This window comes from Pituophis catenifer, unplaced genomic scaffold, assembly GCF_029215685.1.
Source record: "Pituophis catenifer annectens isolate HBS135680 unplaced genomic scaffold, rPitCat1.0.hap2 SCAF_1, whole genome shotgun sequence".
Classification (NCBI taxonomy): domain Eukaryota; kingdom Metazoa; phylum Chordata; class Lepidosauria; order Squamata; family Colubridae; genus Pituophis; species Pituophis catenifer.
This window is the reverse complement of record NW_027256881.1, coordinates 260,555,791-260,844,148: the sequence shown is the minus strand read 5'-3', so window position 1 is coordinate 260,844,148 and position 288,358 is coordinate 260,555,791. Positions and strand designations below refer to the sequence as shown.

General features: G+C 38.4%; 2 protein-coding genes across 3 annotated transcripts; one reads left to right on the top strand and one right to left on the bottom strand.

Moving 5' to 3' along the window:
* Positions 1–72,417: 72,417 nt before the first annotated feature.
* Positions 72,418–128,351, bottom strand: KIF18A (kinesin family member 18A). The gene is made up of 16 exons (XM_070957533.1): positions 128,024–128,351; positions 126,685–126,842; positions 125,500–125,604; positions 120,701–120,811; positions 119,289–119,486; positions 115,780–115,956; positions 115,017–115,091; positions 114,671–114,780; positions 111,653–111,821; positions 104,004–104,168; positions 93,314–93,435; positions 91,289–91,527; positions 79,588–80,056; positions 78,267–78,371; positions 75,621–75,730; positions 72,418–72,530 (listed from the first exon to the last, which is right to left on the bottom strand). The coding sequence occupies exons 1-16, from the start codon at positions 128,349–128,351 to the stop codon at positions 72,418–72,420; spliced, it is 2,754 nt and encodes a 917-aa protein (XP_070813634.1).
* A 3,290-nt stretch (positions 128,352–131,641) lies between these two features.
* On the top strand, positions 131,642–205,758 carry METTL15 (methyltransferase 15, mitochondrial 12S rRNA N4-cytidine). 2 transcript variants are annotated; one of them, XM_070957531.1, is made up of 6 exons: positions 131,642–131,720; positions 135,229–135,549; positions 176,172–176,308; positions 189,421–189,612; positions 196,448–196,626; positions 205,269–205,758. In XM_070957531.1, the coding sequence occupies exons 1-6, from the start codon at positions 131,682–131,684 to the stop codon at positions 205,706–205,708; spliced, it is 1,308 nt and encodes a 435-aa protein (XP_070813632.1). In that variant the 5' UTR covers positions 131,642–131,681; the 3' UTR covers positions 205,709–205,758. The 2 variants fall into 2 exon arrangements, with proteins under 2 accessions (XP_070813632.1, XP_070813633.1); XM_070957532.1 differs by lacking the exon at positions 131,642–131,720 and adding an exon at positions 133,158–133,217.
* The last annotated feature ends 82,600 nt before the right edge of the window (positions 205,759–288,358 follow it).

Here is a 288,358-nt window from a genome sequence, read left to right as displayed (position 1 = left end):
TTTCTATACCACCCTTCAATACAAACATAGCTAAACTGGTTAAAGCATGACAAGATTAAAGGATTAACTCAAGGAAACATCATTAACAATATTGTTTATTTTATTTGCTGCATTTATCTATTACCTCTCCTCCAAAGATCTCCACATGGTATATACTGAATACGTCTTTCATACACAATTAGGATTCAGATTAGTTTTAGGGCTGAGTTTGAGGAAAGATTGGGATATCCCTACAGCCACAGATTTATCCTTTAAAAATTGCAGCAATTTACGTCCTATATAAATAAGCATTCCTCCCCCGCCTTTTTTTTTTTTACTCCAGCATGTTATAAATGGAGTTCTGATATTAGGGAAATAATGAAGTTAGGAGAGAAAAAATGAAAGCAATTGTGAGAACCAAGATTAACTGGATAGATGTATCAATCAGTGCACTCATGTGCACGTTAACTAGATTTCTGTGATGACAATCTTGATAAATTTAATAGTTTTTGTATTACTTCTTATTTATTTGTATGATATTTTGTCCTATTATATTTTACATGCATTTATAAAAATATGTTTAATATGAAGAGTAAAAAAATATTCAAAGAATCAGAAAGCATTGACCACAATCTAACATAAGGGCCTAATTATCGTATGTCAGAGCATCAGACAATAGAATAGAATAGAATAGAATAGAATAGAATAGAATAGAATAGAATAGAATAGAATAGAATAGAATAGAATAGAATAGAATAGAATAGAATAGAATAGAATAGAAACCCTACACCACTTCAGACAAATGGTTATCCAACATCTTCGTAAAAATTTCCAACATTGGAGCATTCACAACTTCTGCAGGCAAGTTGTTCCACTTATTAGTTGTTCTAACTGTCAGGAAATTTCTCCTTAGTTCTAAGTTGCTTCTCTCCTTGATTAGTTTCCACCCGTTGCTTCTTGTTCTACCCTCATGGTATAGCAATAGCAATAACATTTAGATTTATATACTGCTTCTCAGTGCTTTACAATGCTTTCTAAGCAATTTACAGAGTCAGCATATTTCCCCCAACAAACTGGGTCCTCATTTTACCAACTTCAGAAGGCTGAGTCAACCTTGAGCCAGTCAGGATCAAACTCTTGGCAGTGGGCAGAGTTAGCCTGCAATACTGCATTCTAACCACTGTGCCACCATGGCTCTGGTTTCATCACCATCCTATATTAAGAAAATGACTCTCCTTAGATATTTCAAATTCATCATTTCACTATGTGACATATCTGCAATGTGATCAAAGGCATACCAATAATATTAAACTAATTCAACCATTTTTCCTATATAAAGAAACTGGTCTCTTTTTATTTACTGGAATTAGCATATATTTGTTGGTCACATTCATTCAATAACCTGGCTGGCTTGTATTAATATATTTATCAAGCCTACCTTTTGATAAACAAGGATGAGGTAGGAATTCAGCTGAAGCAACTATGGCACAATGTTGCAGAAGGCAAGTAGAATTTGACAATGGTTGATTGGAACTGAGGTTCAGTCTTAACCCACTGCTAGGAATTAAGGGTCTTCTCCCACACATCCTGATCTGTTTCCCCTGGTTTTATATCCAAAGTCTTGTTTCCAATTCCACCCCCACAATTAGGAACCTGTGACTCAGAGCTAAAACAGACAAGCCAAAGCTCAGTGTGATATATCTCTTGCTGGGCTGCATAATTTCCTATTACAGGTAATAAATAAAGCAAAGGGAGTCATTTTATTCATAAGCAAAATTCCAAAATCCATTTAAAAAAAACAACAACCCTATCCTGGATATATACTGTAAGTCTAAATTTACAATGTATCATGATGGAATTCTGTGGACTATTTTCCTGTGACAATTCGGGTACCAGAATTGAATTAAGATATAATTGTTTATGGATCCATCCTTATGGATATGCATTTGTGGTTTGGTGTGCAATGTGGACCTAGTCCCTGGGTTTTGTAAACTATGTTTTATGGTTTAGTGTGCTGTGCAAACCCAACTAATGCTGGATTTTTTTCATCAAAGCTTAGCTAAGCAACTATGGTTTAACTTTATGCATATGTCAGGTAAAGCAAAGAGAAAGGTTTCTTCAAGCTGAGTTCTACTCTTGATGAATTTATGGACAGATCCTATAGTTTTCTTAGGAATATTAAGGAAGTGATTAGCTATTGTTGCCTCTAGGATTGATCAATTGATCCCTTAACTTTGTTGTTCCATTGTGGTACTAATCAAGTACTAACTAGGTCTGATCATGGTTACCTTTCTGAGATCAGCCAAGGTTATCTAGGTGTTGTCACCATCTGGAACAGTTCTGGTAGACATGTTAAACTAACTTGGTTTGGTTGAAGAATCATTATCTCACGATGACCTCCTGGATTTAAGGTAAAGAGAATGAGATGCTATAGGACTTAACAGAACATTATGTATTATTTTTATGTAAAGTTATAAACTTATAATTAAAGAAAAGGCTGTAATGTTTGAGGGAAGCAAGCTATTGTGTAATCCTGGAGCTTAGGAGAGACAATGAAAAGCCTTTTAAAATGAAGAGAGTGCTTTTTCTTCCGGCGTATGTGCAAAGACAAGTTTTAAAGTGTGACTTGTTTCATTATGAGTCATCTCTTGAACATTTGATGGATATGAATCAGATGACCTTCCTCTGGCAGCATTTGCTGAAAAGAAGCAAATGCTTCTGATTGTCTAGAAATCTTCAAAGGCAGTTCTTACAGACATCACGATCATCTCTACCATTTATTGCTTTCCTTTCCACATCAACTTCTGTGAAAAAGTAATGCCCCATAGCTTGTCCCTCTGGGCAGGAGCAAGTGAGACTCTTAGTAGATTTTTTTCCCCCACTAGCCTAAAAGCTGAAGGGAGATGAAGATGCAACTGAGTGGGTTGATAGTAGATGCAGTGACAATTCCAACCAGAGAAGAATAGTGTGGAACAAAGGGTCATATTGAGAACTCTTGAAGATCAATGTCTATAAAGTCTGTAAATTTGAACCTCCAGTATGGTTATGGCAATAGTGCATTTTTCAACTGGTTTATATAGGAATCCTAGATCTGGCAAGTCTGAAGAGTTCTGGTAGAGCAACTTCTAGAAAGCAAGTCATTTAAACCAAACACCTCCTCTAACCAAGAAAATATTGACCAAAACTGAAGGTTAGAATGAAAATCTTTTCAGACCTATACATTCCTGGAAAGTGGATATTATAATAGCCAAAAATGTACTCTGAATCATTCAGCATACATATTTAACTTTACCGAGACCAGGGGTCTGCAACCTTAAACACTCAAAGAGCCATTTGGACCTATTTCCCACAGGGAAAAAACAAAAACAAAAACACCAGGAGCCACAAAATGCTTCCCGTGCCTGACTATTTCTTGAGCAGCCACAAAACTAGCATATGTAGTAGAATTAAATGTTCTTTTTTCTTCTGAAACTTTTCTTTTCTTGGATTTATCCATGGTTGGCCTTCTGGGGGTTGAAAAGCTCAATAAATTGTGTGCCGGCGGGTGTTGTACATTGGTGGTTCTGAAGCATATTTTGAGTGACAGGGAGCCACAGCAGAGGGGTGAAAGAGCCACATGCGGCTCCAGAGCCGCAGGTTGCTGACCCCTGACCTAGACCAAGCTAGGCATAATAATGTAATTTAATCAAAACTTTGAGCAATGTACATAGTATGCCTTTCTCTAATTACATGCCCATAACAACAGGCCCATGACATAGGTTGGGCTTAGAGAGAGAAAGAGTGGCAGATCCAAAATCCCTCATAGTATCCATGGCTGAGAGCAGACCTGTGCATATTTCTATTCCAGATCCTATTATGCAAAGATGGCTGAAACATACTGGTTTTAATATGGATAAAGGAATTATTAATTGTTCTTCAGATTGTGAGAGAAAGTAGCCAAAGTCTATTTTACACTTGTGCTGTTCTTATTATTATTTCCCATCCAATCTGGCAAATCCAGAATGGTTGTTTGAATTCTCATATATATCCTGATTACAGTTTAGCTGTATACATTACTGGCACACACAATTTATCAGTGTAAAAAACTGATGATGTTACCTAGTTTGGTAACAAAATGTCTTCAAAAAAACAACCATGCTCAGAGAGCACCAAGGACCCCACAATTCAACCCTGAACTACAAATATTCTTTTCTGTCAGAAAGAAACTAGAATACAACTGAGTGTCTACCATGCATGGATTAAATTTTAATTCTTTATTCATTCCTTAATCATGCATACAGTTTACATTATGGTCTTACAACAAAGCCACTGAAATCAAAGCAAAGTAGGGATTACTTAATTGAGTCCAGCTGTTGAGAGAATTAGAAATAAATATACATTTATGCATGCATACTGCTTTTCAGTGGATCTTTTCTGAGATTGAAAAATCTTTATTTCAATGTTGTAATTTCTCCTACAAAAGAGACAACACATATTCAAAATGTCTAATGTAGCACTTAGTCCTCAAAGCATTTAAACTATGAATGAATTGTAACAAGGTGGCTGTCAGCGTTCCAGAAAACCCCCGACTCCCAATAAAGACACTGAAGCTTCAATGCTGTCAGTGGCTTTCATTTCTTTTATCATTAGAGTGCTTCTGTTGGAATCAGTGATTCTTATAGGATTAAAACAGTGCATTTCAGTGTTATATACTGTATATCATTATTTTGGATAAATTGATTGGTTCTTTTTTTCTGCCTTGGACATTAGTGAAGTGGAAGAGCAATTTTAGGCTTTACAATGTGGTGCTCTAATAAGGGATTTGAGTTTGTAAACATGATCCTACCAAGAAGGAACATCAAAAGATAAACATAATTTAAATGACTAGAAATTAATATTAAGCTCAACAATTAGTATTCAATTCAGGTTAGTTGATAGATGATTATTATTGTGTTCCTATGAATCACCGTACCAGATTGCATTCCTTACTCAGTAAAAGTAATGCTCGCTCAAGAGAAACTTTTAGTATATCTTAACTAAAAAGGTTGTTCCTTAGAACACTCCTCTATGCCAACTCTGACATTTGTGTCTGGCACTTTCTTAACAGGAGACGCTTCCGAGAATGGAATGTTTAAGGTGTGACCACTATGTTCTTAAAAGTGTCTCTTGTGGTTATTTAAAACTACAATAAGAGAAGCTCAAGGCCAAGCTAGCATGCCACTGAATGCATCATTAGAAATAACATTGGTATTTTTTAAAATAAATTTTAGGGAGAGGATAATTTCAATTGGAATTATAGAAAAGAGAGGAAAAAGCTAACTCACTCCTCTAGGTGGATTAACATGGATTAACATCTTTTGATATCATCATCATCATCACACCACTATCATTTTGATATTTAGTTGCTACCTTTTTAGCACAACATTTACTGGATTCACTGATAATGCCACCAGTAAGGGAAGCTACAAGGTCACTGAAAATTCAGCATGCTGAAAAATCATTCAAGTAAACACAGGTAAAGGTAAAGGTAAAGGTAAAGGTAAAGGTAAAGGTAAAGGTAAAGGTAAAGGTAAAGGTAAAGGTAAAGGTTCCCCTCGCATATATGTGCTAGTCTTTCCTGACTCTAGGGGTTGGTGCTCATCTCCGTTTCAAAGCCGAAGAGCCAGCGCTGTCCAAAGATGTCTCTGTGGTCATGTGGCTGGCATGACTAAATGCCAAAGGTGCACAGAACACTGTTACCTTCCCACCAAAGGTGGTCCCTATTTTTCTACTTGCATTTTTTACGTGCTTTCGAACTGCTAGGTTGGCAGAAGCTGGGACAAGTAATGGGAGCTCACCCCATTACACGGAACTAGGGATTTGAACCAATGAACTGCCGACCTTTCTATCGACATGCTCAGTGTTAGCCACTGAGTCACTGCGTCCCTTAAACATCTAGTAGTCCGGATAACTTCCTTGAAAAGAATGAGAAATAAAGAAATAAAAATTTCCTTTGAAAAGGATGGTTTCAGAAACATAAGCTGTATGAAAACAAATGCAAGATAGCAATTAAATAAACAACTGCTTCCTCTCCCTCTCCCCCCCAACAAAATTTCAGGAGACTTGGAATGCTGTTTCAGACCTTTCTTTATCTTGGAGACAATATTTTTTTATATTTGTCAGGTGTTGCTGAGTTCAGCTTTTCAGGTCTCCTAAAGTTTTCTGTTTGAAGGGAACTCACTTCATCCATGAAATTTACAAGATCTTAGAAGCATAGGTGTCTCACAGTGTCTCCCAATGTCTAGGTCAGTAAGTTTAGAAAGCTTGACATCCTTGAAACAATTCAAGCTCAAATTTATTAAGGCTATTCTTGCAGTTCCAAGATGTATTGAAATCACCACTCTACATTTGAGATAGTCTTGATATCTAGGGATGCTAGAGCTTGGTACTATTTTCCCAAATTTTTGTTTAATGTTTTCCCCATGGTTTTTGAAAAACAAATTTAAGTCAACTTGGTTCCCTAGTACTCTCACTGGAGACCCCTTGCCTATTAGATTTTGAAGGTGTCAGAAGTCTTCTTAAGCAGCAGATCTGGAATAATGATCTTCCAATCAGTCTATGTCTGACGTTAAGTCTCGGTCTAAGCTTTTCAGCAAATGGGGTATTTTGGATATATGATAACTTTCTACCTCTCCCTCCCTCTCCTCCCCTAAAATTGAAATATAGTCAAGCATCTCTAACATCTGCAACAGTTTCTCGATAATTCTTCATACACTAAACTGGTGGTCTCCAAAAAATGCCTTAAGGGCATTCAATTGAATATAATACATTTGGATACCTGGTTATAGAATGCCTTATAAGACCTTACTGCTGTACAGCAATGAGCTTTCCACCATTAACCACACTTCCAGAATAGTTGGGCATTGTGGTTTGACAACATGTGGAGGGACAGGTTCCCCTTTGTTGATACAAACAATGTGCTGCCACTGTGATGTGGACTGAAATTTGTATCAGTTATTATTAAGAATATTTCAATGTTTCTCGAAATATAAACAACTCCAAGAGGAATCACACAATAGATTATTAAAGCAATATTTACGATAATTAAGAGCAGTTTAAGAAATACTTCTAAAATGTTGATTAGTATCAGATTGGCATTGATCTGCACACCCTCACAATAATAGGGGCTTGGTTTTAATTTACAGGGAGAAAAGTTAAGCAGATATTAACATCATGTATTTAAAGGACGTTTTAAGAACTAGCTGTAAAAGCACAGGACTCAGAATCTCTCGCAGACAATTCACATCCTTTCACTAATGATAACCTCTAAAATCTTTTGAGGGTAATTGTGATAATTAAACCAATATAAGGCAATTAGATCAGAAACCAAGCCCTCTAGGTTTCCTGTTTCGTTCCTATTAATACATCTAGGTACACTCTAAAAATGTGAAAAGTAATTCATAATGAGATGACCGCAAATTTATCCCACCCACGTTCTTAATTCTTTCATTCCTTTGTCCTAAGGCCTTCTTCAATTAAAATGTCCAGACACATGGTAGTTATTACATTAAGTTTAAGGCATTCCTTTTTTCATTTCGTCAAATGTTACATCAGTCAGAAGAATATATGAAGGGTCTTGCTGAATTTGATAAATATATTCTAGGTTTCAATTATAACTAGATGATAGGTGATAGAGATGATCGATGATGATAGATAGATAGATAGATAGATAGATAGATAGATAGATAGATAGTAGATAAGAATTTAAAATAAAAGCAATACAAATTTTGAAAGAAAAAAGTAAAGAAACTAAAGAAAAATATGTGAAACAAAAGGTGAAAAGAAAGAGAAAAGAAAAATCAAGGAAAGAGAAGAAATGTTTTAAAGAAGCAACTTCTGATCCTCTGAACAGCAAAGACAGGTACATTTATATTTTACTCTCAATCTTTTAAGGTTACAATATAATTTTCTTCCCATACTCTACCATTTCTAATCATCAAGCCTATATGCCACAAGTTTATTTTTCCCCATAACATTTTCCACTCACTAATAAATGTGATTATTGTCTTTTCTTTAATCAAACAAGTCATTTTTGCCATATCTATTGTAATTTTCACCAGCCGTTCTTTCATTGTGGGTATTTCAAAGGTCTTTCCCCTCCATTTTTGTGCCTCTAATAAGCTTGCAATAGTTACCATTTGGTATAGTGTTTAAGGCATCAGGCTAGAACCAGGAGACCATGAGGTCTAGTTCCATTTTGTGCACAAAGCCAACTGGGTTATTAGCTCTAGGAAGGAGTCTATTCATAGTCAACAATGAGATCTCAGAGGAACAGAACCAAGTGAGTGTAATAAAGAAAGGAATGGAAACAGGTATGAATCTATTAGATAAGATAAAATGATCTCTCGGATTAAGACTCAAGATATTCGAAAGAAGCCAAGATAATTGTAAACACTGCTGAAATCTTGTTTTTGGGATGAAACAAACAAACAAACAAACAAACAAACAAACAAACAAACAAACAAACAAACAAACGCAGAAGGGGAAAATTGAGTCCATTAAATATCAGGATCTGCCCTTTGCGAAAGCAAAGCACAGTTTATATTCAATGGAAGCATTCACCTTTCCTACAGAATGAAGATGCCTATCAGCAAATATAAAAGTTTATATCCTTATCATGCAGAATACGAATGAGTAGGTAGCAAGGTCAAGAGAAACAGTCATCATAATCTATGAAAAGAGTACTGTCTATTGTGGAAAGCCATGTTTAGTGCCTGTGCATGTCATCAGATGCTATCATGACAATGAGATTAAATGGCAAGGATTTTGATCTGGGGGAAAAAAAAATCCTAACAGTAAAATTTGTTCAACAATGGAACAAGCTGCCTCACTTAATGTCGGAGTCTCCTTTGTTGTTGAGGTTTAAAAAGAGGCTTAGAAGCCATTTGTCCAAGATGCTATTGTAGTGGGTTCTTCTAGCAGGCAAATGGTTGGACTTGATTATTTTTAAGGTTTCTTTTCGTGGTTACATTATATGATACTAAAATATTTTGAATAAGGTAAGTCCTAATTGCAGGCAGGACTGGCCACTTAGAACTAAACAGGTGTCATTTGAACAAATCAAACAGCATTTTATAGTATAATACAAAATGTCATAAAATGTTTCCTGTGGTCAGCTCCTAATGTTTGATTTTCTATGTAGTTCAACTTGGGCTACTTTCAAGGCAGATACACCTCTGAAAATCTCCCTGAATTTTCAAGAACCTTTCAAGTGCATAAGTAACTTTGCCATTGTTGAAGGCATTAAAGAATCTGAAATGATGACCCAACAGGTGATAGTATAATATAATAATAACAATATAGGTACCACCGAGCTGCGGTGGCACAGTGGTTAGAATGCAATACTGCAGGCTACTTCTGCTGATCACCGGCAGCCAGCAGTTTGGCGGTTTGAATCTCACCAGGCTCAAGGTTGACTCAGCCTTCCATCCTTCCAAGGTCGGTACAATGAGGACCCAGATAGTTGGGGGAAATATGCTGACTCTGTAAACTGCTTAGAGAGGGCTGTAAAGCACTGTGAAGCAGTATATAAGTCTAAGTGCTAGTGCTATAATGAATATTATATAGCAATAATGACATTGTTGTATATGTAATAATCATGCTCTAATTTATAATATATTTAATAAAATGTAATAAATATTCTCTAGTAATATGTTTAAAGGTGATACATGGGTGAGTCCCATGAAAAAAGCTTATCTAACTGGTTCTGATATTTTAAAATGTAAAAATGTTAGTGGGCTTCAAGTATATACTAGTAGGCGAAGTTCACTGGAAAATTAATTGCTTACATTAAAAGCAAAGAGCAAGGTCAGTAATGCTGAAATTCAGAATGAGTTGAAATTGGCAAAGGATGTTAATAATAACTACGAAAAGGAATTTTAAAAAAATATTCAAAATAAAAGGGGAAAAAAATGAACCAGTATGCAACTGTTGAATGAAGCAACGAAACATTAATAGATAGCAAAGAAAACACAGACCTTATTTTTTGGTTCTGTTCTCTTCAACAAGAGCATATACGTTCCAGCAGGCAACTATGAGGAGGTGTATTGAAGCCTGAGATTAATAGAAAAATGATCAGAAATACACTGCTCAAAAAAATAAAGGGAACACAAGCAGAAGACATCTGAGATCTGAATGAATGAAATAGCCTTATTAAATACTTTGTTCGTTACATACAGTAGTTTTGTGTTCCCTTTAGTTGTTTGAGCAGTGTATAAACTACTGTATGTAATGAACAAAGTATTTAATAAGGCTATTTCATTTATTCAGATCTCGGATGTCTTCTGCTTGTGTTCCCTTTATTTTTTTCAGCAGTATATATATTTACTATGATACAATTTAAATCTTCAGAGTTCAATGAATTGCATTGAAGTAGAGCATCAAAGAAATGTGCTGATAATCTGATCCAAAACTTTATTGTTTTTCAAGGGGGAAGTGCCAGAAAACTACATACTTTCACAAAAGAGGGAAAAGCAGTGTAATATTCTAGCATGGGCGATAAAAAAAATCCATCTATAAGCACCTTGGAAACAATGCAGTAATCACCAGACATCAGCATGGATTTGTCTAGGGGGAAAAAACTTGTGTAACAAACTTTTTTTTTTTTCATTTTTAACTTCAGTTGTTGGAATGCTATAATCAAATTTTCTTTTCTTTTTGCTCTAGAAAAACACTTGAGAAGATGCCTCATTTACATAGTTTACATTATGTATGGCATTATAACTTATATCATTATGGTATAATGTATCTTATTAGCAAAGATATTTTGGAAGGCTGGATGGCATGATAAAAACATAGCTGATTTAGAAATGAACGTCAGAGGTACTCATAACTGGTTCCTCATCATATTGAAGTGAGACGCTCTGTTGGATACAAAAAAATACATTTCTATACTATTTAACTGTAAATTTTATTAATAATTTGGATGAGGAGATGGAGGGAATGCATATCAAATATTTCAGGTGATATAAAATTGGGTCAATTCCTTAAGTGCAATTTTTTTTCAGTTAAAAAGGTAAAAGATTCCCTTGCACATATGTGCTAGTTGTTCCCGACTCTAGGAGGCAGTGCTCATCTCCATTTCAAAGCAGAAGAGCCAGCGCTGTCCAAAGATGTCTCTGTAGTCATGTGCCAAAGGTGCACAGAACGCTGTTACCTTCCCACCAAAGGTGGTCCCTATTTTTCTACTTGCATTTTTTACATGCTTTCGAACTGCTAGGTTGGCAGAAGCTGGGACAAGTATTAATTTATACAATTAATACAAAATTATTACAATACAAAATATTGTAATAAAATACAAAAAATAATACAAAAATATAATTTATACAAGTATAAATATATATTTTTTTCAGTTAGAAAACCGTCATTGAATGCATAGTCATAGGAAAGGAGCACCTGGCTTGTGAAGAAGATTTTGCAAATAATAGTTCATTACAAAGTATATAGGAATCTGCAATTGAAAAAAGGCAAATGCAATTTTAGGCTGCATCGACATATGAATGGTTTTGAAATAATTGGGATGTATAGCTGTACTTTATTCTGTGTTGATCAGACCCTCAGTCCCAAAGATTTTTTTTTTCTGGATTTGAGCATCACACAAATTGGAATAAGTTATAAGAAATGCAGTGAGGATAACCAGCAACCTAGAAGCAAAGTCTAGTGAAGAGAATTTGAAAGAAATTAAGAAAGTTTAGTTTCAAGAAGAGAGAATGCATGGAGAAAGGTGGAGTGGATGGGAAGGGAATACGATAGTACTCCTCAAATATCTGAAAGAATTTCACACAAAAGAAACTCAAGACCTTTTCTCCATCAGTTCAAAGTTCAGGACAATAAATAATGAATTAAAATTAGAGTGGATCTAATTGGTCAGAGAAGTATTAGGCTCCCCTTTGCTGTGTGTTCATGCAGATGCCAAATAGCCATCTGTCAGGGATGTTTTAATTTAGATTTGTGCTGGCAGGAAGTTGCACTTAATGGCTTAAATGCCCCTTTACAGTTTTATGGTTCTGTCATTCCTTTTTCTGCACAGGTCTGGTATTAAACAGAAGACTATTGCTGTTGCTATTTTCTTTTCTTAATAGAAGAATTTTTAGTCCATATCCTCTGGGACTAATTTTGAAAAAAAAAAAAAAACACCACTATCTATTACTGGTTAGTATTGGTAAGTACATGGAAATAGTTGCACCCCTAGTATTCTTGCCAATATATTCTGTCTGCTTTAACTAAACTAGTATTTGTATTATGAATTCACAGTGTGGCTGTAATATATATGACCTTGGAACTTACTTACCTAATTATAAAACAGCAGTGAACTTAAACACCTTGCAGCAGTATTGAGAGATCAACTAAAATGAATGTGTAATTTGTTGAATAATGAAATATAGTAATTCCGGGATATTTGGCTAATGTAATTAAGAATTAAGAAATACAGTAATTCCGGGATATTTGGCTAATGTAAACAAGCAAAAATAATCAGAGGGAAAAAAATAGAGTAAAACTCTTCAAGATCCACCCCTTCAATGATTTGGGCATGACACTTTTCTTCATGTCCTGTATTGCTTCATGTTATCACACATTTATTCCTTAGGAAAAAATGACACACCACGATTTTTCCATTACCTATTAATATTGGATAATCAGATTCAGTCTTTTACAAATTATTTTGCAAAACTTGTTCAGAAATGTAGAAAATTCCAGTCTGAGTCTTTATAGAACACAATATAAACAGCAAAAATATATAGATGAGCAAATTAAGTCAAGCTGGAGGGTTGGATTGAAACACTGTAAATTAGACGAGGCAACTCATTAGACCTAATGAAACACATAGGCATTTCATAGGCCTGCCAACCCCCTTTAAGCACCGGTTCCTAGAGTGGTTTGACTCCTTCCTTTTAGCTGAAACAGTAAAAAATCAGCTGTGGCTGTGGTTGCATTCAGTTCAGTCACAGAGACTTCTAAATTCTCCCCCTTAAAATTCTTGTTTCTAAGTATCACACAAATTTAAATTACATGCAAAATATTATTTCTTAATCTTAAATTACTGATCTTTACAGGTAGCCTTTCACAAAATTTGTTTTACGTCAAAAGCATTTAACAGTCCAAAAGCTGTTGTAGAAGTCATCTGGTTTCTGAACTTGGGTTGTGACCGAGCAGATCCTGTTATTTTTCTCAAAATACTACTGAAATTTGCAATGATCATGGGCTGAAGATGGGCCAAAGCAAGAACCCAACTGGACTTTTGTGTAAAAGGTGATTTCTCATCTCCAAGAGCATTGATTTGAGAGACCATGTGGTTTAAAATTCTGTTCTTGTCCATATGGGGATATATCAATAGACTTCAATCATGAAAGTTTATAAGTGATGATAATTAAAATAATAATTATAATTTCACATCTCCAAAGGAACAGTACCTTGTTGTGATGGAGGGGCCTGTGTGCTCTAACAATGCTAAGGCTATATTGAACAGGTGCCTGTACTGGAACTCCCTATATTCTTAGATGATACTTTAATACTTCTTAGGTCCTTAGATTGTGAACCTCATTGAAGATTACCCACACATAGTAATTCCCATTTATTTTACAATTATATTAAGTAATCATTTAGTTTGGCACAATTGAAGCAGCATGAAAACATTTGTAATAAATAATAAACTGATTAGCATCAAGCATCTCAGCATCAAGTTCAGGTTCATACTGTGCCCCTATATGGCTTAACAGCTGCCATACTAGTAAGATGCCAGACTCAATGACATCATGAGGATTATAAGTGGATGTATTAAAACATTCCGACTTGCTGGTTACCTGTTCTGAGCCATATACACTGCCAGCTTTATGAAGGCAAGATGCACTAGTGAAAGAACACAGAAAAATTATTAATAACTCACTCCTATCGGGGCATGCTGACCTTCCTCATTTATCAGCCAGAAGATTCAAATCCAGGAATCCCTCACTGGCACTGGCACAACATCTGCCCAACTACTTTAACAACTATTCCCAATGGAAAACCAAGTGGGTCACTGAATGCCCAAACATAGGAAGACATGTAAATGACCCCACAAAAAAACTGCCAGGTTTTGAATTACTATGTCAGCAATTGGCAATCCTGAATAGAATTCGCACCTCACACAGTGTCTGCTGGGACTCTGTATAAATAGGACATAGTACCCTTCCTTCAGTGTGACTGCACAGTCCCACTTCAAACTGTAGATCACATTTTGACAGGCTGTAAACTGAGGGCATATACTGGCACAGTATCTGATTTTTTTCATATAATTCATATTTTTTTCATATACTACCACCAATAGCCTCCCACCGGCCGGTACGCTCCCATAGAGAGGGCTCCTCCGGGTGCCGTCAGCCAAACAATGCTGACTGGCGGCCCCCAGGGGGAGAGCCTTCTCTGTGAGGGCACCTACTATCTGGAATGAGCTCCCCCCAGAGATACGGAGGATCCCGGATCTACGCACCTTCCGCCGCGCCTTAAAGACCTTACTATTTCACCAGGCCAGCCTGGCCTAATTTTCCCCCTCTTTTATAAAAGATTTTTAAAATTTTAAATATCTTTTAGTATTTTATATATTCAATTTTAAATTGGTTTTAAAAGTGTGGGGTTTTAAATTTGTTGGGGCCAAAATTATTTAATTTGATTTTATTCTATTTTAAATTTTGTATGTATGTGTTTTTATTGTTTGGCTGTGCACCACCCTGAGTCCTTCGGGAGTAGGGCGGTATAGAAATCTAATAAAATAAATAAATAAATAAATAAATAAATAAATAAATAAATAAATAAATAAATGAATGAATAAATAATGCTGTACTTCAACGGTTAGATGGTCTGGAATAGGGGTGTCAAACTGGATTTCATTGAGGGCCACATCAAGGTTGTGTTTGACCTTGGAGTTGTGGGGGGGGGTGGCCAGGGTGGATGTGGCCAGCTCAATGTCACTTGTGTCAGGGCACCTGTGGTGGCCCGAGGGCTCTGCCAGCAAAAACGGGCTCCGGATCTCCATTTTCGGCTGTGATGGCCTCCTGCAACCCTCTACCAGTGAAAATGGAGTTTGGGAGTGCCCTCAGTGGCCCTTGGAAGCTCCATTTTTGGCTGCAATGGCCTCCTGCAACCCTCTGCCAGCAAAAATGGAGCTCCATTTTTGCTGGCAGAAGCACTGCAGGCTGGTCCTTAGCTGTTTCTAGGGGAGCCCCACAGGCCAGATCTAAGCACCTTGGGGCCGAATCCAGATCCTGGGCCTTAAGTTTGACACCCCTGGTCTAGAACTTGGTAGTTGAACACAGAGGTTTTTACATTAATATTGTATTGTGTTTTTTAATCTATGTGATTATACATGTACAATTATACACACACACACACACACACACACACAGCTAGTTCATATATAATATGCCATATGCTAAATAAATCAATCAAACAAACTCAGATTCGTTCTCATTTCCTCTTTATTTCCACTCAAAATAAATTTCATGCTAAGAATGACAGAGCCATCCCAAATCTGCTTGCCTAAATTAAAGCATCTTGGAGAATACTGTACCAAAAAAAGGTTACCACCTTGATCTGCTCTGTTTCTTCTTTCCAGTTGCTGCAACCTCCCCTTCAATCTACCATGTTTCCCCGGGTCTTATATTAATTTTTGCTCCAAAAGGTCTTACTGACAAATCTGGCTGACAATCTTAACTGGGGCTTATTTTGGGGGTAGGGCTTATATTACGAGCATCCTGAAAAATCATGCTAGGACTTATTTTCCGGTTGGGTCTTATTTTTGGGGAAACAGAGTAGTATAGAAAATCATTCCTTTAGCCCACAGCTATAGCAGCAGCATCAGAACAAGAATATTCTACCTGAAATAGTTCAGCACATAATACTTCACATTCTCCAGATACAATAATGGTAAGGTACTTATGGTAAGGATTTTAAATCTATCTAAGCCAGCAAGAAAAGACAAGAAAGATGAAGAGAGATACTTCTCATTGCATAGAGAAGTATGCAATGTCTGGGTTTCCTAAATGTCAAGATATTTTCATGAAGCTTTTCAATTTATGAGGCAAAATCCCTGATTTACCAGAAAAAGGACCACCCTAAACTTGGTCATTGGAGTCTTTGTCAATAGCTCAATGAATCAGACTGATGGGCAACTACAGTAAACTTTATAAGTTGTTATCAGGAAAGGAATCAAGTAGAAGTGGAGAGTTTAGTATCTGGAGTAGCCAGTTATGAACTAGATCAGTGGAAGAGTTTGACTGCTTCTGTGCATAATACAGCTAAGCACTTATCCTTTGACAGTTGGCATCAGGGTTACAAATTGGCACCAGGGTTAGAGGTGAATTAATTTCCACTCCTTCCAAGACATCTCTCCAGCAGAGGCTTCAGGTAACATGCAGTTTATCTTCTCTTAGAATCAGGTGATGAAAACCTGCAATGCTGCAGGAAAAGAACAAGAGGCCGGCTTGATTTCCCCTTAGATTTCTTCTAGGTGGATTGGAAAGGGACTTGGGGTGGAGAAGGGAATCTACTTTCTTTCATCAAGGAGTAGAAATGACCATTATGCAAAATTCATGAGGCTCAGAAACCCAATGTTTTTATATATTCACTCAAAATATTTTAAACCGTATAGCAGTGCCCACCCCCCAAAAAATCTTTGGGGCACCAGGGACCAGTTCCATGGATGAAGGTTTTTCTGTGGACCAGAAGGGGCATGGTTTTGCATGCTGTCTGAATCCCGTGAATGGGGCTTTGCTTGTTTGTGTGGCCCAGTTGCTAGCATGCCCATGCTACTCCATAGACTGGGGATTCGGAACCGCTGCTGTATAGCTGTTCTGCCCCAGCTACGGATCCCAAAGAATGCCGCACACACAAACTTCGAACAAACTCCATTTACTTCAAAACACAGTCTTTTGCAAATGCAGGCTGTTAATACGCTCTTAACAACCTGCCAGAAATTCCACAGATAAGATAGAGTCTTACTAGAGTTACTAAACTTACTAGACTTACTAAAGCCCAGAAGCAAGGTTTGCAAAGAAAATCCAAACTCAATGATCAGCGAACGAACGAACATTGTTTCTTGCAGCTTTTTACAAGCTACGTGCAAACTTAAATAGGCTAAGGGAGTGGCAAATTAGCCCCAAGCCTTACTCTCGAGGAGACCTCCTCCTGAGTAACCACTCCTGTCTTTTGGCAGCTCTGCGTACCCGTGCATTGAGAAGAGGCTCCTCCACTTCATCCTCTGCACTTAAAGGAGCCTCTGGAGGTTCTGAAGGCCCTGGCTGAATCCCTGTCTCTGGCACCACATCTTCTTCAGCCTCCTCGCTGTCCGACTCAAGCACTGGCTGCACAGGCTACTGGTGCGACACCACACCAGCCTCCTCCTCGGCGGGATCAGCAACAATCCATGCAGGCCGCTGGCGGGCCAAAACAATAGCATGGAAAATTTCAAAGATGTCATCAGCCTAATTTGGTGCCAGTTTAAGGCATGCATATGGAGGCAGCAAGAAGTAAAGCAAATACATCTTCCCCTTCTTTTCCTCCTCCTCTTTTTTTTCTTTCATTTTTAAGTTAGCGATGATGAGCCTTGTTTAATTCAAAACCTGTACCATGTACTTTTACTTAAAGATACTGAGTCCTTAAAAGAAATCATTTGGCATAAAGTATTTTCCAAATTTTAGAAGAAGTTCCCATCTCTGTTTTCATTTGGAAGGAAAATGCCCCATTATTTGCATATATACCCAAACAAAATTCCGTTTGAAGAAAAATCATTTTCCTTTTATTTATTAAAAGAGAAGTGCTGATTATAGATTTCATAGAAAAAGAACATGTCTACATTTTACACAGTGTGCAGTTGCTCCAGTCCAAATAATATCTTCTCTATCCATGAGATTCTAGCTGGTTAAGATGTACCTTTTTAAGTGAAAAATAGAGTCACAAACTATGTATAGGGTATTGTGTGTTTGTGTTTGTGTTTGTGTGTGTATGTATGAGTGACTCAGTGTAAATAAACTGAAGATGGGGAAAAAGTTAACTTCCCATGTAACTGTAACTGAAAATTCCCTGTTCTTGATATTGTTTTCTTTTACAAAAATCAGCACTGATGATGTCTGGTGCAATTTTAAGCATAGCTAATTCTTAATGCGATAGTAGCATCACATATGAGAGAATTCCATTTTATTTATTTATCTCTTCTGTTGGGATGGAAATACTTCATTCTCGGTATATACAGCATAATTTGGAGATACTTCTTACTTGTAATCCATGCATTTAGCAGCTCAATTATCTGTATCAGCTTTAAACCCAGTATATTAAGTGTCTATGGATTCAAGAATACGAGTTTCTCAAACTTTTTAACCAGATGATTGGCTGACCATGGTATAAAGCATTTTATGCAACAAAATTGCAATTCCTACACCCACCAAGTTTTGTGGAGCTGCCTTTGGAATAAACTTGTGTAGGCTTGCGTTGTATTGTGATGGTTACAACTGTAATCATCTCCAGGCAACTATTCTGGCAAACTAGAGAAGAAATTGTTGCACCTGTCCAAGTAAGAGTTGAGAATGGAATTTTACATGACTTTTTTTTTTGTGCAAGGAAGAGTTAACATTCAGAATACAAACAGCCAGAAGGAAACATAATATAGAATAGAGAGAAGAAAGTGACACTGGAGATTGTATCGAATGTACTTAAGAGCAGGTTATATCACAGGACCCATCGTGTTCCACATTGCTGAATGTTTAATAATTGGAGCCTGAAACTCTGAAAGCAGGAAGAAATCACAGCAAGCATCTTCCAGAGGTCAAGGAGTCAGGGTTTATGTCTTAACTCTGGAAGATATCTATGATTAGTGGCCATAACTTTCCTTTTCAGGCCAAGCATATGTTTTATTAACCTTGGGCAACCAGTTTTGTAAAGAGCCTATATAGACCCACAGAACTGAAGAAAGCTCCAATCCAGAGGTGAGTTCTACTTACCCTTACTACCGGTTTGTAGCGGGGCCATGCATGCGCTCTTCTGCGCATGCGCAGAAGCATTTTGATGACGTCGGGATCGGTGGGCAGAGCCTCCCGCTGGTTTTACTACCGGTTCTATAGAACCGGTGCGAACCGGGGGCAACCCACCACTGCTCCAATCCATTTCTTCTTTTCCTTTCCTCAATGACTGCCAGTTTCTCTTTGTCTGTCACTGTTTTGGGGAGTCTTTTTGCTTAGCCTGGAAGATATTTAGCTAGCTATTCAGAAGGGCTGACTATAGGCCATTTCCTTCTCTTTATGTGGGAAAGTGTTGTGGCCCTTCAGTGGCCTGTGCCATCAGTAGCTGATTCTAACAGCGAGGAGGCTGGTGTGGTGCTGCACCAGCAGCCTGTGAGCTGACACTCGAGTCAGACAATTTAATTTAATTTAATTTAGTAAACTAAGGTTTGTACAGACTTTGTGTGTGCTGCGTTCTTTGGGGTCCGTAGCTGGGGCAGAACAGAAATATGAAAGTAATTGTCAGAATTTTGTGGCTTGCATGTACAACCCTAAGTCATCCTAAAGAGGAAAACGAGACTTGATTGCCTTCTTTGTTGATCAATCTCTTGGATGTGTCTATGGAAATTCTCAATCATCCAGGTTATGGCTGTCTCAAAGGTCAAAAGGCAACTGGAGTTTCTTGGTGTTTCCTTGAAAATGTTTCACTTCTCATCCAAGAAGGTTCTTCAGGAACTGAATAATGAGAAATGTTTTCAAGGAAAAAAAACAAGGAAGTCCAGTTGCCTTTCAAAAAGTACCTTTGGATATCCCATGCACAGTCTTGGATATCCCATGCATTGCATTTCTGATATATTTTTGGGAGTGGGGACTATAAGAATAACTTTGGCTGAATACCAATGATGTGACTTCTGATTTACAGTGACCGGCATTTAACCAGTCATAAAACCGATATTTAGGTTTTATGTACTTTGGAGCAGTGTGTGTGTGTTTGTGTGTGTGTGTGTGTGTGTGTGTGTGTGTGTGTGTGTGTGTGTGATATAATTCAAAACATTACTACACATGACATTAACAATCTTGAATAGAATAGAGTAGCAGAGTTGAAAGGGACCTTGGAAGTCATCTAGTCCAACCCCCTGCTTAGGCAGAAAACCCTACACCACTTCAGACAAATGGTTATCTAATCTCTTTTTAAAAACTTCCAGTTTTGGAGCATTTACAAGTTTTGGAGGCAAGTTGTTCCACTGATTAATTGTTCTAACTGTCAGGAAATTTCTCCTTAGTTCTAAGTTGCTTCTCTCCTTGATTAGTTTGCATCCATTGCTTCTTGTCCTGCCCTCAGGTTCTTTGGAGAATAGTTTGACTCCCTCTTCTTTGTGGCAACCCCTGAGATATCGGAACACTGCTATCATGTCATCCCTAGTCCTTCTTTTCATAAGACTAGACATATCCAGTTCCAGCAACCGTTTTTTGTATGTTGTATCCTCGAGTCCCCTAATCATCTTTGTTGCTCTTCTCTGCACTCTTTCTAGAGTCTCCACATCTTTTTTACATCATGGCAACCAAAATTGGGTGCAGTATTCCAAGTATGGCCTTACCAAGGCATTATAAAGTGGTATTAACACTTCACGTGATCTTGATTCTATCCCTCTGTTTATGCAGTCTAGAACTGTGTTGGCTTTTTTGGCAGCTGCAGCACACTGCTGGCTCATATTTAGGTGATTGTCTCACAGTCACCACTGTTGAGCAAGGTACCACATATACTGTACTAGTGCATTTTGTTTTTCTTGCCTAAATGTAGAACCTTACTTTTTTCACCATTGAATTTTGTTAGAGAGTGCCCAATGTTCAAGTCTGTCAAGATCCTTCTGTATCTTAAGCCAATCTTCCAGAGTGTTGGCTATTCCTGCTAGCTTGCTGTCATCTGCAAATTTGATGAGTTCCCCATCTATCCCCTCATTTAAATCATTGATGACTATGTTGAAGAGTACTGGACCTAAAACAGAGCCCTGGGATACCCCACTGCATACCTCCTTCCATGTAGATGCAGTTCCATTGAGGGCTACATGTTGAGAGAGGTTGGTCAGCCAGCTCGAATCCATCTGGTGGTGATGCTGTCTAACCCACATTTTTCTATTTTATCAAGTAGTAGGTTATGGAATATTTTGTCAAATGCCTTACTGAAGTCCAAGTAAATTATATCGACACCATTCCTCTGGTCCACTAGTTTTGTCACTTTGTCAAAGAATGCAATAAGATTAGTCTGACATGATCTGTTTTTGACAAAGCCATGTTGGCTTTTGGTTATTACTTTGTTTGCTTCTAGGTGTTCACTGATTCATTGCTTGATTATCTTTTCCAGAATCTTCACTGGTATCGAGGTCAGGCTGATGGGTCTGTAGTTTCCTGGATCTATTTTTTTTCCCTTTTCTGAATGTGGGAACTACATCATCTCTTTTCCAGTCCTCTGGCAGTTCCCTGGTGCTCCAGGATCTTTGAAAGATATAGTTCAGTGGTTCTGAGATCATGTTGGACACACAGCTGTGAAAAACAATGTGGTTTTAGAATCAGAGAAACAGAAAAGAAACCAGATACCTTGGCATTATTCCATTATGCCAGTGGAACTATAGGAGGGCTCAAAGCTGGGTGTTAAAATCAGGAATCTGAAATGCTTTGAATAATATGACATGATACAATACACACTGAGAAGCAATGAGGTAAAATGAGTTATAGATGATATTTCAGAAACCAATGTGCCTGACAATAAAAGCCCCCAAATTACAATGAAGCAAATGTTTCAAAAAAGGAAGAAAAAACATTAAGGAAACAACTGGAGTGGTGGTGAATATGCAACGCTAGTGTGATGTTAGGCAAAATTGAGATGCTTACTATCCTCCTGGCAAAGATTGAAATTTTTACAAGCAAGTGTATCCCAGGTATGTATGGATTTATTCAGTAATTTTTTGAAACCCTTGTTTGGAAAGTGGTAAAATACTGCAATTTATTTCATATCAACAATAACAACAACAACAACAACAACAACAAAACAATAACTGGCTGGCACGGTTTCCTGTGTGCGTTCCAAATGAGAAATCAACACCTCCGTCCATCAACACTTCTGGCAGGTACTCGGTTGAGGTTTCTATCTTCTTCTTTTTTTCAGCAATCCCGAATTATATCTTTCATCGTGTGCCAGAAGTACACACAGTTGAAGAGATCAAATGAGGATAGTATAGCACAAGTGAAATACCAGTGGTATTCATTTTAATGGGATGGATTTGATACGCCATGTGCATTTTCAGAAAAGTTTAGTAAGGACAAGATGTCATTACATATGCCTAGAGCAAATGATACACACTAAGCAAAGATTGGGCAGACATTAGACTTGTCCAATCACTTCCTCTTTACTTATTCACAGTACTGTGCTTTTTTTTTTTTTTCAATTAATAAATTCTTCCAAAATGGTGCAGGGAAAAAAAAAGGAAATACGATAAAGTAGAATATAGGAAAATGGCCAAACCAACACAAAGAAATAAAATAATTTTGGAAGAATTTATTAATTGGAGAAAAAAAAAGCACAGTGCTGTGAATAAGTAAAGAGGAAGTGATTGGACAATGCAAAAAAATAAATAATCCAAAAGTTAATTTGTAAATAATTAGAACAGATGATTAAAATATTAAGAGGGAAATTAAGAATGCAACGTGGGCAAAGAAATACATTTTTATCTCCAGTGAAACAAAACAGTAGACTGAATGCCAAGACTAACTCTGTTAATTCTTTCTTCCTTTTCATTTCCTCTTCTTCTCCTCCTTTTAATGTTTTATTAGAATACAGTATCAAGAAAAAAACAGAGTAGCATCAGATGCTTTGATGTTGTCACCAAGACAGGCAACTCATCTGGTATCACCTAGGGCAGGACCTTCTCTTTAGTGGCCCCATGAACTGCCTCTCCATCAGTTTACAATTTTCATTGTCTTTGAATATGAAATAATTGAAAAGTATTATAAGAACCTGTTTATGTAAATTGGCATTCTTTTTTGAAGTTCATTTATGTTTGTACCAATGACTGCTTTATAATTATGACAGTTTTGGTTTTATTGTTGTTTATTAATAGGCTCATTGTTTTAGTTATGATTGACCAAAGTTGCAGTCTACATGGGCTGGCTTTGCTGGAGTAAGTGGGTGCAATTCTTTTTAAAAAAATAGTTAAATAAATAAGCAAGATTTGTTTCTACAGTATTTGAAGCTATGGAAAATATTCAGAATGAAAGCTGATATTTCTTACTCCCATGTTTATCCTGAATTTTCACAGCCAAAAGTTCTCACAAGCCAAGGGTTGTAATTTTACTGAACGTAACCAAAGAGTTAAACTCACTGAACTGTTTGCAATGTGTAAGAAGATAAAATGCACTTGAGAGTGCTAACTGCAAAAGAAATGGGATAGTGTCTATTTAGTTATCTGGGCAGTATCAAATGGTAAGGTGTAGTAACTGGCAATCAATACCTGTAATCTGATGAGTATGTAATTGTATCTGCAGTCTGAATCTGATGAACTTTTTTCAACATAGTTTAGGGTTTGTTGTTGTTTTTTTAAAAATAATGCTTAAGTACAATTACTAATCAGTAAAAAAAATGACATGCTTAATGAGTTTGGGTAAGGCAGCTTGGAAATAAATGAAGACATTGCAAAATTAGAAGTAACGGATGCAGACTCCTATGTGATAGGAACCAGGATGACAAAGCCTGGGGGTGTTTCAAGGCAATACTTTTTCAACTGCCAAGAAAGGGCAAAGGGCTTTGTCAATAGATCAGAGCTTGCATAGGAATTAGCGTTTGTCGATGGATAAAATAAAAGAGAAGGATGCAGAAATACAAATATGTGTAACTTGATTATCCGTTCAATTAGCACAAATATAGAAAAAGCCTGAACAAAATTTTCTATGAAAAAGTGGACATTACTAAGGATATTAAAATGACTTCTGAAATGTCTAAATCTGCTTTCATGATATAAGGTCAATCAGATTTCAAGTATTCTTTTATTAGAATGCCCAACAGTCTATCCTTTAAAAACCTAAAGCACCTATTCTAGCACCAGCAGGCCAAAACTATCAGTTTCACTAATTTGATTCAAATTGTAAAAATTGGTAAGAATTAGAACAATTTTCAAAATTCTAATTAGAATAAATTAAAATATTTTCTGTTTAGTGCCTTGAACTGTCTTTACACATTTTGAACAGCTGCTATGCAACTTCCTTCCTTCCTTCCTTCCTTCCTTCCTTCCCTCCTTTCTTCCTTCCTTCCTTCCTTTTCATCTGTTGAAATGAAATCAGATTCACCTTTCACATTGCTTTCCTATTAGTTCTGGTCATCATAGCTACTGAGAACTGCTGAATGCCATCTGATGGTTATTCATAGTAGGATCTTCACTGTGGTGGCACGTTCATGCTCTCTCCTCTGAAATGTAGAGACCCTTCCAAATAACATCTTTTGTTTCCTATCTTTCCAATTAATATGTTTTACTAATTTTTGTTTCTTACTGTTTTACAATTGCAATATTACTTCTTGAGCAAAAAGACCTCCTTTCTGCTGATGACTGTGTGCCCTGAATGCTCGATCAGAGCACGAAATGCAAGCCAGTGTGGGCAAATTTGCAGCAGTATGAGACAACTTTAGCTTGCTCAGCAACACAAAGAAGACCAAAGTGATGCATCAGCCAGCTCCAAAAGCCCAACACCAAGAGCCCACCATCACAGTGAAGGGACAAAAGCTACAAGCAGCGGACCAATTTACATACCTTGGCAGCACCCTCTCCCGCACAGTGACAATTGACATCGAGGTCAACTGCAGAATCGCCAAGGCAAGCTCTGCATTTGGCAGACTACTTTGTAGCTTTGCTACAAAGCTCAAAGTCTACCGAGCAGTAACTATCCTGATGTATGCCAGTGAGCTTGGACTGTATACAGGAGGCACACTAGGCAATTGAACTACTTCCACATGACCTGCCTCTGCAGACTTCTGAGGATCCAGTGGAAAGACAAGGTGCCTCTCCAGAAGTCCTCTTTAGAGCAAGCCTGCCATCAGTTCACACCCTGCTGATGAAAGCCCAGACATGCTGGGCAGGCCATGTTGCAAGGATGCCAGATCACTGCATCCCTAAACAACTCCTCTACGGTGGGCTGTCTCAAGGAAAGCGATCGCACTGGGGACAAAGAAAATGATACAAAGACATGTTGAAAGCCTCCTTCAAGTTCCTGGATATTGACACCACCTCCTGGGAAACCATGGGACAAGATCGATTGAAATGGCGCATGTGGATCCACCAAGGCTGCCAAACATTTGAAGACAGAAGAACGACCACAGGACAAGAGAAGCGAGCACTCTGCAAAGCCAGAGCTGCAAAAGCTGCAACAATGGTCCCCATACATGTCTGCCCAACATGTGGCAGAACATTTCGTGCCCATATATGCCTTACCAGCCACCTGCGGACACACCATGGACAGCCCACAATCTGTTAGATGTCAAGGTCCTCTTCGAACACAGACAAACATCAATTTACCATGATTGATCTCCTTTAATTTTTTAACTAAATTTGGATCTAATTCTTCATTGTGGATAATTTTAATCTTTCTTGCCTTCTTTCTCAAATATTCTAAAAAATAATCTTTACACCTTTTCATGACTACACATAATGCTAGTATTATGCAAGTTATTATTCCCTAATGTTCTCTAAAGCCGCCCTGAGTCTTTGAAGAGGGACATCATATAAATTGAATTAATTAAATTAAATTAAATTAAATCTACCGGCATTAGCAATACTGTATGAAATTGGGCTTCTTTACACTGCTGTTGTAAGAGTTACTGAGATTCTTGTATGCATAGTACAGTACAACTTTATAACAATACACAGATTATTAAATACAGTAGAACCCCTGGTCACGAACGCTTCTGACCATGACCAAATTGGGTTCCAAAAAACCAAAAAAAATCACATTTTTTTTCGCAGCTGATTTTCCCTTCTGCACCATTTTTTTAGCACCAAATTTCCAAAATTAGGTTTGGATCATGACCAAATCGGGTTGCGATCAAAGTTATAGAACAAATTTTTTCACAGATTCATTTTAGTTGAAAGTCAAACTCTCTTTAATAAGCAAAAATAGAATGAAGTTTATATTGGCAGACCTATGAAAATCATCTACGGTAGGGTTACAAGTTTTGAGGAAAAAGTCTTAAAGTCAATAAAGTAATATTCACCATGATAAAGAAATCGGAATGTGTCCTGAGTACTGGGTGATAGCACTAAATCAGTTGCTATTAATATGAAAAGTATCTTCCATGATTAATACCTGTATTTGTTGAATAAGGAATTATAGGAAGAAGTGTCACACTAGTTAGCAAATGTCACATTGCATTACTAATGTGATTTAATATTATTGTTTGTTTACACTACCTGGGTTGTACCTTCAATTTCATATTAATTTACCAGGAATGGTGGCATATTTTTCCTGTTTCCACTCAAACATAATATAAAATTAATTGTATTTTATAGTGGTACAGTGGCTCAGCTGGAATGGGACAAATTGGTGCGGCGAACTTGCCACAGCCAATTCACCATGGCCAACTCGCCATGGCCAACTCACTGCAGGACAATTCGCTATGGGATAATTCAACAATTCAATTTAAGTATTTACAATATTTTTTTAAAAAAAAATTTCATCATTCACATTTCATTTTGTTCCTCCTTTTGCATCCTTTCTTTAATGATTCTATTCCATTATATCTTTGATATTATTGTAACTCTTGTTCCACAGCTAGTTGTCATATGGCAAATTGGCTGAGGCAAGTTGTCCTAAAGCAAGTTGGCCACAGCAAGTTGGCTGTGGCAAGTTGATCATAATAAATTGGCCACACTGAGTTGGCCATGCCAAGTTGTCCTAGAACCTGGTTATTTAATTATTAAAAACTCTGGATTAAAAACAGCTGGAGAAGGGTTGGTGCTCTGTAGTCCAGCAGTTTAAGTCCTAACACTACATGATGGAGTGAGCACCCATCAGTCATCTCAGCTTCTGCCAACCTAGCAGTTCAAAAGCATGCAAATGCAATTAGATAAATAGGTATCACTCCAGTGAGACTAACAATGGAAGCAAGAAATCAACTGGTGCTGGACCAGCCCAGATTGAGATAAAAGCCAGTGGGAAAAATGCCCCAGATGATGCTGATATTCCCACAGAATGCCATTAGCTGGTCTCTGTGCAGATCTAGTTCACCTCCTGTGGTGTAACCAGGATAGCGCATGAGCATGAATTGAATGAACTAGCAAACCTAGGCAGCCAAACTACTACTCTGTAATAACATTGTAGACTCCTGGATTACATATACCAACAGCATACACTAAATAATTATAATTGTATGTTATGAGTTTTCTGTTTATGCAGAAGTAGCTTGTCCAGAAGGTGAACTAAGAAGTTGTTTAGAGTACCAGGTTAAATAGGGCATCAGATTTTGAGAAAACAAGCCACTTAAAAAAAAAAAATGAGAATAGTTTTTGCATGCTCCCCATGGGTTTCTGCTTGCTGGCAGCTAGTCTAGGCTCTCGTGTCATACCTAAGTAGGATATTTACATGTTTGGAAGTTAGCAATTGCACAGCTGGTCCCAAAGGTTGTAAAATAGAATCCTAGAACATCTGTTTTAAGAATTAGAAAATCCTTCAGATTTACAAGAACTTATCCATTGTAGAAAAAGCAAAACCAACCCTCAGTAACTGGGAAGGTATGCCTAATGTGTTCATAGACTCCATGCAGTCATGCTTAGTGAAATAGCTATGCCTCCATAGGAAGTATTGATTTATAAAAGGTTATGATGGAATCTAGCATTAAAGGACAGAGCAAGGTAATTATGAGTAAGAAACTATATGAAGAATTAGCTCAACACTTAGCCATGTTTAGAGGAGATTTCCTAAAATAGTGGGACTTAATCTTATTGGTCCGCTCTAAGTATGGCCAAGTTTTGATCCAACCCAGTGAATGTTGTGGTATAAATTTTTATGAACTTGAGTCTACTTTATGAGATGTTGAAGAATCAGTGTAGCTCAATGCCTGATCTATCTACATCTGATTAAATGAACCAGAATACACTCTATGAAAGTTTGTGATTGTATATGTGTCATGGCCCCATCAGAGCCTGAGTCCACAGAGGAGGACAAGCCAGAGCTGGAGCTGACAGAGGTTGAGGAGGCAGCCCCAGATCCCACAGGCTTGGGACAGCTTGCCAGCAGGGAGGAATGAGGGCAGGATGACCAAGAGAGGGGGGAAGAGAGAGTAGGCAGTGGAGATGGAGCTCAGGTGATGAGCAAGGACCACCTGCTCCTGATCCCTGAGCAGGGAGAGTGGAGAGGAAGCGGAAACAGTGCAGCCCAACCCAATGAGTTGGGAGGACAGCACCCCACCCCTATTCACAAGGCACACCTGGGGATTGGGACTTAAGGAGATCCTGTGGGGAGGGGCACTTGTCAGGAACAAGTGCTGAATTCATGGAGCTTTGTGTGCCGTTGCTGATGACTGGACTTCTTGCGTTATCATTGTCTTGTTCCTTTGCTTTGTGGACTCATTGCCTAGTTCCTTTGCTTCGCTGGACTTCTTGCCTTGAAGCCGTGGTGCTAACAGCATTTTGCTGGACTACTCACAGCCAGAGGCTGTAGATGTGTGTGGGTGCTTTGCTCCAAGACTTGTCATAAACATGGAGCATTTGGGGGACAGTTGGAGCAATAAAGGGGAGTTTGAACTATCAGCTGACTTGCCCTGGGTCATCACAATTTTAAGGTGAGATAAGAGGCATGGCTTCTATATGACATTCATCAAAAAGAAGACAGGCCAGGTACTTTCTTGTTTTTTCTCCTTCATAGTCTTCTTCACAAATATGAACAATTAGGTAATAAACTAATTCAAAGGAGAAATTATATTTATTTAGGAAACAATGTTTACAGAACATTATGCAAAAAAGAAGTATCACTGAATAAACAACTTGTTTTTATATTTTTATAACAATGATAATAATCCTGATATGATTTATTTGAGTTTAATAAAAATCATGCATATTCCTTAAAAATTAGGGACTGTGTTGTTCTATTTTTCTTTCTAACAAGTTTAATAGCTTTGCTATGCAAAAATGGGCAAAACATTCCATGTATAAATGGTGTGACAATTGATATTTAAATAAATAATATAACTGACTACAGACATTTTTGGTGCTCTAATATTTAATTAAACTGAACAACCCGGCACTTCAACAGCATTAAGAAGTCATTAATCAAAAGCACAGCATACATGCTGATTAGTTTACATATTATTTATGCAGTTGCATTTTGCATGAGGAAAAAATTGGTAACAAAGAGGGAAATTTAATTATCATCATATCAGTGACTGAAGACTGAAGATATATTTTTAAAGACCACTCCCTTTAATACAAAAGAAAAACAGATCAGAAATGTTACATACCTTCAAGAAAAGAGAGAAAGGAAAGGAAGAGATTGTAACTTTACCTACATCCATGATGTAAACCTTTTTGCACTTCTGAGTTTTGCCTGGGCCACCTCAGTTTTCAGAAGGGTTTGAAATTATTAATTAAAAATATTTTACCATGTGTTTTTTATTTTAAAAAGCATTTGAAGTAAATAACAAAAATAATTGAAAACAAAGGAAGATTCTCAGTAATACAGTATGATATTTAAAATATGTTATGTACAACATTGAAAATAGAAATCCAGTAAAATGAGATCCAATGAGAGAAGCATTCAACTCAACTATTAAATAACTAAAACCAAAGTCTGAGGACTAACAGCCTCAAGTAGGAAAGAATTCCACAAAACAGAAAATGGTATCAAAGAGGCTTCAGTGCATGGAGTCTCCAGCAGCTTCCATTGGCTGAATAGAATCATGTAAAAAATGTGTATTATAGATATTTAGTTTCATGACATTTGAGACTCTGAATTTCACACACAGCACCACAAACAGTGCTTAGGATTTGATATTGGACTAGAGGATTATGTGCTTCATGTCTTCTGGAAGGAGTTTAGATTTTAAATAAAATATCAAGTACTTTTATTATAGCACATTTCCCAACATTTCATAGATAAACAGATACCGTAGGTGATGACAACATAGTGAGGATAGTCATTATTATTTAAAGATGTGCAGGCTTTAATCAAATAATGGGATCCACCATCTTGACAATTTTTGATACCCTCCTCCACATGCTCATGGCATGGATTTCCATGGGTGGAGATCAAAATCTCCAAGTTGATGAGTTTGGCATTATGGTCAAAGTCCCAAACAGTGAATTGGTACATTGCTGCACTTTCACCCACATATAAAAGAAAATGTGTTTTGATTACAATATACAACCACCATCCTGCAGATTATTCATGGAGGCTGCTATTTTTAAGAAAGGTTGAGCAGAACCAATGAGCAGTGCCAAGTGAATAACAGCCATAAGACTGTAGACTGGCAAAACTGAAGAGTCTTTAAGTAACTGACTTGGATTTGGATCAGGGCTCAACAAAGTGGCAATATAAGAGAATTCAGGTCTATTGGTTTGTTTGTTTGTTTTGTTTGTTTGTTTATTTGTTTGTTCGTTCATTCATGCAAAGCAATTATGGCCAGGAAAGAGTTGGATTGCATTTTGTCTAGTCAAAAAGGTTGGGCATATACTATGTGATTAAAAATGCATCACCTCTTTAAGGAAACTATTATAATGAGTAAAGGTTATGCTGGACTAACTTCTGGATACCAGGTTTCCAGCCCACTGAGTTCAGTAGTTATTGCTGTGTATTATGTATTAATTTATCTATAAAGGCACACATCAGTAATGGAATATGTGAATGACCTTGAGGAAAGTGGGGAAGAGATGCTACCTAGCAAACAATCACACAAGAGAGAAGGGGTAATGGTCAGAGAAAGAGATTTTAGAAAGGAATTCCCCAAATGGATCAAGTAATTAAAAGTGGTGGTAAGACCTCTTTGGTGACATTTTGACACATTATTTCTCCTAATAAAGATAGTAGGAGATTCCCTCCTAATAAAGATATTTTTCATCAGTGGACATAAGGCTTTTTCTTCCTCATGAACAATATGTCACTATTTTTTAATGTCATGTTTAAATATTCTGTTCCATGCTATACAAAATAACATTTTCCCTATTATTTATTATTTATTCATAATTACTATTTGGCACATGTTAATTCTGCATAATGTCAGAAGTGATTGTACAAAACATCAAAAGAGATCATAAAAATGAAAGAGGGAAAAAATAGAAAAAAAAACACAGAAAAATAACCTCCTCCATACTTTTGTGCTTTGTATTCTAATTAAAAGGAAAATATAGTAATCATTTTAGTTATATGTTTACCTCTTTACAAGAAGAAAAGAAAAAGTCAGTGTGGGCATATTGATTAAAATGTGGCACCAACTAGGGAAATTTAGGTTTAACTCTACCCTGACCTATGGAAATTCATAGAATAGAATAGAATAGAATAGAATAGAATAGAATAGAATAGAATAGAATAGAATAGAATAGAATAGAATAGAATAGAATAACAGAGTTGGAAGGGACCTTGGAGGTCTTCTAGTCCAACCCCCTGCCCAGGCAGGAAACCCTACACCACTTCAGACAAATGGTTATCCAACATCTTCTTAACAACTTCCAGTGTTGGAGCATTCATAACTTCTGGAGGCAAGTTGTTCCACTGATTAATTGTTCTAACTGTCAGGAAATTTCTCCTTAGTTCTAAATTGCTTCTCTCCTTGATTAGTTTCCACCCATTGCTTCTTATGACCAACTATTTGTTCTCTGACCAACTTACTCGCAGCTGATGAAAAATTGGAAAAAGGAGAAATATGTATTATACTTTGTTTGATCCCCCAGAGAAAAGGCAGGATATAAATCTAAAAAAAACAAAAACATTTTTTTTAAAAAAAACCTAAATCCTGAAGTGGCTACTTATTTTAACCTTGAAATTTAGCCCATTTTCCTTCCCAATAATTAACAATAATGTCATCTTCTGTGAAATTATTTGATATTTATAATGTGATGTCGAAATGAGTCACTTTGAAAATATATAAAGGGAACGTATCTATTGCTCTAATGCCATTGCAAGGGAGAAGAGATAAATACTCCAAAAACCCAGTGAAGCTGGTGGGATAGTAAAGGAAGTGAATCATTTAATATGTTTGGGAGTTATATTTGGTTCTCCTTACCCCAGTTCCCTGCTAATTAAAAAAAGAAAAAGAGAAAGAATCTTCCTAACATATTTCTTCAGTTGTTCAAGAAGCTGTGACTAAGGCCTAATGAGCTATTGTGAAGCAGCATGAAACTTCAGCTCACCCTCAGGTCACAATTAAACAAATGTTATGAAAACACCGTTAATTGGAAGCAAATCAAGCGCATCTCATGGCACATGTAAGAAGGAAGAATTCTCTTGTTTAAACCCGTGACGACAGTCTGTAACATTTACTTACTGCTCTTCTGAAGAAACAGAGGAAAACACTCCTTTGCTTTTTACCGGAGTTGAAAGTTTGACTTTGAAGGAAGCTGGAGGTTATTTCCTATGGCCTATGGAAATGAGGTGTTCATTTACATCAAACCATGACTTTGAAAAGAAGAGACAGCTCTTGTTTGCAAACGAATTATGTTTTTCATTGTATGTATGTTAATGAAAAGCAGAGTTTTTATCCAGCAGAACATGTTTGAATCATGCCATGTTTTTCTGGATGCTGGTGTTATATCTGTACTAGGACAGCTTCTGTGTGCTGCACCAGCCGTGACTCCAGGGTAACGTCGGAGAAGACCCCTGGAGGGCGGTTGGAGATCGACAGGGACCTGTCCTGATGGTAAATCTGGGTTGAGTTTGAGCATGTTTTCGATGGATGAAGTGGACAGGATCATGGGTCAACTGGGTGCCTCCACATGTTTATTGGACACTTGTCCCTCCTGGCTCGTTTCTGCAGCCAGGGAGGTGACTGGAAGCTGGATTCAAGCGGTTGTCAACACTTCTTTGAGGGAAGGGGTCTTCCCCACCACACTCCAAGAGGCGGTGGTTCGTCCCCTCCTCAAGAAGCCCACCCTGGATCCAGATTCCCTTAATAACTATCGTCCAGTCTCCAACCTTCACTTTATAGTGAAGGTTGTTGAGTCTATGGTGGCACAGCAGCTCCCACAGTTCCTGAAGGAAACTGACTACCTAGACCCATACCAATTGGGTTTCAGGCACAGTTACAGCATGGAAACGGCATTGGTCGGCCTAGTAAATGATCTCTGGTGGGCCAGGGATGGGGGTTGCTCAACCATCCTGGTCCTTCTTGACCTCTCAGCAGGTTTTGATACCATCGACCATGGTAATCTTACTGCAGCGACTCGGGGAGTTGGGGGTGGCAGGCACCTTTTTACGGTGGTTCTCCTCCTACCTCTCGGGCCGCTTGCAGTTTGTGTGGACGGGGGGAGAGAGATCCACCCCGAGGCCCCTCACTTTGGGGTGCCTCAGGGGTCGGTTCTCTCCCCTCTGCTCTTTAACATCTACATGAAGCCGCTGGGTGAGATCATTCGGGGTTTCGGGGTGAGGTACCATCAATATGCTGATGACACTCAGCTTTACATCTCCACCCCGGATCACCCTGGGGATGCCCTTTCTGTGATGTCCCACTGCCTGGAAGCAGTTCGGGCCTGGATGGGAAGAAACAGACTCAGACTCAACCCATCTGAGACTGAGTGGCTGTGGATACTGGCATCTCTTGATCTAGTGGCCCCATCATTAGTGATGGGAAGGGAGATCCTTACTCCCTCAGAAATCTGGGTCCGCAATCTGGGGGTCCTCCTGGATTCACGACTATCCCTAGAAGATCATTTGATGGCTGTGACCAGGGGGGCCTTCGCAAAGGTACGCCTTGTGCACCAGTTGCGCCCTTTTCTAGATCGGGATGCCCTTGCCACGGTCACTCATGTCCTTGTTACGTCTCGGTTAGACTACTGTAACGCCCTCTACATGGGGATGCACCCAGAGACTACAGTTAGTCTAGAATGCGGCCACACGGGTTGTTACAGGGGCTTCTCAGTACTCCCGCGTGACACCTATCCTGCGCGAGCTGCACTGGCTGCCGGTGGCTCTCTGGGTTCATTTCAGGTGCTGGTGCTCACCTATAAAGCCCTACATAGCTTAGGCCCAGGGTATCTGCAGGATCATCTCCTGCCTTCCTCCCACCGCCCGGTGCACTCACACAGAGCAGGCCTCCTCAGGGTGCTGTCAGCCAGACAATGTTGGCTGGCGGCCCCCAGGGGGAGAGCGTTCTCTGTGGGAGCACCGAACCTCTGGAATGGGCTGCCTACCGGCCTCAGGACAGCCCCGGACCTCCTCTCCTTCCACTGCGAATTAAAGACGTGGCTTTTTCACCAAATGGGCTGAATCTGTAGGGGTGACTTCAAATAATTTTAATATTTTTAATTGATTTTAATTTAATTTTAAACTGATTTTAATTGTTTATGTAATTCTTTGTTTTGTTTTTGTAAGCCACCCTGAGTCCTAAGGGAAAAGGGCGGCATATAAATTACATAAATGAATGAATGAATGAATGAATGAATGAATGAATGAATGAATGAATGAATAAATAAATAAATAAATAAATAAATAAATAAATAAATAAATAAATAAATAAATAAATAAATAAATACTAGAATAGGCAATGGCACATCTGGGAAAACCCGAATCTGAAAAGCCCGGGTTTTCCATCAGTAAGTCAAAACCCCCAAAACCATCCCCTTTCTCCCCAGTCGATCACATGCTCCAATCAACGTCCATTCCATCTTGATCCAAGCCCCTGAACACACCTTCTCCAGATGCTGGATTGCCCTGATCTTGACTGACAGGAAGAATGCTATTATGTCTACCAGCAACCCCTCTCCTTAATCCCCCCTCTTACTTTCCCACACATGAGAAGGTGGCAGCATTGAAGCTTTCGGCCTAATATGGCTTCCAAAGCTGACATATAGACTGTCACTGTTATCAGGAATACTAAAGTAGAATAAGTAGAATCCACCAATTAAGAATTCAAAACTACAAGAAGGGGAAGTCCAGAAATCCCATTGCTTCGATCTGATATGTGAATTTCACCATTGAAGCCAGATATGTCGTCACCTTCCAAAGAGAGCACTCATTTAAATCCTAATACATGGCAAGATGACCAATAAGTAGGTAACTAAAAGTACTGTAAAATTCAACATTTGCAATGCATTTTCTGATTTCTCCCTTTTGCAACATTCCTAACCCCAAAATAGGTTCATCTGGACCAGTGGGGGGTTCCTCCCGGTTCTGCCGAGCCAGTAGTGGTGACGATATGATGTCACTGAACCAGTTCTGCCCCCCCGCCCACCCCCACCCACCCCCCGTGTCATTCTTACCTTTTATTTGGCCCCACCCCCAATCTATTGCTGCCTCCTGAGTCCCAGCTGATGGCTAGAGGGAAAAAAACTGTTTAAACTCTTGCCGTGGGGTTTCAAAGGGCCGCCCTACAGCTGATCAGTGTTAAAAGAAAACAAATGAGTAGACCGGTTCCTGCAAAAATAAATGGGTAGACCAGTGCCTGCAAAAATACATGAGTAGATCAGTGCCTGCAAAAATAAATGGGTAGACCAATGCCTGAAAAAATACATGAGTAGATCGGTACAGCTGTGCAAGCAGTTAAAAGCCTGGTAAACCAGTACCTCTGCTAAATCCTAAATAATTGTCACATGACCATCAAGCCATGCCCACAAAATAAGCCATGCCCACAGAACCGGTAGTAAAAAATTTTAGAACCCACTCCTGATCTGGACCTAAGACTATTTAAAATAACATTATTCAGGCTTCAGAACACTAAAAGGGGTTTAGAAGAAAGTTGGTGGGAATCAGAAACTGTGTGGCATCAATGAAAATTCCTTCATCAAGCAGGCTTCCCTGTCTCCCTTCCATTTCATGTACTCCAGTTCACTACCAGTGTTAATGGAACAGATTTTTCACTTCAATCATCTCCAGTTGATGCTCTCCAAATGTATTGGACTTCAGTTGCCATAAACCCTTGATTATATATTTACTAGGATTTGTGAAAAGAGTACCAGATAAGGCGACAGGCTCTTATAAATTACTCCAGTAGTCCATTTGCTATAGCTTGGGAGATCAGCACAAATATCTTCATTTCTGTGCAACAGATATTACAAAATACGTTCAACCTTAGGACAAATTCATATATCTGGCACATTCTATCTCTCTGTAAGTGCTTGTTCTTTTAAATGATAACCCATTCCACCATTTCTCTGAAGCATTGATCAAGGCCAATTCTACACATTCTTCTTACGATAATAAGTTGAGAAACAATTCTTTTGAACCAATTTCATCATATTTCAAAGTGGTCTTCATGGATGCAGTGGTGGAAATAACTCTTTTCTTGGACTTTGAAAAATGATTCCCTCAGGGTTGTGGAAGTTTTGCACATTATGCAGAAAGTATTTCATTATAAATATCTTTCTAGACATGGGAGAATAGAACAAAGCATTACTCACAGTCCAACAAATACCTGACAAAAGAAAGGAAAATTGTAGAGACCGCAGATAAACTTTACAAATGTGTAAATGTCTGTGTGTGATTATGTGTACATACAGATGGTCCTTGACTTATCATCACAATTGGGACCAGAATTTCTGTTGCTAAGCAAGGCACTTCAGTGAGTCATGTCCAAATTTATGACCTTTTTTGCCATAGTTGTCCAGTTAATCACTACACAAAATCACTTGGTTGTTAAGAAAATCTGACTTCTTCCATTGACTTTGTTTGTTGGAAAATGGTTGAGGAGATCGCAAATGGTGATCATATGATCCCAGATGCTGCAACCATCATAAATTCATCTACCAAGAAATTCATTTCTACCAAGTGCTCAAAGTTTGATCATGTCACCATGGGGACACTTCAACAGTTGCAGTTATGAGATCTGGTCATAAAACACCTCCTACAGTGCCATTGTAACTCTTATCAGTCACTAAACAAATTGTTTTAAGTTGAAGACTATCTGTATGGATATATACAGTCAGGTCCAGAAATATTGGGACATCGACCCAATTCTAACATCTTTGGCTCTATACACCACCACAATGGAGTTGGAATGAAACAAACACAATGTGCATTAACTGCAGACTGTCAGCTTTAATTTGAGGGTATGTACATCCAAAGCAGGTGAACGGTGTAGGACTTACAGCAGTTTGTATATGTGCCTCCCACTTGTTAAGGGACCAAAAGTAATGGGACAATTGGCTTCTCAGCTGTTCCATGGCCAGGTGTGTGATATTCCCTCATTATCCCAATTACAATGTGCAGATAAAAGGCCCAGAGTTCATTTCAAGTGTGCTATTTGCATTTGGAATCTGTTGTTGTCAACTCTCAAGATGAGATCCAAAGAGCTGTCACTATCAGTGAAGCAAGCCATCATTAGGCTGAAGAAACAAAACAAACCCATCAGAGAGATAGCAAGAACATGAGGCATGGCCAAAACAACTGTTTGAAACATTCTCAAAAAGAAGGAATGCACCGGTGAGCTCAACAACACCAAAAGACCTGGGAGACCACCGAAAACAAGTGTGGTGGATGACCGAAGAATTCTTTCCCTGGTGAAGAAAACACCCTTCACAACAGTTGGCCAGATCAAGAACACTCTCCAGGAGGTAGGTGTATGTGTGTCAAAGTCAACAATCAAGAGAAGACTTCACCAGAGTGAATACAGAGGGTTCACCACAAGAGGTAAACCATTGGTGAGCCTCAAAAACAGGACGGCCAGATTAGAGTTTGCCAAACAACATCTAACAAAGCCTTCACAGTTCTGGAACAAGATCCTATAGACAGATGAGACCAAGATCACCTTGTACCAGAGTGATGGGAAGAGAAGAGTATGGAGAAGGAAAGGAATTGCTCATGATCCTAAGCATACCATCTCATCAGTGAAGCATGGTGGTGGTAGTGTCAGGGCGTGGGCATGTATGGCTGCCAATGGAACTGGTTCTCTTGTATTTATTGATGATGTGACTGCTGACAAAAGCAGCAGGATGAATTCTGAAGTGTTTCGGGCAATATTATCTGCTCACATTCAGCCAAATGCTGCAGAACTCATTGGACGGCGCTTCACAGTGCAGATGGACAATGACCCAAAGCATACTGCAAAAGCAACCAAAGAGTTTTTGAAGGGACAGAAGTGGAATGTTATGCAATGGCCAAGTCAATCACCTGACCTGAATCCCATTGAGCATGCATTTCACTTGCTGAAGACAAAACTGAAGGGAAAATGCCCCAAGAACAAGCAGGAACTGAAGACAGTTGCAGTAGAGACCTGGCAGAGCATCACCAGGGATGAAACCCAGTGTCTGCTGATATTTATGCGTTCCAGACTTCAGGCTGTGATTGACTGCAAAGGATTTTCAACCAAGTATTAAGAAGGGAAAGTTTGATTTATGATTATTATTCTGTCCCATTACTTTTGGTCCCTTAAAAAGTGGGAGGCACATATGCAAACTGCTGTAAGTCCTACACCGTTCACCTGATTTGGATGTACATACCCTCAAATTAAAGCTGACAGTCTGCAGTTAACACACATTGTGTTTGTTTCATTCCAACTCCATTGTGGTGGTGTATAGAGCCAAAGATGTTAGAATTGGGTCGACGTCCCAATATTTCTGGACCTGACTGTACATATATTCTACTTACACTGGGTGTGTATGTGCATGTAAGAAGAGAAGGAAGAAAGAAATGAAGAGAGGAAGTAATATCAATAAGAATGGAAGAAACTCGTAATGTTGTTGTTAGTTGCGAAGTCGTGTCTGACCCATCGCGACCCCATGGACAATATTCCTCCAGGCCTTCCAGTCCTCTACCATCCTCTGGAGTCCATTTAAGCTCACACCGACTGCTTCAGTGACTCCATCCAGCCACCTCATTATCTGTTGTCCCCTTCTTCTTTTTCCTTCAATCTTATCCAGCATTAGGCTCTTCTCCAGTGAGTCCTTCCTTCTCATTAGGTGGCCAAAGTATTTGAGTTTCATCTTCAGGATCTGGCCTTCTAAAGAGCAGTCAGGGTTTATCTCCTCTAGGACTGACCTTGCAGTCCAAGGGACTCACAGGAGTCTTCTCCAGCATCATAGTTCAAAGGCCTCAATTCTTTGGCGCTCAGCCTTTCTTATGGTCCAACTTTCACAGCCATACATTGCAATTAGGAAAACCATAGCCTTGACTATAAGCACTTTTGTTGGCAGGGTGATGTCTCTGCTTTTTTGTATGCTATCTAGATTTGCCATAGCGTTCTTCCCCAGGAGCAAGCATCTTTTAATTTCTTCATTGCAGTCCCCATCTGCGGTGATCTTGGAGCCCAGAAAAATAAAAACTCGTAATATATTTCCCATTATTTCAAGCATAATTACAAACAGATAAATACACGCAACAAAAGTCACAACAAACACTTTTTTTTTGGTCCAATACACTTTGGGCAACTATCTTTCAATAAATATTCTATTAATTAATCCCTCACCCCAAAGATTGATTTTTTAAAAAAGAAAAGAAAAGCAGGAGCAATAGAGCAAACTGCCTTATCAAAGCCATCAGCTAAACTTTAGTTCTCAATATACTGGTGAATAATAGGTAATAAATCAGGGATATTGGAGAGTATATCATAAGTGAGAAATCATTCTAACATTCTTGAAGTAGGAACATCAGTCACATACTTCCTTTTAACACTCAACCTGTGTATTCTCCAGGAATTACAGTCATGTTTTTCGGTAAGCTTTGCTCCTACAAACATTCTTGAAAACTTTTATAGAAACAATTGTCTGGATTTTTTTTTCTCAGGTTATGATTATCTTTCTATTGTCACATCTGTATGGATGTATTGTCTCTCAAAACCTAACTAGCAAAAGGACTGGGCAAATTTCCATATATGCAGCTCATTCTAGCTAAAACAAGCAAATAAACAACCAAACAGGGAAACAGATGAAAGGAATTTAGCTCAGCAGGCCCATAAAATTTGTGGTCATAAAATTTGTGGCAAGTTGAATGCAGCCTTTTATTCATGGATGGTGGGTGGTCTGCCAGATGTTTGTCAAATCTTCTGCTGGTGCAATTCAAATGCACATGGGCACTTAAGTGGGCAATTGGAGGTTGCAGCATTTGGCTGATGAAAGCTATATTAAATGTGTGGGAAATTTCCTTAAGTGATTTGCTATTTAAATAGGAGAGGAGAATGCATTCTCAGGCTTGGAGAACACTAATGTGAAGGATGGATGGACTGTCCAAAGAGCTCCTACACACATCTATAATGCCGCGGAGGCGCAATTGTTAGAATGCAGTACTACAGGCTACTTCTGCTGACTGCCAGCTGCCTGCAATTTGGCAGATCGAATCTCACCAGTGTTGTGGCCCGCCGGCGGCCAGCCAGGAGGTTGGGGAGGAACTTGGGCCAGTCCTGGGGGCTGGGGAAAGCTTGGACGAGGGCTCTATGTTGGAGGCAGAGAGGGAGTTAGATACCAGCGAGGCAGAGAAACAGCTGGAGCCGGTTTCCAGTGTGCGCATGTGCAGAGCTGCCAGAAGACAAGAACAAGTCAGAAAGCAGGGTCGACTTGGGAGTAAAGCTACACCTTGGAGGTGATTGGCCCCTCCCATAGGAAATAAAAGAGGAGTAGGCTTTTGCAAGAAACAATTCATTCATTCCATGACTCTGAGAGACTCTGTGCCAAGTTTTGCCTCGTACTGCGGTTGGAAACAAGTGGCAGCTTGCCAAACAAGATAAGGTGTGTTGAGAAATATTCCTTTGAAAAACTGTTTGGGCAAACCTTGCTGACTGTGAATGAATGTAATTTATAGTCATGTAAATAAAAGAGGTTTTGCCGGGACCACCTGCTTCCTGCTTGTTAAGGGAGCCTAGGTCAGAACAACCAGCCTTAAGATTGACTCAGCCTTCCATCCTTCCAAGGTGAATAAAATGAGGACCCAGATTGTTAGGGGCAATATGCTGACTCTGTAAACTGCTTAGAGAGGGCTGTAAAAGCACTGTAAAGTGGTGTATAAGTCTAAGCGCTATTGCTATAATCAGCTCACTCACATGTATGAGATTTAAGACACACTTAAGAAAAACTGAAAACAGTTACAGCACTGTTTCATAGAAGCTGTTATGAAGAAGAGATTATACATCTTAGTCAGTTATTACATGTATTTGTGAATCATTTCTTGTCAACTCATACTGTCTGAGCTCCAGAGATGCCAGGAGTAGAGCATATGCTTAGCATACATAAGGTCTCACATGCAGCCCCTGATATCTTCAGTAGAGTTGGAAAATAAACCAACAAATGTCCTACTTCAGACTGTTGATAGTATTGAGTTAATGGTCCAACTAAAAAGCTGACCTCACATGTTATGGTAAATTGTTATTTTAAGCTATTAACTAAGACACCATGAACCCAACCAATGTAAGACAGCTGTATTCAACAAATATCTGTGCTGAAGGCAAAAAAAAAAGTCTGCTAAACAAGAGAGAAAAAACGTCTGTTAAACAAGAGAGAAATATTTGGCATCATCGCCCCTGGTAATAATAGCAGACAACAGAGACTTGTAGTAAAAGATGAGGATAAATCAATTAGTTCAGAGGAATGCTTTCATCATTAAGTATCTCTTAATGATAATGGCAATGAGAGAAAAGATTATCTGTATTTAAGAAAAACAATTCTGCCAGAAGGCTGCAGCAGCCAACATTGCTCTTTATGAGAGACACGGTACAAGAGATGACTAAAGGCATATGCTTGAGAATACCATTTGTCAAGAGTGTAAGATATGCATACATCTGTCTAAGCATTCCCACCAACCAGATTGCATGGTTTCCCCAGTGGCACAGTTGTATTCCACACAGATCTAGGAATGAGCCACAACCAAATGGTGATGGTATGGGGCAGGTGTCAGCAACCTGTGGCTCTGGAGCCGCATGCAGCTCTTTGGGCCCTCTGCTGTAGATCCCTGTAGACCACTGGCTGGCCCCGCCCCTCGGCCTCCCCTCCCAGTCACTCCTCGCCTGGCCTGAGAAGGTGGAGAAGTGGCTGGGGCAGAGAAAGAGAGATACAGAGAATGGGGGAGAGACATTGAGAGATACAGAGGGGGGGGAAGAGAGGGAGAGAGGGGGGAGAGAGATGTCAAAAGGGTTTTGTGGTTCCCAGTGTTTTTTAACAACTGGTTCTCTGCCTTAATGACCGGTTGGGTAGGTGTGGCTGGGGGGGTCATGTGACTGGTGGAAGTGAGTGATGTCAAGTTGGCCACGCCCACCCAGGTTTTGTGGCTCCCGGTGTTTTCTTTTCTGTGGGAAACAGGTTCAAATGGCTCTTTGAGTGTTTAAGGTTGCAGACCCATGGTATGGAGGAATGACCTTGGGAGACAATGTCAAGAGATGTAGTCAAGGGAATGGTCAAACAAAAGGCAACCTAGCCTGTAGCAGGGAAGCTCAGGTTCTCAGAAACTTCCTAGTTTTTTGGGGTGTAAAGGGGATGGGATGGAAATATATACTTTCATACTTGCAAGATGCTGTTAATTTAACCTTACAATAAAGTAGAATTAGCTCATTTGGCCATTTTGTCCTGTTTGGTCTCTCAAAGCTGATTCAACCTTCCTCAACATGTCTGAGAGTTTGAACCTTTTTGTCTCCTTGCATAGGTAGTCATCGACTTGCATTTAGTGACCATTCAAAGTTACAACGGTACTGCAAAATGTGACCTCTGACCATTTTTTACATAAAAGAACATATCTTTTCTTTTATGTACACTGAGAGAGTATGCACCAAGATAAATTCCTTGTGTGTCCAATCACACTTGGCCGATAAAAAATTCTATTCTATTCTAGTCTATTCTATTCTATTCTAGTCTAGTCTAGTCTAGTCTAGTCTAGTCTAGTCTAGTCTAGTCTATTCCTATTTTATTTTATTTTATTTTATTTTATTTTATTTTATTCTAGTCTAGTCTAGTCTACTCTAGTCTAGTCTAGTCTAGTCTAGTCTAGTCTAGTCTAGTCTAGTCTAGTCTATTCCTATTCCTATTCCTATTCCTATTCCTATTCCTATTCCTATTCCTATTCCTAGTCTAATCTAGTCTATTTTATTCTATTCTATTTCACACTTACAACCATAAAGCATCCCCATGATGTGATCAAAATTGAGATGCTTGTCAACCAATTCATATTTATGATGGTTGTAGAGAACTGGGGTCATGTGGTCACCTTTGATGACATTCTGACAAGCAAAGTCCAAGTCAAGCCAGATTCACTTCACAACTGTGATACTAACAACTGCAGTGATTCATTTAACAACGGTGGCAAGAAAGGTCATAAAATGGGGAAAATTCACTTAACAGGTATCTCACTTAGCAACAGAACTTTTCGGTTTGATTATGGTCGTAACTCAAGGACTACCTGTATATGTGAAGAGTCACCCCATCTCTCTTCCCCCCCCCGTACATTTATGTTTGTGTGTTTTTCTCTATCTCTCAGTCTTCAAGTATTTCCCTTGCAACAGGGAAAGGCCTTCACCTTTTTCCTTTTAATATTCAAGAATAAGTCCTGCATCTGATTTTCATAACTGCTTCTTCAGAAATCAATAGTTGTCTGAAAAGCAAGATGAATGAATTTGTTGATCAATTAAACAAAAACTAAGATTGAATAATGTAATTGTTTATGAAAGATTTTTCGATTTTTTATTTCTAAAAAATACAGTAACTATAAGCAGTGCAAGAAAATTGGATGCATACATACAAGGATTAAAAAGGAAGATAATGAAAAACAATAAAACCACCTATTAATAATTGCTTAATATAGCAATAGCAGTTAGACTTATATACCGCTTCACAGTGCTTTTCAGCCGTTTAAAGAGTCAGCATATTGCTCCCAACAACCTGGGTTCTCATTTTACTGAACTTGGAAGGATGGAAGGCTGAATCAACCCTGAGCCGGTGAGAATCGAACTGCCAAACTGCAACTGGCAGTCAGTAGAATAGTCTGCAGCACTGCATTCTAACCACTGTGCCAGCATGGCTTAATCTGGCATAAAACAAATATGGTTATCCTGGTTAGCATAAGATAAAATCAGATCATGTATCTGAGAAAGTTTTAACTTTACCTTGACCAGAACACAGGAGAAGAATGCAGGTCAATTTCGCAGCAATGGTGATATATCATAGCAACAATTATCTTTCCTCTGTGCATTCTAGCTGCAGTCAACAAAAATACCTCTAATTCTTTAGAGAAAATATTTGTGTGAGACATTCAGCAAAACAATTGTGGACGCATTATTATTTTTTTTATTTATAACTTTTCCAATCTCCAGAAACACCTCAGAACAGATAGAAAAGATATGGGAACATGATCATTACAAGTGGAAATAAGTTTCCTTTTCTTCACTGCCAATCCAACAAAAAGAGGTGGAATTTTTTTTAAAATTCATGCCTGCTAGTTTATAAGGAGCCATATAACATCTATGGAATAGTTTAAGAATATTTTCTTTAATTTGGGATGAGGATGAGGCTTCCATTCATATTTTGCTTCACTTTTTGATTCTTATTTTTTTTGTCGGAAATATTTTCCCTGAGACATTTTCAAACCAATTAGAAGCTGGCATGTTTATTCTGTGATAATATTATATAATATAGAGATATGTCCTTTAGATGAATCTGAATGATTCAATACTCCTACTTCAAAGTTATCAAGGGTGTGCTTGAGCTTTTATTTCTGGAGGATCTAAATTGCAACTGAAATAGCCAAGGACATTTTGAAGAAGTTAATTCATTAATTATCAACTCTAAATTAATAGGATTACCAGAATGGTGAAATTGCTTCAGTCTGTATAATTTCTGATTGATCTTCGGTTTATAAAATGTAGTAACAGATAAAGGGAATTTAGGATGGTTAAAAATAGAAATAAGAGGAGAACAAGGAAGAGCTAAAGTCTTTAACCATTTTTTCCAGATTTCACCCAGATTTTAAAATTAGTACTACAAAAAAAAAAAAAAAAAAAACTATCAGCTTAAACCTTTTAACAGAATCTGGTAGGAATTAGGAGTTTTTCGTATCCCAGCACCTATTTTAAACCCAGATTTTGATTTCTATCTCTGCTAATAATCATATAATATTTTGTAAGTGGAAATTCACTTAATAAAAATATAATTTTGAAATTCCTGGGATAACCTAGGATATCATCCTGGGATATTTTAAAATATAACACTTTTGCTTTTTTTAGAAAGCCTCAACTTTTCCCAGCAAGTATAAATTGAATAAATATTTTGTTGACATTGTCTAAGAGTTAATACAGATAAATGAATTGGAATAATAGAACTTGAAATAAATGTAATTTAGGGAATAAAATTATTTTAATTACCACAACTTTTCTGAGTCATAACTTTATATTTTCCCATTTCCTATTTCTTTTAAACTTTGTTTAAAAAACAAAGTTTAGGAAGCAAAGAAGGAACAAAGTTTAATTCACAAAACTGAAGTAGAGTTTTTTGGACTCCTAAATACTATGTTTATTTATATTTTTAAGCAATTTTTGGAATATCAAGAAATTTTAAGAGTTTGTGCTGACATTTTGGCTCAACTCTAAAACATGTAATTCTTATCAGTTGCAGGTAATATTACTCATCTGCAGAAAGATTGAACTTATGTTTAGTTTTGTTGATTACGAGGTGTCTGATAAACTAGTTATATATAATAGCTTGAACTAAAGCTTCAATTACAAAAGTAAATAATAAAAGAAATTGTAGTCATGTCTGCTTTGTGCTCCTAGGAATGGCAAATGATTCTGTATTCCAGAAACTTATTTGAATTGTTGCAAACGATTCAGCATGTATTTGTTTAAGAATATTAATTAATCCAATTTCTATTTGAAGATTTTCCACCAATATAATCAACTGCAGCTATTGCAGTTGATCAAAGGGTTTAAAAATATCTAAGATAAGAATACCTAAGGGAATTTTTGTATGTCTACTGCAATGCGTGCAATTCAGAATGTGGCAAATTAGATCTGCAATCTTTGTGCCTTTAATAAATTCTGTTTGATTAGCATTTATAAAGTAGTCTCTGAAAGAATTTAACCTTCTTGACAAACAAGCTGTAAAAAAACTTTAAATCTTGATTGAGCAAAGCTATGGAACCAAAGGATTCTACAAACCAAACTTTATTTGGTTTAAGAGGCAGGATTACTCTAGACTTTGTCCATGATTTGAAATTAAACTCTTTCTTACTATAGAGCTAAAAAGAGTAGCTAATTTTAAGAATTAAGATACTATATCTCTCAGTTCCTTATAAAACAAGGCTGTGAAGTCACCTGGACCAATTAATTTATGATTAGTTGGTTAAATTAAAACTATTATTGAACAATTTATTATTATTTTTATAATAGGAAATATATTATTACATGATGCACAGTATCACAAGGTATTAAATGTTCCAGATCTGAATTTCTTTTGAGGAAGGTTGAACTGAAGTCCTAGAGTATTGTAGAGTCCTTTACATAAACCACATTTACACACCATTCAAAAGAGATAATTAAAAGGAAACAAAAGGACCAGAACAACATCTTCTCCAGCAACTAACACCCAGATAAGCAGAGATCAACACCAGGCAAACAACCAAACAGAAAACAATACTCTAACCAAGGAACTACGAAGGAGAAAACTTGCCTCCACACTGGTGAAGCAAACTATTGTATACAAACAGGGAGCAAATCCTACTCTCACTCGTGCTGATGATATTACCTAGTTGAGCAATAAAAACATGAGCAAGCAAACAACCAAGCTCAGAAAGCACCAAGGACTTCACAGTCCAGTTTGAATTCCAAGTATTTCTAAGCCCTGCTTCTATTTTCAAATAAGTTGAATATACTTGGAATCAATTAGGAGCTCTGGTGGCTCAGCAGACTAATTAACATCCACTTACATCTGCTGCCTGCAATTACTGCAAGTTCAAATCTCACCAGGCTCAAGGTTGACTCAGCCTTCCATCCTTTCTAAGGTAGGTAAATTCAGGACCCAGATTATGGGGGCAATAAGCTGACTTTGTATAAATATACAGAAGTATGAAGGTTATTGTTTAACGCATTGTAAGCTGCCCTGAGTCTCCGGAAAAGGGTGGCATATAAATCAAATTAAAAAAAAAATTAGCACAGCATTCTCACAAGTCACAAAACCAAGGCAGGCCTTGTTAGAATCACAGCACTTCTAGATATTCCTTTTTATACGAAGAGCTAGGTTTCCTCTGCTTCCCATCCTCCTCCTTGGAGACATTTGCCTTCTAGTTCTCTAGCAAACAATTTGATTGCCTACTGAGACATTAACTATCAAACAATTTGAGATGGTCCTAAATATCTGAGATGGCTTTTCTTCTTTAACTTTACTTTTCCTAGCTATAGTTCTGTTCCCACTAATCAGCTACACAACTCTATACTACCAGGCTTGAAATTTCAGGTCTGGATAGCCTCGAACTATGCCATCTACATTCCAACCTATGCTTAGTTCATAAGATCAAAAAGTCCTACCTGTAAATGAGTACTTTAATTTCAACCGTAATAACACAAGGGCTATCAATAGAGTCAAACTCAATGTAATTCGCTCTAATCTTGATTGTAGGAAATATGACTTCTGCAATAGAGTAGTAATGTCTGGAACACTCTACCTGATCCTGTTGTTAGTTTCGCTAATCCCCATACCTTTTACCTTAAACTGTCTACCATGGACCTTTCATGTTTCTTAAGAGGTCCCTAAGGGGACGTGCATAAGCGCACCAGCGTGCCTACCGTCCCTGTCCTACTGTCCCCATTTATATGTAATTATTCAATGTGTTTATGGCTATGTTTTACCTATTTATATCCTTTATTTGTGCCATTTTTTTCATGTGTCCATGTCTATGTCTATATTGTTACTTGTTTCCTTGTACTTGTTGATAAACAAACAAACAAACAAACAAACAAACTCATTGATATTTGATAACTATTTTCTTGACAAGGATGGATTTGGGATAATATACTGTATGTGTATACCGGTATGTGACATACTGCTACACTAATACTAGTAACTTATTGAAACAGAAAGGTTAGGAAAAAGAGATTGTCTTCTCTTTCTTTGAATTGCTTTGTCAGATAAACTTTATTTTAATAAAATTGTTACACCGATTTCCTGACACACAATATATCCATATTTATAATGTAGTGAAAGAATCATGCCCCTAGGAGGTATTTTCTCAAGAAATAGCCCAGAAATTGTTTCCATCAACCAAGGTCTCATTACATGTTCCATCTCATATGTTTTAGGCAGGAAAATCAAAACCTTCAGTTTAAGAGTTTAATTCAGTTGGACTTCTCACTTTCTGTTACGATATCATCAATTTTTATTTTGTTAATTGCCCAGCATAAAATAACATTACATGGTGACAATTTACAGCCATCCAGATGGCTGTCTTGTTGCTGTTAAAATACATCTGGTGGAAAGGAGCTCACCAATTCTCAGGATAATTAGTGCTAGTGTCAAATTGTTTGGGAAGGAAGACAGTTCCATAATATACAACTATAATCTGCCTTTTTGTAACTTAAGACCATTGTTCCAGGGGTGAAATGCTCCCACATAGGACCGGATCGCCCGATCTGGTAGTGATCTTGGCCGGTGGTTCGGCAATCCAGTAGTGACGGCGGAGCATAGTTCCGCCCATCTGGCCAGGTGTCGTTACTTCCTGGTTTTAACCTGTTTTTTACCTTCTGCACATGCGCAGAAGGTCCACGTGTGCCTGTGATGCGCACGCGCAAGCGAGTGAAGCGTGCGCTTCCAAACCAGTAAGGAAGGTAAGTAGATTCACCCCTGCATTGTTCCATATCCTATACTCTTCAAAGACTGAGAACAGTTTCTGATCTTCTTCTATGTGACAACTTTTTCTGGCATTCAGTTGCCTTTTTTCAGGACTAAATACAGTACACAGTCACCTCAGCTTCTTGTGGGTCTTAATTCCCTGTCCTCTGATCACTCTTGCTACTGTTTTCAAGTCTTGTTTTGGTTTCTCTTAATCTTTCTTAGAATATGGCCCAATACAGAAATTGAGGAAGACTCAAACCAGGAAGACTCAAACCAAGAAACCAAGATTCTTAATTGCCTTTCAAGCAATGGACCGCTCAGAGCTACATTGTTTGACTGTTTGTCTCTTGGGATTGAAGTATAGCAAACCAGAGAAGCTGCATGCCTTGGTCAGCTAAAAACTAAATAATTGCTAAATTCTTTCCTAAAGCTGAGAGAGAATGACTGGCTGAAACGTCACCCAGCTGACTTTGTGCCTAAGACAGAAATGGAATTCACAAAGTTTCTAGCCTGGCGCCTTAATTAACATCAAACATCAAACTGGTCTTGGAAAATGAGAGAAAAAATTGCAGGTTATTTTTTTCTGCCAATTATTACTTAGGTTGTCCTGTGCTTTGTAAACATGTCATATTACTTAGAGTCAATACTGAGAAGTCTTCCCTCTCTTTACTGCAGTTTAAAAGAAGCTAAGTAGAATCCAACAGCGTGCAAAATATGTTCTTCTTGAACAGCAGGTTTTTTGTTTCTTTCTACTGAAACAATTCGCCGCTGCTAACTTGCCATGACCAACTCAACACAACCAACTTGTTGTGGCCAACTCACCATGGGCCAACTTGCCAGGGCCAACTTGTTGTGGGACAAATTGCTGCCAGACAAGAGTTACATTAATATCAAAGAAATGATGGAATCATTAAAGAAAGGGTGCAAAAGGAGGGACAGAATGAAATGTGAATGAAAAAAAAAATGTAATTTCTTATTTATTTATTTTAAATAATTAAATTTGAATTGTTAAATTGTCCTGCTGCAAGTTGTCCTGTGGTGAGCTACCCTGCAGCAAGTTGGCCACAGCAAGTTGGCTTTGGCGGGTTGTCCATTCCGTCAAATCTCCAGTCCCTGAATATTTTAATGCATGCTTGAATGACAGAGAGAATATGGAGTAGGAATTATGTCTTTGCTGGTCTTGTTGACTGATATTGACTGATATGTTGAGCGCTCTACATGGGGCTGCCCTTGAAGAGCATCTGGAAGCTCTAGTTCATGCAAAATGCAGCTGCCTGCACATTTTTGGGAGATCCCAGTGTGCAAATATATCACCTCTCCTGTGGGAGCTGCATTAGTTGCCGATTTGCTTCCAGGTGCAATTCAAGGTGCTGGTTGTCACCTTTAAAGCACTTCATAGCTTGGGACCAAGTTATCTGAGGGACCGTCTCTTGCGGTCACATCTACCCGACATATTAGAAGGGGGAGGCAGGGAATGCTGCGGGTCCCATCCCTAAGAAGATACACCTGGGACCCAGAATAAGGGCCTTCTCCGTGGTGGCTCCCTCTCTCTGGAACATCATTCCCCCAGAGATTAGAATAGTTCCCACTCTAATTCTCTTCCAGAAGGCGCTGAAGACCTGGTTCTGCCAGCAGGCCTGGGGAACCCAGAGTGGGATGGAGCCCATTAAATGGGATGTGTCGCTGGGGCGGGAGGTGGAGGTGATTTTATTACATTAATTTATTTGATTTTTTAAATTAGTTTTACTGTTTTTAAATGTGGTTTTTATATTCCGTAAACCATCTTGAGTGGCCATGGGCGAGTAGGCAGAAATATAAATTTAATAAATAAATAAATAAAAATAAATAAATATTGTTCAATATGCACTGAATTTCATTCCATGTTTCCAATAACTCCTCAGGTTTCTTAGCCATCTGGGATATCCAAATCACTAGGGTTGTATCACAATGATTTGAAACAGTTTATTTGAACCACTCCTTCAGAATAAATCTTCAGATCAAAGGTGATAGGTTCCTTCAAAGTGATCTGACAATTTGATACCCATTCATATCTATTTGAATGTACTTCATTCTAAATCAACCAACTTTATCTGAGTTGACAACTTAGTTTAAAAATTTGAATCTAATTCACTCTTCAAGCTTATCTGAAGGTTCTAAATAGTTATTGGGTGATTTCCACACCATTACAAGTCACCATTTTATAAACAGAAAAATGGAATTGCCGACAGAAATCTGCATTCCTTCTTTTTGACTTATGAGTTACAGTATACTGGCTAGTGCAGTTAATTAGTTCATATTGACTTGATTGTAATAATATTCTGAAGTAATGTTCTGAATGTTCTAAATTGAAATACGATATTTATTGTGCAACATCTGGCATAATTTGAAAACTATTCAATATTATGTTTTAAATCTCTATTTTTTTCTTTTCTTGTCATTGTTTCTTCTTTGTTTCTTCGATGTTTTAAAATACCTCCTAAAATAAAATTCTTTTTAAAAAATCAAAAATGAGATTAGATATTTGAAATAATTGTCTCTGGGGATCTGAGAACTGCAATTAATGAAGATATTTTTATATATGTAAAATAAATAAAAATATGTTGATGGATATTGTTGGAAGAAATCTCCTTCTAGGTTCTGCTCCAAGTGGGGAAAAAGACACTGGAAACATGGAGACTGCTTGGAAAGATGGTTTAATGGTGGACAGGATCACATGGCTTGAGTTCCTGAACAGAAAAAAGGGGCAGCTACAGTAAATCCTTGGGTTTTTATGCTCTCTCTGGCTCTGCATTTCCTGGGCCCCCGAAAGAGTATCCTGATTGGTTGTCAGACTCCCAGGGGGTGGGGGTCTTAGCTAGCTTGCTGGTTGATGGTCACATGTGCTTCCCAGGTCACATGTGGTGAGTTTCTGCTGCTATTGTGTAGAGGGCTAATCCTATCTTTGTTGGATCTTTGGCAATTCCTACTATGGATCTGCCTGAAGGAGGTAGGTCTTTGTTATGTAGAATAGACTGGCCCAGGCCTTAATGGCCCATTGACAAAGGGTGGGGGGCAGGAAGGTGGGAGCTGCTTTGTCTGTAAAATATGCTTCTCCATTTCTCATCCAGGGAAATATAATTCTGCCTTTTTAATAATTCCCAAAATATTTCACTCTTCCAGGAAAGGGGTGGGTGCTAACTTCCTACAATATGTAACAAATAGCCCCAAAGCATGTTGTGTTAGCAGCATAATAAACATCATTAGGTTTTGCTTTCCAGAAGGAGAAAAATCCTTCAGTTTTCTTCCTAATATTGACATCTTTTTCTTTAAACATTATTCTTTGATAATTGGTTTCCAGAATAAACAGTTTATAGATTCAGACAAGGTACTGATTCTCATCTAGTTTCCAAATGCAATTGAAACGCCTCTTAAACTTTCCATGGTTTGCACTGCAGCTTGGAAGGGTTCCTATTTGGCAGGGAGAGGTTGAGGAAACAGGGACAATTCTACCCTCATGAATTAGTTTCTTTGAATCATATCCTTAAATTTCTAGTCACAGTCACAGAACCAGGCTGTATATCAGATTCTGAGGTCTACTGATAGCTTTGCCATTAGCTGCAGTAGACCACAATTGCAATACCTTTGTTTGTTTATTTGCATGAAGGGGAGGGGAAATGGATAGATTAATAACTAGAAGGGGGGGGCAAACATTTTACTTGGTAAGTAAACAAAATGAAGGATCATATTTCAATTATATACACCACCGCATTTTTTTAAGCTCCCTTTGATCACTCTGGAGAAGGTTGTTGCTTGGAAAACAATGAGTCAGAGAAAATAGTGAGAGGAATGATGTAGGAAACAGATCTCAAGCTGGTTTGCCCTAAGGAGAAAGAAGAGTTAAGAGGGGCCCAAAGGATTAGCCTGCATTTTAAAACAAAATGAACACACTAAAAGCCTGGGTTCCACTGGAGTGATGGAAAAAAAACCAGAGATAAAAAGCTATATGCTTTTGACAGCAACAAAACTGTGACATGTTGATAAACATCCATTCTGACTTCACCCATTTTGGTTAAAATATAGCATTTTTGCTGCTTGCATAATCACTAATCAATCTGAAAGGAAAATGGAGCTCCTCTGACATTGCTTTGCTAGGCATTGTCATTCTAAATGAAACCCGGGAGAAAAGAGCTTGAAATTTTTGCCTTGGGAGAAGTGATTTTTCTGAAGAATAAGAATAAGATGACAAGGCACAAAGTAATATGCACACATCAACAGCAAGCTGGTAGAAAAGTATCATATGCATTTCAGTTTTGAGAGCAATAGGTGCCACTCTTGTGCATTCTTGTCACATATGATTATTGTTCAGATCAATCAGTGGATTAAATGCAGAGAAGCCTGTTTACCAATGGAAGCCAGCAGGAGGACTTTTCCTAAAACAAGATCCTTACATGGTCAATACAATAGAGAGCTGCTGCTATGTGTATGTGTACCTTGCTTGCTTGCACAGATATTTTAACGTGTTGTAGCACAAAGCATTGCCCAAGGCCTTTCACAATCTCTTCTGCTAGATCAGGGTTCTTAATTATTTTGTTCCATGGATTCCTTTGATAGTCTGGGGAAACCTTTAGACTTCTTCTCATAAATATTTCATTTTATTTCTAATTTTTACAAATAAATCAATAACTCAAGGTGGTAATATATCCAACACATCTTCCTCCTCCCCCCCAACTACTATGCCGTGAGGTAGGCTGAGAGAGAGCAATTGGCTCAAAGTTACCCAAGTTGGCTCTCATGGCTAAAATGGTATTAGAACTCATTGTCTCCTGCTCTCTAGTCTGGTGTCTTAACCACTAGACCAAACTGGTTCTCTATTTAAAGGCATGATATCAAATACCTAGATATAAATTGTATGACAAAGGAAATAAGCTGAAATACACTTATCAAAATATTTAAAAAATAACAAATATGTAATGTAGTGATATATATGCAATTCACTATATCAATAACAAGACAAGCTAAATGTAAGTTAAGTGAAAATAAAGCTGTAATGTTCTTTTCCCATCCAAGTTGGTGAGCCTTTTGAAATCCATCCATGGTCATGGAATTGATGTGCGATAATTTTTCCTATTGGCATATCTTTGGAAATTAACTATGCCTTTGGCTATATATTTGGTTCCCATTTCTTATTGTTAAAAATAGGCATATAAGCTAAAAATCAAGAGTTGAATGGCAAATAATGCTACCACCTCCATAACTTTATTTTAAAAAATAGATGTTTTAAGAAAAGAAACAAAATAATACCTAAAAACAGTTCTTTCGTTATCTCTACTTTATTCTTTACATAATCCCAACCATTCATTGTACAGACTTCTGTCAACAATGGATAAACTTCTTAAAGTTGTTACATAAATACTCTACACCAGAGGTCTTCAAACTTGGCAGCTTTAAGACTTGTGAACTTCAACTCCCAGAATTCTCCAGCCACCTAAGCTGGCTGGAGAATTCTGGGAGTTGAAGTCTACAAGTCTTAAAGCTGCCAACTTTGGGGACCCCTGCTCTACACTTTGTCTCTTCAGCCAGGTTCTGACAGTCCTTTCCACTTCATCTGAGCTGAACAGATGCCCACCAATGTAATTTTTCAATTTTGGGAAAAGGTTGAAGTCCCATGACATCACGTATGTATCCTTGACTTGCATGGTGAGTTCCAAGTTCACGGGTACTTTTTGGATTGTTCATAAGGTATGAGGCCTAACACTGTCATGTTGCAAAAAAAAATAATGTTTCTAAATTCTGCTTAATCATTGTAATATAGTGGTCTGAGCTGATAGCGATGCCAGGTTTAAGGAAATTCGTGTGAATAATGCCATCACCAAAATATCATCAAAAACTGTAACCATGACTTTTCTTACCAAAGCCTGGATTTATTTATTTTTACCACAACTAAAGATTTGTGACAATATTCCATAGACTGACCCTTACTTTCTCGATCATAATGATGAATCCATGTTTTGTTGGCTGTCACGGTGCTGCAAAGAACTTTCTCACTCTCATTGTCAACAATTGTGTGTGACAATAATTGCCGGCAAATATCAACTCTTAAGGCTTTCATCTCTGCTGTCAGTATGAGAGGAACACTTCCAATATTGAAGGACACCAATAATATGACCTATACGTTCCTGTAAAATGCCAAGCTTGACAGCAATTTTTCTTGGAGTAATTTGCTGATTGTCCTTAATCAGTTCATCAGCCTTTCTCATGTGAAAGACATTAGAGGCTGTCACAGGTTGTGTATCTCATTCTTGATCACACAATTCAGTTCATCTTGCTTTACTGGCTTTACATTTTTTGGCCTAGCAATGCACCATTTTCACACTAACATCATCATCACCATAAGCTACCTACAAGTCAGCCTGCAGGTAGACTAGACTAAGAAACTAATGTCATATAAGTCTAAAACTATTTTTATTAGAATAGCTATACTCTTGCACATCTGAATGTGCTTCCCTCATCCCTTGCTTTATGTTCATTTGAATTAGGGAGGGATCTGTCTGAGGTGTTTTCTCAAGTTTGTTTCTTGAGATGGCCTAAATTGCACTTGTCAGATCATTGCTTTGGTAATGAAGCTTCTGACTGAACTTCAAGACCATTTTCTATGCCCACTACATTTCATTTGGTAGTGAATTTCAGTTGGAGGGACTCCTAGATCAATCAAAAATTAAATTAGGATGCACTGTTCATACTACACACACAACTACTTTGCTGGTTTCTACTTGAAGGTTTCAGGTTCATGAACAATAGCATCTTGTATGGAGCCATAGTGATATTATTGGAGAAATTATTCAGAAGTCAGGAAAGTATCAAACTTTATAATTTACTATGGTGGTAAATGTAGTGCATTGAACCACAATGCCCAGAAGAATGGTGAAAAGGCTGAATGTTAATGATTCAACAAGAGTTCTATCCTGCATAGATCCAGTAGAAGATACTGACAACTCACTAGAGTTGAAGTTACACGGAAGGCAGTCCAATAAGCTTCTGTAGGGGATGTTGGCACTGAAGAATCACTATTTTGTCCTTCAATCCATTTTCAAGATGATGATGATGATAATGGTGACAATGATTTTATTATTAATTCAGGATAATAAGTGTTTCTCAGTATAACCTGCCTATGAATGTGGTTTTTTTATGGTGAGAAGCAGTTTTAGGACTCATTGTGATTTTTGGCACCTGTGCACTATTAATACAATAGTGCACGGGTGCCAAACTCTATAATGTCACATGACATATCGTAACTTTTTTGCCTTTGGAGCTGGTGTGGGTGTGGCCTGTGCGTGATACATCTGGCCCTTGGGCCGCCCTGTGATAGTGGAAGGGGAGAAATGATAGAGAAAGAGAGGGAAGTCTTTTCTATTTCTTTTCTATTTCTTAACTCTGTATTTTTTTTTAAATCTCTCCCTAGAAAAAGAAAGAAACCAGAAGAAAAAGAAGTAAGAGCTGAAGTAACATCAGTTTGGGTAAATTAATTCACACTATATTTTACTTGATAAATGCCAAAGTTATAGATGAAAAACACTAAAGAAGATGCCAGGCATCCAAAACAAACAATGGCTTACTTATTGATTGTCACACAATTAGTAGGAAGACTTTTTCTTACAACTATTTGTCTTTGCAGCTTTTGATTCTGCCACCCACAAGGGGCTCCCACACAGCTCATTACATAACTTCTGGACAGGATAAAGCAGGTACTGCTGATTTCTGTAGCACATGAATCAAAATGCCAGTGTGCCTTTGCCCACCTACAAACTCTGGGGAAAGTTGTTTCAAATGCTTTGTTCCTTAGGAAAAACAATTTCTGAGGATGCACACACATTAAGAATGTTCGTTTTCATTAAACTGTAGGAAGGAAAAAAAAAACCCATACCTTAAATTGAAAAGGTCCAGTAAAAAGAAACTTTATCAGAGAAAAAAAATCATTATTCTGTATTCTTCCTACAGCTGTAGGAAGCATTACACTACTGGTCCATATACAGGTAGTCCTCAATTTACAACAGTTCGTTCAGTGACTGTTTGCAGTTACAACAGCACTGAAAAAAGTGATTTATGGCCGTTTTTCACAGTTTTGAACCATTGCACTATCCTCATGGTCACATAATCAGAATTCAGACACTTGGCAACTGACTCATATTTATGATGTTGCAGTGTCCCGGGTTATGCAATCACCTTTTGTGACCCAAAGGTGTTTTTTTCAAAAGGCAACTGGACTTTGTTTTTCCTTGAAGACGTTTTGTTTCTCAGCCAAGAAGCGTCTTCAGTTCTGACTAAATGGTGGCGGATGGATGGATTTATATTCCTTGCAGCAGAGGTGCATTTCAGCAGGTTCTGACCAGTTCTGGAGAACTGGTAGCGGAAATTTTGAGTAGTTTGGAGAACTGGTAGTAAAAATTCTGACTGGCTCTGCCCCCATCTATTCTCTGCCTCCCAAGTCCCAGCTGATTGGGAGGAAATGGAGATTTTACAGTATCCTTCTCTTGCCATGCCCAAGCCATGCCAAGCCAAGCCAAGCCAAGCCAAGCCAAGCCAAGCCAAGCCAAGCCAAGCCACGCCCATCAAGCCACACCCACAGAACCGGTAGTAAAAAATTTTGAAACCCACCAGATGAATGCTTTGCAGTCATCTGGTCATTAACACTCTTTCTGAGAGTCAGTGAGGCCACTTGGAGATTTATCTATGCCCTCAGGGTCACCTGAATAGTGCAAATGGGTGTGGAACCTTCTTGGAACTGCTGAAAGGACTGTGTTGTAAACAGGAGATAGATGGCATCAAATCCAGTTGCCTTTTGAAAAAAGCACCTTTGGGACAACTATGATCTGGATGGCTGAGAATCTCCTTAGACACCTTTTGTGACCTTCTGACCACCAAAGTTAATGGAGAAGCTAGATTCGTCCAACAACGATGTTACTAATTTAACAACTGCAGTGATTCACTTAAAAAATTTGGAAAATGAGGCAAAACTTCCTTAACAATTGTCTCTTTTAGCAACAGGAATGTTGGGCTCAATTGCGGTCGGAAGTTGACAACTACCCCTATAAGTTTTAGTTTTCCTTAAAATTCCTCCCTCCTTCATGGAAAGAAGGCAGGCAGTTGTATCAACAAATATTGCTTCAGCAGAATATTTTCCTTTTTTTTTTCCTGGGGACAGTGGGAGGGATGATTGTCCATGGAAAAGAAAATAATTGGGGCTGAGCTCTTTGAAGAGAAAGTCGGGCCTAGAGGGACAGATCTCCTGACGTTAACAGGATAGATGACAGACCATCTCAGTTTGGATTCAGGCGTGCAGACTAAACAGCAAAAGGGAGCTATGACAATTATTTGCAGATAGCCTATCCCAGAGTAGTAAAAATTTAAATAGGCATGTTGTGAGAATCCAATAAAGATAAAGATCATTAGGAAGGTTATACCACAAAAATAATGAGGGAGCAGGTTCATCTTGTGGTAACTCAGAGGTTAAACTTTCTTATTAGCCTTTGTGGTTCATTAGAATGTATTTCTTGCTAAACCCTTTGCTAGATTTTTAAAAAGATACAACATATCCTGCTGTTAAACTTATCGTATTTTTTGCACTATAAGATGCTCTGGACCATAAGATCCACCTAGCTTTTGGGGAGGAAAAGAATAAAAAAAAATCTGCCTCAGCCTCCCAGCAATTTATCTCCTTGCAGCAAAGAGCAAATAGCCTGGTGAACTTTAGCACAGCCTGATTTATCATGAGCAGCTGATTGGTGGTTGAATTGGCCTCCCGGAATACCACCAAACAGCTGTTGCAGGCTGCGGGGATCACCGCCACCCATCTCTGCCATTGTCAGCCATCGCCACTGCCTATTGCTGCTTCTGTGCACCCCATTTTTGGCTTCCATGTGCCCCGTTTTTGACTTCCATGTGTCCCATTTTCGGCCTCTGCGCACCCCATTTTTGACCTTCCCATGTCCTGCTTTTGGCTCGTTCCAGGCCGCAGGGATCGCCACCACCACCATCACCTATCGGCACCAATCACCGCTGCCTGGAATGGGCCAAAAATGGGGCACACGGAGGCCAAGATTGGGGCACGTGGAGGCCGAAAACAGGATGTGCAGAGGCCAAAAATGGGGTGTGTGGAGGCCAAAAATGGGGCACATGGAGGTGGCGATAGGTGGCAGTGGCGATCGGCAGCGATGGCGGCAATGGGCAGCAGCGATCTCCACAGCCTGGAACAGCTGATCAGCAGTATTCCGATCCAATCAGCTGCTCGTGATAAATCAGGCTGTGATGAAGCTGACCAGGCTGTTTGCTGTTTGCTGCAAGGAGGCAAATTGCTGGGAGGCAGAGGCCAAAGGGTGGGGGCTGGCAGATGGGTGGGGCTTCAGCAACATTTGTTCTATAAGATGCACAGATATTTCCACCCATTTTTTTTGGGGGGGAGTGCATCTTATAGACCAAAAAATACAGTATATTAAATATTGATTAGAATCATTTTTATTATTATTTTCATTGTTTTTAACATTTAAGGTTTTAATTTGGATTTTAACAAAATTACAATTCAGTAACTATATAATGAAAATATAATTAAGAATTGGGGAAAACCAAAACGTTTAGTTACGTGTTGCTACACCCCCTTTTTTAGAGACCTCTAGAACATATATATATTCCTATTCATAACACAATACATGTAGTCCATTTTAGTGACTGCCTCATTTTAAGACTGTTCGTAGTTATGACTGTGATGAAAAATAATGTTGTGACTAATCCTTGCATTTATGACTTTTGTGGGGTCTGAAAAGCAAAGTAAAGCTGAAGTAAGATCATAAGCACAGTCACAGTTTCATTTAGTGACCGCTTCATTTGCCAGTCCTAATTGTGGTTGCTAAATGAGGGCTACCCATACGCAGGGCTGATTACAGAGATTTTAGTGTGGCCCTTTTACAACCTAGGCAAAGTCGCATTCTGGAGTTCCCTATGGTTTGGCTTATTTTCTGATTTTGCTAAGAAGTTTTTTTAAAAAAATGCCCTCGTGTTTTTTCCCCCCTTTAGGTTTTTGAGCTTTTACACTTATGATTTTTAGCCCAGACAATATTTTTTTTCCTCAGTCATTTTCACCCTCCTTATACAAGTAAGTAATTTTAGTTACATCATCACCCATTGTTGTCATATGGCAACAATTCTGCAAAATTATATTTAATCCTCAAGTGGGCTCACGAGTGCACCATTATTCCTTTTTCAATTTTTTTTACTGTGTTTTTTAGTCTTTTCAATTTTGACACCTCTTGAAATTTGGCGCCTACTCACTTATAGCCTGGAGCCAGCCCTGACAATATACAGACAAGACACAAGCTGATGATCTTAGCTTTTTGTAGTTGACCAGAAAATGCGGGAGGGGAGGGGGATTATAGACAGTGTAATTCAATTCTGTATCCAAGCTGTGATCAAATGCAAAGAACTTCTCCAGGTGAGGTGATGCTGAGTCCTACTAGGTTATTCTCTCTCTCTCTCTCTCTCTCTCTCTCTCCCTCTCTCTCTCTCTCTCTCTCTCTCTCTCTCTCTCTCTCTCTCTCTCTCTTGCTGTCTCTCTCACCCCTCCCCCTCCCCCTCCCCCTCCCCTGTCTCTTTTCTCTTTCTCTCTCTCTCTCTCCCTGATTTATGACCATTTTTCATAGTTACGATCTTTTCAGCATCCCCATGATCATGTGATCACAATTCAGATGCTTGGCAACCGGTTCATATTTATGACCATTGCTGGGTCCCAGGGTCATGTGATCTCCTTTTGTGACCTTCTCACAAGCAAAGTCAATGGGGAAGCCAGTTTCACTTAACAACTGGGTAACTAACTTATCAACTGTAGTGATTCATTTAACAACTGAGGCAAGAAAGATTGTAAAATGGGGAAAAACGCACATATCAAATGTCTCACTTAACAACAGAAATGTTGAGCTTAATTGTGGTCATAAATTGAGGACTACCTATCAGGACTAGTTATCTGGATGAACTACTTGTAGCATTTGGACTTATTCCCTGGTTATGTATATTTAATTCATTCTTAATTTTCATTTATACAACATTTTACTCCTACTTCTGTTTTGCATTGATTTTTATGCTATTTGTTTTACACTGGCCTGCCACTGAAATAAATTCAAATAATTTAATTAAGAATTATAATTAATGATAAGGAATAATAGCAAATTAAATGATATATTCCAGCTCTCATTGTACTTTACTTTTTTAATCAAAATTCTGAACTAAATTCAGTTTGTATACGAAGTCCAGAGAGGAATACTTCCTTTTATTGACTAATAGCTTGGTATATAATGCTAATCTTGACATTTGCTTTGTGGTTAGAGTTGCTCTTAAATACTGTTGCATTTTATTTATTTATTTTAGCATTTATATAGCCACCCAATCCAGAACATGTGACTTGTAATGGTATACAAAAAATAAAAAAGGAAACCATAAGCAACCAATACAAACCCTCTCCATCTCATTATGCAGTATATTCATTTTGAATAGAAATATATAAGTAAATTTTTCACACCTAAGCTACTGCAAATAAAACTTATAGAAAGTTAACTGCATAACTGGTCAGATTACATAGGGCTTTTATAAATGGAGTCAATAGAATGTGAGAATGTAACATGAGTCATTACCTTTAAAGTTTTTTTTTTAATCTTAAATAAAATTCAAGATATTTAAACATTCTTATTAAGCAGTATGCTATTTACTTCCATATTATTCATTCTCACATTACATGCAAGGCTACACTATGATACTATGATCATAGTATAAGATTTTAAACTGGTATGAGAAAATAGGTTTGTGGTTCAGTTCCAAAAAACATGTTTCTCCATTAGGGAAATATAATATTCTGCCTTTTTAATATTTCCCAAAATATTTCATTCTTCTGGGAGTGCATGCTGACTTTCTACAGGTTTATTTGTACTGGATATTTAGTGATGAATCAGACATTTTTCTAACAGTCAACATGAATTCATTTAGACATATATATATTTTTAAAAAGCTCAAATAACTTTCTCACATTGAAATATCCATTTTAAATTCTTAGAGAAATTAAACTACTGCTTTTCAAACACACACTTCTGTAAATAAATATTAGAAATGTGAAAGAATAATGCATACAGGGACATGATACACAGAATCTCCAAGGTGCCCTCAAACAAGATATGGCTATAATAGGATTGTCTCATAGTGAAAGTCTTGTTTCAGTGGAATTTGGATGAACCTTAGCAAGACCCAGTAGATTGGGTTTTATGATCCATCTCTTTTTCAAAGACCCTGTGCATAGTTTAGAAATCCTCCTGAACTCATGTCTCCAGCTCCTGAAGCCAGGAGGGTCTTTATACATCTTTGCATTGTGCACCGGTTGCTTGTACCCATTACTGGATCAGGTGTCAGGGTTCCAAGTAACACCCACAACAGAATCAAAACTCTGAGGGAATCATCTTCCTCAAAGCAAGAATTTATTAGAAATGTCATCAAAGATGGCTTCAGGGCTGACATCGGGAAGCTCTGCTGATGGTCACTCACACTTTAGTAACTTCCTGCTTGGATTACTGCAATGTGCTCCATATCGGTCAGCCTTTGAAGACAATTCAGAAACTTTAGTTGATGGAAAATATATTGGTGTGGGCAGTTGTGCTGGTTGCTCAGCACTTATGCCACCTCTGCTCTGCAAGCTATGTTAGCTACCAGTATGCTCTGGGTGCAATTCCAGATCCTGGTAATTAATTTAAAGCCTTTCGTGGCTTAAAGCTGGATTGTCTATACAACTGTGTCTCCACAGAGATGTCTATCTGTCCAGTGAGATCTGGTAGGAGAGACACGCTTTGGGTGCAGTTCCCAAGGAAGTACCACCTGTCAGAGCTAGCTAAGAAAGAGACCCTGGGAATCAAAGTCCATACATCTGGACAATGACAGATTGAGAAGGCTGATATATATTCATCTATAATAGCTGATGATAGCTGTGTCTTCATTCATTGTTTAATTGTCTTTTAACAGTGTTCATATCAGTGGCCAACAATGCTGATAAAAGGAGCAAATTTCATCCTTGGCAAAAGGTTGGTTCAAAATTTAAATAAAGCTGTGGGAAAATGAACAAGTAATATATTCTACATTTTCCTTATCACAAATTTTCCTCATTTTACTTTATTTGCCAAGAATAAAAAGCCAAATAAATAGATTTCACAAATATTATTCACCCTTGTTAGATAACATAGTCCACCAAGGAAGAAAAGTTTCTTGGAAAAATCAATGTAGGAGCTTTCATTTTACAGATATTTTATTTATTGATGACTCGAATTTTCCCTTAAAGATGGGAAACTTTTCAGGGATAATCATAGGCTACACATGTATTACTTTTTGGTGACATTAGGTGGCAATGAATAGGGATTTTACCTCATGTAAGCGGGCAGGAATTTTCACAAGAGTGTAAAATTTGAAATTGTGATCATTTTATTTGGTTTTTTTTTTTTGCATGTCCCTAAGTCTGTTGCAGGATTGTGCAACTTTTTCACTGGTTTACCAGTCAAATTTGTAAGGGAATGGGGTTGAGGGGTACCCCGGACCATGAACCAGCTCATGAGCAAACACACTGAGACTGAAATAAATCTGACAGAGGCGTCTTGTGTAAAAATATAATTTACTTTAAAACATTTAAAAAGCACTATGTCTTTAAGAAAGCACATTAAAAACAAAGTCTTATCTTGGTTATGTGAAGCAAGGCTATCTCCCTAGATTCCTCTCCACAATACCGAAACAGTTCACAAGACAATAAAGCTAACATGAAGATAAGCAGCTTCGGCGTCGATACATCATCGAGGTAATAGAAGGGGGGCAGCACAAACTTCACAGCTAAAAGTCACCTGAAGTAAAAACAGTTCAAACAGTTCAAACAGCAAACATTGCTTGAAGCTTGTGGGAGGAAGAAGGTCCAGCAACAGCAGTCCCGATGATAGCTTGCGTGCTACAAAACAGCAAAAGGCAAGCATCCGTGGGAGTTTCTCTGCAATGGCGTCTGGAGTCCTTATCTGCATTCTTCTCCCATCTGCAGCATTTGCACTGAGCTTCCTGCAGGAGCTGTGCATTTAGGCCTAAACCGGAGTCTAGGCCCAAGTAGAAAGCGAAAAGGTCCTTGCTTATATGGGGAGTTAACCTGCAATCAACTAGGGCGGGGAAGGCTTGCAGGTAATTACAAACAGGAAATGGCTTGATTGAAACCATACTGTTTGTGAGTAGGCAAGTAGCCACAGCAATCCTGGAAACACTCGTGACAAAATTGATGGAAAACATTGTGTATTATATCAGCACTTTTTATGAATTTGGTATGGGGGGGGACAAGATGGTGTCCACGATCACATAAATGAAGTGCCACTTCTTTCTGCCTGCATTGGGTCTTTAATCATTATTGCAATCATTTGACTTTTTTGGTCCTCCTGCTTTGAAGACTCTGCTACAAAATCCAAGATAGCTAGGGGGTGGGGGAGGGACTACAAATTACCTCCCCCCCCTCCATATTTTCTTTTTCTGAGCAAGTTGTTTGATTATAGTGGTGGAGAGGTTAGGAGTGTATGTATACACTTCACTTTCTTTATGGGCACATCTGTGAAGAAATTCTTTGATATGCGGTGTGAGCAGAGTTTAAAATTTTAAAGCCATGGGTATACTTTGAAGGCAGATCACTGAATTCTGGTTTTTGACATGATTGGTGGTAGGCTTCTTACCTGCATGAACATCTCCTTCTGATTTATGGTCTTTGGAATTCTTGTCCAGAGTTCTGAGGAATGTATTAGAAGACGGGGAATATATTTCAAAGGGGGGAGGGAGAAGAGAAAAAAGAGAAAGAGTGGGAAGGAGGGAGGGAGGGAGAATCTTAACTAATACATAAGTGAATCTAGAATTGTAATTAGATTCACTAGAAGAGTAAGGGGTATGCCTATATTGCAGAGATGGTTCCCAAGGTTTAGTTAAAACATCCGTTGCTAATCTTCTATTATTTTAATTCAGTCATCTAAACATCTAAGTCTGCCACCAAAGCCCTTTAACTGTCTCTAGATAGTCTTTGTATCATCAATTATTTTAACAATTTATATAAAGTGCACTCAGGCAAGGACTGACATTGTGCTTAGGCTTGTCTTATGCCTCTTCTGCTACTACAGGTAGGAATGTAAAATGTTATAAAGATCCATGCATAAAAAGATAGCCACTGTGTGTCAGTTCCAATAAAGCTTACTAATGTCACCATGATAAATAATAGGCAGCCAGTTTAACTTAAATAGACAATATTCATGCTACATTAACTTTAAAGTCTTCATAATTGTAGGGAAATTACAGTTGACGCAACGGCCTTAATGGGCATTTTCTCATGAAACACCAGACTGCTGTGAAATAAAATGGTTCATTTACCATTACTACCACATACATTTCCTGTTAAATAGTCTAGTGGGATATGTAGTAGGAAAGCTTGTAGGATCCAATCTGCTTTGTTCTCTTGGTAAATTGAAATTGCCAGACACTTTGTGCCTTTTAATTTAAGCAGTCCCTTCTATGATGGTGACTCCATAGTCACAGTATTTCTGATGGCATTACTAAATCTCAGATAGAGGTATTAATCAGAGAAAAAAAACCCGTCATGATTGAAACTTGTCCCAAAGATGCTTTCCAAAAGGCAACTGGAGTTTCTTGGTTTTTTCCCCTCCTTGAAAATGTTTCACTTCTCATCCAAGAAGCTTATTCAATTCTTCTAAATGTTTTCAAGGAAAAAAAAACTTAAGGTCGTTGCCTTTTGAAAAACACATTTGGAACAACCATAACTTGGATGATTGAGAATCTCCATAATGTAACCCTGTATTTGTGCTGCAAAAATCTGGATTATTCACTGCACCACAGTAACAAAAGTCTTTTACTTTCCTGTTATAACCTTTCTGTAATCTCAATTCCTCCTATTGAGTTTGCTCGAGACTTGAAGAAAATAACAGCTGTAATTTCTCTTGTTCATCACAGATATTTGTTCATTTTCCAACCTGCAGCATTGCAAGACATATTTCGCAGGGGAAACAAACTGAATATATCAATAAGACCAGACTGCTACACGTTAAACCATCATGCTTAAGAAAGTATTTCCCTAACCCCGTGATGGCGAACCTATGGCACGTGTGCCACAGGTGGCACGCGGAGCAATATTGGTGGGCACGCGAACGTTGCTCTAGGTCAGCTATAGTGCGCATGCATGCGTTGGCCAGCTGATTTTCGGGCCTTCTGGTCCCACTGGAAATTGGCAAATAGGCTGTTTCCAGCCTCCGGAGGGCCTCTGGGGGGTTGGGAAAGGCCGTTTTCACCCTCCCCAGGCTCTAGAAACCCTCTGGAGCCTGGGGAGGGGAAAGAGGCCTACCGGGCCCACCATGCCATCACGTGCCAAAAGTGTGGGGAGAGTAAGGGGTTCGTGCACACATGTGTGGGGAGGTGGGGCACATTGAATTATGGGTATGGGCATGGGTGCGCGCGACCCCCCCCCCACGCTCCCCATGCTTTTGGCACGTGACGGGAAAAAGGTTAGCCATCACTGCCCTAACCCATCTGTCTGACCACTCTTGAAAAAGAACAGTGGTTTGATGGATATGATAACCTCTTTATTTTTTTCCTAAGGAAAGAATAGAGAATTGTCCCTGATCAGGAGCAACAACAGAACTGATGGTTCTCTCCATGGCTTCTGTTCATAGCAATTTGGGCTTTATTTGTAATTACCTAAGCTGCTTAAATCAAATAAGCAGGTGCACCGATTTGCATAATTTCAGTCGCAGAATTTGCATTTGGAACAAAAATCGGAAGTTTTCTAGCACACTCTGTTGCAGGCATCAAATGAGTAATTTGAAGAAACCCGGAAGCCTGTCCTAATGTGTACACTTGTACTTTTTAATTTGTTAGCCTCTTGTATGTCTGCTTTATTATGACCTATGAGCAAGCATCCAATATAAAGAAAATACTCAAAGGAAGGGTTACTGTATGTACGAATGTGTGTGCATGTTAGGGTGAAACTGAACAAGCATATGTGTCAGAGCCTGTGGTTGAAAATATAATTTTTAAAACATTAAAATTAGTTTCCAGATATTTGCATAACCTTTTAATAGCCTTTTTTTCGTTATGTATGTACTTTTGATGAATACTGTTCTGATCTCCATATATATATTGAACCTTCAGCTCCTACAAGGTTTCTGAGAGCTTACCATTACTCCATGTTAAAGATGACAAGTAAATTCCTCTCTACCATTCCAGGAAGTTCTGATTTAGGACTCAAGTTAAAGTTTCAATAGTCAAAAAATGTGCGTCAAATGCAAATGCCAAATATACAAAGATCAGACTTGCTAGCACACCAAACAACCCACACATAAGAACACAGTGCTGTACTTCTTCATAGCCAGGAAAATGAGTCACCGAATACCCATGAACCTTTAGGTATCTAAGACATTATGAACAAGACAGCATAGAGATTTATCCCAACGAAGGATCTAAAAATTGGTATTAAAAAGGATCCCAATAATTTTCACATAGCTCCCTTTCTATTAGATCACGTCACCTATGGTTAAATGCCTATCTGTCCCAGCGCATGGAAGAGGTAACTTGTACTTGACATCTAAATGAATCAATTATCTGCTCTTAAAACTTCATTCCATAATATGTTTATAAAATTCAAAATAAAAAAAAAAGCATTTTGAGACGAATACTTTAATAGAAGGGAAATGCTAATGGATTGTGACTGATAATGGCAGAAATACCTGGGAAAAATAAAGAACTAGGAAACAAGGAATTATTTTATTGTACATATGGGCTGAAAGCATGCTATTCAGCCTCACCTCTTGGTCTCACCTGATTGCAATCTCTGTGTAGTGTGATTTACATGTGAAATATGTAGCTGCACAAACAGTACATTTTTTGTCATCTTTCCTGTATGTTTATCATATTCTAATCAGCCATATGGGGATCAGATTGACTCTGCTTAACTTTGTCATATATAATTACAACTGGACAGATGATTCTCATGCACTGGGGACTGTAAACAAATGGGTTGGTGGGGACACTAAAAACCTTAACTGTAAGCTTAAAAATTCCATAGAACCTCAGATATATTAAACAGAAAGTACAATGGGGATATCAACTAGTTGTTAAAGATAGTATGATAAATCTTGTTTTTGAAAGCTTGTTGGCAATGGCCAAAGATTGTTTTGTTGCTTCCCTCTGTAGACTAAACTGATCTTCATGTTCAGATACTGTTATTTACTATTACCTGCATTTAGAGGGTTTGGTTGGCAATAGTTGCATTTAAAGAACTGATTATTGTGTATAATTTCTAGCAAATATCAGTCCAGTGGGAGGGTTAGAATGTTGGATTGGGATGATGAAGATGCAGATTCAGTTCTCTCTCACAAAGGTTGCTGCTAAGAAGGCAGCATGAGGGGAGACACTATCTAGGGGACATACAAATTGAAAAGCAAGGATATAAGTGCAATGTCATGAGATACACACATACACACATATTTCCATATATCTGTATCTGCAGAATAGCAGGGTGGTGAATGTTCTTGTAACCAATAGGGTCTATACCTACCCTGACCCTTTTGGACATATATATGGCATTGCATTGCATGCAGAAAAGGAGCAATTTACATTATGCTGAAAAGTTGTTGTTAGTCCGACTCGTTTTGTTTCTTTCTGCAAGCCACTCTCAGAAATATTGGTCTGCCACTTATTGACCTAGAAACACTATTTTTAAGAGAATATTTTTGTAGAAGTCATTGCTGGATTCCATATTCTGCACTGCAATCTCCCATTCAAATGAACATATACACAGCCCACATTAAGCCTCTTTAGTTACATCACCTTTATGAAGATTTCAGCTTCCAATATTCTTTGCCTTTTAATTAACATGTGAAAACATAATTCTTAGGCAGGGATAGTTTAACCCAGGGGTGTCAAACTGGTGGCCCGCGCGCCGGATGCATCACGCCCACCCTGGCTCTGCAAAGGCAAAAATGTCACGATACGTCACATGACGCAATCGAGTTTGATACCCGTGGTTTAACCAGAGATCAGTTAAGACAGTGTTTCTCAAACTGAGCAATTTTAAGATGTGTGGACTTCAGTTTCCAGGATTCCCTTGCTGACTGGAGAATTCTATGATTTGAAGTTCATACATCTTAGTTGTCAAGATTAAGAAACATAGAATTAGGATAATAATCTGGAAACTAACTCGAAGATATTTTACTTAATGACTTAATGGACAACAGATTGCAGAATTATCGGCTTGTAACTGCTTCTTTGAATACTTGTAAGCTCATGCTTGTGATAACATATGACAAGTTAAGTTACTTAACTATGTTATCCGTTATTAGTCTTTTTTATTGCCTTCCATTTTCCAAGATTCAGTCTTCTCCAAAGCTCTTGCTTATGTATTATATATCCATGTATCCACAAGTTAGAGCTTCATTTTATTTTTTAGTGAATCTTAACTTACAATAACAATAGCACTTGGACTTATATACCATTTCACAGTGCTTTACAACCCTAAGCGGTTTATAGTCAGCATATTGCCCCCAACAATCTGGGTCTTCATTTTACCGATCTCGGAAGAGCCCAAAACAATCACAGAGTCAATGTGTGAAAAAGCCCTGTTTGATACAAATCTGCCTTCATCAATTGAGTCAGATGCTCTTCTGATTATGCAATCATTTACAAATATTTAGTATTAACTAGGAAAGAGGCCCTTTTCTGTTGTGACATTCTTCTCTGGAAACCTTCTGAGAAAAGCACGCACCAATTTTATTACAAGTTAAGAACATAAAATACTCGTTGCCACTTGACCAGTAGTTGTTCTCACTTATCTTCGCTACCAGTTTGGAACTGTGAGCACACTCACTTTGCTTGCGGTGCTTCTGCGCATGTGCCCGTAATAACATTTGGGTGGGTGAGCGGAACCTCCCTCCGCCACCAGTTCGCCTGAACTGGGGTGAATCAGTAGAAACCCACCACTGCACTTGACATTTCATTATTGCAGTTTTATACTGTTCATGGCCTGTGAATAGGTGAAGTTAGGCGGTTCCTAAATATATTTTATTTTATAGCTCATCGAAGGCATTATGTTCTATATTGTCAAATCTGGAAAGCAGGTTTTTAAACAAAAGCATATTAGAGCAGGGACAAGTTTTCCTGTCCTACAACCCTTGTCTTTACTACTTTGGTCATCTTCCATTTATACGTATTCCCTGCCTGCAATCACTATTCTTCAATCTGTACACGCTTCGGGGGAGATTTTGGAGCTGAAAATTCAGGGTTGTAAGTCACATGAAGAATAGCAACAACAGCAATAGAAGAAAAGCTAGCCAATTTACCCTAATTCCTCTTCTTTCTTTGCAGATGTCTGATGAGAACCTTCTTTCTTTGAAACAGTAGCTGTTGATATTGAAATAAACGATGTCTTATTAAAAACATGTTTCCACACCAGCACATATCTGGAATGTCTTCTAAAGCAAAGTGCTTGTGAATAATCAGTGAAATACATCAATAAAAATATGCAGTCTTCACAAAAATCAATACAACTTGTTATTTCTTTTAAACCTTAATATTAATTTTATCATGCAGAATTATCAGAAACATGTTTGATAGCTGATGCTCTTCCAGCTACTGAGGCTTTTGTGACAACTTAGAAGCATATTTTCCCTCAAAGGTATCAGACTTAATCTATGCTTTGTCTATGGATTTTCCAATGATTATTAAACCATATTTGATGAATTTGGTCAAAATACTCAGTTATGTACATTCTGTGCTATTGCGCTGGACAAGGTTCATAAGGCAATGACTGATGAAATCTGGGACACTGAAAAAGCCAGGGAAGACAACATTTCAGGGCCAGTAGGTACATTTAATATTTTGAAAGCAAGACATAAGTACTCTCTCATAGTTTACCAGCCATGTGAGGAGCCAAATGATAGACATGACCAAGAATATTGAGGGCATCAATTGCTACTCCTGGAAGAAAACCATGCAGCTATCTTCTTTTCTATGTTACTTACAAAAATAGTTTTAACAAACTAAATCAGTCAATGCAAATTCACATAATTTGTTCAAGTTGTGTAATTGAAACACTTCTCTTTCAATATGAGCTGTCCTGAAATAAAATCCGGACTTTCCAATTTAGCATTATTCCCCAAAACACATGGTGTTTAAAAAAACAATCCTAACATGACTGTCATATTTTAAATTATATTTATCTCTATATATACAGTATCTAAATTATATATATCTAAATTACTTGTTATTCAATCCCCCCCACTCTAGTTTTATAATTTCCTTTTATTGTCCTTCCTTTTACTTTCATTCTACCCAACATCTTCAATGTTTATTACTATAATGGCATATTGTTGAACTGTGTATCACAGTGATGAATTGCTAGGGAGACAAAAGCATCTGGATTAAGCTTGGATGCTGCTTCAAGGTGGTCAAGGAGGAAGTTGGCTTTGGCCAAGTTCAGTTAATGGAAATTTAATACTTTTGTCTATTAGAGGGAGAATATAATCCATGGGGATAATTTTAATGTTTATATTGAATAAAGATTAAAAAGGCATTGATTTTACGAGCAGAAAAATGTAAAAAGATACAGATACAATTTTGACTGAAAATTTTATTCACAGTAATTAGCCTACAACACACACACACACACACACACACACACACACACACACACACAAAACACACTAGATATTGTACGAAATCTACTGTAACTATACAGACATATTTTAACATTTCACTTGTTCAGAAAGTTAAGTGAAAAATGTAAAACTAAACATTAGCTAATACCTTCCTTTTAAATAAATACTTCCTGGAATGAATTCCCCAAATAGGCAGAATGTTAAAAAAAAATGGAGAACAAAAGACTCATGACTTCTGTAGGCATCGAGCTGTTAATGTTACAATTAAAATAGATATTGGATAGTCTTTTTTTGGGAAAAAATATTCAATAAGTCTAGAAGAGTTAGTTAAAAGTACCTAAAGACATGAGAATCAATTGTCACAATCAATTCTGAAGACAACTTATAGTTTTACATACAAGGAGATTTCTCTAACACCTTTGTCCAACGATTTTATCTCTAGACGTTTTGGACTAAAACTCCCATGATCTAAGACAAAATTGAATGTAGGGAATGATAGTCCAGTACATATGGAAACTTTCTAGTTTGGGAAACTTTCATGGTATGGAATGTAAAAGAAAACACATTCTGTAATTTACACAGCATGTTGAGAAAATGATACAAAATTCTATTCAGACAACCAAAGATATTGAACAGTATTGCACAAAGCAATCCTTAAGTCTGATGAAGGTTCCAATTACATGATAAACTAGAGGCCAGATGTGGGCATTAAAAGCATTTGCAAATTTAATTTCCAAAGTCACCACATATGGCGAAAGTGGCAGAGGAATTGTTAGTTTCACTCTTTTTGCTAAGAAATCAAAATTGTACAAAGGTTTAGTTTCACTTCAGAATTACTGTTCATGCTTCTTTTGATCGGCCTACTTTTGTGCTTACTAATGCATTTTCCTTCAAATTATTTTTCAGAAGTTTTCTTAGCCCATCATTACGTTTCCAGGTTCTTGTTCTGATTCCTAGGGAACAAAAGAATAAATCATGTTAAAGAGAGGGAAGAAAATAAAACAAAACAAAACACCAGAAGCCATATTAATAAAACAAAAACTCAATTTTATTAATTTCCTGAATGTTAAAACATCTTTATATAGCCTGATGCTCTCCAGCTGTGCTGAAGGACAACTAACTGGTTGGCTGGAGATGATGCAATTTTAGTTTAATACATATGGAGGGCATTAGATTACTGAAAGCTATAACTTTTAAGCTATAAAATAGGACAAGCACGGCAAACACAAAGTAATAATGGGAAAGAGATGTCCAGAAGAGCTGACAAGTTATTAAATACAAATTGAAAGTTATATACGCATAAAATGCATGCAATAAAATACGCATAAAATGCATGCAATAAAAAAAAATAAAATTATTCTTATTCAGTGTATTTAAAATGCAAAAAATGTATGAACAGTGTCCAGAGTGATATAAAAAATTACAAATTATGTACAGGTAGTCCTTGGCTTACAACCACAACTGAGCACAAGATTTCTGTTGCAAATCAAGACAGTTGTTAAATGAGTTTCCCTCCACTTTATGGCCTTCCAGGCCAAGTTGTTCAGGGAAATCACTGCAGTTGTTAAGTTAGTAACATGGTTACTAAAGTGAATCTGGCTTCTTCACTGACTTTGCTTTGTCAGGAAGTTGCAAAAGGTGACCGGAGGATTCTGCCACTGTCACAAATACATGACAGTTGCCAAGTGCCCAAATTTTGATTATAGGAATGCTGCAATATATGTAAGGGTAAAAAACAGTCATAAGTCACTTCTTTTTAAGTATCGTTGTAACTCTTTGATCTTCTACACATTGGACCTGAGATGGGTGATGCCTAGAGGATGCCTTTTCAGTTGTACTTCTGTTTATTATATTTCAAAATTTTACTTTATAATTAGGAATCCCACCATTTAGATGAGCTTGTCATCAGTGAACGCTTTTTAAAACTATTTAAAGAGCCGTGCTGGCGCATGGTTAGAATGCAGTACTGCAGGATACTTTTGCTGACTGCTAATTGCTGCCTGTAATTTGGCAGATCAAATCTCACCAGGCTTAAGGTTGACTCAGCCTTCCATTCTTCTGAGGTGGGTAAAATGAGAACCCTGATTGTTGGGGGCAATATGCTGACATTTGTAAACCGCTTAGAGTGAGCTGTAAAAAGCACTGTGAAGCGGTATATATGTGCTATTGCTATTGAATAAATTGATTCCTGTATCAGTACAGTTGCATAATAATAAAATAAAATTAAAGAAAGATGGAATAAAAATCAAAACAAAAATGGTTTAGATTCTGAATTAAAACATTTTGACAACTGAGCATGCCAAATGTCTCTGGGTAAGGCTCATCTCTATTCAAAAATAGCCTATGCTGCAAAGTTTCATTCATATTATATTCTGCTCATGGTACATTCCAAAAATGGACTTCTTATTTTTTGATGGCTTCCTTTTTCTGTACTTATCCTTTTACACAGAGGGAATGCAAATGAAATATTTTGCTGAAAGGAATGACAAGTGTATTGAATATAAATGATATACAATAACAAAATACAAATAGCAACTTGTGCAGAAGGATTATTTCCTGTGGTACATCATTACTGCCTCTTTCAGAGGAGAGGCACAAATACACATCCCAAAATATTGACGCTTCTTACAATTCAAAGCATGTCTGGTGTGCTGCAACTTCTACATTAATCATTCAATTGCATGACTCTTGAACAATACAATTACAGGGACCGCTACTGATGTCCTTTGTTATCTAATATTTAGTACAAATAATTAGCAACTTGAAGATAGCATTGTGTGGGGCTCTGATAACGCTTCTGTATTAAGCTTCTTTGAGCTTGAGAAGGATTACATGCAACACTTTTTCAAATGAATTCCACAGGGAGAGCAGTAATTCTGCCTGGAAGAATGGCAGTTAATAGGACCAGATCTCCATTACTTTTATTTATATGTACTCCACCACCCCCATATGTGATTAATATTTTTAGAAGTGCAAGGATTCTAAAAGTAACAGAAGAAAGCTAGGAAAGGACTTCATTTTTCTTCACGTAATGGCCAACCAGATGCACCTTGGAATTCCACAAGCACACCAGATGTCCCTGTTGCTTCTTAGCAAATGCTATATAGAGACACATATCTACATGATTAGTAGTCATTGATAATTCCTAGGGATTGTGAAATCCCATTTTTAGGTGAATATAAAGGCCAACACTATCTTCTTTTGAAAGGAAATCCCATACCTGAATTGTATGTGAAGAAGTAATTCCACCTATCTTTACTATTTATACGTAACTCTTCATATACTGTATGCCTTTAATTTCCCCTTGCATGATGTGAACAAATAAGTAAGTTGCAACCATTCCCAATATATATTTGGGCAAAGTTTAACAAAGCTACAATTTTATTTCAACCTCTTTCTTAATATGTGTTTGTTGAGATTTCTTCTTCCTTTAAGATCAACTATGTATTCTGTTGAGGCTTTTATTAGGATATCTTAAGGCAGTGTTTCTTAACTTTTTCTTCACCAGGGACCCCCTTTAAATACTTTTTGTGGCCATGGACCACCAAGATTTATATAAATCAAACAAATGATAAATCTAAAAGTAGTTCAACATACGCTTCTTTTTGTTTTAATATCTGTCTCCTTACTGAGGGCCTTTCAGTGAATAACTTATAGCACTAGTACTTAGACTTATATACCACTTTACAGCCCTCTCTAAGCAGTTTACAGTGTCAGCATATTGCCCCCAACAATTTAGGTCCTCATTTGACCCACCTCAGAAGGATGGAAGGCTGAGTCAACCTTGAACCTGCCAAATTGCAGGCAGCCGCAGCCGGCAGAACTAGCCTGCAGTACTGCATTCTAACCACTGTGGCTCATGTGTGTGTGTGTTTTTTAAGAGACTAAACTATCAAAAAATGTGTGACTACATTATCATAGTAAAGGACTGCAAAAATGATCAACTGAATAAGTTGAATATGAATATAATTTTGAGCTTCCTATATAGCTGTATATTGCTTACATTTGACATAATTATTACACATTATAAATTTTACACTTACCAGAGGTTATAGGTACTCTTAGTGCTTTATTACTTGAGCCAACATCTCGTCTTAGGCGTTTGGCAGTCACCTGATCGTGCTGGTTTGTTAATCCACTGCTGGATGCAGAACTGAAGAATAACATGTTTAAAACCATTTGTTTTTAAGCACAATATTGTTGAGTCAGAATTCTGCTTTGGTTCTTTAGAGTTCCTATAGTTTCTTTGTTGCTGGAACATTCAACAAATCCTGATGAAAGCTATGGGTATGTGAATGTACTCTGGATTATCATAGCACTGCAATACAGTGTATGATATATTCAAATGGATCGTATACACACATACACTGGGCATGGGGGGGAAGATTGCATGCAGGATTGATTAAAGTAGTATTAACAACTTTAGATTGACTAGATTGGGGAAACTGGCTATTCCACAGGATTTTGTCTATGGAGATTCTCAATTACCCAGATCATGATTGTCCCAAAGGTGATTTTTCAAGAGGCAACTGGACTTTCTGTTTTTTTCTTTGAAATCATTTCACTTCTCATCCAAGAAGTTTCTTCAGCTAACTGGATGGTGGGGAATGGAAGGATTTATACAACATAGGAGAACAAACTCATCAGGACAAGATTCAGCAATCCATCTGCATTTAAAAAACAAAGGACACGCTTTTGAAGACAGCAAAGTCCACATTTTGGATAGAGAACCGCTGGTTTGAAAGAGGGATCAAAGAGGCCATCTATATAAAAACTGAACAGCCCTCTCTCAACAGAGGGGGAGGGATACAACATCCTCTATCTCCAGTCTACACAGTCCTTTCTATAGTTCCAAGAAGGCTCCACATCCATTTGCACTACTCAGGTGACCCTTCAACACAGATAAACCTCCAGATGGCCTCAACAATTCTCTAAAATAATGAAAATGACCAGCTGTCTGCAAGGAGTACAAATCCTTCCATTCCCCACCATCCAGTCAGAGCTGAAGGAGCTTCTTGGATGAGAAGCGAAACGTCTTAAAGAAAAATCAGAAAGTCCAGTTGTCTCTTGAACAAGCACCTTTGGGATTGCGCAGGATTATTTATTTACAGTGTCCATGTATCCATCCACCTACCATTCCTGGGGGAGGGAAGGATTATCTTAAATCCAAGGTTGTCTTTCTTTCAGATAAACATACATATATTTCTCTCCATTTGGGAGAGGATTGAGGGAGGCTTTTAATTTTTTTTCTAAGCATGTCAAACCTATCAGAAGTGTTTCTTTTTGTCTTCATCTAAAAGCCAGCAAGAAACTGTGTATTACAAGTAAACCTTGCTCAACAAATGGCCTGTGTTAGCATCCATCTGAAATTATGATGGTGCTGAAAAAGTAAATACACGACAGGTCCTCATACTTACTAGGGTTGCAATGTCCCTGCGATTGGGATTTGCGTGTTTCCCAATCAAAGGGCTTTTAGGGCCAATGCAACATCTTGTGGGTCATATGATTGCTATTTGCACACAGCTTCAAATAAGCAGTCAGTGACAATAAAATTGCAAAACATTGATACATGATGTCTCAACAACAGAGGGTGTCATGCTTAATGACCATGGAAGTGAGGCCATAAGCTCATTGTGATCACATGATGTTCTGCTTAAGAACCAGGTTTTTTAGTGATGGAATTGGAAACTGCAGGAAACTGTTTTGAATTCCTGAAAACAAAAAGCCAAATACTGTTGCATTTACTGCAAGGGACAGTTACAGACTATGCTTATTTTGTCTTCCTCTCTTAGAAACAGCAAAATAAGTATAATTTAATTTAATTTAATTTGGGGGAATTTGTTTTCCTTTTCTAAACATTCATTCTAGTAGGCACACAAAAACCTGTGGCCAATCTGGTAAAGCATTAATAACAACAAAAAAACTGTCACAGCAAAATTTTGCAGATAATAAGTTATGGACAAAAACCAAAGCATGCATATGAATACTTTAGAAACTGTTAATTGCATCTCTTTGCTACATATGTTTGCCAAGGAATAATTATCACCCATTTCCATACCATTTGCTCCAAAATAAATGTGTACAGGAACGTGGGCTTAGTTGCATTAAATTTTATTCTACACACTAGCCAAATCAATACTAATTAACCTGTCAAAGTTGTTTTAGACAGCACCAATTTATTGGACGTTTTCAAAAATTACTGCAAAACGATGGGTTCAGGTAAAGGCGGGGTGGCACTTCTAACAAAAGACAAGTGCCTTGGAATTCATACAGAAGAGTTCAGTATAAATACTAACTCAATATTAACCATATAAAGCTTGTTGTATATATCTAGAATCCCTGAAGACTTGGAGAAAGGCAGGTTTTTTTTGATGTTAAACAACAGAAACTAAAAACATACTAAGACAGTGTATATTGCACTTCATCCTATTTTTCCCACAAAAGCATGTTCGCCAAGAAACAATGATTGATCCAAAGTTATCCAGTGAAATTTCATTCTCTGGCACAATTTTGCTCATTCTGTAAATTAAGTCTAGTCACTGAATGACCAACACTGTGCCAGAGAAAACTTCCATTGGCTCAGCAATAATCTTTCCAGTCAATCCTAATTTGTGATCCAGTGGAAGATATTGCACAATAAATACCAATTTCAGTACTAATTTAGCAAATTGACTTGAAACATTACATACCTTAATAACGCCCTTTTTCTTGTAGCAGCAGATGTCATTGCCATGTAAGATGGCTTTGCACACACGGCACCTGGTTGTCTGTTTAACAACGAAGGAAGGCCAAGCCTGAAATTAAGAACAATAATAGTTGTCATCAAAAATCTTATTTTAAAAAACCCTACATTCAAAGGTCTTTTGTTTTCCAAAATAAAGTAGGGCACAGAAATGGAATGTACACTATTGGCTTTAAATTTCAAAACTTTGTTAGTTTTGTTGCTAGCTCTGATAATTTTATTTTTAATCAGAGGATATCACAATATGTTCTGTGGGTAAGCCTTAACTTAACCTAGGGATGCAAAGAATAGACTTTTTCAAACATGGGCCAAGAATTTTTCAGATAACATTGTAAATATGTCTTCCAAAGGCTACAAATGGAGTACAAATGTCTTTGAATCGATGGAATTCATTTGCTACATTCAGGGCAGAAATAAAATTCACTCTATCAAGTTTTGTTTATCTGGATGCTTCCATCACAGATTTGCCTTCTTAGATCTGCCTTTGAAATAGCTACTTTTAACATTAGGGCAACAACAGAAGTGCCCCCCCCTAAAAAAAAAAAAAAAGCTTTTACACAATCAGATAAAAATGTGCACATGGTTCATGTTAGAATTTGGTATTGTTGAACAACTGATAAAGTCCAGTCATTACTAATTTGAAATCAGTTGGTTTTGCTGTTGCTCATCTTTCCTGCAGTTAAAGGAAAAGAGCTATGGTGACACAGTGGTTAGAATGCAGTATTACAGGTTAATGCTGCCGACTGCCAGCAGTTCGATCCTGATTAGCTTTCCATCCTTCTAAGGTTGGTAAAATGAGGACCCAGATTGTTTGGGGAAATAAGCAGTTTAAACTGCTGTAAACTGCTTAGAGGAGGCTGTAAAGCACTATGAAGTGGTATTTACGTCTATGGGCTATTGCTAGTTGCATGCTCAATGAAAGGAGCAAGGAATATGCAACCTATTTCATTTACTTTGCTCTCTTTAGGTAGCAGGGCAGGATATGCCAAAAGAAAATGCAAGCATGAATAGACTCTACTAAAAACAGTAAAGTAGGACCTGCAGCACTATAAATTTTGAAATTTAGCCTTTTTTTTAATAAGATAGGAGTTTCAGATATTTTAGCTCTCTTACCTGAATGTACTATTCATACATCAAGAATTCTAATTAAGGCAAATCTAGTGTAAAACTAAAGGAAGGAATTTATAGTCGCATGTTAAAAAGAAAAAAGAAAACGGGACTAAGATGGGAAAAAATACATTTTATATTTCATCTTCTACATAAAGTACCTTTGTAAAACACTTGTGCTGTTGGCTGCTTCTGACTTGCTTCTGGCTGCATCAGGAGAGTCCATAGTGTCTGTGTTATTTTTACAAAGCATAGTTGAGTTCCTGTGGCACTCTGGGGTGACATTATATGTAACATCTTTGGTGCTGCTCTGCTTTAATGGCTCCTGAATTTGTGCCATGCGACTCATTTCTTCAAGAGTTGCCGTATGCAGTACTTTTTTAATCACGGTTCCTGTACAGAGAGCCTCCGCCGGCTTCTTGCAGACCTCAGGTGTATATGCAATTGGGCAGAAGGCTTCGCTGAGGGATTCCACCATAGGGTTAGGACATGACTGGCTGGAATCTTGAAGAGTTGTCAGAGGAGACGCCATCAGTTTTCGCCTTGCTCTTTTCTGCAGTGGCATTCCATATTCTGCCTCACGTCGAGCAGATGTCTTGACTTTCTCCACCGTAAGATTACGAGGCGTATCTAAGTTCAGGACAAACAAAATCGCTGAAATATTTCCCTAGATATTCCCAATTAAAACTTAATAGCTGCTGAGCAGTAAAAGCAGATGTAATAGAATACTCCCTCTTGTTTGAACCTATAACAGATATGCATTGATTGCTTAGCAAATACAGGTAATCCCCAATTTACATGCATTTAGCGACCATTCAGAGTTATGATGGTGCTGACAGCAGACACAAAGGAACAATTGTAAACCTATTCAAAGAGAAATCTAACCTAGAACTAAGGAGAAATGTCCTGACAGAGAGAACAATTTATCCGTGGAACGGTTTTCCTCTAGAAGTTGTGGGTGCTCCATCATTGGAGGCTTTAAAAAGAGATTGGACAGCCATTTGTCTGGAATGGTGTAGGACAGTGATGGCAAACCTTTTAGAGACCGAGTGCCCAAACTACAACCCAAAACCCACTTATTTATTGCCACCAGTAGCCTCTCACCGACCAGTACGCTCTCATAGAGAGGGGCTCCTCAGGGTGCCATCGGCCAAACAGTGTCGACTGGCGGCCCCCAGGGGGAGAGCCTTCTCTGTGGGGGCACCTGCCATCTGGAATGAGCTCCCCTGGAGATACGGAGGATCCCAGATTTACGCACTTTCCGCCACGCCCTCAAAACATTTTTATTCCAGCAGGCTGGACTGGCTTGACTCTCCCTTTTAATTTGCTTTTAAGTTTTATACAAATTGGGTGTTTTTAAATTCGTTTTTTGGGCCAAAATTATTTAATGTACTTTTAATTGGTTTTAACTTTTGTATGATGTATTTTTATCTTGTGGCTGTTCACCGCCCTGAGTCCTTCGGGAGTAGGGCGGTATATAAATTGAATAAAATAATAATAATAATAAAAAAGGTACCAACACGGCAATTTAACCTGAATGCTGAGGTTTTACTACCTAAAATAATGATAAACAAGGCAGAGTTCAACTAATTGTTCTATGAAAAACGTGATAATGCACTTTTATGCCCCTTCATTTCCCCCCCTGCTTTTGAAATATTACGTTTAGCAACATTGAAAAAGAAAAACTTTTGTAATATCATTTCTCTTTCCCTCCCTTTTTCTCTCCCTCTCTCTTTTCCTCCCACCTCTCTCTCTCTGCCTGTTTCTCTTTTTCCCTCCCCCTCTCTCTATTTCTTTCTCTTTTCTTCCCTCCCTTTGTTTTTCTCTCTCTTTCCCTCCACCCTCTCTCTCTGCCTCCCTGTTTCTCTCTCTCTCCCCCCCCGGGGGGGGGAAGGAACCCCTGAACTGGTGCTGGGAATTTGACTGGAGGCCGACAAGACCAGGAGCAGTGCGCTGAAGCTCAGCTGGCCGGCGGGGCATCCCAACACAGGCAGCTCTGCAGGAAAAGCAACTGACCAGATGTCAGCTGTTTTTTGCTAAGCCAACACAGGGCCCATTGTGGCTCCCCGTCGTAATGGGATTCAGGAGAAGACCCCATCACCCCCATTGTGAAGTACATGAGTGAAAAAGTTAACTCAATCAATTCCAACTTCGCAAGATCTTTTCTTTCGTGAAAAGTTGGAATTGAGTGAGTGAATTTTCTTTTAGTCTCACAAACTTTTGTTTCCCTGCAAACATTGGAGGGAAACGTGACAAAGAAACACAATGGAGCTGGGCTGGGGCAATGGCGCTCGTGCCCAGAGAGGGCTCTGCGTGCCACCTCTGGCACACGTGCCACAGTTTCGCCACCACGGGTGTGGGATATCCTGCTTGAACAGAGGCTTGGAAAACAACACCTCCAAGGACCCTTCCAACTCTGTTATACTGCATCTTTCTTTATCCGGAATTTGAGTCTGAAAAAGAATTTGCCTAATATTGAGAGGAATCAGTGCAGTTTAAGAAACTCATCCTCTTTCCCTCCATAATTCAATATTTTCCCAAAATATCCTTGCCATTACAAAAAAAGGCAGAATAGTAGAACTAGCCTTGGGTGTAGTTATTTCATATAGGATTTCAATAATTGCTTAACATTCTTCACCGATATTTTATAAGGAAAACAAGTAAAAGCTATTAACATAACTAAGTGAAGTTTAGAATCTCAGTAAATGCTATAATTGTTATCATTAAAATACATAACAATTTAAATGTTATTTTAATTTACCTAGACCATATTTCACAATGATAATTCTCCAGCCACTGTAGGATTTATTTGAGGCGAATTGTTTATGTCCACACCTTTTTAAATGCCGACTTTCTATTAATTCTCTTGGGAGATTCCTATATATTCTAATACTTGCTCATGCACAACCCACACATTCTTTACCTGCAGTCATTTCACTTTCTCTCATTTCTTTTACTTTACTCTTCATCCATATCTAGTTTTTTTTCTAAGACATGCTTTTGATCTCTTCTGTGTTCAGAAATTCTCATTGTATTCCACACTAATTCTCTCATTCTTTCAACTTAAGCAATCAAAACAAGCATACTTTTAAACTATTTTTAATCTTTAAACCACCAATTTCAAAACAAATTTTTTTTCAAAGCTCATCATTCATTATTGTGATTCATGTTTAAGTCTCTGAATAGCCCAGTCATTTTTTCTGCACTGTTATCTCATTATCACCTATCTATTCATCTCACCTAGCAGAATCATTTCCCCCCAGACTTAATCATTTATTCATTTCCTAAAACAAATTTCGGCTGTTATCAATATTCTCTTGAATTTAACATGGAACTATCACCTATTCCTCACTTTAATACATGCCAACAACAACATAGATATTCTAGTAAAAGTCTTTTTTCCCCATGTGGATATATTTTAGATGTTTCATTCATAGTTAATTCTGCATGTATATTCCTTAACTCTATACAATAATATTGTCATCGTCATACAGATCTTTCTCCTATTACTTTAATAGACACGAAGTATTTCTTGTTTGGTTGGTCCATCCATTCATCTTTTTTCTACAGTACTAATTATGATGTTCCATATAGCATGGTGGTTACTAAATGAGACCAAAATATTGATTTCTGCCACCTATCATGACATCAGACAATCAATTCTTTTACTAAAATAGAGAGGGCATAGGGTGAGTGGCATGGGAGCCTACAAATGGAGCTCTCACCTCACAATCAGGAAGCTGTGAGTTCAATCTGAAGTAGCAGTAGGTATTTCTCTCTCTGGGCACAAAGAGAAAATATTTGCTGCTAGCCCTGCGTAGGCATCAGGAAGGGCATCTGGCCAGTAAACTCTCAGCTCCATTCATCTGCCCTGACTCCTAATTGGTTTCACTGCTAGGATATTTCTCCTTTGATCTAGGTTGGATTTCTCTTTCATAAATTTACAATTATTAATTCTTGTCCTACCTTCAGGTACTTTGGAGAAGAGGTCAGCCCCTTCTTTCTGTGGCAGCCCTTCAAATATTGGAAGACTGCTATGAAGTCACCCTAGTCCTTCTCTTAGTTAGACTGGACATACCCAGTTCTTACAACTGTTCATCATGTTGGATCCCCCAATTCCCTCATAATCTTTGTTGTTCTTCTCCTTCTAGAGTCTCAACATCTTTTTTTATACCATGGTGAGCAAAACTGGATGCAGGTTTCCAGGTAAGATCAAGTGCAAATATGAAACAATACTAGCATTTCATGCAATCTTGGTACAATCCCTCTGCTGATGCAGCCTAGGACTGCATTTGCCTTTTTGGTAGATGTAACACATTGCAGACTCATATTTAAAGTGATTCCTAGATTACTAGGCTTCCTAGATTCCTCTCAGTTACTGTTGTTGAACCACGTATCATCTATTCTATACCTGTGCAGTTGGTTTTTCTTGCCTAAGTGTAAAATATTACTTTTCTCACTACTGCTTTGCATTTTGTTGGTTAAGCCCCAGTGCTCAAGTCTGTCAAGATCATTCTAGATCTTGAGTCTATCTCCTAAAGTTCCCCTCAGCTTGTTGTCATTTGTGAATTTGATGTGTTCCCCTTCTATCTCTTCATCTACATCATTTATGGAGATGTTGAAGAGTATTGGGCTTAAGATACAATCTTGGGGTACCCTAGCTATGTTGGGAAAAGTTGTATTTTTCCCTTAACAAATGTGCAAAACAAGTGACAAAGATAAGCTCTAAATTGATTTGCACATTCATAGTCCTTAACTCACAATTTCAATTCACTTATGGCTTCCTTGCTGTCTTTGAGCAAGTTACTTCAAGGCTTCTTTCATACCTTCAGCATGGGGAAAAATGTAGGCTTATTTTAGAAGGGATTTATATCTGTAATTGAGATAAAGTGGCCAAGCATATTTGCTTGTTTAAATAAGCACAACCAACACAAGCTATGAAAAAGGGTAACATTACCATACATCAAAACCATATCAGAAACAACAGATAGATTATTACAACCACACAGCATTATGGTGGTAAAGAAACCAACTAAAGCTCCCCAAACCCTATTAAGTAAACTAAAAGGCCCTGTAGCCCAAGAAGAAAAAACAAGAATAATCTACAACGTACAGTGTAAAATGTATAACAACTACTATATAGGACAGACAGAAAACTAGCAGAACATATCCATCAACACCATGTAGCAGACAGAAGACACAATGAAACTCCTTAATATCACAACACATGGACATACTCAATCATAGTTTCAATTAGGAAACTAGAAGCATGCCAGACCAATCCAAAGTAGGCTGGAACTAGGGAGTTCCTGGAAGCTTGGCATTTGGATAAATCAGTCATCAATGGGCACATAGAAACAAACTATATTTACATGCCATTCAGACAACAAAAAAGCTATGAACAAAACAAAAAAGACCAAAAACACATCCCCTCCAACAAATAGGCAACAACTAGATAAAAGGATTAACACCAAACAATCAAGGAGAAAATAAGAAAGCTACACTCTCACTAACACTGCAAGGGAACAATACTGTATATAAACAGGGATAAAACACAGTCACTAGAACTGATAATGCTATTTAATTGGCTATGAAACATCTGCAAGCAAAGAACCAAGCTCAGTACCAAGGACTCTACAAAACACTGTATTCTGTTTTTTATTTATTTAATCTATTTATTCGATTCCTATAGCGACCCCATTTCAAGCAAGTGACTCTGGGCAGCAAGCAATCATAAAACAATTAAAAATAGTTACAAAATTAAATATATATGGCAGCCGAGAAATAAAAAAGCCATACTAGATGTAAATATAGCCAGTAAATTAGGCTCTTCAACACTCCCAGGCTCAGGTACAAAGCTAAGTCTTCAGGGCCTTACTAAAGGCCAACAGGGTAGGGGTCATCCTCAACTCTGAAGAGAGAATGTTCCAGAGGACAGGGGCTTTAGCAGAGAGGCATGTCTCCTAATCCCTGCCAGGTAACGTTCCTTGGCTGACGGGACCCATAACCTGCCCAACCTGCCAGTGTTCTTTTTCTTATCTACTACCATGTTTTCCCCAAAATAAGATCCTGTCTTATATTTTTTTGAACCCCGAAATAAGTGCTAGGCCTTATTTTCGGGGAGGTCTTATTATTTTGGGACGCGTGGAGCAAGACGGGGCTCCTCTTGCCATCTTACCTGATTTCTAGCTCTGTCTCCCTAACCCTAACCAGAGGAAATGGCAGGGCCCGGCTGCGCATGTGGTTAAATATTTTTGGATAGGGCTTATTTTCGAGGGTGGGTGGGTTATTTTAGCGCATGTGCTCAAAAGTCCGATTGGGCTTATTATCAGGGGATGTCTTATTTTAGAGGAAACACAGTAGGTAATGTATAGCCTTCTTAAAATATTTTTCAAAAATTATACTGCTTAAATAAATGCACTTTGCACAGCCAGATAAGCCATTGAAATATATGGACAGAATACAGTTACATGTACAAAATCTGAGTTTAACATAAATAACAAGACACCCCATTGTAGAGGAGACAGAATAGTTAAAAAAAAAAAGAATAAAATTGTGGCAACTAAGTCTAAGAGAAACAACTCTAACTTTACACATGATCTACAAACAATGAATATGCAGTAGTCAGTGCTTCAGAGAAATTCAATAAATTTTCTAGTAATTAAGATAATACACTTGATTTTAGTTTTAAGGCCAAGAAGCAACAATGTCTTAAATTTTGACAACAAGCAGGGTATTAAGCAGGGCATTGCCCTTACAGCAAGGTGGGAATATCTGGGTTCTGTATAGCAGTTTGGATGAACCCAATGGTCATTATGACTGTGCAACAGCACTCTGGCTACTTTCCTCATCTATAAAAAGTTCAATTTACTGGAGGTACCACTATCCCTCACCCCAAGTTAATAATTCAGATTAATGTATATCCAGAAACAGTGGAACTATTTCCCAGTTTATAAACTACTAATCAGCAAAATCTGCCTTCTATTTACTTCCTGAAATCTATATTAAAAAAAACCCCTAGAATTAAAAAAAAGCAATCCTCTGTCTTGAATAGATGCTTTTCTGATGGTCAAGGAAGATGTTTGCCCTTGTAATTCAATTAAATCTGTCAAAGTGCTATCTTTCAATATTTGAGAGATTTTAAAATATTAATTTATGGCGTGTCATAAATGGGTGTTTCAGGAAGAAGTGGTGGTTGGCAGCTCATTGGGCTGTGTTTACGCATTATAACAATGAAGGCTCTACTTTCATTAAAAAAATAAGTTTGTTTACTGTAAGGCATGGGCATTCTGCAAAATGCCCTAAGAGCAACTGGGAAGGAAATCTGTGAGAAAGAAAAACATTTTGGTGAGTGCCAAGTTTTAGAAGCTTTGCCAACACAAAGTACGGAAACCATTTTAAAATTAACAGTAAATGTAAGTGTTCAAACTATAAACCAGATAAGCAGATAAGCAGAAAATATTGCCAACAATGTGCTGAACCTCATTGCAATGAGCCATATTTCAAACAGTACTAAAATACATTAATAAAAAACAGATTGCAAGGGTTTGCTGTAGCACAAATGGAAACTAGTAAGAAAAAGAAAATCCCAGGACTTTAAAAATGGCTACTTGGTATCATATAAATCAAATCCACAGCAAATCCACTAAATGGAATATCCTAAATTATCCTGCAATCAAATCTGGTCAAAATATTGGCGATAGAGCAACTTGTCCCCATCATTAAGCAGCCTTTTGGAATTGACTTTGTGTATTATAATTGAATTGAATAACAAGAAGAAAACATGCCTTAAGAACACCTGTTCTTCATTGACAGTGGAATATTAGATACAGTTATCTAGAAGTATATTCTACTAGGCTCTATAGCTTGCTGAATGAGGTTGGATTTGTAGTCTCTTATTTAGCTGAACCCGGCAGGATAAAAAACAAATGGGAAAATAAAAGAAACTAAGTAATCAAAGACAGATGTCAGAGTGTTCTATTAATTGGGTATAAAATTTCAGACTGAAATAAATCCTTTATATACATCTGATCAGAAAATATTGAACAGTTTTCATTTTTATTTAACAGTCATCTTTCCTAAAGTGAAGACAGGGGAAAATCTTTTTCTTTATGCCAGAAAGTATTTCATATTTAATGGGTCTGTGCAAAAAGTTCCATGGATGTTATGGTAAAAATAAACTGTGCACAAACCTATGTCGCTACGCATTAAGGATCAGTCTGAATCATTAAACTGAATTGTTAAATTTGACCAATATGAGCCTCAGCTATTTAGCTGAAGAAGGCACATTTGAGGAGATACAGATACAGCCTAAGTCAGCTGATCCAGAATGCCAGCTAATATCAAGCTGGGCAACACATTGCAAATTAAAAACATCAAAGGGTGTCGAGCCACCTACTTGAAAGGAAAAACAAATATGCATTTGTTTTCTTGCTTCCTACTTCACATTATATTATACCAAGAGACAGTGGTGAAATCCTCCGTGGGTTGCCACTGGTTCGCTGCACACGCATGCACTGGTTCGCTAGAAAGCAGGATTTCCTGCTTTCTAGCGAATATAAATTGCACGGCACAGCTGATTGTTGGAAATACTGGTTTGGACGAATTGGTAGCATTTCACCCCTGCCAAGAGAGCCAGAAGAAAGTACCATTTGTTGTACCAACCTTATCATTTAAAGATAAGGATGATGATATTTTTAAAAAATCAAAAAAATTACTAATTTGCTTTCCTTTACGCCCAAAAAAGCAAACAGTTCTGTTCAAATTATGCTGCAGTTTTTTTTAATTCTTTCTTAGTAATGCATATATAAATATAAATAATCATACAGTATATTATTTCAGAAAACAGGTGTGGTTTAACATGCACATGATATAGTTTCAGGCTGGCATGCAGAATTAAACTGAACACAAAATATTCCAATTAATACACACACAGCCGTAAAAAAAAGTTTTAGATACACTTAAGTCATGTCATATTTGGACTCCAGAAATCTCTATTGATAAGGAACTAATGCAAGAGTAAGCATGACATCAACTAATGGGAAAAGTGTGAAAATAATATTTAAAAATATGACTCATATACCATAAGCGTAGTATTTATGTCAAAGAGAAAGATGAACGAGACTTCTGATTGGATTTAGGACAAAATAACCGTATAGATTGTTTTTAAGGGGAAAAAAAAAGAATTAAGAACTTATGTTAACACATGCCTGACAAGTTATTTTTAGAATCTGTGCTAAATCAAGCCTGCTATGTGACCTGGACATATTAGAATAAAGTCTATGGAGATTCTCAGGCATCTAGGTCATGCTTGTCCCAAAGGTGCTTTTAAAGAGGCACGTCAACTCTTGAAACAACCTTAGCTGAAGCCATACTTTACTTTGTTTCATTTCTAAGTTGCCATGCATATGGGGAGGGTGAGAGTGATATGAGGAACGTAGAGTGTTTTCATCTACAGTGCCAGATATAACAGCAATACGGCTCATGAGAACCAAGGTCAGCTGAATGTGCCCCTAGCAATGGCAGGGGGGAGTGATGAGAAGTTCTTGTTGGTTAACGAGAACTGTGACACAAGGGGGATGGACAATATATATTCTTTAATTATATCAAAGCGCAGGAATTATTCAGAGTTGGTTTCACATTTGAACGTGCCAATATGATGCACCCACAGCCACAGCCTCAGAGTCTTGAATTCATTGGGAGTATTACTTGGAACCATGACAAGGCAACTGAGGGGGAGGGATATGACATCATCTATCTCCAGTCTACAACACAGTCCTTTCAACAGTTCCAAGAAGGCTCCACATCCATTTGAACTACTCAGGTAACACTGATGACACAGATAAACCTCCAGGTAGCTTCAATGACTCTCTAAAAGAATGCAAATTACCAGCTGTCTACAAGGAATATAAATTCTTCCATTCCCAACCATCCAGTCAGAGCTGGAGAAGTGAAACATCTTCAAAGAAAAACAAGAAAGTCCAGTTGCCTCTTGAAAAAGCACCTTTGGGACGATTAGAATAAAATATTAGTATAGACATTTTGGTGAAGATGATTGACCCAATTAATTTACTAATCATACATTCTGATTCTCTTAACAGTGTTGACTCATGGAATTTTGAGGTGCAAATATTTCCCAATGGAGAAGACCAGGAGACAGTGTCCAGTGTAATATTTTAAAAGCATCAAATGCAACATGAAGAAGTGAGAAAACAGCTTGCATTGAAAAGAATGGCAGGTTCCTACTATTTCATTATTATTAAAAATGAAGGCAGAAAGTGAAATGGAAGGATTTTTCTGGGCATGTGATGAATCATACAAGCAAGAGTGAACAACAGATGATCCCATGTTCTAAGTCAGGATTTTGCTTTTCACCAGGATTCACAGCAATTAGCTCCCTTCAGTAAAATAATTGGCTTTGTTCCTGATTATAAAGGAAGCAATGAACACTTTACTCTGACTTTAAGACTGGATTTATCCCTCTACTAATGCACAGTAAGGATGAAAAGAAATGGAATACCTGAAACTATGCCAAGAACCTTCATCCTGACAGAAATACTAGCAACTAAACGCCTGGTTGGAAGTGGAGTTCTTGTGTACAGCTTACACACACAGAGGACATGGATCACACTATCAGTCTGAACTGGACATGTGAGCCTTAAATGCCAGATCCTTTTAAAGCTTGTGATCTGCTTGACTTGTATACTAATTTATGCTGCACTCAGTAAAAGAAGTGAAATGAGAGCTTTTTTCAGGGTGAAGAGGAGAAGATGAGAAAAACCCTCTGCTAAAATAATAATTTACTTGGTATTATTTATTTTCTTTTCTTTCTAAACCATTATTTCATTAAGTCTTAGCAGTGATTCTCCTGTTATTTTCCCCCTTCTGAAAATAAACTTCACTATCATTTAGTTAACATGGAGGGGGTCAAATTCAAAACAATATAGAAATTCAAAACTTGTTTTCCCCAATTGACTAGTAACCTCATAAATGAAAATAACATTTTAAGCGAATACCCTGAAATTTCCATTAGATTACCGAATTGGAAATAACCATTTTGATATTTTTAGCAGTGTGGGCATACTGCCACATAACTGTATTTTCAGGTAAAGGATAAACTCAATATCCATCCTGCAAATAATTCTTGGACAAATGATGAACCATTGGTCAGAGACTAGAGTAGACGAGTCATGAAGACCTCAGAAAAGTTATTTGGATGCTGTGATGTGCCTATGCATATAAAGATCAGAGTAGTGGTAGCAATAGTAACCACCTAGAGTCATTTCATTATGAGATGGGCAGCAAATAAATTTAATAAATAAATTTTATTACTAGAAATAGTATAGTATAATATTACTATATAGTATTACTAGAAATTTACTAGTATTACTAATTTATAGTATTAATTATATAGTACTAATTTATAGTATATAGTACTAATTTACTAATTTATATAGTACTAATTTACTAGTATTACTAGAAATTTACTATTTATTAAAAAATTACTAGTAATATTACTATTACCAGAAATAGTAGTACTAGAAATAGTATTCTCCATGACACTGATGTAGCTGAACGGTGATGTCTAACTTAATTATCCAATTATCCAGAGGTTTCATCACACTACTGCTTCTGCTGGCTTCGGCCAATGTGAAAACATTGGGAAAGATTCATTTTGTGAAAGATTCTAGAGAGGTTGGAAACCTATTTTCTCTCCCTTGCATTTAATTGATTACACCACAGTAAATTCTAGGAAAATACCCATTAGGTTATGTTAGGCTTTACTGTAAATCTGCCTTTTGAGATAAGGTCATTTTCTGTGAATATAAGTCAACATTTTATATACAAAATATAGCTACTTACTACAGGGAGTATTCCGATAGCTCACAAGCTGTGGAAATGACATGACAGCAGACATCATGGGCTGATCATTTTGATCTGATTCTTCTTCAACAATCTGATCAGCCCAAATTACAGCTTTCTCTCTGCGAATGAGCTGTTTTAACTCCCTGAAATCGTCCTCAATGACACCATTGGCTAACTTCATCCCTTTTAAAGCAATATACTGTTTTATTAAAAGTGGAAGCGAAAAATTCAGGATTCTGTAACAAGAAGAAAATTGTAAATATTTTGAAAACATCTTAGGTGACAGCACATTAATTTTATTTAATAATAATAAAAACATGCACACATACAATTGAAATACAAATATTCAGGAGGAAAAGATACAAATGATGTCAAGTGTTGGGTAATTTGATGAGATCTCCTTCCTTCCTCTTCCTCCCTCCCTCCTTGGCAGCTGCCTAAATCAATAGTAATTATTTTCCAGCAAAAATTCTTATAGAGTTCTCTTTAGCAAGATTTATTGAGTTGGATGGAATGAGGTTACAAAAATGTCAGCAGCCAAACTGTTTTCAATTTAGAACCAATAGACTGCTGTGTACATTAGTGTAGTTGTTTTCTGTTACTCTAACAGCTCTTTGATGAAGTGGCAAGAAGGTTGGCTTCTTCACTAACTGTTTGCAGCTGGTCACTTGCACATTGTCTCTTGAATCGCTATCAATTTCAGAATCAACTCTTATACAATGTTTCATAGGTTAATCACCTGCAGCTGCTTCTTGTTCATGGGACATATCTTTCTGTGGGACTCTCTCATTTGCCAGAATATATGTTCTTTGATCATTCTACCTAAGAAAAAACTTTGGAGCCAAACAAAATCAGGTTTAAGCTATTGCACGGGTCACCTGCAAAACCCATTTTATTTTTTTTCTGAAGTAATTCCAGGAAAGGGCTAAAGTTATGCCTTCTTTGGAATTAGTTCCAGAATTGTTAAAAGAAATAGAAAAGTCCAGAAGCTTTGACTTTCTTCATATTAATGTATGCTGGAAAACGTGTATCATAGTATAGATCACGTATACTACTTTCTTGCAAAAGGCTACTTTTGGTTTTTTATGGCATTTTAAACTTTGTGATTAAAAAGTAGGTGGGATATTAACTATTTTTACTTGTTTTCTGGAAAATAAATTATTATTTTCAAATTATTTTCAAATTATTAGAGATTATAAGATTTTGATGGGTATTTTTAAAAATTATTTGAACATTAAATTAACTGCAACTAATTACATTTTATTATCTTAAATTCCTCTTTCCATTACTTTTTTTTTCATTACACATACAGTATAAATCCCATTTAAGAAGCATATCTAAAGGAAAACATAGAAGTTTACTCCAATTTAAGACAATGATTATTTTCCTGCTTGGATATTTACATCATCTTTCTCAATACAGTGGTACTTTGGTACTCGTCGCTAACTCATTCCACTAAAAGTGACAAGTACTGAGCAAACCATGTGACTTAACCACGTGAGCCTTTATTTAGGCCGGAAGAATTAGTGAGTCACGTGGCAATCAATGCCAGCAAGTTCTACCTTGCGCATCAAATATTGGCAGAAAGATGAGTACTGGGATAAGATTTCTGTTTCAAAACATGTCAAGTACCAAATTGAATGAGTTTTGAAGCAGTCAAGTACTGAGGTATGACTGTACAATAATTGAAAGTACAAGTTCCAAGTCACAGTAAGTCTCATGTGACTAAAATACACAGTCACATAGCATAGTTTAATATGTTGGGCATGATTTTTAGACTATATGCAAAAGAATTTGGCCTCATGCGTATTTAGGTAGAGCAAAAAATGTTCTGTATGGGATGCTTTTAATTTTCTAAAAGGAAAATAAGATTGACTCCATTTATAACTTTTGCAGCAAACTATCTAAATGATCCATTGCCATTTTAAATACAAAGTTAATATAATTACTGATTATATGGGCATAAAAATAATTTTTAAATAGAAAATATAATTAAATGAGGCATTTTTATTACAGACTTACTTTTCTGTCTGCTTATAATGGTGTTCTTGTTGGGATGCTATTGTTTTCATGTATTCAATTTGCGTTTTCAAATCCTGAATTTCCAATTTCAAGTGACAACACTCCAGATCTCTATGTAGATCCTTCAAAAATTTAAAATTGAAATCAAAATTATGCACTATACAACTGAAAAGTATCAAAATACAACTTTTGTAAGAACAATGCAAGTCATTTATTTCAACAAAGGGTATGACTCCAAGGTTATACAGAGCATGATCAAAAGTCCAGAAGGCAGCTGACACCTTGTGGTTGAAGCTCTGTGACACATAAAAAACAAGCACAGGATCAACCATAGTGGCTGCCAACTGAACTTTCATGACCATTCCATAGGAGACATCTCTACATAATTCAGAACCTTATTATATAATAAGGAAAGTTGTGCAATGTTATACTAATAGTAGAACGTCTTAATTTAGGAGAAATCAGGCAAGCCCTATATGAGGCGAAAGCCAGATAATATCTTGATTTTTTTTTTTTTTGGACAATTCACATCATTTTCAGCCAAACTGGTCAATGGCAAAGAAACAATGGTGGATATTAGTTGCCTAAATTTGGTTAAAGCTAAGAACTATGAGGACAATTGAATTAACATGTTTAAAGATAAAATTGAAAAAAAAAGTCCTCTCTTAGGATGAAGACCATCTTAAATCTTGGATTATTGTCAAGAAAATGAGTGTAAACTGATGAAAGCAAGGAAGGCCAAGAGAGTAGACAAAAATGAAAACACTGTCCATGAGCTAATGCCTAGAAACCATCCAGACAAAGGCAAGAGGAAGTACTGGCTCTGATGGTAGAAAATTATGAAAAAATATTGGAGAACACCCTTTGGTATGAGATCTTTTTTGGTTAAAATAAACATCATTACCACATGAATGAAAGCAAATGTATATGTCCGAGGATAATGTTGCAGGATCCAATCTGGGTTGGTCATCAGGACCAGAGGTTTAGTCTTCAGAGCTTTCAGACTCGTGCTGGAGCTCATCTTCAGGGAACTTTTCTCTACCAGAATGAAGAGAGAAATTCTCAGTAGAAAGAAGTTCCCTGGTGACCAATCCAGATGGGATCCTGCATTATTACCACATATTAATTTATAAGCCCCCTAATTGTGAGGAATATCAAAATGGCATATATTTTAAAAAAACTACATCCTAAGAACCAAAAAAATAAACCCATAAAAGACAAAAAGAACAGAACTACAGAATCAAAATATTCCTTTAGTAATGCATGTTCTGATATTCACCCTAACCCAGGTCTGCTCAAAAACTCTTTTTTTTGGGGGGGGGGAAAGTGGGGATAGGGCTGTTCAGATTTGGGAGAGGGGAAGATGCCTGTTCCTGAGGGCAGGACAATCATGCATACAATAAGACTATACTTTAGAATTTTTAGCATTTTAAAAAAATCATAACTACTGTGCTTTCTATTTATTAGCATGTTTCTAGATGCTGAAACCCGCTGACCAGGAGTGACAAAATGCATAACCTTAATTAAAGACTATTATATGGAAAATACTGTTTCAAGAATGCAACTTGCTTCTTTTTTTCTTATATTTTATACTTCGGCTTTTCTTCCGATTGCACGCATCTTTTACCTTTCCATGAACAGCAAATGTTAGCAGTTTATTGTAAGAGTCCACTATACGCCTGGTTTACATGATACATGAAGCCAATTGAGAACCACTCAAGGAGAGCAGCTATCCCATGCTTTCATTTCTTTCCTTTGGTTGATGAATAACATTCCCAAGTTTCAATTAAGACCTTCTGCTAAAGTAGGCACAAGTAGGCAAACCTATGACTTGTGAGCCACATCTGGCTTCTAATTGTAATAAGTTAACTAACCTTGAAGAACAGGAAAAACTTCAACCAAGACTTGATTCTCCCTAATTCTCACAAAGATAAAAGGTAGGGTGGGGCGGAGAGGCACATTCATATTTGTAAGATTCTATTACTTAATCTTAAAATAAAAAAAGAAGGGGTGTTGGTCCTACCTGATACGCTCCTTCTCGTTGAGTGGAGACAGCAGCCAGTGTGGGTACTACTCATCCAATCAGATTGAAGGACTGAGTCAGCCAACAACTTTAAGTCCCGCCCTTGTTGCCGGGCAGACCCAGCTTTGGCGAAGACTCGTAAGACTGACTCGGCGTGTGGGCACAGAAGGCAATATCTGCCCCCAGGTAAAGAAAGAGAAGAGGAAGACAGACAGAAAAAAACACAGCCGGAGTAAGGGAGGGTCTGGCTGCTGTCTCCACTCAACGAGAAGGAGCGTATCAGGTAGGACCAACGCCCCTTCTCCATTGAGAGTGGAGACAGCAGCCAGTGTGGGACATACCCCAGTTCACTGTCCCGAGTTTAGGGTGGGAACCGGCTGGTCAGCAACAACCGTCTCCCCGGCAATGACACGCTGAAGCACCTGTCGTCCGAATGCCGCCTTCGCCGATGCAAATTGATCCAATCGATAATGACGTATGAAGGGAACCGGCGAAGTCCACATGGCGGCCCTGCAGATCTCAAACAAAGGCGCCTGGGTCGCCCATGCAGCAGTCGTAGCAGCGCTACGGGTGGAATGAGCGGTCACTCGAGCTGGACGCGGAAGGGAACGAAGGTCGTAGGCCGAGGCGATGGTATGCCGAATCCAACGACCGACAACAGACGAGGAGACCTTGCACCCTTGGGAAATGGGCAGAAATGAGACAAACAGCGACTCCGAACGACGGAAAACAGATGTCCTCTTAATGTAGATCCGCAAAGCCCGCCGTACGTCGAGCGAGTGCCATCTGCGCTCCCGGGGATGAGCAGGATGCGGGCAGAAATTAGGCAGAATAATTTCCTGCGATCGGTGGAATACTGAATTGATTTTCGGGACGAAGGTAGGGTCCAAGCGGAGAACTACACGGTCCGAATGAAAGACACAAAGGTCAGAACGGATAGACAATGCTGCTATCTCCGATATACGACGGGCCGACGTTATCGCCACAAGAAAGGCAACCTTGCAGGTGAGTAGACGGAGACTAGTAGTCCTTAAAGGTTCGTACGGAGGTCCCATAAGCCAGTGGTCCCCAACCCCCGGTCCGCGGACCGGTGCCGGGCCGTGGAGTACCTGGCACCGGGCCGCGCAGCGGCCGGGGGACAGGAACGCTGCAGCGCAAAGGCTCCTGGGCCATGCGCAATGGGCCTGCGCAAAGGCTCCTGGGCCGTGCGCAATGGGCCTGCGCAAAGGCTCCTGGGCCGTGCGCAATGGGCCTGCGCAAAGGCTCCTGGGCCGTGCGCAATGGGCCTGCGCAAAGGCTCCTGGGCCGTGGCCCCACCCCTGCGCGCGCTCAGCGAGCCGCGGCGATAAAAAGGTTGGGGACCACTGCCATAAGCGACTCCAATACTAAAGGGAGATCCCAGGTCGGGTATCTGTGTAATACAGGAGGACACAAATTCGTAGCCCCTCGAAGAAAACGCCGTATTAGGCGATGTTGCGACAATGATGGCAGAGATCCGCAGACCAGGACCGAAGACAACGCGGCCACATGTCTGCGTAACGTATTGGAAGAGAGGCCTTGAGCCAGACCTTGCTGCAGAAAGCATAAAATGTCCACAATGGATGGCTGAAGAGGAGAAACGCCAGACTCTGAACACCAGGAACAGAAGGCACACCAAGTGGCAGAATAAATCCGATCCGTAGAAGGGCGGCGCGAGGCCTGCAATGTCTGAATAACGTCCGGCGGGATATGCACTGCTGTCAAAGTGCTCCGCTCAACCGCCAAACGGTCAGGTTGAGCCAGGCCAGGTCCGGGTGCAACAGAGCGCCCTGAGACAGAACGTCGTCCTCGAGGGGAATGCGCCACGATGGGGCCACCGAGAGGGACACAAGGTCTGCATACCAGGGTCTCCGGGGCCAATGAGGCGCTACAAGGACCACTTCCGCCCGCTCGTACAAGATCTTGCGAACCACTCTGGGCAGGAGGGAGGTCGGGGGAAAGGCGTAGAGAAGACCCGCCGGCCATGGAATTCGAAGAGCGTCGACGCCCGCTGCCTGAGGATCTGGGAATCGGGCAAAGAACCGAGGCAGCTGAGCATTCGTGTGCGTTGCAAAGAGGTCGATTATCGGCATGCCGAACCGCCGAGACAGCTCCTGGAAGATCCGGGGATGGAGACGCCACTCCGCGTTGTCCACTCGACGACGACTCAGCCAGTCCGCTTGGGCGTTGTCCACTCTGGAAATATGCTCTGCCCGGAGAGAGCAAAGGTGCCGCTCTGCCCAGAATCCCAGTCGCAGGGCCAACAGAAGAAGCGACCTCGACCTGGTCCCCCCCAGCTTGTTCAGGTGCGCTTTCGCTGCAACATTGTCCGTCAGAACGAGGACGTGGGAGTTGGAGATCAGGTTTCGGAAGGCTCTGAGAGCTAGGAAGATCGCCTGTAGTTCTAGCCAGTTGATCGAGCGACGTGACTCTGCCGGACTCCAAGTGCCCTGAGCCAACTGACCTTGGCAAAGGGCCCCCCAACCGAGGAGACTGGCATCTGTGGTCACTACCACCCTCTGAGGCTCCAGGAAAAACGACCCCGCAGCTAGGGCCGGGGAACGCCACCACCGCAGGGACCGACGAACAGCAGGAGGGACCGGAACCGGCCTGGATGAAGTGCCTCTGCCCGCCTTCTGCAACGGCAAGAGAAACCACTGAAGTTCCCGTGCGTGCAGCTGTGCCCAGGGAACTATGGAGATGGCAGAAATCATTTTCCCTAACAACTGGGAGAGGACAAGAGGGGAAACGGCCCTACAAGATTCCACCTTGGAAATTAACTGACGGATACCTGCCTGTCTATCGGGGGACAAAAACACCCTACCCTGAACAGTGTCGATAAGGGCCCCCAAATGGACCAAACTGGTGGAAGGGGAGAGGTGACTCTTATCTAAATTAACTGAGAAACCATGGGCTGCCAAAGTCTCTACCGTGAGGCGAACATCCGAAACTGCCTGAACAACAGAAGGGGACAACAGGAGAATATCATCGAGGTAGCATAAAAGTCTAACAGAACGGACACGAAGAGATGCCGCTAAAACAGCCAGCACCTTCATAAAAGTACGGGGGGCCGAGGAGAGACCAAAAGGCAACGCCCTATACTGATAATGGACCCCCCATAACAAAAACGCAAAAAACGCCTATGGGAAGGAAGGATAGGGATGTGCAAATAAGCCTCCGTAAGATCTATGGAAGAGAGGAGATCGCCCCTCCGAACACCGGCTAGAATAGTTTGTAATGACTGCATTTTAAATTTCCGGTACACCACATACCTATTTAAGCGTTTCAGGTCCAAAATGGGGCGCCACCCTCCCGAAGATTTGGGAACCAGGAAAACCCGGGAATAGAAACCCTGACGCTCCTGACCCGCAGGGACGAGTTGAATAGCTCTAATGGTCAGGAGATGCTGAACTGCTGCGTCCATAAGGGACTTTTTCTCCGAATTACGAGAAATCGTGCAACAGACAAAGGAGTCAGGGGGGGTGGAGACAAATTCGATAGCTAGACCAGAGCAAAGAGTGGCTAGGACCCACTGATCAGAGGTGGACCGTTCCCAGGCGGCCACGAAAATGGCCAATCTGCCGCCAATGGGAGGATCAGCAGTGTAATTAGCGCCGGCGACAGATGAAACGACCTCCTCCCCCTCGAAAGGGCCGTTTAGACCCGAACGATCTGCCCCGGAATCCCCTATCTTGTGAGCTCCGATGCCTGCCAAAATTTGTATAAGGCCGGGGCGAAGGGAAGGAGGAAGAAGAGGGACCACCAACATCATTACCTCGAAGGTGGGGTCGAGGGGGATACGGAGAGAAGCGAGAATCCCCCCGTCGGAAAGCCGCCGCCAAAACTTTTCGTTTGTCCCTGGTTTCGGTCAAAAAGGGGTCTAAAGCCTCCCCAAACAAACGGGACCCCCCAAACGGGACCGAGGCGAGCTTCCACTTATGCCTGGCGTCCGCCTGCCAATGTCGGAGCCAGGTTAAACGGCGAGCTGTAACAGCAGAGGCCAGCGATTTGGCAGCAAAACGAGCAGCACTGAGTGTCGAGTCCGCTGAAAACTGAACCGCAGCTACAATCTTATTGAGGTCATGCTTAATACGAGCATCCTCCGGTGACAATTTCTCTTGTAACTGATGGAGCCACAACAAAGTGGAGCGGTTAAAAAAGGATGCGGTAGAGGCCGCCTTAATGGCCCAGGCCGCCCCTAGATGCGCCCTTTGGAGGACCATATCTGCACGGCGTTCATCAGGTCGTAAGTTCTCAGCAGGATCGCCCGGAACAGTGGCAGAAGACAGAAGAGCGGCGATGGGAGCATCTATTGATGGAAGCTGCAAAAGAGTGTCCAGTTCAGATGCGACATGGAAATTCGTACGGTCAGACGAAGAAGGGATAGGGGCTGATCCCGGCGAAGCCCACTGTCGTTTCACGACATCCAGGAAAAGGGGAGGTGTGGGGGTGGTTGTAACCGGTTTGGCCAGCTCAGCGAACATCGGGTCTAAAGTCCCGGATGGCACAGAAACAGAAGGTTGTGAGGCAGGGGAGGAAAGTCGAGCCGTATTGACGGCTTTGAACAGAAGAGACCTAAACAAGGCCTGCGGAAAGAGGGCAGTAGTCGCCGGCTGATCAGGTGGAAGGTTCTCGTCATCCGACAACCCAGAGTCACTAGTGTCCGCATCCGACAGGGAGGAGAGTTGACTAGCTTGGGAGCAAGAAGGAGAGTGAGGCGCTCTAGAGGGTGCATTACCCGAAGAACGAGGCTGCTCCGGCGAGGCCGATCGAACAGAGTCAGTGACACTGGAGGGACGAAGACCCGCTGCCAAAGTCTTTTGCACTGCAGCCTCAATCATCCTTTGCAGTTGGTCGGCAGGAAGAGGACAACTCACCGCCTCCTGAGGCAGGACTGGAGCCAAGGGAACCTCAGAGGAGTTTAGAGGAGGTGGAATCTCAGGAACATCCTCATCCGGGGCCGGAGCAGCGACAAGGTCCGCAGGAGCAGGACCCCACAAATTTGAAGTGGAGATAGTGACCGGGCAGTCCCTGAGAGATAACTGGTCAGGAGTCGCCGGTCGAGAACTCTGCAGCGGAGCAGAAGCCGTTGAAGCCTGAAGGTCAGAGCTTGCTTTGGCACAAAGTTGAGTGAGGACTCTGTCCCTCCGCTTTTCCACTTTATCCAGCGCGCTGGTATGCTTCCTGCTCTTGTGATGGGCGAGAGAAGGCGGGGCAACAAGTGACTGCGCAGGATCTTGAAACGAGGCAGATCCATCCTCTGACTGCCTCTGAGAAGCAGAACTGTGCTTACGACCATGTTTGGACTTGGACAATGACTTCGGCATAATGACATATCCCAAGACAAAAGCAGCAGTCACCAGATGAGGGCCAGGTGGGGAGCGCGGCAACTCCACTAATCTCAAGGCCTGTGCACACAATCCAGAGGGCGAATGGCAGGGGAGCGCAGCCACTCCACAAAATGGTCGCTGCACGCAGGCAGGCAGCAAATGGAGGCTGGCAGGGACAGCGGGGGTACAACAAGTCCAACAGCCAAAGGAAGGGGGCACGAAGCTCCACAAACCCCCGCACAGCCAGCCCAGTCAAGTGCAGTTCAGACAGTTGCCCTTTAAGTTGCCCACAGCTTCCAGAAAGAAAACAGCAGCTCAGTCACTGTCGCTGGGATGGAGGGGGGGGGGCGCAAAGCCCCACTCTCAAAGCTCCAAATGGCCAAACAAACAGGAAGCCGCCCAGGCGCTGCAGCAGGGAGCGTGCAATCAAAAGAAGCCTTCAGCCTCGGCTCAGCAGTCAATAGGTTGTCAGCGCTGCGGAATCTCCACTAATTAGCCCAGCTGGTAGTCGGAGCGGCGAAAATAGCGCTTGCGGCAACGAGGGACGTGCACAGAAGAGAAGCAGCCAGGGACAACGCAGGCAGCAAATCCAGCTCCCAGAGCGAGGTAAAGAGCAGTTCAAAGCCCCAAGCAGCAGAAGAAAGTCTCTTTAAAAGTTTAGAGACTGTGTGTTTGAAACGAAGGGCAACAAAATGGCCGCCGCCACAAAAACGGTGCGAAAAACGGCCGAGAGAACAAAAAAGGAGACCCTGGGAGAAGCGCTCAGCAAGGAAGGGGGCTGCCAAGCCTGACAGGGACACCCAGGAAGCCCCCCAGGGGTCCCCAAAGGGGCAATTCAAAACGCCCTCACACCAGAAGATTAACAGCCCTTAAGGGAAAACACAGGGAAAAAACTCACAAAGTCCAAATGCAACCAAGTCCATAGGGAGAAGCAGAAGAAATGTCAGAAACAGTCCAGATCCAAAAAACACCAATAAATCCAAAAAGGGCAAATAGTTTGAAGAAAACAGTCAGAGCTAGATACCCACACGCCAGTCCAACTGAAGGACTGAGCCAAAGCTGGGTCTGCCCGGCAACAAGGGCGGGACTTAAAGTTGTTGGCTGACTCAGTCCTTCAATCTGATTGGATGAGTAGTACCCACACTGGCTGCTGTCTCCACTCTCAATGGAGAATTAGCATTCATGACATTGGTTTCCTACTCTGGTCTTGGAGAACTGACATCAGTCTTACAAATCTCCCCTCCTGTTAACTTCTGTTAACTTTGTGAAGACTAGGGAGAGACAAGTCTGAGATGCTTTTTCAAATTACATTTCTGCTGCTGAATCAAATTTCTTTTATCTAACTGTTCTCTTAATTACAGCTTTCCCCTTGTTCCTCAAGGTTATTCCTACTGTCCAGTACCCTAACCTGCAGTCTGCCCAACCACTTCTGTGCTAAAATTCAGCAGGAAAGCCCCCCCTTCTCCACTATAACAGTTAGTACTTTTGGACAAGGGTGGGAGAGGGAAATTAAAGAAGCAAACAGAAGTCCATAATTTTTGCAAAGTTTATTATTGCCATTTTCACCTTTGTATTCCAAACTGCTAAGACCTAAAAGAAAGAATATTTCAGTCCCAAAAGCCAGTCATCATTAGAGTGGCTACATTTTGTTCTAGTGCAAATCAGCCCATAGTCAACTGTTATTCAATCAAGTTCAAAACTATCCTAATGCAATCTTTTCAAATAGCTAAATAAAACAATATTTTACTGAATGTTCATAATATTGATAACACAGCATTTTGTTTTTACTGCATCACAAACACACACATACACACAAAAACTGAGTATCTGCAAAAGTATAAGTCATAGTTAACTAAAACAGCTACTGTTTTGAATAATCGGTGAAATATTCAGTGCCATATTGAAAACCAGATTCTAGTAACTGACTCAAAAGATCTTGCCTTATTTTCAATAATTTATATTCCTCTCCTGTTTGTTTTCTTTCAGATTTATTTTCAAAACCAAACTCTTGAATTATAGACCAGTATATAAGAAACACCATTTTATCTTCAATTAAGCAGTACATTTCAGTGTGCTGCCCACGCACCCACCCCAAGTTTGCATATTTTGTTATTTCTAAACAGACACCGTTAGAAGTCAAATGCATTGGACTTTCATGGAAAAGTTATTGGCATGTAGAAAAGAATGCAGAGAGAATTCCTACATTCAAAGTGCATTGCTTTCCAATCATGAAACCAGGAGTTCTTTACTTTGATGGCTATTTCAAGAGGAAACATTCAAATTCTATTCACGTTACAAAAATAAGGATAAGCTCAATACATGAATCAGTGGCGTAGCTTTGCCTGCGGGCATTCTATATATGATATAGGCACAGATGGGAAGGTTTGGTCTAACATGATAAATAAAAAGTCAGAATGACTAAACATTGGTTAATACAGGATGGATTGCAATTTTATTTCATTAATTTGACCCCATTGGAAGCTTATTTCATTATGTCAAATATAATAAATGTTCATAATCTACAGCCAAGTATCCATGTTCAAGAATGCCTTATCCAAAACACCAGCATTACTTCAATCTGCTGATCAATGGGATTTGTTCCAATGCTCTGACTTTTCTTGTCCCTCACTAATTAGTGATTCATATAATAATAGACACTTTTAAACTTAAAAAAATAAAATAAAATCACTTAGAATAAAAAAAAATACAGTATACAGTTGGAAGATGTCCACCCGCCCCTTTGCAGGATGTTATTACAGAATTACTATTGAAACCCATATGTATTATAAGCAGAGGGTTACTCTGTACTATAACCAAAAAGTAACATCAAATTCTGACAGTAAACTTGTCTAACTCAGCATTGCAAGAATCCTCAGGATAAGTAAATACAGCTGTGATTAGAGTCAGTCATGGAAGCCTATGATTGTTTATAACTAATGGTTTACATCCAATTTATAAGTGGAAAAATGCTTGCTTTCTATGGTTGTAAGAGGTTGATTTTCTTCCCTTGAAAAATATATGCAGTGCAGGATAAAGATCAGCTAAGTTTGGTTAATATTACACCTGCTCTTAATAATAGTTATTTTATATGGTTATTTCTGATAGGTACAGGACTGTTGTTTATATTGATGCTATGATGTTGTTCTTGACAGGAGCATTTTGGTGATGCCGATAGTGTTTCCAGATTTATTATGCATGTTTGATTATTATATATTTAATAAATCACTATGTATGGAGTATGTATGGAGTTGGCAGCATATACATTCTATAAATAACTTACTGCTGAGACACAATAAATCAAAAGAATGAAGCAGCTTACTGGAGGAATATGACCATCTTGACCCAGCAGGCGCATTTCATTCTCCAACCTATGTAACCAATTTGTGTTGTCCTCAAAACTTTTAGCTTCCTCTTCTTTTTTCTTTTCTAGATGCAAACGGCGACTTTTAAGTAAAGCAAGCCGGTGATCAAGTCTGCCAGTTGCCTATAATATAAGAAATGTAATGGGTTACCACTGTAAACAAACAGAACAATAGCAAATTGCAATCTGCATATAAACTGCTTGATCCTTATTGTTTTTCAGATAATACATTTTATCTGATCAAAATAAAAATATTAATATAGTTTTAAAAAACAAGGAGACAAAAATCTTTGCATGTATACCCAATAAAAACCAGCAGCTTGACCATAAGCCCCTCCCTTTTTTTCTTTGCACTTATTGAAGACTTGCTATTAAATGAAATTAAATAAGAGCAGCAAATTGCTAAGAGGATTGAATTGCAGAATAGCAGAGAGTAAAAATGCAGTTTGACTTGGGGGATACCTTTCGAAAAACCCACAGACAGAGAAGAATACTGAGAGTTTAAATGAGAGACAAGAGAGAGAGAGAGAGAGAGAGAGAGAGAGAGAGAGAGAGAGAGAGTTTTTTTTTCTTCCAGGCTGGGTTCTGCAGACTTAAATGGGTTTTATGAGGACAGCAGGTTAAAAGGGGGAAAAAGTAGTCAAATACACTCAACCTCCCCCCCCCAATTCCTGTCTTGATGCTGCTCTTCTCTTCTCAGTGGCGACAGCTAGTCCTCATTTAGTGACAGTTCACCATTCCATTGAGGATGAGAAAGAAACTTTTGTGACCAGTCCTCCTATTTACAACCTTTGCAGGTTTGTAAACAAGAGGAAAGCTGAAGTAAATGTGTAAACAAAGTAGCGGTTCTACTTAGTGACCAATTTGCTTAACAGCCAAGTTGCTTGCCCCAATTATGTTTGTTACAGTAAATGAGGGCTGTCTCTATATTGTCACCAACATTTGCAAGGGTTCCGCTTGGGAGGCTGCTCGTTGCCTTGCTTTCATCACATGCACAGAAACAAAACTTGACTCCCTCACTGCCTGTCCTAATAATCTCTGGCAAACATTCCTAACTGTAAGAATGATCACAGTGATTATTTCCACACTGTGGACAGTTCTGCAAGAAGTCTGCTTAACAATGCAGCACTTACTTATAAGAGTAAATTGTACCGAACTGTGAGGGGATTAATTTTTTTAAAAATTACAATTGCACTGCTTGACCACAGCTTCAAATCCCTTTGGTGTAAACATACCTGAAGTAGGCAAGAAGTAGTTTCACACCTAGGCACTGACAATGGGAAAAATCCATGCCATCAATACTCATTCTGATAGATGAATATTACTTTTTATTTTTTTGATTAGACCTAATATTTTCCCCATGTGATTCATTGTCTAAAACCTAGGACAAGTAGCACTGCCAATAGAAATTGGAACAGAAAAAGGAAAGTAGATCGCAATGGTGTTAGTGATGCTTCTCATGAGACAAGTTTTCAGAATTTAAACTCCATGACCAGTAAGAAACAAAGCTAGGATCAGAATCTCATCAACTTTGATTTTACATGGACTGGCAAGAAAGACAACCCAAGCAGACTACATGTTGAATGCAAGGAAGCATTGGGTAACAGTAGCCATAATCTTGCATAATTAGCAAGATATCTGAAATTTTGCTTTAAATTCCAATTTAAAAGTTAAAAGTCCAGAGTACTTCAAAAGAAAATGACCAAACGTCCACAAAAAGAAAATAACATTTCATAAATTCTGTGCAACAACAGAATTGCCCAAACATTGATTTGTCTGTTTAAAGCATCAACCTTCCAAATAATTGTAAAATCCAAGGGTTTTTCCTACTTTTGAAACATTAATTTTGTAATTATTTTACAGTTTGCTTTTTACACAAACTATCTGTGTGGATGTTTATATGAATGACCTCCTTTATCTAATAAATAAAAAAGAAAAATGTGATAAGAAAGAAAAATGTTATATGGGTACAGCAAGCAGAGCCCCCGACTCAGAATATACTTTAGAGTGGGGTGTCTATGGAGATTCTCTTTTTTTTTTTTTTTTTAAAACAAACTTTATTCGTATTTAAAAAAAAAAGACATTTAAAACAATTATAAGAAAAACTGAACAAGTTTTTCTTAATCAAACACACAAATTACAAGTACATATACTATACATATATAGTGCTCAATTTCATCTATCAACTACTTTCTAATGTTATATATACATATATATATATACGCACAGTGACTATATTTCCTTCTATATCTCTCTGACAGTGCAGTTGTTTATTTACATTGATTTCTCCTAACTTTCATCTCTAAGCATTCCCTCTCTCTGACTTATCCACTGGTACCAGCTATTCCATATTTTAAAATATTTTGAATCTTCCTTATCCTGTAGTTTTAGGGTTAATTTATCCATCTCTGCGCATACATAGATTTTCTATATTACTTCCTGATCAGTTGGCAAACGGTCTATTTTCCAGAGTTGTGCCAACGCTAATCTTGCCGCTGTTATAATGTGGAGTATTAGGTATTTTATGTCCTTCCTAATATTCTTATTGATCATGCCGAGTAAAAAGACTTCAGGTGTTAATTCAATTTCGTGATTTGTTATTTCTAATATCCATGTTTTTATTTTGTTCCAATATTTTTTGATTTTTGGGCAAAGCCACCAAGCATGGTAAAAAGTTCCCTGCGCTTTTTTACATTTCCAGCAAGCCGGGTTCACATTTGGATACATTTTTGCTAACCTTGCGGGTGGCAGATACCATCGGTACCACATTTTATAATGATTTTCTTTGTATGATACCGATTTTGTCATTCTATAATTATCTTCCCAAACTCTTTCCCAATCTTCTAATTGTATATTATGCCCTATGTTCCTCGCCCAGGCTATCATCTGCCCTTTGACCAACTCTTCTGCCAGATCGAATTCGAGTAAATATTTGTAGATTTTTGAAATTAACTTCCCTTCTTTTGATTCTAATAGTTTGTCTAATCGATTTTGTTTTAAATCTATTCCTTCTTCCTCTTGGTCTTTTCTGTATCTTACTTTTATTTGCGAGTAGGGCCACCAGTCTATTTCTATTCCTTGTTCTTTGAGCTCTTCCCTAGTTTTCAATTTCCCCTGAACATCTACTATTTCCCTATATCTTAGAATCTTTTGTTTTGATAATATGTTGGGGTGAGTTATTGCTTCTATAGACGATAGCCAGCCAGGAATTTTCATGTAGTGTTTTTGTTTAATTTGTAGCCATGTGTTAATTAAGGATCTCCTAATTGTATGGTTATTAAAATGTTTATATATTTTATTTCCTGAACTCCATATAAAGGCATGCCATCCCTTCATTAAATCATGCCCTTCTAAATTTAGCAATCTTTGATTATCTAAGGTTATCCAATCTTTAATCCATAATAAACTGGCAGCCTTGTAATATTTATCCCATGCCGGGAGTCCAAATCCACCTCTACTTTTATCATCTTGTAGTATATTCAATTTTATTCTTGATTTCTTCCCTTCCCACACAAATTTTTTAATTATTTTATCCAAATTATCAAAGAATTTCTTATCTAATTTTATTGGAATTGTTTGGAATAAATAAAGGAGTCTTGGCAGTATGTTTGATTTTATTGCTGCTATTTTCCCCAATAAAGACAATTTTAGTTTCCCCCATTTTTCTAAATCTTCCTTTATTTTCTGGACTAAAGTATCATAATTGTCTTCTTTTATTGTTGTCGTTTTGGCCGTCAAATTTATCCCTAGGTATTTAATTTTTTTAACTGTCTGCAGACCGGATTCTTTTACTAATTTCTCTACTTGTTTTGTTGTCATGTTTTTTGTTATCATTTTTGTCTTTTCTTTATTAATTTTTAAACCTGCTACCTTTCCAAATTTTTCAATCTCTTTTATTAATTTTGGGGTTGTTTCTAATGGGTTTTCTACGAAAAAAACAAGGTCGTCTGCAAATGCTTGGACCTTGTAATCCTCTCTCTTGATCTTTAATCCTTGAATTTCTTTATTTGCTCTAATTCTGATTAATAAATTTTCCAATGTTAAAATAAATAGTAAAGGGGAAAGTGGACATCCCTGCCTTACTCCTTTATTTATTCCAAAGAATTTTGTTGGGTCACCATTCACCAAGACACATGCTTTCTGATTCTGATATATCGATGTTATCATTTTAGTGAATCTTTCTCCAAAATTCATACTTTTGATTTGTTGCTTCATAAATTGCCAGTTAACTTGGTCAAAAGCTTTTTGTGCATCCAGAAAGATCAGTGCTACCTGTCTCTCTGGATGCACCTCATAATATTCTAGAACATCCAATGCTATTCTTAAATTGTTTTTTATCTGCCTTGTAGGCAGAAAACCATTTTGATCCTGGTGTATTTTATTTTGTAATATTATTTTCATCCTATTGGCAATTATGCTCATGAAAACTTTATAATCGGTATTCAACAAAGAAATCGGCCTATAATTTTTTATTAGTGTGGTATCTGTCCCCTCTTTGGATATTAAGGAAATGTATGCTTCTTTCCATGTGTTGGGTAGCTTTGCCTCCATTAGGGCCTCATTATATATTTCTAACAATATTCCATTTAATGAATCTCCAAATGTCTTATAGAATTCTAATGGTAAACCGTCTGTCCCCGGGGTTTTATTATTTTTTTGCCTCTTCAGTGCCTCTTTTAGCTCCCCCATCGTAATCTCCTTATCTAATAATTCTCTTTCTTCCTCTGTTAGTATTTGCAATCCCTCCCCTTTTAAATAATATTCAATTTCCTCCTCTGTTACTATATCCTTTTCATACAGTTTTTGATAATATTGGACTATTATGTCCTTTTTTCCCTCTAGGGCCCATTGAATCCTTCCCTCATCATCTCGTAATTTCTGAATTGTTCTTTTTTCTCTTTCCTTCCTCAGCCTATACGCCAGCCATCTCCCTGGTTTGTTTGCGTTTTCAAAGTAATTTTGTCTTATATATTTCAATGCTGTTACATATTTCCCCTGCTCTAATATGTTTAGGTTATGTTTTGCTGTTAACCAATTTAACCTTATTTTTTCATCCCCTGGGTTTCTTTGCAATTTACATTCCCAATTTTGAATTTCTTCTAATAATTTGTTATATTCTTTCTCTCTCTCTTTTCTCCGTTTTACATTATATGATATCATGAGGCCTCTTACATATGCTTTGGTTGTATCCCATAGGTTTTGTAGGGAAGTGTGTTGCTTTGTGTTTTCCTTATAAAACCATTCTAGCTCCTTTTCTATGTAATTCTTATATTCTTTTTCTTGCAGTATCTGTGTGTTCATAGTCCATCTATTCTTCTTTCTCTGCTGACCTCTCCACTTCATCATTATCGGGTTGTGGTCAGCCCAATTATTTGGTAAAATATCTACTTCTTCTATCTCCATTATTAACAACTTAGTTACCCAAATCATATCCAACCTTGACCATGATTTATGCGGATTCGAATAATATGTATAATTTCTTGCTTCGGGGTTAAGACATCTCCAGCTATCTACCATATCTAACTCTTCCACCATATCCATAAAGGTTTTAGGTAATACATTTTTTTTATTTTTGTTTTGCTGACCACATTCATAATCTTTTCTTACATCTAAAATAGCATTAAAATCCCCAATCAGACAGACATTCTCCATTTTTTGTTCTATAATTTTCTCATGCACTTTTTTGTAGAATTCTAATTGTTGACTATTTGGGGCGTATATTACTACCAATAATATCTTTTTGAGCTCAAGATTTAGCTCTACCATGACTATCCTACCTTCTGTATCCACATACCTCATATTACTGTCTATTCCTTCCTTAATATATACCACCACTCCTCTTTTTTTTTCCTCTGCCAATGAAACGTATTCTTTACCTAATTTTTTATATTGTATATATTTGATATCCTGTTTTCTTATATGTACCTCCTGGAGGCACACAATGTCTGATTTTTGTTTCAAATTTTTTTTGTAAATTTGGTGTCGTTTGGATGGTGAATTGAGTCCATTAACATTTACAGATAGTATTTTTAAAGTCCGTTCCATTTTTTTTTTTATTAACTTTCCTGTTGTTTCTTCTTTATTTCTTCCTGTTCCTTTTTTTTGCCTCTTGTCTGCACTCCTTCCTCTTCCTGGGTCTCTCTTTCATCTGCTTTCCCTCCTTGTTGTGGTGTTCTTTCCCGATCTCTCTTCTGTTTTCCTTTGATATATCGTCCTTCCTCTTCTTTATGGAGATTCTCAGTCATCCAGGTCAGTTGTCCCAAAGGTGCTTTGTCAAGAGGCAACTGGACTTTCTGGTTTTTCTTTTAAGACATTTTGCTTCTCGTCCAAGAAGCTTCTTCAGCTCTGACTGGATGATGGGGAATGGAGGAATTTATACTCCTTGCAGACAGCTGGTCATTTGCATTCTTTTAGAGTCGTTGAGGCCACCTGGAGATTTATCTGTGTTGTCAGGGTCACCTGAGTAGTGCAAATGGGTGTGGAGCCTTCTTGGAACTGTTGAAAGGACTATGTTGTAGACCGGAGATAGATGACATTGTATCCCTCCCCCTCAGTTGAGAGAGTGCTGTTCAATTTTGACCTAGGTGGCCTCTTTGACTTCTCTTTCAAACTAGCAGTCCTCTCTGTCCAAAATGTGGACTTTGCTGTCTTCGAAAGAGTGGCTTTTGTCTTCTAAATGCAGATGGACTGCTGAATTTTGTCCTGATGGGTTTGTTCTCCTACGTTGTGCCATGCATTTATGAAGTGGTTGTTTTGTTTCCCCAATGTACAGATCTGCATATGGCTCACTGGATTGTACTGTATATACCATGTTGCTTAGTTTGTCTGGATATTTTACCCTTGGGTGGATAAGCTTCTGCCTTAGTGTATTTTTGGGTTTGAAGTGTGCATGTATATTGCGTTGGCTGAAGATCCTCCTGAACTTTTCCGATAATCCTGCAACATATGGAACGACAACATTGCTTCATTTATTGTTCTCTTCTTTGTCTGTTATGGAGGAGCTCCTGCAGAATCTTTTTTTGGGATTTGGGATAGCCACATGTTCTGAGGGATATTTTTTTATTTTTGTTTTTTTGGAGGTAGATCCGTTTGAAGCAGTGTTGACTCCTGGCAACTGTCTGGACAACTTCCTGTAGTTTTCTTGGCAATAATGTTTTGGAACTGGCGTCCCATTGCCTGCTTCCTAAAAACCGTGGTGGCTCAGTGGTTAGAATGCAGTACTGCAGGCTACTTCTGTTGATTGCTGACTGCCAGCAGTTTGGCAGTTCAATTCTCACCAGCTCAAGGTTGACTCAGCCTTCCATCCTTCCAAGATCAGTAAAATGAGGATCCAGATTGTTGGGGGCAATATGCTGACTCTGTAATCTCTCTCTTAGAGAGAGCTGTAAAGCACTGTGAAGTGTTATATAAGTCTAAATGCTATTGCTGAAAGAGTGCAACAGGCCCAACGTCACCCGGTTGGCTTTGTGCCTAAGGTGGAACTAGAACTCACCACATTCCAGTTTCCAGCCTGATGCCTTAACCACTACACCAAACTTTCCAATATTAAATATACTAACATTTCAAAAACATAGAAAGATAGCAGATCTGTTGTATAAATTGCTTACCTTTTCCAGTCTTTCTGGTGAGCAGGAACATACTATTTCAACTTGTTCGTGGCAATGTTTCTGATAATGTGTTTTAAGGCCATTTTCTTTTAGTTGTAAGTCAAGCTTGAGGAACTCTTTCCTGATTTCCTCTCGATTTGCAAACACACACTTCAAAATTTCTTTTAACCTGTCCCAAACATTTATATCAATGAAACCAGTTAAAAAAAAGCACATATTTGGGGAAACAAAGAAATTGCATTACACCTTCTGCTGTTTCTAAAAAAAAGTTTTGGTTTAAACATCATTGGCTAATATCATTGTGATATATAATAAAGTTTCCAAGTTTCAGGCAGACACTTGTTTTCTCAGGAAGCATACAATGAAGATCAAGTATTAATTACCACTTTTGACATCTATTCAAGGCTAACAAGCCATTTCTTTCATAACCTTTCTAACTTAATTTTAAGAACCTATTGTCAGCTGTTGACACTTTTTCAAATAATGCCCCACCCAGCCTATGAAGACCATTCAACTTTTTAAAGTTAGAAATTATGTAAGGTATGAAATTGGAAATGAAAATCCTCAAGTAATGATGTTATTGAGGATTATCATTTTAAAAGATTCTCTTCGGGGCCAGATAACATAACTGAAGGTGAATGTGCTATATATCGCACTTTTCTTTCTAAAGAGTTACCTTCTTGAAGGTGAAAAAAATGGATAGTATTTATACAATTTAAAAAAATATATATATGAAAGAGCAATCTAATTTTCTACTCCAGTGTACACTAAAGTTGTTCCTGCAGCAATCCTGCTGGATGCAAGTAATGGAAGTCTCTTCTTTTATTGACGAGTGGGAGTATCTCCTCATTGCATATAATGAAATACATTTGGCCAGGTCATGTAGGATGTAATGGAAAAAAATAATTTACATAATGTACCTTCAGGCTTGCCAGCCTGCTCTCTCATACCTCATTTGAGGGTTTTTTTTCCAAAATTAAGGTTTCTGACGTTGGTAAACTCCAGCCTTAAAGTTTGGGAGGGAATCTAAAGGGATAATTTAAGCCTGAATTTTCCTTTCTGAGGCGGAAATCCAACCAGTGCACTGATCCTTGGAATATTATCCCAGGGCCATAAAACTCCCCTAAAGATAAACCATGGATTTAAAGATGGGATTACTGCACAGTACCATTTGTAAGAAAGCAGAGAACTGGGTGTAAAAGTTCTAAGAACTCAAAGCCTCGATTGAGGAAAAAAAAACCCAAACATTTAAGAACTTTGATTTATTACGTTTTAACAGTTCTGTCTTTATTAACTGTTTTTAACAGAAAGGTTAGACCCTGTAAGTGGAGTATTAAAATGCTGGTTACCATGGGGAGGTTTTATTGTAAAAACTGAGATGTTTCACACATAATAATTAGTTCTTATGATCCTCCCTTTGGGATTATTTCTATATATGGAGTTACCACAGCTCTAGTTAAAACATCTCAGAAATATAACAAAGTAAAATTACTAATGTGTTTATTATTCAAAAAAAAAAAAAAGTGACAAAAGTTGCCTCATTATATACATTTTTACCCCACATAATTTTCTAATGTATTTTTATCCTTTTTAAAGAAGTCTTTGATTATTTCTTTAAATAGTAAAATCACCCACGCACAATCTCTATTATGGCATTTTAAAAACTCCCACTTTGAAATAACTATTTTTTAAAAAATTGAAAAAAAAATAGACACAAAATGTTGCTGCTAAGACAAAATTATGTTTCTATGCCTGGCTAAAAGAAGAATTTTGAATTCTGACTGGCGAAAAAAAAAATCTGAAGAAGTTGCATTTTTAATCCCTCAAAATACCTGGCCCTGAATTTACTAGCTTATTTTCCTTGTGCATTTCTGCTACTATTTTTTCCATTAGATTTCTAGAAATTCAAAGGACCATCTTTTAAAAACACATTTCAGTTACATTTTTCCTCAGAACAGGCTGCAGCAATTAAAGCATATTAAATATTGAAACATTATAATCCATATACAAATAAAAGAAAAGAATACTAGTATATTAATCAAGTAAAGCATTAAAATTATTTTCACCTGAATTAAGTGCAATAGCCTTCTTATAAAGAAAGGTATTTACAATGTGATCGAAATTGATAAAAAGGAAAAAAGATAAAAATTCCTTGAAAGGGAGTCCTAAACCCCAAGAATAGAAAAGGGCAACACATGTGAAGGACCTATAGGAGAAGATGGTGCCCCATCTACTCCCAGGGGTAAACAACTTTAAAAATATGGCTTTGAATTAATCCTGGAAATAAATCAGAAACCAATATAACTGTTTAAATAAGGAGTCATATTGGTTCAAATCACTGAAATTGCCAAACTGTTAGTCTCTGGGACAGAGATTCAATCTGTACCACTGAGTGAACGTTGGAAATAATGAACTTTATGTTATTAATACAATCAAGAAAAACAGTGGTAATGGTTGTAATTTGCACATTATGATAAAGCCACAATAGGCAACTATACTGCAGTTTCTTTATGTGGTGTGAATCTAGAGTTTAGGTTGGTTTATCATATTTAATGAGTAGCAGCTTCCTGCAAACTTGGGAAATGAAGTTTTGGGTAATGATGGGATCACCAATTAGTACTACAGGAATATGGGTTAATATAAGAATGGATCTAATGGATTGGACACCTGTCCAAGCAAGTCCAGCAATCTGTTATCACAAACCGCCCAGCTGGCTCCTAGTATATGGCCTTCGGAAACAGTCACACACCCATCAAGGCTAATAGCCATTGATCCCCACAACTTCTATGAACTGATCTCACCCATTTTTGAAGCCAGCCAATCTGATAGCCAGCACCACATATCCTGGTATAAGATGAGGCTTCTGTTATATAGAATAGCCAGGCACATTACTGTGCTGTTCAGGGACAAAGATCGAAACAAAAGAAGCATTTATATGCTTCATTATCCCAGGAAAACAAGTAAGCATGAGTTGTATAAAAACTGTACATATAAAAAAGAAATAATCATAAATACTACCTTGATATTTCAACTTGCTGCTGATTTGTACTTATTGCTGTATCTTTATTACTGGGAACAGATATTTTCCCCATTTCGTATGCTTTCAGTTTCTCTTTCAGCATTAAAATCTGAAACAGTAAGTAGTTATATAAAAATGGAGGAACTTGGCACACATTATCTTTTTTAATTTTATATTTGTAAAACAATTTTTAAAGCTTTTATTATTATATTTCTGAAACCTGTTTTTCTTCAATGTTGAGGTACAATAGTTATTTTAATGCATAATAATTACTATCAATACTTAATTCTTTATTCTACATTTTTTAAAAATACTAATAATTAATAACAATAACAGCAGGCATACCTCTTTCTTTTGTTGTTCACAGATCTTAACATATTGGCTTATATGGCTATCCAGACTTACAACATTGCTCTTTATCTGTGGAGGGATGGATAAAAAAGTTAGTATCACCTTCTTCTATATTAATTGTGATGTAGTTGGTACATTCACCTTTTCTATCAGTGCTTCTTAAAAGTTATTACCCAAGCAGTAATTAAAGGAATTCTTGGTAAAACTTATCTTAAAACCAGCCAACCGTTAGAAACAAAATGAAAAAAAAAGCACAAAATACAAGTGGCCAAATCCAGTTGCCCACAGGATTGAATAAATTCTTTGGAAAGGCAGGGAATTGCACTGAGTGGGTGGTGGAGAAGAAATCAAGTGGAATCTTGAATGTCAAGGAACTATTTGGATGTTATGGTGGAAGGAAAGAATGGACAACCAGGAACGGAAGAACAACAAGTAGCTTTTCTAGAGACTCACTGGACAAATTGTTATAAGGAGTGAACTCTTCCTGTTAAGAAGCCCTCTCTCCCAATTTTTCCCTGATTACCAGGGCTATTTAACTAATTTAATTAGACATTATTATTTTACTTGCTTTGAACCTTCTCATATCTGTAAATCTTTTGGGAATAGAGTGGCATATAAACTCTAGCAAATAAACATTACAGGTTGACCACTGTGCTATTTTAAAGTAAGAAGCAAAAAAGATATACTCATCCATGTGCATAAAAATGTACATAAGTTGCTATTATAAATAAAGAATTTTGAAACAGTGTTTACTTACTGAGGATTTGATGTCTTTGGCTCGGTTGGCATATTTAAGAGTGTTGTATGTGTCATCAAAGAACAAAGAGGAAGGACTAATAGCAGCTATAATGATAGTGCGACAATTTCCTCCAAGAGAGTCTTTCAGTAAACGAGTAAGCTTACTATTCCGATAGGGAATATGCTGATTCTTTCTCTGGGAAAAAACAAACCAGCACAAGGCATGAAGTGTTTAATAGCTTGCTAAGATTACTTTGGCTTTAGACCAAGACCTACGTCGAACAGCTGTTCCATATTGCACATTTTGCAATAGGTGATAAAATCTTTTTAAAAAATTGCTTGTTTACAACACCTGGCTGATCCTCACCATTCTGTACTAGATTTTTTTTCCTTCTAATTAAATCAAAAGTTAGTAAGTTATATTCCTAAATTCTTGAAATGAAAAATGTTAGGATGGAACCAGTAAGTCCATCTACTCTTCCAGCAGTCTTCTCTTCCTGGGTCTTTCTATAGTAAAAGTCAACAACAGCTACTTCTCTATTTCTTTCCCTATTGTTAATTATACAGGAAAATTATAGCAGCAATCTGTAATGAGTGGAGGACTAAAATGGGTCTACAACACTTTTGTAACAACTGCTGGGCACATCAGCTACAAAGTCATAATTCCAGTTTTCACAGTAGTCCTGATATATTTCCAAGTAGACCTGAATATGTGAAGAATGGTGAACACCCTGTAGCTGTGATGTCACTAACCTGCTAGATGTTCATGGATGCAGGGCAGCTGAATGTCACTAACTGCTAGATGTCCATGGGTGCAGGGCAACTGATGCGGTTTACACATAAACACTTCCATGTGAACAGCAACCTCACACTATCAGCATTCTTTGGAAATCACCCAAAGTTGATTGAAAGATGAATGACTGTATACATTTTAAAAACAAATTCTAGTTTCTAGTTTCCATGGAAATATGTGTGCAAACAAAAGTCCTGTACTGCAGATAACTAAACTGCACTTCACATCAGTAATTCCATCACATGATGTGGGGTGCCCAAAGCTTCTTCAAATACAATTCAAATACAATAATAATAATTGATAGCAAAATTATTTATTTAAATCATGACATACATTAGATTTTTCTATTATAATTGTGCATTTTTGTTAATAATTTCTATTAAATCAGGGATTTTATTCTACTGTTGGCAATTTTTTTATTTCCCTAATTGTTAATAGTTCTATTTCCTCAATTTTGTTAATTCATTCTGTATATGAAAAGAACAGTCATAACAGCACTAATGTATGTTTTGTGCATCTGTCACTAGATTCATTAAAATAAATTTTAATGGCATATTTTTGTGATTAAACATTAAACTTCTCAGCCTTTATCTCCACAATATTTAGAATTTTTGTCATAATGTAGGTAATTAACAGGTTTCAGGCACTCCAACATGAACAACTATATTTCCCATAAAGTATCTTAATTTAAAGTTTGTCAAATGACAATAAATTGTCTTATAATAATCCTTAAGGAAAATTACCATATTTTTCGGACTATAAAATGCACCTAGCTTTTGGGGAGGAAAACAAGAAAAAATCTGCCTCTGCCTCCCAGCAATTTGCCTCCTTGCAGCAAACAGTCTGGTCAGCTTCAGCACTGCCTGATTTAGCACGAGCGGCTGACTGGCAGTTGGATTAGCCTCCCGGAATATCGCCTATCAGCTATTTCAGGCTGCAGGGATTGCCACCGCCACCTATCGCTGCCTCCACGTGTCCCGTTTTTGGCCTCCGCGCACTCCATTTTCAGCCTGTTCCAGGTGGCGGGGATAGGTAGAGAGATATCTGACAGCCTATTAACTTTTATTTTTGGTCATAATTTCTAACTATAGCATTTTTTCTCTGAATTGCTTCAATAGCATGCCTTCATTAATAAACATTTTTATTGTTAACAAATATTTTAGACATATGGTACTCCATCTGTGTTGGACTATATCTCTCATCAGCGAGGCCTGGATGTTGGAAACTGAAATCATGGATGTCCAGCTCAGATTCAGGGGGAAAAATGTGGAAGTTAGTGCCCAGAGGTAGAGACCTAAATCTTGGTATACAACCTAAACCAGATCCCTTTCCAACAACCTAGGCAGTGTGCCAACCAGAACTGCAAGACATAAATTTTAGAGAGAGACAGTGCCATCATGTGGAAGCCCAGCAAGATAAACAGCCTTGAAATGCAGGGCTACCTGGCCCAACTTCTCTGAAGTAATGGGCGCAGGTAAAGCTTAAAGGAACTTGGCCCTCCAAAGTGTGAGTATGTGTATATATAAAATGTTCTGATCAAATTATTAGAAATTATGTACCTACCTACCTGTCTTGCTATTCTGTGGTTTAACATCCAGACTTACTTGATTAACTTGGACTTTGATTTCTGGTTACCTTCTCTGTCTCCTGACCAATTTGACCTGACTTGATAAATTTGCTACTTTTCTATAGATTTCTTTTGGGCGGCCTGTTTATGCTGGTGTTAAGATCTGCCTGCCTACACCTCCTAGTAATTCATTTGAAAAATTGACTTAAAACTTATCCTAAAATTTTTTTCCAGACTTGTTTAGACACATTCTTAATTAGCTGTGCCTTAGTACAATATTTACATCATTTTAGATCTCTCTCCAGAGTCTGCTTTTATCATTTTTATTTTATTTTTAAAGAATTTCATCATTAAAACAGCCACATTATTATAATGCTGCCCATTACTTTATTTTGTATTTTTCTCAGCAAAGGGCATGAACAGTCAGGAACAATTTAGGTGTGTACCTGAGAAAAGAGGGGGTTGCTTTAACAAGTTTAATAAGTTCAAAAAGATGTTTCTCCCGCCCCTTTCCTGCTTGTTCCAAAACATTGCTTGCAAAAAGGATATACCCAGGTTTGCCTTGCCTCAAAAATGTGAATTACCAGTAATAGAAAAATTAGCATTATAAATAAAATTGCAACAAGATTCACTGTGAGAGAGGCAATGTGAGTGAATCTTTGTATGCTAGATTGTGCTGTTAGGGGCGTCTTGTATCCACATATGTTGGCATAAAGAAAACCTCTGGCCCAGATTCCCAATGCAAGCATAGAATCAACCTTCTTTCTCTTTGCAAATATGTGACAATCAGGATGTATGTCTGGTAAAAATTGCGTGTGGTTTGGAACTAATTTGGGGAGTTCCTTCCAGGACGTGGGAGAATGTCCTTTTAGTTGTCATCCTATGCTAGTTATTTTTTCAGTTCAGCCTTCTCAACTAACTAAAAAACGAGAGCACATTTCCAGATACAATAATTATAGATATGTCATTAATTCTCTCTTTGAATAGGCATAAGGAAACTCCACTGTCGAAAGTAGGACTCGTGCCTAGACCTCTCAACTATGCAGCATGCAAACAACTATAACCCCAATGAATAAAGACACATAGGATTGTGCAGCTCACCACATAACTGACCAATGTGAAATCTAATAGAAACATTCCTGGGGATTGGAAGGAAGTTATTACTGACCTTTGGGTCTGCGAGGGCATTAATAACATTGCCAAGAGCAAGCAGTGACCGATTTATATTTGCTCCTTCTCTTAAGACAGCTCCTTTGGCCTTTGTGGCACTGGCACGTTCGGATCCTGCCAGGTCAATGAGACACATTTTGGCAATACGGACATTTTGGCTGATACTTGCAGTTTTATCTTGTTGCCTTAAATAAATCTAAAATAAACAAACAAACAAACAAACAAACAAACAAACAAACCCAGGAGAAAAAGCAATTTAGCAAGGTTCCAAATATAGGCAGTCCTTGACTTACAATGGTTCATTTAGTGACCGTTCAAAGTTACAACAACACTGAAAAAGGTGACTTATGACTATTTTTTCACACTTGTGACTGTTGCAGCGTCCCCATGGTTAAATGATCAAAATTCAGAAGCTTTGCAACTGACTCATATTTATGTCTTGGGGCGACCTTCTGAGAAGCAAAATCAATGGGGAATCCAGATTCTCTTAACAACCATGCTAGTAACTTCACAACTGCAGTGGTACACTTAACAACTATGGCAAAAAAGATCGCGAACTGAGGCAAAACTCACTTAACAATTGTCTCACTTAGCAACAGTAATTTTGGGCTCTATTGTAGTTGTAAGTAGAGGACTACCTGTAATAACATATACATCAATTTAGAAGGCAGAAATTACGGATTACTGCACACACACTTAAGCTTTTCTTGATCCAAGAGTTGGAGGCCTGGTGTTATATAATAATTCAAAGATTGAGAGATGTATGTGTTTAAAAGAATTAAGATTCATGTTAGATGATATTCCTGAGATTAAATTGTTTTTTGGAAAATGAACTTTATTAAATTTTCTTGCGTTTTTGTCTCATGTGCCACTCATGACTACCCATTACAATTAAATGCAACATGCTGTACTATAAAATCACGAGTTAAAGTTGGACAGCACATTTGGAAAGCTTGCTTTTTTTATTGTGACATTTTCTTGGAAAGCCTTTTGGCTCCAATTTTGTGGACTAGGATTCCCAAGCAATGAGAGCGACTGAAATCAATGGGAATTTTACAGGAATAAACGTGCATAGGATCCAGCTGCTTTTAACTCAAACCATACTTATTAAAAGTAACGGAAAGGGGAAAAATCAGTTTGTAAAATCATGTTGCTCTAATATCAGTACACGAGACATTTATTTTTACAAGCCGCTCCAACACTTCAATAGACTAGAGAGTTCTTCTCTTGAAGGCTATTTAGCACAAAGGATTTAAAGCAGGCACTGTATGTCTGCAAGCTGGAACTTTCTTCCCAATACAAAGCTATTATGAATGGCATACCATAATCTGAGAGTTCTTTCTATCTTTTACACAAAGCATCAAAGGTTATCTAAGATCCTCAGACATCTTATCTACCGTTTCATCTTACCTGAAAGACAGCATGGGACCGAGATGAGGAGGCATTCACATCAGTAGGATGTTGTGTTCTGTTTTTGTTTCCATAATCCAACATTTGCAAGATCTCATCTGCAGATTTGGGCTACCAAGGATTGAGGAAAAGACCCAGTGAAATTAGTAAATCTTTATATGATTTAAATCCCGGGGTTTTATTATCCAAAGTTTCCAATAATAATTTTAAACTTTATAATTTAGACTCTAGCTGCCATCTTAGGGGATGAATAATACAAAGGAAGTAAAATGATATCTCTTATCAAACTAGCTTTTCTTAGTGTACCACAAACATCAATATCTGCCCAAAGATGATGTGCAAAAATAATTTGCATAATATTTGAAGGGAACAGACAGGAAAAACAAAACAAAACATAGTTTCCTCCAATATCAGACTTTTGGCTATCACAGACTAATACAGCTCCAGTCCTGTATCGACTGTTTAAAACCAGTAAGTCATTCTGATTAGCTAGGTGTTTACATCAGATCAATGGTTGCCTATAATTCGTTTTAAAGCAGATGAATAAGAACATTCGGAGCTCCAGAATTAAACATTTACAGGGAACAAAAAGATAGAAAATAAATCATAAAAAATAATTATGTCAATTCATAGCAAGGATAACAGCAAAAGGTAAGTTTCTCGTTCTAGTGTCTCAAATTTACAGTATTGATTTAGTGTTCTATTTTCAGAAAAATCTATCATATCCACTCCCTAAAAAGCAGAAGCAAAATTTGACATGATCAGCATGCATTCACTAACGGAGGCCAAGGAAGAAAAGTCTAACTCATTTCATTGGAGAAAAGGTGTTTTGGAATAAACCCAACCTTCTCATTTTTGTTGAAGTAGTATCACCTATGCAACCAAGTCTTCAGTCTGGTTTCCAACTTTCTCCCCAAAAAATATTTTCTTCAAAAAAATCTGCCCATTTTAGCTCTGCTATACATATTCATATTGTTGCTTTCTGTTCCATATAAAATTTCTGCCACTAGAAGATCAACTTTCTGAAGAAGGCACCATTTTTTATTCCTGAACTATTTTCAAGTATCTTTTTTGTCTCCTAGGACCTACACACAAAAGGACCACCAAATTTATTGTCAATAATGGTGTTTTTTTGGGGGGTGGGGGGAGGAGAGGTCTTGTCAGCTTGATTTCTAACAGCTACATGGATAAGTCCTTGCAGTTTTCTTGGTAACATTTTCGGAAGTGGTTTGCCATTGTCTCCTTCCTAGGATTGATAAGGAACGACTGGCTTAATTGACACTCAACTGGTTTATGCCAAAAGAAAGCTAGAACTCAGTCTACCAGTCTCTAGCCTGTGCATTATAGGCTTTCTGCCTACATCAAATAGTATGCAAAAGTTTTGGAGGTACATGGAAGTGGGCATCGTATGGCCTGGCAATATCCTGAAGGGACTTTGATGGATTGACCAGTTACCACACCACCAAAACCTGGCTTCTCCAATTCTAGCAGAAATTAGCAACTGTAATTGTCAGGTTTCTGAAAAATCTAGTATGGTCTTTTTGTTTTTATGAAGGGATAGAAATAAGTGTAAATGTTTGGAACGGGACATACCTTTGAATCTAGGTATTTTTCAAATCTTCCCTACATTGCATGAAGGCAAAAATAGCTTATTTCTACACAATAGTCCATTAAAATCAACAGCTGTACACCTGGTATACTTTTAAGAACTCAAGAGGGTTAAACATTAGAATTGTATAACCCATCCTCAATTTTTTGCATATCAAATTGTTGGAAGAAATGTCCATCTGGGTTCAGTTCCAAGTAAGGAGAAAGACACTGGAAACGTGGTTTGAAGTCCTGGGTAGCTGACCACATGGAGTGGAGTGTGAGATATATTTATACCCCCTCTTGGGATTTGAACTTGCTTCCTGTTCCTGTGTAAGAAATGTATTCTGATTGGTTATCAGACTCCCATGGGGCCATGCAGGGGTAATTTTGTGGGTTGTCTTGAGTCCCAGGCTTGGTTGAATCTTGCTGGGTGATGTAATCTTCCCAGGTGCCATGTGGTGAGATGGGTAGAGGGCTAATCCTATTATTTCCTGAGGGTGAAGGTCTTTTGTGTTGTAGATAAACTGGCCTACCCTTTTGTCTTATAGATAGGTTGGCATCAGTCTTTCTGGGGCTATTAGCAAAAGTGGGGGCTGCTTTCCAAGATCATGTTTCTCCTTTTCTTATCTAGGGAGGTGTAATATTCTGCCTTTTTAATACTTCCTAGAATATTTCATTCTTCTAGGAGAGGGGTGGGTGCTAACTTTCTACAATATCAATTCATCACTTGAGCGTTGTTGCCATTAAAATTATCAATAAAGTGGTAGACCTATTAAAGGTAGACCTTTGGGAATTTGATTGATATGCAATTGCCTCAGCAGTAGACAAAAATATTTGGAAGACATATTTCTCTGTTGTGAATCCATTGCCAATTTTCCCCAGAGCCCTAATTGTAGAAATTAAGAGGCACAATAGGGTGACAGTACCAGAAAGCAACAGAAACAGAAGGAACAGCGGCGCAGGAGTGGAAAAGAAATGAGAGGGCAGATAACAAGTATAAACAGAAATATAAGAATAGCAGTACAATTTAAAGCTGTTCTTGATTACTTAAAAAGTTTAACAATGAAGTTTTGCAATTAATGATTTGATTATAAAAGCCAAACTCTTCAGTTTTCTTTTGTCAGCTCTAAATAATTGCCTTATAGCAACCATTTTGTTAACAGGCCACTTAAAAGTCCATTAGTCTTTCAAGCGTTGTTAGAAGGTATTGTGGTAATTGTTTATTTCCTTCCTCCAAATGCATTGATTACTATTTAAGTAACTTGTGATTTTTGAAACAAATTACACACATGTACAATTTGACTCAGGACATACTTAAATGTGAAGTCTTCTTCAAGCTGAATGTGTTTCTTGCTGATTTTAGGGGAACATACATGTAATTTTATTAGATTGCAAGATAAAAGTAGCTTGTCACACTATTCTTATAGGAAGCTTTTTCAAATTCCCTATGTAGACTAAAAACATAGTATTTCCAGGAAGTACTAATAGAGCCAAGGGCTGCTTTTTTTTTTGGGGAGTCCAGGCATAGTCAGGGATAATTTGATCCCCAAATTTCATCATTATGTTTATTTTAATCAACCCTGAGCCCTTAAGATATTCATTGCCCATATCCACAAATAAACCAAATATTCATTTTATGCAAGAGTTATGAAAATGAAACATTGCAAAAGTAAATCAATAAACATCCCCTTTTTCGATCCTTACCCACCTCCACAAAATGAGTTTTATATCAAATATACATTTCATGATCCATTAAGCAGTGGCTTATTTAGACATTGTTTGTTGAAAAAGCTACAATGTTCCCATCATACAAAAACTAAACAATACAGTGTGGTTCACAATCCACATATGTTACACAATACATTAATTCCAGAAATATTATGGGTGAATCTAAAGCAGGGTTTTTTTAAGGTATGGTCCAAGGACTTGTGGAGATGTCCCCAAAATCTCTGAAGTTTCAAAATCAAAATTATTTACCAAATATTGAAGATATTTGTAAAGATTTAAAATGAAGTCACTCTTCTTACTTTTTTTAAAAAACATATAAGGTTTTCTTGAAAATGATTTTGCTTATGCCACTATTTAATGGGCTTAATATTATTTTTATATCATAGCAATGGCACTTAGTCTTATATACCACTTCACAATGCTTTACAGCCCTTTCTAAGCTGTTTACAGAGTCAGCATATTGCCCACAACAATCTGGGTCCTCATTTTACCAATCTCAGAAGGATGGAAGGCTGAGTCAACCTTGAGCAGGTAAGAATCGAACTGCCAAACTACAGTCAGAAGAAGTAGTTTGCAGCAGGGTGGATAAAAATCAATGATTTTAAAAAAATAAATAAAAAAAAAATCAGATTTTTTTATTTAAATCGGTTTTTTTTTATTTTTATCGAATTTATTTTAATAAAAAACTTTTGGGGTAAAATCTATTGTAAGATAGTTTTCTATTTAAGATACATAAATAATTTAGTTTATTCAGCATGAAATGGAGCTTAGTTATGTAGCATGAGACTGTATATTCTGCAACACTGGGACTATCGGTGAGTCAACAGTGGGTCAAAGGAGTAGCAGAGATGACAGTTGCTCTTTAGAAATTATGATTTAAATCGAGTTGATTTAAATCAAGCCTTTTTACTAGTGATTTAAATTATGATTTAAATCGTGATTTAAATCAACTCGATTTAAATCAAATCCACCCTGGTTTGCAGTAATGCATTTTAACCACTGTGCCACCATGGCTCATAAATATTCTACAAATGCATCCACTTTAGTTTTTAATACAGTATTGATAAATATAATCCTTACAAACAAAAGCTCTATTATTGTGAGAAGGGGTCCTGAGAGCAAAAAGTTTTAAAAAGCACTGATCTAAAGTATGACCTTTAATGTCTGTTCCCATTTTGTGGAATCCACATTCCAACCAAATGTTATTTAACCTTAATTTAAGATGGCTAGCTTTTCTGAATTAATTTGGTTTACTGTCTAACTAGTTTTAATCCTTCTGTTCAACTGATTTTTTTTTAAATCCATCCATCCATCCATCCATCCATCCATCCATCCATCCATCCATCCATCATTGCACTTCAAATGTTGGTTGTATTCATGTTTTTTTTAAATCATTGTTAGCTGACTCGAATGCTTAAGAGAAAAAAAATTAAATAATAACAAAAAAGATAATAATGGCACATACATAGAAATATCCATACCTGATGCAAGGTTAGCCCATGAACCAAAACTCCTTTTTGAGGATCTTCTCGAACAGCCAATGGTCCTGAATTTACTAATAGGTCACGTATCTGCTCATTGTAGACCTAGGGAAAAATGTCTTTAATTTGGTTTGGATAGTTCTACCACTACATTTGCATTTTAAAATTTGGGAAATGCATAAACATTGTATAGCACACTTGCAAAGTTAATGATCTCATGAGGTGGGAGGGGACTTTTATTTCACCTTTCATGACAGGAACTAACTAGAGTAACCTCACAAACCATAATTGGAAACCATTGCTTTAGGCTGTTTTCAGTTGTCAAGAATTGAATGCTCACAAATCAAGTTATTCTTAAACTCTGATAATATGCAGGTCATTGTGTAATACTGAACTGGTTCATCAGTTCCATTATTTGAGTTAATCCTTCCATCCTTGCCTGCAAGCAATATTGGAAAATGTGAGAAATTGTATCTGAATAATACATTTAAATACACTTGTAGTACAGAAGAATCATTTGCAGTACGGAAGAATCCTCTGCCCAGTGAAATAACAATTTAATGTAGTACAGTGTAATAAAAGGTAATCTTTAGAAATTGCAACCTATTATAAGAATTTATATGCTTTATATGCTTGATCAGTTTAACAATTAAGATACCAAGCTACATCTGTCCTGGATGACAAATGAGTCAATTCAATACATCTCACATGCAGTCTTGTACATGCATATTCTGCATGCTACTCAAAATCCCATGCTATAAATTCCATCTACTTTACGTCATACTACTTGTAGTTAGCATTTGACTTTTAGCTAATATTACAGAGATATGTCACATAATTTGCAAGAGAGTAGAAGGATATCCTCAGAGACACCACTGTGAAGGCAACACTACTACGGACAGAGTAAATCGCATAAAAGGAATTAAAAATAGCAATGCTGTACGTAGCATATTGACAAGATTCCTGGACAGGGGCTAATTCCTTGAACTGGACTGGAAGTGAATTCTAGAAAACTAATCTTAAATAAGTCAGGATCAGCTCATAGATAAGTGAGGAAATCAGTCAAAAATAGTAAGGCTTAAATGAATACAGCATGAAGATTAAATGACTAAGAGAGAAATGCTTTTTCTGGAAGATTCTATTTTATTGAAAAAAATTATTGTGCAGAATTTCTTAACTTCTTACCTCAAGATATGAAACTGCAATACTGCAATGCTTCTCTTCTTTCATTCGATCAATTGAATTGTAAAGCTCCATCATAGTCAGGTACATTACTCCAGGGTCTTCAGGGGAACCCAGCATTGTATGAGTTTTCCCAGCTCCAGTTGCACCATAAGCAAGTACTAAATTGTGAAAAAGGACAGGGAAATTTTGAATTGACTGTGACTCATTATCCTGATGTTTGAAGCAAAATATAAGCAACCCATGGATATTTTGCCCATTTACAAAAATGTGGTTGAGGAAATATGGCAGCCAACCATTATTTTATGCAAAAAATAGACTAGCACATCTCTTTAATGAAACAGGTATTTTGAGCAGAACTTTATAACGGCTTCTCTTTTCAGAACAGTCAAGAAAGAACCACAACAGAAGTTTATTGCTCTTAATTACTGTATTTTTCCCCCCTAAAAGAGGGTGGAAATGTTGGAGCGTCTTATACACCAAATACAACCATTTTTGCCTCCCGAAATCCCACCCCACTCCTCATTTTAGCCAAAAAAACAGGCCCGTTTTTTGCACAAACAGGGTGCGCAGATTGGGAGGCCTGCAGAGTGCTCTTGGGGGCTGGGAAGGCAAAAACGCGATGTGTGGGGGTTTGGGAGGCGAAAAACAGGGGCGTTTTTGCCCTCCAAAACCCCCAGCCCCCAGGAGCACTCTGCAGGCCTCCCAAACCCTCTGTGTGCCCTGATTTTGCCCTCCCCAGCCCCCAGAAGCAGGCTGCAGGCTTCCCAAACCCTCTGCCCGCCCTGTTTTTGTGAAAAACGGACCCATTTTTCACTTCCCAAACCCCCCACGCATCGCATTTTTGACCTCCCCGGTCCCCAGGAGCACTCTGCAGCCCTCCAAACCCTCTGCACGTCCCAGTTTTGCGAAAACAGGGACGTGCAGAGGGTTTGGGAGGCCTGCAGAGTACTCCTGGGGACCGGGGAGGGCAAAAAAATTTTTTTTCCTTGTTTACCTCTTCAAAATCTTGGTGCGTCTTATATTCTGTCTAGTGCAAAAAAATACGGTACTTTTGCTAGTATTTAGGCATTTAGAAATGAGATACCGAAAGTTCCCAATTTAATTTTTAAGATGAGGTAGTATTAAAAAAATCATACAACAAAATACTTCATTTGCCTTATTCCCCAAAATCCTGAAAAGCAGCAAAAATGAAAATGTGGAAGATATAAATTTTGTTAAGAGATTTCTGCAAATGTCAGTGTAGAAAACAAAAAAGGCTACTTTTTCTTTAAATGTACTAGGGTTATTCATGTGGGATTATTATGCATACTGATAACAAATGACTACCTAGGAAAGTTACCTGTGCAATTATAGCCATTTAAAAAACCATCTAGAAATGTTTTGGTGGTATCTTCAAAGATTTCCAGCTGTGTAGAATGTTCATCAAATATGGCATCAAATACAAATTTTAGATCTTTATTTTGCCTTTTAGTGATATCGCGGTTTGGTAATTTTTTTCCATGAAAGAAACTGACTTCTTCCACTTTGGGATCGAACACCAGTATATGTTTATCAACAACCTGAACCACTTTTTGAAAGTTGCCATCTCTCTCTTTCGGATTTTCAGGACGAACACGGATTACTACTTTAATATGATTGCAGACATTTTCTTCATCTGTAGCAGACATTATAAAATGCAGCTATGTTGCCTCAGGTGTATACCAAGTAAATTCTTCTTCTGTTAATAAGAAAAAAAAAGTTTTATCAACAGAGTATCAAATATTAACAGAGTTTAAATTTGATTGGATTGTATGGATTTTTAGAAAATAGAAAATGCTTGGAACAAAACTTTTATGCTTGGAACAAAACTTTCAAAATGCATGTATTTTGTTACATACACAACCTTCAATGCAATTTTGACACTGGTGTTACTGTGGCAGAAATGTTTTGTATGGTTCTACTTAATATTATGCCTTTTAAATTGGCCAATCTCATATTAAGGAGCAACAAACATCTATGACAAATTGTGCACCAACCCCTTTTTCATTTTCTAAGTCAGATATTATAACAATTTATACTTATTTTTCCTTTTTCCCTACTCCATGTCTTCTGATCATTGTTGTTCTATGAATTGTTTAAAATACTAGGACTTGGTTCAATGGCTGGAGAGAATACCAAGGGTAAGTGTTTCATAGACTCTGGTAGTTCATAACAAAATAGTGATGGGCAAATGAAATGCACACAAACTAATATAGCTCTGTATCCATTTCCTATGTCAGTGCCAATAGTCAACCTGAACTAAAGGTATGGATGCACCAATTTAATTTGTTTGGCAAAAATAAGGAGGTTGGAGCCACAAATTCTTTCGGCAAGGAGAAAGTTCCAGTGGGGTTATCACAAAAAAAGGCCTCTTGTTCTGCATAGAAGTCAAATAACTGATTATTATTGTTAAAGTGAGGAGACTCTATAGCTCCATTTTGTATGACAGGACATATGGATTCAAACTGACAGGAGGGAAGTTAAAAAGTAATGTTAGAAAGCATTACATTCCAGAAACAATAGTGGAAGCTTGGAACAAACTTCCAGCAGAGGTAAGTCAAAGATCAATAACTGAATTTAAACATACTTGGGATAAACAGGTCTAACATCTGATAAAAGTTAAAAAATGAATGAATGAATGAATGCCAATAAACATTAAAAGAAATTAAAAGAAACAAAAACAAATAAACTTAAAAGGCAGACTCGATGGACCACTGGGTTTTTGTCTGCTGTCAGTTTTCTGTTTCAATGTTTTCTATTCTTACAAGATACTCTTAAATATTCTGGGGCTGCTCTGGACTGGACTTTGAAGGTTAATGGACATACAGTAATTTAAATTTGAAGCCAACAGTAACCAATGCAATTATTTTTTTAAATTAGTGAGCAGCCTTTTCTAAATAAAATCCGGTCCTCTAAATATTTCTCAAAAATAGGTATTCTTGACACCAATGTGACAATCTAAGGTGAGAACATAATTACATCTATCCAGTGTATCTCACTTAGTCTTTAAAACAAACAAAATAAATAGATGTTTAAACATTATTAACATTTTAATCAAACATTGGAATTGTATTTATTATTATTATGGGGAAGGAGCCTGGACTTTAAAATAATTCAGCAAATATACTTAACACACCATTATTTCTGTAATATCTTTATATGCACACAGCTTTAATAGTTTAACAAAAAAACACTGCTTAAAAAGTAACTATTCCTTAATTTGTGTTTTATAATTGTTTTATTGTATTTTTTGTAAAGTACCATAAGTATTAAGGAAGTGGGCGTCATTCAACAAGTTATGGTGTAGTTCTTGTGGTCCTAAAAATCATCTTAAATGCTAGATATGGCTTTAAGTTAACCTTAGCAAGAGATTACACACGTCGGGCTATATATATTATAGTGTGGTTTCACTCACACTAGCAATCAAGGGAATAAAATCTTCAATGGAACAATTTTTGAGGACACTTTTCAGATTCTAGTTTGCTAGTCAAACTTATTTACAGAACAAAGCAGCAATTTGCAGGAACTGCGGAAACAGCATAATATTTTAAAGCATCAAAGTGAAGGGAGTCTTCAAGTTGACTCCAGGCGGCAGCCTGCAAAGTCCCCGCAGTTTTATACGTTTTAAATCTCGAAAGTAAGGCAGGCTTTCTTGCCGCTCACTTGAAGATACCAAAACATCTTGCTATTTCCCCTCTAGCCTATGCGTGTACACTAAAGACAAACGGCTCACTACATTCGAGAGGTACAATTTCACGCCTGCGTATTTAAAAGGCGAACAGTCCTAACTCCCAGGTTAAGCATGTGTAGGCTTCAGAGTTAATAATCCTCGTAAGTAGGCAACTTTTCCCCATTTTACTAGGAATTCCTGCCACGCACTTGCCATCTTGCTCCGAAGGTTTAAAAAACATGGCCCATCCGGTGATTGCAGGGAGCTCAACATATCCCTCTCTACTTGAGCAACAGCTTATGTTTCAGCCACCTTAGCTGATCCGTTATATTTACTGAGAAAGTAGCATTTAGGGCTCATTTAGGTTCATCGGACTTCATTTTCTCGCAAATATATATTACTCACCCGAACCTCGAATGCCCTTTTTATCGACCGCCAGCTTGCTAAGGCGTCGCCGCCGCCCCGCTTCTTTTGTTCAGCAAGTCACCAAATTCAAATACAAGCGGCTTGCAGATCGGTCGCTTCTGATTGGTTTAGGACCGAGAAACGTCATAGTCGCGCTGCTGATAGGACGGGGTATGAATTTTGGTCTAAACAAAGACCCGTCTTTTCTCAGCACACAAAACAGTCTAGAGCTGTCTTTCGACGAAAGGGAAAAACTAGGCTTCTTGTTTCGATGGATGGGAAGCTGGAAGAAAGAAGAGGAAAGAGATGTGCTTTCAAAACCGGGGATGGGTCGCTTTAGTTTTTTTTTTTTTTTCGTTTTTGTTCAAGGAATCGGGGAGGACAAAAATCACTTTTAGAAGGATTAATAAAGAAGAAGGTGCTGAAGAAGGCGGTTCTTTTGGAGGCGGGGGGGGGGCAGACCAAATGAAAAAGTTGAATGAAACAAGTTTGGGTTGTTGTCATTTCAATGTAATCAATCTGTGTTTTTCATTCGATGGCCAGAACACATAGAACATGGAGTTGAGTGTATAAGAAGCAAAGACCAATTTTGTTTAATGTGTTCAAGCGGTATAGTTGACCCCAGTATCCTAATTATAGTGACTCAACAGTACTGCCTGCCTTTCGTGGGAATTCTTCCTAATGCAGTTCTGGCCCAACCGTCTCACTGAATTCTTTTTATTCTGCATGTCTCTTTAAGCCGTAGATGACTTTAAGCGGTTTCTCTGCGGACTTGAATTGGTTTGCCAGCTAGTGTGCTGAAAGGCGGGGCGTTTCCTCTACTACCACTTTCTAAATGGAAGCACGTATAGGCTTGCCGATGGATTACGTGCGTTTTCATTTGAAAGCCGATACCCTTGAAGTTATGAGTCCTAAGGCTTCTGCAAGAGCACCGGAATTCAGAGTATGTGTTGTGTGACAGACACGTGCTCAATCTGAAGGGTACATTTATTACCAAAAGAAAGGAAGGAAAGCAACAGAGGAGCCCTGTGACTGCGCTGTGTGCATTTAACTCTTTACTCACTGCTTTTCAGCCCCCTAACTAATGCCTTTCCCCGCATTTAGTTTACTATGGGCGGGGTATTCGCCTAGCGCGCGCACACACACACGCACACACACACACACACACACACACACACACACACACACACACACATATACATATGCATACATACACAAATATATACCACACTTCCGATTACTCGAATTACGATTGTCGCCCTGAAGCAGTTAATAGGAAGTGGGAGAGAATATGATTATGTGTAGTATAGTAGCGCGATAGGAGGTAATAGCTACTTGTATGTAAATAACGGGGGGAGGGGTCGAGACATTTGTTGAGTGGGTTTGCAATGAGTTTTGTATACTAAAAATTAAACACACAGTCCATCATTAAAGACAATTCTTTAGCTGGCAGTCTCCAGAAGTATTGGGGCATATGGGGCTTGGATAGCATTTGATTGTAAATTCGTGAAATTGAGGCTTGATGAGCGTATCTATAGGTTGACACTTAATGAGTGTCCCATTAGAACTGTTCTTGTCCATGACGGTGTCGGCGAGGGTCCCTAACAGGCCATTGTTGCAGCTTTTGAATGGTCAGGCAATTTAAAGAGAGAGAGAAGGGGAGGTTTGGTGCCTTTTATTTTTATCCTTGGGAAAAAAAAACGTATTTACAAGCAGTCATGAATATCGAATAATTTTCTTCATCAGCCCCTTCGCCCAGCATACACATCATAGAATAAATTAGTATACTATTTCAGGGATGTTAAAGACTAATAGAATGTACTATCTGCTGGTCATAATTCTTTCACATATTGATTTGGGACGGCCAATACGGAAACATCTAAGATAAAAGGGGACGCTTACGCAAAAAATAAATAAATAAATAAATAAATAAAGGAGTTAATGCCATGAAGAAAGAGAGCAGAACATTCTAGCAGACGCTGAACATGTGCACACACTACTGTATACTTATTTCGGACGCCAGTCCTGCCGAATTGATGGGAGTATTTTTTCTCAATAGAAAAAGCGCGTGGCTAATTGTAATTTACAACCGGTACAAAACTCAAGCAGGTGCGTTTATATTTTTTGCCTGGATCTAACACTTTTCAAACGTGTGGAGAGAGGGGCCAGAAACGAATAATGCCTCGCCCCTTAAATTATGGGTTCCTTCCACTGAATCAAGCAAGTGCACGACGTTTGATTTAGTTCGTTGCCCTTTGGGAAAGCGGAACTGAAAGCGGGCGAGGCTTTGTTGCAGGGGGGAAGCCTTTTGGCAGCCCACCTGCCTCCACCAGTTGCAACGAAGAACCTAAAGAGGCAGAAGCCTCGTCTAACGCCTCGAAGAATGATGTCTTCCTAAAACCTAGGACGGGTGAGACAGGCAATCGCTTGCGGAGAAAAGGTTCGTGGTGTTCTTCAGATGCATACATTTCCATTCCTACAATAAAGTATCCTTCCCTTAGGAGTCCTGATTGCAAAGGAAATGGCGATGATGGTCAGATACGGTATTCTCCACCCCTTCCTTCCCTGGTCTCCAGTAGTGAATAGCGTCAGCTCTCTCTCTCTCTCTCTCTCTCTCTCTCTCTCTCTTTTTCTTTTGCATTTACGAGAAAGCGTTGTTTTTGTTGAGCTCTCTAAAAGCACCTGCCAAATTAAAAGCTCCTTGCAAAAATAATGGAGGTATAGATGAATAAATGATAAGTCCCCAAATGGTCTTAAGCCCAAACAAAGGATTTACCTTCTCCGCGCTCATAAAAGTGTCAAACATATTTCTTAATTATGGGCCAAACGAGGCAATTTGGCAGTCACTCTGGAACCTGAATGATGATGAGACTTGTGTGTTTTATGGGTTAAAAGCAGTTGACACAACAGTTGTAACAGATATTAAACTCGTCTTCAAATGACTTAATTCAGTCAAAATAGCAGCTTTTTTCCCTCTTTTCTGCCTCTGTCAACAAGTGACTCTTTCCAAATATCTTTTCGGCATCCTTTCACTTGGAATGCATTTCATGACCACATAACAGGATGACATTTAAAATGAATTGGTGAAAAGTTAGAGGACTAGTTATTGGTCCCTTACAAGTCTGTTTCATTGTTCCTGTTCTTTTCATGAATGTTTAGATGAGACAAATTGTGAGTATTTGCTCTATTGCAAATACTGTTTAAAATTTCCATGGAAGCTGGAATTGGCTTTATTATAAAGGGCCTTGATTATGTTTACTCTTGTAATTTTTGCATGCTCTTTCTTTTCCTTGAGAATAAATAAAATCAACTTCGTTGACAGGGATATTACAAACCATCTATTGTGCATTTAAGGCAAAGTGAGAGGAAGCTTGAAAATGATTGATTAAATTATATATAGTTTAGGAAAATAAGTATATTCTTAGCTCATCCATTGAAGCTTGTTAGAGGAAGATTCCAGGAAGATTTAAAAAATACGATATAAAGTATGGATTTTTTTATCAGAAAGTGATAGAGGTAACCATTAATTTTAGTTATTTTCAAGGGAATTTACTTTTTCCTTCATTTTTTATTGGTGACTATTGCATTAATAAATATTGACCTCACTATTAATAATTCTTATGATTATATGTTGCAAAGCAATTGGGTGGAGGCTGGCATTATGATCTTGTCCTATTTGGCCTGGATTATAAAGCTGCTTAATATCATATATGGACTAGATAATTGTTGGTCCTCTTCATCTACTAATAAATGGTCATGACTATACTGCTGCTTAATGAGTAATGTAATAGATGGACCTCCTAATATCCTTTCACTCATAGCTTGTAATAGCATTTTTTAAAAAGGCAAGTTGTACTCAGCACTCATGGTCCCCCCCCCCCCATTTTAAGCAAGAACTCAGGATTGGGGAGGGGAAGCATTTTAATAATGATTTTGACTGCTTTTATGAAACTTCTTAACCATTTTGAGTGTCTTATGGATAGGAATTGTATTATAAATGATAATAAATAAAATACATGTAAAAAGAGTGATAAATCTAAAAAAACCCACCAAGCAGAGAGAAGAATATCAGTGCATATATAAGAACACAAATATTGTTAATAGAATACCCAGTGGAATAGAGGTTTTCAAAAGTGTATGAGATGTAGAACTCTCCAAGGAGAGAATGCTACAGCTGCAGAGTTCCTATAAATAAAAAGTGTCCATAATTAAATGATGTACTATATTTCAGTGTTCTTATCTATCTTTAAAATTGTCTGTAATTATTTGATTCTAATAAATTATTTCAATATGTTCTTTTTTAATGAATGTAAACTTAAATAAGGATTAGCAGTAGTAGTAAGTACCCCCATGTAATGTTAGCACTAAAAGTTCTCGGTGGTAACTTAATGATGGTTCTTTTTTATTGACTATTGTATAAATTAATTTTAATTTCTGATGTTTTTTTTCAGATAGATAAATGTACTAATTTGTTACTAGTATTTGCATCCTGTCCTTCAAGCAACTTTGTCTCCAACATGCATTGGCTTCCTTGTTTACAAAAAATCTGCAATCAATTTACTTTGCATACTTTCATTCCAAATTGCTTAGGTATGTCAGTAAAATGCATACATTCTTCATTAACAAGTACATGTGAAGCTGAAAAGAAATCATTGCATTTCAGTATTAGTGAAAACTTACAGGATGAAATACACAGCGAAGATAGTCAACAGTTACATAAATCAGTTATGGTGGAAGAAGTTATTGAATTTTTAGCACCTCAAAAAGAACAGGTAAGTTGGAGTTTATTTTCAAAGCAGAGAAACATTTTTGAAAATATAAATGACAAATTATAATAAAGTCATTCTATTTGTAACTTGACATTTTAGATTTTTGTACTGGATTGTTTTTTATACTATTTGTGTAACTTTTTGCCATAAGTGAAATGCATAGTTGTATGTATGCCATTATTTATTGAAACAATCTTGAGAGAAGGCAATCGTATTCTGAATTTTGAGCAGTATCTATTAGCTGATAAGAAATGTAAAGTTTACCTACAAAGTTAGGTATGGTTAGGATATGAAGACTTGTCAAAATGCCCAGCAAGATCATCTTTGTAGGGAACCTCAAAACAGTTGAATCAAATCTGTCAAAGTAACCTTTGTCCTGTGTCCAAGTTGGAAGGAAGTTTAAGAATCATAGGAAAATTTACATCTAATCTTTAAGAAGTTATTTGGTTGTAACACACTGCATAGCCTTCTTCCCAAAGAGAAAATAAATTATAGTTCTAAAACTGGCCTAGCCCTTTGTTGTCTAATGATAATGAAAAAGTAAATGAACATATCAATGAGCATATCCTACCAGAAGAGAAATACTGATTATCTAGGATAGTTTCTGCTAAGATCTGCCTTATTGTCAGCAAAAGCAACATTTTTAACAAAGGTAAGTATTTCAATTTTATAGAATGTATCTCATAACATTTTGTTTGAAGGAATCATTTCCATGACTTTTTAGAGTGAAATTCAAATTAACCTTATTCAGAAAACTATTTTGATTCATATATTTTGTCTATTGTTTTTGATTCTACTACCACTGCTACCTAATGGGATTACAAATAGTTTTTCCAAGCTTTTTTACTATTTTTACCATTATTTTTCCTTATGATTATGTTTCTACCTTTAGTGAGTTGGCTTTTGTTTTATCTGATTCACTTACCCTTAGACTGATAATTGTTTGTATTTTTATGGTGGATTTGGAAAGTTGTATACTGTAATAAACTTTTGTATTTGCATTATTTTAATTAAGTAATCACTTAAATAATTCATTGAATTTACTGAACTGGTATTCCAGTCCATGTCTGCAAGCTTCTTATCAGATTAAAAAGTTAGTGTCTACCCAAAGCAAATGCAAATGTATGTTCAGGTAATGTTTCTGTCTGAAAAGAAATGGGAAATAATCTTTTAAATTAGAATTCCAGGATAAACAACCATCTGTTTAAGTTAAAAAATCCTTTATGAAAAAATTAATTATTTTTAATATGTGTTCAATCTTTTGATTAGGGACATTGTTACTTCAAAATGTTGAATAGCATTTTTGTACCTTAATTTATAGTTCTATGTATTTAAAGGTAAGTACAAAAAGTGTAAATTTGAGCATAAAACCTTAGATTTGTTTGAAAAATTAAAATGCCCACTGCATATGTTTGTCAAGAACATAGTATTAGAAACATGTCAAGAACATGGTTTGACAGAAGTAAACTACATCAGATGTTCCAGCCATGAATGAAAATGAAGAAGTATAAAGAAGTATGGTAATGTACCAGTATGATATAGCAAGGAAACAAAGGAAAATAGGAAACATAATTTGATTTGAAGTAGTGATGAAATGGTATCTTCAGCAATATTCATATAGCATTAGCATACACAGGATGAAATAGCAAGTAGTATTGTAGAAAGCCACATAGGCATGCATTTCAAAGCCACTGATGGCTGTAGTAATTTTGTAAATGCTATGGAATTTTTAATAAATCAACCTTTGGTGAAGCTTTGTGTGCATTGATGGAGGTGACAGAGCCTTTCAGGAAAAGTTTATATAAATTCTTGATGATGTTCAGACATTTGAACCTGAAAGTTCAACAGCAAGATAAAAATGAAGAGAATGGCAGGAATTTTAGCTACCATATAATTCTTAAAATAATTTCAGAATAACTTTTGAATAATTGTTAATGGATTTGACAATAGATTTATTGTTTGTTTTTCAAAAAATAACCAGAAAGCTTATTGGATTGCTTGAATGATGAAAGAGCATCTGCCTATGAAATATTTTGAATCATATCCAATTCTTCTTGATTTTATGTGTAGGAAAACTGTATTAGCAAACATGAATTTCCAGTTAGCTCTTATGTATTTTTCCATTACTTTAGAATATTTTCCACTTTCCATTTCCTTTTGTGTAGTATTATTTGAAGTGTGTTGTAAGAATGAGTCACATTGATTGTTTTTATTTTCAATGAATTTCCTGCTGCAATAAATTTGAAGAAATTTAATTTCTGAAAACAGCACAACTATGCCATATTATCTAAGGATTCTTTTTTTAAAAAGCATTTTAAAGTTTCTTAGTTCATTCAAGAGTTCTGTTCTAGTGTATCTATAAACTTTGTCAATATAAGGTGCTGTAGTTGTGTTAATGTTTTGTGTCTATACCGTACCTATAATTATATCTCTCCCTCATACGAAGTCATGGGGATGGAGGGAACTGTCTTCAACTTTCTTGATGGAAGAAGATTTCTTCTTTCTTGATGGGAGAAACAAGTAAATGCAGGAAATGATGATGTGTAGACATGCTGGTACTGAAAAAAGACTGGCAACGCTGATCTTAACACGTAGAGCCTGTTCAGGGAGATACTTGTATTGAAATCATATAACCTTTATTTCAGTTTCAGTATTGATAACTGAATATTTAGTTTATCTGGTACCAAACTAAAAATTGATTTTAATATTTTTGTGAACATTAGAAACTCCAGACTGACAAAATATCCAGTTTTTGGAAGATTAGAGGAAAAGTGGGAGGAAAGTAAAAATGTTGAATCTCTGTGTTGTTTCCTTCTGCAGCACTGAGTGCAAAGAATCATTGTATAAAATCTTTGAACAACTACATCCCTATTTTAAAATGTTGTGATTTGTAGTGATTTCTGTAGCTTAATTTCAGCAGACATTCTTCTTCATGGCATCTTTCTCACTCCCCAATTTCTTTTATGTCCCACAGCTTAGGTTTTTACATTTTTACTTAAGGAAGGTGCGCAGCTTTTATCAAGAGGAGTATTGTAAAGCATCTAATCTAAGGACCAGGACTCTCTTTTTAATGATACTAAGTTAGTTTGCTGGTATTACATTGTATCACATAACAAATTATAGTATTTCAAGAGCTTGTTTATAATCCTATATTTTAATATGCAGTGCTTTAGGGTGACTCAGCTTGTAAATGACTTTGTGTATACTTTCTTTTTGTGGTAAAGCATTAGTCTTTGCAATTTTTTTTGGCAAAAGTAGTCACAAGAAAATAATCTAACACATTTGAATGAAACACTGGTCCCAGAAGTAGTGATAGATATAAACAGTTATATACTCTTCCTGGTATTGACCAACTTTATAAATATTTGAATATTGGGTTATACAGTGTGATTCAGATTTTCAATTTCCTGCTACACCAAGTAGAACAAAATCAGTTGAATAAAAGTAACTGAGATATATGCCACTTTAGTTTAGTAGTTTATGTGAAACAATAGTAGAATTAATTCAAAAGTAGGAAAATATAATCAATTGAACGTATTTATTAATGGAACTTGTATGCCGCCCTATCTCTAATGGACTCAGGACGGCTCACAACTATTAAAACAAAGCAAACAAACCATTAAAACAAAAATCCAAGTTAAAATTAACAAAAATTCAATAAAACCCAGTTAAAATTCTATTAAAACCCCTATCAGTCCAGGGCAGCCAGGTGAAATAGCCACATTTTCAGGCCGCGGCGGAAAGAGCGAGGGCCACCCGGAGCTCCAGAGGGAGTTGATTCCAAAGGGTGGGTGCGCCCACAGAGAAGGCTCTCTCCCTGGGGTTAAACAGCCGACACTGTCTGGCCGACGGCACCCTGAGTAGACCCTCCCTGTGGGAACGTACAGGGCGATGGGAAGCTGTTGCTGGCTGCAGATGGTCCACCAAATATCCCGGGCCTACATATTGCACTATGCTGAAGGCTAATCCTGAATTGAAAGGACATATTAATTATACATACATTCAAGTAGTGGGATTCAAATCCCATCACTACCGGTTCGCTCGGGGGTGTGTGCCTGCGACACTTTTGCGCATGCACAGAGACGTCTGGATGGGTGGGCAGAACCTCCCGCTGCCGCCGCTACTGGTTCGCCCAACCCAGGGCGAACCAGTAGCAACCCACCACTGATACATTCATACAACATACAAAGTTATTTGTGTGATCATAACATAAGTATGATGTAACATGTTTCTTAAACTTAGTAGCCTGCAGTGGGAAACCAAATAAAGAAAATTCAACTTTTCAAATTATGGAAAGGCCTAAATCCACAACAAACTGATAGGATTGGATCCTGAATTGTGTGGAGTACAACTTGAGAATTGAATGATTGCAAATTTAAGAAGGTGAACAAATTTTTATAGATTACTCTTCTTACTCTTACGCTTTTATCTGCATTGCTGAAAATCTTGGTAGTTTGACATTTTTGTGGAATAATGAGTAAATGAACATTTGACAAATAATAAAAGAGGAATCAGTTAAAAAGCACTATTTGTCATCTCAGACTTCCCCTTATCACAGAAAAGAATGTTTAAATTCATGGAAGACCAACTCTGGAGACAACCTGATCAATTTTTGTATCCCAATTGTCTTCTGTTTCTTTGAAACTTGGTAATTTAATGCTGTAAAGTTATTATTTTTATACGGTAGTTAATTCCAAAATCTTATACTAAAAGTCAATTGATCAATTTGGACCTTTGATCTCTTTTTTAAAAAAAAAATATTTTTATTCAACATTTTTAACCTTTAAAATCACAATTACACTGTTACAGCTTTCGGTTATCGGATTTTTTTCTTAATTTCAACTTATCTATAGGCCTATTGTTTCATACATATACATTCATATTTCATAGTTACTTATTTTTATACTATCTACAATATTTACTTGTCTACTACGCTCTAAAATATACATTTTATCCATTTATTTATCTTTTTTGTACATTCACTATATGTTAATTTTAAACTTCTTTTCAAGCCAGTTATATCACCTGTTCCACATCTCATAATACACTCTCTGTCCCTTAATTCCATCGTTAATTTGTCCATTTTTGCGTGCTAGAATACGCAGAAACGGACTTTTGATTTCTCTATAACTTTCTTAGATCAGACTTTAAAGCTTTTGATGTTTATATAATTAATTTTTCTATTGCTCAGAATTGAAAATAAACTCGCATGATAAAGACTTTTCAAACCTGTTGGTCCAAAGTCTCTAATACTTTTAACATAGTTAATAAAGCCATTTCTGAAATGAAGTTTGCAAACTTAATATTCTTTAAAAGTCTCTCCCGCGGTTGCAAGCGAGATGGGTGATCCTGTAGTCTCCCAGTTCTCAAACCCATTGAAAACAATTGTCTTTCACTCTTGCAAGGAATAGCTGTTCTTATATGGACTGGTTCTAAGGAATCAGCCTACCCATTAGTTCCTTAATCTTTGCTGCAGTCATTAGCCCAGTTTGCGTAGAGCTCTGTGTGTGTGTATGTGTGTGTACCAGGGGTGAAATACTCCCAATTCGGACCGGTCGGGCGAGTAGGTAGCGATGGCGGTGGGCAGTTCGGAGAACTGGTAGCAAAAATCCCTGTCCCGCCCCCCATGCCCAGGTGAGCCGCGCGATCATCAGAGCCTTTTTTTTCTTTTAAATGGCTCTGACCAGCCAAGCTCTGACGATCCCAGCTGAGTTGCTTGCTAATCAGGCAACTCAGCTTGGATCGCCAGAGCCATGTAAAAGAAAAAAAGTTTATTTTTCTCTCTCCCCCCCCCCCGCCCGTCAAGCCTCCAGCTTGCTTACCTTAGCTGCTGGTCACAACATGCTTGCTGTAATACCTGCAATCTATTGCATCAGCAAGCAACTGAATCTCCCTGCCTGCAATCATCAGTGAGCAGCTCTATCTGCAACTTTAAGACTTGTGGACTTCAACTCCCCGCAAAGCTGGCTGAGGAATTCTGGGAGTTGAAGTCCACAAGTCTTAAAGTTGCCAAGGTTGGAGATCCCTGTTCTATTGGGTAAGTTTTTTTCTCCTTTGGGAGCTTTAAAAAAAATAGATAATTGGGGTTTTTTTTAGTTCTTTTTTTAGACCTAGCCATTTAAAGTTTAGGAAGTTTTAAATTTAGCTGCTTTTATATAAAAATAAAAATAAATTAAAATAAAATAATATTTGTGGAGCTTTCTGAGATTTAATGTGTTTCTGTAGGGTTTTACTCTAACTACACAAACACACAAAATCTCACAAAGCTGTATGTGGAATTTTGTGTGTGTAAAGTGTGAAAGTTGGTTGTTTGGGCTTTTTGTGGCTGGTGAGGTTCTTGCTTGTTGCAGGGGCCATTTTGGGTCTAGCACAGCTGCTTTTACATTGTGAGTGAGCCAGTTGTGTTGTGTTGTGTTTTGTAGGTTAAAAAAGGGCAAAGAAGTGACATTGACTTGGCCACGCGCACCCAGTCACCTTACCACCAAGCCCCGCCCACTAATTAAGCCATGCCCACAGAACCGGTAGCAAAAAAATTTAGATTTCACCCCTGGTGTGTACATATATATATGTACACACACACAAATACACATTTTTCAAAATTCTTCATGTATTCTAGTCTCATATGATAATGATGCAGGAGGGTGGGGTTTTTTGAGCCTCAGTGCCTATTTTTAGTAACAAAATAGAACTTGGGAATGAAATGAGTAAGATATTCATGGCAGATTTTTTTCTATCAAGAATGTGATAGTGGCTCAGCATACCGTATAGACCTGAATTTAGCAGATTCAGAAAAGGATTTTGGGTGGGATGAACCAAGAAATCTCACTCCTGCATTAAATCTTCTGTGCCATCCAACCTCCGGATATAATCTATTATATCATCTTTTCAGATTCTCAGTTAAGCAGAAATGTGAGGCATCTGGAAAAGCTAAGGGCTGTTTTCTCCTTTATTGGCTGTTTTAAGGCGGTAGTGTGGAGATGGGAGGGGTCATGGTAAGAGAATGAAAGGATTGTTTGTCTTTTCCCATCCCTTTTAAAGGTTTAATTGACTAAACAGGGATTATATATCAATAATTCTTTTGCTGCAAATTAACCCATCCTGTAAATAGCATGTGGTGAACTCTCCAAGGTCCTGATAGTGCCTAGTTCTATTGGGTCCAGATGTATTTTTTTTCCCTTCTGCTCTTGAATAACCAATTCATACATTGGGTACTCAGCATGACCTGACTATTTTATGATGGGATTGAACAGAAGTAGGCAAATTCAAGCAAAATATGTCCAGCAAAGACTATTGATTATTTGATTATATGTAATTTCCAGACTCAGTATTATGATATTTGAATGCTAGGTTCTGGGGGAAAGATCAGTATGAGCATTTTGCTTTTATGTTGTCTTCTCCCACCATGGCTATGATGGAAAATACATGTTCTGTATATTTTCACATTTTTTTTCTTTGTAATGCATACATACACAAATACTTTACATACAAACATGCTTACATTTGTTTGCACCTTAAAATGTTTGAAGAAGCTTCAAATTCTCCCTTCTGTGGAATGTATGGAATTAACATTTTCAGTCTATTTTCCTATTTTGCTTATCAATGCCCATCACACTAACTTAACTCTAATTCTTTAAATAATTGACCCTATATTTTGCTTTTTTAAAAAAGAGATAATATATGATAAAACATCAACATACTATTGTCTAGAATGTATAAGGCGATATTCTTCCATCCCTGAAGCCATAAAAATTCAGTAATCATGTTGAAGCAAAGGCAAAGAGAAATGTTGGTCAAATAAAAAGTTAAGAAACCATGAGACAATGTTACAAAACCAACCATGGCTAAAAGGATTGTGGTTCTTGTAGCACTGGATAATGTTAGGAAATAAGTTGGAAGTACTGTATAATGCATGAAAAAGAAAAAGTATGGCAGCATTTTTCTTATTTAACAAGGTTTGAATCTGAAAACAATAACACCATTAATATAACAGAACAATTAAAACAAAATATCTAAAGAAATACTTCCATGGGATTGTCAATCAGTAATCTGAACTGACAACTGTATTTTAATTAAATTTGAGACTGTTACCAATTAGTCTATAGCACTACAGGCTTCAAACTGCCTATGACTCAGTGTGCTGAGTCACCCAGCAAAACTTTTCTTACCAAAGAAATATCCAGGCACCCACAAGGATAAAAGATCAAAAGAAAAGCAGGTTCACTGACCTGCTTTCCCAGACCTTTCCACTAAATTTCAATTATCAGAAATGTGCAATGACTTTCTCTCCCCCACTTAATTCACACATTTTTTTTGTCAGAATAATTGCAGAAACATGACTATGTTGTTACTAAAAAGTAAATACTTCACTTTAACAATATTTTTTATAAAGAATTTTGCTTATAGCTGATACTTGAACTTGTTCAAAATGAAACTTAGTAGCTCATGAATTGTATGTACTTTGGAAATATTTTCAGTTATCTAAACCTAGCTTTTATATTTCATATTACATTATTTTTGTTACCTCTTTATTGTATACCACCCAGAGTTTCATGACTGCAACAAACATTGTAAACAAATGAATAAAAATGACTCTGAGGATGTCTGTGTCCTTAAAAACATTGTTGTGAGGGATAATGAAAAGCATGGATAACATGAGGTTCGCAAGATGTTGAAAGCACGGAATGTGACTTAAATCCAGTGATATGCTGGCACTTAGGACAGCTAGAGCCAATTTGAAAAGTGCCATAAAAAGAGCAAAGCAAGCCCATTGAATTTATGTACAGCATACAGGGTGGAGGTTCAAAAACTATCCATATGGTGCTTAAAAAACAACGTGCACCTGAACATCAGCAAGACCAAGGAGATGGTGTTGGACTTCTGGAGGAATAGAGTGGAACCTCCCCCACAGAGGGGGGCTGTGTAGAGACCTCATCTGGAAATATAACATGATCCAGGTGGCCCAACAAAGCCCAACAGAGCATGCAAAGCGTGTGCGCGAAGCGAACCGGTGGTAACACCGGTTGAAACCCATCACTGGTGAGTATGGCAGAAAAGATTATTGATAGTTCACTTCCTTCTATGCAGGACATAGCATATAAGCAATGCTTAAACAGGGTCCACAGAATTGTCTGGGGCACTACACATCCTCTTCATGATCTTCTTTTCCTTATTACCTTTTGAGCGGAAGCTTCATGGTATCTGAAGCAGAATATCTAGATTCAGTCAATTTTATTCCGTATAATAGCAATCTTACGAACTCTCAAGATTCCTCTGTCCTCTGTATATTCAAAATTGACAGTGATTATTATGTATGTATGTATGTATAAATATGTATGGGTGTAGGTATATATGTGATGTATTTTTTTATTTACAAAGTTTATTTTCATTTTTAAAAATACAGTACTTTACATATATACATACAAGGTTATTGCAACTAACGTACACAAATATGCGCCTATACCACTAATACAATCCATTTCATTACCCTCTCTTTTCTTTCACTCAATTATACCATTAATTCCAACATTCTCCATAGTGTAGAAATGGGAGGGTTATTCTATGCTCTAGCTCTATGGGATATTCTATGCTCTAGCTCTATGTCCTGAGTTGAAAACTTCTGAAGATCCGCCTCCCTGGTGACGTCTCTTCAGTTTTTTTTCAACTCAGCCTAGCTCATGGTTGCAATCCTTTCAGCTCCTGAGCTGTGAGTTGAGCTTAGTGATATTTCCCTGGAATTTTTTCTCTTTATTTTATTTTATTTTTAGAATTTCTCTTTGCTTTTAATTTTTCCTTTCCTTTCCTGCGTTTATCTGGCTGATTGCTTGCAGGTACTGGCTGGGGAGGGCTCTCCGTTTGCGGATTGAGTTTGGGGGGGGGGCTGGTTGGAACGCTTCCCCCAACCTCCCCAGTTTTCTCAGCGGCTGCGGGGTGTTAGCCGGCAGGCTTTCGCCCTGGTTTCCCCAAATTTCAGCAGGAAGGCGTGAGGAGCTTCGTGGCAGCCACGGGAGCCGCACAGGCTGTAATTCGCCTTGCCGCGGCGTCCCTTTGATCCCCAAACATCAGCTGTTCGGCAGAGCGGTTTTTTTCGCTGCTTTTGTGACTGCGACAGCCGCGACAGCCTTGAGCAGCCTGGGCGCTGGCTGTTTCTGCTAAAGTTGATAGAGGAGCCTGTGGGGGCCAAAGAGAGCTATGCCAGCCGCCAGGGTCACGCCAAAAGGACTGTTTTGTGCAGTGCGGGTCCTTGGTTGTTTTTGTTAGTCGCGGCGGCCATTGTTCCCGCGCAATTTCGGGTGGCCATTAAGTCTGGGTGGCTTTGATCCCCTGGCATTTTCTGTGGCACGGGCTGGTAGACTCTCCGCTGGAGCAGATGGGAGCCTGGACTACTGGCCAGCATTACCACTGTCTGCGGGCTTGCTTGGCGGCCTGACCTGACCTTGTTGGGGTCCTCAGCTTGTACCTTTATTTAAACTGTGACAGTTATGAGCGGCCATTTTGAAGATCACAGCAGCCATTTTGTCTGCATTTCAGGCCAGTATATCTGACTTTCTTATATTCACAGCTTTCTCTTGGGACCTTTTTGCCCCTTTCAGGGAACTTGTGGTTTAAATTTGCCTGGGGTGCTTGATTGGAGACATGGGGGATGCTGACAGGCAGGCATCCTTTTCAGCTGAGGGATCTTGGTCACCTCAGCATGACAGAGGCAGGGCTCCTTCCAGGCAACGAGCTGCTAGCATTGCGGCAGCCAATAAGATTAAGGCCAGGGCTAAGGCTCGTACTGGCCTTTCCAAGGCTGAGGAGAAGACAGCTCAAGTCAGACAACGGGCCTTGAACAGAGAATTTGCAAAAGCCTTTGCCACTAATCTGGCTCAAGAACCCCCTCCGGTTTCTGTATCTACCCACCATCTGCCTGCACAGAGGCCGCGGTCTCCAGATTTTCGTGCAGACTCTCAACCTCTCCCAGGTCCTGCTGGGGCACCGAGTGGACTGCCAGAGGCCACCTTTACCCCCACGGCGGCGGGTTACCTCCAGGGTGAGGGGAGGGAGCAGGATGTCCCCAACTTTATAAAACCCTGGGTGGAGCAGGCAATTAGATGGGGCATTGCAGAGGGTATGCAGTTACAGTTACAGGCGTTTGCCCAGCTGTATGCCTTCCATCCAGAGATACAGCCTCAGAGATATATAGAGGCTCCTGAGGAATACCAGGACCAGGATTCCCCTTCTCGATCTGAATTGGCAGTTTATACTGAGGATTTTTACAGGGAGGGAGATTTCTCTGATGTGGATCAGGATCTGATCCTTAGGCCCTCATTTAAAGGGTTGTTTAATCCGGCCCTTTTGAAGCCACTGCTGACTAAGGCTAGAGCTACAGCGCGTTTGGGTCCAGACCCATTGCTCTCAGATGCCAACGTGGGTAGTGGAGAACAGGACGATTTCCTGTTCACAGAACAGGCGATGGAGGCAGACACAATTCCCATTCCAGGAATGTTTTTGGATATGATACGTAGACAGTGGGCTGCCCCAGCTGTAGCTCCCCGGGCTTCGGGTATGGACAATCAATTGTTCACTGTTGATTCAGACTTGCTTAACCTGTTGGAGGTTCCCAAAGTAGACACTTCGGTGGCGGCGCTCACCTCTTCGGTTTTACCACCTGACGTGGAGGACGCCTTGAAGGCGGAGGATTGGCGAGAGGAGACGGCGCTTCGTCGAGCACACCTGGCGGATGTGTGGGCTGTCACAGCTTCTTCATCAGTGTCCTTCCTCACCAGAGCGTCGGTTCGATGGCTTCGCCAGCTGCAGGGCCATTTGGCACCGGATGATGTTCGTGCCCATCAACACCTCTCTAAGATTCTAGCTGCCGCTTAGTATACGGTGGATGCTACCTTGGCGGCTGCCAGGTTCTCTGCCAGGGCCATAGCCTCCTCCGTGACTGCTAGACGTATGCTTTGGCTGCATCATTGGCGCATGGATGGAAAGATCAAGTGGAAGCTGGCTTCAGCCCCATTTGAGGGAGGTTATCTGTTTGGGCGGACCCTAGATCCTTTACTTATAGAGACTAGGGATAAGAGAAAGGTTCTCCCGTCCCAGGGCAGATGGACTGACTTCCGTCCTTCCCCTTATTACAGGCGGCCCTCCTTCTGTCGGGGGGAGCTGGGCCAAGCTTTCCCCGTCAGCAGCGGCCCTTCCAGTACTCTAGGCCTAGCTTTCAAGCCGATAGACCAACCTTCTCCCGTGGTCGTCAGCAGCCGCCCAACAAGTCCTTCAGGGGCTCTGGCGGCAGAGGGGCTAGGAGATCGAAGTGACTGTCCGTCTCAGGCTCCTATTGGGGGCAGGCTCGCCCTGTTCGCGGACCACTGGGACGACCTGACATCAGACAATTGGGTGAGGGAGACAGTAAGAGCAGGGCTCTCCCTCGAATTCCTTTCACCTCTTCTGGGATGTTTCCTCCGATGCCCCATTTCTGGAGACCCGTCCAGGCGGGGGCTCATGGAGTCGGCTATCCAGCATTGGCTGGATATTTGGGCCATTCAGCCGGTTCCACCGGGGCAAAGGGGGCGCGGATTCTACTCCGCCCTATTTGTCATCCCAAAGGCCTGGGGGGGGGAGTGGAGGGCAATTCTAAATTTAAAGGGACTCAACCAATACATCGTGTACAGGAGGTTCAAAATGCACTCCCTGCATTCGATCTTAGCTGGGATCAGGGAGGGAGATTCCTTAGCCTCCATAGATTTGACCGAAGCATACTTCCACGTCCCTATTTGACTAGAGCATCGTCAGTATCTGAGGTTTTGTTATTCGGGTTGCCACTACCAATATCTTGCCCTGCTGTTTGGACTGGCTTCCGTCCCCCGGATGTACCAAGATTCTCTCGGTCTTGGCGGCATACCTCAGATCTTTGCCCATCAGGATCCAGTGCTATCTTGACGATCTGCTCTTAGAGGCGTCTTCTCAGCGGCGAGCAGAACAGGACTTGGCCACGACAATTGGGGCACTGAGGGACCATGGTTTCTCAGTGAATCTGGCAAAGTGTCAACTTCTGCCGTCAACGAGGCTAGTTCACTTGGGGGCTCTGATAGACACTCAGGCCGGGCAGGTCTTCTTGTCCCAGGACAGGCAGGACAGTATAAAGGCACTGATTCAGCGGCTCCTAGGGAACAAGATGGTGCAAGTAGACCAGTTGTCCCAACTGTTGGGGAAAATGATTTCTTGTTTAAAGGTAGTTCCCTGGGCCAGGTACCATGCGAGGCCACTACAGTGGTTCTTGCTCCCGTTTCAGTGGGCAGGCACGAGGTCTTCCAAGATCAGGGTTCGGGTTCCACCAGGGTGTTGCGCTCCCTGGCTTGGTGGACATCAGACGCCATCCAGAAGGGGTGTTACTTCAGGGAACCCCACAGGGTGGTAGTAACATCGGATGCCAGTTTGTCGGGCTGGGGAGGCCATTGTGGGTCTCAGGTGGCCTGGGGATGCTGATCCCATCTAGAACTATCCCAGCAGATCAACTGGTTGGAGCTGCGAGCAGCCTGTCTGTCTCTACAGGCCTTTCTCCCACAGGTGAGAGGGCAGCATGTGCTCCTTCTCACAGACAACACAACAACGAAGGCCCATATAAACAGGCAAGGGGGGACTCATTCCCGGCCTCTAATGCGAGAGGTGGAGATCCTTTGCCACTGGGCAGAGATTCACCTTTTGTCCCTGACAGCGGACCACATCGCCGGGACGGACAATGTCGAGGCCGACTGGCTGAGTCGGGCCACTGTGGACCCATCAGAGTGGAGGCTCTATCCCAGCCTGTTTGCGGACATAGTCGACCGGTTCAGTCGCCCGGTGAGGGACCTCTTTGCCTCTCCAACGAACACCCAACTTCTCTTTTCCTCTCCCGTTTCCCTGCCCCGGGAGCGGCGGGGGTGACGCTCTGCGGACCCCGTGGCCCAGGGGCCTCTTATACGCCTTCCCTCCCCTACCCCTTATCCCAGCTGTCATCCGGAAGGTGTTGTTGGAGGGGGCGGAGATAGTGTTGGTTTCGCCGACCTGGTCGGGGGCCGGTGCAGCACCCGGACCCACAGAGACTGCAGTTAGCCGTTTGGAGGTTGAGCGGGGGCTCTTGAGGGAGATCTTTCCGGCCAGGGTCATCCGGACTATGCAGGCGGCTAGGCGGCCCTCCATGCGCATATACGAGGCCACGTGGAACAGGTTTGCGGTTATGGTGTGCCTCCAGACATATGAGTCCAACTTCAGCATCGGTGGTGGAGGTGCTGGAATTTTTACAAGAGGGAATGGACATGGGACTTTCCACCAACACTTTACGGTGACAGGTGGCTGCGCTGGGATCTGTCTTGACATTTGGGGAGTGGGGTTCTCTCGCTAATCATCCTAGGGTTAAGACCTTTCTGCGTGGAGCAGCTAATTTAACACCCCCTCCGCTTCATCGTTATCCCACGTGGGACCTTTCTAAGGTTTTACAAGCTTTGACTAAGGCACCTTTTGAACCCTTGAGGGAGGCTAGTTTGCGTCTCCTCTCATGTAAGGTAGCTTTCCTTGTGGCCGTCACGTCTGCCCGACGGATCTCGGAGTTGACGGCCTTATCGGTGCGGAAAGACCTGTGTATTTTTCACTCTAACAGGGTGGTCCTACGGCTGGACCCTACCTTCCTTCCTAAGGTCAACTCCTTGTTTCACCGAGTGCAGGAGTTGGTCCTGCCAGACTTCTGCCCTAGGCCCCGGCACGCCTTGGAGCAGACCTGGCATACTTTGGATGTGAGGAGGACCCTCCGTATTTACATATCTCGGACCTCTTCTTTCCGAAAGACGGAGGCACTCTTTGTCTCCTTCCAGCCGTCGACTCTTGGCCACAAAGTGACCTCTTCCACGGTGGGACGGTGGCTTCGGACTTGTATCTTGTCTGCTTATGAGCTTCAGGCTCTCCCGGTGCCTCAAGGGATAACGGCTCATTCCACCTGCATTGCTGCCACAACTGCGGCCTGGGCTACTCAGGCATCGATCGAAGACATCTGTAGGGCGGCCACATGGACTTCTCCCTCTCCCTTCATCTGCCACTATAGACTCGATTCCTACGCTTTGGCAGAGGCGGCTTTTGGCAGAAGAGTGTTGCAAAGGGTTCATGAAGATCCGGGGTCGTCGGCCCAGGACAGTTCCCACCCGTAGGGCTGGCCAGTCTTTGGTATATCCCAGCCTGGCACCTCCCATTTCTACACTATGGAGAAGGGACGTTGGTCTTACCGTGATACGTTCCTTCTCGTAGTGTAAAATGGGAGGTGCCAGCCCTCCCTGTCTGTGTCTATCTGGACCGGCTCCCGTTGGTGGGGCGTATCTGTTTTCTGTCTTTCAGCCTGTGTACCATTCGCTTGGCTTCGTTGGCAAAACTGAAGAGACGTCACCAGGGAGGCGGATCTTCAGAAGTTTTCAACTCAGGACATAGAGCTAGAGCGTAGAATATCCCAGCCTGGCACCTCCCATTTTACACTACGAGAAGGGACGTATCACGGTAAGACCAACATCCCTTTGTAATAATCAGAATCTTTTTGGTTCCTAAGTAATTTCGTTAACTGGTCTGCCTCTGCGCATTCTGTAATTTTCCTAATCAATTTATTTTCTGTGGGTATTAATTCGTTTTTCCATTCTTGCGCGTATAGTATCCTAGCTGCAGTAGTGATGTAGAGGATCAAGTACCATTTTTCCTTAGTTATTTTGTCTGGTTTCATTCCTAATAAAAATCTCTGATTTCAGCTCTATGTTATATCTTATGTATGTGTTATGTATGTTTATGGGTAAATATATACTTACTTTTGAGAACAGGCAACAGAATGTGTGCCTGTGTACTCACAGTAAAAAAGTGACAATAAAGGTTATCTTATCTCATCTCATATCTTTGTCTCAAAATATAATTTTATTGGTTTATATTACAATATCAATACAGATCAAGCAACAATTGTCCAAAACAAAAAAACCAAAACCCTACCAGAACTACAATAATTACCTCCTTAAGGTCACAGAGTTAAATAATATTTGTATGCTATTTACTTTTTTCTTGCCTCTAAATTCTCATTGTGGTCTTGGACACCAAAAGATTTCAGAATTAAGCAATTTTCCATTCATAGATTCTCGAGGTACTACTTGTCTTGGCAAGTGTCATAGCTTATCTTTGGTTTAGTTAAGATAGCCTTCCTACCTTTCTCTAGACTTAGGAATGATGGGTCAATTCAGTGAAGTAACACAGAAATAGAAATATAATTTTATTTAGGAAGAAAACTGGAAATACTTTAGATGGCTTATTAAAAAGATAAAATCAGTCTGTTTAGATGTATCAAGAATGCAGAAAATTTTCCTCAGAGGATATATCAATTTTATGTTACAATGTTTAAATTGATTTTAAAATAGTGAAAAACTGTAATGTAAATCCTGCAAAATATGTCCTTTATATGCTACCATTTGTATAAAGCACCTCTTTTTGTATTGTTAAAGCAGCCATGACTTTTGACTTGTCTTTGTGTATCCAAGCTTTGCTTGGCTGAGATAAATATGAACTATTTTCATTCTTGAATATGTCTTTCAGAGGATTAGCACAGCCCTATGAATGTGGCCTCTCATTTCTATCATTTATACAATTAATTTAGTTAATGCTGTGAGAAGTTATAGCTATTACTGCACATTTTCTGCAGGTCTATCACAGTGGTTGTTTCTTTTTTCTGTATAAGATGATGGTGTGCTGTTATATAATGTAAGAGTTAGGGGACTTTTGACCAAAATGTGTTAGGTTTGTAATTTACAGTCCTGGATTTGCAACTTCCAGCCAGCCCCATTGACTTTTGGGAAGCCGGCAGGAAGTTGCAAGTTGCAATCATATGAGGACCTCGCTTAACAACCCATGATTTTCACTTAACTCAGTGCAAATTGAGCTTGTTTCCTTTGAATGTAATTTGAATTCCAAATGATATAAAATAAAGTTTCCATTTGATATGACTAAATCAAATCTATGCTTTGTAATCCTACTTTTTATGTGTAGATGAAGACGGAACTAACTTGCCATACAGAACTAAGTAGAAGGTAATAAGAGTGTTTGAACAGTGTAGTACTATTTCTATAACTTAAGTTTTATTTTAATGTTGAACAAAACAGAATAATAAGTGTAATTCTTTCATTGGCACTAATCTTTGTCATAAAGGTATTAATATGTAAAATCATTTTAATGCAAATTGCAATTAAATAATATCTAAGGGAAAATAAGCATGTTATATACAAATAGTTTATTAGATAACTATTTACTGGCATAAGCAGCAATTAATAAGCAATCTTAGTATGAGATGAATTTATATCTAAATCCTATTTATAATAGCAGTATTGTAGAAATTTGCATTTCATTTTGGGAAATACTTTTAAAAGTTTAAATATTTAACATAGTTAAATACATTAATACATTTAAAGTATTTCTAATCGAATCAGCAGTATAATAGAGCAATATGATTTTTCTATGGTGGTAGTGAGTGAAACTGCTCGTTTCTAAATTTTTATGTAATCACATAAATAAGGAGCTTGATAAAAATAATATTTAAAATCAAAACCATAAGTTTCTATTATTTTTACAGAAGTTGTTTGCAGTGATGTTTTTGCAAGAATTTTTTATGGTTCTATGACTTAAGACTGCAACTTTTTTTGTCCCGCATATACAAAATACAAAGGATTGCATACCTTACATTTAAAATGTATGGGTTAGATCTAAATGCAAGCAAGCTGTAGCAATATCTTGTTGAAAAGCAGCAAGACTGTTAATTAGCAGTAGTCATGATATACTGAATTTTATTTAGTTTTGCCCCAACATAATGTGTGAAAAAGTCTGCATGGAATAAATTAGAAATAATGCTAGAAAACTAGTGATTGTATGGCTGCATCTTTCTGGTATACATCATGTTGATAAATTTTATGACCATCCTCACTTTTAATTTAGACTTTGAAACATATATGACATTTTTAATGCTCTGTATGTTTATTTTCTTTGAGATAGAGAACATTCTATTCAAATGTTTGCAACTAAACTTTTCAGAAATTCTCAATTGTGTATTTTATAATGCATTGAAGCAGTTGAGTTTTTGTTTATCATTGAGAAGAATATACTAATATATAAATAGTAGAATACTGTATATGTGGGCTAAACACTGAATAATGATTACTGTGTAGCAGTTGAATATTTAATTTGCTTAATTAAATCAACCTTAGATATTGTAGCCTTTAATCCAAACCAGCAAGTCCTAACAAAGAAACGTAAAATGATCTCATGTGTGAAATAAGATATTGGAAGTAGAACTTACCTCATAAAATTGAAAGACTAGGTAGGTTCCCTCCTGTTTTCTGGTTTTTAAGATAGGACAGCATCTTTTTTTTTTTTTTTAATTTGATTTATATGCCGCCCTTCTCCGGAGACTCAGGGCGGCTTACAATGCGTTTTTTTTTTTTTTTTTTTTTTTTTTTTTTTTTTAATTTGATTTATATGCCGCCCTTCTCCGAAGACTCAGGGCGGCTTACAATGTGCTCAGCAATAGCCTTCATCCTTTTGTATATTTATACAAAGTCAGCTTATTGCCCCCACAACTGGGTCCTCATTTCACCTACCTTAGAAAGGATGGAAGGCTGAGTCAACCTTGAGCCTTGGAGAGATTCGAACCAGCAGAAATTGCAGGCAGCTGTGTTAATAACAGGGTGCGTATACCACTGTACTATCAAGGCTCTTGAATCTTTATACCACATAAAAATATTATTATATATACTTTAGAAACATTTTTTTTTCATAAAGGAAATTTAATGTCCAATTGTTGCTATTTACACAGACAGCTATGATTGAAATAAAACTGCTTTGTTAAAAAGAAATATAGTTGCATTTTGATGATAAAACTAAGGCAGTTAGCTTCAAAGCAAAGCTGATTCCTTAATATGTCTTAAGAGTTTCTGTAATAGCTGTCACCAAAAGAATTATGTGGTGTATTCTTCTTGTCTGCTTAGAAACCTCTGTTCATTTGGGAATGTTTTTTTTTAAAATCCAGTTTATGGATTTAAAAATATGTATACTTTATAGCATAGGACCTCTAATATATATATTTTTTTGCCTACTGTGTTATAAAAACTGCATTGCTTCATTTTTCATTGTTCTTTAGGATTTCAGTATTTTCATTAGATTCTTCCTTATTATTAAGTTACCATATATTGATAAAGGAAGTTTAACTTCCATAGATATACAATAATCTGTGGCAAAAAATTTAAAATCTTATTTTTTCTTAGAAGTTTGGAATACTGCTCTTTTTGTACAACTGTCCTTACATAAATATAAATCACAATAAGTTCTGCTCTTTAATTATGTATCAGTGTATTGTATCTGCATTCAAGATGAGAATATGAGCATCTTGAATTACAGTGTACCGGAGATCATTAAATCTTCTTTTCTTGGTGTTTGGAAGCATTATATTTCTAACAACTGAAAAAAATGTACTATACATGTACTGTTCAGTTTTTCTGGAGCTTTATTTGCTCTACTGCCATGATTGCTTATTTTTAAATGTGTAGCTACTTTTCTAATACCTTGGAAAACAAGTGGGAATGAGAATGAATGAATCAATGAATGAATGAATAGTGACATCTTGCTATTTTAAACTCATTTATGGTTTTCTATCAAATGTGCGATACTTATGAACATATTCTTCATTATACTTAAGAACTTATCTGATCTTCCTATTGTTTCCATCATCCTGTCTCCCTTTTATGTGCTCATGCTTAAACAGAATTGAATGGTAATATCACCTTAATCCGTCAGTTGTGTTTTTCACACTGCTGTTTTATTGACTGGTTTGATTATTCAAACCTTTAGACTTGAAAGTAAAATGGACTGTATATTCTATATGAAGGATTCTCAAAAATATTAATTTTCTGGAACTTCTCCAGCTAGGTCTTAAAAGTAAAAATAATTCTTTTCCTCATAAAATGCATCTTTATAGTCATATGTACACTTATGAAAATGATCTCTTTGCAATTGATTCTCTTTTTAATGAATTTGTGGTCTGTATTTTAGTAACTGACGTGTATTTTAAAAAGATTTATACAGATTACTTTGTGAATAGTGTTATTTGAGAATGTTAAATGTCTGTGGAGATTCTCAGTCTTCCAGGTCATGGTTGTCCCAAAGGTGCTTTCTTTCAAAAGGCATTTTCCACTATACTGGTGGAAAATGGAAGGATTTATATTCCTTGCAGTCATGTGGCTTTTCTGAGAATTGATGAGGCCACTTAAAAGTATATCTGTGCCTTAAGGGTCACCTGAATCCTGTAGTCTGCATTTTTTTCCCCCTGAAATATTTTTATACTCCTATACCATTTGAATGGTGTCCTTGAAAATATTAGTTTATCTTTGCCAGAGTGTTATCTTGACCATTACAGTCCTTCAATAATTGACTATAGTATTGACCTTAACAAAGTGCTGCCTATTCAACTAAAAATTATTGTTCTCCTTTCCCCTTCCATTTTAGCTTTGAAAACAGATTGGCAATTCTTTATATCAATACATATACATATATTTAGCCTATCTGCTTTTGAACTGATGTATTAATTCTGAGAAGCAGATCTTTTGAAAGATTAGTTTACATGCCCGATCTTACAACATTGTCTTGGTTACAAATCATACTACTTATATCAAATTTTCAAAGCATTTTCTTAATGTTGGAGGTTACCTTTGTGTCCCCTCATGTCATCTTTTCACATATTAATTAGAATAGAAACATTATTTTGTTGATTGATTATGTGCTATCAAGTCAATATCAACTCTTAGCAACTATGTGGATTTTCTCTCTGATCCTTGAGGTCTTCCAAAGGTGCACCCATTGCCATTGTAACTGGTTCCGTCCACAATTCTGCTGATTTCCTCTATAGCCGTGATGGTGAACCTAAGGCACACGTGCCACAGGTGGCACACGGAGCCATATTGGTGGGCACACGAGTGTTGCCCTACCTCAGCTACAGCGCGCATGTGTGTGCTGGCCAGCTGGTTTTCAGGCTTTCTGGGCCCACCGGAGGTCAGGAAACAGGCTGTTTCTGGCTTCTAGAGGGCCTCCGGGGTGGGGGAAGGCCGTTTTCACCCTCCCCAGGCTCCTAGAAAGCCTCTGGAGCCTGGGGATAGCAAAAAACGGGCCTACTGGACTCATCATGTCTTCACGTGCCAAAAATGTGGGGGGGTGCATTTATGGGTATGGGCACATGCACGTGTGATCCCCCCCCCACACTCCCATGCTTTTGGCATGCAATGGCAAAAAGGTTAGCCATCACTGCTCTATAGTGTCATAGTGCTGCTTATTAAAAAGCAAGATGAGCAAATAAATCTGAATACGCCAGTAGATTTTGAGCAAGCAAGGATTTCTGACTCCTAAATTGTTCCTCAAGAGCAGTAACAAAACAGTTTTCCTTCTTCTGCATACATAGTCTAAATTGCAATATTTATTGATTGATTTGCACATACAATAAAATAAAATTGAAACTATGAAAAAGGCCTATAAAACTGTGCTGGGTCCTATGTATGAAAGATTCAGTTTTTATGCACTGGACCAAATTTTTTCTGAGCTCAAAGTAGGAGTGTCATTTGTATCATGCTATGAAAAAATCAAGGAATAATTTCAGTATTCTGAACTCTGATTCTTTTTGCTTTATTAGCAGACTGTTTGAATTTATGAGATCATGTAAGTGCAATATAGAAATAGACTAATATTTAAATATTTTCGAAGGTGAAATCTACACTAAACTTCAAAAAAGGAATAAGCATTTAATCCAAGTACTGATTCATATTCTATACCCGTGATGGCGAACCTATGGCACGTGTGCCACAGGTGGCATACATAGCCATATCACTGGGCACGCCAGCTCAGCTCTGGCGCGCATGCACACACCGGCCAGCTGATTTTCGGGCCTTCTGGGCCCACCAGAAGTAGGGAAACAGGCTGTATCCTGCCTTTGGAGGGCCTGGGGGGGGGAGGCCCATTTTTCTTTCTTACTTGGCTCCAGATCCTCTCTATGCATCTGTGGAGGGCGAAAACAGCCTTTCCCACTCCCTCGGAGACCCTCCGGAGGCCTGAAAGGACCCATTTCCCAACTCCCAGTGGGACAGGAAGTGATGTTTTTTGCTGTCCCCAGCCTCCAGAGCCTCTCTAGGCATCAAGGTTCAGCCATCTCACCTTTGGATGTACAATTATTTTACAGCTAAAAGAGGTCTTCCAAACAACAAATTTGAAAAATTACTTGGTGTATAAAACTTCATCTCAAAATAGAATAAAAGTTAATTAGCAGCTTAAAAAATAAAATAAATGGCAAAAAGCTAAATAAGAATTTAAGAAAGTTATAAACAGGTTATGAGACCAGACAAATTTGGAACATTATGAGTTTTGCTAAGATTGCTGAAAAATTAAATAAACAAAACAAGATTTCCATGGGACACAAATTGTTTATCTTGCCTAAAAATTAAAAACAAAGTAACAAAAGAATCCCAAGAGTTCATTAATATAGAAATGAGCCACTAGAGGGGAATAAAGTTCCAGGCAGAAAAAAGAAATGTGAAATTTTCAAAATGACAGTAAAGGTATTACGCTTGAGACATGTCAAAGGATTTTTGAAAAACTGGGATAAAAACATAGAACTAATTTGACACCAAAAATCTCTGTACATATGAGTGTATTTTTTGAAAAAGATTATAAAGAAGAAATGACAGACAACAATATGGGACCATTAATGAATAGACAGGATTAAGAGAGGATAAAAATCCTAGCTGATTTGTATCCTTCTCCTAGCTGAAAAATATTGCAATATAAAGAAATTGAAGATTATAAAACAGATGACAGTGTGGAAATACAAATATACAAATCATACAAAAAAAAAATACAAATAATGAACCAAGAGATTAAAATAAAGGTCATGGGTAAGGACCAACTTTTGGATATACAAAAAATCTTAAAATGGGACATAGTTTGAATGGAAATGCAATCCTACATCAGCAACTTGAAATTAAAGATTAAGATTGTCATAAGAAAAAGAAAAAGGAATATAAAGTTGACTTGTTTGATCAGGATTAAAATAAAATATTTTTTTATAAAATTCTGGAAGTGTCCTTTATAGTTATTTTGCCAAGATTTGAATAGATATGACAATGAGTTTTGGATTTTTGAACAGATAAGAGGGTGTTATGAGAAGAAGTAAACCATGTATGTATTAATTATTTCATTAAGTGGTGGAGAGCTATTAATATGTTATTCAACCAATATAGATAATGAGGTTACAGTACCTATTTCCTTTTACTTTCTACTCAATGAAGTTAGGGTACCATGTTGTTGAATAGACTTTTATCTACTTTAAAAAATTGTGTTCATTGACCATATAAAAATATATTTCAGGATTAGATAAATTTGTTGTTCTAGAAACGGCTAGTACATGTAAAGTATGTAAAAAGTAAAAAGTTGAGGCTGTATGTTATTATTTTATTCTAACTTGTGATTTAAATCTTTTCTTTAAAAATGAAATTTTAATATGAAATTATATTCATATAACTGATGTGATGTTATTCTAAAGAACAGATTTACGACCCAGAATTATTTGCTTTGGCCTATTCTCTTTAAATTAATTTTATCATTCAGTACACAGATTATTATTTGCAATCGTGATCTACAGTAATTCTTCTATGACATGTTGTTTGAGTGTGAGATTTTTCTTACAATAGTTTTATATATGTTAAACTCAGATGAGCTGTAAATTGAGTCCAGAGTTGAACTTGAGTTTACAGGAAAAAGACTCCATATATGTCCCAGATGAAAAATGATACTGCTTCCATTTATTTGCTTTGTATAGATTGCAGTTAACAATTGTTAAATGACATTGGGATGAAATAAGCTTCTCTGTCAAAGTTTGAAAATAATCTACTGAAACAATTTGTAGAATAAGAATAAGACTACATGCACTTTTCATCAAGAAGGCCCGTTTATATTGTCCTTTAATAAATGGATTGTTGTGGCAATGTTATTAATTAATCATATTTTGATTCTGTTTGCTGCACTCTTTATACATATTTCAAATAATTACCTTGTATTAATTTGAAATTTGAGAAATTAATAAAAAAGTGTCTTCCAATTTTCTTTTACAGCAATTTGAAACATAATTATTCCAATATCCCAAATGATGTATCATTGCTCCCTTCTTCTAAAACAACCCTTTTCAATCAATAAATCCCAAGTTCATTAGTTCATTTTTGTCCATGTTCAACAAAAGGTCTATAAACAGGTTCCAGTCTTTTATAAAACTAGATATTGTTTCTTCCCTTATCAGGCAGGTCAATTTGGCCATTTCAGCAAGTTCATTGTTTGTTTGTTTTTTTTTAAATTTGATTTATATGCCGCCGTTCTCCGGAGACTCAGGGCGGCTTACAATGCGTTAAGCAATAGCCTTCATACTTTTGTATATTTATACAAAGTCAGCTTATTGCCCCCACAAACTGAGTCCTCATTTAACCTACCTTAGAAAGGATGGAAGGCTGAGTCAACCTTGAGCCTGGTAAGATTCAAACCTGCAGAAATTGCAGGCAGCTGTGTTAATAGGGTGCATTAAACCACTGTACTACCAAGGCCCCATTGTTGATATCTCTGTATTTTTCCATCTCTGTGCATATACTAGTTTTCTGCAATTGCCATATATAAAAACCAAGCATTGTGACTCTTTTCTAATTGAGTATCCATAAGTCCTAGTCAAAAAAGTTCTGTAATTGTGACTTTCAAAGTAAAATTTAGTTAACTCAGCTTGTGTGCTGTCAGTGGTTGGTCTTCAGTATCATCTGGATATATTTTTGCTAGTGCTCATTGTTGCTGGTTTTTTGCATTTTACATACTTTTCCAGTATAGAGTTACTTTAGATGTAATGAAGATTAAGCCTTTTAATGAAATAGCTTGTTTAAGATTTGGCCAGCACCAGAGAAGAGTTGATATCTATCTTTTGCTTAAGCTGGCACTTTGTAAATATGCTCATTTCTTTATTTTAGCAGTAGCATGCCCACGGAGCAAAAGCTTATGGGAAAACAATCAGAACAAGGGTATGCCATCTCTCCATTATCCATCTCCCTGTTGTACTTGCTACACACTCAGGGGATAATAAGAGTGTCAGTTCTTATAAGAGCACCTGCAGGATCCTTGTACCAGCTGCCACTTCTGTTAGCCCCCTGAGCCTGCATGCAATTATGAATGAGCACAACACAGGAATTCATAGGCATGAGAGATATGAATTACTGTTTACTCTGCTCTTTCTACCATATAATTTTGCTTCTACACAAGCCAATTCAAGCAGAATAAGGGGAGGGAGAAGAGGAATATGTTTGGCAGTTGGCAGGATACACAAAGAGGAGCAAAATGATTCCTGAGCTGGTATGGTGGCATGGTTTTAAATGTGACTATAATTTACTTTTAAATGACATCTACAATCTTAATTGTCAAATGCTGTCTTGAAGCCTAGGTTTGCAGGTTAAAAAAAAGGAGACACTTTTGAAACAGATTTGTATCTATTAAAAGGAATTTGGGATTAAAAAGGAAGGCTTTTTATGGATTAACGGTTGCAGTACTTTCTTTTCCTTGCTCTTTATGGGCAATCCAGATATATCCTGAGCTAATTAAAAAGGATTTCTGAGGGTTCCTTTGGTAAAGTTCTAACCAATATGGATAAAAAGCAACATTGTAAAATGAGATAAGACAGCTCCTCTACTTTCTCGTAACAGCTAAAGTCATGTAAAAAACAAGTACACTGTACATAAAGTTCTTCCTTTTTAACATAAGTGGACATGTCAAATCTTTTATTTTCTTTCATATAATATATAAAGATAAAGGTGATGTAATTAACAAAAACTATGAAAACATGACTTTGCAACTGTTTAACACAAACAGCTGTGCAAGTTTTGAGCTGGTTTTTTTTCCCATGCAGAGCCCATGTCAAATAACCCCACTGCATTTTGATCCAATGACGGAATTAGATCCAGAATTTGACTTGGCCATTCCAGCACCCTTATTTTTTTTTTTTTCCCCCAACCATTCCTTGGTAGATTTACTGGAATGTTTAGTGTCATTCTCATGTAGCCAGCTTCGGGCTTCAATCTTCTGACAGATTCTCACATCCACAACCATCCTTTGACGTTATGAAGAATTCATAGTAGATTTTATAATAGTGAACTGCCTAGGCTCTGATGCAACAAAGCAGCCACAAATCATCACATTTTTACCATTATGCTTTATAGCTGGTATTAGGTTCTTCTGATGAAATGGTGTCCTTAGTGTTTTTGTACCTGTTTTCCATTACAATTGTCAAATAATTATATTTGCTTTGCCTGTCCTGAGTACATAGATCCAGAACGCCTAGTCTTTGTCTAAGTGTTCATGACCAAACTTTGCTCTAATGATTTTTATGGAAAGCAAAAGTTCTTGACATACTTACTACCCAACCCATTTAGATGTAATTTGGGCTTCTTCTAATGTTAGACTCATGCACTCAGTAGTGGCGAGAGCTATCTGTAGGTCACTTGATGAAATTTTGGGGTTCAATCACTTCTTTCTGCATCTTACGTTTTCTTCCCAAGCTGAACTGGCCTGGGCAAATTGGCAGTTGTTTGAAATATCTGTTTGTAGATGATCTTCTGGATGATGAATCGATTGATGCCTGACTGTTCGGTGAGCTTTCTAAATCCTTCTCAGACTCATAGGCATGTATAACAGGCCTCATAGAGCTCTTTCAATCTAGGCAATGTAGTGCCACACATTTCAACAACAAAGGAAATCAAATGAAATATCTAATGTTTAAATAAGACAAATTCGTCCCATTTCATCTCTATTGATATTTTAATCATTTGCACCTGATCTAGTGCATCTGATTCTAATTTTAGGTAATTGAGGTAATAAATGTAGGAGTATAATTACTTTTTCATCATGCAAAATTTGTATTTATTTAAATTATATACTCCTTTTATCAATTGTATGGAAATCAAGATCAAATATAGAAAAATTAAAAATTTCAATGTACTCACCTTTTCATATGATCCATCCATAGTATCATCTTAATTTAGACTTTAGTTTGACCATCATTGTTCAGAGATGTTCATACTTAGAAAATATTTCACAGATATTAACATTTCAGTTATATCTCCCAGATCAGAATAGTGGTTCAAATCAAATGTATATTCTGCATTATTTATTGGATCTGCAACCGTGGGAGAGGTCCATCATTGTTATAAGTATTATGAACTATCAACCCTTTAAGATAGTCTAAACCAAGAAATCAGAGTTATGAAAACTAAGACTACTTTTATTATAAGGTTATAATAAGATAACCTTGCAAGTCTGAATATGCCTGTCCTTCCCTACCTTTATGCAAAAGAGAATAAAATGTAGATGCTTTCTCAAACTACATTCCTGCTTTAGACTCGGACTTCTTTTATCTGCTCATTTTCTTGATTTCAACTGTTTTTCCAGTTCCTCAAGATTATTCTTTTACCCCATTACATAAACTCTTGAACCCCTTTTTTGCAAGCAAATACCAAACTGGATATTAGTATCATTAGCTTGGGGACTCTCAAGATCATTTCCATAGTTCAGGGACTGTTAGGCAGCCAGATGTCTGATACACTATCTCTAGTCCTAAAATACTCCAAATATGTAAGAGCTGCTTTTTCATTGGTAAAGAAATATCATTAAGGAATGTTATTTTGATAGATCCAAGTCATACGTATCTCCAATCATTTCCCCTGGCTTATTGTATTATAAGGTTCTCAGCTGAGAAAAGCTGAAATTACACAGGAGCAGCCCCATAAATTCTTCCCAAAAATAGGATTGGAGCCTGGGGATTAGATTGTTGAATATATTGGAAAATGTTGGTTGAGGTGCCAAGTACCGACCATAAAAATGGTTGTTAAGCCACCATTTTATACACACACACACACACACACACACACACACACAGTAATGATATAGATGTACATATACTGACAGCATATGTAAAAATTGCACACCAACTTATATGTATTTATGTTTGTTATTTTTTTCTGATAGTTTTTGTATATGTTTTTAAAAATAAGATATTTTTTTCCAACAAAAGGAATTTTTGACTCTGAAGGACAGATTTTTGAACAGTGAAAGTCAATAACAGACAAAGTATTTGCACAGTTGATATAGAATGATTCATTCTTGTAACACCAATGCTATAAAATGGAGAGAAAATGAAATATTAGCAATGAATTTATTAAATTTCTTTTATATTTATAGTCTTTCTCTTCCTAGGGTGTCTGTCATTACGTAAACCTGTGGAGTAGGTATATATATATATATATATAAAACGAGTTCTTTGTTGAGAACTATGTAACATTGTCTGGCAGCATAATACTTGTTCATTCTGCTTTCCTGTATGCTGGGATATGGACCATGTTGATAGTTCTGCATTTTTTATTGGCTTATCTTACTATTGATCTTGACATTTTCTGATCTGTTAGATGTAAAAGATAAAGTCAGAGCAAATAAGCAATAGGACAATCCAGATAAAATTCAAGAAAAGTTTCAAAAGATCTTGGAGTAGATAACATTTGTTACATATGATGTTGTATGATATTAATGTGTCATATTAATAAGACTTCTCGGCTCATCTATGCTTCTGATATTCAAATGCCTGCAAGAGGGAAAACCATATCTTTAGAGTTTTCCAAACAACAGGAAGAGTTAGTGCCATCCAAATATTGGGCAGGGTGGTGGTGGTGGTGACTGTTGTAGTTGTGGTGGAGGAAGAGGGGTAGTGTTACACAGTACAGTTGCAACAACAAATAAGTAATGTCTTTTAGGTCCCACAAGATGACATTACTTAAATGATCGGATGCAGAATACATCTACTCAATCAGATCTTAACAAATGGCCAAAAGTAATCAGTCACAGGTGATGCTGCAACTAACCAGGGTCTGAGCTCTCAAGGATTTTATATGCAGTAACCACCACCTGGAATTGTATTTAAAAACCCAATGTAATTCCTGCTGCTTGTGAAGTAAGATTCAATTTCCATGGAAAGTACGTAAGTTTTAAGTATACTGTACTTAATTTTGAGGGTGGAATGATGCCATGAGGTCTGCTTTTGAAGGCAAAAGATAGGATATTAAAATTAAAACATAATTCTGACTACAGTGTATTAGGAAGAGTTCAGGTTTAGAAAGGTAAACCTTTATCTATTTTGTAATATTGATAGCTTGTCCCAATTCAAATAATTCTGGACAAGGTGGAATAAACCAAGGTATTAAAAAAAATACAATACTTCAAAGGCAACAGTCCTTCCAAGGGCCAAATGCCTCCTAAAACAATGTTGCTTTGGCTTGCTTTCATGATACTTACATAAGAGGGTCCATCCGTACTCACTGAGAGAGTATTGCATAAAATACAAACTATCATTAAAAGCTTGTTACCAGGCCCTTGTTCCATGAACCTCATAGGCAGAATATTAAATGCCAAAACAATTTGGCCCACATTATTTGAGTTATCTCTATGTTTAGTAAGTTACAGATACGTTTGTAGAAATTTGTAGTCAAATGCCTTACATTTTGTTAGCTGGAAAAACCAATTCCTAGGAAGGCAATAGATATAGGCTACCTAGACCAATTAAAAAATTACCTCACAAAATAGCTGCCTTGGTAATGAGGGGAATTGCTTATGAAATACAGATTTACTAGCAAGCAAACTGATTAATATGCAAGCCATCATATTCTTTAGCCCTGAATTTGAAGATATTTCCATAAGCATCTTGGGGAGAAGGAGGAATATCAAGTGATAAAACATGTATTGTGAGGCTGCAAGAATGTAATATCATTTTTAAAAAGCCAGTTGAGCAAAGAGAACAGCACTGAAAAAGTCGCAAAGATCATAATTGTACCTGTTATCATCACTTTAGAGAACCTAAGGCTAGCCTGTTTGTCCTAAAGCTTGACAGATGAAAGCTAGCTAAGTCCTTGTTGCAGATATATTTGAAGAGAAACATGAAAATCAATTTTGAATTACAAATTTGAAATAAAAATGAAAAAAATGATCTAGTATGAATTTATATTAGAAGTACTATAAAACAAAACTTTTGGGAGACAAAAATTGTTCAGAGATGGAAAAATAGAATGCAGAAGTTATTTAAAAATCATACATTTTTAAATACAATGTATTTCTATAAAATGAAGTGGTCTTCAGACGTGCTTTGTCATGTCATGATGAAAAGTTTCTTTCAAATCAATGATTTGACAGTTTCATGGAGATGTCCATATCGTCTATACACTATAGGAGCGGCTTTCAATTGTCTTATTTGGAAACAAGGGGAGCTTCTCATCTAGACTATCACCTTTCTAGTGATATCCAGTCCAAGTCCAATCCTACTTAGCTTTTTGAAACCAATATAAGTGGACTAACTGCTACCATCTACTTTCAATACTGTAGCTATGTTTTCTTGAAGCTGGATAATTAAGACAAAAATCCATAGGCCTATCCTAAATTAGAGGAATAAGGGATTGCAAAGTATTATTTATTTTTCTATAGACATAATGAGAAACTAAAATGTACAGTCACACACTAATTATAACATTCCTTTGAGAAGATGAAAGGATATCATAACTATAGAACTGTGACTCATTGCAGGAAATGTTCGTATAATAATCTGTTCTAGAATTTATGGGACCATGGGAATAAAATGTCATTTAGTTGTACAGGCTTTAAAAGGCGGAAAAATAAATTCTAAGTACAATGGAAATAAAAAATTGATATCTTGTTTTTGTGTTGAATATGACTTGTAATTAGTATGTTGTGCAGAGGTACATTATTTAAACTAGTATGTTGGCATACAGTTCTACATATTACAATACTTAAACTGTATTTTGACATACAGTTCTACCTATATTCCATTAATTTTAACTGAATGTAGTGGTTCTTTCCTACCAGGAAACTGAGTATATTATTCTTGACTTAAATTCCCAAACATCTAAATATATCCCAAACATCTAAATATATACATCACTTATGCTGAACTTACCTTTCATTGATCATGCTAGTATTATCAATGAAAGTACAGCCTACATTCTCTTTTCCTACACACCTGGTGAATGAATGAATGTGTGCAACAACTGATTTTATAAATTAGTTCAATTGCCAGGGCTCCCAGAGGTAATTTATGAAAGTTGAATGAAAAGTAATGCCTCCAGTGCCACCAAAAGAAAGGCAAGAGCTGATGCAGTAGAACCTCTCATATGTTCTTTAGCATCTGCTGTTCCACTTAAATTGACAGGAGGTTGCAGTGTGAAAAGGTTTGTGTTACTGCAGTGACTACACGTTGGCATGATTTAAGCAATACATTTTGTTTGAATATTTGACTACTGAAGAAGTCTCTTCAGCTAAAATTCACCACCGAAGTGCATATGCATATGGTGATAAATATATTGACATGAATAATGTTCATCTTTGGACCAAAAATATATATATAAAGATGGTGAATTGGGAAGCACTGATTTGTGTAGGCAACCTCTGACAGCAACTGATGAGTTTCACATAAGAAAGGTTGATGAACAAATTAAAGACTATTGACAGATCACTCCAATGGAAATTGCTGTCAAGCTTGCTATTTCACAGGAGCATGTGGGTCATATTGATGTTCTTCAATATCAGAAGGCTTGTGCAAGATAGGTTCTTTGCACACTGACAATAGAGATGAAAGCTTCAAGAAGTGATAGTTGCTAGCAGTTGTCATACTATGAGAATGAAGGTAGAGAATTTCTTCACAACATGATAACAGTCAATGAAATATGGGCTCGCTCCATTATTTTTCACCTGAAAAAACAAATAAAAACAAAATCCAGGCTTTCCCAGTTATGGATTTTGGGGGATGTAGGTGGTATTTTTTGCTTGGATTTCCTTGAAACCTGTCACCATTATTAACTCATAGCATTACATTGCAACACTCAAAACTTTGAAAAAGTGATTAAGCAAGTTTGGAAGCACAAGAAAGATTTTTTGCTGCAACAATGCCCACCCTTCATGAGCTTTTCAAGGCAGTTATTAAACTAGATATCACTATCTTTACCCCATTCACATATTAGTCCAGCCATGCAACCTCTGATTTTCCCAAAATGGAAAGAACAACTTTGTGGGCATTTGTTTGAATCAAACAGGTGGAAGGTCAGGATCTGATTGAAGAGACACAATGTGGTGTTCTTTTCTGTTGATTTTAAGAAGCTTGTCCATCATTGGGAAAAGTGTGTGGCAAATGGTGATGAAAAAAAACCCAGCTAACCATGTCATGGTTTTTTTCCCCCATTTCATTTATTAAAATAACCCCATTTAAACTAAAGTTATGGAGTCAAGACAATTTTCATTCAATTCTTTTAGCCCCAAACCCTGCCAGCTTAGATACACTGGAGCTTCGACACAGACAACTTGCAATGTCACATGACAGCCTATTTCACTGGCTGACAATTCATAAAGATCCTTCTAAAAAATGGATCTTGTTTCCTAATTTTGTTAGCCTTGCAGGGCTTGACGAGCATCAATAATAAGCTGACAGATCTGTAGTTTCTTCCTGCTTTTGAAGAATATTTTACCTTTGTTTTGCTTCAATATTTTTAGTGACTGACTTTTTTTAGAGAAAAAAAGCAAAAAAATGTTTGCATAATCTGCTTGCATAATTCCCCCCTTCATTTTTATCATTTGACAAGTCCTATATTTAAATTTATTGATTTATATATTACTCTTAACCTAAACATGGCAAATTGTGTTGCAACAAAATGAAAAATACAACAATAAACAATTAAAATAATTGAGCTACTTACAGCAGTCAAAAGCAAACATGCCAGGGGGTAAAAAGCCTAGTGAATCAATATCAATTCAGGAATTTTTCCAATAATCTTTTTTTAAGAAGAACAATTATACAGTATGTGCTTGCTGAACTTCTACAGGTAGAGAATTTCATTGCAGAGATTCTGTCACTGAAATAGTGCTCAGTCAGGTAATTCCACAATCATCACCAGTTTGCGCATATAGTAAAAAAGAAAAGGTTCATATTTGCTGAAGTTCCAAATTTCAAGCTCCAAATTTAGAGACCTGTAAGTCATAATTAATAAATTGGAATACTGTGCCAATTAATGGGCAGCCAGTGGTTAAAAATGAAGTCATCCTGGTTTAGATTTTAAAATATAATAGTCTGAAGTCTTAGAAGTATTTTTAAGACAGTTCAAAGTCCTTTCAGTAATTGTAAAAGAATGAGAGCTAAGGTATGAATCACTGTGGTCCAGGAAAGTTCTAGGGAAGCGGGGAAGACAGCGGTCAGGAAAGGGTTATCTGCTGCAATCCAGCGAAGATCGGGTCAGGAAAGTTGATAAGCTCCTCCTCCTGTCGCTTGCCAGCTTTCTGACTCGATCTGTGCTGGATCGAACGCACTTAGCCCCTCTCCGGTATCACAGTCTCCCTTTTTTCGATTTAATTGGCTTAAAAACAAAATTTCTTTAAATTACTGAGGTGCGCAGTGAGAAGGGCTCCTTCGGTCCAACTCCGCTGCGACCGCTTGCGGTCTTGGGGGGATTGAGACCCCCTGGCTGGGTCTCTCCCACTCGGCGTGAACGGTTAACGCCCGAAACCGCCGTTGGGAACCTCCTTTTGAAGTTGAGGTTCCCTCTGTATTACGGGCGGCTGCTCTTTGAATTTCCGGCGAGCGATTACTTCTTCGCCGAAGGCACCTCTTCAAACTGCTTAAACCTCCAGCAGCCGCCTCGCTTACGAGATCGGAGCCCACAATGCCCTGTTTGCGCGCTCACTAACGCTTGCGCTTCCCGCTGAGGCTTTCGCAACGCCGGATCGGCTGGTTCATCGCTGGACAGAAGCGGTATTGTATGAGGCTTTCCATTAAGCCTGTCTTTAATTGGGACACGGTTCTTTCCTAACGGGCGGCTAGAGCAAGGGCTCCTTATTAGCGGCCACCATTTTCTTGCCTCTAGGCCACCACTGAACGCCTGGGCTTGATCGGCCGCCATTTTGGATTCTCCTCGTGGCAGTTGGGGCCTTACCTTCAACATGGCATCGCGCCCCTCTAAGGCAGCTAAGCGCCACTCCCCTGAGGATCCGGCTCCTGGCCCTTCTTCAGCGGAGCCTACAAAAAAATCAAGGAAGGCTCAGGCCTCCAAGGAGGAGAAAAAGGCCGCAGCGAAGGCTAAGGAGGAGCTTCGCCTTCACCAGGCAATAGAACGCTCCATACAGAAGGCTATTAGAGATGCCTCCATTAGAGAGGCCCCAGTCCAACGGGGTGATGGCCACTGTAACTCCTTTGGCCCCCCAGGATTCTGCAGCCTCTCCTCCTGATCCGGCAGGTGCCCAAAATCTGGATTCTCGTCCCTTATCCCCAGATGGGGGGCAATTGTCAGCCCCTCCTCAGAAGGAAATTTGTGAGGTTCTTTTTGGCTCCCAGTCGGATACCCCTTCTCATGGCCAAGCCCATACCCTCTCTGCACCTTCGGGTGCTGCACCCACTAATTTGGGGAACATGGCATCTCCAGGGCCTGCTGTCACCCCTGAACTCATGGCCTACATTCAATCTGCCATTCAGAAAGGGGTTCAAGCGGAATTACAGCGCGGAACATCCTCCTGGGTGGCTGAATCTGCTGGTTCTCTCCTTCACCAAGAGGGTTCTCTTTTAGAAGAGGGCCAGGATCCTCCAGCAGTAGTGACCGATTCAGGGGTTCCATCAGAACATCCATCCTATCAAGAAGAGGATGCTAGGGAAAGAGACCTTTCCAAGGACGAGGACTTGGCTCCTGATCAGCCATCCTTTATAGGCTTGTTTAAACCTCACCTGTTCAGGTCCCTGTTGCACAAAGCCAAGTTAACTACCCGCCTGGGCAACCCCCAGGTTCCCCCTCTCTCTAGCGGGGATAATCAGGGTTCCCTTCCCCTTTTTGAGGTTCCTGAAATAGAGGTGGAGGAGATCCCAGGCCCGAAACTTTTCAGAGAGGTTCTTAAGAAGCAATGGTCTGCGCCTGCTTCAGGGCCTAACCCTAATCAGCTCGACCGAAGGTTTTACAATGTGGCCCCAGAGTTGGCCTCCCTTCTGCAAATTCCAACTGTGGATCCTCCGGTAGCAGCCCTTCCGGCTCCTTCCAATGCTACTGGCCCTCCGGAGGACAACCTTCGTCCGGAGGATAAGCGCCTGGAACAGGCACTGGTTAAATCCCACTTAGCATCAGGCTGGGCGGCTAAATCCGCCATAGCCTCGTCATTTTTTAACAGGGCCTGCATTTTGTGGGTCCGCCAGCTGCAGGACAGGCTTCCAGTTACAGATTCCAGGACCCACCAGGATCTTAACAAAATCTTAGCGGCCCTGGAATTTTCTGCCGACGCGACGCTTAATGCGTCCCGTTTCTCGGCTAAGGCAATTGGCTCATCCGTAACCGCTCGGAGGTTGCTCTGGCTCCGGAATTGGCAGGCAGACGCTAAATCAAAGTGGCGTCTCGCTTCTTCGGCATTTGAGGGCCCCTCTCTTTTCGGAGCCCCATTAGAACCCCTCTTAATTGAAACAAAGGACAAAAAACGTATCCTTCCACCTGTTTCCAGGCGTTCTGAGTATCGCTCCTCTCCGGCTAACCTTCGCTCCTTTCGCAATTCAGAATTCCCCTATTCGGGGGGCCGGTTTCCCAGGGCCACTTACCCCCGTTCCAGGCCTCCGGATCATCAGGGATTCCAGAATCAAAGGGGATTCTCCAGACGTCCTTCCCGAGGGGGCCGCGGACGTCCCTTCCGCAGGTCCAGATAACTCCCCTCCCATTGGGGGCCGCCTGGCTCTCTTTGCCAGCCAGTGGGAGACTACTTCGTCCGATGCTTGGGTCCGGGAGACGGTTAGGTGGGGCCTCTCCCTCGAATTTCTCTCCACTCCTCCCGACAGGTTTCTACGGTGCCCCCTTTCTCGGGATCGTCAGAAACGGCTCCTGCTGGCCTCGGCCATCAAACATCTCCTTGACATTCGGGCCATCGAGCCGGTGCCGCAGGAGCAGCAGGGGCAGGGCTTTTATTCCCGCCTGTTCCTCGTTCAGAAATCCTCGGGGGGTTGGAGGGCCATTCTAGACCTCAAAGCTTTGAACCGCTGGGTCCCCTACCGGCGGTTCAAAATGCAGTCCCTCTCCTCCATATTAGAGAGCATCAGGATAGGGGACTTTCTCACCTCGGTGGACCTTACTGAGGCCTACCTTCATGTCCCCATTCATCCGGCGTACGCCAAATTCCTTCGGTTTTGTCATGCGGGCCGTCACTACCAATACCGCGCCCTCCCATTCGGCTTATCCTCGGCTCCCCGAGTTTTTACTAAATTAATGGCCGCTATTGCGGCACACCTCCGGGCTCTCCCAATTCGGATCCTCTGTTACCTAGACGACCTACTCATTCTCTCGAGCTCGGAGGATAGGGCGCATCAGGACCTGGATTCCACCCTCCGGGTCCTGACGGCTCACGGTTTCTCCATCAATTGGGCCAAGAGCCATCTGGTACCCACGACCCGCATCCAACACCTGGGGACTATCATCGATACGGTCGAGAGCAGGGTCTTTCTTTCCGAGGAACGTCTGTCCAGTCTGTGGTCTCTGGTCAGTTCGGTAGCGCGGGGATCTCCTGTTTCCTTGGCGACCCTTTCCCAACTCCTTGGAAAGATGGTATCGTGTATCGGCATCGTGCCATGGGCCCGTCTCCACTGCAGGCCTCTGCAGTGGTTTCTTCTCCCATATCAGAAGTCCCACCATTCAGCTTCTAACCAAATTGTTCACCTTAACCCCACCGTCCTTCAGTCCTTCCATTGGTGGTCTTCCAGGGCCCTCTTCAAAGGGAGGGAGTTCAGGGAGCCCGACCCTGTCATTCTAACAACGGACGCCAGCCTCCTGGGCTGGGGGGCTCATGTCCACTCCCACATGGCCCAGGGCTCATGGACCTTGGAGGACAAATCACACAACATAAACTGGCTGGAGCTCCGGGCCATTTACCTGGCCCTCAGAGTTTTCACGGACATCGTCAAGGACCGGCACGTGATCGTCCGGACAGACAATGTGGCAGCGAAGGCCAATGTCAATCGCCTGGGAGGGACCCGGTCCCGATCTCTCATGGAAGAGGCGGATCGATTGGGAACCTGGGCGGAGGCCAACCTGCGATCACTGCGAGCAGTCCATATCTCCGGCCTTGTCAACTCCCAGGCCGACTGGCTGAGTCGCTCTCTGTTGGACCACAGCGAGTGGCACCTCGACCCCGTCATGTTCCAGCGGATCACGCGCCGCTTCGGGGATCCAGTAGTGGACCTGTTTGCGACGAGGGACAATCGACAAACAACACGTTTCATCTCCAGGTTTCCGGACCCGATGGCGGAAGCCACAGACGTGCTCTTGTGCAGGTGGCCCAAAGGTCTTCTTTATGCCTTTCCCCCCCTTCCCCTCCTCTCCAGGGTGGTCCGGAAACTTCTGGCGGAGCAGGCGGAGATAATCCTCGTGGCACCTTACTGGCCTCGTCGGCCTTGGTTTGCCGACCTTCAAGCACTCTCGGCTCGGCCTCCATGGCGTCTTCCTCCCGCCGACGTCGTTCTTCATCAGGGGTCGCTCATCCATCCGGACGCCTCTTGGCTGCAACTAACCGCTTGGCGGTTGAGCGCCAGCTCCTGTCGGAGTCTCACCTGCCCCACGACGTGATTGACACCATCTCGGCGGCACGGCGCCCAGCCACAGTACGCATCTACGCGGCTACATGGCGCTCCTTTGCGGAATGGTGCATACCTCAGGGTATCGACCCGAAACAGGCCTCGACTAACCAGGTACTCGTCTTCCTTCAGAAGGGGTTGACAGCCGGCCTCGCGCCAAACACGTTACGCAGGCAAGTAGCCGCTTTATCTTCCATTCTCTGTTTGGGGTCCCGTAACTCTTTGGCTCAACGTCCTCTGATTCGCTTGTTCCTCAAAGGGGCTTCGAATCTTCGGCCTCCTCCCGTACATCGTTACCCCACCTGGGACCTCCCAAAGGTGTTGAACGCCCTTACTAGGGCACCGTTTGAGCCTATTCGCACAGTGTCCCTACGGTTCCTCTCCTATAAGGTATCTTTTTTTGGTTGCTATCACTTCCGCTAGACGGATTTCAGAGTTGGCAGCCCTCTCTGTGAGGGCTGACCTCTGCGTTTTCCACCAGGACAGGGTGGTACTCCGTCTGGACCCAACCTTTCAACCTAAGGTTAATTCCCTGTTTCACAGGTCTCAGGAGTTAATACTTCCCGATTTCTGTCCTCACCCATCCCATCCGAGGGAACGGGTTTGGCACTCCTTGGACGTTCGCCGTGCTCTCCGCATCTACCTTCGGCGAACGTCCTCATTTCGCAGGTCGGAGGCGCTTTTCGTCTCCTTCCAACCGTCCACTCTAGGTCTCAAGGTCTCCTCTCATACGGTGGGTCGTTGGATCCGCGCTACCATTGCCTCTTGCTACGAGGCTTCTTCCACTCCGACCCCCAGGCGTGTCACTGCCCATTCTACCTGCAGTGCCGCCACCTCTGCAGCTTGGGCCACCCAGGCCTCCCTCCTTGACATCTGCCGGGCAGCCACCTGGGCGTCTCCCACTCCCTTTATCCGCCACTATAAGATCGATACTTTCGCTTCGGCGGAGGCGGCATTCGGTCGCCGGGTTCTCCAACAAGTGTGTGCGGACCAGGCCTCTACGTCCCGGGCGGGTCCCTCCCTATAGTTCTCGGGCTTTGGCACGTCCCTTTCCTGACCGCTGTCTTCCCCGCTTCCCTAGAATGGGCGTTGACTTACCTGAACGCCCCTTCTGGGGGCTGGGAAGACAGCGGTCAGCCCCGCCCTTTGTCCGCCGGTTCGTCTCGGCTGGTCCACTTTCTCTTTCCATTAATTTCAGGTGGGCTAGTGCGTCGTCAGGGAAACATCACATTCCTCGTCCGAAAGCTGGCAAGCGACAGGAGGAGGAGCTTATCAACTTTCCTGACCCGATCTTCGCTGGATTGCAGCAGATAACCCTTTCCTGACCGCTGTCTTCCCAGCCCCCAGAAGGGGCGTTCAGGTAAGTCAACGCCCATTCACAGCTGGTACACAAACCTGAGTTGAAAGTAGCACTACTAGACATTCATTGAAAAATCTGGTTTCTAATGTACCCACTCTCCATCTTAAATGCTTACTGCTATAGTATCAGCTCAACCCAATACGATCCTGGATGTCTTCTCAACAGATAGATCCAAGAACTATTCTTCAGTAGCACCCCAATCTTATCAGGATTCAGTCTCATTGTAGGCCCTCATTCATTGCTACTGACAGACTTCAACCTGCATCAATCACTTTTATCTATTGGATATAGAGATTGATATGAGTATCATTATTATACTGATAGCATTTTGCCCCAGGTGAATGAGTAAACTTTTGAAGTCTTAAGTGTTAAAAGAGAGATGAAGTCTAACTTGCAGCATCCTGTAGTCTAAATGTCACACTTGTAATACAGTGTTAGTAGATTTTTCATTTCTTCTGCCCATTATAACTTATTAAACCTTTTAAATCATAAGACCTGTGAAGTAAAAAATGTTCATATATAACAGTGATGGTTAACCTTTCTGGTGCTAAGTCCCCAAAGCGTGCATACGTGCAAATGCACGTGCACGTGCCCGAACCCCCAAAATGCAATGGGAGCACATTCCCCGTGCATGCGCCCTGCCCCCATGTGCATTCCCCATGCATGTGTCCCACCGCCCCTGCGCATGCGCCCCGGCCCCCCGTGCCCCATTTTGGCTACCAGGTTGGTGCAGGCAGCTTTCCAGGCCCAAAACAGGGTGTGGGGGCACAGTGTGAGGCCCCCCCATGCCCTGTTTTGGCCTAGAAAGCCACCTGCACCCTTCTGTGCATACACCCCACCCACCCCGGGCATGCACACGTGCGTTCCGCGCATGCTCCCCACCCCCTGTGCAGAGACCCGAAGACCAGCTGGCCGGCGGGAGGCGCTCGCGCATAAATGGTGAAGCTGAGCTGGGGCAACAGCTGGCGTGCCATTGCCCCAGCCCGGATATATAATATATGAAATGATCACAGAATATCCTGTTGTATTACTGTTATTTATTAAAGCTTTAAAAATGCAGCATACATCATGGAACATTAACATGAGCTTCTACATTCTAGTCTTCTGAATGATTTGATTACATGCTTGTTTCACCAGGCCAGCTCACTTTTAATTATACCAAATGTGTAAATAAATTAGAAAATTTTGAGTTCATTTATGTGACTGTAAAATTTCAAATTTTTGAAGATGTTATCTAGGGGGCTACTTGAAACTCCTTTATATATCTACTTTTTATTATGTAGAAAATGTCTTTCAGGTGGTTTTGGAAGTTAATACAAAATATGAAGCTATATTTAATTGCAAATTTTATTGAGTAATGAAGTTTGCCTATAGGGATCGATGGGGGAGTTGACTGCAACTGAAAGATAAAAAGTTTTTGTTCGTTAATTAGAATAAATAAACAAGTAACTGAAGTGGATGTCAACATTTATATGTTTTTATTCATAAATAACAAGACTTTTTTTCCCTTAACAGCATATTCTTGATATGACCTTTGGAGCAGGAGGTCACACAAAAGCAATTTTACAAAAGGCAAAGGGTATTAAAATATACGCACTCGACAGAGATCCCACAGCTTATGAATTAGCTCAACAACTTTCTGAATCTTATCCGTGAGTATAGTTTTTATTTTTTGTTTGATGGGGGATTATGTACAATTATTCTGTTGTGACCAACAGAAACATTTTTTTATGATGATCTGTCCCTCACTTGATCCTTCAAATCTTGCAATGTTACACATATCAGTACTTTAATTGAGTTCATCCACCTCATTGCTGGTTGTCCCTTTCTCTTTCCTTGCAGTTTTCCCAGTCATTAGATCCTTTTCCAGAGGGTTGGCTCTTTTCATAATACGTTGAAAGTAAGATAAATAAAGCCTGTTGTACCTTGAATGAGAACTCTGGGATGACATGCGTGATAATATATTTGTTTATTTTCTTGGCTGTCCATGGTGTTCTCAGGAGTCTTCTCCAGCACCAAATTTTGAAGTGTTAGTGCGTTTTCTATCCTCCTCCTTCAGTCCAACTTTCATTTCTATGGAGTGTCACAATACCACTGCTTAAATTATTTCAATAACATCTGAACATTTTCAGGGCCTTCTTAGCGGTTCTACTAAGTGCTGATCTATGGTAATTTTTTTTTTTATTTCTTGTTCCTTTACTGTCAGTGATGAACCTAAAGGCAGAAGCTATCCACCACTTTAGTAGTTGTACTGTCAGTTCTAAGGCTGGAGCTTATTGTTTCTATTTTCATTAATTTGATCTTTTTAATTTTAAATTTAGTCCAATTTTTTCACTATGCTCCATGATTTTATTACAAGAGGCTGCAGTTCCTTCACATTTTTGGCTATTACTAGTGTCAAAAGAGCTACTTTTGTATGTTGTATGTATGATAAGTATTTATATATATATCAACACTGATACAGTGTGTGTATATATGCATACATTAATTTATATGATTTTTATGTATAGTTTATCTTACTTTTCTAGTGGTATAATGATGCTCAAAGCTCATGAATATATTAATTTTACATTTAATAAATAGATAAAATGCATTCATATTCACACTTAAAAATGAATGGTATACGAAAATTTGCCCTAGTGAAATAAAGCCTAATTGAAAAGTTGCACTGGTAAAATAAAGGCAACAGAAATGCATAGTTAACAAACTAATTTCTGTGGTCTCCACAAAGCATGGCTATGACCTTTGTTGATTCCAGGATTAGAAATCGATTGCCCTCAGAAGTGGAAATTTGGGAATTCACTATAAAATAAATGAATGGAATGTATGTATGTATGTATGTATGTATGTATGTATGTATGTATGTATGTATTAAACAAATTTATAAGCTGTCCATCTCACCAAAGACAACTCTGAATGATGCACAGTAGATAATGTTCCTCCCTCTTTCCATGTTAGGTTTTTAAAAAAATATTATTCTATTGATTTTAGAGATCTGGTTGTAATATGAATTTTAACATAGAAGAAAAAATAGAATCAATGCTTTATAACTGGTATATTGGTGGTGTGGCCAGTGATAAATTAAATCTAAATTATTAAACATGCGCACACACATACACTCTATTTTCCGTATTTTGGTTTGATAATCATAGTGGTGACTTTTATTTAATCGAATTTCAGTTTTAATTGGGTTGTTTTAAATTCGGGCCAAAATTATTTAATTGTTTTTTAAAATGTTTTTAAATTTTATATGCTATGTTTTATCCTGGCTGTACACCACCCTGAGTCCCGCAGGAGAAGGGCGGTATAGAAATATAATAAATAATAATTTAGGAACCATATAGAATCAATCAGGGTTCCAGTTCTGTCCTGTACAGTGCTTGTTTTGGTACATAGCCTCCTATGTAGCCAAGGCCATTTGTTTTACTTCTTGAAAATGAAAGGCAACCAAAACAAGAATGTAAATCAGAGTGTGTCCGAGTTTCACCCTGGACCTATCAATATATTTCTCTAGCAACACAACTATGCAGTACACTCATGAACCTAACAGCAGAATATTCAAGGACAAGCCTTTATGTTGTTATTTGTTTTACAGATGTGATTGAAACACTTATTATGATCATCAGCTCCTTTGGAATCCACAACTGTACACAAATTAATACCATATATCAATTCTGGACTTTAAGCCCTATTGCTGTTTCTTGTCCTTACATGATAACAGATTATTTTCCATCAGTTTCTCAGCCTTGGTTGTTGAGGGGACTTGTTTTGATAATATCCTTGTCTGATCTCAAAAGTATTACCTCTAATCTTGATGGCATCAAGACTAACATCACTTTCCCTCTTTAATTTCCCTTTATCTTAAAAGTTTGGAGATACAGCAAAGTTCTCTTCATTCTTCTTAGTCAAATAAAACTAGGAGGGCCTGTATTTCTCCCTCTTTCCTTCTATTTTGTCAGCTGGAGATTATTGTTTCCTTAGATGTTCTACTCTTCCTCCCTTTTGCTTTGAAGGATTACGTATATCCATTTCTAACTTCCATTTCTGCTATTTCTACTCCTCACACCCAACAACAAACCTATTAGGAAGACACTAGATTTCCATGTCCTTAATTTTTTTTTCAACTGATCTCCCAGTACAGGATTCTCTTCTTCAACTTCAGGTAAAGTGGTTTTCAGTTTCTCAGTTGTACAATTTCCTGTCTTCCTCTTTCCAATCCAGTCTATCTCCACCTCAAAATCATGCATCCAACAGTAGGACTGATTCCATCAGGAATGACCTTTTGGAACAGTATTTCTCAACTTTGGCATTGTTCAACTTTGTGATTTAAAGTCAGTTTGGAAATTTTCGGAATTGAAAACCATCATTTTAATTTTATTATTAATTTTTATTTTAATTTTTATTATTTTAACAGTTACAATCAGGTATTAACCTTTACTGCATCAAGAGACAACTTTTTCATTTCTCAGTTGCCTTGTCTTGATTACTATGTATATTGTCTGGGCAGATGTAGTAATATACATACCCACACACATATGCAAATACACATGCAAACATGGAGAGACACACACATTTATTGTGTCATTGAAGCTGATGTTTATGTAAGTTGAAGAATATTACAATTGAAGTATACAACTGCTGTAAATTGTTCAGTGAAAATCTTATGAAAATAGCTAGTTTTCTGTTTAGGATTGTTATGAGAGATTTCTAATTTCCACATTGCAAAGATTTCCTAGTAATTTCACTGAGGGAAAAAAATGTGTTTTCATTCATTCTGCACACGTTTCTGTGTCTGTCCATAAAGTTTTATTGTGCTTAATTTTGTGGTGGCTTAGCTGAAATAGATGACAATTTGTGAAAGCTTCTTATTTAGAAACTGAGGGTATAAATTTCTAAGATAATTATACATTTAAGTAAAACATTAATGAGTGTGAAAACCCAACTTTGACCACCTTGTGAATCCGACAAAATTCTACAAGAATATTGTGGCAGTTCAGTAGATAGCACCTCTGTGAACACAATAAGGCCACCATATCCAGATCACAAACTACCTAAAATAAATACTAGGTTTTGGGCTGGTGGGCCTAATTTGAATGTTGGGAAGTTGTGGTTTCTCTTGAAAAATGGTGCTTGGGGGTGATTCTCCACTCAAAATCACGTACTATTCAGTTATGGCTTTGAAATTCTTACTCAACTTTAATTTTCACTGGATACTTTTGAGCGAGTTATTCTTTTCTTGGTCCAAGTTATTTCAGAGTTGGGTTAGAATAGTTGGAAATTGTTCCTTATTTTTATATCTTGAGCTCATGGATGAAAAGCAATGTGTATAAATGCAGTGAACCCCATCAATAAGTAACAGCTTACAAAGCACAGTTCACTGGAATGCTTACAGGTACTATTGTACCTGTAACTTTCTATCTGCAGGATATTCCTGATAATCCCTGCTGATCTTGATCACTCCATAGTTTCAAAGCACTGACCTTTGTAAGAAAACCTGTGGAGTTCTTACAGGATGCCAAACCATTCTTGCAGATAAAGACAGATGTATTTATGTGTAGTCCCAGTTTTTGTATGTGTTTTTATGATTCCCCCCCCCCCTTCTATATGCTGCCCAAAGTGCTTTAGATTTAGGCAACTATAACAAATTTAATTAATCATAACCATAATATTTTATTTATTTACAGTAATATATATATATATATATATATATATATATATATATATATATATATATATAATTAAGTTATACAAAATAATATATATTATTATATAGTATATTATAATATATGAAAACAAATATAATTAAATTATATATACGTGTGTGTGTGTGTGTGTGTGTGTGTGTGTGTAGGTTTTTGGTTATTCGGGTTTTCTCCCGCATAAAATTGGAGGTGTCTTGGCAACGTTTCGACGAAGTCTCATTCGTCATCTTCAGGCTGGTGTTTTGGGCTTCGTGCTTCTAGGAGCAATGTGTGTGATCGTAGCTGTTTCTTCCTTTTAACTGCCAGTGGGGGTGTGAACTGATTGGGTGGGAGCTTGGCTGTGTTCTGATTGGGTGGAGGTGTGTTCTGATTGGTTGGGGGTTTGGCTGTGCTCTAATTGGATGGTGGGTTGGCTGTGCTCTGATTGGATGGGTGTGTGTTCTGTTTAGGTGGGGGCTTGGTTGTGCTTGGGTTAGTCTGAGTAGCAGTGGGATTTGAGCTGGTGAGCTGTGTTGCTGTTGTTTGGCTTCGTGTTTGTGGCCATGCCACCTCTTCATGGTGGGTGTCAGTCTGCTTCATGTATGGATTGGAGGGGTTTAAAGTGGCTAATGATGCAGCTGTGGTCTGGTTTCTGGTCCGTGGTCGTGCCTTATCATCAGTGTGGGTTTGAGTCTGCTTTCTGTGTGGATGTGTGGTGGTTACATCCTGTGTGGCTCTCGTGAGTGTAGGTCTGGTGTCATTCTTTGTGTTAGGGACTCGTTTGTCAATAAGGGCAGATTTCCAAATGGCTGGTAGGCGGGAGGTATCATCTCGTTTATTCATGCTGTGTGGACGTATCTTGATGGCTTCTCTGATTATTCTGTTGTTAAAGTGTTCAGTTTTGGTGATAGTTCTGGTCTTTTTAAAGTCAATATCATGTCCTGTGGTTTTGAGGTGTTCGCATAGCATAGCTCACTGTGTAGAATCCCAGAAATGATAGTCTATTCAGTGCAAACAGTTTAATTTTCAAATTTTAATCAAGCAAATAAGTATAAAGGGATAACATACCATTGGCCAGCCTAAGGCATACAACCTAAGGCATTATTTATTTTCTATTTTTCTTGTGTTACTTATATATAGAGAGATCACCAAGGATCCCTCATACCTAATTCCCTTAGCTGTTCATCATACAGTTTAACCTTTGGACCCCCTTATCATATTTGTTGCTATTTTTTATTTATTTATCACTCTGGGTATTTTACAAGATTATATTGCTCTTCAACAAGATTTTTGTTCTTCTCTGCACTCTGGATATACTATTCATAAATAAAATTTCATGAGTCAATTGTGCTCTTAGAGTTTTGATTTTTGGTTTGTCTAATGCCACCATTACAGAAGTTCATATACATATGGGGGCACACATCCAAACTTATTCTGATCATTGACAGAAAGCCTAAAATCTCCAGTCTGTCGGGAAATTCATCTGTTAAACTACTGAAGTTTGCAGATGACACAACAGTGATCAGTCTCATTCGAGACAATGATGAATCCGCATACAGACGGGAGGTTGAACAACTAGCCTCATGGTGCGACCAGAACAATCTGGAACTGAACACACTCAAAACCGTAGAAATGGTGGTGGACTTTAGGAGAAACCCTCCCATACTACCACCTCTTACAATACTAGACAACACAGTATCAATAGTAGAGACCTTCAAATTTCTAGGTTCTACATATCTCAAGACCTAAAATGGACACCTAACATCAAAAACGTCATCAAAAAAGCACAACAAAGAATGTTCTTTCTGTGCCAACTCAGAAAGCTCAAACTGCCCAAGGAGCTGCTGATACAGAGGAATTATTGAGTCTGTCATCTGGCCAGGTCTGGTTTGGTTCTGCAACCCAACAAGACAGACACAGACTTCAGACGATAATTAGAACTGCAGAAAAAACAATTAATACCAACCTGCCTTCCATTGAGAACCTGTATACTGCACGAGTCAAAAAGAGGGCTGTGAAAATATTTACGGACCCTTCACATCCTGGACATAAACTGTTTCAACTCCTACCCTCAAAACGACGCTATAGAGCACTGCACACCAGAACAACTAGACACAATAGTTTTTCCCCGAACGCCATCACTCTGCTAAACAAATAGTTCTCTCAACACTGTCAAACTAATCACTAAGTCTGCATTACCATTAATCTTCTCATCGTTCCTATCACCCATCGCCTCCCACTTATGACTGTATGACTGTAACCTTGTTGCTGGTATCCTTGAGATTTATATTGACTTGTTTCCTAATATGATTTGATTGCTTATTTGTTCCCTATGACTATCATTAAGTGTTGTACCTTATGATTCTTGACGAATGTGTCTTTTCTTTTATGTACACCGAGAGCGTATGCACCAAGACAAATTCACCAAAGACACTTGGCCAATAAAGAATTCTATTCTATTCTATTCTATTCTATTCTATTCTATTCTATTCTATTCTATTCTATTCTATTCTGTATATCCCATTAAGCTTCGTGCATGCATGTGGATATCATTATGCAAGATTAATTTTTCAGAGGTCCTAGGGAAATTCACTAGCTCCCCACCTCCAAATGTTTTATGTGTATGACAATTTATTGAAACATTTGTTCTAAAAAACTACATTGGGAAAATTTTTAAAAGTACATATTAGTAATTTTAATGTTTTTCTATGTCTTTAAAATTTGTGCAGATTAGAATTTGATATTTTTTAAAAAATCAAAATTCTGCTTTGTTTGTTTGTTTGTTTTAGTATTTCCCTGATCTTTCTATATATATACTATGATCCTTTATTTTCCAATCCTTCTGCAGTCCACATGCACATTTTAAGTTGTAATATCAGATCATGTGAACGTTTTAAACCTGGATAACAGTTGAATAGTATCTTGGAGTAAAAGGCATATGATACATCCGGTATAAAAACAACATTCCCAAGCTTCTGACGTCTTTTTGCTCCATAATCAACTTAAAGGCTACAGCAGGTGGCTTGAAGGTAGAAGTTAGTTAATGATTAATAAGGCTTTTACACATCTTTTGCGTCACTTTTCCTTTCCAAATAATTTGCTAACAAGTCACCTAAAGGCTTGAAATCGATCAGGAAAATAACCAAAGGGATCTTGTGGTGCAGTTGATAGTGATGATTAGAAAATCAGAAGAACCTAGAAGAAGCAAATAAAAAAAGATTTCTTATTTACCTAGTTGCAGTATTTGCTGAATGGTTATATATATGTATGTATGTATGTGTGTATGTGTATGTGCATGTATATATGTATAAGAGTGTGTGTGTGTGTGTGTGTGTGTGTATTTGAATATCATCATTGTGATATTTCTACCAGTGCCTTTCAGAAATTTATAGAATATTCTGGCTTAGTTTAAGTTTATTATTAGTTTAATAATTTCAAATATGCATTTGTTCCTACAGCAACAGTCAAGTAGCAAAGTTATAAAAATAATTATAATATCTCAAATATTGAGATTAATTCCACATTATTTTTGTGCCTTTAACCTGTTTATGCTCACTTCATTAGTTAGAGTAGAAATTCAGGTAGTTCGTATCAAGCTGCAAAAAGTGTATTCAAAATACTTAAAATACTTAAAATTATTTACTTTGGGTAGAATTCTTTGGCATGAGTGCAGATGCTATTATGAATTTATAATTTGTAATGTTAAAAAGTAGTTAGATAATGAAGTACATTATGGCCACTGAAATGCTGAACAAATTAGGTTCACAAAATACTCCCAGTGTGAAGTCTGTAAAATCACAATTAACCCCCAGTGATATAAACAAATATGGTAATATGAAATGATCATATAAAATCAAATTATATGGCATTTCAGAATGACTTCAAGGTGGTGGTTGTTTTTTAATCAGTATTTAGGAAAATATAACTGCAATTTGTAAGTGGAAGATACAAATAATCTCTAAAGTCTAATAATGAAAGTCAAGGAATACAGATAGTACAAGATACCTGTAAAAAATAAAAAGGGACTAAGGTTAAATATGAAGACCAAATGAATGAACTTTGGTTTTGGTGCAAACATCTGGGAATACCATTGATAGCCAAGAAGCAAATGGATAATCAAGCAAATCAAACCCAAATTTTCATTTGAGGCACAAATTATCACACTTAAATTATCATGTCACATGTGAAGACTTAGCTTTCTAGAGAGGTCTATAATGCTAGTAAAGGTGGAAAGAAAGAGAACAGCTCAACCATGGGTGCATTACTAGAAGTCCTGAAGGGTCTAGCTTGGACACTAGGAAATTTTAGTAAAACTGTAGGTACTCGGAGTTGTAAATATATGCATTGGATATTGTGGAAAATAATTCTACAAAGAGTCTGTAATCGTGACTATTGATTTTTTTTTCCACTGATGAATTCAGTGGAATCGATCAAGTGTTTTGACGTTATATAAGAAAGGTTCTGAAGGACAAAGCATGAAACAGATGGGCTTCCTCTTACACTAAGATTTTCTTCTTCTTCTACCCGCCTTCCTGAATACAATACTCTCTAAAAAATTTCTGTAGAGAAATCCAGAGCATTTTTTAAAGTATTTTTGGATATTGGAACAGAGATTTTGGCAGCACTAAACTCTTTCTTCCTAAAGAAGAGAATGTGCAGCCATTTTTCTCACTAGCCTATCAGTTTTGTGCAGTGTAAAGTATTGTGGCTTCTCTTTTTGACACACTAACAAGGTTAGTAGAGGCATGATTAATTTTCAGCCTAGGAAGTTGAAACACAATCGGTACGTCATTTGCATATATTTCCAGCATCTGCTTCTTGTTTTTGTTTTGCTATGTTCACATGAGAATATAAAATGCAATGGGAAGTGTTTTGTAGGAAGGGGGTTTAATTTAAAATTTCTAAATGCACTATGAAGGGGGAGAGGAGAGAGTCTTCCTGAAGCTAACACTGTTATTTCTATACTTCCAAACATTTATGGAGCACAAATTATATTGTCAGATAGAATAATGACAGTGTGATTTGCCATGCATTCTATTTTTAGATCTTTATCTAAAATTGACATATAACTTGCTGTACCTGAAACCCCAGGTGAGAAGGTTATTGGAGTATAACAAAGTTTTGACGTCAGAACTGCTATTTATTCCACTAGAAACTATTAGTGATGCATTACCCCTTGGCAGTTGTGTTTTCAAAAATCCAGTTAAATTTTAATGACTGTTTCTGGCCAATTAGAGTTCCTGCTCAATATAGAAAGAAGGAAAACTGGTTTCTATACAATTTCAAAAATGTTACATCTCAGCAATAGAATTGGTGTAAATCCATTGTTACAAAATTTATTTAATTCCTTCTGTGCTTGTTTCTTCTTCATATTAGTTTATTGACCACACTCATATTTCTGAATTTATACTGATCATGTATATATTGCAAAATAAGGACAAAGAATTTTTTTTTGAAGTTTGCAGTATGACAAAATAAAAATGGGAATCCCCATTTCTATTTAGGTATGAGAGCTATAAGCGCTCATAATCAACAGGGGAAAAAAACCTCTAGACCTTCATAAAGTCTACATTTTGCTAACACCCATTATAGCAGGGGTGTCAAACTCACATTGTCACAGCGGTGTCATGTGACGTATCAGGACTTTTCCCCCCTTTTCTAAACTGGGCGGGAGCGTGGCCAGCACGTGACGCATCCGGCCCATGGGCCAGGAGTTTGACAGCCCTGCACTATAGGGTTTTAAAATTCTGATTCAGTGCAAACAAAAAAAACCTTTTTTTCATTTCAACTTCTAACGTGAGAATAATGTTGAAAATAAAAATATGATGCTTCAGTTGTTCAACTGTTTGAATAGATTCTAACTTGGAGTTTTAAGGAAAGTCTAATCTCCTTTCAGAACAAAGAGCAATTGCCAACTGCTAAAAATGGTATAAAAGGAACAGAGATTTGTGCTTTATTTAAAATTTTGTGGGAGTCATTTAATCATTCATAATTTTCTAATAATGAATGTTACTGAACATTAATGCAACTAATAAGACATATAAAATGACTTAGTAAGCATCTCACTTTTACTAACACTATTTTTCAAGTAATTAACAGCAAATTGATACAGTTGTCTTACAGTTACTGATAATAGAAGAAGCAGGAATGAGCAGAGGTATAAATAAATAAAGGCACTTGATGATTAACTGGCTTTAAAGGGGCTCATTCATTCATTCATTCATTCATTCATTCAACGTTTATAGCCATACAGCTGAGCCAAGTGACTGGGTAGCTTAAAATTCTAAAAATCTAAAACAATTTTAAAAATTTTAAAGCAATAAAAAAATAAAAATTTAAAATGTAATGCATAAATAAGGCTTCTCTCTTTGTCCCTAACCCCTAACCCTGCTCTTTTTCCTTTGTTCCATACTATTCAAAACATGGGCCTGAAAAAAAAGAAATATAAAGTAAGGAAAGTTTATGCCTTTTTCCCATATCCTGCCTTTCCTCCTATCACTTGCAGCAAGGAAAAACCTGCCTAATATATACTTTTGGTGATGGCTGGTATCATCATTATTAATGGATTATTTGTGTGCCAACCTAGTATTGGTGTGTCTGGCTGCTTTTGTCTGGGCTCAGAAGCTGATAAGGCCTGGTTAGTGGTATCAAGGGAGACCTTTGGGGAATACCAGGGTGACAGGGTACACTGGAAAGTTTAAAAATATTCTGGAAGCAGACAACGACAAATTATGTCTCTACCAAGGAAAAGGACAAGTGCATGAAGTTACAATATATGGGGCATGGTTCAATGAGGATATACTTATCCCTTGTATTTTCTTAGCTTTTCAAGATAAGTTAATGGAGTCAAAAATGAACAGCACCAGGAAGGAGGGAAATATTGCAAAGATATTTTTACAGAATTTCCTCTTAAACTGAAAAAGATTAGGAGCAAGAAAGATATATGTCAATGTCTTCTCCCTCTAGAAAACAAACATAAATGTTGTTCATACCCTCACCCTTCAAAAAGAAGTCCAATCTTTCTAAATGATAAAACTATCATTCTTAATTGGAAACTTGTCTGATGTTGTCTGCCTTTTCCAGGGTAACCATTTAATTAAAGACATTTCCAGGATCTTGATCCTATTGAACAAAGTACTAATTGCAGTTGGTCTGTCAAAAATTGAATTCTAAGTTTTAACATTGTTTGAACCCATCCTAAATTACTGGAAGTAATTGATATAAATTAGTTGTTTAAGTCTTGTTCCAATTGAATGTCCACATAAATTTCCACTTGGAGAGAGAGTTGAATGTCTCTAGACCTGTCTTCCTTTTTGAAATTTGGTAACAAGGTTCTCAGGTAACCTAACATCTTCTGCACATTATTTGCAGAAAGTTTTGAGTGTTGGCAGGCAGCACTAAGTTGCTAATATTAATCTTTAAATTTCATTGATAGAATGTTTTGATTTGGAATTATCTGTTGCTGCAATGAGCTGTCAATTGGTAACTGGAAATGTAGAAAGTGAGAAAGAAAGACTTGTTAATGTTTTTTTCTCATTTTTTTCTGTTCTTTATTTTTACTTGCATTATTTATGATGCTTGTTCCCTTTTATACAGCAATGTATTTTTGAAACAAAAGTAGCATTAGACACTTTGGCACAATACTTCAATTTTCCCTTGTCTGGAAGATTGTAGAACTGCTATTCTAGAATTCCACAAGAACCAAGTGGCCTATAAAATTCTGGAATTAATTCTGGAAATACTTTAGATAATAAGTGATACACATTATGGATGAAAGTTATTAGGTATTTCTAGTAGATATTATCTGTGCAAGATTATTTGTTTGCCTGTTCATTCTTAGTACTAATCTTTTTCTAAATTACTCACCTTCCTTTCCCTTGCCTCCCCTCCCTCTCATGCTTGCCCTTCTCAGATAAGTAGTTGAGAAATGTCTCTATGTAGTCTCATTCAGGAATTGATCTGACAATAATGTCAAGACTAGTCATTCATGAGTTGCCTGTTGATAGTTAACGCTATGTCAGCTTCTGAAGATTATTTTATTTACCTCGATGATCTTGACAAAATGCCTGCATTAGTTCAAAGAACTATTACTCATTTGGGACACACATCGTTTCTTTTGATGTTAGAATAACTGGGCAGATGTACAGACTATGTTTTCAATAAAGTAACAGAGAGGACTTCAAAGACGTAATAGCACTTTAAATTTATTTTACTTACCAAGAATACTTTAAAACGTATCTTCCCTAGACAATATTTATTTTTTATAGCATAGAGCCAATATTATGCCTCATTTTATTTATTCTGCTGAAAAATAAACATTTAATTGGTATAAGTTATGAACTTGTCTTGAATAGTATAAATTGTCATAATTTCCAACCTCTACGTTTTCCCCAATGATTTTGTTAATGAATCTTCCCTGTAAAAGTTCATAGGATTCAATATGTTATTACCTACCTAAAAATGTAGTTTATGGTAGTATAATTAAGAAAGACATCCATTGAAAAATTGTAATTATAATAAAGTTGATTTTTTAATTTATTTATGTTAAATAATTTATGTTATTACCTATCTAAAAATGTAGTTTATGGTAGTATAATTAAGAAAGACATCCATTGAAAAATTCTAATTATAACAGAGTTGGTTTTTTAATTTATTTTGTGTTTGCTGGCTATGAGAAAGACGTATAAAAACACTTCAATCTCACTTTTGGCTATTCTGCTTCATATTTACTTCCCCTAAAAAAAATAGAATTATTAAAGGCCGTACTGAGAAAAAAAATAAGTTGTGCAAGTTCCTTAAAAATCTTAAATTTTAACATTAGAAACACCACAGTGATATTTGCCATAGATTTTGTTGTTGCTTTATAAACAGCCTGTCAATTATTATCTGTTTAATTATTTGTTCAATTTATATAGCCTTCCACTCAACCAAGCAGCTAGCAAGGATTAAAAACATAATAAGAAGAAAGCAGTACAACAATAAAACACGCCTATGTTCCTATAAAATATGGAGAGTATTATTGTTAAATGTAGCTTTACTAATAACAAATGTATATATTTATCTTTTCCTTTGTGCTCTTATAGGCAACAAATACAGCCTCTTCTAGGATCATTTAGTCAAGCAGAAGCCTTATTAACATCTTCTGGAGTACAGCCAGCGAGTTTAGATGGTGTTCTTTTGGATGCCGGTTGCTCTTCTTTCCAGTTAGATACCCCAGAAAGAGGTTTTTCCCTAAACAAGGATGGCCTGTTGGACATGAGGATGGACGGTGACAGGTATCTATTGATAAAAGTTTTTTTTTTAAGTAATCAATTTCTCAACAGCAGGCAGAATTTAATTTCCCTTTCAGAGTGCCTTGCTATATCTATCTGCATAATACAGTATATAATAAATCAGTTTTTATTTCCTTTGACAAAATAATATTCTATGCTGTATTTTCAGGATTTAGTGCCAGATTTTTTTATCTCTTCTACTTCCCCCCCCTGTCCCTCTCCCCGGCAGTTAAATTGTTATAAATGTTAATAAAGGTATTGGTTCTAAATCTGTCTTTTAAAATTGAAACAAGTCCTGACCAAGTCCTGAATGATTATAATGGATACAATAGAATTAAATAGGGGAAGCCATTCCCTTGTGTACATCTTGCTGACCAGTCAAATTAGACAATGATGATTTTATTCCAGGCTATTTTACAGGAATCACAATAAACCTGTATTAGGTTTGTTCAATTATTGATGGTATTATCTACTTTAAAATTTGCTTAATCTGAATAACTGCTGTTTATTAGTATCAATGTGATAAATATTTTAATTTCTTTGGATTTATGTAGCTCACTGGAGAACTACATTTATGTAATCCTATACATACATATATGTGTGTGATATTTGAATAGAGTCTGCCAAGTATATGCAACAATAAACAGATATGCATTGTTAAAAATAGTCCTAGAGACAATGATTCAATAAATTATACGAACAATATAAATATAAATAAATAATAATTAAACTTGCCATGGGGTCCTGGTGGCTACAGCAGACCAAAAATCTTGGATAGATGGAGAAAATCTGGGTGTTGACAATTTTTCCACCTGTCAATTACAAAGGCCACACTGCTTCAATTCACACATATACTACACCAATATATTATGACATTGTAGGGTCTTGAAAGATCTTGACCAGTGGTGAAATGTAAAATTTGTTATTACTGGTTCTGTGGGCGTGGCTTGGTTGGGGGGGGTAATGTGACTGAGTGGGGGTGGCCAACTTTTTTTTTTTTACTTTTAAAAGCATTTTTTCTACAACCTTAAGAGGTTGAAGAAAAAAATGCTTTTAAAAGGCTCTGACGATCAGGCAACTCCGCTGGGATTGGCAGAGGCTTGTCAAAGTAAAAAAAAAAAAAAGGCTCAGATGATTGTGCGGCTCAGCTGGGCAGGGATTTTTGCTACTGGTTCTCCGAACCATCCACCGCCATTCTACCGGATCGGGCGATCCAGTCCGAACTGGGAGCGTTTCACCCCTGATCTTGATGTACGAGATATTGAATTGACAGCTGATGTGAACAAGCTGACTGGGAATGTTCCTAGAAACAAGGAAGATTTAAAAAATAATAAAGCACGAAATAACAGCTATAGCCAAGAAAATCAGCAGATACCAAACTAGAATTGTATGCTATATGCAGAACCTCCAGCTTTAGTCAAATCAGAAATGTTTTTACTAATCCATCAATGGAGAGACTGCAATGAACCATCTCACACTCGACAAAAAAGAAACCATGCCATAGGACAACCCAAAGAAATGCAACAGGAATGCAGCTTGGATAAAGGAGGTAGATAAGAATTTTTAAAAAGCTGAAATGAAAGAACTTCTAATAACAGCAAAAGTGGGGGAGAAAAGGAGAAGGAAAATCAAGTATTGTCAGCACCAGGTGAAGATAAACTGCACACACTCTGCCAAGCAGTTTAACAATATACTGCAAGGAGGTAAAATTGAAGATTAGTTAATATCTGGTATCTGATAATCAGAGATCCAACAAAAGGGACAAAACTAAGCAACTCCAGGCTAATTACCTGCTTGCCAACTACTTTCAGATGGCTAATTAATGTTGTAGCTGATTTCATGAAGTTGAAAACAAGCTCTTCCCATCCAGGCAAAAAGGAAGCTGCCCAAATAGCAGAGGAATAGACCAGTTCCTAATTGACAAAATGATTTTTTTTTTTTTAAATTACAGAAGGAAGACCAATTAGAATGTAGCTTGGATTGATTACAACAAGGTATTTGACTCCCTGCCAGTGATGGGCCTAGAAATAACAGGAGTCATTAGAAACATCAGAAAGATCAATAGCACAGTAGAAGACACAGTTGTTGGTCAATAGTGATAGACTGGGAGAAGTTAAACATCAGGAGAGGAATCTTTCGAGGAGACTCACTGTCATCAGTACTGTTTGTCATTGCATTAATTCTTCTGCCAACAACACTGAACACATTAGGCCAGGAGTGTCAAACTCACGGCATCATGACCGCATCACATGACGTATCTGGACTTTTTTTCCCCTTCACTCTACCAGGCGTGGCCAGCATGTGACACATCTGGCCTATGGGCCGCGAGTTGACAGCCCTGCATTAGGCCATGAATATCAAACCCCAAAAACACATCTGAAGTAGAATCACTACTCAACCCTATCTATATATACAGCCATGACATTGCAATGGTGTTTGGATTAGACAAATGTGCCACCCTTACCACCCTAAATGAATCAAAATGCCCTAAGGAAATAACATCAAGAATCTGGGTGAAGAAGTTGGATGGATAGATGGATAGATAGATGATAGATAGACAGACAGACAGACAGACAGACAGACAGATAGATTTATATAGCAGTCCATCTTTCATCCAATCTTGGGCATATCCCAATCAAAAATTAAAAGACATATAATACTGTGGCATCCTTCAAACTGATAATATCAAGTACAGAGTAGTTAAGAGGAAGGTTAGTAGTGAATACATCATGAGAGTGAAGAAGTCCAAACTCAGTGGAAGAATTACCATTAAGGCAGTAAACTCCTCAGTGATTCCAGTCATTAAATACCCAGGTGGAATAGTGGACTGAACTCAAGCAGTCCTTGAGAGGAAGATGAGGAAAATAATGACAGTGAATCATGCCCTTCATCCATGCAAAGATGTTGACAGACTCTTATTTATCAAGGGGCATAAATTAGTGGGGATTGTGGCAAACAGAAGAAAAAAAGGCATTTGAAGAATACCTAAAGGATAATGAAGAAGATGCACTGAAGCTAGTACCTCATGAAAACGTATTCAATGTGAAAGAGACCAAACCTGCCTAAAGAAAGACCAAATGAAGAACAGAAAAGAGACATGGCAAAGCAAAGTACTACTTGGCCATTATACACATACACACGAACACACACACACACACACACACACACACACACAGAGAGAGAGGGAGAGAGTTAGCAGGGAAAGCAGATAACAAGACCTGACAATGGTTAAGAGGAGGAAAGTTGAAAGAAGAGAGGGACAGTTCTGCCTGCACAAGACCAAGGCTTAAGAAAAAATGCATATAAGCCAGAAGACAGCAATAGACAGGAAATGTCATCTTTGCAATGAAGCTGGAGAAACAGTTACTACTGTTACTAATTAGGCGCTACAAAAAGATTGCACAGAGCGATTATAATAAAGCATGACAAAGTAGCAACAATGGTACATTGGAAGATCTGCAAGAAATACCATTTGCCTGCAATCAAGAACTGGTTGGAGAATAAAATAGAAAAGTAAAATAAAATAAAGTAGCTAATATGCTTTGGAACTTCAATTCAAGCATTCAAACATCCGGCACATAACACCCTAGACTTAACAATTGTCACTAACAAAGACAAAGAAGTCAGGATAATGGATGAGGCAATATATGGAGAAAGCAAAATAAAAGAAAGAACTGGAAAACATTACAAAATACAAAGATCTGCAAATAGAAGTAGAACAACTGTAGCAAAAGAAAGCAAATATAGTACCAAAAGTGAATGGCACCTTGCGTGTTGTCCCCAAACTTCTGGTGTACAACCTAAAACATCATTGGCATTGACAAAATCACTATAAGTTAATTTCAAAAGGCAGTTTTACTTGAAACAGCTTAGGTCCTACAATAGTAACTTTAACATTATCAAGCAACATCTGTGTATCCAAGGTCTTTGAAGGACTTGATAGGTAGATAAAACAGTGAAATACCCTCTAAACATCTAGCTGTCTTTGCAATGAACCATAATAATACAGTAATTAGAAGTAGAACAACTGTGGCAGAAGAAAGCAAAGATAGTATCAATAGTGATCGGCTTCTTGAGCCTATCAACAATACCAAAGCATCTGGACCACCACTTGAACACCATTGACATTGACAAAAATAACTATCAGTTAATTGCAAAAGGCAGCTTTACGTGGAACAGCTTACATCCTGTGACAATATCTTTAACAGATATCCCAGATCCTTGGGAAGGATACAATAGATCAGGGGTGTCATACTCAATTTCATCGAGGGCTGCATCAGGGTTGTGTTTGACCTCGGGGGCAGGGGGTGGCCAGCTTGATGTCACTTGTGTCGGGGAGGGCCAGCAGAAACAGGCACCTGAGCTCTGTTTTAGCTGCGACGGCCTCCTGCAACCCTCTGCCTACGAAAAGGGAGCTTGCAAGGGACCCCCGCGGCCCTCCCAAGCTCTGTTTTGGCTGGCAGAGGCACTGTGGGCCAATCCATCACTGTTTCTAGGGTGGCCCTGTGGCCCAGATCTAAGCATCCCGTGGGCCGAATCCGGGCCCCGGGCCTTGAGTTTGACACCCCTGCAATAGATGAATAAAAATGCCAAATCCAGTCTAAATGTATGGCTGATTTTGTGATCAATCGTAATACAGTAATAAATTGCCATCTAACTCTTAGCAGTTCATACCAGATTCTGGATAATGGGAATTTTTGCTGATAATGACAGTGAACTAGTATAGAATGCTAGCAGAATTTTAAACTGTCATTTACTAATGCACAGACTTTCAGAAGAGATAAAATTACTAAACAAAAGAGAGATCACTATAAGAATCTTGTAGCAATTCTACATCAACTTGAATGAAGAGAGTTATAACTGAAATGAAAGTGTGATTAAGGTTAACACGGGAAAGATTTGAAACAGCTTTTAGTTGTCTAAATTCCAAATTCCCTTGGCTATCTGCTGTGATTACAAATTAAAGGTAAATTTAGACAATTGTGGAAACAATCAAACTATATAACATTGATTGATTGATTGATTGATTGATGATTGATTGATTGATTAAATTTATATTGCCACCTATTCACCCATGGTGACTCAAGGCAGATTACAGAATATAAAACCACATTTAAAACAATAAAACTAATAAAAAGAATGAAATAAAATTAATATAGTACAATATACACCCACCCACCGCCCCGGCGACAGCAGATCACATGAGCCATTTAATGGGCTCCATCTCACTCTGGGTTTCCCAGGCTCGTTGACAGAACCAGGTCCTTAGCGCCTTCCAGAAGAGTATTAGAGTGGGTGCCATTCTAATCTCTGGGGGAATGATGTCCAGAGAGAGGAAGCCACCACAGAGAAGGCCCTTCTTCTGGGTCCCACCAGGTGTATCTCCTTCGGGGATGGGACCCGCAACATTCCCTGCCTCCCCACTCTGATGGGTTGGATAGATGTGACTGGCAAGAGACGGTCCCTCAGAAAACCTGGTCCCAAGCCATGAAGGGCTTTAACCAGCACCTTGAATTGCACCTGGAAGCAAATCAGCAACCAATGCAGCTCCCGCAGGAGAGGTAATGCATGAGCTCATCGGGGTCTGCACAAAACCATGCAGCCACTGCATTTTGCACCAACTGGAGTTTCCGGATATTCTTTAAGGGCAGCCCCATGTAGAGAGTGTTTCAATAGTCAAGATGGGAAGTGACATACTACGTCAATCTGTAATTTGGAGGAAAATTCAGAAAGAAAGGAAAAATACCTAAATTCCTCTAATTTACTTTTTGTCCTTTTGGTCTGTTGTTATCTAGAATTGAAAATTTCCTAGCTTTTAGTGGCTATGTTGAGAAGATTGCTCTGGACCAGTCTTTGTGGATAATAACATTTCTAAAAATATAATCTGTTTTTCTGTTAAAAAAAAAAAACTTTCATCCAGTTGAAATTGACTGAAGTAACTTGAAAATAAAAGCAGTACAAGTAATTTTGAAGGAGTTGTTTCCTTCAAGATTTCCTACTGAAGAACTAATTGAAGATTTTTTTTTCCATTGTTTTGAACACTGTTGAAATTGGTAGATTGATGCAAATCAGGTTCTCTGACCAATTATTTTTCAAAGAAATTGGAATAGCTATATTTTTTCTTCTTGGTTCATCTGTATTCAGTTGCCCTGCTTATATTTATTGTAGCCAAATATGCCCAGTGTTTTATGAAACATCTTTCATAAAACATTCTAAATCAAAACTGTGTATGTACATATACGGTATGTATTTGTATTCAGTTTTAAAAGGAGAATTAAAATAAATGTTGCTTTCCTGCCTCGTCCCCCTGGTATTTTAGGAACATGACTGAACTTGATTGATTTCAATTCTTTTTTGCTTTTGTTTTTAATACCATTTCTGAATGGTGAGACCTTTAAGTGATCATTAAATACATCACATTTTCTTCATGGTAGATTATTTTCCATAATATTAGATTTGAGGAAAAAGGTCAGAGAGATTAAGGTTCTCTTTTTTGATCAGGGAACAGAAAAAGCAATGCGATGTCTGGGGGGGGGGAGTCTGCTTCTGAAATGAATTTACCTTCTAGTTTTATGCAATATTTTGTCTCTCTGAATTATATTTGAACTATGGCTATACTCGTCAACTTTATAATATTAAAGTTATGATGGGAATGAACCTCTATATGTATGTTTAAGAAGATACTTTAAAGATAGAAGCAGTTTCTGTTTTCTTATTGTAAAATCTCTGTACTTGTATGCAGCAAGTGTGTGTTTGACTTTGACTTAATGCTGTGAAGCTTCACCCCTTGTCAATGGAGGCTGACGTCAGTGAACTAATTGGCTGTTCTTGTGCGTAGGTATCCTGACACGCCCACTGCTGCTGATGTTGTGAATGCTTTAGATCAACAGGCACTTGCGTCCGTCCTGAAAACATATGGGGAGGAGAAGTATGCCAAAAAAATAGCTTCAACAATTGTTCAGGCACGCAGCATCTATCCCATCACCAGAACGCGGCAGCTTGCCAGCATTATTGCAGGTATCCTCATTAATTCTGTGCAATGTCCGAAAGGGAAAAAATATTAATCCACAAGTCCCAGAGGGATCTATTTGTACTTGAAATCGTGCGGGATCTAATCCTGTCTATCCTGCTCTGATGTCAGCTATTTTTTTCCCCATATGCTCTGCCTTTTTATATTGTCGAATGATGATTAGTTTAATAATAGATTTTACATGATGACATTTATAATTTTGCCTATCAAGGTGAAGTCTGAGATGATAAGAACAGAAGGAATGTTAGGCAAGAAGCCTTTACCTATCCGAATGAAACCATTTATTTGTCTTTATTTCCACAATCTTATTTTGTTATAAGACAGATTGGTTATTTATACATTGTGCTGTCTATTGGCTGTAAAGACAGGCTGATTAGTAAGATATTTCAATCACTGACACTAATAAAATTAAGAGGACTTAATAAAACATATGACTACATGTTTGGAGAAATGCTTAGGACTTTGTGACAATCCCACCCACCCCTATAAAATGGGGTCTTGAATGAATTTGGTGAACAGATATAGAGCCCTTTGAATTCTGAGATTTTCCTTTTGAAGTCCCTTCCCAGGGAGATTCATTGAATATGATCTTTTTTCTTTACAAAAGCTAGTTGAAAAGAAAACTGTCTTGTGCAGAGAGGGATTATACACTCCCCCTCCCAGACTTTTAATTTTTAATTGTTTTTATTTAGTATAGTCCTATTGTTGTTGCTATTATTGTTTTTTAAAAAAACCTACTCTGGGTACTTCAGATAAGTATCTACCCATATTTGAAGATCCATGGGTATATAGAACTTGAAAAAAAGAGGCAGATTTTGCTGTACAGCAGGTTTTTAATCATTAAATAATTGATGGATCACCATTTCACAATTTCCTATAGGAAGCCATCATCTGTGGTCTTAGAAGACTTCTAGATGTGTGATTTAAGTCCTGTTAAAAATCAATAGATTTTAAAGCTGCTCAGCAAAAACATGGAGTATGCTTTTTGTATAGTGATTGTAATTATGACAGTTTTCCACAGTTTATAATTTTACAAATACTGTTTTTTTTTTCAAATTAATTCACCTTGTTATCTCTGTTATTTGTTTCCTAGCATTTTTATCTGTTTTACTGTTTCAATTGTTTTTAAGTGGTTTTGTAATATACTTTAATAGGAGGTGTTATTGTGCAAGCCCAGAATCACTTCACATGAGATGAGTGGCCATATAAATTTGAGAAAACAAATATCAACCTGCCGTTGTGGAGACTGATGATTGATTCATAAAGATTAGCATGGTTGAATCTGACTTTTAACATCTTTCCAGAGTTCCAGAGGCTCAGATAGTAATGATGGCTGTTTCATTAAGTAAAGATTCAAAGATTTGGAAATGTCTATATCTTTACACAATTTAAACAGTGGCCATACACCTACAGTAAAATATGTATAATTCTGAATTTAGACATATCTTTCTTTCAGTACTATGTTAATGTCAGGAAGGAGGCAGGTGACACAGCCTTTCCAAGAATTATACAGTAACAGTTATAATCAAATTGGTAAAATATCTCCTCAGCCTTTTACCAGCTTTTGGGACAAAACTTGCAGAACACTTGAAAAATGTGAGAGTGTTTAAAAGGCTCATAATTATCTCCCAAAATGCCTCTTTTTCCTCTTATTTGGTGATTCCACTTTCTCCACTAGTGCTCCTGTCACAATGGATCCTTTTAATATTGTTGTTCAAGGATTGTGTAGTTAATGAGAATGTTTTGCTAGCTTCAGGATGCTGAACATGTGTAGGTACTCAGACATTCAAAACTACTGGAGAATGGACATTGCCATCTACTGGCAAATAAATATCCCAGGATAAGAGGTGATATTTGTCCCTTAAACTATTTAAACCTATTTAACTTAGCTCTTGGTTTCCATATGAAGGAAATATTCCTAATATCCTTTATTTCATCTCTTCTCCTTATGGATTACTGAAAATATTTGTACGTAGTCATTTTTCATAATTTCTTATTTTTCAATTAATAGGATGGGTAAGGTGCCTTACAATATTAGATAAGCAATAGCAATAACTGAATTTTAATCAATTTATTTTTTCATGATCAGGTGGAAAATTTATATTGCCAAACCACAATAAGGCAGATTTTCCAGTGATGGTGGTGTGTATGACTGCCTGAAGAAGTCCAAGCAGGTTTTTGGCAACATTTTTTAGAAGTTGTTTGCTCTTGCTTTCTTCCTAAGGCTGAGAAAGAGTGACTGTCCCAAAATCTCCTAGCTGGTGTTGTGTGCCTAAGGCAGTGTTAGAACTCAGTCTCCCATTTCCAGCCTAGGCCGTTAGCCACTATACCAAACTGGGTCTCACATGACTAATATCAGTAAATATATTTGTCGTATAATATATAACATTTGACAATCTATACTAAACTCTTAGAATGACACAATGTGTTTATTCACAGAAAGAATCATAGAGTTAAAAGAGCCATTTTTGGCACTGAATCCAACTCTTCTGTTCAATCATGAAATCTAAAATAATAGTTTCATCAAGGAACCATTGTAATGATGCAAAAAAAAATCAGCTTCTCAACATACCTACTTGTTCTTTCTGATCAAAAAACAAAAATAAAATTTAGTTTTCTTTGTCTTAATTTGATTTAGTAATAAGGTAGTAATTGACTTATGAGAATTTAACTTGTCAAGAAATTGAAACATATAAGCTAATTTATCTCTTTAAACAGTCATAGTCGATAAACAAATTTTATTCAGGTTGGTCCAAATTCAGTTATTTTAATTAATAATTTGAAAATTTATAGCATTTCAGTTGGATATTAAAATTTGTTACCACTTCCTCGATGAAAGGATATAAGATGTGTCATTGAAACTTATTAAATATGTTTCAGATTCAGCAGGAAATTCCTCTAACAAGAATTAATTTCTAAAGTCTGTCATAATACTCTCTCTCACAAAGAGGTCTTGCATGCTGGCAAGCACAGTGTTTGTGAATTTAATTCAGAAGCTTACAATTTAGTGCATTTTAACATGCACATCTATTAGGTTTTTTTATCATTATGCAATATCAGAATATCCTCAAACTAAAACTAAACAACAGATACTTTCTTTCTCCTTGGGATTTTAAATCATTTATCTTCCAGAAGCATGGTATTTTTATGAATGAAATCTATTCTGTTCTATTATTATCTCTAGTAAAGCTTGTTACCAAGCAGATTTTTCTTCCACTGCCAGCATTTTTTTTTTTTTTGCAAAGGTGTAAACTAGATTAGATTTTTTTTTCCTGAGCCACCAGTGGTGAAGAATGAAATTTTTCTGTCTATCCATTTTCATTTTCTTGACTGGACTCAATCTGTTTAAACTGAGATTAGGAGGGAAAACATAACCAAATTATTTCTTTTGTTTTTTCTCTGGCTTCCTCCTGGTCTTTTATTTCTTTATTTTGCAACCTTTGTATCCATATTCATTTGTTTTAAAAGTAGTCAAAAGCAAAGAACAATATCACTATGAAAATATGAAAATATTTTTCTGTTTATCAAACTTAGTGTGACATTAAATAAAAGGCAATGTTCTTCAGGTATCTGTTGAAGTTCATAGAGGCTTCTTAAAAGACAGCCAACTATGGCAATAGATAGTATAACTAAAATACTAAGGTATATATCAGGGGTGAAATCTAAAATATTTTTGTTACCGGTTCTGTGGGCGTGGTTTAATTAGTGGGCGGGGCTTGGTGGTAAGGTGACTGGGTGGGCGTGGCCAAGTCAATGTCACTTCTTTGCCCTTTTTTAACGTACAAAACACAATACAACTGGCTCACCCACAATGTAAAAGCAGCTGTGCTAAACCCAAAATGGCCCCTGCAACAAGCAGGAATCTCACACAGCCACAAAAAGCCCAAAAAAACCAACTTTCACACTTTACACACACAAAATTCCACATACAGCTTTGTGAGATTTTGTGTGTTTGTGTAGTTAGAGTGAAACACTACAGAAACACACTAAATCTCAGAAAGCTGCACAAATATTATTTTATTTTAATTTATTTTTATTTTTATATAAAAGCAGCTAAATTTAAAACTTCCTAAACTTTAAATGGCTAGGTCTAAAAAAAGAACAACTAAAAAAAAACCCAATTAACTATTTTTTTAAAGCTCCCAATAGAACAGGGGTCTCCAACCTTGGCAACTTTAAGACTTGTGGACTTCAACTCCCAGGAATTCTGGGAGTTGGAGTCCACAAGTCTTAAAGTTGCCAAGGTTGGAGACCCCTGCAATAGAAGGTACATGAAAGGCAGGAAGGCAGGCAGGTAGATAGAGCTGCTCACCGATGAGCTATTGCATGCAGGGAGATTCAGTTGCTTGCTGATGCAATGGATTGCAGGGATTATAGCAAGCGAAGCAAGGTAGGCATTGCAGCTAAGGTAAGCAAGCTGGAGGCTTGAGGGTGGGGGGGAGGGATTTTTGCTACCGGTTAGCAGGCAACTCAGTTGGGATTGTCAGAGCTTGGCTCGTCAGAGCCATTTAAAAGAAAAAAAAGGCTCTGATGATCGTGCAGCTCAGCTGGGCATGGGGGGCAGGGGCAGGGATTTTTGCTACCGCTTCTCCGAACTGCCCGCTGCCATCGCTACCTACTCACCCAAGCCAGTCCAAACCGGGAGCATTTCACCCCTGGTATATATTTATCAATGTTTGTAGGGTTTTTACTATTAGAGGTAGTCTTTGTTAATGTTCAGTTGCTTATTGACTGTTTGAAATTACAATAGACCTCCCCAGAACTCCTTATGACCCAGTTCCTAAGTTTCCAGCTGGGCACACATACACAAAACACACAGATAATGTCACATTTTGGTTACATTTTGGGTGCTTGACAACTGGCTCAAATTTACTACTATTGCAGGTTTTTGTGACCGTGGTTTTTAGCAGCTTTTGCTGGTTTCTGGTGTTTACTTCCTTGTGACTGCACTTTTTTTCCTGTGGTCATTAAACAAACCACACAATGAATCTGGCCACCCCCATTGATTTGCTTGTTGGAAGCCCTCTGGGAAGATTGTAAATGGCAATCACATGACCGTAAGATGCTGTAACTGGGATAATTTTAGATGGTTGCTGAATGCCTGATTTTTAGATCACATGACCAGGGTACACTGCAACAGTCATAAGTCACTTTTTTCAGCCTTTTCATAACTTCAAACAGTCGCCAATCAAATAGTCATATAGCAATAGCACTTAGACATATCACTTTACAGTGTTTTATAGCCCTCTCTAAGCGGTTTACAGAGCATATTGCCCCCAACAATTTGGATCCTCATTTTACCTACCTCGGAAGGATGGAAGGCTGAGTCAACCTTGAGCCTGACCCTTTAATATAAGTTGAGGACTAGCTATATTTATAATGTACAAGACAAAATAACAGCAGCATGTAAGCCAAAATAATTAATTTTTTTTTTTTTTAATCTGATTTATATGCCGCCCTTCTCCGGAGACTCAGGGCGGCTTACAGTGCGTTAAGCAATAGCCTTCATACTTTTGTATATTTATACAAAGTCAGCTTATTGCCCCCACAAACTGGGTCCTCATTTAACCTACCTTAGAAAGGATGGAAGGCTGAGTCAACCTTGAGCCTTGGAGAGATTCGAACCAGCAGTAAATTGCAGGCAGCTGTGTTAATAACAGGGTGCTTTAAAGGGTGCTTTAAACCACTGTAGTACCAAGGCTCTTATATTTATAATTTATATATTAAGTTGCAGATATATAATTAATATATAACTGTACCTAGGTAATTAGTGTATGATTCATTAATGTTTTATTTATAGTGAGTATTGCACATTGAAATGGTAACAAAGCTAATTATCATGGCTAGCTCTTCTCTTTCAAGGAATGGAGGTAGCTGATTTAGAAAATTAAGGTGAAAATGTTCCTGTTCACAGCTGATATTTGTGATTAAAGGGTCTCTCTGTTGTGAGGCTGCATTTTTTAAAGTGAATAAGAATCTGTTCAACACATATCAAATTCTTATTTATTTATGAATTATCAGTTCTGTTCCTTTGTTTTACCACTATACAGCTGGTCTTCTCACTTGATCCATAGCCATTCAGTGACTTTCTTTCAGTCAGTTACTCAGAACCCCAGTGAGTTTTAGGGTTAAATTGAAGCTTAGAGATTGACATAAAGAGAGGGAAAAAAACAGCATTATCTACTCATATGTCATGCAAATCCTTTAAATTAAATTAAATTAAAATTAGAAACCCTATCTTGCCTCAAACTAAATTCTTCAGTCATTTCATAGGCATAGCATATGAGGATTATATCCTCAAAATGAGCCTCTAACAGATATCCCAAAAACTGTCAATAAAATTGGAAATTGCAGAAAGGTCCAACTAAAAGACTTTGAGGTTTTTTGAGAAGGTGGGAATCTGAAAAGCAGATTGTTGCCAAATAGGGTCTTTATGAAAGAGCACCAGAAACTAACATCAAAACAATTGATGAATTTGGAGGACTTCAGAATTTCAAAAATGGCATATTTGGCTACCCTGCTCTAATTCCCCTTAAAGGCATGCCTGTCTTCCTGGGTGGTAATGTATTTAATCATACAATGGGTATTCCTCTCTGACGCTCAGCATATCCTCATGCAACATTGTCCTATTTATTATGCTAGTTATCTCTCTCTTTTTATTTTTTTCAGTTTCAGGTTGGTATAATTGAAGTCTTGCTAAGCATCTGAAATTGCCTTCAATACTTCATATTTTTGGAAATAATTGAGATACTTTTTTAAAAAAATGTATTATAAATTCAGGAAAAATAGTTCCCAGGCTATGAGGTCCTCAAGGCATAAAATACGTACATATTTTACAAACCCTCCTGCTACAGTAAACCGAGATATAGTTTTCCAGTAGTCTTTTGGAAGCAAGAGACATAATTCCCACCAGCGGAAGGGCTTTGTCAGACTCGGAAGCTGTATTGCAAGGTCTATACTTCAAAAATGGACAGTGCTAGAATCCATTCTAAAAAAGAGGTTGGTGGTGGGGGAGTTAAACCATGAAATGGTAGCAGCTGTTTTTTTACCCCTTATCTCAGTTCAGAAAAAAAAAGTGCCAAGAAAAGACTAAATTTGGAAGGAAGCCGAAATTTGAACCAAGTTTCGGAATAGTGTAGGGGCCACAAGAGAAATACTTGTGGGTTTCACTTTTTGCACTTTAGTTTTAAATGAATATTTGTCTTGCCGTATTTGATTTTCTAGTTTGGAAACATCCGCAAAAAAAAAAATATGGCTATGTCAAAATAAAATTGTTGATTACATTATACACAAGTTCTTAGGCCTGCATTTTTAGTTGCAGTAACATTTTCAGTCAGAGTTGTAATGGTACAATGCTGCCATTTTTAATGTTAGAGCTAGGCACTGTATGATTCTCCAGATGTTGCTGAACTCTAGCTAATCCTAGGTTTTGATGGTATATAAATTAAATGAAAACGTAATTATGGTTTATAAGAGTTGCTCTATTGGAACATCTGTATTTATATGGTAACAATGTATGATTTTAATATATAATCTGAACAATTTATCAAGGATTTGTAAATTGCTCCCAGTTTCTGCAAGTGCCAGTTAAGGCAAATAAATCCATGCCATGATGAACTAGGCTTCCTTAGATGAATGTATTTTTCATCTACTCATAATTTTTTTTTAATTTGATTTATATGCCGATTTATAATTTGTTGTCTATTCATGCTTATAGAAATTACATTATATGGCCTAACTAAATATGAATTGCATGCATCTTATATAAGGATTTTAATTGCTCCCAAGAAGCTCCAGTCAAAGGAAAATTTTATATATACATGAAATATATATGATGCTTTAAATTATAAATCTAAAATGAAAAATATTTAAAAGCTATGACTTGCTGTGGACACCAAAACATTTTCTCCATCTAAATGTAGGCATTCATTGTAATTTCTGCATTTTGTGAAATGGAAATGAGGCATATCCCCAACTGTAACCTTTCAACAGACAACCAAAATTAGTCCTCATTTCCATTATTTAATAATGCAGTTCAAGCAATAGGATGGAATGTTTGTCCACTGGTAAGTCTTTTAGTAAGAAACTCTAGCATCAAGTCAGAATCAGATTGATAGGAGAAATAGCAAGATTGTAAACAAAATGAAATAAAATAACTACATTTTTAATCCATTTGTTGGAAAACAGCAGCAGTTAATGTTCATTATATTTCATGGTGCCAAATAAAACAGGTGAATAATATAAATGACTGCAGACTTCCAGAAAAGTAAAAATAGATTATTTTTATTTCAAGTGTATCTAAAATGTATGAAGTTGGATGCTACAGTTTATTGAAACAAGTTGTGTTGGCTGATTATGAATTCAAATAATATAAAATATTTCTTTATGACTTGCCAATTTGAACCAGCATAATGTCAACACTTACCAGAAATGAGATTAAGTTTTGAATAACCTAGAGATTCAGAGACATTATCACTAGCTTGTTAAAAATTTCGAAAGCCAAAATTAAAATGGCATCAATATCCAGATATTTACTATGGTTAACTGTTAAAATGACTGTAAATTTATTCAGAGGTGTTCGAAATATTCAAAATATTTTCATTTTCATTTTTTCTTTTTTTAAAAATAGGTGCTTTTCCAGAAACCATTTTGTATGCTCGAAAAGACAAACTTTCAAGACCAGCACATATAGCTACCAAAACTTTTCAAGCCTTGCGTATATTTGTCAACAATGAACTACATGAACTCTATGAAGGTTTGAAGACAGCTGAACATTTTCTAAAACCTGGGGGAAGACTTGTAGCAATTACTTTCCATTCTTTAGAAGATCGTATTGTCAAAAGATTTCTGCATGGGGTAGACATTTCAGAAAGGTTCAACCTTAGTGTAAGGCAGAAGATCAGGAGAGCAAGAATGGACTTAGTAGAAAGGGAGGACGAATCATTCGGTGAAAATTGTAGTTCAAAATGGAAACTTATAGAAAAGAAAGTGCTCACTCCCCAGGATACAGAAATTAAAAACAATCCCAGGGGACGCTCAGCAAAACTAAGAGGAGCTATCAAACTATGATCATATCTTCTTTTATACAATGTATGAAAAAAATAATTCTTTACATTAAAGATGAGAACACAAAAATGTCTTCTTTGCTGTTTGTTGTTCTTGCATAGCACACATTATTTCTAACTAAAGAGGAAAGATGAAGAAGAAACCAACTCAAACCTATGAACGTAAGGATGCAATTAAATGTATTTTATATCACTACTAGAAATTAGGGTTCACCTGTGCAGATTCAGGAAGTAAATATTTTTAGTTTTCTTGAAGAGAACAAATCTGGCTGCAAGAGTAGTCTCAAATATATAAAGTGTAAGTGGTCCGTAAGATGATAACTTTCCCAGTCTATTAAAAGGGCAGCAGTATAGATAGGGAGTCCTCGACTTACGAACACAATTGAGCCCAAAGTTTCTGTTGTTAAGCAAGGCAGTTGTTAAGTGAGCTTTGCCCCATTTTACGACCTTTTTGCCAGAGTTATTAAGGGAATCATTGAATATAAGTAAATCTTGTAGTCATTAAGCAAATCTAGTTTCCCCATTGAAGGAAGGTTATAAATAGTTATCACATGACCCCAAGGCAGTCCATCTGTCATAAATATATGCCAGTTGCCAAGTGGTCACATTTTAATCACGTGACTAGGAGGATGCTATAAAGTTCATAAGTATGAAAAATGGTCAAAAGACACTTTTTTCAATGGCATTGTAACTTCAATCAGTCACTGTAAATCAATGGTGGCAAGTCAAAGACTACCTGTACTAGTATAGTATAAATAAATAAATAACTTTATTGTCATTGTATGTGTATACACAGTATACCCATACAACAAAATTCACTTAACACCCAAAGACCAGGTCCAACACATAACAATCCCCAAACACATTTCTCCACCCCTAAACCACCCAAACATCCACACAACAGACCAAGCTCTCAGCACTTTTAAACAATAAGGTCAATTGGCCATGATACTCACTGTTGAAATTCTGCCATAATTGGAGGTATGGAAGCAATTCCCCATCCTTGCTACCTATTTCCTTTTTTTTTTTTTTTTTTGGTCTTACATTTAAAACAATTTTTAAAAAGGAAAAACAACTGTGATTTTCCCTATGGCCATTTAGATTTGACAGCTATTGAAGATTATTTATTTTAATAGATTTAAAGGTTGCTCAGCTCCCAAATGACCCTGGATAATTTACATCTCAAAATAAGAAACTATAAAATGAAGGGGGACACATGCAGAAAAAAACCCCATCCCAACATATCCATATAAACAGTAGCAGAGGCTCAACAACCAACCTGACCCCAGGCCTAGGAGCTAATCCAGGTTTCCAAAAAATACGTTGAACAATCAGGGAGAGCTGTATAAATCTCCAGAGAGATGTTTCAGAGTGCAGGTGGTGAGAAGATTTTAGGTGCCAGATTGATTTATCTTCAACAGGAAAAATATTTGGGTGATCCTATATGCTAAAGTATTAACCTCCCCCTTTCCTCCCCCATACAAGAAAACATCCTTGGCTTTCTGTCATGTTGGAAATAATTTAAAATCAATTATGATTTACCTCATACGTAACATTACATTACACAAGCTAAAGTGTGAAAACAATTGTGGATCTAAATTGAGTCAGAGTGTCAACATATCATATGTTAACTCCTAAACATATTGTTCCTTACATAATTTCTTCACAATCCACTATGGGCCCCTGTGTACACATTAGTCAGATGTGCTATCCTGTAATGGTGTGTTATTCACAAAGCTGTATCCATAATCAGGCATAACTGATCAATTTTGGATCTAGGTTTACAAAGATTTTGGGATCTTCACTTTGCTTCTGTTGTTTCTGATAAGCTAGAGATAACAGGGTTGCCCCTTTATTACTAGTTAGCATTGCCACTCATACCATTTTTATTAAAGACTGCAGAAGCTTCAATCTTCTGTAACATCTTTCCCTTATATATCCTCCACTGTTCCTAGTTAGACTGCAGGTGAACTCATAAATATCAAGGTTATGTTCCAAAAGTGCTTTTTCAAGAGGAAACTAGACTCTGGTTTTTCTTGGAAGAATTTTGTTTATCATCCAAGAAGCTACTTCATCTCTGAAAAAAAAAGCACCTTTATGACAACCATGACCTGGATGACTGAAAATCTCCATAAATTAAGATTATGGGGAGTCTACCCACTGACAAAAGTACCTTCCTACTGATAAAATTAGCTCTCCCACTCAATAGAGAAAAGGGACGATTTGTATACAAGAGTGTCATGGACCTGGGAATATAAGGACACTTTTTGTAAGCCAACTGTTTCAGACTGATTTCATATGATAAGAATCATAGTTTGTTTATTTTATTTATTTGCATCTCATCTTTAGTATTTTTATGAATAAAACATACCTAAGACTCTCTCCTATTTTTCCCACAGCAAGGTGAGGTGAGTTAGGCTGAGAATGAGTGACTGGCCCAAAGTCACCCAGCCAGCTTTCATGCCTGAGGCAAGATTAGAACTCACTGTCTCCTACTTTATAGCCTGTTGCCTTAAACACTAGACATGTGATGGCGAACCTATGGCACATGTGCTAGAGGTGGCACGCAGCGCCCTCTCTTATGGCACACGAGTCGTCGCCCCAGTTCAGCTCTGCTGTGCATGCGCGCATGCCTCCCACTGGCCAGCTGGTCTTTGGGTCTCTGCCACACATGTGCGGGGCGTGTGTAGGGAGCCACGCATGCATGTGCAGGGGAAGGGCGTGTGCAGAGGGCACACATATGTGCAGGGTACAGGACCTGCACACCAAAGGTGGGTTCCAACAGGTTCTGATCAGTTCTGGAGAACCGATAGCAGAAATTTTGAGTAGTTTAGAGAACTGGTAGTAAAAATTCTGACTGGCCCAGCCCCATCTATACTCTGCCTCCCGAGTCCCAGCTGATCAGGAGGAAATGGGGATTTTGCAGTATCTTTCCCCTGGATTGAGGTGAGAATGGAGTTTTTACAGTATCCTTCCCCTGCCACACCCACCAAGCCATGCCACACCCACCAAGCCACACCCACAGAACTGGTAGTAAAAATTTTTGAAACCCACCACTGCCGCACACGCATTGCATTTTGGGGGTCCGGGTGCACGCATGCGCATTGGTGCAAGCATGCATATGCTTTGGGCACTCGGTCTGGAAAAGGTTAGCCATCACTGCACTAGACCAAAATGGCTTGAGTTCATCACATCTAGTGGTTGTTAGAGAAGACTAGCAAACATGGCTGCCAGTTATTCCCCTTTACTAAGGGCACTTTTATAACAAATGGTTAACATGAATTTAAGTTGAAGATGACATTTGTATTATTATTGAACTTGAGAAGACCAACTAAATAATGTTTGCCTTATTGAATTATGAGAGAAATAAGCAATTGATTCAGTGTCATGGCATAATAAATCATTCGGTATTAAAGAAAGTAGTAATAATATATTTTATTTTGATGGACCTTTTGGTTATGGCTATCATTTTCTCATTTAAGTAAGTTAACATTTGCCCTATTAATATATAAGAAACATTTCTGTCAGAGAGGTTATTAAATATCACAACCCTTTAAAAATGTATTAATTTGGCTGCCACTAATCCATTTTTTCAAAGTGCAAGAACTAATATGATTCACAGTATCTTTACTCAAACTTATTCAGTGCATCTCAATTAATTTCACCTATGACAGTAATGTTAAAATATTCTAGGTGTTACATATCTCCATTCTAGGTCTGAGATGTGATTCAGAGCTGACTCAGTCTTATTGAAAAAAAAAAGGCATACATGAAGGCCTTCCTTAGACAATACCACTTCAGGTTAAATAACATCTTTGTAGATATTCAGAGAGAGCTACTACATCTGGATTAAAAAGCTTTTCTTCCCTGCTAGTTTCCTTTCCATGAATAGAATTCTTTTCATTTTAATTTAAGATTTCTACCATTCAGTTCTGTTTAATTTAGGATTTCTATTCTATTCCCATTAGGAAAGCTTTGTTTTAAGAAAGCTTTAATTTATGTAAAGAAGTTTGCTAACTTGGGAAAGAACTAATAATATTGCTGAAATTGTAGCTCTAATTTTGTATAACTTTCTTACCAAATATCAGACAGGGTCATGCAAAGCAGAGAATGTTAATAAGGATTATTAGGCGACTTCTTCAATATAGAAAAAAATCAGGAAGTGCAGTAAAATATAAGGGATGAACTTGGCTTGACTTATATCCAATATCTCTTTCTATTGAATTTGTACAATGAAAGCAATGGTTGTTACCCCCTACCCCCAGAGTTTCTGCATTAGATGCTAAAAAGCAGGGATGTTAAACTTGCATCGTCACGTGATGTATGGAGACTTTTTCTCCCTTCGCTAAACTGTGGGCATGGCCAGCGCATGACGCATCCGACAGGGCTGTGAGTTTGATAACCCTGCTAAAAAGGAAGCAGTAGCAAACCCAATGATACTTCCCCATGTAGAAAATCACTTGCACATTTGTATATTGTGCTATCTATGTGTCTGTAGATGTCACATTTTTCATCATTCAACAAATGCAAAGACGTTTCTTGAAATTATCCCAATCTTTTTTTTTTTAATTTAAATATTTATAGGATCTGGGATTTTCTAATAAAGAACATTTATTCATTCATTGGCTCCATTTTATTTTGCCACAGTCCAATGAAATCTTGTGAGCTTCTATGAGATAAAAACATTAAAACATCCACAGTAAGTCTTAAGATACTGTAAACGATTTAAAACAAGATAACATAAAGTCCAAATAAATCAAGATAAAAATAACAATAAGGAGTGACAATAATTAAAAATAGATAAAAGATCGCTAATACTCTTTAGTTAATTAGAATTTTCTCTAGAACAGCCTCCTTAAAAGTCATCAAGCAGGGAAGCAGTTTGATCTCCACAGGAAAAACTCCCACCGCCACTGAAAAACAGTAATAATTGTGTTATTGTTATTATTAGTCCAAATAGCAATAGCACTTAGATTTATATACCATTTCACAGTGTTTTTTACAGAGTGAACATATAACACCCCAAATTATTTTTCAATTGACTTGTCCATCATACCTAAAAGAAAAGCTTAGTATTTGTATCTTAACTATTGTTTGCATTGTCATTGTTATGTTTATCCAATATGCTTTCACATATTTGCAAGACCACCACATATGATAAAATGAACCTGGATTTTGACTACATTTCCAGCATTTATTAGAAATCCCTTTATACCTGTTCGCTAGTCTATCTGGGGTCAAATACCAACAATACATCATTTTACAAAAGTTTTCTTTCAAACTAAAATTTAATGTAAATTTTAGCCCCGTCCATACATTGTCCCATTTATCTAGCATTATATTATACCCAAAAAGGTTTGGGTATAATTTTACCATACATTCTTTATTTATCTTCTAGATTTATCTTGAGTAGCATTTTATATACTTTAGAAATCAAATGGTCATCTCCAGAACATAAATTAACGTCCAATTCAGATTTAGTTCCTGTGAAAACAATTTTTTTTTATCAAGTTTAAATCTTTCAGAAATTTTGTAATAATTAAACCAATCACAAGCAAATCCTTTACTTACTAGTTGTTCTCTTGTCTTTATCTTAAACCCCTTTTTCAAATATCAATAAGTCTCGATCTGTCATCCATTTACATTCTGAAATCATCTGTGCTTCACGAGGTGATTGCCAAATTGACACTTTATCAGCTAATCTTCTTTTATACTTCCACCATACATGTGCAATCAATTGCCTAATAGCATGAATCTTAAAGCCAGGGTTAACTTTTACTTTGTAATATCACAGATAGGCATGCCACCCAAATCTCAAATCAAAACCTTCGAGGTCTAATAGCCTTGAATTTTTTAAAGTTAACCAATCTTTTAACCATACCAGACAACAAGCATCATAATATAATCTAAGATCCCACAAACCCAGACTTCCTCTTATCTTTAGAATCTTGTAGCAGCTTGTATTTAATTCTTGGTTTTTTATTTTGCCAAATAAATTTAGATATATCTTTCTGTCACTATTTGAAAGTGGAATCTCTAATCAATATTGGTATAATCTGAATAAAAATAACATTCTAGGTAGTACATTCATTTTAATTACTGAAATTCTTCCTATTAAGGATAAATTTAATTTTTGCAATCTATTTAAATCCATTTTTATGTCCTTCCATATTCCATAGTCACCATATCTTGAGGTAATCAGATACATTTTTTAAAAAGTCCCTAAGCAATTGAATGGAATCAATTTTAGATCTAGATTTGATTGCATAATATTAAAAACCATGTTTTAACATTAGCATGTTTACTTTTCCTGTTTAGCTTTCTAAAAGAAAAATATTAATTACCTTTTTAAGCTCAATTGCTATCAACAACTCATGTAATTAGGGTAATTCTGGGCTAAATCTGCACACATGTGATTAAACCTTCTTATGTTGGAAATGCTTTTATTGGCACTTAACAAAGCAATGATTCACAGGAGTGACATGAAGAAAAATGTACCTTTGATAAGAAAAGAGGCTTGGTTCATCTAAAGCATTATTTCTTTGATTGGTGGTGATCAGAGGTGGGTTTCAGCAGGTTCTAACCAGTTCTGGAGAACCGGTAGCGGAAATTTTGAGTAGTTTGGAGAACCGTTAGTAAAAATTCTGACTGGCCCTGCCCCCCTCTATTCTCTGCCTCCTAAGTCCCAGCTGATTGGGAGGAAATGGGGATTTTGCAGTAACCTTCCCCTGGATTGGGGAGGGATGGAGATTTTACAGTATCCTGTAAAAAAGTGCAGTGTCTAAGTGCTTCAGTTAATGATACCAGTAGCACTTAGGACTTACAGTAGACTTATATACCACTTCAAAGTGCTTTACAGCTTTCTCTAAGCAGTTTACAGATTCAGCATATTGCCCCCAACAATTTGGGTCTTCATTTTACCCACCTTGGAAGGATGGAAGGCTGAGTCAACCTTGAGCCTGGTGAGATTCGAACTGCAAACAGCTGGCAGTCAGCAGAAGTGGGCTGCAGTACTGCACTCTAACCACTGTGCCACCGCGGCTGATCAAGTTGCCAGGGCAGCTTGTGGTCAATGAACAAGGATTACCTGTAACGACAATTATTCTGTAAAATAAAACTGGTTTGTTATCCATAGCCCAGGCATAGCCCAGGCACTGGGCTTACAACCAAAATCAGTCTAATTCCTCTGCATTGTCACGGATTCTATCCTGCTACCTATTCAAAGCATGGGTGTACATTATAGTCTCATTCTTCTTTAACACAATTAAACACAACACAATTATGCCATATAATACTGTAAAGATCATATCATTGGGAAGAACTATTTAGGCCAGGGGTCCCAACCCCCAGGCCGTGGACCGGTACCGGTCTGGAACTGGGCCACACAAATAAGCAAAGCTTCATCCTGCATATGCAGGATCTAGATAGAATGTGAAACCATTCCACCTACCATGGGAAAATTGTCTTCCATGAAACTTCCATGATGCCCAAAAGGTTACAAATCTGAAAGTACACATTTTCTACTGTCATTTTTACAGCCTGAGACTTTAGGGAGGGTCCCTTCTGAGCTTCTTACCATTCCTTATTATCAAGCTCTGCTCTCTCTTATCAGACCATTCCCTAGGCAACATCTTTTCACCCTGTCTCCCAAAGTCTTTTCTACATACCGAGGATTATTACTAGCTGGATATCATGTAGATCATGCTTATATGAACTGTTGAATGCATACGTCTATATCTTTGTAATGTTTCTCCGTTCCTTATCTTTTTACAATGATTTTATCTGTACGCATATCTGTATGCACATCTCTTTGAGGGAGATGGATGGCTTTAAAATTTGATGAATGGATGAATGAATGTCCATAAAGGCAGCTTCTTCTACAAGAGTCTTTTCAGACATAGAGCTGCCTCCAAAAGATTTAATTTAGCTTTACTAACTAGTTTCTTATGGTAATTTCTAGGTAACTGCCCACGGGTTGTCAGACTCCCATGGGGTCACCCACGGATAGCTTTGTAGGTTGTCTTGAGTCCCAGGCTTGGTTGAATCTTGCTGGGTGATGAGGTAATGAAGTTAATCCTATCATGTCCTGAGGGTGAAGGTCTTAATCCCATCACCCTGGAGCTGAAATGGGGGGCAGGGAGCTGCAGGGAGCTGCTTTGTCTTTAAAAACATGTTTCTCCTTTTCTCATCCAGGGAAATATAATATTCTGCCTTTTTAATATTTCCTAGAACATTTCATTCTTCTAAGAGATGGGTGGGTGCTAACTTCCTACAAAACGGTTTGACTGGAATATACAAAGCTATGATAAAACCAGGTAATGTAATTTCATGCCATCCCAATTAATCTTTTATATACTTTGGGGGAAAATTATTTCCATTTATATCCTCCCTTTCTTGTTTTTTCAGCATGAAAAGTCTCCAGGTCCATCCACAGGGCCTAAAAACTAATTGCGCTGACAGAAATTTTATTTGTTCTTGAGTTTTGTTTTGTTTTTATTAAGCAGCTACATAAGAAGGTTCCCTTTCCTTTGTACATGATTTTCTGAGTCTCTCCCCACAAACTCTTAGCTAAAGACATGAAGGACTCTGGCAGGCAATTGGGATTCAGCTTTTATTAATGTAGTTTGAAAGCTTGAGTGACAAGAAGCAGGTTATGCTACACAAGTAAATATGAATAGGTCAGATAAAGGTCCTTCCCAGGTGGTAGTTGTTTTTTTGTGACCTTCATGTGGATAACTGGGGAAGCATAATACTCACTAAGCAAAAACATCTGGACAGGCATAGATTTGTTTATCTCATAATAAACAATTTACCCTCTCCTGAACAACTGAAAATACTTGAATGTTACAATTTAAATGAAGACTTTCCAAGTTACATGTTTTAATTGGAGCAGAACCTTTCTTTTTAAGTCTGCACAGTGAATGAGACTGAAGCCAAATGAGCAGCTATTTAAAAAAAACAACCTGTGGCCAAACTTTAAAAACAAAAGAAAAAGAAAAAAGCATACTATTGTTAGCGGTGAACTCATATATATGCACATATAGCATGCACTTTTCTAGAAACATGTTTCCTTCTCTCTGAAGTAGTGTGTGTGTTCTTTTTACATTTTAGTACAACAAAAACTTTGTGGTTCATTCAAATATTAAAGCTGAACCATGGTTTTCTTTCATTGCCTGCTAAGAAATTTCCTTCTCTGAAATTTGGCTGGTTATGCCAGTCTTTATACCCAAGCCATTGTTCTTTCTGTCATGTTGACAGAGAACAAAATCCAGACATGTATTCATTCATTCTGCAGTCTTGCCTCAGGACAAATACATGTTTTGCTACTACCAGATTATCTGAGTAAAGCTTAAAGACTGTGTTTAGAAGATGTAAATTATCTTGAACTAATATAACTGTGATAATATCAATGCCTAATTAATTCTGTCATTGGCTATGTGTTGTTGAAATTGCACCATCCATCAATTATGAATGGTTCAGTTGTTGTAATATCCTGAAGGAAAAAGTAAGGTTTTTGTTCTCAAAATCAGCATTATCCAAGGCACAGGCCTTTAAACTGTCTATGGGCACTTAAGAAAAATGGCAATTTGAAGGAAAACAAATGAGCTTGCTTCCTCTGTGCTAAACTCCTATTAATCGTCAGCTTATTTTTATACTTTTTGCTGGCAAATATATACAGACATAGTTGTGAAGGAGTTGGGTGGCCCACCTGTTATGAATCTGCAAGTATTAATTGGCAGCAAACTGAGTTTTCTGTGTCTTTTTCCTGTCATCTAATGGTCTGGATTTTTGAAACCCAGAAATTGTAACTTTATAAATGGTAGAATGAGAGAGGAGGGCTGGTGGTCACCAGGGAAGGCTTTGTAGTATCTCTGATGGTTTAAGGATATTATCTCGGAGATCCTTAGTCTAAGGTAAAGCATTGTGTTGTCTACATTTGACAGAGAGAAGGAGAAATAGCAAGAACTTAAAATACCATGCAATTGCTACGAGATTAAAACAGGTCTAGTGAGGTAAATACAAGTATCAAAACGTTGTGATGATTTAGCAATAGTTGGACTAAATCTCCCTTCTGTTATAACTGAGCAGATTGTTAGAAGTTGATTGCTGAAAAAGTCTATTGGAGCTTAGCTACAGTATGGCAGGAGACCCACAAATTATTACGAACAATAATAAGCATGGTTTAGAACCCATGATTATCTTGTAAAATAGATTTTACTGTTTCTCTCTCTCCCACTCTTCTGAATTTAGGTATGATTTGTTTCCAATTCCTTTCACTGCCCACCCTAGGCATCTTAGTTATATAATGTCTTCAGGGCTCCATAGTATTCTTCATATATGGCAGCCAGTTTTCACCTCTGGCAAGGTGCTGCCTTCCATGATCTCTTAGTATATCAAGATTTATGCTGAGTCTTTGGTACACTGCCCTCCTTTTGCAGTGTATCTTTGGATGGCATTTATAGGGCCATTTATTACCAGCGTATATAGAATATAGAAAAAGTATTGCCCAGGAAAATAAAGTATGAAATCCAACTGGGTGTTTTTCCAGATAGAATTTCTTCATTCAGTGGAACAGAGAGGGGACGTTGGATTTTGAGTCAGTGACTCCTAGAAAATTTCTTTTTGGAAAACATAAAGCAGGCATATATCGATTATGTTATGATTCACATAGCTGTGGCGGAGATATTTATCCAGCTTGAAAATTCCTATACATGAAGAATATTTTCTAGACCTATTGTGTGTCTACAAGATGATCCTCTACCTGAGAGATATAGTTCTGCCTTGCTTCTTCCAGTGTAGAAAACTTCCTAGATACAGAAGTATTACTGCAGCTGCTGTAATGATTGACGTGTCTAACATAGAGATATGAAGGGACAGGGGAAATGAAAAAAAAAACACGAAAAAGCTTGTAAGAATTTATGTAAGGCTGTTTCTTGTCTCTGATTATCTTCTGAGAATAGTCATAGCAGCAAATAATACAATGCAACTTCCAGGTGCAAGAACAAAGATGCATTTCTTTACCTGAAAGGCAGAGTATGACAAATTAATAAAGGATAGGTTCATTATTTGTTCATGGACTTGCTTTTTATTGTTGATTTTTTTAATCTACAGTTTAATGAATTTGACCCGATCACTGTCCAGATTTCACTACATGATAAATTTTGGCAGCAACATCAGTTTATTTATATTTGTAAATATATACACTGAATGGTATTTTTTGCCTTCTTGTTGTGGCCTGCCAGTGGCAGTAGATTCGGACAATGAGGATGTTGGGGAGGAACATGGGCCAGTCCTGGAGTCTGGGGAAGGCTCTGACGAGTACTCTGCTTCGGAGGCAGAGAGGGAGCCAGGGCCATATGACAGGTATCAGCTGCCTTCAGAGTCAGACATCAATGAGGCAGACAAACAGCTGGAGCCTGTTCCCATTGTGCGCATGTGCAGAGTTGCCAGATGAAGGGAACAACTGAGGAACAAGGGTCAACTTGGGAGTAAGGCCACAGGTAGATGATGAAGGGCCCCTCTCATAGGGAATAAAAGAAGAGTGAAAGGGGAGAGGAGTTTGCAGGAGACAATTAGTTCATTCCTGCATTCTTGCCAAGTATTATGGCGTCTGAAAGATATTGGCTTGGCCACTCTCTAAGCCTGATAAAGGTCGGTAATTGTGAACTATCTTGAAAGACTGTGGGAGAGAAAAGACTTTTCTGGACAGGAATTCACTGTAAATTAAATAGAAGGGGTTTATCGGGATGAGGACGTGGCTTTGTGCTGCTGGGCAGTGGTGGGATTCAGCCAGTTTGCACCACTTCGGAAGAACCGGTTGTTAACATTCTGAGCAGTTTGGCAAACTGGTTGTTGGAAGAAATCATTAGGGCAGAGAACTGGTTATTAAATTACTTGAATCCCACTTCTGCTGCTGGCGAAGCCTAGGTCAGAACACTTCCTACTTTTTTTCCTGCAAATGCAAAGGTAAAGGTTTCCCCTGTCCCATTGTGTGCTCATCTCTGTTTCATAGCTGAGGGAGTGTTGTTGCCCGCCAGCGGCCTGCGCAGATCGTGGCTGATCCCGATGAGGAGGAGGCTGGTGTGGGGTCATGCCAGCAGCCTGCGCAGCCAGCGCTCGCGTCGAACAGCGAGGAGGCTGAAGAGGATGTGGTGCTAGAGGCAGAGACTCAGCCTGGGCCTTCAGAACCTCCAGAGGCTCCTTCAAGTGGAGAGAGTGAAGTGGAGGAGCCTCTCCTCAGTGCTCAAGCACACAGGGCTGCCAAAAGGCAGGAGTGGCTACTCAGGAGGAAGAGGTCTCCTCGAGAGTAAGGTTTGAGGATAATTGGCCACTCCCTTAGCCTATTTAAGTTGCACGCAGTTAGTAATTTCTTGCTGGAAACAACATGTAATTATTTCAGAGCATTTTTGAAGAGTGAGTGTCTTATCGTATCTTGTTTTCTGGGCTGGTTGCCAACCTTTGCCGGACTTTGTTTATTCTTTGTACATTATAACTTTGATAAGGATCGTTGGTGTGTGTCACAATCCTTGGGAATTCGGAGCTGGGCAAAACAGGGAGCTGGTGTTATCTGAAGATGTTGTAAGCATGACAATATGCTGAAGTGCATGGAATGCTGTTACCACCTCACCGAAGTGGCATCTATTTATTTACATGTGCATGCTTTTGGACTACTAGGTTGACAGAAGATGGGGCAGAAACAGGAGCTCACCCCATCACATGGTACTTGGGTCTCAACTGCCAACCTTTGGGTCAACAAGTCCAGCGTCTTAACCGCTAGGCCCCTCAATTGATTTTTCAGATCAATTGAGTGATCCATTGATTGCAACTGGAATCAGCAAACCAGCTTGTCACTCAAGTCTTGCACTGTTGGCTAAGAGAGAATGACTGGTCCAAAATTTTTCAACCCATGTTTCATGCTTAAAATGAGATTAGAACTCATGGTTTCCTGGTTTCTAGCATCATGTCTTAAACACTAGACCAAACTGACCCTCAACATAAAAAGGACTGCATATATTTGAACTTTTCTCAAAATTTCTGTTTGGCTCCCTTCCCTCCTTCTCCAAAATACACTTTCAACACCTCTGGGAATTTTTTTTTTTTAATCTTTGATTTCTATGTTGCCTTTTCATATACTGTTTGTAAAACAAGGTAGTAAATGGACTGGTTTGTAGCCAATGATGTTAAAAAGAACACCAGTAATATTTTTGTCCTCATCAAATCTGCTTCTGAAGCTTGGGAAAAAATGACATTTATGATGCATATGCTATTTTAGATAAAGTCTATGACAAATGTAAAAGGCTTGGATTTGGGATGGTTTATGGGCTAATTGCTATATTTATGAGGAATATATAAGAAATGCTTCTGGTGATGTTAGATATATATAGGTTAGGGATGTGAATATGCATGTACTTTTGTATGTCAGTGAAGCTATGTTGCTCACTGAGAATGTGAATGATTTGCAGTAAATGTTAAATTTGGTATGTTGAGCATCAAAATAAATTCAAATTTATTTTAATTACATTTAAAGTTATTCATAATAAATATCTTTCTCATTAATCTGTACTCATGTAGCTAACAATTTCTCCCTTAAGTCAAATTAAATATAACTATGTATTAAAAACTTTTGCACCAAAAACTTTGAGAGAAGAAGAGTACTTTGAGATTTAAGAGAAGGAAAATTGGAACCAAATTAATATAAGAGTAGAGCCAAATCCAAAGACGGACATAGTGAGCAGACTTGCTTAATGCTCATTTTTTGCAACCCGAATATGTGCCAACCTGTATGAAATTAGCCTGGATCACACATATAGACAGGATGTTGAATGAAATCTCAACAATAGCAAGTCATAAAATTTTTAACTTAAAACCGATACTGGATAAGGCTGAGGAAATATGGCAAGAATTCTGTGTTTCTTCTGTTGATTTTTCTGTGGCTCGGGAAACTATCATTGGCTTTTATTCCACTGGATGTTTTCTACTTAAAATAACCACAAGAAAATGTATTCTGTTTCTGAATACCCTAAAGGTTAATAATGCTGGATAAATTTATACTGCTCATTTTTATTTGAAAACTAAGCATACATTTAATAAAGATATGTTGCTAGATTCTTCTGGATTAGAGATATTTAAATCACTGTAACCTTATCTTGGAAACTCATCAGTGCCAAATCAAATAAAGAATAATTGTATTCATGAACATTCATCTTGATTGATTTTGCCTCTGTTTTAACCATTAATGAAGGAAAATAGAATTGTATCCAAGTGTTTCTACCCACCAGTCAAAACAAGATTACTAAGAGAATAGATTTCCTTTCCCCTCTGCTGCCCAAAATCTGCTGTGGAGGTTGGGGAATCCTTCCAAGAAAATTTGGAAAGTCAGAAAAAGGAAATCCCATTATGCAAGCAAGTCTGTTTCCTTGTGGAAGACATAGCTCCTATTTTATTTGGAACAGAAGACCTTAGAGATTACAAATAATAATAATAATAATAAAATATATCAAAGAACCCAGTTCTGAATCATCAAAACCCAAAGATAATCAAATTGTTCAGACTCATCAAAATGCCTATTACCATATCTTGAAAGTGATTCAGTATTATATATTACATATTATACAATGCATAAAAATAATCAGGTATGCAATTAGAAAACATACTCCCCCTATGACATTTGCATAGAAAATAAATCCTTATTTAAAGACCAGCCCGATGGGTGCATATTAAGCTAATTATATGTTACTAGTATTTATATTTATATGTGTGTGCTACTAAAACAATTTCAGGGCCCAACCATATGCTAATGCAGAGTTGTTATTTTACCCTTCCCCACCCCTAACATTATCTACTGATTTGAGCTGTGTGATTGCATTGCAAATGCTGTTCTTCCATATATGACATTTGCTCTAATGAGGTTGACATCTTATTTTGATAGAATTTAGAAAACAGTGCCACATTACATTGCAATGTTACTCCATATGATGTTTATTAGCTGTCAGAGAGTGACATGCAAACATCACCATTCAATGGAGTTTTCATCCACATCTCCATCAACCACAGGAAAGAAAATATGAATCCTCATTTCCGAAATAGGTTTAAAGATGATTGTTATAGGACTATTAATACCTTTTGCTACAATATCAGTAAAACCACAGATTAACAATTTTGAACTATTGTTCCCAAATCCGATAACATTAATAAACTAGAACAAAGCATTATTATAAGTAGCCAAATAGATTGTTATTCTGGACAATTAGTATTTGCACTCCTCTTTTTTATGTTTTTCCTCTTAAAGGATTAATTCTAGAATTTACAATTAATCTTAAATGAGATTAAGTCACATAAATGATATGTAATAAGTGCATTTACATACTAAATCCTCAGGAGGATAATCCAATTTGTGAAAGTCTACAGCACAACAGCACTGTTAATCTTTAAAGTATAATTGGACAATGTGGTTCATAGCTGAAGCCAGAAGTAGAAACTATATCAAAATAATAATTTGGACTTGATTCCTAAGGTTGAAGTTAATACATACTTACTTAACACCCCCCCCAAAAAAAACGGTAGTAGAGATGAAAGTTGATCCAATCCTGGCTTAGAAAGGAATTGAAAACTTTATTTCAGACACAGGTGACCCCCTCCCCAGATTTTGTTCCAAACTTGAATCTATGTCTGGCGTAAGAAGGAAAATCTTGTTCCTGTCCCACCAGTTCTGCTCAAATATCTTCTCATTTATTTACCTGTATGCAGTGCAGTGAAATAAGAATGGAGACAAATGTTTTAGAAGACAAAGTGTTATGTATGTATCTATTTTGTGCGGGAAATTCAAATGCACTGTTACTTGTGATTGGTTAACGGCTGTCCCAGAACAGTATATAAAGAGGGCTATTGCCTGTGTTCCTTTGCTGAAGTCTCACCCTGAATTAAAGAGCTGTTGTCACTAGCTTGCTTGTGCCTCTCATTATTCCCACGCTACAACACAAAGAGACATTACTACTGCGATAATTCCTCTGGCATCTCATATCAATTCTAGAAATCGATGATGGGAATTGTGGTTTGGCAGGACCTCTATCTAGGTTGCATTGTGCTCTAAGTTTATTTCGGCCCATCTGATTTATAGAGAGAGAGTTCCAGCTGAAAATTGTAATTAGTCACCCTCAATTGTTTAGACTGGAACTTGGGGGCTGGTTTAATAGTGGAATTTTAGGTGTTCTCTGAGCATGGTTATTTGCTTGCAGACATTTCATTACCCAGCTAGGTAACATCATCAGTCCTAGATAACATCATCATAATACACTCTTCTACTAGGGCTGGTTTAATATTTCATGTTATGTTGCATATCCTAAATATGTGACCACTGCATCTCCACTTGTGCATAATTCCCCATCTGGGGTAGAATAGGGGGGCGTGGTGGGCTGCATTCATCCATGACAAATCAAAGTATCATTTGTTTTAAGGTAGGGAAATATTTATATGATGCCACAAGAATATGTCCTGAGAAATGATTATGATGTTTGTGGCCATCTCCCCCCACCTCAGAGATAATTAGATGAATCTGGTTTTATATTTAAATAGAAAAATATCTTCCTTGATGTATTGATTATCATTGCTTAACGCCTTGTAAGCCATCCTGAGTCTCCGAAGAAGGGCGGCATATAAATAAAAAAATAAAATAAAAAAAAAAGTGAAATCATCAACTTTAATCAGTATTTGGAGAGGTAGTGCACCAGTGGTGGGTTTCAAATTTTTTTTACTACCGGTTCTGTGTGTGTGGCTTGGTGGGTGTGGCAGGGGAAGGATACTGTAAAATCTCCATTTCCTCCTGATCAGCTGGGACTTGGGAGTCAGAGAATAGATGGGGGTGGGGCCAGTCAGAATTTTTACTACCGGTTCTCCGAACTACTCAAAATTTCCACTACTGGTTCTCCAGAAAAGGTCAGAACCTGCTGAAACCCACCTCTGTAGTGCATCCATTTATTTGGCAAGGATTTAAAAGTTTTGACCAATAATGCCAAAATATAATGACTAGGTTGCCTTTTCCTTTCCTCAATGTAAGGCAATATGTTTTGATAATACAGAGCAATGACTGAGACAAAAAAAGATGTAAATTTGCAAGAGAAGCATCCAGAGGGAAAAAATGTAAATTGCTCTATCCATAGTGTGTATATGTGTGTGAGAGAGTGAGTGAATGAGATGATTTTTCAGTTATGAACTAAGCACCAAGGGAATTGCAAAGTGGAGACAATGACAACAGTTTCCCTTTCAGATAGATGACACCATCACAAATGTTTTATAATTTAATTTTTGAATGTATTAGTAAAAACTCAGTATTAAATTTAATCCAGACCCCAAGGGTGCATATTTATAGACTTTGACAATACAAATAACTCTGTTGGGAAACTCTCCAATAAGAGCACATCAGTTTTGTTCAACTAATATGTTCTTAGATGGAAGACATTTTTTAAAGTTTGGAATTTCTTATTGTAAAAGAATGCACACAGTATAAATAGAGTTATTGGATATGCAAACCATACTACATATTCTACGGAAACACTTTATGAGGAGAAAAGGGGATGTTCTACCTATCACTTTAAGGAGCTAGATCTGGTTCTTTGGGCTATGTTCAGACAATCAGAGCTCAGCTTATTAAGAAGTCTAATCATCTTTAAAGAGTGAAATATAGGTTACCAGCTTGAGGGAAATCCAAATTATTCAACTATACTTGGAAATGGAAAATCTTGGCTTTTTCTGAAGCTCATAACTATCATTTCCTTGTTTGGATGAAATGGTGACTACCAGTAGTGGGTTCCACTTACCTTCGCTACCAGTTCAGAACTGTGAGATCGCACGCGGCACTTCTGCACATGCACAGAACGTCCGTGATGACATCCCGGTGGGTGGGCAGAGCCTCCCACCGCCGCCATTACCAGTTCGCCTGAACCGGGGCGAACTGTTAAAAACTCACCACTGGTGACTACAGATACTATGGTTTGATTAGAGGGGGAATAGGAGGAGCAAAGCTGCAAAATCAACAGCCACATGTTTGATGGCAGTTTTTATTTTCATCACCCAGTGAAGTCATATTCCTTGCACAAGTCTTTTGATCACATACTTTTACCTTTACACAGAACTAGAGTTTTTTAATTTGGTTCTATGCTGAAGGGAAGGTTTGGGAATGTTATTTATTCAATTTAGTGCACAAATTCAATTTATGACATTGTTTCAATTACTAAAAGGTGCCTTCAAATCTCTCAAAAAAATATTTTCCTAGAACAGACACTTCAGATGTTTAGCATGATATTTTACTACAGGTAAGTCCTTATTTAACATTTCATTTCATTTTATTCAGCAACTGTTCAAAGTTAAGATGGTACTGAAAGAGTGGTGGTTATGATTGGTCCTTGACATTCTGGCCATCCCTGGATCCCCACAGTCACATGATCATGGTTTGTGACTGATTCCTACAAGCAAAAACAATGAGGAAGCAGGCAGGGAAGGTCACAAATTGCTCAGTTAGGTCTTCCTCAACCATGCACCCTCCCCCAGCTGTTCTGCACTAACATCTTTGCTTCACTCTCTGACACTGGTACATCCTACCTTCCCATCCCCCCACCTAGCAGCAATCACTTCAAGCTCCACCATGCTTGTTCTCTGCCTCCCTGGCCACCTGCATGTCCTTTTGGTCACTCTCCTATCCAGTAGCAGCTACTTATCTGTCTGCAAATTTCGTGATGATCATTGGGAAGATCAGAGCATGACTTGGGATTTCATAGAAAGGGCACCATATGAGATATGAGATATTTTTATCTCCCTGAATCCAAAAGAGCTAAGTCTCTGCAAATAAGTAGTACCAAGAGATAGTCCCACCAGCAGAGCTTTTAGGAAAACACCAAAGCGGACTCTAAAAATGGTCCATTGCTTCGGGTTAGACTGTATAAATACCCTTCAGTAGAGTACTTTAGGATACCAAACATTTGGCAATAGAATTCAGAGGCACTGGTGATATTCTTTGGATAATTAATGTCCCTGATTCAGTCTTTTATTATTGATTTGACCTTCTTCAGGGTTAGGGATCATATAAATATTTCATCTTTTACAGTCATATCATAGCTGGGCTGAAAATAACTTTGAAAATTGCTAGGTCACAGCAAAATAATACTTTAGCTGCCATTGAATGTTTCTGTGGATTTTTGCAACCTATATAAAAAGGTAAAGGTTCCCCTCGCACATATGTGCTAGTTGTTCCTGACTAGGGGGCTCATCTCCGTTTCAAAGCCAAAGAGGCAGCACTGTCTGAAGGCGTCTCCGTGGTCATGTGGCCAGCATGACTAAACACCAAAGATACACGGAATGCTATTACCTTCCTACCAAAGATGGTCCCTATTTTTCTACTTGCATTTTTTACATGCTTTCAAACTGCTACGTTGGCAGAAGCTGGTACAAGTAACAGGAGCTCATCCCATTACGCGACACTAGGGATTCGGACCGCTGAACTGCTGACCTTTCGATCGACAAGCTCAGTGTCTTAGCCACCGAGCCACCGCGTCCCTCATGCAACCTATATACACAGAGAGAAATAAAGAAAGACTTTATTACAAAAATGTACATGTCCAAAGAAGGATCCCAAAACCTGCCTAATCCATTATAGCATGTGGGATGGGCAGATGTCATTGGAGACAGCTGGTCCCACATATTGCACAGTATAATGCCAAGTAGGGCTTTATAGGTGACAACAAGCACTTTGAATTGCCTGCGGGAGTTTATTCAGAGCCATTGCTGCTTACAAAGTAGCGGTGTTAGTCAAAAGGTGTCAATGGCATGAATGACAGGAAGCAAGGCCTACCAATCTAGGAACAGGTGTAATTAGTACAAAACATAAAAGTTATAGAAAGATCTTCCTGGTTACAGCTGCCACCTTTTCATTGAGGAGGATCCCTAAATCTGGCAGGATTTCCATATTGTGCTCTAGGTTTAAGATCTCCAAAAATGGATTTCTCTTGTTTTGGAAGCTAGTAGTGGCCCACAAAATCCACAGGTATTTAATGTTGGTGGGGTTGAGCTAAAAGCTTATACCTTTCCATTTAAATTCTCACAGCCTTCAAACACTAAGACAAGACCTTCACACCTTCACTTGCTTGGCTAGTACCAATTCTACACAATTGTAGAAACAGAATAGATTTGCCACAGGCTTTACTGTCCAGATCCTCCATAGCAGGGGTGTCAAACTCGATTTCACTGACGGCCGCATTAGGGTTGTGTTTGACCTTGGAGGGGGAGCGTCAGAGCATGCTCATGGGTTGTGGCCAGGGGTGTGGCCATGGTGGGCGTGACATTGGACTCATGTCGAGGGCACCTCTGGTAGTCAAGTGCCAAGGCAGAACTTCCCTGAGACCCTTCCTTCCTTCCTTCCTTCCTTCCTTCCTTCCTTCCTTCCTTCCTTCCTTCCTTCCTTCCTTCCTTCCTTCCTTCCTTCCTTCCTTTTCTTTTTCCTTCCCTCTTCATTCTCCTTTCTTCTTCCTTCCCCTCTTTCCTTATTTTTCCTTCCTTGCTCTCTTCCCATCTTTCCTTCCTTTTCTTTATCTTTCCTCTTTCCCTTTCTCCTTTCCTGTCTTTCTTGCATGCTCAAATGCAAAAGGGGAAACATTTCTCCTTTTGTTTTGTTTTTAGTTTGTTTTGATAGCCCTCTGCCAACAGAAATGGAGTTTTGGGGACTTGATTGGAATATTATTTCTCCTTTGATTGCTTTTAGGAAAGTTTTTTTTTATAAAAATTGTCTTGTTTATCTGGTGCTGCTTCCTGCTTATCTTGATGTTAGTCAATAGGTATGTGTCAAAGAAGAATGTTTTAAAGCCCGTTTTCATGTTTGTCTGTTTTTTAACTTTGGTTGCATCCTTTCCTAATTGGATTTACATTGACACTTATCTCAATCTATATGGCTGATTCTTCAATACAATTTAGTTCCATTGTTTAGCTGTGCAGTTTGACCTACTGTTGATAATTAGAATTTATAATTGCCACGCAAGTATAAGTGAAGTTATTTATTATTTATCTTTGGTCAAAAGAAAAAAATGTATATAATAAAATAAAGATTTGAGGGCCTAGTTTGGTCTAGTTATTAAAGCACTAGGCTAAAAACCAGGAGACTGTGAGTTCTAGTCCTGCCTTAGGCATGAAAGCTGGCTAGGTGACTTTAGGCCAGTCACTCTCTCAGCCCAACCCAGCAGACTTTGTTGTGGGGGAAATAGGAAGAGGAAGGAGTACTAGGCACGTTCACCGCCTTGAGTTATTTACAAAAATAAAAAGGTAGGATAAAAATAAAAAATAAAAAGTTTTTTTTTTAAATCTCCCTTAGGGGTTTTATATGCATGATCTTAGGATCTCTTATTTCTTTCAGGAGGGTTTAGTAATACCACAAAAAATACATCCAATGAAGCCTTTTGTTGTGTTTTATTGTGAGCAGTGAATTGCTATGCCAGCATCAATACCCACATTTTAGGACATTATTCCTGGCAGTGTCCAAAAGCAGTTACTGAGAACACTGCTGCTGAGCCACAAGTGCTTTGTTTCCTGGAAGGACTTCTCAGTTTACAAATATTAAGTGTTAATAAGGCAGCTGCAAAAATGTTCCCTAACTAAAAATATAAAATGTACAATGAAGCATGGAAAGAAAAAGCTGGAATTCAAGCTTTTTGCACTTGTGTTCTCATGCATCATAAATCATGGCACTTTCCCAAAGATGGAATGCTGTGGATGTATGTTTGTGGGTAAAGATTATTGTGTGTGTTTATGGAACATTGCAAAACCACAGACTTGCATGCCTGTCTCGCAACTTTATTCCTACTCAAATTTCTTATGCTCAAAAACCATTACATTTTCAATGCAATCCTAGACATATAGATGATGGTTTTTGGTTGTTTGTACTGAGAGCTCTATCACTTGACAAGTGGATCCTTCAGCCAACAGGTTAGTAGGAGATGATGGGAGTTTAGAGGTGGACAAAGGTTGTTGAGAAATTAATGAGGCTTCAGTTTTCTTTTCACCAATTAATCTTGTTGATCTTCTTGACCATTCCTGGAATATTATAGAGCAATGATGGTTAACCCTTTTGCCATTGCGTGCCAGGAAGGGGGGGGGGGTGGGGGAGGTTCGTGCATGGGCATGCCCACACCCATATTTCTATCCACCCTGCCCTGCGTGTGCAACCCCCCCCCCCCGCTCCTGGCACACTCCTGGCACGGTAGGCCCATTTTTCTTTCTTACCTGGCTCCAGATCCTCTCTATGCATCTGGGAAAGGCGAAAACAGCCTTTCTGACTCCCTCGGAGGCCCTAAGGAGGCCTGAAACGACCCATTTCCCAACTCCCGGTAGGACAGGAAGTGACTTTTTTGCTGTCCCCAGCCTCTAGAGGCCTCTCTTGGGGTCTCTGGAGGCTAGGGACAGCAAAAACATCACTTCCTGTCCCATGGGAGTTGGGAAATGTGCCCTTTCAGGCCTCCGGAGGGCCTCTGAGGGAGTGGGAAAGGCTGTTTTCGCCCTTCCCAGGTGCACAGAGAGGATCTGGAGCCAGGTAAGAAAGAAAAATGGGCCTTCCCCCTCCCACCCCCCCCAGGCCCTCTGAAGGCAGGAAACAGCCTGTTTCCCTACTTCTGGTGGGCCCAGAAGCCCGAAAATCATCTGGCTGGCGCCCGCATGCACACAAGAGCTGAGCTGGCATGCCTACTGATATGGCTATGCATGCCACCTGTGGCACGCGTGCCATAGGTTCGCCATCACGGTTATAGAGCATTGAACTGGAATGTGGTATCGAGTCAGTAGACTAATAGTCTGGCTGGTCCAGTGCCTGGTGGGAAAGCTGGTTTTGTTTTATCCTTGAGGGGTCTTGAGGGGTCCTTGCTCTCTGAGCTTGGTTGTTTTCTTGCATACGCTTCATTACCCAAACAAATGTTTGCAAGACATCTGCAAGAAAGCAATCAAGCTCAGAGAACAAGCTACAAATATTTTCCTTTCTTGTTTTACCAGTTGGGATCACTATGTGAGGTAGGTGGCCATGTAAATTCTTTAAATGTAGTATTAGTAGTATTAGTAATTTTTTATTATAGATATCCATATACCCAGAATAGGACAGTTCTGGATGTGTAATAGTCTTGACGAAGTTATGCTCACATATGGTAATGGTATTTTCATGAGGTCCCAAAAGTCTGCTGCCTGCTGATATTTTAGCCATTGTTTTCTAGGAACAGATTCACAAAGTCTCTTTGTATTCTCAACATGCATACTATAAAATGCTGAGATATAAACTTTTAATTAAATAAATTTTATTTTATCCAATATTGAAAATACACGACTCCTCTATGATTCTGGGTGATTTACAGAGAAAGAAAAATGAAAGAAAAACTAAATATATATTCATGTCTATGATCAATGGCAATCCAATAAGTAGGGATTATCTGGTTAATAAAGCCAAAGCAGGTTAGTTTGGGCTGAACTACTCTTGATAGCAATGTCCTTCATTTGATTGGGGGGAAAAATGAATACATCCCATCACTTTTGCTATGGATTTTATAATCTCATAAATAATAGTTCCTCTCTTTTCAAAAATAGTGGAAAAATTCTACAGTTCTGGAATGGTTATATTACAGTATAGACCAACAGATACAGATGTGCAGAGTGAAAAAGTATGTGATGAAGCCCATCTGGGCTTGCAGAAGCTACTGAATCAGAAGGAAGCCTATTCCTTCTACCCAAAACCTGGGCTTGTGAGACTATTTACAAATCAGTGTGCCACGTGAAACAAATTGGATTGACTGAATAAACCATAGTTAACTATGAATAATTGTGGAATGGAAATTCAACCATCAAGCTACTTAATGAAGCCATTAGAAATGATCATTAGGGTGTATGAGGCTGGATGCCATCTTTACATGAATGATATCCAATTCTATTTTTTTGTTTGTTTGTTTCTACCTTCTTCTTCAAGCATGTCAGTTCCATCTTTGGATCAATATGGATCTAAATGAAACATAAAGGACTAAAACATACACGAAACAAGTCTGAGGAATTGGGAGTTAGCAGTAATTCTAACAGCACTGGATGAAGTCAAACTCTCCGTGAAACAACAGATTTGCAGTCTGGAATACTTTATAACCCTGTGCTGTCCTTCAGCGATAAAGTTAAGTGTGGTAGCAAGGGGTGCTTTCTTCCATTTGCACTTGATTTACCAGCTTCATCCCTTCCTGGAGAACATTGACCTGGATCTATGATCCATATACTGGTTAATTTCCAAATCCAAACCAATTATTAGGTGCCTTTGAAAAAAATCCAGAAACTGCATTATATCCAAAATGCAGTGGTTGGGCTTCTGTCTGGCATGTCTCACTGCTCGGTTGTCCTGGCTTCTCACTGTTTTTTTTGAACCAGATTCATAGTGCTTAATACATAAATTATTTTACAGCAGAGTCCTATATCCCATTATGTAAAGAAACAGGAGCTCCATTGTTCTCTATGGAATTATTATGAGTGGTACTAAAAAAGAAAGTCCAGCTAGAAAAATAATTAGAACCAGGGGTTTTTCAGTGGCAACACCAATACATGGAATTTGCTTTTGAGAGGGAACTTATATCAAAAGCAGCATATGCCATCAGAAGCACCATTCTCAGTGGTGAAATTTAGCCGGCTTTATCCGGATCGTGGTAGCTCCGGTGGCAAGAGGCTCCGCCCAGCCACCCGGATCTCATCACATCCCATTTTTGACCTCTGTGCGTGCATGGAGGAGGCGCGTGCACTCACATTTGCAAAACAGTAATGAAGGGAAATGAATACCACCCCTGACCATCCTCCTTTTTTAGTATAAATTATGACATTTCATTATGCACGGAAGAGGTAGAGCTTGTGGCACAATGATGTATGCTGTTTTCATCATTTGGACAATCTGTATTCGTCTAGATGCAGAAGCAAACCCCTAATCCTTGGCTGGCTTTAAGAGAAAGATGAAAAACTGTTTTTATATAAGAGACACATTCTTTCTTAAATCATAAAACTATATCTCTTTGGATTACATATGATGGCTCTTTTGGATATTTAGGTATGTTTCTTGCTGCAATTTAATTTCTATTATTTTATAAGATACTGCTAGTAATGTTAAATGATTATCTTTCATGCTATTTGATATTGTAAACTTCTGTAAGCATAAATCAAACGATTATGTATTTGTTGTCAATAAGCTATAAACCAGGGATGTGATTTAGAGATTAAAAACTCTTTCCCCCCTTTCTTTAACTTCCATTCCCATTAAAATAATAATAATAATATAAGAAAAAGAAATGAGAGTGATGATCATCCTCAGACTGAAACAAATGCAGAGGAAATATAGTTGTGCAAAGTTAAGAATTACTAATTCTGTTGTGTGAGTCACAACTGCGGTGTTCTTTTACAGCAGTCACTCCATCCACTGGCTAATACAATCGGGTTTTTTTTTTAATTGCCTCTCAGGATATTCTTTAGGTTAGGAGCTTGACTGATTTCAGGATCAGAAAAGGTATTGCTAAGATTAGCTGAAATGATCTCACATTTTCTTTGTCTGACATGACTTTCCCACTATGCATTTTTTGTTCCCAAATTAAGGTAAAGATTGTATCTCTTAATATACTAGGAGAGACTAGGCAAGCAAGCCAGGCCTGAATGCAGTGTGAACTGGATGACTAATGGTAAACTGTGGTAAACTACTAACAAAATGGTGGCACTATGGCAATATGGTTTTCCCTGCTTGGGAATTAGAGAGTTTGCTCTGGGATAGGATGTACCCCCTTTGATGGAGCAAGTCCACTGATGGTTCAAATGATTTCTGTAGCTAGGATTGCCTTTTCTCATGTCTGACTTTTTTTCCCCAACTGCAAACTTTCTTCAACCAGAATACCTTGACTAGAGTATGTTAGACCCTGGTTTAAGGTTAGAATATTCCAATGCACGCTATAGAGGGTTGCCCTTAAAATTGATGAGAGGTTACAGTTAGTGCAAAATGACATCACTAAATTGGTGAAGAGGCCATCAACCACAAACACCTCACATTTATTTTGAAAGAAATGCATTGGAGATGGCTATTTGGTCAATGAAAAGGTGGCACGTGTGGCCAGGAAGATCTTTCTATAACTTTATATTTTGTACTAATTACACCCATTCCTAGATTGGCCAACTTCAGCCTTAATGGTTGTTCTCTTGATTTTTAGTGTCTTTCGTATTTCACAGAGGTAAAATGAAATGCTTATTTAGTATGTTGCTCCTAATTATCTTAGTCTTGGGAAAAACTAAGAAAATGTTCCAGCTGCAAGCAATCTCTCTAATCTGATAGAAGGCACAATAGAAGGCATTTACATTGGTACAGTTCATTGTTTTGCTATCAGCTTTCCTTGAGGGGAAATTCTGTAGTACTCTATTTGCAGGAATTATCTGTCCATGCAGAATGGATGAGGGTAAGATGCACTGCCTCTATAGAGTTATTCAGTTATTGCCTTTTTAAAAATGTAGATGTCAGGCAGTTAGATTAATGTTATGTATCCATTTTTCTATCTGTTCGGAACCAAACAATCTCTGAAAGTGCCTAAATGTTGTGCTATTGCTTGTATAACATGTCAACAGTTGATTAAAACAATTTAACCAGATGAGGTTATAGTATTCTGCTCTTTGCATTTGTCAGTATCCAGATAAATTGTAAATTGAACCATGAGAATATGCAATATGCAAGCTGGGCTCCCGCTATAATATGGGATATGGGATATACTATGGTATGGGAGAGCTCTGTAACAGACAAAGCCCTCGATGACGGGCTTTGGAACCCCGAGAGGTGGCATGTCGCAAAGAGGGGGTTGCGGGGTTTTTTAAAATTGTCTATGTCTAACCTTTTAAGGGGTTTGGGGAGTGGGGAGGGGGGTGGTATTGGAATTAGGGGCGTGGGTTTGGGGGATAACCCACCAAGGGGAGGGTCGGGCCCGGCCACGACGCGCGGCGGGGCGGGTGGGGGACCCGGGGGCAATGGAGGGGGTCGAGCTTGTTCGGACTGTGTTTTTACCATCAGTACTGTGAGTGGGAGGGGTAGATATGGCGGGAGCAGGGGGCCATATCATGTTAAGGGAGCACGCACCCGCTGTCTCCAAGCGGTAGGGTGCTCCGGCCCCCAAGGCTCCACCCGTTTGCCAGGTTGCACAGATCCTCACGGCCCGGGCCTTCGTCTGATGTTGTGCAACGCCAGGTCCGTAGTAAATAAAGCCCCCCTCATCTGTGATCTTGTTCAGGAGGGGGGAGCGGACCTGGCGGGTATTACGGAGACCTGGTTGGGCCCGGAGGGAGGGGTCCCTCTGGTAGAAATGTGCCCACCAGGCTTCCGCGCATTCCATCAGCCGAGGTCACAAGGGAGGGGCGGGGGAGTAGCGGTTATTATTAGAGAAGGCCTTAGGCCCAGGGAGACCACTGTACCTCAGACAGCTGGTTGTGAGTCCCTCCTTGTGAAGTGGGGCCATGGGGTTCAGATGGGCTTGCTGATCACGTACCTGGCTCCCTGCCGCGTGGCAGCAACCCTGCCTGAGCTACTCAACGTTATTGCTGCGGTGGCGGTTGATACCCCCAGACTTATGGTCATGGGGGATTTCAACCTGCCGTCCGTGGGCGAGACGTCTGAGGTGGCTCGGGAGTTCATGGCTTCCATGACGGCCATGGATCTGACCCAACTAATTCATGGCCCTACGCACACTGGGGGAAACACACTGGACTTGCTTTTTGTCTCTGGACAGTGGTTGAGTGATCTTGAGATAGGGGATGTAGTCATCGAGCCCTTGTCATGGTCGGATCACTCTCTCCTTCGCCTTGACCTTCGTACCGCGGCACCCCGCTGCAGGGAGGCGGAACCGATAAGATGGTACCGCCCCAGGCGCCTGATGGAACCCGATAGGTTCCAGACGGAGCTTGGGCCAATTCCTGAGGTTCTGGCTCACGCCTCGACTGGAGACCTAGTGGCCGCCTGGGATAGGGCGGCCGCTGGGGCCCTGGATCGAGTCGTGCCTTTGCGGCCTCTGACCCGGCGCGGATCTCGCCTTGCTCCTTGGTTTACCGAGGAGCTGAGGGAGATGAAGCGCCGGAAAAGACGCCTAGAGAGTAGTTGGAGAGCTAGTCTTTCTGAATCGGACCGGACACTGGTTAGATCCCATATTAGGACTTACCTAGTGGCGATAAAAGCAGCAAAATGTACGCATTTTGCTGCTCTTATTGCGTCATCAGATAATTGCCCGGCCGCCCTGTTTAGGGTGACCCGCTCCCTGCTCCACCAGGAAGCGCGGGAGGACCCCTTGGAGGGAAGAGCCGAGGACTTTGTTCAGTATCTGTATGACAAAATCACTCAGATTCGGGAAGGTCTGGACTCTGACTGGGTAGATCCACCGAGAGTGACGGAGGCAGGTCTTGAGACTGTTATCTGGGATGAGTTTGATCCTGTGACCCCAGATGACGTGGACAGGATTCTGGGTAGATTGAACGCGACCACATGTTTGTTGGACCCGTGTCCCTCCTGGTTAGTGCTGGCTTCCCGGGAGGTGACGCGAGGCTGGCTCCAGGGGATTATAAATGCTTCATTGGGTGAGGGTGTCTTCCCCGCCGCCCTTAAGGAGGCGGTGGTGAGGCCCCTCCTCAAGAAGCCTTCCCTGGACCCGGCAATATTGGCTAATTATCGTCCAGTCTCCAACCTTCGTTTTGTGGCGAAGGTTGTTGAGAGTGTGGTTGCGGGACAGCTTCCCCAGTACCTGGATGAAGCGTCGTATCTGGATCCGTTCCAGTCGGGTTTCAGGCCTGGGTACAGCACGGAAACGGCATTGGTCGCGTTGGTTGATGATCTCTGGAGGGCTCGGGACAGGGGCTGCTCCTCTGTCCTGGTCCTGTTAGATCTCTCAGCGGCTTTTGATACCATCGACCATGGTATCATGCTGCACCGGTTGGAAGAGTTGGGGGTGGGAGGCACCGTACTAAGGTGGTTCTCCTCCTTTCTCTCCGACCGGTCGCAGTCTGTGTTGACAGGGGGGCAGAGGTCGACCCCGAGGCCCCTCATATGTGGGGTGCCGCAGGGATCGGTCCTCTCGCCCCTTTTGTTCAACATTTATGTAAAGCCGCTGGGCGAGATCATCCGTGGTTTTGGGGTGGAGTACCATCAGTACGCTGACGACACCCAGCTGTACATCTCCACCCCGGATCACCCCAACGATGCCCTTGAAGTGATGTCCCAGTGCCTGGAGGCCGTACGGATCTGGATGGGGAGGAACAGGCTCAGGCTCAACCCATCCAAGACCGAGTGGCTGTGGTTTCCGACGTCCCGATATAGTCAGCTAATGCCATCGCTGACTATTGGGGGCGAATCATTGGCCCCCACGGATAGGGCTCGCAACTTGGGTGTCCTCCTGGATTCACGGCTGTCGTTAGAAGAGCATGTGACGGCCGTGTCCGGGAGGATTTTTCATCAGGTTCGCCTGATCCGCCAGTTGCGTCCCTATCTAGATCGGGACTCCCTACACACAGTCACCCATGCCCTCGTTACTTCTCGTCTGGATTACTGCAACGCTCTCTACATGGGGCTCCCCTTGAGGTGCACTCGGAGGCTCCAACTGGCGCAGAGTGCGGCCGCGCGGGTGGTGATGGGAGCGACATGGAGTTCCCATGTGACACCTCTCCTGCGCGAGCTGCACTGGCTCCCGGTGGTCTTCCGAGTGCGCTTCAAGGTTCTGGTTATCACCTTTAAAGCGCTCCATGGCTTAGGACCTGGTTATTTACGGGACCGCCTGCTACCACCAATAGCCTCCCACCGGCCAGTACGCTCCCATAGAGAGGGGCTCCTCCGGGTGCCGTCGGCCAAACAATGTCGGCTGTCGGCCCCTAGGGGGAGAGCCTTCTCTGTGGGGGCACCTACGATTTGGAACGAGCTCCCCCCGGAGATACGTAGGATCCCGGATCTGCGCACCTTCCGCCGCGCGCTTAAGACTTTTCTATTTTATCAAGCTGGCCTGGCCTAAATCTTCCCCCTTTTTAAATGTGGAAATTTTAAATTTTTAAATTTTAAATTCGTCTTTTTATAGGGGTATGGGTAAGGCATTTTAAATTGGGGAGCCATTTTAGATTTAATTCTGTTTTAAACGTATTTTAATTGTTTATATTGTATGTTTTTTAACTTTGGCTGTGCACCGCCCCGAGTCCTTCGGGAGAGGGGGCGGTATAAAAATCTAATAAATAAATAAATAAATAAATAAAAAAGCTCTACAGAGAATCATTAAAACTGCCCAGAATATCATCGGACTCCAGCTACCAGCCCTGGACAACATCTTCGAATCTCGCTATTTGAGAAAGTTGCATAACATTCTCAGAGACTCTTCCCATACTGCTTACAATCTTTTTGGATTGTTGTCTTCTGGTAGAAGATACAGAACAATTAAAACTCGGACCACACGTTTTCTGAATAGTTTTTATCCCAGAGCTATAATTGCACTCAACAATGAACTAAAGGGCTACCATCAGTTAGCTTACTTGGTCTGTTGTGTGAATGTTTGAGTGGTTCAGGGGCAGGGAATTTGTGGTGGGTAGGGGTGTGTTTGGGGATTGTTCTGTGTGTTGGACCTGGTCTTTGGGTGTTAAGTGAATTTTGTTGTATGGGTATACAATGACAACTTAAATTGTCATTGTATACCCATACAATAGTATGGGTATACAATGACAATTTAAGTTATTTATTTATTTAGTTAGTTAGTTATTATAATATATTTCTATTCTGCTAATCGAGTCCATCATACAGAGAACCTCTGCTTCAAGTCGAGTATCTATTAACTACACCTATTATGTTTTTAAAAAGAATATAACAGCAGCAAATGCTCTTCCATATGCTCTTCTTTTTTACAATGTTTAAAGAACTGAGCAGCAGAACTGTGAAATAAAACCCACATCCCTAGCATACAGATGAGGCTGAAGTTTTTCAAATCATGAGAGGCCAGATTTTTTAAAGTTTAGAGGCCAGAGTATTTAAAGTTTAAAGCAGGAGCGACCAACTTTTTAGTGGCCATGAACATGCAGAACATGTTTAGTGGGACTGAGTGTTGCATGAGACTGGGTATCTGCAGGACTTAGGGCAGTGATGGCTAACCTTTTTGTTGTCGCGCGCCGAAAGTGTGCATGCGCACCCGCACCCATGATGCAATGCCCCCCACCCCCCTGCGCATGCATGTGTGACCCCCAGTGCTCCCCCTGTGCCCCGTTTTGGGCCTAGTAGGCCTCCCTGCACTTATAACTCATAATGCAATGTGCGCACAACCCCCCTGTGGGACCCCGTGCATGCGCTTGACCCCCCCCCCCACGTTCCCCTTGTCCCCATCCATGTGTGTGTATCTCCAGCAAGCGTCTCCTGCACATGTACGGCAGAGACCCAAAAATCAGCAGGCCAGTGGGAGGTGCGCGCACATGCGCAGTGAACCTGAGCTGAGGTGATGGCTCACATGCCCGCAGACAGGGTTCTGCATGCCACCTGTAGCACGTATGCCATAGGTTCGCCATTATGGACTTAGGGAATGTTATTTATTGTGATGTTCCTATTTTACATTTTACACTAGAGTTTTCCAGAGTTTTTACCTCAAAATGGCAGTAAACTGTGCCATCAGTTTTCGGCAGGCATGTAGTGGGTGCACAAAAGGCATTAGAAAGGAATGTCAAGGGTCACACGTGGCCCTGAAACCGCAGCTTACCCATTCATAGTACAAAGATAGCACTAATCACAAAACTAGATAAGAACTTTACTGATTTCTTCCCCAAAAGAAAAGAACTAGAAGACGAATGTGAAGATTCATATGGCTGCATGATAGCAAATCTACCCATCCAAAGTAAGTAACAAAAAATGGCAGCCAACCTACTTTTGCATATACTACAGTGGCAGTTGACATGTTTAGCCTATATGTATAATGGCAATCATCATTTTTGTGTTATGCCAAGCATGGAAGTCATCACTTCCCCTCCCATTAAACAATTCTGCAGATGTCCAAAAGACATGATGAACTATTTGTCTGATTCTCTGTGGATTCATAGTTTGTTTGAAAAAGATATGTTCAAAACGACTGCATCTGCTAGGCTTCTTTATATGGTAATGATTCTATGTCATTTCTCTCACTTTCTATTGATGAAAATCTAAATCTTTTAACCCTAGCCATAATTCTCCTTTGATTTTCCTCCTTCTTCGCTTCCATTTCAATTCTGATGACATTTTAACTGGATCCCAAATTTTATCCTGGCAAACAAGAAATCGCAAACAGAAGAAAAGAGTTTGATCAATTTTATGAGCTGCCTGCATGAAGCAAGCTATGAAGCTGTGACTCCAATTTTAAAGTAGATTCAGTTTTCTACCAATGAAAGGTGATTCATTGTTTCTATTTTTATTTGGCCTGAATTATTGGGAGATTAGAGGCTCTCATTAGCATAATTGTCACCTTGATAAAAGTATCAAGAATATAGTACACAATAAACTTGTCGGAAACAATCCTTCCACTCTGGATATATTTCCAAACAATTCCTCAGTGTGCGCAAAAACCAGATCTTTGACTATGAAAACCTATTTGTTTACTGGATTTATTATAATACTTTTCAAAGAGTTTCTTTTTTATAGTTATTCTTAAATCAGAGTATTATTGCAATTTTTGCAGCTCAAGCTTTTATAGACCAAAGTGTTTGTGCATTTATTTGAACTTTCTGAATACTAGTTTATTAATACCTGTTAAGCCAAAGAGTCAATAAAGGAGAGTCAAACCATCATAATTAAATCAGAGCTCCAAGTTTGATATCCTTGGGCACATTGTCACCAATTATAGAGAATGCAAATCCTTGTTATTTCTTCTCTACATACCAGCATCCACAATTAGATTCCAGTATTTACAAGTAGTCCTTGGGTTACAATGGCAATAGGAACTGAAATTTACAACTCTAAGTGGTGTGGTTATAAAGACTAACTTCACATGACCACATCTCTTAGCAATGGTAATAGTGGCACTCCCAGTTGCTCTTGTAATCCCAGGGCTGCACAGATTGTTAAGCAGAAAAAAGCCAGAGTCCCAGGCGAGGAGTGTTTGTAACTTAAGGACTACTTATATTGTGAGAAAATTAAGGGCTACATCCTTTTCTCCTCTGGATCCATCTGGTTGACCAAATCCTTTTACTTAAAAAGTGTTTCTTAAAATGCCACTTTTGATAAGGAAGATTTGTAAAATGAGAAATACCATATTTTTCTCACTATAAGACGCTCAGGACTATAAAACGCACCTAGCTTTGGGGGAGGAAAACAAGGTATTCCAGGAGGCCGATCCAACTGCCAGTCAGCTGTTTGTGTTAAATCAGGCTGTGCTGAAACTGATCAGGCTGTTTGCTGTTTGCTGCAAGGAGGCAAATTGCTGGGAGGCAGAGGCTGAAGGTTGGGGGCCAGCAGGTGGGCAGGGCTTTGGCAACATTCACTCTGTAAGACACACAGATATTTCCACCCGCTTGGAGGGGGGGAAGTGCATCTTATAGACTGAAAAATCCGGTACTTATAAAGCATGGGAAAAAATAATCACCAACTTCCATTTTTGAAATTTTGGTTAGAGAAAGAAGTATTAGCAAACTAAAAATCCACTGCAATATCTGAAATTAAATGTCATGAGATTTAAGTTCCCTTGGAAATCTCACAATTCTTAGCCTCAGCAACTTTGAGATGTGTGGACTTCAAATCCCAGAATTTGAAAGCCATCATACTTTCTGGAAGTTGAAATCCACACATCTTAAAGTTGTTGAAATTGAGAAACTCTGCTCTAAATTAAGAAAATCTTTCCTCTGCTGGGGACAAGTGGGGCGGGGGGGGGGGGGAAGTCTCTATGTCTTCTGCTTCAAAATTAATCCTTTCTGCCTCAAATAGTTTCTACTTCTGACTTATTTTTTTGTTCCATCTACAGTACAGAATCCTGGAGATTTGGATTAATATCAACAGATAGCTTTTGAATTCCTATCTGGATTGTGAATTGTTATTCTTTTTAATTCTTTATCTACTAACATAGTGACACAGGGAAAAATGGAAGGCATATAGTTTGAAAGTTATTTTTATCAAAATATTTTTTTAAAAGAAATAGACTTCCCTAAATGGTATTTGTGGTGTTACTGTATCCCCTGAACTACTTTGTACATGTTAATCAAGAAATAAATTCTATTGAGTAGGTGAAGTTTACTTTCAAGCAGACCAAACTGCAGATCCTTAATATTATAATTTTGTACAATTTGTTCTTCATTTCTCATTATAGAAATTATATTTTCAAGGTCTTTGGGGTCCCCTTCAGTGGTGGGTTGCTCCCGTTTCTGTCCGGTTCTTTAGAACTAGTAGTAAAAGCAGTGGGAGGCTCCGCCCACCTGCCCAGACGTCATAATTGACGATATGCGCATGCTCCCGTTGTGAACCAGTAGTAAAGGTAAGTAGAACCCACCCCTGGTCCCCTTCACCTATTTCTGTTAAAGCGGATCATTTAACATAAAGCACTTTTCATTTAGTTAAAGACTTTCTAAACTTAATATCATATTAAATATATTAACAGAGTTGATAAGTAATTTAGGTATTACTATTTTCTGCTAATAGATGTTTTATGCATTTAATTATAAATAAAAAAATGAAGCTCATTGGAATACTTGCCTGCCTTTATTAGTTTAGCTCATGTTGTTGATAGCTGTTTGTATATTTTGAGATAGGTTAGATCTTTACTCAAACAATATGCATTAAAAGTGAAATTTAGTAATTTAATAATATGTTAAACTTGAACCATTGGTGCTTAAGTTTTGTAACCTTATATTTTTAACTGAAACGTAGACTTTGTGTTTCTTTTAAATCTAATTTTCTTTTTGCTGTTACTGATTTATCATCCCAAATACTGCATAGTGCATAATATTATCCGAAAGAAAAAAGATTTCCAACTGCAATGTTCAAAAGCTGTATGCTAAAGGTAAAAATGCATCCATAATACATAGTTAAAAATTGTCTAGATACTATGCTAATCAAATATCTGTTTTCATCCTTTATGTGACAGGAAAAATAAGATTTGTCAGTGCCACATTGAGATGATAGCTATATGAATTATTTTTTTCTGAATGACGCAGGGTCAATAGAGTCAGATCAAAACTGTTTGAAGAGATGACAATGTTTAGAGAGAAAAAGAATCCAACTGGTTTGCCTCCTAGCCACAGAAACACAATAAAAATGATAAAAATATTATCTTTCTTAGACCAGTCACATCAGGGGAGGTAAAGCAATTTAAACTAAGACAATAAGTTAGTAGCTAAGTGTATTAAAGTTTTCAGGAAATAGCCAATGTCTAATAAGAGCTTCTTATGATTTCCGATTATTTACATAATAAATGCATTCAATTGTTATTATTTATATTGTTGTGATGTGTAAGGTTATGCCAAGGCTAAATGTCTATGGAGATTCTCAGTCATTCAGGTCATGGTTGTCCCAAAGGTGCTTTTGGACTTTGTTTTTTCTTGAAGATGTTTCACTTCTCATTCAAGAATGACTTCTTTTTTTATTATTATTATTAATCAAGTTTCTATACTGCCCTACTCCCGAAGGACTCAGGGCGGTGAACAGCCAAGATAAAATACAGATAAACTCAAATATTAAAAATCCCTTAATATTATTAAATATTTTGGCCGAAACACAGATTAAAACACCCAATTTATAAAATCACGAATTAAAAATTTAAAAGAGGAGAGTTCTTGAATGAGAAGTTCAGCTTATTCATAATCATTATGCCAAGGCTGCATATTAATTATGCTATAGGACATAGAGTATATGCTTATTGAATTTATACTTGCTATTTTTAGCAGCTGGTTCTAATCTTTATGCCTAGCAGCATCTGCCCTTTGGAACATCTTATCTTCTAAGGTATGACCTGCCCCCATCCTCCCATCCTTCCACAGCCTGAAGACCTGTCTCTGCTGGTTACCCTGGGGACCAAATTGGGGAGTTCCATGCCGGAGGTGGCTGCTGGATTGCTGGAAGACTCCCCCTCCCCTTCTGCTTGCTCTCTACTCTCCACCTGTCCATCTTTTTGGTTATCACATCAATGTATTCCCGTTGTCTTTCATGGTTTATTTTATTCTATTATTTTACTTCTGGTCTTTTTATACTCTTTTCATGTCTGCTTTTTTATTGTTGAAAGCTGCCTAGAATAGACCCATATCGGGATAGGTGGCAAATAAATTTAGTAAATAATAATATTATCTAAGCAAAGGTTTAATCAGCTGGGGCCACGCATGCCGATACAATGTGGCCCATCCCTCCGCAACTGTAGCATTTCAATGGGCTTCATGAGAGGGTTGGTCTTGGGGCTGGCTGTGCTGCTGTGGCCTCCCATTGGCCGGATGGTCTCTGGTCTGGTTGTCCTCTCTCCTTGGAATCCGGTTGCTTCCGCATGTCATTGGCGCGCAATCCGCAGTCAACTTTTATGGCTACTTGGAACCATTCAGAAAGTCAGTTTGGAATGTCCCGATAGGCACATTTTTTTATAACATATTTCTCTCCAGTTATGTTTTTAATATATTCCCACTCTATTCTGTAAGCTTTTGGTTTGCCAAAGAATGTCATTATACATTTATAGCACCAATGCAAACCAGAATAAAAATGCTGAATTAAAATTTAGCTGAGTAAATAGGTGCTGTTTGAAGAAAAATGCTGGAACTGTCATGGCTGCATAATTATCCCTAAGAGTAGAAGCAACACTTCTACATTTTGGAAACTGATCCTCTTGCAGAGCATTTGTATATGTATATTAGCAGATTTACCAGACATCATGGGCAGAAAAACACATTATTTGACCTTTTTGTGATTGCTGCTTGAATGGAAGGAACAAGATACAATTCAGTCAAAGAAAGATTTTTATTACTTCAGTAAATTTAAAGTAAATTTGGAAAAATACCATTAAGTCCACAGCATAAATTGTATTATCTACATTTTTACCATCAAAAATCCGGGCTAATCTAAGTGTCCATGTTTATTCATAGAGTCTATATAACTGAAATACTATAAATAACTCTCTCTAGTTCAATTTCTGGCAGCCGCATGAATAATTCTGTAGATACCTGCTGAGTTTACATTTTGGAGAATTTCAGAAAAGGAGCAACAGAGCATCTCTTGAAAATTTCATTTTTAAAAAAGTAAGTTCAGATCTGTCCTGAAGAACAGGTGCTACAATTCAGAGTTAGATGCTAGCTTGTTTTCTAAAGTGATTATTGAATACAGAATAACGTGGCAAATTTTCCTAATTTTCACATGGCTTTAGAAATAAAAACCACAACAAAACCCAAAGCAATGAAATAAATTTTCCACTACTGTATCTTTACCTTGAATTCCCAAAAAAATTAATAGGGGAGGCTCATTTTAAAATAACAATAGGATGCACAATTCTTTCCTCTTACCTAGTTATCAAGCAATATGGAGAACTACTAAGTTAGTTTTGCACCCTACTTGACCTCTGTTATTAAATATTTTAAAGTTGTTAAATAAAAATTACATAATTTTTTAGGTATGATACTATGCTGCCACTATTCCATCAATTTCAGCTAGCACTTCTAGTGTAAACATTTAATGGACATGGCTTTCCTGTTGTTTCTGCTATATATTTTAGCCACTTTTCATAATATTGACCACTGTATCTTCCTGGACAGGTCAGCTGAGATGGGAGTTATAAGCATATTTCCCTATTTCTTTTAGACCACCAGGATATCAGCAGCATAAGTTTGGCTTTATGCAATGGTTAGTGAAAGTATGGATCACATTATTGCATGATGTAGTGATACTCACCAATTTTCTTAGCTTAAATACATATTAGATAAACCGACTAGAATAAAGTTCTTGGTTATTTTCCATAGCAGCTACGTTGTTTCCAGTATTAGGGAAGGATACCTCTTAGCACTTATTTCTGGACTTATGCACAGATGTAAGTCTTGTTTATGAACTTCCTACAAACACCTGAACAGAATGTAGGACTGAATGGGGCTTTGGCTTAATTTATTTGTTTAATCCAAGCAATTTTCAATTAGTCATGAAAAGTAGTTACTCCATGCCTCATGGGGATGAGGGGGGATCCCCCCCTTTCTGGGGGATCATCTGTATTGCATTTTACTCATGCAATACAGTTGATAGATAGATGATAGCTATCTATCTAGATATAGACAGATAGATAGATACAGATAGATAGTTGATAGATAGTTGATAGATAATGATACTAACTGGATCAAGTCTTTGGTTCACTTGTTATCATATCCCCCAGACAGGGTTCTTCATAAGAAAAGCATTCAATATCAGCATTTGCATTTCAGTTAAGCTTTCACTTAGCAGATTTCCATCCTCACCCCTGAATTTTCCTGTCTACTATCATCATGATATATTTGCAGAGGTCTTCAATGTTCAGAGGTAGTTTTGAATGTGGGAATTTGAGGAGATATGTGGTATATGGAAAGTAGCAAAAATGGGATATCCTGAATTTTCTGTTTCCATCAAATCCTGTCTATAATGTTTTATTAAAGGCTTTGATGACAGCTGGTTGTGAAAAGATAAAATAAATATTGTGTTTCAGTCTTCTTGTGAGAAAAGGGGTCATTTGTCAATTGTAGTATTGGAAAATAAAATGCTTTGAACATCTTTTCTGATTATTAGCTCTTGAAGCTGGTTTTGAAAATACATGCTTGTACACTGGCTTTTTCTTAGCCTGATCTCTTTTTTTAAAAAGTGATGCATAATACCCAAGAATTACCTTGCAGAAATACTGTTATTTATTTCATGTCTGGGCACATCACACATACATAAATTGACCAAAATTGCTAATCAAATTCAACTTTGTTTATAATAAAATTGCATGGCCCCTTAGGACTTATCCAGGGGTGATATTACAAAATGGATTTTTCTCTGACAGCCCAAAGAGCCTCGGAAGTCCCATTCCAGAAGCATATCTTACCATTATTTTCCTGCAAACTTGATCTGGATACTCTTATATTCCCATGATTCAATTATGAAGTATCTTCATGCTATACTATACTTCCATATTGGAAGCATCAAAGCACTTAAGCAGTGACAGCACTATTGCCCAGGGGACACCCAGTTGGGGACTCCTTTCATGTCTCCATTAAGGAGCCCACTGAAGTGGTACCTATTTATCTACTTGTGTTTGCATGCTTTCAAACTGCTATGTTGGCAGGACCTGGGGCAACTAACAGGCACTCATCCTGTCACACAGCAGGAATCAGGCTTCAAATGTGGGTTTGCAAATTGTCAACCCAGTGTCCTAATCCTGTGAGCCACTGTGCTCCTTAGTATCTTCATAATTAAGTAGCAGATGTCACCAACAGAGAACTGCCTGATATACAAGAAGGATTTCACAAAGGAAAACGAATGTGCGATCATATTGCCAATCTACATTGGATGATGGAAAAAGCAAAGGAATAACAAAAAGACCACTACATGTGCTTCATTGGCTATAGAAAAGCCTTTGACTGTGTTGACCATGACAAGCTCTGGAACTGCCTCAAAGAACTGGGACTATCACCACACCACATCCAGCTCATTCAGTCATTGTACTCTGATCAGGCAGGCACTGTGAGAACAGAATATGGAGACAGAAATTGGTCCACAATTGAAAAAGGCACTTGACAAGGTTGCATCCTGTCACCTATACTATTCAATATGTACACAGAAATAGTTATGAGAAATGCACATTTGGAGGATCTACCATTGGGATTAAAATCAGTGATAGGAATATCAACAATATGCAGATGATACAACATTGCTTGTGGAAAGCAAGGAGGATCTGGAGTGGCTAATCCTGTCAGTCAAAGATGAAAATGAAAAAAAAAAATGGATTGCACCGTAACATTAAGAAAATAAAGATAATGTTAACTATAGAAAACACACATGTCAGAGTGCAGATCGACAATGAGACCCTTGAAACAGTAAAGGAATTCATCTTCCTAAAAGATGACCAAAGTGGTGCCTGCAGCCATGAGATCAGAAGGCATATAAATTCTTGGAAGATCTGCAATGTCTGGCATGAATAACATTTAGAAAAGTAAAGACATCAGCCTCACAACCAAATGCAACTTAGTTAATTCAATAATTTTTCCAATAGCTACTTTGTAGTACTTGGATTCTGAAAAAGGCAAATGGATAAAGGTGGATGCCTTTGAACTAAGGTGTTGGAGGTGACTATTGCACATCCCATGGACTGGGAAAATAACAAACACAGAAGTCTTAGACAGAACCTCACCAAAAATATGACTTGAAGCCAAGAACCAAGCAGAGGCTGTCATACTTTGGTCACATTATGAGAGTGACTCATTCAAAAAGTTAATCTTGCTGGGAGTGATCAGTGGAAAAAAAAAGGGGTTGCTCTAATACCAGCTGCTGGACACTATAAAGGATGACTCTGGGATGACCATGACAGACCTGAAAGATGCAGTGTGAGACAGAGGGGGCATGGAGAGTGCTGATCCATAGAGTGGCCAAGGGTCAGACATGATGGAATGGCTGACAATGACAATAGTAATGAGTTGGAATTATTCTCTGATTATAATGGTTTGCAACTAAACATAGTTTGCAATCTAGTCCACAGTGGTATATATGGAAATATCCCTTTCTTTAGCCTCCAGACATATTTGGAAAGTAAAAAAAAAAAAAACCTAACCAGCTGTTCTGGCTTCAGAAGTAATGGGGCAAACTCATGCCACATTCAGGGCATCTTGGTTGCTGAGGCGCTTTCTTCTGCTTATTTTGTTACTCTTCTTCCTTCAAAACTTATATGAATGACTGTGGATGGAGAACAGCTTCTCAACAGGGAACTACATAATGAGATGTTCTTAACTCTCTGCTTGGGAGGCTCTGGAAATTGGATTTATTGACCCCTAATGTTCTTCTTGTAACATTTCAATGTATAATTTTTTTAAGGCCACATTTTGGGTCTATTGTCTTTTTTATGGCATCGGGTTTCAAAGGAAATTTCCCCACACATAATAACAAATGCAAATTATTGTGGTAACCACAAAAAAGACATGTGCTTAGCCAATTTTCCACGCCACCACCTAAAGAAGATTGTGTTTCTTCCGCATCACCACAAAGAAAATATTTTCGACCCATATGTTTGTCTAAATGGGCTACTTCAAACCTTTATTTACTACCTCTTGGGTTCTTGAATGTACAGCCTGTGGTTTGGAAAGCCATTCTCCTTATTAGACACAGCATTTGAGCTTTATTCTTTTTTGTAATTTGAAGACAAATCTGTTTTAAGTTGCTGCCTACTCACATTCTGGCTTTGCTCGCTCATTTTCTTCTGTATAAAATTTAGCCTACAACTAAATGCAGAAGCAAATATCATACAAATATAAGATAGCGACTCTGTGCAAAACCTCTGGACAAAACAGGCAACCTCTTCTTTTGTGCACCTCATGGGTATGTACTCTAAATGCTGCTATTTCAAACCATTCGACCAAGTTAATTTGAGAAAGATTTCCAAGACAGCTCTTTAATACAGGATGCTAGAAATATCACTAAAATAACTCTTTTAAATGCTTTCCATTAGCACTTAAAATACAAGAAGGTGGGAGCTTAGCTGCTACATGCTCGTGAGGCAAAAACAGCAAACAAGTGTGAACAGTGGTGGAATACTTCAGCCAGAAACTGAGGGTATATTTACAGACATCAAGATCTATAGATAGAAGAGGGTTGCTTAATATGAAGCAAAGTAGAATAGGATTTTCAGCTTTTCTCTTTAGATTTTTCTTATTAGCTTACGGTTTCCCCTAACTTATTTCTCAATTCTCCTGGCAACCCACCATCCTTACACTCTGACATCTTGATCTACGCTCGAAGCCTTCTGCTATTTTTTTTTACATTCCCCTCCATGATTCACCTGCCCAGTTTCACCCTCTCAAGAACAGGACTTAATAACTTGCCTCAGCCTGATTTAGTTTATTTTATTCTTCAATTTAAAACTGATTTTTTTTCTTTCATTCCTGCTGTAAGATCTTAATAGCTCCATAATGGGTGACAGTGAAATAGAATCTATTTCCCTTGACTGGCATGAAAGAGAACATGATTGATTTTATTAAAATAAATGATTCAAAGCAATTTAACATTTGTTCAAAGCCACTGTGTGTGTCTCTTCTCCATTGATAAGTCTAAAATAATAATTTGTAGATTTGGATGTTCACTGTTAAACTGAAAAGTGTAGACTCCCCCACCTCCCCTTCCCTGTCTTCTTTTTCTTTCTTTATTTCTGTCAAAACACTGTGTGTGTCTCTTTCTTTGGATTAATATTTTCTGGTCAAGGTTGCTACAAGAAGAATTGACATTTTAAGACAGTCTCCTTGTGCTTTATTAATGATTTACCATATGACAAGGACCAAGTGGTAATTGACATTTTTTCTAATCAAGCTCAATTTATTTCCTGTCTTGGCCTACTCTCTGCTCTTGAAAATACTCAGCTATTTAACAAGTTTTTTGGAACCTTGGCTTGACCAGATAAAAGTGCATAATTTATGGCACTGGTTTGGAAAGTTCTATTTGACCTAAGGAATGTAAAATTCCTTAGGTCAAATGTAAAATTCTATCTGTCCTCTGTTCATTTTCCACATTTATTTGACAACAGACAAAGGCCATCTTAGAGCAATTCCTTTATTGCTACTAGCAAATCAACAAACCTATTTTGTTTTTACTTAACTGTTATGTTCAAATACTTCATTTCATGAATCCAGAATTTAAACACATGCTTGGGGTAAACACATGCCCATCATTTGTCAAAAATTAAACATTAAGAAAATATAAATGAATGAATTAAATAAATAATAAATAAACAATAAATAAATAAACTCAAAGGGCAGACTCAATTGACCACTAGGTCTTTTTCTATCATCAGTTTGCTATGTTTCTATGAATCCATTACTCAGATGCCACAATTTCAGCTCATGTTCAGTGCCACTCTACCTAGCACCAAGAGCTTCTTAGTCTTCCCCAATTAGAGAGAACTGCCACTTTCTTTGGGGTATTTAATATCTTGTTCGGTGGTTCAAATCCTTAGTACAGGTCTCCTGTGTGAGCAGGGGGTTGGACTAAATGACCTCCAAGGTCCCTTCCAATTCTGTTACTGTTACTGTATTAATCAGTTATTACTATTGGAGATCACATCTGGCTTTCTGTAAAATTTCTTCCTGCCACACAACCATGCCCCAAGTACATTAAACCATTTAGAAATCCATCCTGTTCTGTTCTTTCTTCTATGCAGCTTCCCCTCACACTGAAAATGCATCCTGATTATTTATTAGGTTTATATTCTGCCTTTTCTTCAAGAATTTACGGAAGCATACCAGAAGCCAACATGGGTTTGTCAGAAACTGATCATGCCAAACAATCTAATTGAATTTTCTGTGACTAAATTAGTGGACCAGCAAAATGCTGTGGGCATAATAGTAAGGCAGAACAGGAAGCAATTGATGGAAACTAAATAAAAGAGAGACCCAGCCTAGAAATAAGGAGAAATTTCATGACTGAACTGTCTTCAGAAGTTGTGGGTTCTCCCACAGGTTTTAAGAAGAGCTTGGACAGCCATTTGTCTGAAATGATATATGTATGAAATGCTTGAGCAAGGGATTGGATTGAAAGACCTTGCTTTCCCTTTCTGTCATTCTGTATTCTATAAAATGCCCTCATATTTTCCCCCACAATAAGAATCCTATGTGGAAGATTTGACTGATTGTGAATGATTGTCCCAAATTCACCAAGGGAATTAGCATGGCTTAGGATAGACTTGAACTAGGGATTTTCTGATCCCAACCCAATTCCTTAACCGTTATATTATACTAGTTGTCTTTCTATCTGTTTTCTCCACCACATTTTCTACCATTCTCTCCTAGTCATTGAAAATCCTCCTTTATAATACTGCCTCCCTTTCTCAATGGGAAAATAGGAATAATTTGAGATGGAATACATTTGGAAATACTGTATGTGGAATGAATTTAATTCTCCGGAAAGGCTATCAACCATCGAAATATAGGAAGCCGCAGAATACTTACTGCTCACCATTTTTAGCAGTTCCATTTGTGGTACCTTCATAAACCAAAGCCATTTGGTGATGTGTTTTGGATTTGGTGCTTCTCAGCTATTGTGATTCTAAGGAGGATTGTGGATAAAGAGGGAGACATTGCAGATCTCCTCTGCTGGCAATGGCAGGGTAAGGTGGACCTTCTTTCCTTCCGTCGCGAGCTGAAGACGTGGCTCTTCCGCCAATTAAACTGATCCGTTTGGGGGTACACTGGTATAATTTTAAATCGTTTTTAATTGGGTTACTGATTTTAATTTGGTATTGTATTGTGATTTGTATTGAAGTTGTCATTTTGTAAGCCGCCTTGAGTCCCTAGGGAGAAAGGCGGCATATAAATCGCAATAAATAAATAAATAAATAAATAAATAAATAAATAAATAAAATTCTTCCATAGGGGAAGCACCTGAGAAGAAATGGTGAGGAAATCTTCTCTGACTCTAACCAAGAGAGAAATGGATATTCTTCCAATGATTAAGAGGACAGAAGGGTTACAAGGATTAAAGGAGAAGGCTTTGTCAGTTTAAGTGATGAAACAATAGAAATGGAAGGATTCCATTTTCTAATGATTAAAGGGAGATGGATCTATCCTAGCATCTCCCATTACAAAGGAAGAAAGAGTGATGAACATAGAGAGGTTGAGTAAAGATAAAAGCTGGTGAAGTGACAGCCTCTGAGTCTTAGTCTCTTATAGATAAGAATACAAGACAGATAGCATCAAGGGTGACAGTAAAGTTGCCCAAAGTCTGTTGATTTGAAAAGAGGGGAGGAAAAGAATCATGATTTGAGTCCTCTGGAGCGGTTATAACAAATTATACAAATATACCAACAAACATAGGGATTGAAATATAATACAACAGGTATCCTATGAGCCACAATTGAGACCAAAATTTATGTTGTTAAGTGTTACGTTTTGCCTGCTTTTATGACTTTTCTTGCCTCATTTGTTAAGTGTATCACTACAGTTCTCATATTAGTAACCCGGTTGTTAAATGAATCTGGTTTCCCCATTGACTTTGCTGGTCAGAAGGTTGCAAAAGGAGATCACACGAGTCTGGGATACTGCACATAAATGTGTGTCAGTTGTCAAGCTGACAACTGAATGACCGTGGGGAATGCTGCATGCTTTTCAAAAAGTATGAAAAATGGTCCTAAGTCGTTTTTTACAGGGCCGTTGTAACTTCGAACAGTCACTAAATGAACTGCTGTAAGTCAAGGACTACCTGTACGGCACCTCTCTGTATATTGAGTTCCCTAATTCAGTGCAGTAAAATTATTTACCTAGCCTTCTTGTATCTGCTTGGGAATGTGGAGCTGAGAGAGAGTTTCCTAGCCAAGTCTAGAATGAAGTCTTGACAGCATTCATCCTTGTACCAGACAACAGTAAGAGACAAGGTTATGAACCTAATACTTTCCTATTAGCACTGGATCAATATATCCCTTCTATACTTTCTCATGAGAAAGTGAAGGAAACACAACATATCACACACACACACACACACACAGAGAGAGAGAGAGAGAGAGAGAGAGAGAGAGAGAGAGAGAGAGAGAGAGAGAGAGAGAGAGAGAGAGAGAACCCTTTATACAATATTTAATCAGCAGATCATGGTTTTCTTGGGGCTGAAAAGAACTTCCAAATATTAAATATATATATATATCTCAGGGATATTGTATATTTATGGGGACATCAGATTAAAATCCAAAACTGTAAATGCGACTTGTCTCTGCAGCTTTGTGCAACTGGAAGACACTGAGATGACTGGGGGAAAATAGCTCCGATGAAGCTGAGTCAGTTTCACTGCAAAGAGCTGAAAAAGGGCTGAGTGCATTTTACCCACTTAGAGCTAAATTGCTCAGCGCAGACAGAGTCAAGAAGCTGGGTGGATGTGACAGCTAAATTATAGGATTGCTTTACATGCACATTATCTTGTCACAACATAAGAATTACCTACTGTGCTAAAGTACAACTTTCAGGCATAACATGTAATTTTCCCCTTATTGCCATGGAGGAAGATTAGACAGGTTTTTTTTTTTACTGCTTATGGTTCTTTGCAGGGTTTTGGCGAAGCAGTTACAACATCGCTGTGCAATGTAGCTATTGTACAATGTGTTTTGCTTTGGTTTCTTATATTTTAAAGAAAGAATAAAGTTTTGTTTTCAGATGTATAATGCCGGCTACAGTGGTGGGTTTTTCTTACCTTTGCTACCGGTTTGCTCGCTCGCGTGCACCACTTCTGCACATGTGCAGAAGCTTCTGCACATGTATTTGATGATGTCCGGGCAAGTAGGCAGGTAGAGCCTCCCTCTGCCACTGCTACCAATTCACCCGAACCGGGGAGAACCGGTAGCAACCCACCACTGGCTGGCTGACTAGGGATGCAACAAATGTTGAAACCACATGTCAGATCCGTATATCTGCCATTCTTCAGGGGAAGGGGGGATTTTTAATTACTTTCTTTATTTATTACTTTTTTTCCTATGTATCCTGTATCTTGCAATTTAGCATATAACGCCTTTAGCCTGGCACCTAAGCACCCTGGCATTTTTCGTACCTTTTGGGGAATGTAAGGAGAAGGAGGGCCATGTGGGTTACATTGCTCAAAAGCCGGGGTGGAGGACCCTGAGAAAGTTCCCTTATCATTTTCTCAGAGTGGCCGGTACAATAAACTTCACACCTGCGGATTGGCTGGATCCACATTGGATTGTTGGGAGGGGTTTTTAATTCCTTTATTCTAACTGTATGGCCTGAGGGCTCCTCAGAGCCTGCTTTCTTTTTGCCCTGCTATCATCCCTGTTCAATAAAAGGTTCCTTTTGAAATGCTAAGTTTTGAGAGTCTTTACTTTCTTGAATAAGGGGGAGAGGCCGGCCTTACACTACAGGATGAACTGTATATCTATAAACTATAGAAATATCTCAGAAGGATTTCTGCCAAGACATACAGTACATGGAAGGTGAACATGGCCTGAATAATTTAATAACACATTATTTTATGCTTGGGTCTGAAAATATCAAACCGTAAGACAATATTTATGGTTGTAATAGACTGTATATTGTAAGCTGTCTAGGATTTCTGAGTGGATGTTATACAAACATTTGTAATAAATAATAAATAAATAAAATCCAGATCACAGTTTAGAAGCTTGTCCTTTTCATTAGTTTTTATTTTTGAATGCTAATTTAAAATAAAGCTCACTTTATAAAAAGCAGATCTGAACCTACTATTCAATTTGGAAAACACTGAATGATACAATTGGAAAGGCTCTTAAATTGTCTTTGAGAACCTCTGTCAATGCTTAAGTAACTTTGATGGACAATTGAGGGTAGGAACTGGGATGGCAAAATGCAGCTGTAGAGGTTCCCCTGGAGTTTCTTGATCATGGTATTGTTTAGGGCTAGACGATGGAGGTAGGTTTTGAAGCCACTGAATTGAATTCTAGAATTTTTATAATTTTTTTGTATCTTGTTCTAGGACCGTGATGGCGAACCTATGGCACACGTGCCCAAAGTGGCACATAAAGCCATGTCACTCAGCACTCACGGTCTTGCCTGTTTGTCTTCTGGATTTCTGGTGCGCATGCGCACATCAGTGCAGAAAACCGGTGTGCGCATGCATGCTGGCCAGCTGATTGTCAGGTGCGCATGCGTGCCAGAACTCAGAAGTTCCGTTTTGCTGGAGAGCGATCCCTTCATGCATGCAGCAGTGCCAAAATCTGGCCTACACATGTGCACCAGCCAGCTGATTGTTAGGCACACATGCGCACTAGTACCCGGAAGTTTGGCTTTTCTGGAGCGCAGCCCTGACGAGTGTGTGCGCACGCTCTCAGGACATTTCCACATTACCTTTTCGACACTTGGTTTGCCATCACTGTTCTAGGAGATGCTTTGGTTTACATGATAATCTCTGGACTCTGATTTCCCACGTGATATTATCCCAAAGCCAAGTACATTTAATATTTATATAAAACTGCCACAAAAGTCTACTTAAGTCTTTGGACTAAAATATTAATAAAACTTCATTTTTTTTGCTCTTTCTTGTTATTATCCTAATGGTTTCCTAGAATTAATAATGTTGTGGATCATGGTGAACATGAAGAAACCAGAAATTAAATTCATTAGTAGAAAGTATAGTTTTGAATATGGAATTCAGTCTCTTCAAGAAATGGTTGCCCATCTCTTGAAATATCAGGTTCATAGACTGGAATGCTCTTATACCTTTTACTAGATTTTCCAATGTGATTAGTCAAATTAAACCTGCCTTTTTCTACATGATCACATTGCTTATTAAGGTCAGCACAAGAATACTGCAGCCACCATAACTAGCAATAACTTAGAAGTAATCTTTTCAGTTGCCACACCTGAGATTTGGCATGCATTTACTCCTGAAATGTGAAGATTGCTAACATGTCTAGCATGGTCGAAGAACTGGGAAACAATTTTTTTAATTCAAGATTTTTGAATGCAGCTTTTCATTATGGTATTATTGCATGGTTTTCAAATAACCCTAAGTACCTTATTATTTCTCCTTCTCCTTCTCCTTCTCCTTCTCCTTCTCCTTCTCCTTCTCCTTCTCCTTCTCCTTCTCCTTCTCCTTCTCCTTCTCCTCCTTCTCCTTCTCCTTCTCCTTCTCCTTCTCCTTCTCCTTCTCCTTCTCCTCCTCCTCCTCCTCCTCCTCCTCCTCCTTCATCTTAGCAATTGTCTATCTACTGCAGGATGAAGGCTTCTTCTGCATGTTTCCAACCAATATAGTCCTGAGCTTTCTTTTGCCAATTCGGCCTGCAATATTTGCTGATGTCGTAGATCCATCTTGTTTTAGGTCTTTTTCGTGGACACTTTTTATCAAGTGGGACCCATTCTATAACTACTTTGGTCCACCTGCCATCAATTCTTCTTGCTATGTGACCAGCCCACTTCCATTTCAACGCTTAATGATATTGTAAACTTTTGTTTGTTCTCTAATCCATGTTCAGGTCTTTCTATCTTGTCTTGTGATGCCAAGCATGTATCTTTCCATGGCTCTTCGCGCCACTTGTAGCTTTTGTATAGATTGTGAGGGTTAGTGTCCATGTTTCACTGGCATATGTTAGAGCAGATAGCACACACTGATCAAAAACTTTTCTCTTCAGGCATAGGATAGGTTGTTCTTGAAAATTATGCTTACCTTGCCGAATGCCTGCCAACCACATTTAACATGCTGTCCTATTTCCTTTATTGTATTACCTTCCATTGAGATCCATTGGCCAAGGTATATGTAGTGGTCTACTACATCTAGTTCTTCTCCAGATATAAACTTTTTTCTTTCTTTGGTAAATTTATTAAACATAACCTGGCTCTTTTTCATGTTTATTTTTAAGCCAAATGTTTCTCCTGCTTTTGTATGTAAAACCTTGTTTAAATTAGTAAATATACATAATTAAAGCTATACATAGAAAAATTGGGGTGCAACATCACAAGTCAAAGTATGAAACTTCACAATTTTTGTCATGATATCATTAAATAGCATCCTAGAGTAGATGGGTTCTCTCCAATTTATACCTAGATTCTGATATCCAGCAAGAGCTCTCTTTTACCTTAGTTCTTAAATTATTAATAAGTTCCTGTCTAGAAGATTTTTTTTTTAAACAAGTGCACATCTATCCACCCTGTAAATATCTGTGGCATGAGAGTTTTCATTTGTCAACTATACTGTAAGAACTAGTTGTATGTGCTACTGCCATCTATAGTACAAACTTTGAATTCAGAATTCTAATGTCATATGTTGGATTATGTCAATTCTTGACAAAACCTGACCAAGATATAAAATAAATTATCCCACAAAGAAATCGATAATTGTGATAAGATAAAATATATGTGCCAACAGCCCCTCTTTTTCAGAATTTATTCTGAATGTCATTAATTATATTACAGAAAATGGAAGTTGCTGTACAGAAAGATGGGGTATATCGTCAATCCTTGGTAAAAGATGACCATCGATGATCGGATCTATAATGCAAAACTGAAAGAATTCATGTATTCAAGTTTATTTCTGAAATTTCTTCTTTACCAAAATGTGAGTTCAAATACAACATTGCTTCTCCATCTCTTCACTTCTGAGGAGTGAGGAGACTTTACCTCCATCACCTCACGTCTGAAATCATAAAGTCTTCCAGATAGTCTTCCAGTGTAAAATATAAGTGTCAACATTCCAGAAAACCCAACTCCAATTAAAACCTCCGAGACAAGCATTTTCTCAAAATTCCATTTATTAGAGTAGGTATATTGGCACATCTGGGAAAACCTGAATCTGAGAGTTCCGGGTTTTTTCTCAGTGAATCAAAACCCCCAAATCCATCCCCTGCACCCATCAATCCATCACATGGTCCAATCACCATCTGTCCCATCTCGAGACATCACTCCAACCACTCCTTCTCCAGATGCAGGACTGTCATGACCTTGACCGAAAAGAAGAATGCTATTTTGTCTACCCCCTCCTACTTTCCACACAAAAGAAGGTGGCAGCGTGGAAGCTTCTGGTGCTAATATGGCTTCCAAAGCTGACAATAAGAATGCCAGAAGCTGAAGGGGAAAGAAAAATTCCCTTCTTGTTCCACTGAAGGAAGATGTTTCATGAGAAGAATATTAGGTGTATACAATTCATTTATTGTTTCATTATGCAAGTTCTTAACATTCAAAATTCTTTCCAGCCCAAATATACCAACAATATTAAACATTTACTCACAGAAAGTCCCTAAAAGCAATACTGATAGTTGTTGTTAATTTGTTTGCCATTCTTCCTCCCAGAGTGATTTATAATATTAAAAAGCAACAAATATATATAAAAAGTAAACAATGCTTTCTTTGAAAACAACAAAGCAAAAGTAAGACAATTTGAAAACCTCATTTTTACTTCCACAATTCCTAGAAGGTTTGGGTTTTTTTTTTTTTGTATCCTAAAAATAGAATGTAAACAATTGTAAGACATAAATAACTATAAATCAATGAGCCCCTTTAGAAGTTAGTTCCATTATACTGAATAATGTTCTTTTAAACTTAGCTGTTCAAGCTTTTCTTACTGATGCCTTTAGTGTTTTTTTTCCCCTCCTTAACTCAATCCTGTATAAAAAATTTTGTAGGATTCCCAAGATTACATTTCTAGCATAATTGAACATTATGTTACTTTAAAACTATATATCCACTCCATGTCTTCTGTGAATATTGGATGATTGCTTCAGTGTCAGGGGGAATTGTCACTACTGACAAATGTTGCAGTAAAAAGAAAACAGCTCTCTATCGTTGCTGCTACCAGCACGTTTCAGTTCTATCTTGTTTAGTACATTGATAGAAGCACAAGGAGTAGAGCATAAGAATGGCATGTCTTCCAGCTAATGTTTTAAATTTCCAAAAGCTGATGTTGAACCTACGTGATACTTGTGAGCCTTAATGTAAATAAAGGAAAATAAAATTCAGTGATAAAAAAAAAACTGATTCTAATAGTCTTGGGAGGTTTCAGTAAATCACCAAGAGGGACCAAGGCAGTGGTGGGTTGCTCCCGGTTCTGTCCGGTTCTTCAGAACCGGTAGTAAAACCGGCGGGAGGCTCCGCCTATCTGGCACAACATCATCATTGGTGATCTGCACATGCACACTCGCGATCCTGCTGCGAACCAGTAGTAAAGGTAAGTGGAACCCATCCCTGGACCAAGGGCTCTAAATCTGGAATAGAAATACTATAAATAAATAGTATTTCTATTAATGTATTTCTATAAATAGAAATACATTTAGTAGAAAATCTGGTACTGTTTTTCCATTTTCAGAAAACTCTTTACAATGCCTTCACCCCTACTGTTTTTACATCTCACTGGCTTACAATACTACACATTATAAGCCAGTGAGATCCATGTCTCACTTTTACAATATCTGTCTTCATAGAAGATATATCAATGAGAGAAGAGAAAAAAATGTTGCAGTCTTGAAAAAGACCTTCATACACTTGGATTTATTGGTAGGCAGAGATTTTGATCTTGTACTAAAAGTTAATTAAACTCCCTCTATCTACATCCATTAGTAATAATGCTAAATTTATATTCATCTTTCTGACAATAGGGTTGTTTATAACTTCCAAAATCAGTCATCTATACAGGAAATGTCTTTAGTTTATGTAAATTAAAAACTAGGTAAGATTTTGTCCTTCGAGCTCTGTGGCACTTTGGATAAGTAAATACATCCTGAGCACTATAAGAGATTTCTTAGCACCATAGGTGAAGCTATAAAATTTGCCAGCAATTTCTGCCTACAGCTCCTTTAATTGTGCTACAGGTCCCATTCTCTCAGACATGTATCCACAGACTTTTAAATGCTCATATGATATGTATAGTCTGTCACATAGTCTGTCACAGGAAAAAAAAATAGGATTTGTTGCTCAAAATGCTTGGAGGCAAGAGGTACAGAAGATTCTTATATATGAAAGAAGATGGATGGATGGATGGATGGATGGATGGATGGATGGAAGGAAGGAAGGAAGGAAGGAAGGAAGGAAGGAAGGAAGGAAGGAAGGAAGGAAGGAAAGCCATTCTGCCTGGGGAGAATTGAACCAGGAACTGAAATCCAAAATAATTGGAGGGCTTCCCGTGAAAAAGAATAAGGGAAATATGAGAGGCTATACACTCTCTAAATCCACTATCCAGTTTAGTATTATTACCCTTGTTTTGACAATATTTCTGTATACAGTCATCAGTCTTGCCAGAAGCAATCAAACTATAACAGATAAATGTTGCTTAGTGACATTCTAGCATCGAGAGTGATTTGATGGGCCTTCTCAGGCAGATTCCAGCAATTTCTTATCACGATGGGTATAAAAAAAAGGCTTATAAATCTTAATTTATGGTTTCACTTGTTGTAACTCTTTTAAGTTTCTTTTCTTTGTTCCTAATAAAATAGATAGGTCTTGATTGTATGAATGTAAAAAAAAAAATCTATGTTCTCCCCCTCCCTTCCCCAAATTAACATCAGTTTGTTGTTGATCTTATTCTTACATGTCGTATAGAATACAACATAGAAGTTCTGTTGCCATGGAAAAAACTGAAATTTGAAGGACGAATGGATGATCATAACTAGAAAATCACGCACCTAATAAATAAAGGTGAAAGTTTTTTGTTTCAAAGAAGAATCTTTCTGTCTTGTTCAAACAAAATAATCCAGACATTCTGTTCCCTTTTCATCAGCGTGGCTTAAATCTGGGTGACTAATTAATTTTAATAGTTACTATATTGCCTTACTGACTAATGTAGTCTTAGCCATGAATCTTCAGAGTAAGGCTATTCACAAAAGTTGAAGGGGTTGATCTCCAGTTGAAGTCATTTGGTTATTAAATTTGAAGCCTTAAAAATGCTAGTTTCATATAGCCAAACTAAACTTTTATCACTGCCAATATCAGTTCAGACTCTTTTGTAGGTGACCGATTTTGTAGATGACCAATTGTAGTGAAGTTGCATAGGTTATGTTTTTTTTAGCTATACACTGCACAGTTTCCATAAACATGTTCTCCTCCAATCAAATACATTAGGAATTACAAAGGATGCTGAAAGTCTCATTTGAATTAATTCCAAGTGACTTCATACATACATAAAGGTAACGGTAAAGGTTCCCCTCGCACATATGTGCTAGTCATTTCCGACTCTAGGGGATGGTGCTCATCTCTGTTTCAAAGCCAAAGAACCAGTGCTGTCTGAAGACATCTCCATGGTCATATGGCCGGCATGACTAAACGCCAAACAGAATGCTGTTACCTTCCCACCAAAGGTGGTCCCTATTTTTCTACTTGCATTTTTTACGTGCTTTCGAACTGCTAGGTTGGCAGAGGCTGGGACAAGTAACGGGAGCTCACCCTGTTATGCAGCACTAGGGATTTGAACCACTGAACTGCCAACCTTTCTATCGACAAGCTCAGTGTCATAGCCACTGAGCCACTGCATCCGTTTCATACATACATATATCTTTGTAATTTTCTTAACTTTTGTTGTTGTTGTTGTTAATGACCAAAGCTACTTCAAGGATCTTTTTACAGATTAGCAATATATCATTCCAAGTAATACTTGGGGACAGATAGTATATTTTCTTGTTATGTTTGCAGACTTTACGCATATTATAAACAGTATTCAAGCAATTAAAGCCAATTATAATATACTATTGCGCTGATTAACAAAAGTCCTAAAGAAAAAGAAATGGTCCTGCAGATAGCCATAACTGGGTAGGATGCTTCACAATCAGGGCATTCTTAATGGTGGGATCTCATTTCAAATCACAACTTTATGACCATAGTAAAAGGTAAAGATTTCCTATTGGTCGTGTCCAACTTTAGGGCATGGTGCTCATCTCTCTTTCTTGGCCAAGGGAGCCAGCATTTGCCCGAAGACATTTTCCATAGTCATGTGGCTAGCACAGCTATAACACCAAAGGCGCCCAGAACACTGTTACTTTCCCAGTGATGTGGTACCTATTAATCTACTTCCTTTTACATTGCTAGGTGGGCAGGAGCTGGGGAAAGTTACAGGTGGTATGTATCAGTATATAATTGAGCTTTGCTAGCTTCTTATATGACTTGTATGTCAATATGTTTAATTACTTCCTTATAGCACTTTCTTCAAAATGGTGCTGTATCACTGAATTAGCTCAACCTAAGTAAGACAATCTGGCTTGACACCTATGTGATCTAATCTCTTTGAAGTAACTGCCTACAACTGGGATTGGCTGCAACCTAGTTATCCTCCCTGTTGTGTTAAAGGAGAAAGGCCAAAATAAATAGAAAATCCTTCAACTGTTAAACATATAGGCATCTCAACCAATCTTTGGAACCAATCTTGATAGACGTAGGCTGCTTATACTCCTCCCTCCTCCAAATTGCTACCAAAAACTTTTAAAATACTACTTTAGGGATGATTTAGGACACACTACAACAGAAAAAGACATGGATGATTGATGTTTAAACAAAAGAATAAGATTTCAAAAGATGAAACAAAGAAGGTAACAAAGGTAGGCCTATCTAAGATAACAATTAGGTCTCAGAGAAATTGCCTTTGAAGGACACCAGGCTTCCTTTGAACACATGCAGATTAAAATGAAACCATATAGCCACTTTGTAGTTACTCATTGCACCAAGAATTGCACCAAGAAGAGGATATTTGTTCCTGCATTCAGGAAGATTTCATTCTTCAACCTGGGGAGGAAGATCAGATTACTTTATATTTTCTTTCCTCTCCCATAACATTTGCTGCTCCTCTGAGATTCAAAGAATGAAGGCCTCCAGCTAATTCTTATCTTGCTATATAATTTCAGAAAAGTTATTCACCTTACTGTAGGTAGAAAGGATTAGTTTACTGGCAGCTTAATGGGATCTTTAGAAATTGCATTGAGACAAGACTGTACTATAATATTATATACAGTTATTTCACCACTGCAATAGTCATGTGGAGAACTTCAAGTTTCAAGGTTCAAGTTTATTAGATTTCTATACCGCCCTTCTCCTGAAGGACTCAGGGCAGTGTACAGCCATATTAAAACACATAGATTTATAAAATTGAAAACCAATTAAAATCGAATATAAAATTTGGCCAGCGAATTAAAACACACATATACCCATTTTAAAATTCGTACTAGGCCAGAAACAGAACAGTTATGACAGGCGGCAAATCACCTCTCTAGTGAGTACTTGAACTTGAGTTCATGGTTCTAGTCCAACATTCTAATATAGTCTTTCTTTCTTCTATATTTCAGCTGATGGGAGTTATTGCAACCATAAAATGTGGGGTTACTTTCGATTCTCAACCCTCCCCCCCCAAATAACAGGCTATTTAGGCTGCAGGACAGGAGAGGACAGATGACAGAAAGAAGTAGTAGGAAGAAAGAAGTAATGCTGGTTGAGAAGTAGGGGAATTGATTCAATAACAACTGGGCATTAGGTGAGGGACAGCTAATTTACACATTTTTCTTCCTTCCCTCAAAGTTTTGTAAAAAATATATTTATGACAATCATCTCATCTTTACGATATCCTTTGTAGCTTTGGGTATTACCTCTTGGCCTTCACCTTTTACTAAATTGAAGCTTTATATTTCTCAGCTCTTCCTGTTGACTGGTCCTGCATTGAATTTGAAATTCTTAGTTCCTTAGGGCAAGCACTGTTTTATCAATTACTGTAAATTGATGGATCAATCATGCAGAAATGGTTATTGAGAAAATGAAAGGTTGATCTCTCTTGCATAGATTAACAACAACGCTTGGGAAATGCTGACTGAGTGTTCTGGCTGTTGTAATACAACATATTTTTGGCTACCTTGACATCCGGGCTGCTTTTGTTTAGTAAGAAGGCTCTGCTATAGACTCCAAAATGACAAGTTTACTATTTTATCACCTACTTCCCCTTTCCCTCTTCCTCTGTCACTTCTGCACTTATTTACAGTCAGAGATTTAATGGCACAAATGGGCAATTACACCCATTATGATGTTCATAGCTTTGTAAGAGTGATAGCAGGAAACAAACAATTGTTTCTTAATTGTAATATTTTCAGTTTAAAAAATCCTTTTGCTGGAGGGCACACTTTCTGCTTCCTGACACATTATTTTGGCTGCTACATATGAAAACTAGGAAACATAAAATAAATTATTAAAGTTACAATCAAAGTTAAGTTTAGTTTTCTTCTCCCATCATTACTCCTGTCCTCTGTTGAGATTTGATGAATCAATAAAATCATTAATATCAATATGTGAGATGGATTTTTATTTGCTCAGTGGATCAAATTATAAATTAAAGTTTGTTGCAATGTGATCTTTCTTCTGGATTTGAGAGGCATTGATGGCCATTGCTAAAGAAATAAACCTTTTCTTCATTATTACCGGATACCTTTACAAAGGTGCCTACAAATACACTTGAATACACAGTTATTGTGGCTGGGAATAATAGGCATTGTAAATGAACACATATGGATGATCCCAGGTGGGATGGAGATCAATTTAGGTATCTGTCTGTCTATCTATCTATCATCTATCATCTAATAATTTATCATCTACAATCAACTAGCTATTTGATGAATGCTAAATGAGGAAACTTACAATGGACACTTGGCAACTGGCTCATAATTACTATGGTTGCAGCATCTTGTTGTTACCATTTGTAATAGTCACTGCCATCTTCCAACAAACAAAATCAATGGAAAGCTGGCATGAGATTGCAAATAGTAATCACATGATATCATGATTAACAACTGTGTGTGATTTGTCTGCATCCTGAATTCCTGGATCTGCCATTGTAAGTCTGTGTGGTGAGATGAGATGAGATGAGATGAGATGAGATGAGATGAGATGAGATGAGATGAGATGAGATGAGATGATGAGATGAGATGAGATGAGATTAGAGAAGAGGAGAGGAGAGGACAGGAGATTAGAGGAGAGGAGAGGACAGGAGAGGACAGGAGAAGAGAAGAGAAGAGAAGAGAAGAGAAGAGAAGAGAAGAGAAGAGAAGAGAAGAGAAGAGAAGAGGAGAGAATAAGGTTACCTTTATTGTTTTTTCCAGACAATACTGCGGACCCTGGTCAAGCATCCCTTATATGCTATGTCCTGGATAGAAGGAAGTGAACATCCAATATGATGTCACGCTTTACGATCATATCCCTTACTGATGGAGTTCCTGGTCTCAATTGCTGTTGTCAATGAAGACTATTTATATATACAGTACATTATGCCTGTACTGTATATACACTAGGTTTGGACAAAACATTGAAGAGGTGGTTTGATTTTACAAAGCTTCAGTCAAATCATTCCATAAAAAGTATTTCTGAATTGGGGTGCCAGGGCCAATTTCAAAATAGCAAATTAAACTAGATGATTTCAAATTTCCTGATAGTTTTTAAAAACACTGCAGATTCAACGTTGTTGTACAACTGCTTTGGAGATTGTTACAGACAATATACAATGGCTTAGACAACTCTGTGGAAGTTGTGTTTTGTGATGAGTTTTCTGAGAACTTATTCACAGAGCTATGCAGTGTGCTTCCTTCATATCTTGAGTTAGAGAGAAAGCATGTTGGTACAGAAAATGTTCTCCTCAGAGCCTACTTTAGTGTATCCCAACACCCAGTCCTGTCATTGCCTCCAAGCACAAAACTCTCTCTAGATCTCAGTTTGGTCATTATTACTCCTTGATAAAATTATTTCTTATAATAGTAAATGTAAGATGAAATAGGATGGTCCTGAAATAAGCCAATGTCAACCCACAAGTTGCTGATATGTAGAAACGTCTCCTCTATGCAACCTAGAAAGTTCACATGGACAATTTCTTCTGTTTTCCTAGGAAAAACACTGTTTTCACGCCTTGAATTGGCTTCCTCCTATCTCAGCAGCAGGCAGACTATAAGATGGAGGCTCCATGAGAACATGTTGTTCTCAAAAGATGAGAGGGGTGTCTTTGGACTGGAGTAAAAAGGCAATGGAATGAAATCTAAGTAGCTAATCAATGAATGTTACCACCTCATTACTACTTTCTGCCTGTTACATATTTTTGGAATGGCATGGTTTAGACTTGCATTCACTTTCAGCTTCTTCAGTATGGCTGATTGTAAACTTGTCTTTGCTCTTTCTTGTACTAATCAAATGTTACAGTTCTGTGCTAGTCCCAGTAACACAAGTAGGAATTCAGCTCTGTCCTTAGAGCTCACAACTGACCAGTCCAGTCCACATTTTTCAGCTGAACTTTATTTTTAAATTCTATATCACTGTGTCAAGTTTAACTCTCTCAACTATGGATGAACAGGAGCCAGGCTAACACAGATGCTGCTTAATCCTTGATTTTCTTGGGAAAAATAGAAGGACTGGAAAGGTTACAATTGCCACTTTTTCAGTGCCAACCTTTTTCTTGATCTCTGCTTAATTTCATTGTGCCCTTAATTAACATAGCATATTGTGAATAAGGCAGATCTGTGTCACAACCAAAGTTCTACCTTTAAAAGGTCAATCCATATTATACCTAACCTGGTACCACAATAAAAGAGTGAAGGGTCTTTAGAATAGAATAGAATAGAATAGAATAGAATAGAATAGAATAGAATAGAAGAGAAGAGAAGAGAAGAGAAGAGAAGAGAAGAGAAGAGAAGAGTTGGAAGGGACCTTGGAGGTCTTCTAGTCCAACCCCCTGCTTAGGCAGGAAACCCTACACCACTTCAGACAAATGGTTATCCAAACATCTTCTTAAAAACTTCCAGTGTTGGAGCATTCACAACTTCTGGAGGCAAGTTGTTCCACTTGTTAATTGTTCTGTCAGGAAATTTCTTCTTAGTTCTAGATTGCTTCTCTCCTTGATTAATTTCCATCCATTGCTTCTTCTCCTGCCCCTGGGTGCTTTGGAGAATAGCTTGACTCCCTCTTCTTTGTGGCAACACAAGATATCAGAACACTGCTATCATGTCACTCCTAGTCGTTCTTTTCATTAAACTAGACATACTTAATTCCAGCAACCGTTCTTTATATTTTTAGCCTCCCCTAATCTGGATGGGGAGGAACAGGCTCAGACTCAACCCCTCCAAGACCGAGTGGCTGTGGCTTCCGGCGCCCCGATATAGTCAGCAGGTGCCATCGCTGACTATTGGGGGTGAACGGAGAGGGCTCGCAATCTGGGTGTCCTCCTGGACGCGCGGCTGTCTTTAGAAGAGCATATGATGGCCGTGGCCAGGGGGGCCTTTTATCAGGTTCGCCTGATTCGCCAGTTGCAGCCCTTTCTGGATCGGGACGCCCTGCGCACGGTCACTCATGCCCTTGTTACTTCCCGGTTGGACTATTGTAATGCTCTCTACATGGGGCTCCCCTTGAAGAGCACTTGGAGGCTCCAGCTGGTCCAGAATGCGGCCGCGTGGGTGGTTATGGGCGCAACCCGTTATGCCCATGTGACACCCCTCCTGCGCGAGCTGCACTGGCTCCCAGTGGTCTTCCGGGTGCGATTCAAGGTGTTGGTTACCACCTTTAAAGCGCTCCATGGCATAGGACCCGGGTACCTCCGAGACCGTCTTCTGCCACCAATAGCCTCCCACCGACCAGTTCGTTCCCACAGAGAGGGTCTCCTCAGGGTGCCATCTGCCAAGCTATGTCGGCTGGTGACGCCCAGGGGGAGGGCCTTCTCTGTGGGAGCCCCAGCCCTGTGGAACGAACTGCCCCCGGAAATTCGTAAGATCTCCGACCTCCGGGTGTTTCGCTGCGCATTGAAGACCCTGTTGTTCCGCTAGGCCGGACTATCAACACAATAGTTTTAAATTGGGGTATTTAAATTTATTGGGGTTTTAAATTTGAGCCACTTATTTAATTATTTTAAATTTTATATCATTGTTTTGTCTGTGTTTTTAAATAGGCTGTACACCGCCCTGAGTCCTTCGGGAGAAGGGCGGTATAGAAATAAAATTATTACTATTATTATTATTATTATTATTATTATTATTATTATTATTATTATTATTATTATTATTATCATCATCTTTGTTGCTCTTCTCTGCACTCTTTCTAGAGTCTTCACATCTTTTTTACATCATGGTGGTCAAAAGTGGATGCAGTATTCCAAGTGTGGCCTTACCAAGGCATTATAAAGTGGTATTAACCCTTCACGTGATCTTGATTCTACCCCTCTGTTTATGCAGGCTAGAACTGTGTTGTCTTCTTTGGCAGTTCTAGGAAGGGCAAATGGTCATTTTATTATGCCAAACTCTTGTGTCCTTAAAAGATACCATGTAATCCATGCTACTCCAGAAAACTATGGATAATTATAAATACTTTTCTATAATTTATGCCTAAAAAAAAGTGGGAATAATTAAGAAGAATGAGAGTAAAACTCTTGAAGAGATTCAGCAGAAACCTGGCAAAGTTAATGTTCTCTAAAAGTTCTACCATCCAGGCTATATTCATCCAATTTACCAATAAATAAATAAAAATGAAGGAGTTGTTTTGATGCTTCCCCATTATTTCTGAATCAAATCTTGAAATGGATAAAATTAAATCAGTTTGCCCTGAACTGTTGAAGTGCAAACTTGAATTGAATCATGGCCTCTTTGTATCCTGAATTTCCTATCTGAATTAAATCAGGGCTGATTCACTCACGCTAAAGATATATAAATGCATCCCCTATATGTGTAGCAAGTTGGCTGCCTGTCAGTCAAAATCCTATATACTTCTTTTATTAAAAAAATAAAATAAAGTTATTTGGCTAGAAGATCTTTTGGGATTTTTGAGTCCTCTTTCATACAGTCCTAGATAGGAACATCCTACTTGGTATCCAAATGGAACCCATCCTACTTGATACCCAAATGAAATGTATTACAAATCATTGATTTGTTTTTATTCACTTTGGATCTGCTACTCTTTTCCAAATACTCAAGTAGCTAACAAAATATAAAAACAAGCAAGGAAGCAAACAAAAACTGCAAAAAAGTAGAAATATAAATTAAAACTAAATTAAAAGGCTTGTGAAAGAATTATGTCTTCATAAATGTTCTAAATATCAACCTTGAAAAACATTCTAAATTTTCAACATTGAAAAATATCAACATGAGGGCCATTATATAACTTGCGGGAATGCATTATATAGCTTGGCAGCAATGCAGGAGAAGGTTTTGTCTTGTGCCAGAAATATGGACCTCTAACCAAAGAGGCATCTTTGAAATGACTTCTGCTGTAGTCATTAATTAAATTAAATTAAATTAAATTAAATTAAATTAAATTAAATTAAATTAAATTAAATTAAATTAAATTAAATTAAATTAAATTAAATCTTAAAAGCCAGACAGATACATAATGGAAGAAATAATTCCTTTAGATAATAGTCATTTAAGGCTTAAGGCTAGTATCAACACCTTATTATTTTATTTTTTATTTTATTTTATTATAATTTTTATAAGCAAATTGTTCCAGTGCAGATCCTTCCATAAAGGTACTGTATGTTCCCTTTATCATCCACCGAACAGCAACATATTTGTCACACTTTGTACACAAATTAATTTCTAGACCAGGAGTGTCAAAGTCAATTTCATTGATGGCTGCATCAGGGTTGTGTTTGACCTCGGGGGAGGAGGGGGGGCAAGTGGACATGGCCCCGGTGAGCATGATTGGGGTAGGTGTGGCCAGCTCAATGTCCTGCAGCTCTCTGCCAGTGAAAACAAAGTCTGGGAGGGCTGACAGAGGCACCGCGGGCCAGTCCTTGACTGTTTCCAGTTTGATACCTCTGTTCTAGACCCTTTTAAGAGTAATCCAATATAGAAAACAATACAATAATCACAAAGGGATGTGCCCAGAGATATGAAAAATCATAAGCAAATCATATCAGCTCAAGAAGGAATATAGCTGGCACACCAGGCTTAATTAAGTGAAAGTGTTCCTTCCCACAGCTACCACCTTGGCTCTACTCATAGCTGTGAATTAAGGAATGCTCCCAAAGTATGGAACTGTCCTTTCTGGTATATGTTGTGGCTCCGATCCCCAAGCCCATCTTATCGGAGGAAGAAGGCTCCAAACATGAAGGAGAGGAGCCGGCCAGGCCTCCCTCTCCAGGCCCCTCCTCTCTGGCAATGCCTCAGGTGTCTGCCGAGGGAGAGGAGATTGACCAGGAGCCAGGTGTCTCTGATGACAGCAATGAGGGGGATAAGTTGTTTCTGGATCCACGCCAACGAAGGCAAAATAAACGTTTGCAGCAGATGAGGAGGCGTGCCAGGGATTAAGCTGAGTCACTGGACCACACCCCACAGGCTATATAAGAGAGTGTGGTGGCCATTTAGACTCTGTGATAGACAAAGCTAACTTCTGGCTAGTCACTTTGTACAACGCCTGATCTGCTGAAGGTTTCATGTTTGAGCTGGACTGTTTTGAAAACTATGTGTATTAGTTGGTGTTATCTGGTGGAGGAACACTCCCTCTTCTTGTAGTAAAGCACTTGGCAGACGGTTATCGTATTGCTGCCAAGTTCCTGATAACGAACCTTGTGTGTGCCGAGTACTTCTTTCACCCCTGGCTGGCTGTTTGTGTGTGTGGGGGGACAGGGACAGAACAGTATAGAATGATTGAATCCAAAACTGAGAACCTTGAACCATGAGTCCAGTTTTCGATTTATCAATCTGTCTAGAAGGATGGAGGTCACTAGAACAATAATCTGCTGTTGAGGAAGATGTCTGTGTAATAAGTATTGTGCATAGATTTGCAAATGGTGTATTGTGTCCAGTCCTTGGAGAGCAAAGTGCCCTTACAGGGACATGGTTTACCTCCCCACGGTCCCAATAATGGCCCACTTCATGTGGTCAGCAATTATGGCAACAACTTCTAAGAAAGTGAGAAACAATTCAGAAACTTTATCTTTCTAGAGAGTTTTGATTTCGTGGTGTTAAATGCCTGTCTTGAACACTAGTACACAGAGGCACTTGGTATTTAATACTAAAGCTAACTTTCAGCTCTTGCTTTTAAAGTAAACTTATTATAATTGGTCTTACACTTAGTTGGGCAGGAAAAACAAAAAGAAATGTGAGAACCATTTTTCCCCCTTCAGTACAAGCAATGCCATAGACTCTAAATTGGTTATTATTTGAACTTCTAAGGTTGCATGATTCACAACAGGGTAAGGATGTGGAAAGTTGCCTGCTCACTAATGCCCAGGAACAGGAAGGGGAAAAAATAGCAAATGGAGTTTGCACATAATGCATCTTATACCAAATGTCAGAGCAGCATTTGAAATACAATACTAGCAGGTGCCGGTATAGAGGAGGTGTTTTCTCCTACAGTGTTGGTGGAATGGGACACAATTATTCATATGGGAGGATGTAGATTATTTTTATACATTTGTCTTCTGCTCCTCTCCTCTAACCACTGCCTCCTCTCAGTCTCTTAGCCAACACTTCTTCCCAAACATAAGCTTTTTATTTGTTTGTTTTTTCCTGTAATAATGAGTGATACTGTAATGGGAAATAGGAGTAACCTTGAGGAACAGGAGGAAGGACCGTAACCAGGACAATGGTAAGATACAAGAAATCTGAGTGTGAAGAGGAAATGCAATTTGAGAAAATGTTTTCGACTTGATCATTCCTAGTTATCACAAGGATAAATGGATGGGGGTGGGGGGAAGCATATTCAGATTTGCAAGATTCTGATATGATAAAATTTACCTTACGATAAAAGTAGTATTAGAATTCATTAATTTGGTTTCTTAGTCTGGTCTACCTCAAAGGGCTGACACATGTTGATAGATTCTATGCTCTCTGTTCCACAAAGATGCTCATAGTGGCAGATCATGCAATTTTGTTCTAATAAATATTTCTAGCAAATAGTGCAAAAGATCAGAATGCTTGCCAGATAAGAATCCATTCTAAACAATAGCTCATGCCATCACTGAAGTGACATTTACCCTTGTCAGCTGTTACATATTCAGCATGGTAGTCTGCAAAAAGAAAATCTTTATCCTTATTGGATTCTGACTGTGGAGACGCTTGCAGGGTTCTACTGAAAGCTAATAAGCACACATGTGTACATGTGCAGACTCCCTACAGATTATTGAATTGAGCATATGACTGTAGGGATAAAGTTATTTCAGTGACATGGATAAGGAGTAGGACTTTATGAACAAGTGAACAAGGCCATGGCCTTCTTGTAATTTCCTATGTAAAATATGCCTTATCTAGGTTTCCCTGACCAAGCAATTTCAAGATACATGAGGCCATGAAGATAATTTTCCATGTAACATGTCTCCTCTCTGTGTCAGCTGGCAACCTTGGGAATTAGAACCCAAGCTAACTGGAGGTAGCAGGTCAGGGAAGGTTGCCCTAAACTAATATAAAAGGAGTAGACATTGACTGGAGGACAATTTCCAACTACCTTGTAACAACAAAATGAGATGACTGTGCTGTGTTTACATGTGTTCCCTGTGAAAAGGCAGCTAATAGGCCCAATAACTTCTTCACCTTTGCTGCTATTTTGAACAAATAATTATGGAAGGTCAGTGTTTGGTCAAATGAAATGCCAAGAGAACAGAACTAAGATTGTTTCTCACCCTTAGGCAATTTTAAACCAGTATTTAATTCCTACCTACCAACAGCATTGTTAGGGATGGAATGTATGCCTAACTGTTGTTTTAACTACAAGCACTGCTAATAATTAATATCAGCTATGCTCAAATGTTTTCCAAGTCAGAAAAAGGTCAGCAAACAACTACAGGGAAAAAAAACTACTCTCTGATTGGTATTACAATGAATCTAATAATCTTCCAGAAGTATCTTAAAATTTAAATTAGTTTTGTTAGTTTTGTCCAGTTAATGAGAAGGAAGGGCTTGCTGGAGAAGAGCCTATTGCTGGGAAAGATTGAGGGGAAAAGAAGAAAGGGACAACAGAGAATGAGCTGGCTGGATGGAGTCACTGAACCAGTAGGCGTGAGCTTAAATGGACTCCAGAGGATGGTAGAGGACAGGAAGGCCTGGAGGAACGTTGTCCAAGGGGTCACAATGGGTCGGACATGACTTCGCAACTAACAACAACAAAAAACAGTAATGTAGTTTGTGGATCTGTTTTTATATCTATTAGACAAGTCAGATTTATAGGATACAATAGTGTCATTTTATTGGGTTTAGGTCAATTGACCATGGCCACAAAAGTGGTTTTCCCCAGGAGCCCCTCGGGAAGATGGGGCTTGCTCTATCTTACCTCTGATGCACATCCCCCCCCACCAAGCAGCCTGGCTGGCTTCTCTACCTGTGCCTCTGCTAAGGGGCCCCAAGGTCACCCCACTTGTAGCAAGAAGGGACAATGGATGTTCCAGGGTGTCCCAGAGGAGCTGGGTGCAGAGTGGTGCTTTCCAATGGAGAAATGCGTAGATAGACACAAAGAAAGGAGATCAGGCACTAGACAGGATGCAATTGGGATATTGGAACAACTTTCAAATAGTAATTGGGCCTGCAAGGGAGATGACACAACCATCTGGGTTTGGACAGCATTTTCAACTTTCTTTGTAATCATGTTCTTCCAGGCACCTGGCACAGAGGTACATGCAGGAGCCAGGGGTAGGCATTCAATGAATAGCCCTTTTTTTCCTCCCCTCCTTGTGCATGTGCCACTCTGTGCATGGACCTGCTGCTTTGTCCCCAACCTCCCTGGCACCTGAGGCCACTGCCATTCAATGGTAAAGCAGAAGTCCATCCTTTGGTGCACAGATTGGCTGGCGGCTTGTTGTCGTACACCATGAAATGGTTAGGAATAAGTGTCCCTGGCCATGGTCATGTGTTGGGAGGGGGAGGGAGCAGTGGTGGGGGAAGAGCACTGGGAGAGGGTCAACTGAGAATGAATACCCGCAGTATGATGGGTGTGATGGGGGGCCCGTGGCAAAGTGGGTACGGTAAAGTGGTCCATCAATTGTCTACTCCGCATTTTATTTGCTCCTAGAATTGTCTTATTTAGCTTCATGCAATTATTTCTGCAGATCCATAGCACTAATATATATATAAAGAAATCAAAGTTGAAAAAGGTACTTGAAGGTAAGTGGATTAATTTTTGGTATGTTTTCCACACATAGAAGAATTATGGAAAGAAAATGAGAAGTATTCTAAGTTATAGAGAGCACTGCAAATCTTTCAGAGACAATTTAATAACAACCTAGTTCTCCTGGAAAAATAAGAAAAATTTCTGGTTACTGAGGAAGTCAAGGATCTCATAATTCTTATGCTGCTTGATACATTGCGGGATTTTGGATACGTCTTGATGGGGGAAACTTGAATTCCAGTGCTATTTTAAAGTGATATGCGCTTTACAAAAATGATATTAAATTTATTTTTATATAATATGGCCCACTAAATTCAGTAGCCTTCCTCAGTATTTCAAGAATGAATTCTGAAGTCTTGGAATTTTTCCTTGTTCTCCTATCTCCTTTTAAGTTTCCTCAAGTGTCTAGAAAAAGCCCCAGAAAACATTTTGAAATGCAGGAGAAAAATAACAGAGAATTCTATTTTCTTGCTATATTCTATTCCTTCAGATGATGGATAGAGCTGAATGCTATCTTTTGATCCTGAGGTTATCCTAATGACAGAAAGAGGTAAAAGCAACAGAGGTTGCCAACACAGGCCAAGCAATAGATTTAAAACAACATTTATTGCTGTTCAAAAAATATACTTACTATTCAGTAATTTCTGAAAAAAGGATCTTGAATGTAATCTAAAGTTCCTAAGAGGGCCATTATCTGCAAATTAACTTGACCCTATTGGAGTCAATGGAATTATTTGTAAGTAATTATATATAGAATTACAGCCTTTAATCAATCCTCCCAACCTCACAAATTTAGAGGCTGGATTCAAAGGCAATGCATTTGAATCACCAAATCAAACTGTCTTTCTGCATATAGATCAACATGTTGATTGAATTATCAAATTATATTAGATGTACATTAGATGTTCATTTGATGATTAGATTTGAATCAGATATTCAATTCCATTTGACCTGGTTAAAAGGTTCACTTTAAAATGTCAAATGGAATAAACCTATTTGTCCAAATAAACAAACTGAATCCACTTAGGTTAAATCAATAATCCAAATCAAACCGAAAATTCAAATTATACTGAAACTGTTTTGTATGTTATTATTATTTTATACACCTATATAAGACCTTGTTTCTTTTTTGCTTATTTCTTTTTATTTCTTCAAATTAAAGGAGTTCAATTCATTCAGACATCATGTTCCAGATGTCTTCCACTTCTTAAAAAGATAGCTTCTAATATATTATACAACTGACATCAAACACACTGTTTTGTGATTCCTAAGCCTTTCATGAGGCTTTTGCTTGAATAACAGTATTATATTAATTTCTCAACTGGTTCCTTCAAAGTTAATGTGAATCTTTACTCTTAAACTCTTCCGACTTTCTAGCAGTTTGAGAAACACCCAACTGCTAAAACAGATAGTTTGGCTATGCTACTGGTAATTTCAAAGTTTATATGAGATTCCTTCATAATTTTCCATTTATGATCAATGGTTCCACTGTACTTCTCACTGTACTTTTAAAATAAGTATTTAAAGTAAGCCTTTGTATAGTTAGTCATAAAATGATTTGAAATGCTTCAAAGTTTTAGCATATAGCAGATGCACAATTTTTGGAAATCCCATTTTGCTCTCTTTCAAGTCAATGTTCCATTAACCTACATTTGACCCAATTCATCTGTTTAATTCTTTTTCTGGATTAGCTAAAGGTTTCTTCACTTCATACTTACATCTCTACATCAAGGGGACTTAATGTAATGGCATTATGTCCAGAGATATACTGTGAGAAATAACGCACCTAAATCTTTAGGAAGATTTCTATTTTTTATTTTTTTATTTTTTTTCCTATATGAGTGTGGGCTTTATTTTTTGTTAGCCTAGCAATTTTCACATACTATAGTTCTTTTCTACAGGAAGAGGAATTAAGATGGCAATTTTAGCATCATAAAAGATAAAAGGAAAGGAAATATATGGAAATTTGAACAGTTTGTATATGCAAAAACATTGCTCTTGGTCAATGTACTGGTTCGGACTTCTCTTCCAAGTGCTTTGGATGGTCAATTTCAAGACTCCCATTCACTTTTCTTTTCTTTTCTTTTCTTTTCTTTTTTTTGCCTTAATCAATAAAATGGATTTGAACTAGACAATTTTCAAATAAAAAATATGATTGATTTATGCCATGTGCTAAATCAATCCCACAGCCATCCTATTTTCATTTCCACTTGCTAATATTGATTGAAAGTCTTTACACCCCCAAACCCTAATCCTAATTCTAAACTAAACTATTGGTAAGATATATTGTATAATACTGCATTTTGTGAACATTCAAAAACAGGTTTATGAATCAATTTATTTGTTTCCGCTGTTTATGAACCATAGCTTGCCATCACCTAGCAAAGGAATGATATACAAAAGTTAAAGGCAAGCAATTATACCAATTGATAATTCACTAATTGTTTGAGTTTGGGGGGGGGAAATTCGTGGCTTTACCCCAACAACCACCAGTAAATGTCAATCATGTAGTAGAAATTGCTTAACCACCCATGCCAAAGCCAATCAGATGGTATTTCAGGGAGTTTTGTTTTATGTAAAACTTTCTAGGTATTAACCACTGGTGGGTTTCATTTTTTTTTTACTACCGGTTCTGTAGGCGTGGCTTGGTGGACGAGGCATGGCTTGGTGGGCGAGGCATGGCTTGGTGGGCGAGGCAGGGAAGGATATTGTAAAATCTCCATTCCCTCCCCACTCCAGGGAAAGGTTACTGCAAACTCCCCATTTCCTCCTGATCAGCTGGGACTTGGGAGGCAGAGAATAGATGGGGGCGGTGCCAGTCAGAATTTTTACTACCGGTTCTCTGAACTATTCAAAATTTCTGCTACCGGTTCTCCAGAACTGGTCAGAACATGCTGGAACCCACCTCTGGTATTAACTAACTGTTCAAGCACTTTACTGGTCCATTTAGAGATAATGTGTATATTGTGTTAGAAACAAGAACCACATGTAAAAAAACTGAATAGACTATGAATTTTGGTATATATTGCTTTTAATATACTTGGTATACATTATTGCCAGGTGTACACACTTTTTTTTTGTAATTTCCTCATGGATAATCATTTTTATATGTGGGTTTGAATTGTATTCATATTTCCCTGAGCTCCTTTCCTTAATATGCTTCTTAATGAATTTCTTCAATTTTAAGTTCTATTGCAAAATTTTGAAAAGGGAAGCTATTAAAATATGCTTCTGTTTATGTACCATTCTAAGACATATTTTTCAGGTAAATTCAGTTGGAAGTAAAATATCAAGTTTTGTTCCTCCCTAATCTAGAAATGGCTTTTTCTTTTATCTCCTTTAAAATCTCTTTAACTTTTAGATAAGTTGTATGCTATTTTGGGAATGTACCTATCCCCACCCTGGAAAACTAGTTTTTGGGTACCTATTAGTACAGGCAGCCCTCAACTTACAACAGTTCATTTAGTGACCATTCGAAGTTACAATGGCACTGAAAAAGATGACTTATGACTATTCCTCACAGTTACAACCATTTGAGCATCCCAATATTCACATCATCAAAATTCAAATACTTGGCAACTAGTTCATATTTATGATTCTTGCAGTGTCCTGGGGTCATGTGATCACCTTTTGTGATCTTCCCACAAGCAAAATCAATAGGGAAGCCAGATTCACTTAACAACTGTGTTACTTAACAACTGCACTGATTCACTTAACAACTGTGAGGAGAAAGGTTGCAAAATAGGCAAAATTCACTTAATAAATGTCTCACTTAGCAACATAAATTTTGGGCTCAACTGTGGTCATAGGTCAAGGACTACCAGTATTGCTATAGACAGTCGATGCTGTTCTCTTTTTAGCATGTGCACTAAGTTTGGGAAGTTCCTTAAACTCTTTGTTGGTCAATAATTTAACATCAAAATATTTGTTTTTCTAGACCTAAAGACCTACAGCTGGACTTTCATTGATCAAATGCTAGGACAAATTACAGGCTTCAAATACTTGGTTGTTTTCCTCCAGGTTTCAATATCACACAACCTTCTAATTTTTCAACATAGAAGTGCTCAATAGAGGAGCAGCAATTAAATATTTCTTAAATAAATTTTGAGTTCAGTTGTTTTATGGGGCATAAATGGATTCATTTAAAAGAAAGTTGGCCGCCTGCAATCAGTTCAATGAGTTTTCAAAATATTTCTTTCGTTCTTTCTTTTTTGCTTTGTCTGGAATACATTTCTGTGCATTGAAGTTTGGATTAGAAGGTATTGAGTTTAATCAATAGGTAAGATTTTTTAAAAATCTTTGCCTAAAATTAAATTTCTAGCTGCAGGGATTAGCATCTCCAATTTTGAAAGATAAATCCCTTTGATTTTGGAAGGTGGGGAAGAAAATGCTTCAGTATGGTCTCTTTTTATATGACCTATGATTGTGTTAAACTGAGGCTTAGACAAAGGATTACTGACATCTTTCTGATGAGAGCAGGATAACAATACCAGTCTGTTTAGGGGAAAATATAGCAAAAGGCCAATTTGGTACTCAAAGTTCACTGTGATGAAAATAGGATGAATTCATCAGCAGGTTTCCATGTGCTCTTTATAGTACCTTGAAGAAGGTACGTCAATGTGGCTCTGTACAATAAAAACATCAATCCTGAGTCAATGCTATAATTATGTGTCTGAAGGTGGTTTTTTGTCTTCAAGTCAGTTTTTGATTCCTGGCAACCTTCCTGAACAAGTCCCTGCAGTTTTCTTGGCAAGATTTTTTTTCAGGTGGTTTGCCTGCTTCCTAGAGCTGACAGAGAATGACTGGCCAAAGGTCACCCAATTGATTTTGTGCCTCAGGCAGGATTAGAACTCATGGTCTTCTGGTTTCCAGTCTGGTACCTTATTCAATACTGGCTTTGTGTTTAATGTATACAATTCTTTCCCTAACCCAGGAGTGAAATCCAGCAGGTTCTGGAGAACCGGTAGCGGAAATTTTGAGTAGTTTGGAGAACCGGTAGCAGAAATTTTGAGTAGTTCAGGGAACCTGCAAATACCACCTCTGGCTGGCCCCAGAATAGGGTAGGAATGGAGATTTTGCAATATCCTTCCCTCAGGAGTAGGGAGGAATTGGGGATTTTGTAGTATCCTTCCCCTGGAGTGGGGTGGGAATGGAGATTTTGCAGTATCTCTCCCCTGCCATGCCCACCAAACCACGCCCACCAAGCCACCCCACGCCCACCAAGCCACGCCCACAGAACCAGTAGTAAAAAAAAATGGATTTCACCACTGCCCTAACCAAATATCAAACTCAGACTAACATAGGTTACATGGATCAGCATTTGTTCAACCTACCTGCTGAAATCAATTTGAGAATTGTAAGGTTTCTTTTGAATGCAGGTCATATTTCACAAATATCGGTCAGAAAATCATTGACGGTATCATCTGAGATTTGTTCATGCCATATACTTATGAACAACTGTTTGATGTATATATTTTCTTTGAGATTTTTCTATATGTTTGGTCAATGACCAACATCTTGGCTTAGTGTAGCTCTTCTGGAACAAGGTATCCTTTCTGAATCTGTTGCCACAATGTGTGTATACGAGAGAATAAAATGTGCAGAGATACTTATATAAGGGGTGGACAGATCCATCATTTTTTATTGACTGTCTGATGGCAGAGATACAACTTGCAATAAATGATGCAGGACGCTTTAATACACTATAAATTTTTGTTAGAAAGTTATGATATTTTATTATGCTTTTATTGTAATATGTCTTGAAGTCCTTTGTGGCTGAACCTCCCTGCCCACAACCTCAGTGTACCTTCATTTATCTTTTATCATTCATTTTCTGTTGTGAAATAAAAAGTTACTACTTTTTTTTTAATCTGTATTTTCTATCTTTGTTACACTCTGCTCTGATTTTTTTTATTCGATAGATAGAAACTTATCAGCAGATTGTAAAAACCTATAGCCGCCTTTTCTTTGTAGGTGATCCTTGCTTTGATATCATAGAATCGGAGATGTGAAAGGAAGCATTAAGTGCACTGTTACTACAAGCCCTGCTCAATACAAGAATAGAATATACTGTATTTTTCGGAGTATAAGACGCACCTTTACCCCCCAAAAAAGAGGCTGAAAATCTGGATGCGTCTCATACTTCAAAAGTAACCATGCCTAAGGAGGTTTCAGAGGCTGAAAAAAGCAACAGAAATGAAGCTTCAGAAAAGAAGTCCCCAAACAGAGCTTCAGAGGCTTTTTTTTCTGAAGCTGTTTCGGAAGCTTTCAGAGGCAGGAAAAAAAGCAAAAAAAAAAAAAAAAAAGCAAGGCACAGAGCTCACAACCAAGGAACCTGTTGCTAAAATTCACCTCTGGGAACAGCTGATTGGGGGTATTCTGGGAAGCCGATCCACCTGCCAATCAGCTTTTTTATTTTCCTCCCCAAAAACTAAGCTGTGTTTTATACTCTGGTGTGTCTATTACTCCAAAAAATAATAGTTTCAGTAAATAGTTTCAGACAGATAGCTTTCTAATATCTATCTGAATGAAACTTGGCTTTTTAAAATTTATATTTATTAAGAATTTTGATATAATGTAAGAGGAATTAAAAAAATAGAAAAGAAAGAAAAAGGAGAAAAAAAAAGAAAAATAAAGTTAGGAAATATATAAATGATTTCTGATCTTTTTAACAGAACATTACATTACAATCTTATTGTATTATATTTAATGTCTTAAATATTTTACAAACCCCACCACTACCTCATTTAGCTGGCATCTGAAGTGGCACTGCAGAAGACCATTGTGTTTCAAGGCATGTAGTGATATATTTTGATTTCTCCTTGATATTAAGAACATTTTAGAAGTTTAGAGTTCATTCTGAGCTTTTTCACCCTTGCTTGATGAATAAAGGAAAAAGGCGTGGAGCTTCACACAGCAGCAGAGCACTAACTTGTCTCAGACTTCTCGCCCATCCCAGGATTCTGTCAGTTTGCATGATAAACAAATCCACCATCCAACCAAGGTCAAGTCTTCCAGTCTTGTTACCATGGAAGCAGAGTCAAAATGTTTTGCTGCAAGGTCTTAATAATAAATAAATAAATAAATAAATAAATAAATAAATAAATAAATAAATAAACAAACAAACAAACCTAGTGTTACCAATGGATGAGTATGTGCACTATGTAGCTCAGGGTTGAACTGTGGATTCCTTGATGCTCTATAAGCATGGTTGTTTCATGAAGACATTTCATTACCCAGCTAGGTAACATGTTCAATAGTAAAAGGAGTGGAGTTTGCTCTCTGATTATATCCACTACCTTGCTCTGTCACTGTTGGCAGGGTATTGTTTCCTCCTTGGTAGTCCCTTGATCAGCCTATTGTTTATTCTTTGATTTGTTTTATCTGGTGTTAGCCCTCCAAAACATCTTAAATAAACCAAAAGACCTAGTAGCTCAAAGAGAAAAAACAGGAAGCATTTACTATATAGAGTGTAAGGGGCTTCTAGAAACAGTCACTATATAGGACAGATGGACAGAAGACTAGCAGACCACATCCATGAGCACAAGCAGAACACAACCAACTACCCTTCAGAAGACATGATGAAAACTCTCTATTTTTATAACACATGGACAGCTTTAGCCATAGTTTCAACTGGAAAACTATGAGCTTCTTAGACCAAGCTAAATCCAAATAATGCTGAAAGAGGAGTTATCATTATCTTGGTACTTTATGTTTTAAATATATTTTAATGTGTTTAAATCTGTCTGCTAATGTTACTAATACAGTTTATAATCTCCTTACCAACTAGTGTGTTCATTGTCTCTGGATCCTCAAGGAACAAATTCTTTGGCATCTGCCACTGCCTGACCCCTGACAACACAGCATCTTTCTCAATCTTCAAATCCATAAATCATCAATTCAATTTTTCTTCTTTCGGCCAAATATCCACAAAAGTGTTTGCTGTCTTTTTTCTCCCTGACCAAACAGGTCAATTTCACCTTTTCTGCAAACTGAGACATTTTCACAATCCATTCCCCCACTGTGGGAATTTCATTATTTTTCCACTCTAAGTGAATCGTGTGAAATGGGGATTACTATCTCTCAGGATCATTGTTTGCAGTGTTGAATTATTTTTAGGATTCCCCTCCCATTCTACTTATTCCATGCCCTTCAGTCTGACATATTAGACAATAGGTCTCAACCCGGGTGCTATTCAGCAGGTTCTGACAGGTTCAGGGGAATTGGTAGTTTGGAGTAGTTTGGGGAATGGGCAAATACCACCTTTGCCTAGCCCCAGAGTGGAGTGGGAATGAAGATTTTGCAATATCCTTCCACCAGGAGTGGGGAAGGAATGGGGATTTTGCAGTATCCTTCCCCTGGAGTGGGGCAGGAATGGAGATTTTGCAGTATCCTTCCCCTGCCACGTCCACCAAACCACACCATGCCCACCAAGCCATGCACACAGAACCAGTAGTAAAAAAAAATTGAATTCCACCATTGGTCTCAACCTTCTTTTGTGTGATATTCCTTCCATCGCTGAAGAGTACAAGCATATCCTCTCTCAGTCTTGTATACTCAAGGCTAAGCCTAGCCCATTCCCCCACTTCCTCTTGCCAGATCCATGTTCTGGTTTGTCTGAACATTTTCTAAACAGGAGACCAAAGATGGGATGTCCTAATCCAGGTGGAGTCTGGCCATTGCAGGGGAAAAAAAAGTGGGATCATGGCTTTCTGTTTTAGGAGCCACATTTCTATTGATGCTAATTTTACATTCGTTTGCAGATTTGGTAATGTACATTAGGTAGAAATATTCATGAATCATCCTTTCACCATAGTGTTCTGATAAGTAAATGTTTTTAGGAAAGGACAAATCTGTTTTATAGCCCAATTTAACCATCTCTTTGTAGGCCGAGTGAAGTAGGTTCTTCATATGCTTCCACCTGCTTCCACCATATTGCAGTTCAAAGGTCATGTTTCCTACTGAATGGAATACATTGGCACAAACAATGTTATTCATGGGGCAAATTCTTACTGTGCACAAACTGACCGCAGATGTGAATTGCAGGAAGCCGGCCAGCTTTTTCTCCCAAACTTGGCAGACCATTTATGGAAAGCTTTACAGAAGCTGGCAAATTTAAAAACTGCTTAAAAGGTCAGCCTTTCTTTTATTGCAGAAATGTGTATAATGATCCCCGTAATAGGGTTGTGTAGCCCGCCATCCAAGATTTATTTTTAACAAGAAAAACATGGTTTCTTCCACCCACCCACCCACCCCCTTTTTTTAAAAAAAGATGCCATTAAACAACAATCGTAGCCATTGCAAAATTCAGGGAAAGAATAATTGTTTTAACATATATGATTTTTCATAGAATTGTTACTGGTACAAAAAAAAGGAGAGAATTTCTACACTAACTAGAAACAGTGGATACGTATGCTACCCCTACAGAGGCACAAAGCTGTAAGCAGTATGGAAAAGGCCACTGAGCCATGATGAAATCAGCTGGCAAACTGTAATGGATAAAACAAGAAACAGTTCCAGAGAAATGAGATATATCAGTCGTGACTCCTGACAATAATGTAACTCTTTAAATAATTCCCTGAACTCAGAAAGGGCAGCAATCTGTGTTGGATTATTAGTCAAATTATTCTCCTACCCTTAGTGGTAAATTATGCTTCAAAATCTATAACATTTTTCTTTGGTCACTTATAATATACATTAATGTTCCAAGAATTACAAGTTGGATTCAATTTAATGAGATGCTTGTAGAAAAAAAATGCAGGTGGAATCCTAATTCTCATGTTTTTGAATGTTTAAACTGATTTGTCTCGCAGAAATCCTTGAAGAGTTCCTAGATCAGTGTTTCTCAATCTCAGCAGCTTCAAAATGTTGGTTGGGGAATTCTGGAAGTTGAAATCTACACCGCTTATAGTGTGCTGAGGTTATTATTATTTTTATTATTTGTGTATGGCATATTTACATTATCCAGAAGACCACAATGCTATTGCAAAATAATAGTTTGGTTGCCAAGTTAGCAGCTTTGTTGTAGGACACACTTGCATGCTTCCCAAGGTGCACCACAGGAAGGTGAACTGGCTTTGCACTAGAAAGAAAGACAAGTGCATCATTCTGTGTCAGCATCCAAGTCTCCCTCCATTTCCTGGAGCACTTGTCAATGGGCACTGCAGCTGGGAAGGTTCAGATCTGGCTGGAATCTGACTGCCTGCACAGAGCACAAACACATCTCCCCACTGAAGTGGAATCTATTTATCTACTTGCATAGAACATGATTTTAAACTGTTAAGTGGACAGAAGCTGAGGCGAGTGATAGGGGCTCACCCTTCCACACAGTGCTAGGATTTGAACTCTTGGAGCAGAGACCATCTCCAGCAACATCTCCAGCAACAGGGAGCCACTGCACCTCTGTTTGCTGGGGTTGAGAAACTCTGTTCTGGTTAGACAGTTTCTGGTACTACTAATCAAAATATTTTGTGAAGATATTCCATTTTTTAAAATGTCCTTGATGAAAAATGGGAAAAGAAGTAGAAAAACCATGGGATGGTTCATTTGCAGACAACCACTCTGGGTAACAAAGCGTAATAAAAGACTAATCTGAAAATACATTGGTTTCTTCTACATCCTATACAGAGGTTGTCTAGCTATGGTTTGTTTTTGTCGGATTTAGTATGGTACGCCACCAATTATTTTTACTAATCAGATGCAAACATGTGTTAAAATATTCCTTTTTTTCATCACCTTTTGGGGGTGTTTCCTTTGAAAAACATTTAGATACTACTTTTGTTCCAAAATGTATTTAGTGTATGGCAGTGGTCCAGTGAAAACCAGGTTACAATTACAGAGTAGATGTTTGGCTACCTAAGATTGTTACTTTCAGTTCATGCTCATGTGGTATCAAGGTGCCACGACATGGGGCGAACTAGCCCCTCACAAAGTGGCTAATGGGATATCCAGGATTTTTTCTTCTCCAATTTTGCCTTGCATTCGGGCAGGTCTGGCACCAATTGGTTTCTTGCTTCCACCCAAAACAACCATTAGGTTTTTTTTCCCATTGGAGTGGTATCTATTTACATTTACATCAGTAGTGGATTTATACTGGTTTGCCCCGGTTCGGGCAAATTGGGAATGGCAGTGGCGGGAGACTCTGCCCATCAACCCGGACATCATCATGGACACTTTGCGCATGTGCAGAAGGTTCTGCACATGAGGAGAAGCACCGCGTGTGAGCGAAGTACAGTTCTGAACTAGTAGCAAAGGTAAGTGGAACCCATTACTGATTTACATGCTTTTGAACTGCCAGGTTGGCAGGACCTGAAGCGACTGATGGAAGATCACTCCATTATGCAGTGCTAGGATTCATACTGCTGGAGAGCAAACATCTTCTTCAGGATCTGTAAGCCACTGAGCCACCACGCCTCTGTATTTCAAAATGAATCTCCTAGATGCAGATTCCTTGATTTCAGAATCTTATTCCATTATTGATTGTTATATAATTCCATTTCAAATTTAAGGTTGATACTCTGAAATTCCTTAGGGGCCTTTAACAGTTGAGTTCCAGTCTTTTGTTTCTTTCCTGGAGGTCTTATAAAGAGGAAAATAGTTTCATTTCAATGCCAGGTTGATGGAAGCTTCTCTGAAAAAAGCCTATGTCATCTTAACACTAAATGTATGTCAGGAAAAATAATACCTTCATTTTCTAGAGAGGGATTTGGTGTTGGCGGAGAGCAACACCAAATTCTTTTACCTTTCTTGCATCTGGGACAATGATATGCACACTTTAATTATGTATCTGCTGCTTTTGTTATTTTGAGAATGCCATTGAATGTATTGTTTGCTGCAGTTCTGTTTCTTGTTCTGACTATTATGGATGTAGATTGATTTTGGCTTTGAATGTGCTTATTTGAGAAATCTACAAGGATCATTGAATTCTATGACATACATAGAATTATAATGTTAAATCCTGCCAATTGCCTTTATTTCCATGTTGTCAACATGCAAATAAATTAAATTTAATTCATAAAAAAGTTTAGATCATAAATATGATGTACCTTGGCACACCCCATCAGACAGAATTCTCACATTTGTATGCTATCCAAACAGATAAATAAAATAAATGTTACATTAACAAAATATCATGAATATGACCTTGCTAATCTTATATTAATTAAAGCATGCAGGATCTTTGAGTAGATCTACTCTGCGTGAATTGGGTAGATTAAAATGTGTCCTTCACCTTTACTTTAGTTATGAATTCTAGCTTCCGATATTAAAATGCTAAAGGAGAATATATATATATATATATGTATGCATGTATAAATATGTGTGTGTGTGTGTGTGTGTGTATATATGTATATATATGTATATGTGGGTATGTATGTGTGTGTGTATGTGTGTGTGTGAACCATTCCATACACATTTGAATCATAATATATTCCACCAACATTGATAGATAGATAGATAGATAGATAGATAGATAGATAGATAGATAGATAGATGAGAAAGAGAGAGAGTGTCAAGCCCGGCGTGTTCGGCAGGGGACGGGAAGGAGAAATGGTGGAGGACCGGTGGAGGATATTACAACATTCTACAGCGAAGCAGCAAGATGTTGTAGCGGTGGAGGTGGCACGGGGTATAAGCAAGGTGACACGCGAGCGGGTTGGAAGGGCGTTGGGTTAGGATAACTACGGACGCTAGGAAGAACGCCGGAAACGCAATCCCGAACTACACTGGCGCAGCTGAGGGACAATGCCTGATCATTACGAAGAGAAGTAATGAGGGGTGGGGCGTGGAGATATAAAGCGTTACGAGGTGGATGCTCATAGCGCCAACTTTGAAAGACTTTGTAGCTTGGCGTTGTCTCATATCTGACGAAAGCATTAAACCAGCATTCACCATACAGTTGATGTGTCCGGCTGTGTTTTACTGCTGTCTCCGTGCCGTATGGGACAAGGAGCTGAGAGAGAGAGAGGGAGAGAGGGAGAGAGAGAGAGAGAGAGAGGCAGGCAGGCAGACAGGCAGAGAGACAGATGCAACTTTTAGAGGGCTTCTGGACCCAAGATATTGGAAAAAAATCACAAATGGCCCTGCATTCCTACAGGACAGGATGAGAAAAAAAAGGAGAGTCCTGAATACCAATTCTCCTACATTACACAGACTATTGAAGGGAAGTTTGAGTATTATTGTTGACTACAGTCAGTTCAAGGCTTCTCTTTCATTCCAGAACTCGCTGCATCTTTATGTATGGAAATATAGAAGTAGGAAAAATGTAGCATCTGTAGAGTTCTGTATTAAAAATCTAGTCAGTTAAGGATTAAGTTAAGATTACCCACTCAGTTAAGTGATTAAATGAAGGAGTTTCATTTCAGCAAAATTCTGGAAGATAACTGGTTTCTTAATCTTCATTTAGGAAGTTATTTTATAACAGATGAAGTTGCTGAGAGTTTCTTCAATGTGTTTCTATGGATTTTTGCATGCATCTTTTCTAGCTCAAGGTTCAAACTTGGACATTCAGCAACAACATTTCTATTCCCCAAATATACAAAGAAATGCATATTCTGCCTTTCAGGATTTCAATGCAAAGAATGTCACCCAAAACAATGAATATAACGAAAGTCAAAAATACATTTGAACAGCAGCAAAAATAGAAACAGGGCAAAATAAAATCTATTGAGAACATGTTCTTAAAAAAGACCTTGGGCAAAAAAAAAAAAAATGTATACAGTTCTTTGCCTTTCCTAGAAAAAAGTAGGGACATGATAAGCCACTGCTAGGAAACATGGGATACCACAAAAGAGAAAGTCATTTTTCCTGCCACTTAATCTTCTGCTACAAGGACATTCAAAGAATGGCTTGTAACACACAATACAGACAGATTCATGTGGGAGAAGTATGATTCATGTTCTATGTGTGGGGCTGGGAAAAGAAATGAATAGTTGTTCATAGTTTTAAGGAATTTTAAGTTCATACTAGGACTGAGCTTTTAATTAGCACATATTGTTGTACTCCAAGGATGTTGAATGGACTCATCTGGGATAGATTTAATTCAATTAAAGAAGAACAAGTATCTCCATCTTGCCTTATTTCTTATTTAAAATCCTCCATGAAACATTACTTACAATATAGTTTGGAAGCTTAGATGATTGAAAAGTACAGGGCATTCTTTGTTTGTTTGTTTTCATTTAATTGTTTTGGATTCTTGGAGGCTGCCTTGACAAGTCCCTGCAGAACCATGGTGGCACAGTGGTTAGAATGCAGTATTGCAGGCTAACTTTGCTCACATTGCCAAGACTTCGATTTCTTCGATCCTGACCAGCTCAAAGTTTACTCAACCGCCCATCTTTCAAGGTCAGTGAAATGACCTTGAAACAATGACCAGATTGTTGGTGGCAATATTACTGATTCTCTAAACCACTTAGAGAGGGCTGTAAAGCACTGGGAAGCCGTATATAAGTCTAAGTGCTATTGCTATTCTTGACAAGGTTTTTCAGAAGTGGTTTGCCACTGTTTCCTTTCTAGGGCTAAGAAAAAGTGACAAGAGACAAGTGCCCAAGGCAGAATTAGAACTCACAGCCTCCCAGTTTCTAGTCTAATGCTTTAACCACTGCACCAAACAGGACATGCTACCATGCATCAAAAAGAAGTGAATTTTAAAATATCCCCTATGCATCAATTCCTTGGTTGGGAGAAGATGTATCAAGGAAGAAAGCAGAATATTGGATTACCAGTCCACTCCTCAAACCACAGAGACCCTAGGGACTAATGTGTCAAATTGCAACTATTTAAACAGTTAACATAGTGAAGAGTAGGGAAAAAAAGATATCTTTGCTGTTACAGCAATGATACCAAATTATTCCCACAATCTCTTAGGATGTCAGTCATCTCTCATAGTAAAAAAATAAATAAATTAATCATTTGTTAATCATTTTTGCTTGATTTATTTTCTCGTGTTCCTCATTCTTACTGGTTTATCAAACTTTACATTGACCTTCCTTTACTACTTTCTCAATTTTCTTTTCCTTTCCCAATATATTTGTTTCACGGCAATAATTTGATTTCTCAATTGTTAATCCTCTTTCCACTGTCATCCATTTCATATTCATTTCTATTTTTACCGTGTAAATATTCTTATGGTAAATATGAATATGTCAAGTGTTTGAATTAATATATTAAATGGCACTGGAAGACTTGAGAACGAACAGGAATGGTGGACTCTCAGCTAAACCATTGCATTGATTAGAAATGCTGTGGAAGTCATCTCAGCAAGTGGTTGCTATGGTTAAAAAAAAAAAGTATAATCTGAAATATCCTATACTGGTTTCTGTGAAAGTTGGCAACATCCACAATGATCTAATTTGCCTGAAAATTTCACCCCATTCTTATACTTTACCCCTACAAAAAAGGTTGCAGGTGTCAGTAGGTGTCAGTAGGAATCATATGCTGGGTAATGGGAGGATGGTCTCTCTCTCTCTCTCTCTCTCTCTCTCTCTCTCTCTCTCTCTCTCTCTCTCTCTCTCTCTCCCTCCCTCCCTCCCTCCCTCCCTCCCTCCCTCCCTCCCTCCCTCCCTCTTCCTCTCCCTCATAGTATGGGGAACAGGATGGAATGAAGATCCTCGGAAGCAAGACAACTGTTTGATTAAAATATGACTCAAGTGATTCTTGCCTTGCTGTAACCAAAGTCTAGATTCACTTCTTTTTACTTTCAATGGAAGAAAATAGGATCATGGCTTATCCTCATTAATGCAGAGAAAAAAATTCTAGTATCACACACCCAGTGAAAGCAATAAAAGGGGCTGATTTTAATAGACTTCATAATTCCTATTTATTCCTAATTTCTTAATAGTTTGCATAATCTTTGTCCCCTCCCCCTACCATCTCTGGTATTGTAGGGTTTCTTGTACATGTTTACGTATTTGTCATAGGTATGGGAACAATACGAGCTCCCTCTTGTGGCTACAGTTTTCCTTTGAATGTGTACTATTAAATTAATTATACTTATTGCACTAAGTAGTAAAAT

Coding starts and splice junctions, on each gene's coding strand:
- KIF18A (XM_070957533.1), bottom strand. CDS start 128,351: ATGTCTGCTACAGATGAAGAAAATGTCTGCAATCATATTAAAGTAGTA. Junction 75,731..78,266: donor AGAAAAAGGGCGTTATTAAG/GTATGTAATGTT, acceptor GTTATTCTTCAG/TTCTGCATCCAGCAGTGGAT. Junction 72,531..75,620: donor AAGAGTACCTATAACCTCTG/GTAAGTGTAAAA, acceptor TTTGTTCCCTAG/GAATCAGAACAAGAACCTGG.
- METTL15 (XM_070957531.1), top strand. CDS start 131,682: ATGAGTCCTAAGGCTTCTGCAAGAGCACCGGAATTCAGA. Junction 131,721..135,228: donor CAAGAGCACCGGAATTCAGA/GTATGTGTTGTG, acceptor GTTTTTTTTCAG/ATAGATAAATGTACTAATTT. Junction 176,309..189,420: donor CAACTTTCTGAATCTTATCC/GTGAGTATAGTT, acceptor GTGCTCTTATAG/GCAACAAATACAGCCTCTTC.